The 288,358-nt window shown below is 47.1% G+C and overlaps 2 protein-coding genes across 3 annotated transcripts; both read left to right on the top strand.

The window, feature by feature from the left end:
* The first annotated feature begins 59,954 nt into the window (after positions 1-59,954).
* Positions 59,955-118,303, top strand: LOC142573082 (beta-hexosaminidase subunit alpha-like). The gene is made up of 14 exons (XM_075682596.1): positions 59,955-60,681; positions 69,687-69,828; positions 71,342-71,663; positions 72,280-72,395; positions 75,419-75,529; positions 78,471-78,572; positions 84,927-85,035; positions 87,534-87,738; positions 92,445-92,531; positions 93,505-93,577; positions 93,820-93,991; positions 109,755-109,845; positions 113,800-113,904; positions 117,739-118,303. Exons 2-14 carry the CDS (start codon positions 69,703-69,705, stop codon positions 117,800-117,802), a joined length of 1,683 nt encoding a protein of 560 aa, XP_075538711.1. The 5' UTR covers positions 59,955-60,681; positions 69,687-69,702; the 3' UTR covers positions 117,803-118,303.
* Positions 118,304-181,415: 63,112 nt separating this feature from the next.
* LOC142573081 (2-amino-3-carboxymuconate-6-semialdehyde decarboxylase-like) lies at positions 181,416-288,002 on the top strand. Of its 2 annotated transcripts, XM_075682594.1 has the most exons (9): positions 181,421-182,058; positions 194,257-194,401; positions 224,025-224,074; positions 226,090-226,326; positions 243,059-243,152; positions 261,260-261,402; positions 266,002-266,127; positions 286,677-286,775; positions 287,875-288,002. In XM_075682594.1, exons 1-9 carry the CDS (start codon positions 181,975-181,977, stop codon positions 287,950-287,952), a joined length of 1,056 nt encoding a protein of 351 aa, XP_075538709.1. In that variant the 5' UTR covers positions 181,421-181,974; the 3' UTR covers positions 287,953-288,002. The 2 variants fall into 2 exon arrangements, with proteins under 2 accessions (XP_075538710.1, XP_075538709.1); XM_075682595.1 differs by lacking the exon at positions 224,025-224,074 and having other exon boundaries at positions 181,416-182,058.
* Positions 288,003-288,358: the final 356 nt, after the last annotated feature.

Raw genomic sequence — 288,358 nt, 5'->3', positions numbered from 1 at the left:
TGACATGCTTTCTAGTGCAATTTTCCAATTTGTGGACGCGTTCTGAGTGCTGCTAGACTACTGTAAGGAACTAGGCAGTGGTTTAGAAGGTGAAAGAGCCTGGCAGGGCTTAGTGAGGGTTGTGCCGTGCTTGCTGACTAAGCGGTTGAGTTTCAGCGTAGTTCTAACGCTTGCCGGGAACGAGAACAAAAATGTGAACTCTCCCGAAGTCACTTTGCAGTGTCCTGTGCGAACCTGAACGAGAGAACGAGGCCTTCTCTGTGCGCTGCGCTCAAGAAACGTCGAGGGACGCCCGACTTCGGTTATGAGCATCATCGAGCGACATCCCTCCGGACAGCGGATGCAGTCCTCTGACCATCGGGATCTCCTTCCCCCGGCGGGGCGGTCTGTTACGTTTCGCCTACGACGCGCGGTAAAGCCGGCGCGGATGCAACGGACGCCGGGGCTTCGTTCAAAGCGGCAGACATTTTGGCCCGTTCGGCGCCGCCTCTACGCCTCCCCGCCAAGCGCGTCCAGGCCTGTTCTAATGCCACGTGTCTTCATGTGCGTGTGTGTGTGTATGTGCATGTTGGTGCCCACGCTTGTCGAAGCGCGGCAGCCGGGGAGAGGAGCTCCCCCAACTGTGAAGCGAGGGGTCTGACCGGCGCCGGCACGACGTATGCGCCACCTTCTCTTCCCATTGTGCCCGAACGGCGCCGGCACGACGGCTGCTCCACCTTCTCTTCCCATTGTGCCCGAGCGGTACAGTCACGTGCTCGTCTATAGAGGGGTTCCTTCTTGCCCTCAACTGCGAGAGTATAAAAGCAGCTGCCCCCGGACGCCAAGAAGAGGCTCCGATTTCTTCTGTTGAGTAACGTGCACTCCCGTCTCTCTACTTCGGTCAACCTGACCGCCAACTCTTTGCGATGTTAGAATAAACAAGTTGTTTTGTTGTTACCAGTCGACTCATGCTTTGCCGGGACCTTCGGATGCTTCCAGTTGTACCCCAGGCCGCCAGGCCAACGCTACCCTTGGGGCTTGCGACCCAGGTGCAACAACGGGCGTCAGCGCCGAGTTCCCAACAACTCGTGCCAGCGGTGCGATTCCAACACCAGTCAAGTGTAGTCACCCTCGAAGGTATTTATGCTACGATACAACAGATGCTTTACCAGATGGGCGAATTAAACAATAAAGTCAAGGAGAACACACTAAGCCATGAAGACCTTGAAAGAAGAATACGCAAGGTTGAGTTTGGCTCGCGCAAGCGGGTCGACGATGAGATCAGCAACCCACGCGTCAAGGCGTACAGGCGCATAAACAACACGGGTGACGTCAGGGACGCCGACAACTGCGACGGTGGTGGCATGAACGTCAGCAATGGCTAACACCACACGCAGCGCGCCCGAACACCTCGAGATCTGGCAGTGGAATTGTCGCTCTTTCAACAAGAAGGCAAATTCACTCCAACTCTTCATCCAAAATCACCTATACCCCCCCGACTTCATCTGCCTTCAGGAGGTCGGGAACCAGCCGATCAGGCTACGGGGTTACTACGTAATTAAGCACGCGGGATCACCGAAGGTCGCGGTTTTAGTTCACAAAACGGTGACGGCCGTGGGACAACATTATCAACATCATGACATTAATCACGTGCTAGTGGAAGTCCTCCCGCAGAAGAGGGGTAGACGTAGCACTTTCATCCTGAATTTGTACAGTCCGCCGAGGGCTCAGAAAGACGACTTCCGCAACATTATTTACGACAGCGTGAGAGTCGCTGGCTGCAACCAGCTGGTTGTGGTTGGAGACATGAACGCTAGACACACGACTTGGGGCTACCAACAAGACACGCAAAAGGGAAAGTCGCTCCTCAATGCGGTTGACCAAATGGGCCTCGAATTGATAACCAACCTCCTCCAACCAACCCGAGTAGGCAACAGTGTAAGTCGAGACACGTTTCCGGACCTGTCATTTGTCAAAAACGTAAGGGAATACTCATGGGCGCACCTGGGCGAAACATTGGGCAGCGATCACTACATCCTCAGCATCTCGGTATCCACGCCGAAACTCAAGAGAACAATTGGCGAAATTAGGCTTACGGACTGGGAGGCATTCAGGCAGTACCCCCCGCCCGAAAATGGTATAACGGACATAGCGGAATGGATGCAGCACCTCCGGGACGCCCACATTCAATCCACTAAAACCATCCAGCGCACGGTCGAGACGCCCGAAGTCGACCGCCGGCTCTTACACCTGTGGGAAGCCCGTAAGGGCCTCCTCAAACGGTGGAAGCGACAGCGGTTAAACCGGAAACTACGTCTACGATTCGAGAAAATAACAGACGAAGCCAGAAATTACGCAAACGAGTTGACGCAGCAAAATTGGGTACAGTTTTGCACCTCGCTCAAGGGTACCCTGAGTACGGCGCAGACGTGGGCCATCCTACGTTGCCTGATCGAGCCCGACAAGGCGAAATCGACAACCAGTCGGACGCTTCTAGAAATCGCCCACAAGTTCCCCGGAAACGACCAGGATCTGATTGACACCCTAAAAACCAGATACCTGGGTAGCGACCCCATACAACCCTGCCTCCTAAAATATGAAGGAGAACCAAGACCAGAACTGGACGCTCCCATCACGGAGGAAGAGGTGTATGCCGCGGCACGAGCCTCACAGCGCAACACTGCTCCCGGAGTTGACAAAATCACCAATGCCATGATTAGAAACCTGAGCGCGATGCACATCCAGGACTTGACCGAATACCTAAACGGGGAACTCTGGAGCAAGGGCCACGTACCGAACGAGTGGAAACACGCGGAAATCGTGACCATTCCCAAACCCGGCAAGAAGCCTGCGATCGACGCCCTGCGTCCCATCTCGCTGACTTCGTGCCTCGGCAAGCTGTACGAGAGGGTCATCGAAACCCGCCTCCAACATTACATAGAGGACGGTGACCGCTTCCCGCACACCATGCTTGGCTTCAGGCCGGGACTTTCTGCTCAAGATGCGTTCCTAATCCTAAGGGAAGAAGTTCTCAAGGGCATCCCGAAGGGAGGAGAACACCTCCTGCTCGCACTCGACCTAAAAGGGGCCTTCGACAACATCTCCCACGAGGCCATTCTCAAGGGACTGAACGACATCAGCTGTGGGGAGCGCATCTTTAATTACGTTAAATCGTTCCTGACGGGCCGGACGGCAACCATCGGAATAGGCAAGACTCGATCGGATACGATCGACGTGCCGAACAAAGGAACACCGCAAGGGGCGATAATCTCCCCGATTCTATTCAATGTCGCGATGCTAGCGCTGACCAAAGAGCTGCGGAAGATCCCCGACCTAGGTTACGTCCTGTACGCAGACGACATCACGCTCTGGGCCACCAAGGGCTCCCTAGCGCGAAAGGAGGCGACTCTTCAAGAGGCCGCGACGGCCGTGGAGAGATTTGCGGCAGCGAGCGGGATGCGTTGTGCGCCCGAAAAGTCCGAAGTGATCCGGGTGCACGGAGGAGGAATCTACAAGTCCCCCGGCCCTATCGACCTCTATCTTGAGGGCCAGAAAATAACGGAAGGCAATAAGACTAGGATTCTGGGTTTTTGGATCCAGAGCAACCTGAAAGCCTCCCACACCATCCAAACCCTAAGGTCTGCCACCAACCAGATCTCGCGGATTATAAAACGAATTACAAGAAGCCGCAAGGGCATGCGAGAAGAGGACACAATTCGCCTCGTCCAGGCTCTGGTGATCAGCAGAATAACGTATAGCATGCCGTATCACTATCACTCGCTAAACAAACGCGACCAAGAACAAGTCGATGCCATCATCAGAGGCGCGTACAAAACGGCCCTGGGTCTCCCTGTCACCACCTCAAACGAGAAGTTAGCGGCCCTCGGGATCCACAACACCTTCGCTGAGCTGTCGGACGCGGTTATGGCTTCGCAAAAGGCCAGACTACAGAACACGGCGGCGGGCAGAGCCATCCTCCACCGGACCGGAACGGCAACGGAGCTCCGTGCCCTCGATGGGCAACGATCACTCCCGCCAGAGGTCAGAGGCAAGGTCAAGGCGAACCCGATACCGAAGCACATGAGTCATGAACTCCATGAAGGACGACGCAAGGCTCGCGTCGACAGACAGCGCCGTCAATTCAAGGGTGACCCGTACGTAACGTACGTGGACGTGGCGGCGTACCCTGTAGGGGGCCTCTTCGCAGTAGCCGCCGTGCACGGGAGAGACAACTCCTTGACCCTCGCGGCCTCTGTAAGGGCAGAGACCCCAGCTGCGGCTGAGACCATAGCCGCGGCGCTGGTAATAAAGCAAGAAGACAGGGTAGGCAGGGAAGTCCATGTCGTTACCGACTCGCAACAGGCCTGCCGTAACTTTACGAACGGACGAACACCGCTGCTGGCGGCTCAGATTCTAGGCCCGAGGCTGCAAGAATACCATCAAATCAAGTGGACGCCGGGTCACGCGGGTCTGGAGGGGAACGAAAGGGCGAACGCCCTAGCTCGAGCGCTAATCAACCGAGCGGGGCAAGACCAATCGTCTCATCAATCCCCACCCTTTACCTTCATGCCCCTGCCATCCAATTACTGCGACCGACTCGAGATCCAGCGACTCAACCGCAGGATTTATCCTCCGCCTCACAAAAAGCTCAGCACTGAAGATGCCGTAGATCTCCGACTTATACAGACTAACACATTTCCAAACCTACACAGATACAGTAAAATGTTCCCACATACATATCGCGGCATCTGCCCCTGGTGCGGCGACACACGCCCTACACTCTTTCACATCTCGTGGGGGTGCGAGGGCAAACCTCAACACTTAAAGACTACTAGCACGTCATTTGAGCGGTGGGAGGTACAGCTGACCGGCGATACCCTGGCGGGACAAGAAGCTCTCGTCCAGCAAGTACATCGAGCAGCCATGGCCAGTGGAGTCCTGGAATGAGGACACCACCCACTCGACCTCAAGAGCAACCACCTCGATGGTCCGAATAAATGTTTTCTCTCTCTCTTCGTAGCAATTGCTACGATTGGGTCGATGTCTGATTTTCCCTTTATTAATTACTTCTCTCCACCTTGCAGATTTCCGCAGAACTATTGATCTCCCTGCCAGTCCTGTTCATGCTCTCTCTCTCTCTCTCTTACGTCAAAATCGTTTCTTATTCGAACGTGCGAGAGCATGGAATGTCCACACAACTGGGCGGGAGGGGCGGTTCGATGTTCGCATGCTGCCCCTTCGTATTATGGCGTTGACGCATTTGCCTGCTCAGCCTCTTGGAAAACACGAAGACACGTACGACGATAGCAGCGTAATTCAAAAGAGCCAGTTTGACAGTATTCATGTTTAGCTCGACGTACGGAGTTCTTTCGACTGTTATTTCTGTCCATCAACTTTTTGCTCTGTAGATGCGGAAGCGCTTTATATTACCGGTTTCGTGCCTTCAATGTTCCCATGTAGGTGGCCCGCCGCGAATCGACGTGTTTTGCCGTTAATTTCTTTCTCAAACCGCATCGAGCATCGTGCTTTCATCCTACATTCAGCAAATGAGAGAAAAGCCGTTGCAAGTTTCATTACTGTGCGATTTAAACAAGAAATCGTAAGAAGGAGAACAAATAAAATGGAACAGCTAATTAATACAGTGAGACATATGATTATGCGAAGGAATTGAACCACTAGACACGCAATTCGTTCTGGAGAAATTTGGGTGGAAATCAACGGCAGAAAATTTTACCTACGTTTGCATATTTTAGCCCATTTGCTACCTCTGGCAATCAATTTAAACCGAAGTGAGCTGTCTGCGAAGCATCCGTGCATACAATGTTAACTATTTCTTTGTGCATTGTGCTATTGCCTGCGGACAAACACCTTGAGGTCCTTATGTTTAAAGCATTGTCTGGAGTAAACGTTGGCCCAACACATACCCGAGAAGAATAGCCGATTTCCGGCGTGATTCGTTGAAAGCATGATCGCGTAACATAAGTCCCTGCGTTCACACTTGCTGGATAGCAATATTCTGTCCATCGCGTTGCGCTTCGATCGTGCCGCGAATGACAAATTCCACACCTACAGAGTCCGAGTTCGGGAAGGTCTGTAGAGATGGAATCAACAGACAGAAAAGTTCGCAAAGAGAAAATATGATATGGTAAAGCAAAGAACGGGCTTCATCACCTCGAAGTTGGTTTAAGTAACTAAGAACAGTCTCTCATCACCTGCATAAGTACTTACATTCGTTTTAGGAATTCGTATAACACGATTCAATTTTTAAGTGAGTGCTTCAGGTTGTGCATTTGAGTAATAATTGCTGATTTGTTGTCAAGACACAGAAATTGATGCGGAAAATTTTTATTTGTGAGATTTTACACAGTGGCGTACTTGCTCTAGAAAAATATCTTGCCACGCTACAACTGCGCCAAGATCGAACGTCGAACAAAGCAAGTTCTCGCTATGAAAGTGGCCGTTTCTCTCACGCCAGCTGGCATGCTGAGACAGTAAGCTTCTGTGCGCATCCATTTCCGTACTAACATTCCCACTGCAAAAACGAGCACGGTCCTTATGTTTATTCTTAATCATAGAGAACGGTTTGGCCCACGGCATATGTTCTCTTGAAACGACGTAGTCGCATTCGCCGACACCAGGCCTGTTCTCCGGTTAAACTTTGAGGCCACGCCTGCAGACACACACGACAAGGACAATTATAAATCTCTGCATCAAATAACCTCAAGAGGCGTCAGTGCATGCATACGAATACACCATATCAGAGTCGCGAAGTGGCAACTCCGGAGTTAAATTGATTGCTGAATCGATTTTTTTATGTACCCGAGATTGAATGGAAATGGAATGAGGCACAAATCGAACAGATGGAACGGGAATCGAATAGGCACGTAGTCCTGGAACGATGAATGTTCGTTTTGAGCAAAGCAACCAAACAGCCAAATTTGCCATTTATACTAAACTGGACTTAGCCTATCTGTCGTATTTCTCCTACTGGTTTTCTCAGTATCCAAGGGTCAGTGGCTACCTCTGCCGTTTTATTCAGCGCATTCACACTTCTGTAGGAATGGAAACCTTTATGAGCTTCAAGAAACATTTATGAGCTCTATGAGCTTTAAGATTGGAAGCTAGAGATGCCTTTAAAGACAGCAGCTTCTAGTTGTCAAGCGTATCGCTTTAGCAAGAGCACGCTGGAGTTTTGAGAAATGGATGGAGGCAAAATACGACACTGCTAATGGCTGCACCTTGTACGAGTTCACGGTCACTTGGAACGCGTGACACATTTTTTGGCACACTGTCGAGTATCTATAAACGATAACAGTAATTAGGAGAGGTGTCCTGAAAAACTCGGTGCCCGTTAATGTGCCGCTACACGTGAAAAAAAAAATAAAGTCGCCCTGCAAGACATATCAATGTGTTTCGCTTTTATGTTGGTCGTCGAACATATATTCTAGTTCAACGCATGCCTGACTCAACATTGCAAAATTATTTTCGGCTTGGCCTTAAATGACTGAATTTAGTATGAATTACAGAGTCAATGCAAATGGTTGATCCTATTTAAGACACAACCTTTCCTTGTATCGCAGTGTGCGATGAGCTCGTGAAACGTCGAACACATGTGCAGCTTAAGTGAAGCTAACTTGTGTGGTTACAATCTGGCAGGTATAGGATATCGTAAATGAAAAAAATCGGTGCATCATAGTGTCAGAAGGTATTGTGAGGTCCCTAATCCTAATCTAAATTGAAGAAAAAAAAACACTTAAGAACGAGAAGGCGTAATTTCACTTACGAAGGCCTCTATTAGTATAGACAATTTTTCAAATGATGGTTCTGACCCTTCGATCTGTCTCTTTGCTATTTTAGAGGTGAAGAGGGAAACATTTCCGAAAAGGCACCATAATTCAGGCTGTCACCATCAATTGATTTGTTTTCGAGACATTTCGATCCCATAAAATTGGATGCATTTCGCAATCATATCATATATTCGTGACTGCTAATCCGCGCTGCGAGAATATCGGTTTACGCTATTTCATAAGCGACACAATAAAGTTTACGTACAACTGTTTTATGCATTTCTTTGCCTAGTCCTACCTTGACAGGGTATCTTGTATATGTGATATTAAAATAGTTTTTAATTAGATGGATACTGTGTTGCCAAGGCATGCGCTCTGCCATCCAAGTGTTTGCGCAGTGCTTCTTTTAAAAGCGGATCACCTCTTTTGGAGCCCATATAAAACGACATTCTTGCAGCAACCGAAATCCACGAGAAGCTTCTTTTAAGAAGTTATGCAGGCCCAACGCACATATTAGTCTGCGTGAAGTGACGTTGTTGTAAAGCGTTTATTAAAGTGCTATAAATTTGTCCTCTTCGTTTTTGCGTCCTTGGTGTAAAGAAAATTAGCGCGCGCGCTTGTCCATTCGCGCACCCTTGCTACGCAATGTCACACGTGTGACAATCCCCTCAATCAGCTAATTGGGGATGACACGATATAAGAGTGCGTGTGGTTGTGGCCTCATGGTTGGAGCATCGGGTTGCGGTGTGTGTAATCTAGGTCCCGCAGCCCGATGTGCGATCCCACCTCCGAGCATGTAACTGAGAAGCGTACGTAATTCAGTTTCCTTTTTTTATGAACGATTCTGTAAGACAACAGCACCCAGCCACGGTCATGAAAATCCAGAAAGGTTTGCAATGAAGGATTCGCTTTAAAGCAAGAGATAATAGAGATTGCAGGAAACAACGCGCGGCGGACATAACATTGTCGAACACGTTCGTCGTGCGAAAAAAAAATTGTACGCAACGTTATTTGTAGTGTTGTCAAGACTTCAAAAATACGCTTTTAGTTGGGAGGCATGCATGCGCGTTTAGTAAGCTAATATTGACGAGGCGTTTCATTACTGGAATTGGAGGAACGAAATGAATCGGCTAAGCCACTCCCGAATTGGGAATGGTCCAACTCTCAACTTTCCAAGAAGTTGAAAGCAGTGGAATCTACGAATCAACTCCCCGGAATGGAGTGGGAACGGAGTGGAGGGCCCCACACCGCAACTACGCTCCGTGTGCTCATGTACCTGCTCTGAGCAGTGTCATCGCATCTGCTGTGAGTGGTGCAAGCAGTCCCATAAGATGGCACGGCTCGATTCTTGATGTTGCATACAGCGGACACTAGCTACTGCTTGTACTCGGTTTCTACGACGTCTTGTATTTCGATACTCGCAAATACGCTTTTCCTTTTCTTTTTTTCTTCTTTTATTCACTATTCCACAAGAAGCTGACATATTTCTTTAATTTCATAAGGATTACCCTTCGGCAAACATTGCTAACAGAAAGGAAGGTATGGGTAAAATATTTCCAGTACACTATTCTAAGGTCTGAGTGCAAAGAAGCAGTGTGTGTTTGCATGCGTTGCTTCAAACTCTACAGAATGCATACGTGCGTGTTCACGCACTGTGAATGCATGTTCACACTGAGAATTCAAACCTGACATACACAAAACAGAAATCACCCATCGAAGAACCAAGTGACTGCAGAAATCATTGAACATTTGCGTGCAATTAGTGAATCTGTTTCCGACTGCCGTCTCATATTTCGAAACTTTTGTATTACCCTTAAAGAAGGTTAAAATAGTTATAGTTAAAAGAATAGCACATGACAAGCGCACTGAATGTCTATAGTGTTTCTGTAGGAGCATCAACAGTTTACTTGTGCTACTATGGCATAAAGAGAACTAAATGTAACATAGCAAAAGAAAAACGATGCCGCTGTTTTGAACGCAGTATTGAGTCAGAGTGCAAGCTTGAGTATACCCGACTGCTATATGTCTATATGCACAAATTTACTCTTGAGAGCGGCATGCATGCGTGTACTTCAAAAGGTAATAAAGTACAACACCAAATCAATTTATGTTGGATTTCACAAAGGGCCCTTTCAGAATTCTTAACTTCTTGATGAGCACAAAAATATTTTATGCCAGTGGAGATAATGAAGTTCGCACTTTCTTTTTGCGATCTGTAGTAACCGATTATATGAGCGCAGAAAACACGGGCATACGAATTGTGCACAAACTTACAAGTGGTTTTCGGTTTTGTACGTGGCGCAGAAACCAAGTATGAACAGCCGCCGACAAGATCATTTTATCGGCCTTTTGGACTGGAGCTAATAAAGACCTAGCATCCGTTCCTTTCAGAGCAGAGCTCTTAGACGCCAGTTCCCGCGTCGAAGGTCGGCGTCCCTCGGCGTCCCTAGACCTACCTCGAAACCGAGCGAACGAGCACAGCGAAGGATGATAGCACGAACGTGCGTTCCAGCGGAGGATAGCGGCAGAAAGACGGCAATAGCGAAGAGAGCGCCAGAAGGAAAGCAGAAAAAACCACCATGAAGCACTACCAGACGGCTCACGTCCGCGCATGCGCGGTAGCGGCGGCACCAGCCGAGCAGACCAAAGAAAAAAAGAATCAGAAAGCTCGTCTTCGAGCATAGCGTCCGCTGCAAGCGTTTCCCGCTAAAGAATGAGGTTTCATAATCTGCACTTGCCGGGAAGCGGCGACTGTGTGGAAGTCTACATGTAGCACCACGCGTCGCGAATCTGCCAGTCGGTGCGATGCCTCGATATATCGGGAAATTAAAACACGTATGGAGATGCACTCAAATTTTGCTTTAGGGAGCATCATCATCGTTGGTGAGTTAAAAAAAAATTAGCTGAGAATATTTCGAACCAGTACACCACTGCCATGTCACAAATGACTAGCTTTTTTTGTATTTGGATCGCTTCACTGCAGAAAATGTTGCCGTAGGCGGCATTTACGGTTTCTTTCTAAAGAAATAAATTCCTTGTTTGCAAGGACGAGAAATACGAGAAGTAGTAATGCAAAGAGCTTAACCAGAACAAGAAATCCGGTTAGCTGCCCCACACTTGTGGACGGTGGAGGCAAGAAGACAAGAAAGAAATATAGAGAAATCGACGAAGGGCAACACGCACACGATGGCAGCCGTTCACAGCACAAGGCAAGTGTGAACGCTGTAGTCATGATACTGAAGTCGTTTGTACGGGTACCTCTCATCCTTATATAACATTTTTAATAATGGTTTCACAGATCACTGCTGCAAGGCCATTTGCGGTCGACAAAGGTTCATTTAGACCTGACTATAGGAGGTGACACGCCAACGTTCTGCGGAAACTTCAACTTGAATTCATCAGCCGTCTTTCGTTTATGTGGTTTCTCGGGCTATCAGCATACCTCTCGAAGTAAGAGTGCCTGCTACGCAATTACAGAAGCGTAATTGACCAATAATGTTATAGAGTTTATTATAGGAAATTATTTGTAGCTTCTGTCCCTCTCTCTCTCTCTCTCTCTCTCTTTGTCTTGCGTCATTTCAATTGCAACACTGTACTCAATACAACTACAACCAAGCCGCCGTTACCTACTTTCTTAGATGTGTATTTAAATATAGATCATCGCTGATCGCAGATGAACGTTTACTACAGAAGACGTCCGGGAAGTTTGCGTGCAATTTTGAAGCCGCCATCGATCCAATAGCTCTTTAAAGCACATAGGGCGCATGAAGGGAATGCGTGCACTCTGTGAAGAAATGACCTGCCGACAATTACTTTGTGCTTGCTCTAATTAATACATTTCTAAATACTTCCGGTGCTCGCCATTGGCCTGCGTTCATTCTACTTCTGTATAATCAACGTTGTATATCTCCCAAACAAGTATGTGGTCTCTACCCAATCAGAGAAAATATATTTCACTAGAGAGAACGAGAACACCCATAAATAAAGCCCAACGCGTCGAGCTAGACGCCCTTTCCGGGAGATGATTTACTTCTACTCTCTTTGTGCGTAGCTTGTAGGCTACTGAGTAACACGTCTGTTAGGTTGTGTTCGTTTTTCTTCGCCCTCTTTCAATATACGCTCACCTACGCGTCCTGCAACGCTGTTCCTCGAACCGCGACGCTGTTTGTCTACTTCACCCAGGCGGGGCTCCAGAGGCGGGGCTCTCTCGGCCACTGCGGACGCCCTAGGCCTCAAAGAAGTAAGTACAAAGTGTGTGGTCGACATTTTGCTTTCTTCGTGAATGCGCGCAGGCACACACACACACACACACCCACACACACCGAAAAAAAGAGAGAACACTTCACAAACACTCAAACACATTTGTTTTTAATTATTTTTTCCTTTATTTAGCGGCAACCTTGCCAATGAGTTGCAAAGTGGCTGTAGCCACGTTGCTGCGTATTTATACCTAACGTGTCGTTTTATAACAGTAAAAGAGATACAAACATAATTACGTACACTCTAAAAGCTAGGGAGGCTATCGCAGGAGTGAAGCGGCCGCTTTACTCTCCAAAGCGTTGTTTTACCCTCGCAAAATATCGAGTGGAGTGAAATGCATTGTTCACTCCAGTTCAAGGAGGGAGTGAAATGTGCTTTTCACTCTGCCCTTCTGCGAGAGTAGAATGCCCGTTCTACTTTTGCGGCAATAGAAAACAAAACGTAGCCTAATCTTCTGATTCAACTGTAGGAGGCTGGCCCCGAACATGGCGATGTATCACTCACGCACGCTGAGTAAAGAACACACCATTTTGCTTCTGAGAGAACAGGCAGCCACAGTTCAAAGTAACGCGGAGCGAGCGCTCAACTTTTTCACTTCGAGTTGCTCCACCGCGCGCGCGCTTAACACCGCGGAACAGCACAGCACTGGAGAAAGGTGGTCCGACCACCGAGCAGCAACGAAGGCCATCCAAGGGAGATCGTGTGTCAGCCATCTCGCATCGCCACGAAAACACGACAGCTGTTCGTCATTCGTTGGATATAACAGCACATCCTCCACGGTAAGTGAATTCTAACTTAGGTGCACATTCTGCGTATATGACATGCTATCGCCAGGAAGTCGTCGCGGTGCTTAGCCGACGCCATTGACAACGGACTAGGCAAGAGGGCTGTGTCTCTCGATGTCAATCGAAAAAGCCAGTCGTCGCGATAACTGCATGTGATTTTATCACTTGCGGCTATCCGTAAGAGCTTTGAAAATCGTAAATGCTGCCAGAACCATGGTACGTTGAATAAGGCGTGAGGCGAAAGCACACTTAAAATGGTTTGTTTAGCAGCCCATGATTGCGAGCCTATGCGGAGTGTGCTTAGCGTGCGTTTTACGTGTTTGAATTATATTCTGTTTGGCAGTCTACTGTTTACGGAACGCTGTTGAAATCAGGAGTCCCGTAACAGAAGGCGTCGTTTTCCTGGTGGCATGCTTTCGTTATAAATAAGCCGCGCACTTGACGGTGCCTCGCCCATCGGTATTCTGCGACCACTGAAGTTAGGTGCAGAGCCAGTGCTGGTTAGAAACTTTGCCGCAGGCATTCAGCTGCATGTTGCAAGAAGTCAATTGGACGCGTTATCTTGGACTTACTGAAAACGCATGAGGAATCCATGTTTTACGCTGAATAAAGTATAAATCCCCTATAAGTGATCTTACACGCGACAGCTACAAGCGATGCGATGGAGATCGCTGTCGCGTTCGCTCGTCGCCTACAAGTCGTACTCCGTGCGAGCGACGATTTTGAGCGGCGTCTCCCCGGTGTTGCCGGTATGAGTGCTGCAAATACGTGTCGAAACTAGCGTGACGCGTGCTTTGCTAATTTATGTATTTTACTGTAAAAAGTAGCATAAAATATTTATGAAAGTCTTGCAGTAGGCTCTTATCCATGCATGTGTAAATATTCAATTGTTTGCTCGTTCTGCGCAACAATAGGCGGTGTTTGAGCGATGTACATTCAGTTCCGGCTGCGCGCTATTGGCCAGTCGCTCATAGCACTTTTGGGAGACGAGCGACGAATTCTATATTTCTAGAAAGCGAGCGATATCTTCAAGAGACGACCCGTTTTGTTGCTGGAAGCCGTTGCTCGTCGCAGTCGCGCACTAAATCGCTCTCATGGGGTTCAGCCCTAAGACTGAACTCTTTTTGCTCATGTATTGAAATGCTGTGATTATACTGCTACGGAACAGCCGCCACAGTGTGGCTGCACTGAGGAGAAAGAAGACGACGTGGGCCCGCTTGATATAGCACCGCCATTTTGGCCTTCCGTTAGTTTCACTGTAAATAAATTGTATATATATTGGGCTCGAGCTACACGTAACATTAATTTCGTGGAGGTGGACGTTACCCGTAGCCGTCATGGAGCTTCGCAGCGGTCGCAACGGCGACAGTGCAACTTCGGCTCCTGCTGGCGGCACTTCATCTACGCAACCGTCTCCGCCTGCAGCCCCGACTTACGTCACCGTTCCCCTCCCTCCCCCCCTACTCTTCGCCGTCGGCTCAAGAAAGTTCTGACGCCCGCCCCGAACCGAGTTGTACAAGTCGCCGACGGAGGGACTGTCGCTATTGTTGGCATGTGCTCTGCCCGACTCACCATTGCTGAGCGACACACCGTCGTGCTCTTCACCGTCATCGAGCATTGCCCTCACGAACTTCATTCTCGGTCTGGATTTCCGGCGAATCATTCTGCCCTCATTGACTGTTCGGCCGGCTCACTTCGCCTTTACTTGCCTCTTCTTGCCGACCATGTGGACTCGCCTCCAAGCCGTTTGAGCTGCATGGATTTTATTGGCCTACCTCCTCAATCTGTGACACACGTCGACTTGTTGTCCTCACCAGCTGCATCTGACGGTAATTACGTGGTCGCACCAATTCCGGCAGTTATACTTACACATGGTGTTACCGTGCCGCACACTGTGCTGACAATTACTGGTAACCGCACCTGCCTTCCCCTTGTCAATTTCGTGCTAACCGTGCAAGTTCTGCCTCAGGGGATTTCATTGGCTATAATTAGCGCTTTGCAGGATGATGAGATCGAGCCATTCACAGTGGAAGATTGTTACAGCTCAGCCCATAACGTGACGTCATCGCACGGTACTGACGTTGACATTGAGAAGATGGTTTACTCTTACCTTACACCTGTTCAAGCTGAAGCTCTTTGCGGCATCCTTGAAGGCTGTCACGACAATTTTTACTTTGACAATCAACCCTTAGGTCAAACGTCCGTCGTGACCCACGGCATAAACACTGGCGATGCGAACCCTATTCACCGACGTCCATATCGTGTCTCTGCGTCCGAACGAGCTGCTATCCAACAGGAAGTCAAAAAGATGCTTGCAAAGGACATTATAGAGCCTTCCTGTAGTCCCTGGGCTTCTCCCGTCGTACTTGTCAAAAAGAAGGATGGCACGTGGCGTTTTTCTGTCGATTATCGCCACCTGAACAAAATCACAAAAACAAAGGACGTGTACCCTTTGCCACGTATTGATGACGCTCTAGACTGCCTGTACGGTGCCACCCATTTTGCTTCTATCGACTTGCGGTCCGGCTACTGGCAGATATCCGTCGACGACATGGACCGAGAGAAGACTACATTTATTACCCCTGACGGTTCAAGGTGATGCCTTTCGGTCTCTGTAACGTGCCCGCCACCTTCGAACGAATGATGGACTCTTTGCTCCAGGGGTTCAAGTGGCCCACCTGTTTGTGCTATCTGGACGACGTCATCGTTTATTCGCCCTCATTTGACACGCAGCTTTCCGCCTCCGCATCGGTCTCTCTCTCTGGAAGACGCTCGTATTTGGCGACGCCTCCAGGGAAACAATTATACATCACCACATCGGATTTACTTAAGACAGACGAGGGACTATAACGACGCGCTCTGCAGAATTTGTAAGCAAAAAGGTACGCTAGACCATATAATATGGGAGTGTGCTGGCTCCCCAGGGGCCAAGGAAAACATTGACCGTAGAGAAGCCTGGGAGGACTTGCTCCAGAGCGAGGCTGACGGCGACCAGCGTCGAGCAATCCGCCTGGCCGTTGAGGCCGTGAAGACTCACCCAGGCCCCGCACACTCTCAAGTTCAACAAATGGCCACAGAGGGCGAAAAATCAATCGAGGCACGTTTCAGCGTAAGCGCGCAAGTGGAGCTGCTGTAATTTGGTCGAATACTTTAATTTGTGCTTTCTCTGCTAGGGGCGCTGAACATGCTGAATATTTTACTTTACACAAACCATTGACATAAACAATCGACGTGTCTAAGGATGCTTTTTTACCTCAGGCAAATAGGCAGTTGATTTTTTTTAAATTTGATTGTTGAAGCTGCTTTTTAGACATAGCGTCAAGGTTTTTGTACTTGATTAACCACCGACAGCCGACAGCCTATTGGTATCGATGTGTTTTCCTGGCCGTTGGCGTTCGAATACTACGGCGGTAAAACATTTTCGAAAGCATGCTGGTTTCGTCTGCGAGTCACTACATAGACTTGCTGTAAAGAGGTCTACTCTTGGCAAAAAATAGTGCCTCATTTTGTTTAGGCGTTGATTATCATAATGAATGCGGCGGAGGTTGAGGGAGTACGCTTGAAGGTACGTTTTTATGCCGTTGATCTCCATAACACCGTAAGTACGCAAACCGATGTCACAGAACACTCGATGCATCATTGTGTGTTCTCCGTCATCGCTTGTTTGCTGTACGCCTACTAATTCTTCATTTCTTCTTCAAGTGCTGTATTCTCCTTTTGTCCTTGTTCTCTTGTGCTTCACTTACAGTATGTCGTATTGCTTACCAACACACGTCAAAGTCGGTCACTTCCGACACCCTGTTCGGCCCTTCATACCAAAGCCTCTTCAATGCCATCAGTGCTTCAGGCTTGGACATGTCAAGGGTGTCTGCCCAAACTCGATACTATGTCCCCGTTGTGCTGAAGCTCATGCGGAGGAGACGTGCCGGGCTACTGTCCTAAAGTGCGGCAACTGTAATGGTTCCCATGCTGCCTCGTCTAGGGACTGCCCTCGCATCAAGAAAGAGGTCGCTGTTCTCAAGCAAATGGTTCGGGACAATTCGACACACAAGGAGGCTGCTGCAACGATCCGGCGTCGGCGTCGGCGTCACCGAACCGCCTCAAAAAAGGCAGAGCCGCGAAAGGAGAGGGCCGCTTCCATTGTAGCACCCACTTTCTCCAATCAGGCCAAAAAGGGGCTGAACAGCACAAGGAAGTCGCCTGAAAGGAATTTGTCTCAAGAAGAATGGCCTGCGCTTCCAAGCCAGCAATCTCCCACAGAACTACAGATTGTCAAGCCCGCTCGGGAGCGTGCTCCTGCTGCTGATGCCACGCCTAAAGCAGATCATCAAGTCCTTTCAATGCTGCGTCCCCTCATAGATGCCATTCGAGTGTTTCTGTCGAACCTTGGAACTACGTCTGCTCAAAATGCACTGAAAGTACTGGACGCCTTAAACCCAGTGCTTGAGTGCCTCGAATAGAGACATGGCCAGCCATCGCCCATCGTTTCGAGAGGAAGTCAAGGCAGCGTCAATCATACAATGGAACGCAAGAGGACTAAAATCACGCCTTTCGGATTTTCGTCAGTATATATATACTCATTTGTTCCCAGTCATTGTCATATGTGAGCCTAATGTGTCAAAACCAGTCAGATTATCGGGATACGAAGCTGTTATATCCGCAACAACTAATGCATGCAGCAAAGTCATCGTTTTTCTTCGTCAAGAACTGACATATGTTCGCCAGCCGATTCCGCCTCATGATAAAAATCAATACGTTTGCCTAACAATTAAAAAGGGCAAACTCATGTTTACACTTGTTGGCGTTTATGTATCGCCTTCAAGTGTTTTTGACCCCAAACGATTAACGAACATCTTGTCTGTGTGCCCTGCCCCATATGTCATCATCGGAGATTTTAATGCGCACCATATAGCATGGGGAAGCGCAAGAACAAATGCAAGAGGGCAAAGACTTGCAAACTTCGCCTGTAACCACGGCCTTTCACTCCTGAATGACGGCAGCCCAACGTTTATACGAGGCGTGAATTATGGCAGCTGTCTTGACCTAGCTTTCGTCTCCAGCAGTTTCACAAGATATGTTAAATGGTTTTCGGATATCGAGACACACGGGAGTGATCATATTCCCACATACCTTGTCATCAAAGGAATGTCCAGTCCCACCCCACGGAACACCATTCGATTAATTGACTGGACCACTTTTACTTCCACCATGGAGGATGCTTGTCGAGAGGGCTTGTCCTCTGGATTAGAGGAAGCAATCAAGTCTGCAATGCTACACGCCGCGCGCACGGTCACGGTTTCGTCGAAGCACACGGAATTGGATATAGAGTTGGAGCGACTTCGTGCACTCCGTCGTCGTGCGGAGCGGCGTTACCGGCGTACAAAATCCATCGAAGACCTTAGGACAGCCAGACGACTACAAAAGAAACTTCAACGTCGCATGGATAGATTGGCATCTCGACGTTGGGCAAGATTTTGCCAGTCACTAGACCCCCGAAAGCCACTTTCCCACATCTGGAGAACCATACGTGGTCTACGTTCTTTCCCTGAACAACGCTTCCCATTCAAAGCGCTGGCGCTCTTCCAGGGGCGGCTAGAGGCTGATGTTGCAGAAGACTTTTGTGCAAGGATCGCTGGCCAAGCAACCGGTCCAGGCTTTCGAGCCCCCAGTCGCATCCCTGTTTCACGTGACGGCCGCATGGATCTTCCTTTCATAATGGAGGAACTAGAAGCGGCTCTTGCTCTATGCAGGCGTTCTTCATCCGCGGGACCAGATGGAATATCCTACCGCGCCTTGAACAACCTGAGTGATGGCGCACGGAGAGAACTGTTACATCTCTACAACTTATCTTGGCAGGATGGCATGGTTCCCGAAGAATGGAAGATAAGCCGCTTGGTCCCTCTCCTGAAGCAAGGCAAGTCCCCACTTGAACCCACCTCATACCGCCCAATAGCGCTGGCCAGCTGTGTGGGAAAGATAATGGAAAAGATGATCCTTGCCCGCTTGGAGTGGTACCTGGAGCACTACAACATGTTACCGAATTGCATGGCTGGTTTTCGTCGAGATCGCTCTTCAGTAGACAGTGTTGTTGATCTCGCTACGTACGTCCAGCTTCAAAAGTCACGCAAAAGATTATGTGCAGCTTTGTTCTTGGATGTCAAGGGGGCATACGATAACGTATCTCACGAGGCTATCCTCGATGCTCTTGAGATGGTTGGTCTAGGTGGTCGAGTTTTCCAATGGATCTCTCATTACTTTTTATGAGATCTTTCTTTGTCTGTACCGGTGATGGTAAAACCGCACTACACTACACGTACCGAGGTGTTCCTCAAGGCGGCGTACTAAGCCCTACCCTATTCAACCTCACACTCATTCGTCTCGTTGATCATCTGCCAGCAGCGATCAAGATATCAATGTACGCCGACGACATATGTATATGGACCTCAGGTGTGACACGTCCTCAGATACGTGCAAGACTTCAAAAAGCTGCTACTCTAATAGCTATATACCTCCGCAACCAAGGTCTTGAAATCTCGTCAGACAAATGTGCACTGATGGCGTTCACTCGCAAACCAATGACACCCTACGCCATATCAATAAATGGCCAGTTAATTTCTTATGAGAAGACTCACAAATTTCTTGGCATAATCATTGATAGAGATCTCTCATGGAGCCCCCACGTGACCTACTTGAAGAAGCGTCTGACAGCAATCTCCCAACTTTTCAAGTTTCTGGGAGGAAAGACTTGGGGAATGTCAGTGCATGCAATGTTGGAATTGTACAGGGCTCTTTTTCTGGGCTTCTTGAGATACAGTTTGCCCGTACTGACCAACACCTGCCAGACAAATCTCCGTGCTCTACAGGCTATTCAAGCTCGGGCTCTCAGGGTTTGTCTTGGTTTGCCAAAATGCACATCGATAGCAGCGACTATTGCGATTGCTCGGGACCAACCTATACAAGCACACATTGCGGTAGAAGTGTTGAGAGTGCACATTAGGCACGTTGCCCGTGCCTGTTCCCACCATCTGGCAACACTACCGTCAGAAAGGCCGCAGGCAGCATTTTGTACTACGATTTCGGAGTATTCCACCTGCCTCCCGTCAGGCTTCACCCCCGCAACTAAGCCATCGATTCCTCCATGGTGTTTGGCTCGACCCGCAGTGCGCCTCACCGTACCAGGAATCAGGAAAAAATCTGAGCTGTCATCACCTGCTCTTAAACAACTAACTCTGCTCCTTTTGCACGAGAAGTACGCCGAACACGTACATATTTATACTGATGGATCGACAACTCTCCAGTGTTCCTCTGGAGCCGTGGTCTTCCCAGCGAAAGCCACCACCATCAGTTTCAAGACATGTCACCCAACGACACCGATGGCCGCGGAACTTGCAGCCCTTCGCGCTGCACTTCGTCTCGTCAGCCAAGAGCAACCTCGAAGGTGGTCAATATTCAGTGACTCGAAGGCTGCACTGCAATCTTTGCTATCGGCCCTGCGGCGCGGACCACACGAACAACTGGTATTTGAGATTAGAGAACTCATTCATACCTTAACTGAGAAAGGACACCACGTGACATTTCAGTGGCTTCCAAGTCACTGCGGAGTCATAGGGAATGAACACGCTGACAACGCTGCTCGGTCGGCTCTTCAAGGGGACGAAGAGGAGCCGATACCGTTATCAAGGACAGATGCCGCTCGAAAACTTCGAATGATCAGCCGTGACATCACGTTCTCCTTGTGGAACGCTGGAAGTTTTCACGACTACCGACTCCACAATCTTGACTACTCTCTACGCCTTTGTATTCCAGCTGGACTCTGCCGTCGCGAAGCTACCCTGCTTTGTCGACTATGGCTAGGGGTGGCTTTCACCAAGTCTTTCGCTTACCGCATTGGATGGGCCGACGACGCCACGTGTGAGGACTGTGGTAACGAGGAGACTTTTCAACACCTTCTTTGTGACTGTCCTCGATATAATTTACAGAGACAATCACTCGCAACCGCGATAGCGCGCTTTGACCAAAGACCTCTCACAGAGGAACTTATTTTACAATACCGCCGTCACAAGCCATCGCAGCAGAGGGCGACGAGGGCACTGTTGCGGTTTTTGAGGGCGACAGGATTGGACAGGCGGCTGTAGCCTGAACAAATGTTGATAGTGTGGCAAGTGTCACTGTGCTGTGCGATGACAGTATTCGGTGCCAGTGACCGATGGTGACTGTGTGTCTAGGCTCCTTCCTTTCCTTATCTCTACTTTGTTACCACTTTACCTCCCCCTCCCCTCTCTCCCCAGTGTAGGGTAGCCAACCGGATCTTTTTCTCTGGTTAACCTCCCTGCCTTTCCCCTTTCCTCTCTCTCTCTCTCTCTACAGTATGTCGTTCCGTCAGCTGTAATGCGCATTTGCAAAACCAATACCTTTGATAAGACGCAGTGGTTATCATAATTTCACTTCACATGTATTAAGCTGGCACATATGGTTCAGATACAGATACCTGTATGCGGACTTGCACGACGTTGATGCGGAGATTAGGATAATTATGACACCCGTAAGGAAGAGGCAGCTGACGGCCGTAAGCTGTTGCGTTCTTTCCGCCAAACTACCCGGCCTGGTAGTGCTGTAACGATGCTGTATAAAAGTGACACGCGGTGACAGGGAAATTATTATACTTAGCAGCCGACCATACGTTTTGTAGCTTAGGTCTTCTTTCTTGTGCGTTTGTGCTACCCTTATTAATGAGCCATTTCTTGACTATGTTCTTGACTATGTAACCGCGTTTGTGTGGATGCGTAGACGTGTGCTTTTTGTTGTACTTGTAAACTGCAAATAAAATATTTTCAGGCTTACTCAATCTTTGGTGTCGTGAGCGTTTATTCCAGTCGAGGCCATCGTGCCACCTGGAAACCGCATTCTGTCAGTAGCCCTACACGAAATGCCACAGCTGGAGCGCGGCGGCACAACTCGGGGTAACGGCGGCGTAATAAACGAAAAACCGCTCGGGATGCCCTTAAAAGTCAGTTGAGGGTGTGCCTTAACTCGATATGACTCAGTGCTACATGTATTCTGCTGCGCCTCGATCGTGCTCCCGCCAGTTTGGTTGCTGTGTGGCAAACGTAGCGCCTACATACATACGTAGGCGTTACGTTTGCCACACATCAACTAAACTCGCGGGAACACGATCAAGGCGCAGCAGCCAGAAACCCAGTAAAGCCACAGAACACCTGGTAAACTGTGCAAAACCCCGTTTCCGTTTCCTGTTGTACAGCGCCACCCGTGGTCGCATACTTTAGTTCACGACGCCACCGCTACGCTTATTTCCGTACCACTGTGGAAGGTACAGTTTCCCTTCTCTAAGTTTGTATAGGTGTTCTGTGACTCACCGTCCTCAACGCGCGGGGACTGCTTCGTCCTCCCCCCCCTACCTACGTGTAGGTTAAGAGGCGGGCACCCCAGCTCGGTGGAACAAAAAGTTTTCAATCAATCAGCGACTCTTGACGTGTTCCGCCTCGCCGGTCTCCGGTTGAAGTCGCCAAATGTCACTTCGATCGCTGCCAAATCACCGTCCTTGGACACCTCGTGGACGCCAGAGGCGTGCGACCTGATCCGGACTAAATTCGCGCCGTTACGAACTTTCCTGTTCCGAAGTCTACCAAGGACGTTCGTAGTTTCGTAGGGCTGTGCTCGTATTTCCGACGCTTTGTGAAGGATCTTGCGATCATCGCACGTCCCCTTACCGACCTCTTGAAGAAAGACGCCCTATTTTCCTGGGGACTTGACCATGCTGCATCTTTCTCGCAGCTCACTGCTCTCCTTACCACGCCTCCAATTCTGGCCCACTTTGACCCGTCTGCCTCAACGGAAGTTCGAACTGATGCCAGTGGTCACGGAATGAGAGCAGTGTTAGCACAACGCCAGCGTGGACATGATCGTGTTATAGCCTATGCCAGCCGAATTCTATCACCCGCCGAGCGCAATTATTCAGTCATAGAGCGCGAGTGCCTCGCTCTTGTGTGGGCTGTTGCGGAGTTTCGTCCATACTTGTACAGACGCCCCTTCTGTGTCATCACTGATCACCACGCGCTCTGCTGGCTATCCTCGCTCAAGGACCCCACGGGACGACTCGCTCGCTGGGCGTTACGCCTGCAAGAATATACCTATACTCCGTGGTATATTCGAGTTGACAGAGAACGTGACAGACTATTTGCCTCTTTCATCAGAACAAAAAATATGGACTGTTTGACTGAATACAAACGAATTCTTAACAAATTAAGCTCTGATATTAAAAAAGCCAGGACTAGTTATTACGAACATAACTTTACTGATACCTGCAACAACCCTAAACAAGTATGGAATACAGTAAACAAGGTAATGTCCAACAACAAAAGAGACGGCATCTCTGAACTCGTTATAAATGGAGTGCCTTACACAGGGACGTCGCTTGCTAACAAACTTAATGAGCACTTTCTTATATCAGGAGCTTCAAGTAAACCTCAAGCAAGTACTTGTGTTTTTCAACGTCTATCACGTCCAACATCCAAAAGTCAATCTACATGTTTCCAACTACAAAATTAGAAATCTGCACAGTAATCAAAAATCTAAAAAATAACAATGCATGTGGTGGTGATGACATTAAAGTTCAACCTATAAAATCCATCAGTCACATGATTAGTCAGCCACTTACGCATATATGCAACCTGATTTTGAGTACCGGAATATTTCCAGATAAATTAAAAATTGCAAAAATATCTGTCATACACAAGGGAGGTGATAGAAATGACATAAATAATTATAGGCCAATTTCAGTCCTACCAATCCTCTCGAAAGTAGTTGAACAAGTTATAAACGTCAGGCTACAAAACTTCTGCAAGCGAAACGATATCATCGCCGAGCAGCAATACGGGTTCCAGAAAGAGAAATCTACTGAAATGGCGCTAATAAAAATTAAGGACAAGATAATAGGCAACTTTGAGCAGAAAATATATACAATAGGTGATTTTTTCTAGAATTTAAAAAGGAGTTCTACTCCATTAAGCACCCTGTTTTACTGCACAAGTTATGCAAATATGGCGTTAGAGGAACGGCTCTCACATTAATAAAGAATTACCTCTTACATCGTCACCAGTACACGAATATTACGAATGCAAAATCCAGCTTAGGTGAGATATATTATGGAGTTCCACAATTATCAATCCTTGGGCCCCTGTTATTTCTGCTTTATATAAATGATATAATTAACGTGCACTCTGCACCAGAAATAATAATCTACGCTGATGATACCAATGTATTCTTCTGCGGACAAGACCTAGAAGTCCTCCAAGTAGAAACCAATGTGTGGCTGGAAAATTTGTCCACGTGGCTACACGGTAATGAAGTAGAGTTAAGCACTAGAAAAACTAAGTACATTATATTCCGCGCTCGTAATAAGTGTATAAAACAAGAAATACTTATCCAATTTCGCCATGAATCTATCGAACGTGTAGCAACACATAAATTTCTTGGTGTCATATTTCACGAGCATCTTGACTGGTCACCTCACATTGAAAAAGTTCGCACTGGTATATCTAGGTCCATTGGTATCATGTATAAAATAAAGAACCTTTTGCCTATCTGGCTAAATAAACAACTATACTACACACTGGTACATTCGCGTTTCCACTATTGTCTTCTTGTCTGGGGCACAGCACCTAAAACAAGCAGAGAAAACATATATTTACTACAAAAGAAATTTTTGCGCCTAATAGATAATAATAATAATAATAATAATAATCTTTATTCAGTATAGTTAAAACAGTATACAAAACGGAAGCGCCCAAGCCACAAGAGGGCTTGTGCGGCGACAACCGGCAGCCGCGGCAATCTACGCGCCACACCAGAACTCCATCAGAAGCTGGTTGTGCATTTGGCACAACCATCACACATTATCAAAGATGCACTGATAACATCAGTACATATTAAAGGTTCTCTCACGCTTGAACAGCAATTCTCAGTGTTTTGCGGGTGGACAAAGAAAATACATCGTCCGGTAGTTCATTGAAGATAGCAGGAACATATTAGCGTCTTGTTGCTTTACCGTAGTGAGTGCGCACTCTCGGTTTAAGATAACAAGGAACATGTCTCAACGGTACCGGTTTCGTATTTATGTGCCTGTATGCACTGCTCCAAAAATATTTAAGTACTACGATTTGTTTAAAAAGATTCTCAAAAGAAGGCAAACCGGCTGTTCTAAAGACACTGCTGGGCAAATTCTCCTGTGGCATGTAGAGGACGCTTGTAGCGATGTTTTTCAAAATCCTATTAACTCCACATTTCCATGTGAAAGAGCAGTTAAAAAAACAACACATACCGTATCTTAAAACACTATACCCCAGAGCCTGGGCGATTAGTTTTCTGATAGAAAAAGGCATCATGGTTTTTAAATTAAACAACAAACATGCAACACTTCTAAGTTTCTTAGAAATGTGGGTCATATGAGTATTCCACGTCAGATCACTGTCTATGTGCACACCAAGATACTTAACCGACTGGACGCTAGCTATAGGTTGACAAGAGCACAAAGAGCAATATGAAGGGTGTAAATATATGGAAGCGACGCTTGGTACATCTTTGTGCGGGTTACGAAAACAGACAAGTCTGGATTTGGTGCTATTTATTTCTATTAAGTTTGAGGCAAACCAATCACTAACTTTAATAGCGTCCTCTTGAAGGTTAGCCAGGGCACATGAAAACTCAGGGTTGCTTGACACTAGTAAAGTGTCATCGGCATAAAGGAATGCGGTGGTTGCTTTCACGTGGTCACATATATCATTCACATATAAGTTGAACAACAAAGGAGATAAGACAGAACCTTGCGGGACACCGCACACCAGACTTACTGCGTCACTGCAGATAGGCCCAAACATGGCTACTTGTGAGCGATTGTGAAGATAGTTTTTAATTAGTGACAAAAAAGGACCCCTAAATCCATATGAATACAGTTTAGAGATTAAAATTTGATGATTTACTGTGTTGAAAGCTTTTTTTACGTCCAAAAAAAGCCCAAATGCCACCTCATTGTCTTCCAGGCTTTGGTGCAGTAAATCAGAGAGATTTTCTAATAGCACCTATGTTCCAGACCCACTAACAAATCCGTACTGATTCACATTCATTAGGTCATGTTTAGCAACAAATGCATTCATCACAGAAAGTACGTGTTTTTCTAAAATCTGGGATATGCAGGAAAGAACAGAAATAGGGCGGTAGTTGGCAATATCATTCTTTTTCCCACTTTTGTACAGAGGAACAACGCGAGCACTCTTCAGTGAATCTGGCCATGTACCAGTTGCAATTATGCCGTTTAAAATAAATAGCAGAACATGTTTCAGAGCTGTAATGTTTCTTATCAGATCATCTATGAAAATGTTGTCAAGTCCGGCGGATTTATTACGTTTCAGACTAGACAAAATGCTGAAAAGATCAGATTCTGTCATAAGAGGAAGGAAGGCTGATGGCGATACACTGTTTTTAATCTTTGTCGAGCTCAAAGTTTGGACTGCGACCCGTTGCTCAGCCGAAAATACGTTATTGAACTCATTAGCCAAAATAGGCGACACTACACCGAAATTATGCTCCACTGCTTCTTGGACGGACAAGCGTATGTTACCACGTAACTGGTTTATCAGAGACCAAGTGTTCCTTACGTCGCGACGAGTGTTGTGAAACTGCTGTGCAAAGAACTTCCTCTTTGATAAGCGGATAAGCGCAGTTACCTTATTTCTGATACAACGATATTCTGCTCAAAGTTTGTCATTTTTTGGCGCCCTGCGGCATCGAGACCAGAAGGTATCCTTTTCTTTGATAGCAGCCAGGATTTCCGCAGTCAGCCACTGGCAGTCAATTTTACGTTTCTTCACAACCAAAGTTTTTTTGCACACTTTCTTTATTTCGCCTAATATGCTGACCAAGCTATCGTACGCAGTGTCGTTAGTGTTATGATGAGTAAATGAATCCCAATCATATTCAGTGACATGATTATCGAACATTTTTGGTCTAGAATGGCCACAACACACCTGGTAGAGTTAGCGTGCTGCATAGAGTCTGTTTTCATAAGGCGACACGCAATGTAATAGTGATCTGCCAGTTTCTGTCTGATTACAGCTCCGGACACTGAAGAAATGTCCGACGCACGGACGTTAGCGTGGTCAATGCAAGTAGTTGTAATGCGATTATTAAGAAATTCTTCTCTAGTAGGATCGGCGACATGTGGTTCAATGCCAAATTCTGCGAGCACTGTTAAGTAACTTCTAGTGCCATGGCGATCACCCTTCATCTAATCGATATTGATGTCCCCTATCATGCACACGTTTTTAGCAACAAAGTTGGTTTTCAGTATAGTTTGTAATTATTCAATAAATCCCAACACATTTTGACTAGGAGGTCGGTACATAGCAAGAAGATAAAATGAAATACCACGACAGGATACTTCAAAGGCCATGACCTCCGCTGTGCTGAAGGAAACGGTAACCTCGGAGATCATCAATGATTCCTTGAAGTATACCGCAATGCCACCACCCCTGCTGTTGTTGCGTGTAATGAAATAGGCATGGTAACCGGGAAGCCTAAATACATCGGTTATAGTGTCGGCAATGTTAATTTCCGTTAATACGAACCCGTCAACAAAGTCACTGAGAGCACAGGCCGTAACCGCAAATTGATCCCAGTGTTTCCTGATGCTCCGAATATTAATGTGAAGAATGGTACAAGAACAACCCAACGCTGGCTGAAAGGTCTTAACAAAGGAGTCGAAATCTGGAAACGACATACTCTTTTGCGAGGAACTACAAATCTTAGGCCATATTATCAATGTCGCTTACAGACGAGATTTTTAGAGCAGTAGCACCCTCGGTCTTCCTCGCAAATATTTTCCCATTTCGCACCCAGACAAATTTAAATCCCTTTGCTTTGCCTTGAACCCTAGCCCTCCAAAAAAGTTCACTGTTCGCACGAGTCAGGTTCTCACTGAAAAAAATGTCAGGAATCTGTTTGTTTTCGGCCAGCGCCCTGAGTCACCATACCTTAGCTAATGCACCATACCTTAGCCACACTGCCCCAGTGTTTAGAAAACATCAACTGCTTACACTGTGGAATGTTATAAACAAAAAGATAGCGTCCTAGTCACCTACAAATGCATTCGGATCCTACGGCTTTTTTTCATCAGTATCTAACGAAAACAGACACCTACAACAAACGGCACATATGTTACAATAAGGAAAAAATACGTACGAACTACTGCACCCAGAAACTTAGTTACAGAATTTCCAGTTTTTTAAACGATCACCATCCTCCTGTAAACATTATCCAGTAAAGTAAATCATTCAAAGCTTTCAAAAATAACATCACTGTGTATCTATTGTCACTGCAGGCTTGACCACTCCTTTTGTTTAGTTTTTTCTCTTGTTTCTTACAGCATTTTTTCCAATTGTACATAAATGTTCAATATGAAATAACTCCAGTTTCAATGTTACCAACCACTCTGTATTTCTATCTCGTTTAGTGTTTATTCTATGCGCTGAATGTCTTGTGCTCTCGAATGGGAGCAAGAAGGGCGCAGACTCCTTGTCAGGAATCCACTTGCCTTTTGGTCTGCGCCCTAGGCAACTGTACCATACGTTGTCTGAATGAACTCTTTGACTTTAGCTTTGATATAAGACGGGACGCTTGCACCAGGATGCCGATTGTTTGTTCCGCTACGCCGTCGACGAACCGGCTGACGCGGACGCCATTGCTTGAGTTTTCTTTGTGTCCCAGTTGCTTGAAATTGGCAACGAGCAACGCCGCGATCCTTCATTACGAGCCCTCATCGACCATCTGGAGTCAACGCCTGGCGACGCCTTTTTTCGGATGTTTCTCCGTAAGGAGGGGACATTATACCACCGCACTCTCGATCCACACGGCCTTGACCTTCTGCTCGTAATTCCATCACACCTGCGTTCGTCTGTCCTCCAATAACTTCACGACGCTCCCTTGGCTGGACACTTGGGCGTCTCGCGCACATACCGTGTACGCCGTGTATGCCGTGACCGTGTACGCCGTCGATTCTTTTGGCCGGGTCTCGCCCGCTCCATGCGGCGCTACGTTGCCGCTTGTGAGCCCTGTCAGAGCCGGAAGAAACCCTTCAGACCTCCAGCTGGGTGTCTCCAGCCGATCGACTTCCCACCGGAACCCTTTTTCCGTGTTGGTCTAGACCTTGGACCGTTTCCTCTCTCGGGCTCCGGAAATACATGGGTCGCCGTCGCTGCTGATTATGCTACGCGGTACGCAATCCCCAGAGCCCTTCCGACAAGTTGTGCTACTGACGTTGTTGACTTTATGCCCTATGACATCACTTTAGTGCAGGGTGCTCCGCGCCAATTACTCACTGACCGTGGCCGCAGCTTTCTGTCGGCAGTCGTCGAGGACATCCTCCGCTCCTGCTCGACAAAGCACAAGTTCAGCATGTCCTGCCACCCACAGACCAACGGCCTCATGAAGCGCCTCAACCGGACCATCACCGACAAGCTTTCGAAGTACGTTGCGACCGACCACCACGACTCGGATCTTCTTTTACCATATGTGACATTCGCGTATAATTCATCGCGTCACGACACCGCCCGCTATTCACCATTATATCTCCTGTATGGCCGAGAACCCGCGTTGCCCTTAGACACTTTGTTGCCCTCGGCCACAGGTTCCGCCACTGAATACGCCCGCGACGCGATCGCACACGCCGGCCACGCACGCCAGCTGGCCCGCGCCCGTCTCGAGGCCTCGCAGGAGCATCAGAGACGCCTCTATAATTGCCACCATCGCGACGTGCATTTTACTCCGGGTTCTCTGGTGCTTCTCAGGTCACTCATTCGACGTATGGGCCTTTCCGAAAAGCTGCTGTCGCGCTACACTGGCCCATCCCTTGTGGTGCGACAAGTGACCGATGTCACGTATGAAGTCATCCCCGCCAACCTCTCAGCGTTATCGTCGGCTGCAAGTGACATCGTTCACGTGGTGAGACTAAAGCCATACCACGCACCTTTCGCCGCGGATGTGTATATTAAGCACCGGGACGGTGCTTCTACTGCCGAGGGTGATGCTACGGAACAGCCGCCGCAGTGTGGCTGCACTGAGGAGAAAGAAGATGACGTGGGCCCGCTTGATATAGCGTCGCCATTTTGGCCTTCCGTTAGCTTCCCTGTGAATATATTGTATATATATTGGGCTCCAGCTACACGTAACAATACGTCCGATTTTATGTCTGCTGTTGCAATTTTCGAGCACGGTGCGAATCTGAAAAAGTGCTTATGTCTACGAACTCGGTGAATTGTCAAGCAGCGAGTTACGCATCGGCATCAAATATAACGGCTGCTGTGTGGAATTACAATTGCGGGGGCGCTTTGCGTACGCTTATTGTTTTGGACATGCCTGTGCATTTGCTAATATGAGTAGGCGTTTCAGAGTTATGTCATATAGACTGCTATATCATCCTTCCTCTGGGGTTTACAAGCGTAATCTATGCATGTTGCTACTGCATGTCAGATCAAAATATGTTTATCACTAGGCGTACTCCCGGTAGGCGTACCCCACGAGAATTGTACGCCTTTATTCAAAAGATTAGTGAGGGGTCTAGCAATTGCCGCAAAATCTTGAACGAAAAACGACGAAAGTACGAACATAGCCCTACAAAACTTCGAACGTCTGCGGCTGTCTTCGGAACCGGGAAGTCTCGGACAGCGCGAGTTTTGTCGGGATCAGGCTGTACTCCGGAAGCGTCAACGAGGTGGCCCAGAACAGTAATTTGGCGGCGGCCGAAACGACATTTGGACGAATTAAGTTGCAGCTTCGCCTTTCGAAATACATCAAGTATAGCTGTTAGACGCTCAAGGTGAGTGTCGAACGTAGGCGAGAAGACGATGACGTCGTCGAGGTAGCAGAGACATGTGGACTATTTGAAACCTCGGAGCAAGGAGTGCATCATACGCTCAAAGGTGGCAGGGGCGTTGCATAATCCAAACGGCATTACTTTAAATTGGTGTAGGCCATCAGGTGTGATGAACGCGGTTTTATCTTAGTCCCTATCGTTAACAGCAGTCTGCCAGTATCCAGGACGAAGATCAATAGAAGAGAACTAGCTGGAACCGTGGAGGCAGTCAAGGGCGTCGTCTATACGTGGGAGCGGGTAGACGTCCTTATTAGTGATGTTGTTCAGATGGCGGTAGTCTACAGAGAAGCGCCACGTGCCATCCTTCTTCTTAACCAACACTACAAGTGACGCCCAGGGACTCGAAGGCTCAATGATGTTTTTATCTAGCATTTTGTTCACTTTAAATTACCCGGCGTTCCGACGCAGAAACTCGATAAGGTCGTCGGTTTATAGGAGTAGTATCGTCAGTAAGAATCCAATGCTTGACAGCCAGCGTCTGGCCCAAAGGGCGATCGTCCAAGTCGAAACTATCTCTGTAGGATGATAATACTTGGTAAAGGTCTTCAGCCTGCACAGAAGACAGATCCGTCGCAACCATTTCCTGTATCTTGGGATCGGCGGCCGAGGCTGGCACGATGGGCCTGTTAAGCTCACCAGAAGCATCGGTCGATAAAGTTGACACGTGATGGTCGCCGAAGCAATCAACGTTGGCAAGGCAAATACCTTGCGGTATGATTTGCTTTGCCAATCCAAAGTTAAAGATAGGCATAAAAGTGCGGTTCGCAGTAGTAGTAAGATACTGTGAGGCACGGTAACGTCATACTGTAGTGGAATCTCGGCCAGAGGAGTGACGAGGTACTCGCCATCTGGGACTGGCGGGGAAGGCAAGAGTTCAATACAGGCTATTGGTTTTGGCGGCAGGCGAATAACGCCGGTGGGGCGTAGGCGGCACCGGGGTGCGTCAGAACGTTCTGCGAGAATCGGCTACTCAAGGCAAAGGGTACTGGTAGAGCAGTCAATAAGAGCAGAATGCGCGGAGAGAAAATCGAGGCCGAGAATGAGGTTGTGGGGGCAATCAGCAATCACGGTGAAGAGGACAGGAGTGTGGCGGCCGGCTATGCTAACACGTGCCGTACACATGCCGATGATAGGCACAGTACCGCCATCCGCAACGCGGACGTCGCGTGCCGACGCTGGGGTGAGGAGCTTGTTCAGTCGTCGTCGGAAGGCAGCACTCATAATGGAAAGATGTGCACCTTTATCGATGAGTGCTGTGACAGGACAGCCATCAACGTCAACGTAAAGAAGGTTTTCGTTCGTATGTAACGTGAGAAGAGGATTTGAGGCCAGGGTGGACAACGCAGCATCACCTCCAGAAGCTGCAGTGCCTAGTTTTCCGGCTGGATCCTGGAGGCGATAGGCAACGGAGAGAAGCGACAGGGTTGGGGCGAACGAGAATGATGGCGTCGAGGTGAGGGCGAGCGGCTGCAGCGGAGCATCAGTAGGGCAGGAGCATCAGCGGCAGTGGGTTCATGGCGGGTGGCATAGGGAACAGAAGGTCCAAAGGGAAGCAGTGGAAGCAGATCGGCCTCTCATCAGGGGTACGCCATTCGGACGGGTTGCGGCGAGATGTGACAGAAAAGGACTGCCGGGGACGAGGAGGGCTACTAGAGAACTGGCGAACCATGGGTGGAGACGATGAACACACGGAGTTGAGACCTACGTTCTCAAGTTTCTGTCTGACGACGGCCTGAATCATCGCAATCATGGTTGCTGGTGGATCGGGAGGTGTCGCGGAGAAAGCTGGCGAACAGGCAGCCTCGAGCTCGCGGCGAACAATACGGGTTACTTCGTCACAGGGGGTGGTCTGACGCGGTCGACCCTCACATGTCGACGTAGCAGCAGTGTTGGATAGCCGCTTGATGTAATGCGTGATACAGCGGCTCTTAGCTTGTTCAAGGTGACGACATTCTTTGATGATGGCGTCGGTAGTCGAGACGTGGCCGAAAATAAGCAAATTGAAAGCATCGTCGGCGATGCCTTTCAGCGCATGCGACAATTTATCTGCTTCAGACAAAGTATCGTCAGCTTCGCGACATAGAGCCAAAAACGTCGAGGATGTATGAAACGTACGGCTCTGTAGCTATCTGAACACGAGACGCAAGAGCCTTTCGCGCGGCAGCCTTGCGCCCAATGGGGTCGCCGAACAGTTCCCAGAGCTTTTCTTTGAAACTGTCCCAACTGGTTATCTCGTCGTCATGCGTTTGGTACCACACGCGTGGGGTGCCGCCGAGATAAAAGATGACATTGGCGAGCATGAACGTTGGGTCCCACCTGTTATTAGCACTGCCGTGTTCATAGAGCTTGATCCATTCGTGAACGTCCTCTCCCTCTAGGCCGGAGAACACACCTGGGTCGCGATGTTGGGCAACCGTGATGAGTGGAGCAGTCGGACAAGCCGAAGCCGTTGCAGAGGCGGTCTCGTCACCGGGAGGCATGGTGACAAGCTCGATGTACCGACCACTCCGGCGTTCCGTGGTGAGGACGGGGATCGCTGACCTCCACCAGAATGTTACGTGTGGAAAGACACAGATGAAAGAGGATATATAGAGGCTATTTACACTGGAGCCAGACCACCAGGCCGACACTCGCTCGCGCCAAGGGCACAGATCCACTTCGTCGTCGTTCTTGCGGCGGCTCGTCCCTTGAGCATCGCTCGATGATATCATAATAATATTTTTCGTGGAGAAATACAGTATCAAAATAAAACGTTGCTTTAATTCCGTGTTATCAGTTGTTTATCGTACGCAATCCAAACAGTTGGTCTAATGAACTAATAATTGCGGTCTAAGTGCAACTTTTACATGCCTTCAAGAATGTAAAATGCTATATTACAAACTGTAGCAGTAGTCGAGTCTGTCAAAAATTAACTCCATTGCGCACCTCATAAATGAAAATAAGTTCATGCCTTTTAGTAAGCTTAGGTGCAGGCTGCAGTGAACTTTCTTGTTATTATTGAAATGTAGGTAAGCTTGCCATAACAAGCCTTTTGCCCTGTCTTATAGGCATATCCAGTCATATCCATTGAACTGGAGGACCATATTTTCATCCCTACTGAGCATCATGTTAGCAGATATGATCCATGCATTATGGCTTGAACAGTGGTACAACCAGAGATGATGCAGGAGGTACACTGGGTGCGTGCTTAGGATGTGTCACAATTGGTGTTTGCGACACACCAGACTTATGACAGACTTATGACATCTGACAATGACCAACATTCTATTTATTAACAGAGTATAATAACATTGGTGCTGAACGAGGATGGACTGTCGGTTATTTCTTTTTTGTTTCAATCTAAACATTGAGGTTAGTTTAGCAGTCATCTAATTGGCTGTTGCAGTCATCTAGATGTTTCGCATGCATTTCAGTGGGAAGACTAAGAGCTAAGACTTTCTTTTAGTGCCATAACCTTGACTCTCTTGATGTTTACACCGTGTCCTCATTGACTTTCGCACACGATATTTTTTAGGCACCCGCTTTAAATAACGCAAGAAGGCAGCTGCAAGGACACAAGGATGTCAAAGAGCCGGCCCAGCGCGACGACACGTAGTGCTGAGGAGCGCACGCCAAAGAATCAAAATACATTTCCCTGCAATTTGGACGAGAACACAAGAATGTGGGTATATTTGGTGTACCATTTGACTAAATGTCAACAAAATCAAAATACAGTATGTTAGACCAAGATGAAAATTCCCACGTGCTCTAGGCAGTCATCTTAACATCGTATATTTATGGAATCTCTCTGATGGGAAAGTCAAAATCAAGTATGCTCTGTGGAGACAAAAACATAAGAGCAAGCGTCATTGAAAAGTTAGAAATGCGTTTAAGAAAGCTGATTAGTTTTGTGAGAAGTTACTGCTTTTTGTCTTGCCTCTCAAAAGATATACCCAGGTTATAAAAAAATAGTAGTACAATGAAGTTGCATATTAGCTTAGTGACATGATACATACTTGCAATGAACACGGTGCCAGGGGCGTAGCCAGGGGGGGGGGGGAGACTTATGTGGCTTCACCCCCCCCCCACCAAATTTTTTCGTGCTGTCCCTGCGCCGCCTGCCAAAACAATCCCCGACGCCGGAAATCATGCTCGATTTTGTCTAGAATGACCTTTTCACGCTCGAAAAAGCATTTTAGCGCAAGCATTACGAAATCGGGCGGGATGTCGCGGCAAAGCCCATGCACCGGGTGTCGCATATCGTAACGCAAGGAGTTCCATCCGAGCACAATGTTCCAAAGGCGTGGTGGGCGGGTTTGTCGCGGCAACTCGCTGAGGCCGCGCAATCGGGAGCGCTTGGATTTCAATTCTGACACTTTATGGGTATAAAGTTCTAATAAACTTCTTTGCGAAAGGTGTATTGATATTTCCAGAGTCGTGCTTGAGATTTTCAATTCCGGAACTTTGTGGGCTTAATGTTGTTATAAACATTTGACGCCAAAGGTGCATTGACTTTTCTAAAGTCTTAGATCGGAACATACAACGAGACAAGCCAAATCAACACACTATCAGACAAGTTCACAAAACACGCAGCGAGATACGACAAAGCGAAGCGTTGGGGCGGTTTATTTGTGCGATCATGTCACATAAAAAAATATCAACATTTTCTTTCACCTACGCCAAAGCTTTCATGTCAAGACACTAAAGCCAGCCAGGGTAACTACGTTCTTACTCCTTTTTCTACTTTGACTTTTACTCGTGAGGATACATTGAGCCTCTTAATTATTTTTTATTCTCGCTACCCTAACCGCGGGCTGCCAGAGCTAGCCAGAGCGCATGCGTTTTTCTTGTGTTGCCGCGAAACCTACCCCGTGCCGTACTTAGGTGCGCGTGTGATTTTCTCTTGCCGAGTGAATTTTCTACTGGCAGAGTTTTGGACGCCTTCTGGCTAGCAGACGAGAAAAAGAAACAACGGTCGCTCACCGCCATCACTGTGAAGACTTGACGAATTACACCGTGTTCGCTTGAGCGCAACCTCTCTGGAAAGTCTTGTTTCGCCGGTGTAAAATACCGAGCACTAGGCGTATGGTTCTCGGTGGACGAAGTGTCTCACGTTTTCTTCGATATTCATGCGGTAGCCACATTAGGTGCCCAAAGTAGGCATTGGATTGTGGCCAACATACTCTCCTTTGCGTTTTTTTTTTCATTTCGGGGCCCCCGCCCCACAAAAGGAAAGAAAAAAGACACATTGTTGCGGCGCAGCGAATTGTCGCATGGTGACAGTTCGTTACTTCCTTTGCGGAAAGTAATCGGCCACGCCACGCTTCGGTTGCAGGATACTATTAGTATATTATTGGGATAACAATTTTATGAAGACTCCAGGCGCATTCCTGCTGTCGTCTTCACCCTCATGTTTCGTATGACGTCTCAGGGCAATAACGCCGTGACCGCGCGCAGCATGCTGTACGTGCGAGTGAAAAAGTAGGGGGGTGGAATGGGTGAGCCCACGATGGTGGCTCAGTTTTGCGTGCGCAAAGGAGAAAAGCGGGGAGCAAGCGCGCCGCCTTCCGTCGCACGCGATACATCGGATGGAGTGGATGGAATGGGGGCGGGACCTAGGATTCTGTGAATCTGTGACTGCGCTACATGTTTATTTGCCTTCTTTGACGCATTACATACGGTGACTTTTTGTTAGATACATAGATTTATTGGAGACTTATACGTATATTTAAATATCTTGTTGCGAGGCTTTGTGTATAGGCGCACTGAACTTTCTTTCCAGTGACACTTTTTTGCCCTTTATCAAGCATTTGTCTATTCCATTGTATCTTCGCATTTCTAATTAACGAGGGCGAGTTAAACGAAAGTGAGCCTACCTACCCCGCGCGTTTATGGTTCGGTTCATTATCTGCGAGGCATGCACGTAGCACACAGGCATCTTATATTAACAAAAGTGACATGCAGATCTGAGGGTAAATGTTCTTTAATGCTCTCATACACTGGATTGAACACGGTTGCGTGACCTAATGGACACTTCAGAAGTTGAGCAGCGGGATGCCGTGAATTTTTTGACAGCTTAAGATGTTCCCCAAAAGGAAATTATTTGCCGTACGGCTGCCGTGTACGTTGAACATTGCATTTCATTGGCCACTGTGAAGCATTGGAGCAAACGGATGAAAAAGGACGTGAAAGTTGGAGAGGATCGAAGGCCAGGCCAAACCCATCGTGCAATCACCCCCAACACAAGTGCAAAAGTTGATGAGCTGTTGAGACAAGAACGGATGATAAAAATCGATGAACTGGCCGAGCGTGTGAACATCAGTCGCGGTTCGGCTCACACCATAATTCATGAACATCTCGGTCATTATCAAGGGAATTATCAAAGGAAGGTGCAAGACGCTCTTACTATTTTTACCAAGGACCCCATGGTGGCGGAACAAGAGGCAATTGCTCTAGCCATCAGGAGTGATAAGTGGACCTGCATTTACAGTGATTCGAAATCCGCTGTAAAGTGTTTTGATAAAGGCTACTTAGCTGTAGTTGCAGCGAAACTTTTTGAGAACATTGGGATTATGAGAACTGAAATTCGATGGTTTCCTGCGCACATGGGGACAGTGGACGAGAATCGGGTAAACCTCAATGAGGTTGCTCATGACTTGGCACGAGTACTTGCTAACCGTGAAAGTCACAACCGAGCCGTTCACCATCAAGCCAGGGAATCTAGAGATCATTTAATAACATACAATGACGTTACCAAACATTACTATTTAGGACGCAGACAATTCCCATTGCCACATTCAAAAGTGAACAGGGCTCAGGCAGTCTCACTTCGCTTATTGCAAACGGGTACATATCTTACACCGTACACCATTAGTAAAATATATCTAGAGAGGGAGATGAAGGTGGACTGCAACGATTGTAATGGCATCATTGGAATCATACATATGCTGGCGGGGTGTCCCGCGACTCTCCCCAACCTCGGTGAAGAATGGACACAGTGGTAGAATAGGATTCAAAGCCCATTGTTTCAGGACCAACTAAGGGCAGTCCAGAGGGCCCATGATGTCGCTGAAAGGCTTGGCCTGACAGTGCCAACGTGGAAGCGGCCCGCCTTGGCTTAAGAAGTCGAGCCTCCGGACCTCATCACAATACAGGTTTTCACACACACACCTGCACTGACTCACAGTAGAGAAGCCCGTACAAAAAGATGTATTAAAGTAGTGGTCCATGTTGAATAATTGTCCACCTAGTGGGCAATTATGTGGCCGTTTGTAAGACACCAACCGGCTATTTTGCCGCGAAGTGCTCTCTGGTCTTCACCCATATACAAAGCACTGGGAGGACTAGAGAAGTTACAGTACATTGGCTTACATTTACCCTGTTGATGAGGTCCTGTCATGCAGCTTGAGCAAAGAGACAGGAAGGTTGTACAGCCGTATATACAGTGAAAAAAATCAGAGCATCATATCAGTTGCAAGGCAGATGTTCAATTACAAATCAGGTGAACCACACTCGTTCGTCAATAAGAGACAAGCAGTCATGATTGTAGTCCCAGATGAAATACTTACTAGGCTGCACATGTTGCAGCTCATTTAGAAGAAAGCACAATGCAATTTAAACATCAGCGGCCGATTGCATTTGGCGATGTGCAAACCAAGTAAGCACTGCAGTCATATTTTTGTTTTGCTATTAAGTGGGAACAGTACAATTTATATGCTCAAAGGCACGTGAGCAAAGCGCGTGTCTGTCTTGCGTATAGAGCGAGTTGTCTCAAAACGTGGATCGTACGCATGAGGGGGATTGGCCACACTGGATGGATTGAAACGTACACCCGGCAACATACCAAAAGGGCTAAAGGCGAACATTCAGAATGAAGGATTTGGCAAATGATAACAGAGATTTCGAGAGGACCTATACATAACCTAAATAAATAAAAACAAAAATACACACTGAAAAAAAATTATATGTCCCACGGTCGGTACCCTAGCAGCGCAGCATCATGATGGTTCATGATTACGGCCAGCGCGTCCTCTTCCAATGCGCTCCCTTCGGTTCATTCGTGCTGCGTTAACCATAAAAACTAGCGGAACCCTGGTAAAACATAAATACGTGGAAAACCGGCACCGCACAAGAGCCCAACCACCAAGAATTGTCGCAGGTAACACAAATATATTCAGACATTGTTGCCGAAGAAGGAAATGCAGAGTAGTTCACTTAGCGGAAAAAGTGCTATCGGAACGTACGACGTACAACAACGACAACAACGAAGGCGGCGAACGCAGATCCCGCCATTGTAGCAGGAAGCCGTTGGCGATGACATGCAATACTGTCGATGTCTCGAAGCACAGACGCAAAACACACGGCAAACAGCTAATGGGCTCCAATTTGAGAAGTTATTTAACGAATCGAAACAAATTTGTTTACATAAATTTTATTGCCTCTGACATTCTGCCTATAAAACAGGGTGTACCTTGGGGCTCAAAATTAGGCCAACTATTGTTCTTAATTTATGTAAATGATATTGTACGAATACCCGACTCACCTGACGTGGCAACGTATACCGATGACACCAATGTGTTTCTTACATCCAATGACACTTCTGAACTTTCTGTCAGCGTTAACGTGTATCTAAATCGCTTGTAAGTTTGGCTCAGAGAAAATAGTCTCCAGTGTAAGGCAGCGAAAACGCACGCTCGTCTGTTTGACCGTCCTGCTTTTCCTCTCGCTGCTTTCCCTAGCTCTCTTTTTACTGGGTTGCCTTGTAATAAATATACAGAGCCCACGCAGATGTTGGCATCATTATGATGGGAAAATTTCTTGAAGCGCATAATTAGGTGCTCTAAATCTGCTCCTCTTCTGCACCACAGTCTGCAGCACAACGATTGCCAGCCCGGCAAGACTGGAAAACGTGGAGACCACCAACACGCGACCCACGAGACTCACACGACCGCGGGATACACTGCATCTGTCATAGGCCCAGTTCTGATTACCCCCATCTCCGCGATCGGCCCACTTTAGTTCGCAAGAGACCGACAATGGGGACATGCCAAACACCAGGGAACAAAACACAGGAAGCTTGGCTTCAATAAAAGAATTAGGCGTTTGGAAAGATGTACTCGTTGCCGTTAGAGTGTTTAGGTACCGTGTGTAGTTTCTTTGAGTTATGCCGTGGAGAACAGCGTTGTTGAGCGGCATATTTTAGGGGCAGTACAAACAGTTATACGTATATAAGCCGATTCGTTATAAGTGTGCTATCGTCTGTGTAAGCCATGTAGTGAGCTATTCGGCACGAAAGCAGGCACGGTCAGCTAAGTACGGGAGCGACTGCAAAGAAAGCTTGGCTTTCAAAACGTAAGAAGGCGCTGCGTCAGAAGCTGCAACAAAAATTTCAATTTTATTCTTCTGATTTTCAGCAAGTGCTGTGTGCCTGAGTTATGCCACTTCCATCGAAGCCATGTCATCGCTCAAGTTTCGTTGACGATATCGAATAAATTGCGGTTGCGCGTTGTTACGCATGCGCGTATGTGTCTGCGTACTCTCGACAACCCCTTACAATCGTCTGAGCGCAGGCCGAAGAGTTCGCCTTCGTTATTAACAGTTTGTCATTTTATGACGCGCAACGCTGGCACTTAGTTTGTTTTGCAGCATAAACTATACGAGTTCAATAGCAGGTGCTTCAGCAGCCGAGGTGGCTCCTCAAGATGAATATAGCGCAATTACCGCGCACCTGCGCGATCGTCGGCTGCGGAGGAGACGACGTTGATATGAAATCTGTGTCTACATCTAGTGCCGCAAGTCGCCAAGCTCCGGCAAGTATATACGTTACTGAGCGTATCGATAGTGTCAGTGTGACCGCTACCATCGCCAGCCTGCTGGGCTGCAGTGAAAATACGACATTTCAAACAGAAAACGCGGCGACCTATCGGACACCTAACGCTAGTCGCTTGCGCGTTTGTGTGGTGTGCACATTTCAGGCTAGGAGCACTCCGAATCGCTAGACCGTATCTATGATCTGTAGCGAACACGAAATTGCTGGAGCTCCCACTTTTGGGCGCACTGCCAACAACCACTGTTCAAAAAAAAAAAGAGATTATGAAAAATATGTCGTTATTCGGTCTGATTAAGCGGAAAATTTACGCCTCGATCAGCTACAAAAGGAAGATGTTTCGCTAAATGCTACTTTATCCACGCTGTGCTAAAGCGCTGCTAACACATGAGCAAATTGTTAAGCGGGTTGCACATTGATGCTTCATGAAGAGGTACACAAAATATACCGACACTAGCTTTACCGTAAGTTGAGCGAGAGCCTGCAAGCATATCAAATCGTTAGCGCCAACAACGGAAGGAGTCGCCATTATTTTATTAATGAGAAACACAAGGAACGCCCCTCCATGGTGACGTATAGCGGGCGGCCTATCGGGAGCAAAGGTCAGCCTTCCACGGTTCTTTGCGCGAGAATTGCAGAATATAGGAGCAGTACCGTTGCATAGGATTCGAACGCTTGGGTAACAACTCCGCCAGCAGATAACGTATCGAAATATTTATTACGGGAGGATATTGCAGAATTGATGCCAGTTAATAGAGAGATTTAGCGTGTCCATAAATCTATTGCTGTTTGCGGAATACAGGGTAACCGGAGACGTTAGTGGTGAGCGTCCGCATTGGTGTCGCCATCTAGTAGCGGTCAGCTTAACTAGAAAATAGACAACGATATTCTACTTGGCTGCTGCTATTGGCCTCGAGCTCCACCACTGGAAAAGCTGGCGCCACCGTCGGCGTGACGTGCTAGGAGGGATCACGTGGACATAGCGGCCGCGTCGGCTGCTTCGGGCGCGCCGAAGCGAGCTGAAAACGAGTTTAAATTCCCTCGTACGCTGCGGTCCTCATTTAGTGGCGAAATTTTCCCGCTTCGAGTGTCTTCTTTACAACACTTGAAAGCACTACAATAGGTAGTGGTTGCCTTTGAAGGCGCGCAACATGGTAGGCTACTGCTCGGTGCCGCAGGGCCGGACGCACGTAACGGAGGCCGGTGTCAGCCTTATTCACACGTAGCCGCAGGACAAGAAGCTGCGTGAAGCTTGGCTCGCGCAACATAAAACCGGCAAACAGTCATCGGCTACAACTCGGGTATGCAGCAAGCACAGACGCAAGGAAGATTTCTGCTACGGCACCCGGTCTGCGATGTTCTGAAAACGCGCACTGAGACGCTCGCCCGAGTCCGCTGCCCGACTAATGTCATGACGGTTTGGTCTGTGAACTTGTCGATGCTATAGATACTGGCAAGTTCAGTGGTGTGGAAAGGCAGCGGTAAGAAGCACATTAAAAAAAAGCATGGGATATGGTCATGTTTGTCTTATGAATTAATGCACTGGATTACAAAAGAGCAGCAGCGGGAAATTACACGCTGAGAACACCGATAAACATACAGTGCGACGCAACTCGAGAAATAGTATTGAAAGGTCAAAGAATTTAGAAGAAAAAAAGATTGAATCGTCGCCACGGCACATCACAGTCCCCGTAGGCGTCGAAGTCTCTACAATGAAATTATTTTTGAACAGCTCTGATAGCGCCCACGCAACAATGGTTGCTTGTATACTGTCAAATGCCCATATTCTGCGGCCTAAAGCTCATGGCACGGTGCGAAAACGCGCGCGCAGTGAAAGCGACACAGTGCGCGGACAAGCATGCAGACGCGCAGTCGGTCGCTGCGAATCTGCGCGATCGCTGCATTGAGGCTTCGTTCTATTACACTGCATTTAGTTATACAAACACTATAAGAACATATTTCACATAGTTTGCTCCCACCTTTTTACCTACCGTTTACCTACCTTTCACGCAAGAAGCGGGTTGGGGAGACTCCATCGCGGCGACCGCGCGCAGTGGCGTTCACTGTACGTATTCGGTAAAGAGATAGCGTCTGTAAACGATTGTGTGCTCTCAGTTCGCCCAAGATTATTATTTAGACAGTAAGAAACTTCTCTCGTTTCGAAAGTACTTACAGAAATGTCCGGGAGAGCTCGCGCGTGGTGTTAACAGTGAGCGCTGACAGCAAAACCTATGAGGAGTGCGCCACGCGATCCCTCATACTACGCCGGCGAGGCGCTTCCGATAGATGGCGACTCCGTAACTCCTCGCCGCCAATAGGGCCTCAGGAGCGCCGCAGTTGCTAACACGCAGTCTTTCCTTTCTTTTTTTGGTGAGAACACTTATGTGACCAAAAACAATTCTACTTCGTTGTTGGACATCACATGATGCTGTATTAACGTTGCTACTGCAGCCCGCGGCTCCGGTAAACTGCGGCTGCTACTACCGTTTACGGTAGCTCTAGAAGTCTAGTCACCGGAAGCTACATAATTATACAATACCAAATGTATTGTGTAGCGTTCTCAAAAGCGTTTTTGCAGCTGCCCCCAAAGTTATTAATCCGTACCACTGTTAAAAGCATATTTGTTTCGAAGGGGTTCGAAAGTATAATCTACCGACTCATGCAGCGAATTAGGCGCTGCTGCGTGGGCAGCTATACAATGGCCGTCCAGTGAACGGTAAACCGACTCGACGGTGTTGTGCAGCTCTATCGAAGTCTAGAAGGCATCGTAGTGGCAAAGAACCCTCTTCGCCAGTGTGTTTACACTGAAGAAAAATAAATTCCCATGTTTTGCGTGCTCACTAAACCACGATCTAATTATAAGATATACACCCTAGTTAAGGACTGCAGGTTAATTTTGACCAGCTATGCCTCTGTCGCGCTCCTAAACCTAAGTAAACGAGCGTTTCCACGCATCGTCTCCATTGGAATTAGGCTGCCGCGACCTCGGGCTCAGCAGCGCCACTGCACAGTGACCAATAGACCACGGCGGACAGCCCCGTCATTGCACTGAATCACGCCAAGCTATGCGTTCGACATAAAAATGTGAAATTGAACATGGAAGAAAAAAAATTGACAGTCACTTTAGCTAACGCCAAAGAGGGTCGACGCGAAAGCTGGCCCACTCAAGAGACATTCATTAAATTACTTGATATTCTCATTCGAATGAGTTGTTACTTCTTTTTACTTGATTTTTTATTATTTGTTCATTCATCCTTTTATGACTTATTACTCGACGTTACATTAATTAATGGTGTCTTAATTAACTTCGCCTTAGTTAACACCAATAGTTGTGGGTTTGACTCCCACCAAACGTCGAGGGCTCGAGTACCTTAATGAACTGTATAATAATTAATTGTGCGGTAATTCGCCTTAACGCCAAAGGTCGTGGGTTCGGCTCCCACATAAGCTCGGGGGTTCGACTACGCGCGAAGGTTGTGGGTTCGAGTGCCTAAATTAATCTTAGCACGATGATGACTGTGACCTGCACACCATCAAAATTGTGCCGTGAGCACCTGCAAATAGTTAAGACACAATGCGGAGTCGGTGTAAATGGCTACACCGAGTCGTCATCGTGTACAATTTAGGACGTATCAGGACGTATCACTCAAGGCTGATAGACGCATATGGCTTTATTTTCAATCAGCTTGGTTTTTCCAGCCACGCCGCAAAAAGTATTAATTGAATGTGCATAGAATCTGGGCGCCCGTGATTTATGTGTGTGCGTGCTCTCGTATACATGATCATTCTTCTATATGCATATCTCATGGCATCCCTACAAAATGATATAAAGTGTCTCTGTCACATCATCACTGTACAAAGCCATTGTGTACACTGTATGTATTGAACATCATTTTGTATATGTGACAATTTTTTTATGTGTAACTGTGGGTTAGCGAGTGAGGCCTCGGACACTATATATACTTTGAAAACGTGCCGTATATACAGTGCTTCGTACTTTGTATATGTTATCGTCCTCGTGGAACTGCGCCGTGATTGCGACTCAGTGTTCGTATTGCCTCTTGTTGAAAGAAACCTTTTCTGAACAGGACGTCGAAGGTCCACTGAACGGTGAGAGATATAGGGCTTTCGTCTTAATAATTTATCATATTGGACCGAGTGCGGCGGTCCGTACTACGCCGGAATCATGAACGAAGCATTAGCAGCATCTCTTTTTGTCAGCGTTCTCAAACTAACTAAATAAAAGTTAGCATCGGGCTGTCAGTCAGTGATTTAACCTAAATAAGGTTTTCTAACACGATCACGACCATAAATATCAAAATGCGTTTTTTAAGGTGAAAGCCTTTCTAGGCTCATGGTGAAGTTTGTGTCAGCAGACCTCACCGCTGGAGTGAAGACAGATTAGAGAGAGATTAAAGAATGAAAGATGACTGATAGTAACAGTTAAGTGATTGGTAACGTTATAATAGAGACTGCTAGAGATTAATAATGACTAGTAATGAGTAATTATGACTACTAATAACTTGTAATGAATACTAATGACTCCAAACTGACCATTATTTCTAACGATGGCTTGTAATGACCACAATTGAATAGAAGTCACTACAAATCCCTAGTAATGAGTAGTAATGACTAAAATGATTACTAATGACTTGTAATGACTACTAATGACTACAAAATGACCAATACTTCTAACAACGACGTCTAATGACCACAATTTATTACAAAGGACTCAAAATGCTTACCAGTGAGCAGTATTAACTAATAATGAATGGAATGAATTCTTATGACTATGAAATGACCAATATCTCTAACGACATCTTGTAACTACTACAATTGATTAGAAATGCCTAACTATGCTTAGTAATGACTAATAATGACTGAAATAACTTGTAATGGCTACTATAATGACTACGAAATGCCGAATATGTCTAACAACGAATTGTACCGACTACGATTGATAAGGAATGACTAAATATGCTTAGTAATGACCAGTAATTATTAATAATGACTGAAATGACTTGCAATGACTACTGATTACTATGACTAGCAGACTACGACTATGACTATGGAAAACAAACTAGCGCTAGATGCACCAACATATTTGTCCCCATTAACTAGCGGGCCCATCCAACACCACAATGAAAACACCCGAACCCTATATTTTGCTCACACAGACCTATTTAAGTTTTCTTATTTCCCGAGAACCATTAGGGAATGGAACTGCCTTATCAAAGCAAGTGACCGAACTGTCAAATAACCTTTCTGAGCCTGTATTATTCTTGCTTTTTTCATTGCTGTTTCTTTTGTATTTCTTTTGTACTTGTATCGACCACCCTGCTTGGACCATGAGTCCGCAGTGCTGCATAAATAAATAAATAAATATTACCAACATGTCTAATGACGGCTTGTAATGACCACAATTGATTACAAATCACTAAAAATGCCTTGTAGTGAGCAGTAATGACTGAAAGAAAGAAGAGAAAGAAAACAGGCTAAGAGAATGAGGCAAATGATAACGGAGGAAGAGTAGGCTTTCGCCGTTCACCTCTTAAGAGAGATCTTAAGAGACCCTATAATTTTTTAGGTAATTCTTTCGGTACCCTAATTTCTATAGATTAACTATCACTGGCGGCGGAACTATAGTGTACTAGCACTTTTCTCGCTGTAACGGTAATGCCACAAGCCCTTGGTGTGAGGTTATATAAGGTGTCCCAGCTAACGCTATCCGAGCTGCTAAGAAATGCTATTTAGGATTTTCAGACCTACGTTGTATTGGTCATAGGTCCTCTTCTCCACGAGAATAAATTTTGTGTTCTAATTATCCGAATAATTAGTAAAGAACAACTAACGCGCTCAGACGTTGTATTGGGCAGATAGCGAACTAGCTCGCACCTTTTCTTTGGAGAGTGTTACAGACGCTGCCAATTTCGTGATTCCAGCTAAATTCCACACTTTTCATCTTGCCACTGCAGAGTTTAGAGCGAAGGCGGAAAAAAACTGATGCGGAAAAATGTTGCGCATTGAAGCTGGCCACGTAAGACATCTCTCATTTTCTTCTGCGTTTTGGGCATCGTCTGCGGGCTTCGAAAAATTATCCGCAAACATAACGATCATGTGAGTATCTCAAGATCAAACTACAACACCCGCTCTCACCGGGTGTCCTCACTGTGTCCGAACTTGTGTATGGTCGCAAACGTATACAAAGCTTTACGGTGAACGCGTTCGGAACGCTCTGCGCAAAGTGGCCCGCAGCGAGGAGCAGTGCTCGATTCGGTGAGCTCACATATCTCTGAAGAGTTTGTTGCGCTGCCTTCTCCCTCTTTTTATAAGAATGTGGGCGATGCGTGCAAGCAATGGGTGGAGAAACTCCCGGAGAAATTGCATCGAGAAACGTCTCGGACGCCAACTTAAGGAACGACAGGAAAGATGATGTTGCCGGAGTTTAGTTTGTGAGTTCCCTTTGCATTCAAGACGCCGTTTTGCAAGGCAGAATATGCAAAACATATGATTTGCAGGTATCTCTAGTACTGCGGAAAATGTGAAGGAAACTGTACATGAAAGAAATTGTCTTTTCTCTCTCTCTGCCTTCTTTCCGAACAGGAACAACACCAACAACACTGCTGAGATTTGGGCTTGTTGATACGTCATTATGAAATCCTTTCGGTGTAGCGCAACCAGTATACATGAACTCAAAGGACGAACAAGACAGACACACAGCGCCGTGTCTGTCTTTTTCCTATGCACCCATGTGATGTAGTGCACTGCACTGAAAAACAACAATGCGTTCAGTAGACGGCCCGAAAGCCTCCTGAATGCGGATAACACCCCAATGCCGCACACTTTTCGAAGTAATTGCCGAAGTTCATCGTGAAAGTTTTTTATAAGGCGTTTCTTTGCGAACCTCATCGAGTATCGTGATCATTGGGGTCCCGGCCTGGCTGTTCTCTTGCCGAATAGGCCAACCAATCACAGCAAGTGCGCGCGCCGCTGTGTTCCTTGCACCACCAGCAGTTGGCGCTCGCCTCCGCGCTCACGCTGCAGCGGCGGCGCTGGCCGTGCAGAGAAGAAAAAAAATCCGCGGACAATGAAACACTTCTTATGAGTTGTGAATGCGAAAGCATCATTGTCCAATTGAACGCCGCTGAGCGGTTCTTCGGGTTATGAACTCCTCGCGGGCAATCGAGCTTGTTGAGACGCTTGGCAAACGCCTCGTAGATGGCACAAGGACGGGACAATTCGATCCGTGAGGTCATGCTACCTTGCCCGATTGCGACAAAATCTAATGGGGATGCTCCCGAGTAAGCAGCAGTGATTTTGACGTTACCGATTTCGTCACACCAAGCTTGGAAATGGAAATTTCGACCCAAGTACATAATGTCATAAAGCTGAGTGCACACGCCTTCTATCTAGGAGTCGCTGCTTTAGCCCAGAGGGTAAGACACTAGACTTCCGAGCATGGGTTCGTATGTTCTAAACTCACTATCCCTGACGTTTTAAGGCGCAGCACTTAAGCGCCTATTCCTGCGCTGAGCGTCGGCATGCCTCGGCGTCGGCGTAAACGAGCAGAGCCAAGGATGGAAAAGCGAACGCCGAGTGCAGAGGAGGATGAAAAGTGGAGAGCGCGAGGAGCAAAGCGGAGGAGGCTACAGTGAAAGCATGAGGCGGAAAGTGGAGCAGGAGTGTATGGAGAAAGCGTGAGAATAAAAGCGTTGTTCCGCTCGGCGGCGACGATGGCTACGAGATGGCGCCAGGGTAGCGCGCGTCTGCTGTTCCCGGACGGAATGTGGCGAGCACATCCAACGATACTATATATGAAAACAAATCGCTGCCTTAACAAAGTTCTGTTTGTGGCAGCTGGTGAGAATCGCGCCCATGCGTCACGCAAGCGCTGTATCTCGCGATCTCCGAATTAGCAAGGCAGTCGCGCCGCACTTCGTTCCGTTTGCAATGTGCCGCACGAGACAGATTGTACGCGCGAGACAATATATCGCGAAGTGAGAACACGTACAGAAATGCGCTCAAATTTCGTATTAAGGAGCATCGTAATCGTCGTTGATTATTTTCCTTTCAAATTCTTTCTGTCTTTTATATATTAATTTCTATATAGCGATTATCGAGCCAAAGTTAGAACTCAGGAGAGACCTGGCGCGGACAATAAACGCGAGAATAACGCAGGCTCCCGAGAGAGAGGGCGACGTGATGTCCTGGCGGTGCCCTCTACCCTCACGGAACACCTGGCGCGCGAGCGTGGCAGCAGGGGTTCACTATTGGCCGCTCTGCTCCGTCTAGGCAAGCACGTGACGTGGCACTGCAGCCAATGGCAATCCGCCTTTTGCGATGCATTGCGGCGCCATCGTGCGGTGGCCAAGAAAAACAATTTGGCAGGCGCCGCTGCGCGCCGCGACAGCCGCCCCACGCGAGACTCGAGACCAAACAAGCAGCGTGTGAAACAAGACTGAAACAACGTGTACGCGCCGTCATATTTTGTCATCGTGTGCTAGCCATCGAGCCCGCTGGTGAATGTTTTGTACCCGGAGGTTTCTTCAGCGTGACGAACGGCTGGAAGAAGAGCTTCGGCAACGCTTTACAAGCTCCTCCTTGGCCTGAAACCGCTGCACATGTGGCGTAAAGTGAATAAGTAATAAAACAGTATGAGTACGCACATAAAACGCGTGACTCGAATAGGGCATGAAGTGTAGTCCTTAGGGCGAATATTACGTTTCACCACTGCATGCCTTGCTTTATGGTGTGCCATGTGCTAGGCGTACATACAAACACAAGCAGTGGAGTGGCCAACAGAATGCCAAGATGCGTACGTTATTTACCCACATAATGTGTGTGTACATTTACAACAATGCCAAAAAAACATGGTCGTAATGACCAAAATCGGTCATACTCCCTGTTCTAGGGGCGCCTGTTTTCCTCTTAGAACGCGCCGCGTTACGAACATAGCGGTCGAACGCGTCCTTTATTTTTTTTTTAACTGGTGCGTGTACACAAACAGAGTCGGTATTGTCACTTAGTGTGGCGGTAACGAAGACAGTAGCAATACTGCGAATTACGAAACTAACTTTTACTGGCCGAGCCTGTGCCCACAAAACAGGCCACACTTCAAGTACGACGATAGCAGCGAACACAGTCGGCGATCGTCGAAATCTGATCAGCGGGTCAAACTCGTCAGCTTTTATACATGAGCCATCGAACGTTCGAGAGTAATACCTGACCGCCGCAGGCGCAGGAGGTGGGAGGCGCAGGCTGGGAGGCGCAGGCTGAAAAAAGACGCACGCCCGCTACAGCGCCCTGTCGTAGGGCCCTATTGGCACCAGGTTTCTCGCCGCCTCAAGAAGGTTGGCGACAGGTGCGGGGTGCGTGTTGTGTTTTCAGCACCGGAAAAGCAGGGACGAATGTGTCGCCTAGTGAACGCATCTAAGAAGAAGCCAGCCTGCAAAATAAAGCACACCAAAGATCTCGTTGAATGTGATGTTCGTGCTGTGTATAATATTCCCCTCACCTGTGGGAAATGCTGTATTGGCCAAACCGGGCGCTGTCTGAATGAACGCCTGCTGGAGCGACGCAGAAATGCTACTTCACTAAGTGGTGCTGGTCATTTAGCCGACCACATTCGCCATTGCTTGCACAAGCCAGTATGCAAGGCGTTTTTCGAACGAACACATGTGTTGCGCAAAGTTAGCACTCAGGAAAACCCGGAAATTTTTCAAGCCTTTTGTATCTCTAATGAAAACAATTACTGCGTCGGTGCTCCTTCTGTAGTGCTCGGGAAAAAAGAACTTGATTATATCATGCAAACGTGTGTGTTGAATCAGCTAGGTGGCGCGGGAGATGAGCAAGATTGTACTTGAGTGATGTGAAAAAAAAAAGCTATTTTTCACCTTTTTATCTTTTCACTTTATTTATATTCTTTTCATTTCTTTCTTTTGGTTTCGACGCCTCTGATGATTGTCGCCTGGACCAAGGAAATATTTTTGGGTATTCCTGCACAGCAGCAGCGCCCCCCCCCCCCCCCGCCTCTCCCCCTGTGTACATAAAGCCCTGTTTTCCGTGAATAAAATTCAGTTGGAGTTCGGCGTTCGTGTTGTCCTTCTCTTCTCGTCCGTGTTCAATTGTGCGCTGGAACGTTGTTTCATAATGCCAATCACAACCAACTAGCCCAGCTGTCCATACTTTAACGTATCTATAAGCAGCAGCGGCCGTATATACAGATAGATACTACTCGTTCGTAATTGCTCGTAAGCGAAAGCTCGAACCAATCTTAATTCTGGGCTTATACTATTCATGAAAGCGGCTGGCCCATGGCAGAGAGCACTTACGAATGAGGAGCTGTGAAGTTTTCCCGTGTTGGTCCCATGTCCCGTATGGGACATGGAACCAACATGATCGTAAGAGCAAATCCCAGTCAATTGTCATACTGAACAGATTAAAAGTGAAGGCGACGTGCCAATTGCAACGTACAGACAGTTTTTTCAATGCTGCCTCAGACCCCCGAAAGAGTGCACTCGTGCTTAGCGGTGTTCAAGCATGTTTGTCGTGCACATTGCTGCGGCAAACGCTGTGTAGTGTTTTGAGCACATGTGTCCGTATTTCTGGCAGGGCTTTCTTTTTCCGAGAATATTGTTTTCTTCCTTCGATATGAAATGAATGAAATAATATGAGAGAACAGCTTCGCAACAGACTTCTTTTGCCATGCGACGATGGAGTTGTGGCCAAGGTGGACTAGTTTTTCACTATGCGCGTAACTAGATTCCAAAGAACACAAGCACAACGTTCCATCGACAGCCGATTTCTACCAAACTGTCCTACTATCAGTGAAAGAATTATCTCCTTCAGAGAAACTACAGAACATGACTGAATACGAAATGATAACAGATTTTATGAGGAAAAATACTATGCATCTTCTATGTATTGTTACGGCTGGCGTCTAGCACCTCGTGCAGAAAGCACTTTCACCCACCATGCCTCGTCGAAATGAAGCGTGGCCTCTACTGTTACGGTTGGCACCTCGTGCAGAAAAGACTTTCCCCACCATGCCCCGCAGTGTTTTCAGGCCTCTTGTGTGTGTGTGTGTGTGTGTGTGTGTGTGCGCGTGTGTGCGTGCGTGCGTGCGTGCGTGCGTGTGTGTGTGTGTGTGTGTGTGTGTGTGTGTGTGTGTGTGCGTGCGTGCGTGCGTGCGTGCGTGTGTGTGTGTGTGTGTGTGTGTGTGTGTGTGTGTGTGTGTGTGTGTGTGTGTGTGTGTGTGCGTGCGTGCGTGCGTGCGTGCGTGCGTGCGTGTGTGTGTGTGTGTGTGTGTGTGTGTGTGTGTGTGTGTGCGCGTGTGTGTGCGCGTGTGTGCGTGTGTGTGTGTGCGTGTGTGCGCGTGTGTGCGTGTGTGCGCGTGTGCGTGTGTGTGCGCGTGTGTGCGTGTGCGCGCGTGTGTGCGTGTGTGTGTGTGTGTGTGTTTGCGTGTGTGTGTGAGACTTTAGAGGGACCCTTTCCTCGAACTGTCAAGCTCTAGAGGGGAACTTCCGCGAACCAGCAACGCCCAGAAGAGAAGGACAAGCATCTGCAATTCGTGGACCTGAGGCTTGGTATAACCGGAGGCAGGACGCCCTCCTCCTCGGTATAAGCGAGGAGGGGGAGGGGCCCTCTTTCCGCGAATCAGACTCTGTGCCGGTCACGTGACGTCGACGGAAGCAAGATCCCTCCCACGATTGTAGAGAGCCTATTTAAGGGGCTCCGAAATGTACTTTTTAGATAAATTCATTCTCTTCTCTTTATCTTTCATCAACCTTTGAATAAACCGTGCGAGTTTCGCACTAGAAATCGCCTCGCCCTTGCCCGGTCGCCTAGGTCTACCAGATACCTGCAGCCCACCGACAACGCCATGCTAACCCATTAGTAACGTCGGTCGAGCTTCGATAGGCAGGCGTCGCTAGAACTCGGTAGCAGTACGATACGCTACCCTGGAGTACGCAACAGTATGCACAGGAAAAGAAAGATCTCAGTCGGGCCACGGCTGTTACTTGTGTTCTAACGCTTTTTTTTTCGATCTGCAGCTTTCACGCAAGAAAATACACGAAGGACGGGGGATCGCCGTACTGATTAGCAACAAGCTGGCCCACATCACTCACGATCTTAAGATGACCGCAAGTAAAGTCGAATACATGATGATAGAGATCATCCCTAGCCCAACTAACCGCGAAAGTATATTCATCCTGAATGTCTACAGTAGTCTTAAAGCACCAAGACAACGCTTCAAAGCCCTAATCACCAAGGCCACGCAACTAGCGCGCGACTCCCCTTTGATCATAGCTGGTGACTTCAACGCGCCGTTCCACACCTGGGGCTACTCATATAACACTAACAAAGGGGAAGAACTCTGGCGTGAGGCTACAAACCTAAACTTGATGCTAGTCACGGACCCAGCGTTCCCCACCAGATGCTGAACATCGTCTCGCCGTGACACGACACCGGATCTCACCTTTGTCAGGAGCAATGCAGCGGTCAATTGGACGAGCCTTGGGGTAGACTTTGGTAGCGACCATTATATCTTGGCCACGCACCTCCAAGTCGAGCAGAAGAGACAGCGCATGTTCCAGTACACAGATTGGGACAAATTTCGCAAGATTAGGGAAAAGCCAACGGAGAGTGAGGACAAGCCTAGCCTCGAACAATGGGCTGTACAGGTTAGACAAGACATCAAAGCTACCACCAATGAGGTTTGTACCGGTCTCCCAGTGGAAAACATGGACAGCCGTCTGGCTCACCTGCTGGAAGCCAAGCAGTCCCTTCACGCCAGGTGGAAAGGACAACGGCTCAACCGCAGACTAAGAAAAAAAGATATCGGAAATCAACAGAACTATAGAGGAACACTGCAGAGCCCTCTCTAAACAACAATGGGATGAGGTGTGTAACTCGATCGACGGGCAGATGCGCAACGGGGGCACCTGGAACCTCCTAAAGCATCTCCTCGACGAGACGAACACTAAAACCAACCAACGCAACACACTGGCGCGCGCTCTACACAAAGCCAAGCGAGAATATTCGAGCAATGAAATTTGATTCCAAACTAGTGAAGAAGTACCTATCAGTCGCATCGGTCCCTACACCACCTTCCCCTGACTACGAAGGCTCCGACAACCCTGAGCTCGACGCAGAATTCGGGATTGAGGAGATCAGGCAGGCGCTCCATGCCCTCAACGGCAGATCGACTTCGGATCCGGACAAGATCACAAACAAAGCTCTACGAAACCTGGACGAGAAGCCCATCGAATACCTAACGGACATCATGAACCAAACATGGAGCAGCGGTAAAGTCCCGGAAATGTGGAAATCGGCCAACACCATTCTCATCCACAAGCCTGGCAAGCCGCCCAGCCTCGATAACCTCCGCCCAATGTCGCTCACATCGTGCGTGGGGAAGGTTGCTGAGCACGCAATCCTAAACAGGCTTTCACGCTACCTGGAGGACCACGACATTTACCCACACAACATGATCGGCTTCAGGGTCAGTCTCTCGACGCATGACGCGACGAAGCTCATCAAGCATCACATTATTGACTGTAATACGCGGGACACGAGAGTCATACTAGGTCTAGATCTGGAAAAGGCCTTCAATAACGTTCTTCACTCGTTTGTTTTAAACACAATCTCGAGCCTTAACCTGGGGAAGCACTTTCATTCCTACACGAGATCTTTCTTATCAAACAGAGAAGCCACCCTTAGGATCGGGGACCAAGCTGGGGTCTAAGGGGACGCCACAAGGGGCAGTCATATCCCCAACCCTCTTTAACTTTGTCATGATTGGACTATACAGGACACTCTCTGCTATCGACGGTATCAGTCATACCATATACGCAGACGACGTTACCATATGGTGTACGGGAGGTAGTGACGGACAGGTAGAGACGGCCCTGCAAGAGGCGATTGATGCTACCGAGAGATACCTTGAGTCCACGGGCCTTCGGTGCTCACCGCACAAGTCGGAACTGCTACTTTATCGACCCAAGCGCAGAGGCCCGAAACCAAAGGGGTGGAAACCACTCGCCGAATGCGACATAAAACTGCGCACAAACGACGGAGGCTATATTCCGAGAGTGGATGCTATCCGGATTCTCGGCATGATGGTAGAGTTGAATGGTTCAAACAACCAGACAGTGCTGCGACTCACTAAGAAGACGGACAATGCCATCAGACTGATCAGAAAAGTGGCCAACCGGCAGCAAGGCCTCGCAGAAGATAACCTCGTGAAGTTGGTACATGCGTTCGTAATGTGTCATTTCACTTACGTCGCGGCTATGCACAATTGGCAAAGATCGGAGCGGGATAAGCTCAACGCATTCATCAGGAAGGCAATCAAGAGAGCTCTCGGCCTCCCCATATACACTCACACGGAACGCTTCTTCAACTTGGCATGCATAACACGCTAGAGAAAATAGCGGAAGCACAGGAGAGGGCCCAGTTCGTCAGACTATCTACCACACAAGCTGGAAGACACATCTTACAGGAGCTGGGCGTTCCTCCCAGAGTAATCAAAATAAAGTTCTGTAGCATCCCTCGAGAGCAGCGGGACCGCATCATTGTCACCCCGATCCCACGAAACGTCCATCCAGAGCACAACGTGGGAAGACGTCGGGCGCGCGCGAAGGCTCTCCTGGAAAAGGCTCGTGAACGGGCTTCGGAGAACAGTTTCGTAGACGCAGCACGCTACGCCGACGGACAGGCCTTCGCTGTAGTTAGCGTAGATCATGAAAGGCAAATAACGAACGCAATCTCGATTCGGACAACGTCCTCTGAGATCGCAGAGCAGGCTGCAATAGCGATGGCCTTACTGGACGACAAGAGGACATCAATCTACAGTGACTCCATATCAGCTGTTAGGGCATTTGCCAGAGGAACCATATCCGAGCTGGCCCTAGGGATACTAGGAAGCAAGGAGATCAAGCCACACACATTGATCTGGTTTCCAGCCCACATGGGACAGATCGAGGGTGCCCCGCCCAACCTCAATGAGTCGGCACACGGAGCTGCGCGAGGGATCATCAACCGCGTAGCTACCGGGCAGCGTGACGCTGGGGGTACTGACAATCGGGACTCTCCTTCCTCGTACACCGAAATTACTAAGCACGTTTACTTGGCTCGGAGGATCTACCCCCTCCCACACTGCAAACTCAATAGACCTCAGGCTTTGACACTAAGGCTTCTACAGACGGGGGCTTACCCAAACCCCCTACTTCTTCACAAGGGGTACTCCGAAATTCAGACAACAAATACATGTGCACTATTCAATGACTTAGCGAATTTACCTCACATGCTCTGGCGATGTCCCGCATTATGCGGCGATGAAAACAACACTGCTTCACGTTGGAATGCGGTCCTACACAGCCCCAACCTCGAAGAACAGTTATGGGCTGTCCAACGGGCCCGCGACGCGGCGGAGAAGCTCGGCCTCTATGTCCCGACGTGGGAGCGGCCCGCTGCGCGCTAGTGCGCGTCCTAAAGGACCCTAATAAAGTTTTTCATCCATCCATCCATCCATCAGTGATCACACCCCAGCTACTGTTCGTAGATTTCTCTGAAGCTGCCTTGTGTTGAAATAGAAGGCGCTTCGTCACACAGGATCGATATCCTGCATTCCTCAGAACTGTTATTCACGATAAAAATAAATTCTGTGAGTTTGCTTCCATCACATGTCACGAGACCGCACTCACGTTGGATGTGAATATCAAATGCAGCTTGTAATCACAGGCTGATACGCGGCAGTGAACCAGTATCTTTCACTATCCGTGCACGGTTGTATTAGATGGGATTGGCGTAGGCCTCCGAATTGAACCTGAGAAGTTGGCACGCGAAACGGCCCATGCCATTGACTATTGTCCTGTTTTTTCCATAGCTATTTTCGTATCGCTGGTTGTCTCTTGCATTGCGAGTCCTTACCATACTAACAATGCAAATCATAAACACCTATTACGTTTGGATAACGTTGTGGATTCAAGTGGTGCTTGGCTGACGTCAGCCTCAGCTCACAAAAGTCAATGTCACGTTGAAACGTGCTGTGAAGGGCTGGGCGACCAGGTATATAGTAATTAGTAAGTTGCGCAGTATGCAGGACGTTTACTCCGTCAAACGTATATATATATATATATATATATATATATATATATATATATATATATATATATATATATATATATATAGATAACGTGTGTTCGTGGGCTCCTTTCACGGTCGCAAAAACACTTCTATGTAGTACGTATTGCGCACCAGAAAGCTGAATTGGGAGTTTTCCATGTTGCTCTACAATTTTCTCATTGACACTTTTAATCTAATGATAATATTTTTGGAAGCCGGTTAATGAATTAAGTCTAATTGCGCAAATAGGCGGAATGCGAAATATAATCTGAGTATCTCCAAGCGACTGCAAGCAGCATTACCGTGGTTCTGTCCAGTTATGTGGCATTTGCATATTTTTAAATCTTGGTGCACGGTAGCTGGGACATCCTGTATGTTATCGGCGGCCGTGGTCGTACGCGATGATATAAGAAAGAACACTGGCGCAATAAATCGTCATCTGTGTCTTCCATACTGTCCACCCCCGAACGCCTCTGAGAAAAGGTTTATCGAAATCGAAGATAACAGACCCGCAGAGCCTCAAACTGGAAGTCGCTGATAACTTGTTTCTGCTTGTAGAAGACGCGTGGGAAAGACAAGCACACGCCGCAAGGATTTTCTGCCAGCGGATAAAAACGCATGGTCGTCTGGAATTGATAAACTTGATTTTCTATTCTAGGGTTTTGTGAACGAATACCACGATCTGATTACCAAAAGCTATCGAAAATTTGCCGCAAGCTTCATCCCCCACCCCACCCCTGGATTGCGGTGGTGGCCGTATACCCTGCGAGCAGACTTTACCACGTCGAATGTAACCTACAAATGTGTCTCCGAAAAAAAAAGAACATTTACCGCACCTGTTGTTAAGTTAATGCCTTTTCGAGTGAGGCATACGCACGACAGGTTTTTACACTACAAGACTCGATAATTTCCTCACAAGGAAATTTCGGTGTTTCGAGGCAAGCTGCGCCTGATGGCTGTTCTTTGATTTGCATTGGGTGTCGACAACATTGCCGCCTTCACGTGAGAACCGTTGTGGAAGTACTCTTTGCAGATTTGCTGTAAAATTAAACGTAGAAAAGTTATTTCACTTTAGGGAAACAAATAGCCGACAACCTTAAAGCGAGACAAGTTCAAAGGCAGTAACAGGTATCTCAGACTAGTGAGGTACCTTTTAGTTCCTCAAAGTGTAGATTAAAATGGTCTAAGTTGCGGGTTTTAGTATAAAATCACTCGTTTCCCATATCAATTGGTGAATAATCGGTCTCCCACAAACTTCATTTCACAGAAGCACCTGAATAAGTTTAGATTGATAAAATATTCTGGAAGATCTGTAGTTTCATTTTCACGGTAAAAGGTTGATTAAGATGGAAAAAGAAACTATGGTGAAAGTTTCATTCTTGAATTTCGGCCCGAAAACCCATGGCCAGTGCGTCAGCGTGACGTTATGGATAACACGGTATTTTTATTGTTATTTTTCACTAACTATTCTACGAAAGTTTCATAAGTTTAGCTTTTAATTGCTTTAAATGACAATGCAATTCGACTAGGTCCGAGCAGACAGCGTCAAATTTCATGACGTCATGGCTAGTTGCTGCAGAATTTTGAAGGCAGCGTCAACACCCGTCTTTCGTTTTTCATTCTGTTGTGGCTGATAAATCGTCCTCCCGCTATAAGAGCGGCTATAATGATTTTGTGGAAGGGTGATTTGGCTGAATTAAAGCGCAAAAAAGCACTCATCGTTTCTGGTTTTCCTTCTTGTGTGCTGTTTTTTTTTTCGCTTATTAAAGGGGCCCCGAACCATCCCTCAGGCTTGGTGAACTAACGTAGTCCACGGCTAGCATACGCTGCTGTGAACACCTCAGCGAAGTTTTGCTGTCGTACGCGGTGCGCGGAGCTCGGCAAGCGGATCGCGAAGTCACCGTTCTCTCAAACGCTCTCTTTTCAACAGAAGGCCCTGCCCTCACTCTCGTCTGGACGCTTCATTTCTTCATTCCTTTAGACGGCTCCTATTGGCCGATAGCTGACATCAAGCTGCGCTCGGCTACATGGCCAGTGGAATCGCCGCGGGGTGCCGCAACGAGGCCACTGGCTAAGCGCACTGCGGCTCGCTGAGGACAACTGAGTTTGGCTTATTTTGAGCGCGTCGTAGGCACCAAAGACCGACGTCGTGGCGTCTAGGTTAACATCCAACATGAAATTTGAACTGCGCGTCACGATGGCATATAGAAAGCGGAGTGTTGTGGGCACGCCCCAGTGCGCCGTAGCCTTCGCAATGCAAGGCATTGAAGCAGGAACGGGAGCAAAGCAGAGGCTGCATTTTATTGACAATAACTACGCTTCTGCTGAATGCATTGAAGTATTTTTTTTTGCAGCAAAGTATATTTGAAATAGCCTATTTTCACTTCAAATGCCTTTCTCCAGTTCGATAAAAAGCGGTCCAGGCCCCTTATATCAGTGTCGTGCGGTCGCTTATGAATGCAATAAGGCTTGATCGGGAATGAATTTCGTGATCACAATCGACGGTGATCGCTGGTACAGGGTGCGACTATGCGAATCGAGTTTGGGTGGGCTCAAGTGGACCAGTTGTTCCTATGTTCCCAGTGGGCTCAAGACGCTTGTCAAATTTGTCTAATATATGCTGAAACAAAACATTGCAACCTAACGCGCATTTTTTCCAAGAAATTATGTCGTTTGTCATTGCGGGTAAGGCTCGTCTCTTGAACGTCTTCTACTCAGGAATACGTGGTCGTCGCCCTAAAACCGCAATATAGCGGCCCGATCCCCGGACCCGGATCGCGATTTCTTGGATTCGTATCGAGCAAGAGCACGATCGAAAGTGATCGTGTACGAGCACTCTATCCGGATCGAACTCAATCCTGAACGGACCCGATCGCGATCGAAGGTGACCGTGTGACGCCGTCATTAGACTGATGCGAAAAAAATGATCGATTGAGCGAGAAAGCCGGCGTCCGTAGTCTGTAGCAGCGAAACGGCACGTAATGCCCCATTGGCTGCGACGTCACGTCACAAGCGCGCATCAACAAATTTCCCTTGGCTGCGACGACACGGCACGAGCGTGCCTCGACGGAGTCAACACCTCCTATGAGCAGAGTGGCTAAACGGAACACCCGCTGCAGCGATAGCGCACAGGGTGTTGCGTGCGGTGAGAGGACACCGCGGCGACACCACGCCGCCATCCCTCTACGAAGCCGGGGCGCGTTGCCCGAGCCAGCACCGCTGGCTGCTGCTGCTGCTGCTGCTTTGCTGGCTGGGGCAGCACGTACCGTTATAAGGTCTGAAGCACCTGCATCGTCGGAGTCCGCAAGCTCCGCAGTAGCAAAACGTGACCATCCACGCCAGTACAGCGCAGGCGAAGTCAGGGAGCGGAAGAGCGCAGCAAACTGGGAGCAGAGGCAGGCAGCGAAATCCACCATCGTCGTCGACTATCCAATACACGGCGGGCAGAACGACCAGCGGCGCAACAGGGGCCATTCGAAACCGTGAGGCAGAAGCCGATCGTCAAGCAAGGCGTCTCCAGAGGCAAGAGGACGAAGCCCTTGGACAACGCGAAGCCGCAGCAAAGAGTCGCACCGGACAGCACGAAACATTAATGCTTTCGCACTCACAACTCATGAGAAGTCCTTAGGTGTCCTCGGATTTTTGCGTCAGCTTGCGTAAGCCGAAAGTTACCCGCCTCATTCGCCGCTCTCTCGCACGCGTTCTGGGGTGGAACGAACGCTGCGCGCTATCGCTCTATATAAATTACGGATGCCGAGACGCGTTCGCTAACCTCATCACGCTCTTCACGGTCTCGCACTCGTGACGGGTGCTGCGTTCCCTCCCTCGCACCAACCGCTTCCTCGAGGTCGAGTATCCGTCACGTGCTGACCATATCGCTCTGGCCCGCCACGGACTGGAGTCAATCGGCGAAGCGATAAGTATAATCTCTGCTCGGCAGCAGCCTACGTTTGGGAGGCATTTCTCCCGTCGATTCAAGACCAGACCGGCCGTCGTGTGAGTGCACCAGCCTTTTCTTGCTATACACTTACAGCAATGTATAAGGGAAGCTCCTTTCGAGTTACACAAATGAACAGCAACTCACTTTTCCTCTATATAAAACGAACCACCATAAGCAAAAAAGTACTACTGTGAAACGAATGAAAATGAGCGCCTCATTCTCGTTACTTGTAGGTAATAGCGTCTGCTACACAAAAAAATATCTGCGCTGGCGTTTAGGAATTATTATGACTGCAATAAGCCATATGCATACCTCTAGACGATTGAAAGTGCCGGCACTGAGTTCTCTTACTTTCGTAAGCCCACTTTTCCTGATTTGTTCCTATAAATTTAGAAGCAGCGTGCACTTAATAACAAACCATAGTTTAATAATGTGTTCTTTAGTCGCATTAGGCGCTGAGTATACCAAAGCAGTATTCTAGGCTTTATACTTAAAGCCAGCTTTTATGGAAGCGGACTTCTTGCCTAATCACACTTAGGAAGAGAAAACAAAAGCGCCATATTTTGCTGCTACAATGTCTCACATGGGGTAAAAAGTCGTCTTCCTCGAGAAGCAGCATGGGCTTTCCGAAACAGCTGTAGATGTTACTCACCTCTCATTTCTCTTTGACGACCGTCGTATTTCTGAGCATTGTGTAGATTCGGTAAACCTTTCTCGAGAGCTGCTAATCATGTTATGCTAATCCTCTGTTTTCGTGTCCGTTTTCTGACACATCAAATAGTTATTGCGTCTTCGGAAAGTAGAAGGGCTCGTCTTGAGCTCGCTTACACTCCTTTGTGTGCGTGCGTGCGTACGTACGTGTTGTGTTTACTTAGCTTTATAGTGCCAATAAGCGCTGCAATGTATTGCAGTTTGATATCTGATGGAAAAATTTCTGACACATTGTACTTTCGCTGCGCACTTTAATTTGGAGCCATGTGTAATTAATGAGTTAACGTGTTTGACTGCAGGCCACAGTCCCATTACATAGTAGCTTCCTTCGCGTTTGTTATCGCGTCAACCGCCTTCGATATATGATCACCCGCGTTGGTGAGTGAAAGGAACGTGGGCGTTGACCTTCAACATTCTGTGGAATAACACGTCGCGGAGAGCGCCATTTCCTCTCTAGAAGCACAATAGCGCATTTAGTCTTCTTTGCTTTGCTGCAGAACGCAACACTTTTCTGCAAGCTTGCTTAATCCACCATCATAATGCGCATCGAAATTCATGTGGTACATGTTATTGTAGGTCCGGCAGCATTTCTTTATCATACTAAACATATGAATAAAATAAAATAAGCAGTCACGTGAGGATGACAGATAGAAAACATATACTTGACGTTTTAGGATCGCTACGGATCGCATGTCCACAGTGAAGTAATTCACTGTCAACAAAATACCTTGATGGAATCCCCGGTTATATGATCCACGCGTCAACATCGCATGACGATGTTTCGTCGAAGATTATATTATGCTAAATATATGTGCTCATTCGTTAGATAATATTGCCAGGAACGCTAGGAACGACGATTACTCCTCTATACAGAGCACGAAACTACTGCTATGGTTCTAGAGATCTCTTGTACTCGCCTGTAATTTCGTAAATTATTGCCTTTGTTTTTTGAGTTCATGAAATAAAACATGTACTTGATGTTTTGGGGCCGCTACGGTCAACATGTTCACAATTCATTCTAAACAAGGGATCCTGTAGAAGTGCTTTTATACTGATCGCGCGACACCATCGGACGATGAATTCTCATCGAGCAATAGACTATGCTAAATATATGTGCTCATCTGGTACATGAGTACTGATGAACAAGACTGTATACCCTCCGCAAATGTAAGGACCCAGAAAGGGCTTCAACATAACGACGTGATTATAGCCTTTCTAACAGTGTCACATTAAGCAAAGCAGCACTCAACGTTACTATCGCTGTATTTCTCGACATCCAGGTAGCGTTCGACAACGTGACTATCAAGGCTATCTTATATGCTATGCTGTTCGCATGAATCACAGATTACCTCACTGATCGGTCGATCCGCAAAAGGTGACAGAGCTCCATAGTCCGCACACTTTGCCTCAACGAGTTCCACAGAATTGTGTTTTAAGTCGTTCTTTTTTAACATTTCCCTCATTGAACTGGAGAAGTGCATTCCCAAGCCGGGCGTAATCTATCTATATGCAGATAACGTCTGTCCTACGTGCAAGATTGTAGACCGCTATCAATTCTATTGAAATATTTTTATTTGCAGGAGGTCTAACGATCTTACCAGATAAGTTTGCTGTCATTTATATCATTAAACAGGTCTGGCGTTACACGTAAAAAGTTGCCAACTCTACGATTCGGTATGTGCGGAGTAACAAGTTTCTGAGGGTGACATTGGACAGCCAAATGAAGTGGGCAATTCTTGTTCGAATATCAAAGGAAAAAAATAGATCATGTGCAAGCATCGTCCATATACTCTTAGGCAGCACTGGTGGCAACTCAGTCAATACTCTGCTACGCATGTAACGGCTCTCTGTGAAGGTCTCCTGCGATACGGCGTTCCTATAATACAGGGAATTTTCCAAACCAACATAAAAGCGTTCACCTGTACGCAAAGCAAAACCTTTGAGGGTGTGCCTCGGCCTATGGAAAAACGCAACTGTAGAAAACCTCGCAGAAAGCAGACGACTATGCTATCCAGTGCTTTTACAGCAAGAGTTTCGTCGAGTTGATGTGCGCTTGTTGCCAGAGTGCCGGGTCATCCACTTGCTGCAGGCAGTGGCCCTGTGGTACGGAGCTTCCTCCCAGAGAATAATCAAAGCCCAACGGAACCACCGTCGAGATTCCCTTCGTGGTCGATTGTCGCTTCAATGGCCAGTATCGTAAAAACGAAAATACTCACGGGCCAACGCTGACATATTTTGCTCTAGAGCAGATTAACACAAGCTACAGGGCTCACCGTTATATTACACGGATTGCTCCGTTATTTCTACATCGTCGGCCATTGGCGTGTGAATTTCGCCTGCGAGTGTTGTCATCTCTGCTACTCACAGTCACTGCACTTCAGCTACAGCCACAGAACTAGCTGTATTGCGGACAACTTTAGTTTGCATCACGGGCATTAGATCTGAAACTCGGCTCATGCTTATCGACTGAACAACGGCTCTGCAGCCCCTGAATTCGCCACGCACGCAGGAACAACCCGCCATGGGCATGAGACGCCTTTGCATCAAAGCCTTCGAAATGCACCACAGCGTTGAGCGGCAGTGGTTATCAGCCCACTGATGCACTCAAGGCAACGTCAAGGCAGACCGTGCTGCCAAAGCTGGACACGACGTTTCAATAGAGATGGTCCAGATACCTGTCACGAGAAAGGACGCGGCGACACTGATATCCGCACACGCGTGGCGTTTACAGCCATCCCTCTGGACAGATGCAAGCCACCAGTGCATACCCTTATATATTAGATCGATCCATCTTGTGTTTTATATGCCGCGAGGTCTCGACAGGTAAGACGAAACATGCCTTCACCGCATCAGACTCAGACTACACCAACTACTTATAGTGCGAGTTTTAACTGACGGAATCACCTATGTGCTCTGACTGTAACGCCCCTGAAGACCTGCAAGATAATTTTTGCGATTACTGCCTCTACATGTCAGAGAGACGGCCTTTGCAGGAAGCGCTACACCTGCAACGAAAGCACCACCTGCGCGAAACGCACCACTTACGCACCACGAAAGCGGCGCTGCTGATGTTCGTGGGGCCACAAGCCTTAACGAAACTTTGTAAATATCTGTATAGTGTGTACGTGTGCGTGTGTGACTGGAGGTGCAGTGTATGTTTTAATTACTGTATATCATAATCATAACCCAGCAGCTGGAGTACTATGATAAGCCATCAGCCAGGCTTATCAACAAAGCTTGTATATAGATCTAATTTGTTAGATAATATTGCCACGAAGGCAGACAACGCCTCTTATTAGTTCAAAAAGAGCAGGAAAGCGCCAGTAATGTTCTCAGGTACGTACCCAAGGGGGTAGGGGGGCCCGGGTCCCCCCAAAATTAACACGCATACCCCTCCCCCCCCCCCCCCCATGCCACCACGCCTCACACACGTTCCTAAAGCGCTGCCAAATCAATGTTGAGACGTGACAGCTATTCGGCGGTCAATATTTTGTTGCCTTTTTGACTCCTTTTGGATGGCGGTAGTTGTCGGCGTCCTGGGATGCGAAGGCCAGTTTCCTCTGCAATTCGGTGCCCGCGCGACTAACTCAAGATGCATTCAGTTGTCACCGTCTATTCAACGGTCACGCGCATCGTTGTTGCTTCGTTAGTTCAATCTTCTTCGTCTAGACTGATCCAGGGACAGGGAAAGGGATTCATTTCGTGGTCAGCTGTTCTGTATGCACGTGGAACGAGTTGCGGCTAGAGAAAATGGCAACTGCGTTTAACTTTTCTTTTTGTTTCATTATTTCCTCGAGTGACGGCTCGCCGCGACGCAGATCCTCGGAACCATACACCCGTGATATGGGTTACATAAGGTGGAAAATAAAATAATGCGAGACAGCGTCCATCATCAAACCCTGCAATAACCCTTAAAATCATAGGCAATATAACTGTCACCCGTTAACTCGTGTGGCTTTTGCCTAAGTGTACAGCACATTTCCTGCAAAAATTGGCAAATGGAAACAAGACTCTCAAGGAGTTAAGTGATCTACTAAGCGATCTACTAAGGGAGGGGGCCGATACAACAGCCAAACAGGAAGGAAAAGCGAAAATTAACAAATTTAGCAATTGTTTATGAAACTGTTTACGAATCAACATCTCTTTATTTAAAAATGAACAGAGAAAACGCCGCCGGAAGTGGAGGACAATTCCGTGTGTTCTGAATTACGCTTCTACGGTTATCATTAGAGCCACCTAACGTAGCCACGTCTCTGCTGTGCTTATGTAGGTGTTTTTATAACCTTCCGCGGTGGGCGCAGCACGTCTAGAATCGCAGCTTCCTGCGCCATACGCGGTTGTACGCGACTGGCGGCCACGCATCGTTACGTACCTTCCCTAATAACAATACGAGTTGGTTGTGGCACTTGTTACAGCAGTAAACGAGGGATCCAAAAGAACTGTGATTGTTCCGCAAATATATCTGTATAATTCTTCCAGAGCTAATTCAAAAAGCGCTAATATAGTCGGATACAACTTAAGTCTGCAATGAAGCCCCGCCCACGCCCTCATCACCGCCAGCCACTGTTCCTCCGCGAGGCTGTAAATAATTCGTACTTCAAACTCTTTCTGTTACCCAAATAAGGCGGTAACCACAAAAATAAAATTATTAGCGCGCAATTTTATATCTTTTCCCTCGTCTATATGGTGGAATGGCGAATACCTAATTATTTATTGAACTGAAATAACATGCTTGGCTTCGCTACAACTATTTGTTATGAAGTTTACCTTCAGTTGGCAGTGAAGTTTCATGAGTAAAATGAAGTTTCATGAGTAAATGAAGTGAAGTTCCATGAACAGTGAAATCAACCGCACCGCGGACTCTTGAAGACTCCATACATTTTGTCTGTGTCTGTTGCACACATCATTATTTCTGCCGATGAAAAGACTCTTCAAGAAGAGCACACGCTCCGGAGGTATCAAGTACAACGCCATATTGAAATGGCCGCATGACGACGATTTTGTTTGCTTCTGTGATTGGCTGGCGGAGTAACCTATCTCCGCGCGGTCCGTGTGCCTTTGCTGCCAACTGCTGTTCTTATTAAGTTCTATTCTACTAAAGTAATCTTTATTTTACACTTTTGCTTCTTTACTGGTTCTTGGCAATGTCCTTTCTGCGCTTCTTTCCTGCGCGAGTCCATTTGACGTGGTTCTTTGTTTGCCAAGTAAAGGAGAGGTGTATCGCACAGGCGTACGTGTAAAATACACCTTATTTCATTTCTCTTCTGTGGGTTTACGAGCTTTTATGGCGAATGGTGGGCGGTATTCACATTTGTATGTGTAGAGGTACCCCCCCCCCCCTCATTTGCATACAAAAGTTACCTTGGGTTGCCCCCCCCCCCCCCCCCCCCCGAAAGAAAATCCTGGGTACATGCCTGGTCCTATAGATATCTTATATTACCATGTGCCTTCTGAAACATCGCCTTTTTTACGCGCAAGTGTAACTGTCGAGCTAGTGAAATCGGCGAATGTATGTTTGAATCCGCGAAGGAAGCGAAGCAGGAAGGCGCCTGGAGGTGAATAGAATCCCACGCCGGTATGAAGGAGCGCGCTGAGGGTGCAGCAAAGTAGCGCCACCTAGAGGAAAGTGTAGGTATTGTTGAGTGAAGCGGGAATGGACAAACGAGGTGAAGCGTGGCGGAGGAGGAATGTAGGTGGAGGGGCGAAGCCTGGAAGCGTAATACAGAGTAGAATATATCGATTGCGATAGAAAATTAGTAATACAGCTAGACGAAGTAAGGTTAGTAGCTTTATCAGCAGTATAAACTTCCAAACATTATATTAAGACTCACCAGGCCGACCCCACGCTGATTTCGGTCTGCCGACTGTCGGCGACAGCGTTTTTTGCTTCGTGTTGGCGCCTCTGTCACAATGCACCGACGCTGACATTCTGCTGATGGTCGGCGGAGAGCTTGGCGTCGGTGCAGTGCGACAGAGGCGCTGACACGAAGGTAAAAAACGCTGTCGCCGACAGTCGGCAGACCGAAATCAGCGTGGGGTCGGCCTGGTGAGAGTGAGCCTTTATTTACTAAATTAACAGGCACGATTCCAACGCACACAATCAAACATCAACACCCCAATGGCCGCCAACACTCGCTGTCAAAACGCCGCCATGAGGAAGCACGGCAGCAGCAGCAGCAAGCGAGGTGACGTCTGTGCTGGCTAACTCTTCAACGCAAACTCAGCGGCGAGAACACAGCGCCCATGTCACTATGAGTCGGTACACCTACACTCAGCACGTCGCTTTCAAGGTAATGCGCTCGTGGAAGCAGAATACGCAGTTGCTGGCAGACTACAACGCCATCCTCCCCCTCCCTCTGCTCCTCCCGGGACCATGCGTGCGATGGAATACAGCGTGCTGCCTCTCCGCTTTCCTCTTCTGCGCACGCGAGATTTTGCACGCGAGATCGAGGCGACGACGGCGGCGGAAATGCGCCTGGAGTGTCTATGTAATTGCTGTCGGAGCTATATAGGAATGGCACCCATATGGTGGCCCGTAACCCGCGTTCGCGAAGTGAAACGTCACTGTAATATTTCCGGGGTTCATATGACGCCAAGGCTGAAGCTGCATATATATAGGCGCGTATTAGCCGTTTTTTGTTAGACATCACTACAAGTTCGGGCCCGCGTAGATGAAAATGCAGAGAAAGCAAACGCTGATTAATGACAGCCAAGGCGATTCATATAAGCAGTGGCCGCGTTTAGATGCGTAATAATTCGCGTGCAATGAGCAGTGTGTGCTAATAGATAACAAGCCTTACTCGCCCAGATTATGGTAGTGAGTAGGTTAACGCGGTATGTTCAAAGTAAACTCTAATATAGCTTAAAGGGCATAACGTGAATATTTTTAAAAGTAGTGCTACTTGGCGGTTGTGTGGACGAAAACTATGGCTGCTCTACACATTAGAAGAAATTGGACGGCAAGAAAACGCGGCCGCGAGGCGCATTGGGTGAGCTTGGACAACGGTAGTTAGAAATCCTTCAGTGAGGTGACTTGCACTGCATTCAATGGGGATGACATGACAGACGTGTCATGCTATAGCTGGATCAGCTATAGCTGCAACAGCAGGAAAAGCAAGCCGAATCCGTATATAACGCTACGCTTATTGTGAATAATTATCGTTCGGGAAAGTACTGCTATCTTTTTTTGCGCACGCCTATACTAAAATTATACGAATGTCTTTCAATTTCATCTTCGTCGAAATTTAACTGCGGCAGCAGGCACAGCCATTCTTGCGCACGCTTCACCCTTTCATTCACAGTGTGCTTATGTAAAAACACAGTTAGCCACAGCGAGAAAGGCTTGCGCAGCATATGCAGCACAGTCACAGCGTATAAGCTGGAGGAGTGCCTTCGTAGGAGCTCCATTTTCGGCAGCACGCGCTACAGGGTTCGTACCTTGCGAAGAAGCGCCATAGCATGCATCGAAGAGTAAACACAGCTATTGACAGTACGCCGCGCACGCGTCACATTCACTGACCCGTGGCACGATATTATGCGGTTTATGATAATTTATTTGCGTCCGCTTTGAAGCACGGCGGTCACGAAAAGTCACCTAGCCTGCTTGAGTTGACCAGGTCCAGCTACATGCAATAGCTACGTGCAGATGCTACATGTTGACGCTACGCGACGCGCATGTCACATCGCGTATGCAAGTGATTCTGATGATCATGATTTATTGGGATCCCCTTTGGAACAAGGCGGTGACAAAAAATTAACTAGCCTAATGATTTATTCAGTTATGCCCTATATGTTTTCCATTCTTGGATTTTTTATTCATAGCAGCATGCATTTGCACCGTAATGCGGTAAGACCCGGATGTCCAGATACCTACACCAGGCATAACGCCCTGTCGCGGGCCAGTTTCGCTGCTGCCGACCTTGTCCATCCATCGCACGCTCGAGAGCAGCACAATAACAGTGCGCAAGCGCCCCGTCACGTGGTATTTTTTTCATATTTCACGGGCTTTCTTTGGAACGCAGGAAAAAGTACCGCGTGAGATATATCGTGTTGGAAACAATTTATTGAGAGGTTTCTCAAGGTACTCTACAACTTTGCATATCACACTTGGGGTCTGCAGCCAATACTTAAAAGGTTGATTAATTAAACAAAACTAATCCGTTAGTTAAGGGGAAAATTTAAAAAATTGTCTGAGTAACTCTATGCCAGCGCCAACATTATGCATTTGGTTCAACTCGCGTCCGGGGTGCCTTTCATTTTTAAAGCTTTGGCTCAAGTTATTTGGGATAACCTGTGTAATATAGCCCAGTAGCGAGGCAGCTTACACAAACGGGTCGCACTGTTTGCCCAGGACAAGTGTGGTCACGATGACGTTCCGCTGCTGTGTTCCTTCGGCATTGCTTCTGTTGGTTCTGGCATGTTGCTCGGCCTTCGCTACGACATGGATGTATGAAGCTCCCACGGAGTCTGGCCAGTCCTGGAGGCCCCGCGTGGTAAGTGAGTGCGTGATGGGAAAAAAAGATACTAATTAGACACTAAAACTGGACAGAGGTTCACAGGAAGGCGGAGATATGAAGGAATCAAGCCAGCTTTTCGATAAGGGGGCTTGTATTCGTCACGTCAGCAAGTGGTTTCCTCAATGAAAGTAGTTGATGACCTGAAGGAGCCAAGTCAGCTTGTGAAATCGGTGGCTACAGGGACATTACTTTTTGGACCAATGTTGATCACTTTGAATCATTCAGAAGCGCTGGGTTGAAATGTTTGTGCACTGTGCCTTTTTAATCATTCAAAAAAGCCGAACAACTGATTTACATGCCCGGCTGTAATATGTGGAGCTAACCTACTAATTAAAATTAGCATCGTTCGACCTATGCATTTCCTTTTTTGCAAATGTAATATCTTTTGTATGGCTGAAGAAATACGAAACTAATTCATTAATGGATGAATTTAGGTTTGTTTTACGCATGGAGCAAGAGGATGATGTTTCGAGTGCTTCTATTGACGACTTCTGTGCAGTGCAACAATTTTTTACGACGAAAGGTTGCGATCGGGAAACTTTTTCCACTCTGAAAAGCTGCTGAGGGCTAACAGCCTGCTTCACTGCTGGTAATAGTGGCTTGTTCATTCACTGATCTGACTATGTGCCCAATCAATATTTAACGTTGTAGTGTGATGTCGTAGTCAGATAAATGCATTGGGTAGCTAGCTGTCTCAGTACTTTATCTGACGTGCACAAGTTTGAATGTAGTTTTAAAGTGCGCGTAGTATGCTACAAGGAAGGAAATGCACCAATGCTGCACGCACTCTACAAAGCCGTCCACAAAGAAAATATTTATCTCATTTGTTACGCAATACGCTTTCTTAATGTTGACAATATATTCATTCTGCAAATATGTTTACATAGAGCTTTAATAACGCAGCTTAAAGCCAACACAAGAAATTGCCTTGATCGAAGGTTATTGATCAATGATTGCGACAAAAATAAACAAGCTACAAGTGGCGTTAAAATGCCATTCCTGTATTAAAGGTTTAGTGTGCTTGGAAGACCAAATATCTTTATAGCTTGAATATTTATTATACTCTTCTCATGGAATCATAATGTATTATGCCGGCCCCCCAGAATTCTTGGGAGGTCTGGACAAACATTTAGTAGGCACAGATCAAGAAAAGCGTCAGCTAAGATATAACCACCAGAAGGCGCGTAGTTTTTTTAAAAATTATCTGAGGTTCCTTTTTAATTTGTTAATTTATTCCGGTTCCTTATATATTAGCGCGGAATATTTAGGATTTTCATTAATATCTATGCTGGTACTGCTCGCTATGTGAATGGTTCCAATTTGGCACTTCAGCAGTGGTACCTAATTTTGATGATGCCGGAAAATGCGTGTACAAGTACAACTTCATGTGAAGCGGAGAGCGGAATGTCGCCGGAGTTCATGTTCGCAAAAGTGCACTTGTATGCAACCTTTCTTGATTGAATGTGGGCTTAATCACGATCCTACGCAGGTCGTTCCGACACGCGGCGAGGTATGGCCTCGGCCCCTGAACCAGACCAAGAGCCGCAATACTCTCTCTGTGGACGCAAGCACGTTCTCGTTCCAATACGATGGCCCCTGCTTCGTGGTGCAGCAGGCAATCAGGCGCTATCGCCGCGACATTTTATTCCAAAACTGCACGAAACCCGCTACATCAAGAGTGGCCGAACGCGCTCACGCTGGCCACGCTGTGAATCCCCACACGCCCCTATCTGATGGTCGCCTCGATGTTCTGCGAGTGATGGTGCTTAGTGAGTGCGAGGACCTCCCGGACCACCGCATGGATGAAAGCTGTAAGTACGAATTCTTACTCCTGGCAGCTCCCTCAGAAAGAGGCTGCTTCGCCGAACGAGTCACTGCCTCGTGTAGCATGGATAGTCCAACAGGCGGCGGGAAACGCCTTGTATGTTGTGGCCACTAATAAAGCACATAACAACGTTCGCAAAATGGATTCGCCTAAGCGGTCGTTCAGAAGCGAAGCTGTCAAAATAATGGTTTCGGCCGGACATCCGAGGTGTGAACTTCGTGTTTAGCCAGCGATATTAAATTGTACAGCGGTAAGCGTCGCCGAACTGCCAGCTAGCGAAAATCTTGCCGGACCATGTTTTTAGTCGCTGCTGTACGTCTACATTATTAAACGCTGCCGCGTGTGGTCGTGCAAGTATCTTCCGCAAAACGGTCCCATCGTCTACTTAAGTCGCCTTCGTCACTACCAACCAAACATGACAACATGTTGCATTTAGCGAATTCAATTTGCTAATTTAGCTTGTATTCAAGCAGAGGATGCTTGGGGTGATAAAAGAAAATAATATAAAGAAATTAGGTAGGCTAGGTTAGCCAGCACGAGGAGTATAAGCGTTTAGCGGAAATCGCTCAGAATAATAGATACGCAATGTTTTCATATTTCAGACACACTTTCTTTATCATCTGTTGACAAGTCTTTCATCTCTGCTCGAACCGTTTGGGGCGCGCTGAGAGGACTGGAGACCTTTAGCCAGCTTTTCTATTCACCCGATGGAGTGTCGGTAAGTTGCACAAAGCGAAGATCCCGTGTCTCATCGCCTGCTCGTTTGAACCGAAAAGCAATAGATCATTCGCCGAAGGGACGAATGAAAAATGCATATGCGATTTTGAGACATTCAGAACTTTCAATACCTAGCTACACAACAACTATGTCGCTTGTTCCACGAAGTCAGTCCTAACATATTGAAAAATTTTATAATCTCAGGTAAACACAAGGGAGGGCCAATAACTCCCTGTTTCTTTATTTAGAATATTATGAAAGACGAATTATGTTTACCGCTCGGCATCGATTTGCGTAGATGTTGCACCAGGGAGCCTTTGTGAATGATGGTGGCATGGCAGTATTCGTTTGTGCAATACGACAAGCACGAGGAAATATAGAACTAATCAACTCCTGTTCGTGTCCTTCACCATTAGCTATCAGCGGCAGTTTCAGCAGTGAAGTTGGGGTGCAGTGCCCCGCCGCGTGAATGCAAGGTTCTGACAAACACAAGTGAGAAAAAAAGGCAAATAAAAAAACTGTATCTTCAATACTATCGCAGTCGAAGCTTCCAACAATAACAACAACAAAAAACAAAAAAAAAATAAAAGACGCGCCGATCCAACGTGACATTGGGATGTAAATGACGCGAATCTGACGCGTATTAGCAGCAGTAGCGAATGAAACAAGCACACCCTCACTGTCATTAGCTGCTAGCTGCTTGCATCAAGAGGACGGATGCGATATATCATGCTTGTCGAGGAAAAACTTATGAGAGGTTTAAGCAAAAAAAAATTAATGAATGTCGATGTTAACGCGATTAGCACTGAAGCAATATAGTGACATAGGGCTACTCTCTCGCGCTTCCCACTGCAAACTCTGTGCCAGCTAGCTGTGAAGCCGCGAAGTCTGCGCATGGGGTGGGTTCGATTGCGTCGAGAACCCGACACATTTTAAAGGATCTTCTTTTTTTTTTTGTCGTTGAAGTTCGCCACGTGAGCTGTGGCACATGCTCGCTTACCCAAGGTGTCGTCAAAGAAACTCGCTGACATACCCAATGCTCGATGTTGGCTTTAATAGGTTTCATTTAACAGTGGCACATACCCAATACCACATGCCTATTGACCAAGTTGATCTGACGGTTGATTTCGAAACGCGTTTCATTAGCACAAAAGCGCCAGTGTGCTACTGGTTAGACCGTGGACTACGGATGGACAGACAGACAGACAGACAGACAGACAGACAGACAGACAGACAGACAGACAGACAGACAGACAGACAGACAGACAGACAGACAGACAGACAGACAGACAGACAGACAGACAGACAGACAGGCAGACACAGACAGACAGACAGACAGGCAGAAAGACAGACAGACAGACAGACAGACAGACAGACAGACAGACAGATAGATAGATAGATAGATAGATAGATAGATAGATAGATAGATAGATAGATAGATAGATAGATAGATAGATAGATAGATAGATAGATAGATAGATAGATAGATAGATAGATAGATAGATAGATAGATAGATAGATAGATAGACAGCATTTCAAGAATGCTTACTGCATTGAAGTACGACGCATAAGTACCTAAACACACCTGACCCATTGTGTCGCAGGTGCATATTCACGATGGAGAATTGCCCAAGAAGGGGCAGGTACCAAGTTACCGCATTTTTTCGCCTGGCCTGAGAGAAGCCGTCCGCGAATTATCCATACAGAAATCTACCGAGTAACCGAATTGGTCTATTACTATCATAATAATCAGCATCCGCGAATTATCCGTTCAGAAATCTACAGAGTAACTGAATTGGTGTATTACTATCATAATAACCAGCTGCAGCAGCAGCAGCAGCATATTTTTATGTGCACTGCAGGACGTAGGCCTTTTCCAGCGATCTCCAATTACCCCTGTCTTGCGCTGGCTGATTTCAAGTTGCGCCTACAAATTTCCTAATTCCATCAGCCACCTATATAATTATCTGCCGTCCTTGACTGAGCTTCCCTTTCCTTGACAAAGAATATCTAAACTGTGCAAAAATAACGAACTAGGATATCGGCTACCCCCATTTGCCCTGTGATCAACACTGCTCTTTTCCTGTCTCTTAACCTTACCCCTACCACTATTTGTTTCATCGTTATTTGCGCGGTACTTAACTTGCTCTCAGACTTCTTTATTAATCTGCAGGTTTCTTTCCCATATGTTAGCACTGGTAGAACACAACGATTGTACACTTCCCTTTTAACGGCACAGGTAAACTCCCGATCACAATTTGGTAATGCCTGCCACATCCGCTGGAACCCATTTTTGTTCTGTAGATTTCCTTCTCATGATCAGGGTCCCATGTGTGTATTTGATTTAGATAAACTTACTCCTGCACAGATTGTAGAAGCTGGCTTCCGATCACGAATCTATGTTCCCTCGTGAAGCTATTCAGCATTATCTTTGTCTTCTCCATTTTATTGCATACTTACACACACACACACACACACACACACACACACACACACACACACATATATATATATATATATATATATATATATATATATATATATATATATATATATATATGTATATATATGTATATATATATCCAGCGAGGAAGATACGACGAACGCCAAGCCGACTACAAGAGGGAAAAGAAACTTTAGCTCCTGAATAAAAGAACAAAGTGAACATTGAAATTCCCAAACTATTACAAAACGATCTTAAGAACGGGATGCAAGAGTAGCTTATAATATCACGGTCGTTAAAGCTTTAGAGCGTTATTAGTTCAAAGAATTTAAATGACAAATAGCCCAACGTTCGCTTTTGGAACTTTGTTTCTTGGCCCTATTCTTCAAACAAGTATACTTACTGACTTTAGACATAATTTCTGAGCACAGTAGGGCCAAAATTAGTCGCCCTACCTAGTAAGCAGTGTAAAGAAGCAATCAGGTGTGAATAACAGATCATTGTTCAAATAAGATTCCGCTGTGTAACTTATACGTCGCGGATGAATTCCTCGTCAACGAAATATTGATTTAACATTTCAGTGGGTCGTGAATGAGACGGTGATCTACGACGAGCCGAGATTTCCGCACCGTGGCTTGCTGATCGATTCGTCGCGACACTTCCTGCCACTGGAGTCGATAATGGACACGTTGGTGAGTTGGCATAATTGTTGCTCAGCACTAATTAAGGGCGAATTTTCTTCTGGCTTTCTCGAATTTGCTCTCTGTAGCAACCGCATGCAAAAAAGAATCAGATAATTGCATTGAGAAGTAGCAATAACGACATTAAGGGGGCTCAGGTGCACCTGTGGCTGTATTACTGTAAAGAAAGCTGGAGCGCACGAAACACACGCGACTGAGAACAAGCGTTCACTCGCTACTCGTCGCTCAGGTCGACAGCCGAACACTCACTGCTTGTGTTGGTAATTGTGCTTGATGTTAAAACATGAAAGAAAATTAGTAAGCTTTCGTGTTTGTCTCTCAGTGAGGCATTGCTACTTTTGCTGCGATATAGTCTACTCACTGAGACGACGCATGCTGCATGAACACAGTTCTTCCCGCAAGCAGGGGTCATATGATGCAAAATTGGTTAAGTCCTGCACCATGCCGGAGCTGAAAGGGCCACGCCAGCAGAGCGCGACAACAAGTCATTCAAGCGACTGAAAATAATTCGTGCAGGTAGAACCATCTGAGCAATAGCCTGGTGCTCTCCTGTGTTGACCAGGAATGGGGAGGCGCCATACAAGACTACGGGAAAATATATTCTTTGGGTTGCGGCCCATAGCAGAGCTGGAGAGAATGACACAGAAGCACACACGATTGGCAGCTCCGCGATAAAAATGAATGCATGAAACGCTAGAAACGAAACCACTTAGCACAGATTGAATGAATGAATGAATGAATGAATGAATGAATGAAAAGCAATTTTTATTTTTCACTTAACAATGAAAGATAGTGAGGAAAAAGCCCCAAGGAGACGGGTTGAAACCCCTCAACCCACTGGCAACATAGGATATTGGTGGATTAGTTTGTTCTTCGGTGATTCTTTCTGTATTATATGCCCGCCGTGCCACATAGTGAGATTACGTGCCCCTGTTTGGGCTGCGCTGCAGCACAAAGGATGGTCTAATAAAACAGCCCACAAACTTTTGCAAAGTGCGAAACAGGAAGTACACAAGAATGATCAATGAAGACGCCTCATTTCCATCGAACAGCGGCTTTAATGCAAACAAAATTTGCGTATATACATGCGACCAGCTTTCCGACCTTCGCCCCTGCTACGTGCACATAATACTGAAAAAATATAACAGTTTACACTTACTTTAGCATACGCTAAAGAGGACGAAGGAGAAATCATGTGCGCTCACGAGACATTCAATAAATAACTTCACATTCTCACTTGAATGCATTGTCAATTCCTATTTCTTGTTTTCTTCCACAACATGTCACTGGTTCTCGTGCATTAATTAACGCTACCTCAATAACCATGCCTTAATTACCGTCGCCCCAATTAACATCAAAGGTTGCACTTTCGACCATCAATGGTGACACCATCAATATTGCTGGCATTGATTTTCGGTTTCATAACGCCGGACGGTCAATTTTTCGACAACGCCGGACAATGGATTCTTGAAACCATGAGCCACTTAATGCTTTTGCCTTAATATATTTGGCTTGTAGGATATTTGAAGTTTAGGACACACACGTTTCTCGTGCTTGTTTTACATTGTATGCATAAAATATTTTTCCTCGTGGTACGTTCTAAAACATACTTAGGAGATCCATGGTGAAATTCACAAAGCTGTTAGTTGCTAAGTGCTCTAGGTCATTGGCCCCCCACCTTCACTGATATAGTATGTCGGGCACCATGACTGGCTCGAATTTTCTCCTAAAAACAATTCTATCCTGACAGCTTTCTGTGAATGCGGGCCCTGGTTTGTATGAACGAGGCGTAAGTTCACTTTACTAACAGTGGTTGATCTAATATCGCCCAGATTTCTTTATTTTTCTGTAAGTTATTACTCGAATGTTTCATCTCAACATAACAGCGTGACTTTGTAACAATAGCCATGACTTACAGCATTTTTAAGCAAGGAGACGAGCGCCCTCCCCTCGAGCCGACTGCCCGAAGTGGCTACAGGGGTGTTTCTATTTGGCGACAATTCAGTTGAAAAGACCCATTTAATTAACCTGTATGCTTCGCTGAAGTTCGCACATCAGGGACCTCGGGAGAGTTATAATGCGGACAGACAAGGCGTTCATTTGAACTATGAATATATTTTTCTATGCAAATCACAAGAGTGACCGCTTCCTCGGGTTTCACCGATGCATGATTCGACCGTGGTTCGACGCCCCCGGGCGCGTCCCGATGCTGGGGCATAATACCCATGGTCACTGGCGCGTCATATGCGTCAGCTCCATGACGACGCAGATGGCTCTTTTAGAGCTGAACGAAACACCTTGGCAAAAGTTCCTGAGACCATTTAAATATGTATATCACTTTCACTTCGTCTATTATCTGGTTGAGTTTCTACGACGGTATTTTGCACCGATATTGTTGAAATAGATACATAGTGTGAAACAGACAGGACACGTTTCACGTGTGTTTGCCGTCGGTGTTCTCACTTCGCGGACAATTTTCCGTGCTTTATAGCACAGACATTATTCTACTTTTCTACAGATACTGTTCTTTTACACGTAACCAGGCAGACGCAGACAATAATTGTACCTCTGGCCTGTAATTGTACCTCTGACAATAATTGTTCAGAACTGCATAGCGCTGGTTGCGAGGCACCAATCAATAATATAAATATAGAATTCTTCCATGCACAGCCAACAGGGCGCGACTGAGTTCTTTTCTCGTTTTCTTAGACTGAACTGTATAAGCAATAACTCCTCTCAGAAGAATACACATGCTACTTCATATTTACAGAATAACGGTCGGGACGTACAGCTGTTGCAAATTAAAAATGTTCCCCGCTTTGCTAAATTAAAACTCTGAAATATCTCCACCCTCAACAGTTCAAACTTACACGAACAAAAAGGAAACACCTGGAGCGTTCTTAGGCGCGCAATGCAAACATTGCTCTTCCAGGACGCAATGGCGTACAACAAGATGAACGTTCTCCACTGGCACATTGTGGACGACGAATCATTTCCCTACGTGAGCAAGGCGTTTCCAAGTATGAGCGAAAAGGTGAGATGAAATTGGTTGTCCTTTCTTCTTTCATTCTTTCTTACGGGCTAGCGCTATGGAGCAGCAAAAAGAAATGTAACGGTCCTGCCTGAATTTCTGAAATCCATGGACCTATATCATAGAATATGAGAACATATTCTGCTATACCTGAAGTCAGTGCGTGCTTTGCGCGCCCTGTGTGCTTCGTGTTTCTCTATTTCTTTCTTGTTTTCATTCTACTCCTTTCTCCTTTTCTATTGAAGAGTATCTAGCCAGAACTACTTATTTTGAGGAACCTTCCCGGCTTTCCTACCGAGTGCTTTTTGGGCTATACAGATTTTTTTGTATGAAAGGCTACGAGTGTAGCAAATGGAGCGTTCTTGCAACGGAGTTCCTAGGCAAGGCAGATATCATTTGCCGCTAATAAAGTGAGTTTCAGAAGAAAGATTACCAAGAATTTTTCAATTTATCTTTTCAAAGTTTTCCATTTCAATTTCTTCATTGTACCTTTCGCGTTTTGGAATGAAAAGTAGCTAACTAGAACTACCTGATTTTCGTTAAGCTTCCTGCTTCTTTAGCGTCTGTTTCTTTAGACTATACAGATTTTTATAAAAATGCTACGAGCTTAGCTAGTGCAGCGCGCAGTGCTGTAGAAGGCAAGCTTATTGATATGGGCCCTGATGATTTCATGTGGATTGCGTGCAGTGTGGTACAATATGGCGATCTTCTACGGCCTTTCATGACCAAGTGCTGATAGTCAGTAATGGGTATAGTTTTCGGCAATGGCCTAGTTATAACTAAGCTCGGAAATATTCCAGAATAAAATTCAGCATTTTAAACACGCGAAAACTTGGGGCCGAATTTCTACAGCAAATGGAGCACAGAACACGCCTTACGTAAAGTTCAAATGTCTTGGAACTTCGCTTGCAGACAAAGAAATGAAGGTTACGTTAAAAAGAGCTGCGAATGAAACGCGTCTTCAGAAAGGTCCCATGAAGTTCAGCGAGAACTGGTAACTGTACGAGCCCTGAATTTACTTTTTGCAGTTCGAGTAGCGCGCCATACCGAGTATTAGAGACTTTTAGCATGTCCGGTATTCCGGCAAGTGCGGGCGGTTTGCCGGTATAGCGGGGGCGTAAACGTGAGCGGCCAGATTGGTGGCGCCAGCTGGTGGTGCAAAGCTCAACCACACAAACACAGAGCTAATTACTATATCCTGCTTAGCTGCTGGTGTAAATATTCGACAGTGGCGTAATCGTGTTCACAATTACGCCGCTGCCAAAAATTTGCACCACTAGCGAAGCAGGATATAGTGGGTTACTGCAGTTTTAGCTCTGCGTTTGTCTGGTTGAACTCTACGCTACCAGGCGGCTGCAGCGATCTAGCTACGCCCCCGCAAATCCGGTAATCCGCCCAAACCGCTCCCGTTTACCGGAATAGCGGACAGGCTAAAAGTCTCTATTATTTGTACAATGATAGTGTTTGCATTTGTCATTAGCATCTATGAAAATAATAGGATCATGAGCCCTACCCCCCCCCCCCCGAGCACAACCCCCCCCCCCCCGAAAAAAAAAAAGTTTTTGCTCGATTTATGTGAAACCAAATCATATTCTACAAGTGACAATTAGCTAATTTGTTCCGCGCCAGGTCAATTAGGGTTCATGCTTTGCTTGCTTGGTTCTCGGTTACCAGTGAGGGAGTGAAAACTTTATTGTAAATGTCCGGCGATTTTGGCGGGGTGGGGCCATAAGCACCCCAGCCTAGGTGACGGCCTCGAGTCCTAGGACTCGGCCGGCTTCCTCGGCGTGCCCGACGGCCCGCAGTAGATCAGCGAGGTCGCGGCTGAGCAGGGCCGCCTCCCAACGCGCCCCTCGGTTCGACGCTGTCATGTCTACCCCGTTCCTCGGGGACTCCTGCTGCTCGCTACCGGTGCATGGCCACAGCACGTGCTGCAGCGTCGCTCTGGCTCTGCACGCTTTACAATCGTCGGACGAATAAATGTCGGGGTAGCAGAGGTGTTTACCAAGTAAAAAAAAAATAACCAAGAAGACACATTTTGCTTTGGAGCTATGGGAATTTGAGAAGTAATAGTTTTTAGAGTAGGTTGCAATATGCCCGTGATAAATATAAGGCGCCTTCATCTGCCTTAACGTGAAAGACGACAAATTGATCTATATAATCTAGATTAGCCATGCAGCAAATGTGAACAGTGCCGAAGCAAGTGGCTGGGCATTAAGTGTAATTGGGTTTAAATTTCCAGCTCTGTAAAAGTAAAAGTGTTGATTTTCCTTTGTATCATGATAGACCAAGACCTGGATTGGGAAGAATTGGGGATAAGAGTTAATGGAGAATACCTTAGTAACTTGCGATTCGCTGATGATATTGCCTTGCTTAGTAACACAGCGGACCAATTGCAATGCATGCTCACTGACCTGGACAGGCAAAGCAGAAAGGTGGATCTAAAAATTAATCTACAGAAAACTAAAGTAATGTTTAACAGTCTCGGAAGAGAACAACAGTTTACGATAGGTAGCGAGGCACTCGAAGTGGTAACATCTACTTGGAGCAAGTAGTGACCGCGGATCTAGGTCATGAGACTGAAATAATCAAAAGAATAAGAATGGGCCGGGGTGCGTTTGGCAGGCATTCTCAGATCATGAACAACAGGTTGCCATTATCCCTCAAGAGAAAAGTGTATAAACCAGCTGTGTCTTACCAATACTCACGTATGGGGCAGAAACCTGGAGGCTTGCGAAAGGGTTCTACTTAAATTGAGGACGACTCGACGAGTTATGGAAAGAAGAGTGATGGCTGTAACGTTAAGGAGATAAGAGGAGGGCAGATTGGGTGAGGGAACAAACGCCAGTTAATAACATCTTAGTTAAAATCAAGAGAAATAAATGGGGGCATGGGCAGGGCATGTAATGAGGAGGGAAGATAGCCGATGGTCATTAAGGGTTACGGACTGGATTCTAAGAGAAGTGTAGCAGGGGGTGGCAGAATGTTAGGTGGGCAGATGAGATTAAGAAGTTTGCAGGGACAACATGGCCACAATTAGTGCATGACCGGGATAAGTGGAGAAGTATGGGAGAGGTCTTTGCCCTGCAGTGGGCATAGCCAGGCTGATGATGAGGCCAAGTTAAAATTTTTTTTGATGAGCTTTAAGCAGTGTACAAATTAGAATATGTAAGGAGTACTCATGGCATACCCGAAGTGCTGGCATAGTGGCTTTTGCGTATCGCTGCTAAGCGCGAGGGTGCGTGATCAAATCTCAGCCGCGGCGGCCGCATATCAGTGTGGGCGAAAACGCGCGCATATCGGGCATTGGGTGCACGCTAAAGAACTCCAGGTGGTAGAAGTTCTTCTGAAGTATATACTGCGGTGTGTCTCATAATAATGTCATGGTTCTGGCTCGTAAAACCCTAGAACTGAATTTTTTTTAGTCATCCACAGGTTTTAAGGACGTAAGCGACGCCACATGCTAATTTAGCGTCAGATGGCACATGTGGTCAGAATTTATTCATGCGGGCATACTTGAAAAGTAAGAGACGTTTGCATATATGAAATATTGGCGGTTCATAAGGAATTTGTACATATGCAGCGTCATATGTTGATAGTTTCCGAAATTATTTGAAGTTATTGTTTTGATTCAGTAGTCGCTTGCTTGTACTTGAATGCAGATGACAACATCTGCGAAAATCCCTGGTTCTGCTAGTTGCGAATTGCTTGATATGATTCGGTTTTTGTCCGCAAAAAGATCTTGAGCTGCCCGAATGCGTCGGGAGTTGTGCCTAGTTTATGGACTTAGAGCAAAGAGTTAAGGATATGTTAGACAATGGTGCCGAGACTTGAAAAATGGCCATAAAAATGTGCATGAGAAAGGGCGGAGTGGCAGTCCCAGCATGCAGACCGATGAAATCCTTCAACAAGTGCACCAATAACTACGACTTGATCGACGATTGACGGCCAGTGTTCTGGCTAATAAATTTCCTCTGACTGGACGCACCACTATTTGCACAACTGTGACGTAAAAGTTCGGATACGACAATATGTGTGCAAGGTGGGTACCGAAAGATGCTTGCCAACCAAAACAAAAATAAAAAAATGTCAAATGGACGAGAGCTTCTTGGACCGCTATCGACAAGATGGAGATGATTTGTTTCGCAAATTGTTGCGAGCGACAAGGCACGGATTCATTCGCCAACCAAGCAACAAAACAGTCGTCAGTGCAGTGGCACCATTCATCTTAACCAAAAGAGACAACGAATAAAGGGAAAATCAGATATCCACCCGTTCGTAGCAATTGCTACAAAGGAAAGCCATACGGGTTCCTCAAAAGAAAAGCCTCATAGTTGAAGAAAAATTCGTCCTGGTCCGGACTCAAACCCGGGACCACCGCCTTTCCGGGGCAGCCGCTCTACCATCTTAGCTAACCAGGCGGCTAGCAGATGGCAGGGCGAAGTCGAATTTGTCGACAACACGAAGCAAAGGCAAGAGTTTGACGTAGTAGTTCTGCGGAAACCTGCAAGATGGAGAGAAGTAAGGAATAAAGGGAAAATCAGACATCCACCTGCTCGTAGCAATTGCTACAAAGGAAACCCATACGGGTTCCTCGAAAGGAAAGCCTCATAGTTGAAGAAAAATTCGTCCTGGTCCGGGACTCGAACCCGGGACCACCGCCTTTCCGGGGCAGCCGCTCTACCATTTGAGCTAACCAAGCGGCTAGCAGATGGCAGGGCGAAGTCGAATTTGTCGACAACGCGAAGCAAGAAAGAAAGATGTCTGATTTTCCCTTTATTCATTACTTCTCTCCACCTTCCGGGTTTCCGCAGAACTACTACGTCAAACTCTTGCCTTTGCTTCGTGTTGTCGACAAATTCGACTTCGCCCTGCCATCTGCTAGCCGCCTGGTTAGCTCAGGTCGTATCGCGGCTGCCCCGGAAAGGCGGTGGTCCCGGGTTAGAGTCCCGGACCAGGACGAATTTTTCTTCAACTATGAGGCTTTTCTTTCGAGGAATCCGTATGGGTTTCCTTTGTAGCAATTGCTACGAACGGGTGAATGTCTGATTTTGCCTTTATTCATTACTTCTCTCCACCTTGCGGGTTTCCGCAGAACTACTACGTCAAAAGAGAGAACATTTAAGCAATCTTCTTGCTAGAGCCACACAATGATTGCTACTGATTTCTGGAAAAAAGGCCGTTCTTTTCGTTGATTTCATGGAACGTGCAACAAGAATTAGAGCTGATGTGTACTACAACACGCTCGCCAAATTGAGACGTGCCATCAAAAATCGATGGCGCGCCAAAATGTTATGCGGAATAGCCCCCCTCAATGACAACGCGCGTCTTCGCATCATCACCCGAATCAAGGAGAAGATTCAAGATTTTGGTTGCGAACATTTTGATCACCCGCCCTACAGTTCTGCCGTTTCAGTTAGCGACTGTTTAATTTTCTTGCACTCGAAACGGTGGTCAACGATTTGAAGACGGCGGGGACCTCACGACCACCGTTGTCAACCGGTTTGACTACCGGGCGGCGAGCTTCTATGCAAAGGGATTAAATAAGCTGGTGCAGCGGTACGAGAAGGGCTTAGATATTAACGGCTATTATGTAGAAAAGTGTAGCGGTTGGTACGAAACTAAAACTGCCAATAAAGACATTTGCTAACGAACATATTTTTTTACGACCAGATGGCCCGTAATTTTCGATTATGGTCTATAATTCCATATGCCGTGTTTAAAAATTATGGGGTTTTACGTGCCAAAACAACTTTCTGATTAAGAGGCACGCCGTATTGGAGGACTTCGGAAATTTCGACCACCTGGGATTCTTTAACGTGCACCTAAGTCTAAGTACACGGATGTTTTCGCATTTCACCCCCATCAAAATGCGGCCGCCGTGGCCGGGATCATATGGCGCATTGCGAAGTCGCTTCGAAATGGTGAGAAGTTGGGAACGAAGGAAGAAGGGAAGGAGTTCATATGGAATCAGGAGTACAGTGTCAAATCAACGTGTCCGTGGGACGCCTGTACTGCTTAACATTTTTATTGAATCGTAGCACTTATTGGTGTGCGTTTAAGTGGGAAGAAGGTGCAAGTGAAGAGAGAGAGTCCAGAATTGCCTGCCGTTAGTGCGGTATTGAAGCCATTTAACGGGGCCGAGGTAGTAGGCGGGCTGATGAAATCGCGCTGCATCCCGTGTTATGCCAAATAAATAGATTTTAATCAGCTGCGAGAATTTGTAATCGTTAGGTGGTTCGGTTACTCCTAATAGAGTACTTCGTAAGGCTAACCACAGCCAAGACAAATACCTATCGTATAGCGTACAATAAAACAAGATTATAGAATGTATTGAACATAAAATTCTCTGCGCAGGGTGCCTACGACCCGTACATCCGCGTATACCGGCCAGCAGACGTGCAACATGTCATCAGTGAAGCTGCTGCCAGGGGTATTCGCGTCATGGTGGAATTTGACACGCCTGGTGAGAAACACTCAACAAGAAAGAAAGAAAGAAAGAAAGAAAGAAAGAAAGAAAGAAAGAAAGAAAGAAAGAAAGAATGAAAGGAAAGAAATAGAAAAGAGAGTAGGTTATAGCAAAGCTGGGGCCAAGTCTTATAGAGATGTTATTTTTTTTTAGTGTACTTATACATTTTACTCTTTCATTATTTGCGCACTTCATCATTGGCTCGCACCATGTCGGAATCCGCCTATCGTCAATATTGGCAATTTGGCACAATGGATAATATAAACTAGATTTAATCGAAGGCACAGAAATGCTTTAAAGTGCAAATACAGCCCTTAAAACCAGCCCTCAGGCATTGCAAAACAGAAGAAAAATTATATCATCCCATTGTAGAAACCCAACTATAATTGTGCGAATTACACATGGCACGTGCACTGAACGTAATCTTTGAAAACGATCCCATTGCTAAAACAAAAATTTATATATGTATGTTGCAGCATTTACGCTGAGCTTTTTGGCACGGTTATTACAGGAGTACGCACTCAGCATAAATAAAATTGCAAGTTTATTTGTGCTGGTTTTCCGTTTTTCGCTGGGGCGTACGTGGAGATATGCGAAGCACATTAAATCAGGCCAGCCCTCGTAGCAGCCGCCATTGGCTGCCTATCCACTAGATTTACATTTCTCCCAAAATGTCGAGGTTCGCAAGGCCAGCACGACCAATTTCAGTGGCAGCACCCATCGCGCAGGCCTGTAGCCCTCCCAGCGACCAGACCATCGAATAAGTACGTATCTCGCCCCTGGAGGGTCGCCTACCTCCTAGGAGGAGGCTTTTGAATGAGACTCGCTATTCCGGCCTTGTGACCATCGAAGTCGTCGTCGTTACGGTGGTGAGCTGCGTCGGCATTCGATGTTCTTGTCACTTCGAGTGCTAGATCCAGCGGACGGGTGTCACCGCAGAAATCCGTCGTCCTGGCCTTGCGAGTCTCGTAGTTGTCGCTGGCGCTGTGACGCAGTCGTGGAATCTGGTTGGCTGCTCCGAGGGCAGGGATGACAGGATCTGCTTCGCGTATCTCCAGGGACATCCCAGCCTTGCGAACCTCTGGTCATCGTGCTGAAGGTCAAGGTCGGCTAAGCGAACGACGCGTAGCCGCGTCAGTGCATGGATTAGTAGTCGTGGTTAAAGCCCAGAATGCAACCACACTCCTGGGTTTAAGCACCAAACGTAAATAATTGATACGTACGCCATGACTGCCCCGATCTTCTTTTAATGGAGTACCTCATGTAAACGATGATAGTAAATGCTCATAATGCGGCGTCGTCTTTTATTTGCAACAACAACAATGCTCTTCTAGCATAATCATTCCGCTTCCTAATAGGAATTACCTAATGGAGCGAGAATCAGCTGCAGAACAAATAGCAGGATTCCAAACTGTAATGAACAACGTTTGACTAACAAAATTAAGGAAATATGTCGTTATCGTGGAATCGAAACAAGAGGGCACCAAAGCCATGTCCACTGAGCGAAAATCATGCGATTGGCACTAGTTCATTTTCCACTAAAACTGAAGTGAAATCTTTTTGTGACATTCGTCACCAAAACTCCCGAGCGATTGTCTTGGGATTTTACTGAATATTATGCTAAAAAGCCTGTGTGTAATGGTTTAGAGGGCGGTGTGGTGTCCTTTTTGAAGTGTTGCCACCTGGATATCTCTTTACCAGTCAGCTTATGTTCCACAGTTGTAACATGCACATATCCGACTTGTCCCATGCAATTTGATGGCAAAGTGTCTAGCCAAAAATGAAGCGCTCAGTTCTTTTGCACACATGGAAAGTCTAACTTCAGAAAGCGTCAGAGATGCTGCTGCTTCTGCTGTTTTTTCTTTTGTTTGTTTGTGTATGAAAGCGGCCTTACACCGTAGTAAAGAAAATACTAAAAAACCTCTGAGTGGGAATCAACCACGCATTGTAGGAAGTGCAGTAAAGGTATGGTGCTTCGTCAGAATTATTCGCAGCCTACATTTTGTTTGAACACGGAATCAGGGCACAACTTTTTGGCACTGCACACGGCGTAGGAGCTGGCGTGCGCATTGGAAGCGCAGGTTTGCTAGCTAGACATCCACTGTACGTATGAGCTGTCTGTTTTCGTTAGGCTTAGTGCAACACAAGAAAAGTCTGAAAACTGGCTGTACACAGGTTTGGAAAAAAACTTGGAACAATTTTTCTAATGCATCTAGAAGGAGGCATCAGGCCACTTACCTGACAAAGCCCAATGTGTATCTTGTTTACTATGATGAGTGTTACAACTTAAAATTCTAACTGAACCGACAGAAACCTAACGCAAAGCCCGAAGTAGCTTTTTTCATCTGCTGGAGCAAGCACCAAAAGCATATGAGGAGGTAGCACTATTAATTTTTTTTTACTCAGCCATTGCACTATCTACTTCATTTGAATACCAAGAAGAAATTTGCAGTGAGAACACGTGCGATACGTTCAAGGGTTATCTTTCGATACAGGACACACTCGATCGTGGGGTGCGGCGTTTCCCGATCTCCTAACGACTTGCTACAAAGGCATGGAGCCCGACGGCGATCTCGGACCTATCGACCCCACTACAAATGACACATACGTTTTTCTTAAGGAGCTGTTTACTGAGGTGGCCGGCGTGTTTCCCGACCAGTATATTCACTTGGGAGGAGACGAAGTCAGCTTCGACTGCTGGTACGTGCAGAGTCATCGAACACAAGGCAAAATCTTTGCTTGTATTGAACGTATGCTCAAAATATTAGTGTGGCATCCGATGATTGTATGCTCGTACCCATAGAGTTAGTCATGCAAAAATTCTGGCAGTCATTGAAACTCTGGCATCAATGTCTACGGCAGCTGCGGTTGTGATGGCTCAGGCAAAGTGGAAACGAGTAGTAAAATGGAATTTCTCTGAAATTCGCCCTTCTCTCTTTAAACTGCTTACCAAATTCCCTATTTTCAACAAATTGGTGCGTCACAAATGAAATAATTTTCAACGATTATGTATGTGTGCAGATACTTTTGCCTCGCTATGTTTACAACACTTATTGATTGGAAATTTAGACAGACAAAGCGCAGCTAGTAACCGTAGAATAAGCTCTGACGTCGCAGAGATTGGCGGGATCCATGCATGTACTACGAATAGCTCTCCTGGCACCTGGACAATCGTAGCGCCGCATATCCCTCTTTTATTGTCTGTAAGAAACTAACCAAACTTATTGATTACCACCTTGATCTCTCGGCAGGACCACGCCTTCAAGTGACTTAGAGGAGCATTGGTGAATAGATAGTGAGCTTTTTTGCGAAGGTGCCTAAATGGCTTCCGTATTCGTATAGACGTAGTGTTCTCGTCGCTGCTCATGATCCACACATACATACAGCGCTTCCCGATAGTTTTTGTGAGGCTTACATAAAACACACCTTATTTGGTGACCTTAACATATGTAAGAGTTTTCGCAGATTCATAAATGTAATCGGCAAACAAGGCATCGCGCTATGAATTGTCGCAATGACGCTCTTCGGTGTCATTGATCTCGAATAATGGCGATTTAGCGTTCGCTATGGCATTCGTGCGCCTGAGGAGATGCATCGACATAAAAACAATACTATGGATGCTAATAGATTCACATAAGCGCGTTTGAGACAGGGAGCTGTATTGAACCTGGCCCGCTTACTTTATTTTGCGCTTACTTTGCCTTACAGTAAGCATTCCTTAACTCATGTTCAGCCTAAATTCCCGAAATATGTTCCTCGTTTAACGAACACGTGAGGCCCCGTGCTTTATTCTCAATCCATTTAGTTGCGCCCTAAGCATGAGGCTTGCTATCGCGAAATTGAATATCGCTTGCAGCGGCAGAAAAATTAAGGAATCAGGCTAGGACAGCGAGATACTAATAAAGAAGCTAATACTGATGTTGTGAGACATGCGAACGGGTACCGACTCTGGTAGCTCATGCAGTTGCTATGGCATTGTACTGCGTGGCATGAGGTCGCGAGTCTGATTCCCACCTGTGGCTACGACAATAGGACAGGCGCGGAATACATATTATTGCATTCTGCGTTCTTGTTACACGTTAAACTGCAGAGAAAACACGGGCAAGGCGAGAGTTGGAAATTATAGACGATGACCAAGACGAGAACAAGGTGAAAGCAGGAGCCAAGGTTTCGACAAGTGGACTTGTCTACTTCAAGGCGACTTATGCTTTCCTCGCCACAGTATATATAGGTGGGGTTCTCCTAAAGGGAAGAGGGCGTAAGGCCGGTGTGTGTGGCAACGAGCCAAGGTGTATTAGCAGCGAGGGTGTCGAATTCAGGATAAAGGAGTCTTGGATAAGGAGTCTTGGCCAGGGACACGGCCGTCTCTCAATCACGTGTCAACGTCCGTGTGTCAGCCGGCGTGTCAACGCCATGCACAGCAGCCCTGTACTGCCTGTTTCGCTGGTGGTCGTGGGCTATCGTGTCTCTGAAAGAGATGATAGAAGGAGCGGCAAAAACCGGTGCTCGTAAAAAAATAATAATGAAAGAATACAAAATACTGAAATGGAATACATAAGTAAATAAAAGGAAAGAAACGGAAAGAAGAAGAAGAAGAAGAAAAGAAACGCTAAGAAGCCAAGCTAACTGTTTTCTGTTTCTTCTTTCCGTTTTTCTTCCTGTTATTTATTTATTCCATTTCAGTTTCTTTAATATTATTTTGTTTTATTTTTTTCACGAGCCTTCACGAGCACCGGTTTTTGCCGCTCTTTCTATCATCTAACCTAACCACTCACTCGGTCTTCTCAAACGTAACCTCAGACACGCCCCTGTGCACGTTAAAAAACTGGCTTATATAACTCTAATACGCCATAAAATCTGATATGCTGAGGCCATCTGGGACCCTGAGCAAGCCTACGTTATCAATAACATCGAATCCTTGAAGAACCGCGCTGTTCGCTTCATATTTTCAGACTTAATTAAAGTTCTTTGTCTGTCTGTCTGTCACCGTGCCTTCACAAGTGTTACAGTATTAAAGAAAACGTGCCGAAATCGAAGGTTTGTCATATCGCCACAAACTTGCTCGTTTTACACTTTACCATAAGCTTGATTAAAGGGAAAATGAGACATCCACCCGTTTGTAGCAATTGCTGCAAAGGAAACCCATGCTGGTTCCTCGAAAGAAAAGCCTCATAGTTGAAGAAAAATTCGTCCTGGTCCGGGACTCGAAACCGGGACCACCGCCTTTCCGAGCTAACCAGGCTTCGACTTCGACTTCGCCCTGCCATCTGCTAGCCGCCTGGTTAGCTCAGATGGTAGAGCGGCTCCCCCGTAAAGGCGGCGGTCCCGGGTTCGAGTTCCGGACCAAGACGAATTTTTCTTCAACTATGAGGCTTTTCTTTTGAGGAAGCCGTATGGGTTTCCTTTGTAGCAATTGCTACAAACAGGTGGATGTCTCATTTTCCCTTTAATCATTACTTCTCTCCACCTTGCGGGTTTCCGCAGAACTATTACCATAAGCTTTATCAGCACCCCTCCCTTCGAAGTGATTTGTTTCAGTCACCTCATGCCATCTTTCCGCGCCGTGATCATTCTTTCAAAATTAAACGTGTGAAGTGTCATTCCTCATCATACGCCCATTCATTCATTCCCCGTACTTTCATTGAATGGAATAAATTACCATCAGCCATCGCCACAGAAACTGACATCATAAAATTCCAAGAGTTTCTTCGCTGTAACGGAAATGTGTAAAATTTGCTGTTTTTGTTTGTGTTCATTCTTACTTTTTGTGTTATGCCTTATGTTTTATGGCACTTATTACTGAAATCTATCGCGTTTCTTAAAAGCTGTATCCCCCCCCCCCTCTATGTAGTACCCCATCCTGGAGGGCCTTTAGGGGTAACGTGAATAAAATAATAAATCTCTTTCAGAGACACGATAGCCCACGACCACCAGCGAAACAGGTAATACAGGGCTGCTGTGTACGCCGTTGACACGCCAGCTGACAAACGGCCGTTGACACGTGATTGACAAATGGCCTTGTCCCTGTGCTTGTGCACAACACTCCTTTATTCTGAATTCGACACCCTCGCCGCTAACACACCTTCACTCGTTGCCGCACCCATCTGCCTTACGCTTTCTGCCCTTTGGAAGAGCCCCACCTATATATACTGTGGCGAGGAAAGCATATGTCACCTTGAATAAGACAAGTCCACTTGTCGTAACGTTGGCTCCTGCTTTCACGTTGTTCTCGTTTTCCTTATCATGTTAAACTCCAGGCATTTAGGCTCAATCAGAAACCGATACACTATGACATCCAACTTTCATTTCTGCTCAGTTACGGGAGGACAAGCTCATAATTTTTATAATTTATTTCTCCTGAGAGATAAACCTCATCGCTAAAAGCGGGAACATTTCGAACAAATTGGTTTTCAGGCACTGAGAACTAAAGTAGGCAGTCTACGTAAATAGCTCCCACCCTTTGGTTATCTCATTCCGTAGCTCATTTCTTATCGTTGTAGTAAAACTGCAGCATTCACAATCGAAATAGACAGCCCAGTGCCGCCTCTTTTCCCGCTATAATACAGACTAACGTAAACTACATAGTTTTTGTCGTCAATGGCTCAAGGTGCAAAGATCAAAATAAATGTCGATTTTATACAATGTCTTGTGCAACGGTAGACTATGTTGATTAAATTATTGTATAGCATGACCACAAATATACTCATGTTTAACTTCTGTTTCATTACGCCCAATATTTTTGCCCTCCAGAAGGCCTAATAATGCGCTACTTGGTTCTGCATGAATCAAGCTATAGCAACGTGACTTCTTGGGAAGCGATCCACACCGAAGAAAGGACAAGAACGAGTGCTGCACTGTCCAGTCTTTTCCTTGCTTGTTCTTCGGTTGTGTCCTTTTTCACGACGACGCGCTGTCATACTTTGATTGCACAAGGTGCCCTCACCTCAGTCTCTAGGTTGACTAATTCTCTATTATTCGAAGAACAAACATTCCTGTGCATTCAACAAAATAATTATGACCGACGTTTGATTGACACACTTCTGCTATATTTCACCACTACATTAGTTAAATTTCTTTTTCCGCCAGGCTTTTATTGTGAAGGTAATTTACTTCATTGGAGTGAATGCTTTAGGATGCATACAATGGTATTGACATCTAATTCCATGTTCTGCAAAGGAACAGCGGCTTTCTTTGTAGTCTAGACTTTGTTTACGTGTCAATGGCCCTAAATGTCAAAACTCATCAATTAAACACAGTCTCATAAAATATTTTTTTCTCAGCTTGAGATATTCTAGATTACAGTGAAGTGTCCGGTTTCAGCCGCTAAGGTATATTACGAGATATTTCCGCAAGCTCATTCGATTGCATCTTTTGAAGTGCCCTGCTATATAAAATTATGCTTCCAGGAAATCCAACCCAAATATCAGAAATTTCATGGCCATGATTGGTATTCCCGGTGACTACGAGAAGCTCGAAGAGTTTTACATACAAAGGTGAGCTAGTTCGAACTCGTTTTGCTCTTATACTGCTTAAGCGTCCCTGTTGCTATAGGATTGTCTTACTAAAGCACACTAACATCAAACAAACACGTGCATCACAAGTTGCTTGAGTGTTTTTAGTCTCGCATATTGTGGTTATGATTGTTGAAAGAGTTGTGAAAATCATAACAAGAACCAGCAGTAAACTATGCCAGACAGCAACAAAGTATAAGTGTACGTTCGGTGTTTAAAATTACAACACCCTAAACATTCTTTTGAACCACCCGCAATGAGAGTTACTGTTTCACTATACAACTCCTGTCTACGAAATTCACAGAGGTGACATATCATGAAATTAGAGCATATTTGTTAACGAATGACGTGCATGTTGAATTTTGAAATTAAGAGACAATAGTGGTTCACGCTTATTACTGGGGAGAAGAAAAATTCCATTCAATGATAATAAGATTTTATCTTCACACCGAATTTCGCTCACATGGTTTACTTACCACAGCTATAGAATAACTATAGAATATAGCTATAGCTATAGAATATTTGACATAGTTTCGTGGCCTAAAACCTTGCATATCTACAATAAAAAGCAACATATAAGTTAGGTGAAGGGAGTCATCAGATAATTGTCAAGCTTGAAGGTCATTTATTCGAAACGTTAGACCTGGTGTTTTTAATTTTGAGCTAAACATTGGTATCACAAATCAACTGCTGGCTGAAAGCAACCTTGAAAATTTGTTTATGTATTTGAGAAAAATGCTGTACGTGACTTTTCAAAATCCCATAAGACAGCCTTCTTATAGAGATGAGATGCTCTCTGAAGACAGTCACTGAAATGAAGTTAAGCTAACGAGGTGCCTAGATAAACATGGACATTGCTTACAAAGCTTCAGTCAAGTGTGTCAGCTCAAGAGAAGCATGGAAACGCAAGCAGGTTTTCGTCATGTCCTTTTTTTTTTGTGGATTACGTTTTCAGGTTGCTCAAACTTGTGCAAGAGGTACGGAAGAGCTACATGGTGTGGCAGGAAGTATTCGACAACAACGTTGAGGTAAGTGAAAGCATCCCATCGGGCTTCGAGAATAACGCCGATACTCAAATTTATTCATTAAACTAGATATCTGAATAGCACGCGCACAAACGCGACTTAAATAAAAGCAACCATGAAACACACCTACGAAGTCGCAACAAAACACTAATGAAAGTCGGTGGGTTCTTTAATCTGGTAGGCTCGCAATCTACTGGTCGACTCATAAGCCTCAAGACGACTTGACAGCGTAGTGTCTTTTGCAGATTGCGCCTGACACAGTGGTACATGTCTGGAAAGAACCCCACCAGAAGGAAATGAGTGCCGTGACGGCAGCGGGGTTCAGTGCGCTCTTATCCAGCTGCTGGTACTTGGACTACATCGGCTACGGTCGCGACTGGGAGAGCTTCTACTCCTGCGATCCGCATAACTTCACAGGCGAGTCTGGCCATCAGTTACGGTTGACCTGTTCATGCATGTAAATGCAGCGCCGTAATCAATATATATATATATATATATATATATATAATGGAGTTATGGAATTATATATATATATATAATAATGGAGTGACCTGGGTTGTCTCCTGTACTGCCGTATTATAGGCGAAAGTGGCGTAAGGCAAGATTGCGTGCCATGTCTTATGTTCGAGGTCGACATACATGGAAAGCATATCGGCCAGGCTTCGGTTTAGACGTTCCGTCAGGCCGTTTGTTTGGAGATGGTATGAAGTGCTTTTTCTGTGACTGGTGTGAGTCGTCTTCATCAAACGTTGCATCAAATCAGCTGTGAAAGCCGCTCCTCGATCGGTAATCACAACCATTGGTGCACCATGTCGCAGTACTATGTTACAAACGAAGAAATTTGCAACTTCAACTGCCGTTCCTCGCTCAAGGCAGCCAGTATCAGCATATCGTGTTAAATAGTCCGTCGCTACTACGATCCATCTCTTCCCTGACGATGATGTTGGGAACGGGCCAAGAAGATTCATTCCAACTTGTTGAAATGCAGTCTTTGGTGGGTCTATGGGTTGAAGAAGGCCGGCCGGCTTCACGGGTGGTATTTTGCGCCTTTGACATTCGCGACATGTCTTCACGTAGTGCTGCACCGACGCTAACAGTTTAGGGCAGAAGTATCTGAGACGAATTCTGGCGAAGGTCCGGCTGACACCTAAGTGGCCCGACGATGGTTCATCATGGAAAGCTTCCAAAATTTCTGGTCGCATGGCTGAGGGTAGGACGAGTAAGAATTTTTCCTGGTTGTGCTCAAAGTTTCTCTTGTAGGGCGCATTATCTCGGAGGCAAAATGACGATAAACCTATCATAAACATACGTGGGACTTCGACGTCGTATCCTTCGAGGTGTTTGATGAGTGGGAGCAATTCTGTGTCGGCCCGTTGACGCTCGGCGATTTCCGAAGCTGTCATCGCTGTAAGGAACGCGAAATCTTCTTCTTCTGAAGGAGTAGACTCCACTGGTGAGCGGGACAAGCAGTCAGCATTGTTATGTTTTCTTCCAGACCTGTACACGACAGTAATGTCGTATTCTTGGAGCCTGAGGCTCCACCTCGCAAGTCGTCCAGATGGGTCTTTTAGGTTTGCCAGCCAGCAAAGAGAATGATGATCGCTGACTGCACGGAACGGCCTGCCGTAAAGGTAGGGGCGGAACTTGCTGATGGCCCACATGAAAGCCAAACACTCCTTTTCTGTCGCAGAGTAATTTGTTTCAGCTTTCGAGAGAGTGCGGCTAGCATACGCTATGACTTTCTCTTCCCCATTTTGCCACTGAACTAAAACCGCGCCGAGACCGAGATTGCTTGCATCTGTGTGGACTTCTGTGTCCGCTGTCTCGTCGAAGTGGGCGAGGATCGGTGGGGCTTGAAATCGTTCCTTCATTGAACGCAACCTCTTGTTCAGTATGCCACATGAAGGGCACGTCTTCTTTAGTAAGTTTCGTCAGAGTTTCGGCAATTTTGGAGAAGTTTTCTACAAATCGCCTGTAATAAGCGCATAATCTCAAAAATTGCCGTACCGTCTTCTTGTTTGTAGTCTTTGGAAATCGTGCAACGGCAGCAGTCTTGTCGGGATCCGGACCAATACCTTGCGCACTAATTACGTGACCCAGGAAACGAAGTTCTTGGAATACAAACTGGCACTTTTCCGGCTTAATGGTTAGGCCTGCTGAGCGGATGGCTTGAAGCACTAAACGCAGCCTCTGGGCATGCTGGTCGAATGTTGCGGAAAATACCACTACGTCGTCTAGGTAAACTAAGCATGACTGCCATTTAAGACCCAAGAGGACACTGTCCATCATGTGCTGGAATGTCGCCGGCGCACAGCAGAGGCCGAATGGAAGCGCTTTGAACTCATACAGGCCGTCTGGGGTTACGAAAGCAGTTTTTTCGCGGTCTCTTTCGTCTACTTCAATTTGGCAATATACGCTCTTGCGATCTAATGAAGATAAAAATTTTGCATGTCGTAGGCTATCTAACGTGTCATCAATGCGGAGAAGGGGTTATACATCCCGCCTGGTCACACTGTTCAATTTCCGGTAATCAAAACAGAATCTAGATATATTGTCCTTCTTTCTCACAAGGACTCCGGGCGACGCCCACGGGCTGTTTGATGGCTGAATGACATCGTCCTCAAGCATCTCTTGTGCCTGACTCTTTATGATCTCTCGTTCAACCGGTGACACTCGGTACGGATGTTGGTATACTGGCCTGGTCGCTTCGTCTGTTACGATACGGTGTTTAACAATTGGTGTGCGCCGTACCTTTGACGAGGTGGAGAAACATTCTGCGAATTCAATTATAAGGTCCTCCATCATTACTTTCTGGGCTGGCGACAGGCTTTGGTTGATCGCAACTGATGTTACGGCGTCATGCATAGTTTAGACAGCAGGCGGCCTTGACGCTAAGCTACATACATCTGTGACCTCAGTAGCACTGTGCAGGAAGGCGATGGCTGTGTTCTTTGCGACGTGCTGAAATTCACTTCCGAAGTTCGTCAGCAATACATCAGCACACCCATCGCGTTGTTGAACAATATCTCGTGTTACGCGAATACCTTCCTTCAACAGTAGCTCGGCGTTGGCGTCCGCTATACCTTCCGAGTCGTCGAATGATTCGTTTCTTACGCGAACCAGCATGCTGCATCGTGGTGGCACGGTTATGTCACCGTCGGTAACCCGCAAGGCAACGTGTTCTACCTCCTCCGACTCTTGCATGTCTATAGCCTGCTTCGTATAAAATGACACGCTAGAATTCTGCAGGTTGATTGTGGCACAGTTTGCCAGGAGCAAGTCCATACCGAGCATTACATGCTTCGAACATTCTGGTAGCACGACAAAATCAGCGACGTAAGAAAAACCCCGAATTCCGATTCTCGCTGTACATCTACCCAGGGGCGTAATGAGGTGCCCACCAGCCGTACGTATCTGGGGTCCACTCCACGGCATCAAAACTTTTTACAATTCCTTGGTGATTGCATATCTTATGACGGATTAATCGGCACATGTGTCAACTAATGCACTCAATTCATGACCGTCTATTGTAATGCGCAAGTCTGAAAAAATTCTCGGTTTACTTATCTTATTCATCCACTTCTGTTCGTCGCGGATGCTCGGTAAACTTGACGGAGGATCTTGGCTTTTTTGAACGTCAGCGGCCTCGCCTCCACAGGTCACTCGCTTCAGTTTTCCGGATGTGGGCTCAGTGAGCGATGCCTTGGTGAAATTGAGAATGGCTGTGGACTTGGTGATCGGTAGCGTGCAGACGTTGATGATCCTGACTGGTGTTGGTATCTAACAGCCGGATCCTGTTGTCTTGTCAAGTAGTCCTGAATTTCGATGGGTCTTTCGCCATTACGGGGACAAGGCGCATTTACCGTAAAGCCGCGAAGACCTGCTCTGCGATATGGGCACATTCTGTAAAGGTGTCCAGCTTCTCTGTTTCCGCAGTGGAAACAGAGTGGCGTCCGGTCGGGTGCACGCCACACGTCACTTTTTCGTGGCCTCAGCTCTGCTACAAGAGGTCCACTGCGCAGAGTCGGCTGGCAGCGGCTGGGGGTCGCGAATGGAGAACTATGCCCCGTCGCTTGACATAACACATCATCGTAGGTTGGAACGCGACGTACCTGTGGTGGTTGGTCATGATGAACAGGCGGTTCCTCACGTCCTGGCTGCAGAATGGCGTGGCGAACTTCATCTCGAATGACGGCGGCGAGAGTTGAAACTGTCGGCGTGGCTTCCGGTAGCTGCAGCTTTCGAAGCTCCTCCTTTACGATTGATTGCACCAGTTCCCTTAGTGCTTCGGTGTTGCTGTCTGGGCCTGCTGACAGGATATCGGCCGGTGCGCTGGCGACATCACGATTGTAGTGATGGGCACGCTGCTGCAGCGCCTTCTCTATGGTCGTCGCTTCAGTGCAAAACTCAGCAACACTGTGTGGTGGGTTGCGGACGAGTCCTGCAAACAGCTCCTGCTTAACGCCACGCATCAGATGGCGTAATGTCTTCTCTTCGGTGATGTTTCGATCCGCGCGCGTGAAGAGACAGGACATGTCCTCGATATACATGCCGACACTCTCGTTAGCGCGCTGGTTTCTGGCTTGTACAGCGTGCTCTACCTTTTCTCGCCGATCGGTGCTGGCATACGTGGCAAGCAGCTGTCGCCGAAATTCTTCCCATGAAGATAGCGTCGCTTCATGATTGACGTACCACGTCCTCGCTGACTCTTCTAACGCGAAGTACACGTTGCGAAGCTTCCGTGTCTCCTCGCAGCCGTTGAAATCTGCCACTCGCTCGAAGTACTCTAACCAGTCTTCCACATCTTCGAACGTATCGCCGTGGAAGGACTCGGGCGTGCGTGGTGGGTACACGATGAGCTGGAACGATGCCACTGGTAACTGTCGCCTGCACTGCTGCAGCAACAGGAAGCGGTCCGAGCTCGGGTGGGGCTCCTGGGTTCCAATCGCTGGGTTCCCTGGGTTCCAATCGCTGAGGGTCGGGGCTCCGTTCTCTTACGAACTGGGGACTTCCAATCATACCCCGCACCTCCACCAGAAATGTAGCACTCTTCAATGAAGCACACTACACACACTGGTTTATTGTGGGCGAACATGTGCCCGGAAACTCAATATTAAGCATTCACACAGTTTGAAAGCAGAGTTAACAGGAGCCTATTCGACAGTCAATCGCTTCTTTCCGCCGAACGCACTTTTCACGCGCCCCGAAGGCCAAGAGCCACGCTGTGGCTTCTCATTGGACGGCAGACTGGGGCGCTGCATGCCGTGAGCGCGTGCACGGGAGACACGCGCTGTATCGCCATGCGCGAGGCGTTGCTGGCGCTTTTCTAATGGCGATGCGACGAGTAATGGGTTTTAGCGAAGAGGCGCCTGGAAAGGTACCTCACGAGAGTGCTCGTAACTGGCATGTGGAGAGCTCTCTGCGGCAATACCTGCTCATAAGGCATTCGCATATACACCTCCTTAGGCCTGACACGATGCACATGCAGCGCATCGTGTCACGCGTTACAGACAGAAAAACGGATGGACGGACTAAGTTCCGAGGGAAGAGGCCCTAGAACGCTTATGTGTTAATATAAGTGCGCCAGGAGCACCTAGTAACTACCGGGCGTATGTTGGCGCTTCCACGTTTCCAGTGCGCTTGCGTATCCAACGCGGTGTGCTAGCAGCAGGCGTTGCTCTGCAGGCCCCGCTCCTTGCGCAACAGTCATGCGAGGAGGGGGGGGGGGTTCAAGCTAATTCTAGCAGGCGCTTGCCTATCGGCCATGCCTGGTGGTTCTGACCACCAACAGATGACGTTACAAGTAGATGTCCTTCTCCTTGCTGCCACTTGCTGGCGCTCTAGGCAGCCTCGGCAGAGCACGGGCCACGCGCTCGCGTGTTCGCTTTCATAAAGGACCACCGTTTACTCGAGCGGAACTTCCAAGCCCAATTTAGTACACAGTGAATAAAGCGATAAGTGCGTATTCAGGCTGCATAATATACGCGCAAGCTTGGTGCACGAGTATGCAGTTCACGCTGGCCAGTGCGCATGCACTCACTCACGTCCACGGCCGAGGCAATTTCAGTGCACAAGAACCGCACTTCGACGATCTTGGTGGGCGTGTTTAGCACGGCCACCAAGTCGCTCACTCGGGGGTGCTTCTTGAACTTCAGCGAGTGGATGCAGCTGCAAAAAGTTGACATTCGCTTAGGTATCCTTACGTTATTTGAATGCGAAAGCAAGAAGACTTGTCTAAGTTACCACCTTAAATTAAAACTCCCCCTTAATCCACTTTGCTCTAATTTGTACAAACGTTAATACAAATTAATACAAATTAATCCACCTCAATCCCCCTTCATTCACTTTAGGTCACCTTAATCCACTTTAAGCCATCTCAATCCACTTTAGTTCAATTCTGGTAGTGGACCAGGTCGGTTTTCTTGGGGTGTGGGCCACGGCGTCCATTCGACGCCGTGGCTGTTCACCACGGGATTTCGCTGTGCGAGCCACAGGAGATCTAGCGCCTACTAATGCAAAACAAGAATGAAAGCATGGCCACTAACAGTACCGCTAGCTCTCTGGTTAAGGACTAGGATCGTTGCTAGACTGATTCTACCTATACCAACAAGGTCTACCTATTGCTCGACTGATTCAGTACTTGTATCTTCCTGATTCAATGGAACAATATGCATGCCTAAATCTTCACTGATTTTCGTATACCTCCCCAACTGCCAAAACAAGTGACACACTGCATCTAAATATGTAGATTAGTCGGGTACCCCCAGACCGCTTTATCAGACAATGTCCGTAACCCATCGTCACTATTCGTCTTTCGTGTCCTCGCAGCGCTTTCTATATACTCAAGACACGTCGAGCAAGCAGCCCTATTCGCGACCTTTCTCCTTGATGGCCGTGTCCTCGAGTTTCTTCTGCTTCTTGTACGCGATGTGAACGTCGTGGCTGCTCTCGATCACCAGAGACATGGCCGGCATCGTCTGCGCAACGAAAACGCATTACGAGTGCTCCCTTTACAATTGCTTCATATGATGTGTTCGCGATGCTTCTGCAAAGACGCAAAGCCGTTTTCTGGTTCAATCGCCTTTGAAGACACTTTCCCGTGCGCAGCACGTCGTTCACGAACTTTGAACTTTCCGCTGTTCTTCATGTCAGTGGGCATATTCAGCTTTTTCATGAGTGTAGCGGAAGCAAATACCTGCCATTGGCCATCTCTTGCCCCCGGCAAGGTGAACGCCAAACGTATTCAGCATTCCGCCTTCATCGACCCCCAAGGGAGTCGTTAGGACTCGCCGATGACAAGTTATAATTGTCACTCTCCAAACACTGACTGATGATGGCTATCCAAACTGATGCTGTGCATGACTATATAAACTGTGGTTCTTTCTTTCTTTCTTTCTTTCTTTTCTTTCTTTCTTTCTTTCTTTCTTTCTTTGTTGCTTTCTACAAGGTACTTCGCGAAAGAGGCCAGACAACGTACACACGACAAGAACTGGGTTGACTTGGAAGAGAATACTTCGCATTCATAACTTGTAGAGCGGCGCGCTCCAGCAAGTGACCGCCTCCCTGAAGTGGCTGGACACGTCCAGGGCCATGCGGGGGTCGCGCCGGTTCAGGAACACGCGTGCCGCTGTGTTCAGGCAGAACTTCTCTTCGACGTCGTCCACGCGGCAGCTGTCCGTGAATTAAAGCCAAGGATGGCCAGCAAGACAATACGCACGGTGAACGACCGTCAAGCCAGTATAAACACCCGAATGACCATGAGTGAAAGGATGTGTCGCACACGGCAGGCTATACAGCTGACCGTACAGACTTTTGCAGCGAGATGCGAAAACCGAGCGGGATGCACTTGTTGCAAACTGGAGAACAGCACCCGAAGGCGCACTTTCACAGTGGTTTGCAGACGCGCAGAAAAGGAACGGGGCCCCGTATTAAGTGGATGTTAAGCAGACTGAAAGGACATTACGGAAATTGCTCAAGCAGACGCAGAATCAAAAATAGTTAAATGACTAATTCAGAGGCAGCATGTAAACAAAGCAGCGAAAATCTGTGCTTAGCGAGAAAAAGAATGCAGATCCCACGTACTGTGCCGTTTAATGTTACCGAAATCATTTTGAGGTATGATGTTTTGAAGGCGATGATTCATCATCATTTCAGGATCTGCAAGGCGTTACCAGGCAGGTCAGATAGCGAGCAATTGTGTGTGTGACACGATATGTTATGTGACGGCAGCAGCACGGCGACAACGATCGGTAACGAAGATAGTATGAAGACTCGGTTTATCGTACTCCGAACAATTAGCGTTTTGGTGCTGTGTCGCATAGGTTACAAAATTATTCTCATGCAATGTTTACGTGTATATGCAGCACACCATTCACAAACTATGCCGAAATGCAGATGTAAAATCAGGCGGATACGTCGACGAAGTGATGTCGCGAGGCTAATCACTTCTCTGCGTCTCACACAGAAGTGAGACAGATATCTAGCTACATCGAAAGATTCTTCACAGTTTGTGCCACTATGGCACATTGTAGACACGCCCAATGGCACGTACGTATGACACACAGGTTAGATCAAAAGCACGATAGGCCAAATATAAGAAAAACTTTTTCAGCATTAATGAAGTTGTTGAGTATCATGTGCGGTTGTTATTATTTATTTATTACCGCCTGTATACTCTTGTATATATATATATATATATATATATATATATATATATATATATATATATATATATATATATCGATGAGCTCGCCATACCTGACAGAAGGTTGGACTAAATTGTCAATGGAAACACTAAATCGATTGCCTCGCTCGTGCTGTATCTTTCCTAACGATAGTTATTGCTCAAGCTGCACGTGGGTATTTGAGAAAAATATTTCGTTTTTTACGTAGACGACACGATTCACTTGAAGCACCGCCAGAAAACTTCCGCTAAGCTGTACGCTTTTTATTGCTATGACAAGAAAGGCAGTCTTATTTTCTTTTTTTCACGTGGCACACTACTGAATGAAGTCCCGGAGTGCCCGGACAACACGTCTACGTTCACGGCGAAGGCATGCAGCTATAGACTTTTATCTTTAGCCCATTGTGTTCTTTAACTACTCGGAATGTACCACTAGCGCCTGTGTGTATGAAAGGGCCCTATATCAACGTTAAAGGGAAGCTGAAAGGTTTTCCAGGAAAAAATGAAGGAAGAGCTGTACGTCGTGGTTTTCAACCCTCTGAATTCGAATATCGCATCGAAATTGAGTGAAAGAAAGCGCAAACATATTTTATTTCGACGAAAAGTGCAGCAGCAGACACGCCCAGCTTGTTTGAATTCGACAGGCTCTTCAGCTTCTCTTTAAGTGAAGATTTCGTAGAGATGTTTCACTTAAATGGCGATGCAAACAGACGTATGATGCGTGCAATGCTATTTTATGTACAAGGACGCGCGAGGAACTCACAACCTTCACCCATGGCGGAAGCTTTGAGAAAGTTGGCGCCGTGATAACGCAAACGAAACTTCATATCCTGCACCACGTTTTTCAGCATAGCACCCACGTGACCCACGCGACCGCAGATTACACTGTCTCCGGGTTTGCCACCAGATTGCACTGCACTATCACCGAGATCAGCCCTCTTTGCTGTTAACGCTGCTGCTGCGATGGGCTCACATGGCCAGATGCACCAAACCTCGGAAAGGGGTTTCGTGCATCTGATTTGTGTCCGCCCGCAACACTGCCCTGACCCGCGGGGTAAGCCCATAACGACGGTTAAATGAAGTTTACTAGCGCAAGGGACAAATGAGCGAGGTAGTCCCGTCTGATAGCGCCTCGACGCATTGGATGTTAGGTTTGTCGAGTGATCTGTACAATGCTAATGCTTTAAAACGTTGCGCTGGCCATGTCGCATTACATACGAACCATCGGACAACGCCAAGAGCGCAGTTGGAGGCGTTCTTGCAGTAGTCCTTCGGGATGTTCCTGCCCCACAGCCACTGGAACGCCAGCTTGATCTCTTAAAGCGAGGCGTCGATGTTGCCGCAGTAGAACTGGATGGTCGCTCTCACATATATATATATATATATATATATATATATATATATATATATATTAAAAGAGATCTATAGGGGTTCGTAGCGACCGCCGGTTCTAGCAAGCACCGAGCAGTTCCCGAGATCGAGCCTCTGCCGCGCGCTTGATGCTGCCGATGCTGCTGACTCTGTCCGCACGTTGGTTATCTTCCTTACAATGGCCCCGCGGAAATAAAGGAGCTATCCTGGCGACTTAGTTTTCTGGAAGGACGGCGGAATGGTGATACGGCTTGAGACGCTCAACGTCAACGACTTCGCGGTTACGACGTCGCATGTCGGACGGCGGCGTTAGCGGCTCAACCAGGTAATTAACGGGTGATGTTCTCTCGAGAACGCGGTATGGCCCGTCGTACTTCGGAAGGAGTTTTGAAGCGAGCCCATGCGTGCGGTGTGGCACTAACAACCAGACGAGAGCGCCCGGGAGAAAAGTGGGAGTAGAGCTCTGGACATCGTGAACGGCTTTTCGACGGTTGTGGTTGTCCGAGGTGAATCGGCGGGCCAGCTGGCGGGATTCCTCGGCGTGTCTGGAGGCTTCCGCGATCGGCAGGCATTCGGATGGGTCGGGCAGGTAGGGCAGAATAGTGTCAATTGTGTGCGAAGGATGACGGCCGTAAAGAAGGTAAAAGGGTGAGAATCCTGTAGTGGCCTGAGTCGCGGTGTTGCAGGCGTAGGTGACAAACGGAAGAACTAGGTCCTAATTAGAGTGATCAGGTGATACATACATAGCGAGCATGTCACCAAGAGTTCGATTAAAGCGTTCCGTGGTACGGTTAGTCTGTGGGTGATAAGCAGTGCATTTACGATGAACAATAGCCCATTCAGCAAGCAGTTGTTCGGTGACTTCAGATAAGAAGGCGCAGCCTCTATCGCTTAAAAGTTCATGTGGACCTCCATGACGAAGGAGAAAACGGCGAAGTATGAAACTGGCGATCTCCTGCGCTGTAGCATTTGGTAGAGCAGCAGTCTCCGAATAACGGGTTAAGTGGTCTACCGCAACGATTATCCACCTGTTGCTGGTAGGAGTCAACGGAAGTGGCCCGTAGAGGTCTACGCCCACGCGATCAAAGGGTCGGGATGGGCATTGTAAAGGCTGGAGTTCACCGGCGGAGTTTTGCGGTGGCGCTTCGCGGCGTTGGCACTCATGACAAGAGCGGACGAACTTTCGAACGAAATTGTACATTCCCCGCCAGTAATAGCGGTGTTGAAGTCTTTCGTAGGTCTTGAAGACTCCTGCGTGGCCACACTGAGGGTCGACGTGGAACGAGGAGCAGAGCTCTGATCGCAAGATTCTCGGAATGACGAGTAACTAGGTGCGTCCCTCTGGGGCATAGTTGCGTCGATATAGTAGCTGGTCTCGAATCGCAAAATGAGGAACTTGGTGCCGAAGCGTACGTGACGCCGGAGCTTTCGATGTATCCGAGAAAAGGTCGAGCAGAGATGCAGTCCAGGGTCATGACGCTGTGCAGCAGCGATAGTGTCAACGTCAAGAGAGGATAATATGCACTCGCAGTAGGAGTCGTGAGTGGCCTTCGGGGGAAGCGGCGATCGGGATAGCGCGTGAACGTCGGAGTGATTTCGCCCGGAATGGTAAACCACGCGGATGTTATATACTTGGATTCGCAATGTCCAGTGGGCAAGGCTCTTTGAGCGTCGACAGCCAACATAGTGCGTGATGGTCGGTCACTACGTCAAACGATCGGCCGTATAAATATGGGCGAAACATGCCAAGCGCCCACACAATGGCCAAATACTCCTTGTCTGTAACGCTGTAATTGGTCTCCTCCTTGGTTAACGTGCGACTCGCGTATTCGACGCCGTATTCTGTGTGGCCAGCTTGGCGCTGTGTTGGCCTACACCGCTTGTATCGGTATCGATTTCGGTTGGCGCTTGAGGGTCAAAATGGAGAAGGATGGGTTGCGTCGTGAAAAGACGGCGCAAGGTTGTGAAGGCGTCGTCACACGCTGGAAACCACGATGAGAGATCTCTAGCGCGACCAAGCAGCTGCGTGGGAGGCGATATAATTGACGCAAAGTTTCGAACGAATCGCCGGAAGTAAGAGCAGAGGCCGATAAAACTGCGTAGCTCTTTCATAGTAGTAGGTTTTGGGAACGCAGTAACAGCGCGTAGCTTCTCGGGATCCGGGCAAATGCCCTCCTTTGACACGACATGGCCTAAAATTGTGAGCTGAATAACAGCAAATCGACACTTCTTCAGGTTAAGTTGCAACCCGGCGTTGGTTAAGCAAGTGAGTACGTGCTGGAGGCGGAGCAGGTGCGTTGCAAAATCAGGGGCGAGCACCACAATGTCGTCAAGATAGAAAAGACAGACTTTCCATTTGAGGCCACGCAGAACATTATCCATCATTCTTTCGAACGTAACAGGTGCATTGCAAAGTCCGAAAGGCATCACGGTGAATTCATACAAGCCGTCTAGCGTAACAAAGGCAGTTTTTGGACGATCGGCCTCTGCCATGGGAACCTGCGAGCAGCCTGACCGCAAATCCAGCGAAGAAAAGAACGCGGCTCCCTGCAAACAATCCAGAGCATCATCGATGCGTGGTAATGGGTAGACGTCCTTCAGCGTGATCTTGTTCAACCGTCGAAAATCGACACAGAAGAGGATGGAACCGTCTTTTTTCGTGACGAGGACCTCGGGAGAGGCCCATGGGCTTTGGGAAGGTTGAATGACGCCTCGACGGAGCATGTCATCGACCTGGTCTGCAATGACGTGACGTTCCGTAGCGGACACGCGATATGGTCTTTCTCGCAGCGGTGAGAGCCAGTGTCGATGTAATGCTCGACCGTCGATGCACAGCCAAGAGATGTTTGCGCAACGTCGAAAGAACGGCGGAAGTGCTGAAGGACTGCGAGAAGTTGAGATCGCTGCGAATGCGTCAGATCTTCGGCGATGAATGGGCTGAACACACCAGTCCATGTTGAGTCGGGTACGGAGAGGGCACTCAGTTGATGGACGGCAGTAGAAGGCACTTCGTCTAGGACGGAGACAATCCGTGTTGAATCGACTGACTCGACGTAATCCAAGGCATTCGTGGCGGAGCAGTGATAGCGGCGATGAAAGATGATTGTAAATGGGCATCGTGCTAACACCGGCGGCAAAATCAAGAGCTGCAAAGGGCAAAGGAAGCTCTTTTCGGGTAACAAAGTGATGAGAGGGCATGAAGAAGACCGTCCCGTCGGATATGGTACTACAGAAGACTGGTACGAATGCTGAAGAGCACGGGGGAATACAGGTGTCTTTTTTCACGACAATTTCAGCCCGAGCGCAACTGATGATGGCGTTGTGGCGTGAGAGAAAATTCCATCCTAGAACAACGGCGTGGAAGCACGATGAAAACTATGAATTCAATTGTGTACAAAACGACCTGTATGGTCACACGGGCAGTACAAGCAGCGGTAGGGCTGATGGGTTGAGCACTCGCCGTTCGAAGCGACAATCCAGACAGAGATGTCGTCACTTTGCGAAGCGAACGGCAAAACCTGGCATCTATAACTGAAATAGCAGCACCGGTATCGACGAGGGCTACTGTAGCGACATTTTCGATAAACACATCAATGACATTGGCAGGTAAAGGAGGAGGACTTCGGCATGTCGACACTTGCGCAGTTCTTGCCTCATGAACTGCGTCGTCTAGTTTCCCTCTTCGCTAGCGATGGGTCGTCGACGCATAGGGGAAAGCGATCGGCGACGTGGAGAGGGAGATCGGAGGCGTTCGAAGCGAGGACGGCGATCAGTCTGGGAGGGAGCTGGTGATGGTTCGAAGGGTCCGTAAGGCGCATTTGAATCAGACGGCACATAGGGCGCTCGGCGATCGTCATCGAACGCCTGCGATCGGCGGCGGCAGAACCTTGAGACATGACCGGGATACCTACATGCGAAGCATATAGGGCGATTGTCCGGCGTACGCCACTGGTTAGCGACGGCAGTGTTGGTCCAGGAGACGGGAGGGGGAGGGCGTTGCACAGGCTGCTGGAAGCGACCCACGGGCACAGTGCGAGGGGCCATAGCAGCAACCGTAGAATAAGTGACTGGTGTAGTCACATCCTGCTGGTGAACAGCAGGCAGCGCTTCCGCGACCTCTTCATGGATCACGTCACGGAGATGAGACGGCAAAGTGCTGGCAGACTCCTGAGTAACGGACACCAGAGATAGCTGTCGTGAGAGTTCTTCGTGGACAATATCCTTGATTTGGGTTATCAAGGAGGCTTGTTCTTGGCCGGTGGTCAGGCTGCAGAGTGATGCCGCATTCGGTGTGGGATGTCGCCTTGTCAGAGCTCGCTGCTAACGGAATTCGTCATAGCTCTGGCACAAGCTGATGACGTCGCCAACAGTGCGCGGGTCCTCGGCCAGAAGCATCTGGAACGCGTCATCATCGATTCCCTTCATGACGTGCTTGATCTTTTCCACTTGGGATCATGGCAACGTTCACGCGCCTGCACAAATCTAGAACGTCTTCTATATAGCTGGTGAATGTATCACCCGTGTCCTGTGCGCGTGTACGCAAATGCTGCTCGGCTCGGAGTTTCCTGGCGGCGGGTCGGTCAAATACTTCGGTAATCGACGTTTTTAACGCCGACCACGTTCGGATATCCCTCTCGTGATTTCTGAACCAGAGACTGGCCACGCCCGCGAGGTAGAATGATACGTAAGCCAGTTTGTCCGAGTCATTCCATTTGTTGTGAACGCTCACCCGTTCGTAGGACGACAGCCACTCTTCAACGTCGTTTTCGTCGGTTCCGCTGAAGATGGGAGGCTCACGCTGGCGAACGGTGCCAGCGCAAGGGACGGGTGACGATGGAAGAGTCTGCTGGTCGGCGTCCGGCATGGCAGAGGGTAGCGTCCGAGAACGGAGTTCCAGGATGGTAGAATGGAACGTTACCCAGCACGGCTCCACCAATTATAAAGGAGATTTATTGGGGTTCGTAGCGACCGCCGGGTCTAGCAGGCACCGAGCAGTTCCCGAGCTCGAGCCGCTGCCGCGCGCTTGATGCTGCTGACTCTGTCCGCAAGCTGGTTACCTTCCTTACAATATATATATATATATATATATACGAGGCATCCAAGTACGGTAGGAACCTCAAGATGAATCTTAGTGATTGCATTATGTATTCTTATATTTCCACTTTCTTCTTTGAAGAGACAGAACTGACAACGCTAATTATATATTCAAGGTTCCTCTGGTAAGGCATGAAGTTTATTTCTGTTCGGCCCATACCCAGTCTTACATTGTTACCAACTACCAAGTCGCCACCAAAGTACTTCATTCAACAGTGGCGCATACCATGTGCCGCATACCCGGCGACCAAAGTTGTTCCGATTTTGGTTTCGTAACATGTTCGCTCAGCACAGCAGCACGAGACGCTACACGTTCGACCATGGACTACCCAGTAGCTGAGGTTGGCGGGAAACCGTTATAGACGTTGAAAGGCTGCCCCTGGAAAGGGCGAAAAGTACCCTAAGATGCTCATCGCATAAATAAATAAATAAATAAATAAATAAATAAATAAATAAATAAATAAATAAATACTGCGATGGTAGGCTGTCACATGTTTCTAAACGCATCAAACATATTGGCTAACGTACTGCTCAGCAGTGCACTTCAAAAGAAAACCTGCACATGGTAAACAAAGTGTGAATTTCACGTCGCTTATGCACAGTCAGAAAACCTTTTCCCGGCTGTTTGGCGTGAAGCTATCGAGCTATTGCCTTCGTTTTCAAGCAGTTCCTACTCTTTTGAACGTATTACGTAGTGCAGGGTTTATCCCTTGAACTTCACCTGCTCTTAAATCGGTGCTTAAGGTGACGCGAAGGGGGCGCTTCGAATATAATACTCGAAGCAAGTTATCGCAGCCGTAATTACATCTTCGGTAATGACACGTCAGTATGCGACTCACTAAATAATAAAAATGATCAAAAGTGTGCTGTACATGCTATTATCTAAACCCATCGTGTGCGTTTATTTTTTCTTGTTTCCCGTCAACCCTGTAGTAAATATTGAAAATTTCATACACTCTCAGGAAAGGGGTGGAAGCACGAAGTAAATGAATAAGTATCAAGCAATGTAACAACCCTGTTCTGTATATGCAGGGACGGCCAAGCAGAAGTCTCTTGTGCAGGGTGGCGAAGCCTGCATTTGGGGAGAGTATGTGGATGCCACGAATCTGATTAGCCGCACCTGGTAAGTTAAGACTGACATAATAACGTGTTGTTACTAGAACATGCCGTAAGGAATATGGGATCGTCTAGTATAAGTAAGCAGTGTATTCTAAGGGGCTGGTTGGTTCATTTTCAGAATAAAAACAGGAACAGCGCAACACAGGACGAGCGAGCAAAGACCACAGGACAGAGCGCTGTCCTGTGCTCTTACTCGCTCGTCCTGTGTTGCACTGTTCCTGTTTTTATTCTGTATTATAAGTAACATTCTATGGAAACAATGTAATGGAGGATTCATCCAGCAAATTTCATCTACATTTAACCCTGTTCCTTAATGTGAATAGCATTCTGTGCCTACTTTAGCCGTTTTGAGCCTGCCTGCCTACATCTATCTATCTATCTATCTATCTATCTATCTATCTATCTATCTATCTATCTATCTATCTATCTATCTATCTATCTAGATAGATAGATAGATAGATAGATAGATGTATCTATCTATCTATCTAGATAGATAGATAGATAGATAGATAGATAGATAGATAGATAGATAGATAGATAGATAGATAGATAGATAGATAGATAGATAGATAGATAGATAGATAGATAGATAGATAGATAGATAGATAGATAGATAGATAGATAGATTTCTTGTTCATTGTTCGACACTCCTGAAATTGTCTCGCAACTTTTACTGCGTGTAAAGCGCATGATAATTAAATGCGTCTCGCTTCGTTGTTTAACAAGAAAAAAAGAACGTTTCTTCAAAGAGCATTTTTTACCAGAGTTGCTATAAGCGTGATGTTGCTGCTGTCAGGCCCTCGTGCTCTTAGACCTTCGCCCATTCGTACTTCTTATTGCACGAAACCTGCGTGATGCTGCCGCGCTTATCAATCGTAAACCCGCTGAGCACGGTGACGTGGGTTAGACTACCGGCAACGCGGGCCACCATAACTAGTAAATTTTTGGTGTTTGCGTGACAAAACCACAATCTCATAATGAGGAAACTGCACAGTTGGCTATAAAAAGCTCACCGTAGTGTGAGTTTCCAGAACAATTTTCACCACTTAGGTTTCTTTAGCATGCGCACAGCGCTCGGTACACGAGTGTTTTTGCATTCCGCTCCCACAGGAATGCGACCGCCAGGGTCGGGATCCAACCCGCAACCTCGTTCTGAGCGGCGGGACCCTTTATATAGCCACTGAGCTATCACTGCGAGTGGCGGCCGCATCAGGGCAGGGGCAGAAGGCAAAAACGCTCGCCTACCGCGCATTGAGGGCACGTTAAAGAAACCCAGAGAGAGAGAGTAAACTTTAATAACGACCAGCAGTTCAGTCGGCTGGGCCTAGGCCTCCCGCGATGGGACGTCGAGGTCTTGCCGCTTCGCAGGCCTGCTGGGTCGCCCAGAGTCGGTCGTCGAGATGGGAGCTGCGCAGGGCGGCGTGCTATCTCGACGAGAGGGTCACGGGATTAAGGTCTTGGTATTGATCTTTGCACTCCCATAGCATGTGGGGGAGTGTTACCGATTCAGTTTTACAGACCTTGCACGTCTGGCTCGGGTAGATGTCGGGGTATATAGTGTGATAGCGTGTGAGGGAGGGGTATGTATTCGTCTGTAACAGGCGAAGGGTGGTTGCCTGTGCCCTGTTTAACTTGCGGTGAGGGGTGGGGAAGGTTCTTCTTGCGAGGTAAAACGACTTTACAAGGTCGTTGTATCTTGTAAGGCGGTCGCGTCCTCCGGGTGCACCTGCACCGTCTCCGGCACGGTTGACTAGTCCTCGTGCTACGGAGTGTGTAACCTCGTTGAGGTTGGTGAGGTGCGGGTGGACAACGCCGGCGTGTGCTGGGATCCAGACGAGGGTGATTTGATTTTCAGGCGAATGCGGGGCTTGTCGTAAGATGCGGAGTGATTGATGAGAAATACGACCCTTGATGTAGTTGTTGACTGCTGCGCGATAATCCCTCAGTATGGTGTGACAGGCTGGGTCAAGAGTGGCCAGGGCGATGGCCACTTCCTCGGCCGTCTCGGCATTTTTGGTAATGATGCTGGCAGCATGTCGGAGCAAGCCGCCTACTGTGGTAACCGCCGCAAAGCGCCGTCCATCTTGGTACTCAGCTGCGTCGACGAAGGTGACGCCCGCGGTGTTGGCGTAAGCTTTGATGAGGGAAGTAGCTCGTGCCTTCCTGCGTTCTTTGTTGTAGTCTGGGTGCATGTTTTTCGGAATAGGGTCGGCGTGTATCCATTGCTGAATGTCGCGTGGTATTGGGTGTTTGTCTCCATGTTGACGGTGGTAGGTGATATTAAGCTTGTTTAGAATGCTGCGGCCCGTTTCCGTGAGAGTAAGCCGCTCTAGTTCAGATCGACGTTGGGCCTCGATTAACTCGTCCAGCGTGTTGTGGATACCTAATTGTAGTAGAAGTTCCGTGCTGGTGTGGTTGGGTAGTCCTAAGGCCTGCTTATAGACTCCTCTAATGATGATGTCCAGTTTAGTCTTTTCAGCTTTGTACCAGTTGAGAAAGGGTGCAACATAAGTAATGTGACAGACGATAAAAGATTGGACAAGGCGGACGAGGCTTTCTTCCTTCATACCCCCTCGCCGGTTGGTCACTCGTTTCAGGAGTCTGGATGTATTGGCGGTCTGTCGAAGGATCTTTGAGATAGCCGTAGAGTTAGCTCCGTTGGCTTCTATGGTCATGCCAAGAACGCGGATGCAAGGGACCACGAGTATAGGTCTGCCATCCCTCAGGTTGAGCTCTATTTCCTCGTATTGGCGTTTAGTCGTGGAGCCCCGCGGGGGGCGTCCACGGAGTGTGGGGCGGTATAGGAGAAGCTCTGACTTTTCAGGGGAACAGCGGAGTCCCGTGCCTTCAAGATAATTTTCTACGACGTCAATGGCGTCTTGTAGAGCAGTTTCGATTTGGCCGTCACTGCCCTTTGCAGCCCAGATTGTAATGTCGTCGGCGTAAATGGTGTGTTCAATGCCGTCGAGTTTTTGTAGTTCTTGTGCTAATCCGAGCATAACCAGATTAAACAGTATTGGGGAAATGACAGAGCCTTGCGGTGTGCCCGTGCTGCCGAGGGAGAGTTCCTCCGATCGAATGTCTCCGACCGACAGGAAGGCCTTCCGATTGGATAGAAAGTCTCTTACGTAGTTGTAGGTGCGTTCTCCAAGGTTGAGCAAGGAGATGCGCTCGAGGATGGTGGAGTGCCTTATATTATCGAAGCCGCGCTCAAGGTCGAGGCCCAAGATCGCCTTCGTGTGACGGGATTTGCCATCTAGGATTTGATGCTGAAGTTGGAGCATAGCGTCTTGGGTGGAAAGATGCTGTCTAAAGACAATTATCGAGTGGGGGTAAGCACATGTGTCTTCGAGGTGAGTGTTTACACGGGTTAGGAGTGCGTGCTCCATGACCTTGCCTACACATGAAGTTAGCGATATGGGCCGGAGATTGGCGAGGCTAGATGGCTTTCCGGGTTTGGGGATGAGAATTACTTTGGCCGTTTTCCATGTCGGGGGAATGGATCCGTGGCGCCAGCAGTTGTTGATTTACCACCTGGGTTTCTTTAAGGGTTAACCCAAAACCCTTAAAGAAACCCAGGTGGTAAATATTCATTCCTAGTCCCCTACTAAGGCGGGCTTTCTGTGGCCGTTGCGTTTTTTCGGAATGTCAAATCGCGCGCGCGTGTGTGTCCTTGCGCGAGTGTGTGTGAGTGTGTGTGTGTGCGTGTGTGTGTGTGCGCGCGCGTGTGTTTGTGCGTGCGTGCGTGTGCGTGTGTGTGCGCGTGTGTGTGTGTGTGTGTGCGCGCGTGCTTGCGTGTGTGTGCGTACGTGTGTGTGTGTGTGTGTGTGTGCGTGCGTGTGTGCGTGTTTGTACGTGCGTGTGTGTTTGTGTGTGTGTTTGTGTGTGTGTGCGTGTGTGTGTGTGTGTCCAAGAACAAAGCAAAACGTCCACCGCACTTTCGACTTTCTTCTTGTAGGCCTAGGGCGTCGGCAGTGGCCGAGAGGCTCTGGAGCCCTGCCTGGGTGAAGTACTCAAAGATAACAGCATCCAGGTTTGAAGAACAGCGTTGCAGGATGCGTAGGTGAGTGTATAGTTAAAGAGTGCGAAGAAAAACAAAGGGAACCTAACATGCATGTTGTTCATCAGCCTACGGGCTAAGCACAAAGGGAGTAGAAGTACATCATTTCGCGAAAAGAACTGCTAGCTCCTTCTGTTGAGTTTTATTTACAGGTGTTCCCGCTCCTTGTGGATTCTGTTCGCTCTGATTGGACAGAATCAACGTACTTCCTTGGGTCGATTTATAACTTTGATTATGTAGAAGCAGAACGAATGCACTCGAATGGCGAGTACCAGAAGTATATAGAAATCTATAAATTAGGGGAAGCACAAAGTAATTGTCGGCAGGTCATTTATTCTCAGAGTACACGCATTCCCTTCCTGCAACCTACGTTCATTTAAGAGCTATGGGATCGATGGCGGGCTTCCAAATTGCACGCAACCTGCAGACGTGTTCGGTGGTAAACATTCATCTGCGGTCAGCTATGATCGATATTTCAATAAACCACTGAAAAGGTAGATAACGGTGGCTCGGTTGTTAATGTATTGAGTACAATATTTCTTGTGAAATGCAGCAAGACAATGGAACAGATAAACTACAATAAAATTGACTATAATGACCTACTATAACATTATCAGTCAGATACTTAAGAAGACGGTTGCTATCCAGAGAAGTCACATAATTAAGATAAAGATGGCTGATGAATTCACGAAGCAGTTTCCACACAACGTTGGCGTGTCGCCGCTTACTCTGATCTAATTGAATCGGTCGACCGCAAACGTCCTCGATCGCAGCGGAGAGCTTCAAAAGCATTATCACGATTGTTTTATAAAGACGAGAAACCAGTACAAGCGACTTCATTACTGACTACAACGTTCACTATTATCCTGTACTGCAAGCAGCTGACATCGTCTGCTTGTTGCCCTTGGTCGATTTCTCTACATTTCCTTCATGTCTCTCTGCCTCCACCGTCAACAAGTGTGGGGTAGCAAACCGGATTTCTCGTTCTGATTAAGCTCCTTGCATTTCTACTTCTTGTCGTCTTTCTCATCTTTGCAAACGAGGGATTTATTCCTTTAAACATAATCCGTACATTCTACCTACGGAAACATTTACTACCGCGAGACCATCCAAATGCAAAGAAAACTTTGAAATTGGTGGCATCGCAACGGTGCATTGGTTCGAAATTTTCGCGCCTAAATTAAGCATAAACAAATCACCAGCAATTACAATATTCCCTAATGCGACATTTGAGGGCACCTCTATACCTGTTTTCACTTCGCGATATATTGAGGCATCGCACCGATCACTGCACTGACTGCTAGATCCACGACTCGCGGCGCTACATATAGACCGCCACACAGTCGCAGCTTCCCGGCAACTGCAGCTTATGCAAACGTATTTTTTACCGGGAAACGATTGCATCGGACGCTGTGCGCGGAGACGAGCTTTCTGATTCTTTTTCTTTCTTCTTTTCCCCGCTCGGCCGGCACCTCCGCTGCCGTGTATGCGCTGAAGGGAGCGCCATCACGTGGTGCTTCAAGGCGGCTGTCTCCGCGTTCCTCCTAGCGCTCTCTTCGCTATCGCCGTCTTTCTCCCGCTATGCCCCGCTGCGCTCCACCGTTCGCTCTTTCATCCTTCGCTGGGCTCGTTCGCTCGGTTACGAGGTGGGACTAGGAAGGCCGAGGCCCGCCGACGCTCACGGCAGGAACACGCACCTAAGAGCTGTGCTCTAAAAGGAATGGATGCCAGGTCTCCTTTATCTCTAGTTCAAAAGGGCGATGAAAGGATCTCGTTGGCTGCTGTTCATACTGTCCATGTACATAACAGAAAACCACTTGTAAGTTTGTACACCATTCCGTTGCCCGTGTTTTCTGTGTTCGTATATTCGGTTTCTACATAGCGCAAGAAGACACTACGAACTTCATTATCTCCACTCATAATAACCCCTTTTGTGCTAATCAAGAAGTTACAGTTCTGAAAGTATCCCCTATGAAATTCAACATAAATTGATTTGGTGTTGCACTTTATTACGTTTAGAAATGAATGCGTGCCTGCCGCTCTCAAGAGTACATTTATGCATGTAGACACATAACAGTTTGGTATGCTCAAGCTAGCAATCGGACTCAAGATTGCGTTTCAAAACACGGACATCGCTTCTTCGTTTGCGATGTTATATTTAGTTTTCGTTATGCCACAGTAGTACAAGCATACTGGTCGTACTCGTACAGAAACATTACAGACATTCAATGCGCGCGTTATGCCCTCATTTTTTAATAATAGTTATTTTAACTTTCCTTAAGGGTAATACAAAAAACTTTGAAACATGACGCGGGCGTCGGAAAGAGATTCACAAACTGCACGCAAATTTTCCGCGGTTTCTATCTACAGTCACTTGGTCCTTCGATGGGTACTTACTATTTTGTGTATGTGACGCATGATTTCTCAGTGTGAACACGCAACTCATCGTGCACATGCATTCTGTATACTTTGAAGCAAAGCATGCAATGACACAGTGTTTTGTTGCATTCAGGGTATGGGAAATGTTTTCCCCATACCTTCCTTTCTGCTAGCAATGTTTGCCAAAAATAAAAGCTAATCCTTATAAAACAAAAGAAAAGCTCGAAAATAAATCAATTAGTGGTGACAGTGTGAACTGCAGTCCCTCTTCCGACGTGCCTCCCTCTTTACATAGAAAAAATCGAAGAGACAGTGCAAAGGGTCACAACCACCACTTCAATAATTGTTTATAGTAATATAGGCCTTGATAGGTGAAATTACGCCTCGTCGTTTTTACTTAGTTATTGTTTTCACTTCAGAATCAGGCCATACTTGAGAATACTTTCTGATATCATGGTGCACCGATTTTTCGTATACTATAGTCTATGCCTGCCATATCATAGCCGGTGAAGTTAGCTTTACTTTAGCTACACATGTGTTCGGCGATTCACGAACATATCCCACAGTGCGATACAAGCAAGGATTTCGTCTTAAATAAGACCAATCATTTCCATAAAAGCTGTAATTCATTCGAAACTCGATTGCTTACGGCAAAGTTTGCACTGCTGCGTATGGCATGCGTTGAGCTAGATTATGTGGTAACTTTCACGACTAACATAAAAGCGAAACGCATTGATATGTCTTGCAGGGCGATCTTTTTCTTTTTTTCACGTCTACTAGCGCATTAGCGGGCACCGAGTTTTCAAGGACACCTCTCTTAATTCCAGTAAGCGCTTTTAAATACTCAACAGCGTGATAAAAAAAACGTGTCACGCGTTCTAAATTACCGTGGACTCGTGCAGAGTACAGCCATTAGCAACGTCGTATTTGGCCTCCATCCTTTTGCCGGAAGGTCCAGTGTGCTGTTGCTAAAGCGAGTCGTTATGTTTGACAGCTAGAAGTTGCTGTCTTTAAAGGCATCTCTAGCTTACAAGCTTGCAGCTCATAAAGGTTTCCATGTCTACTGAGGTGTAGAATGCGCAGAATAAAGCGGCAGAGTTATACCCACTAATACGTAGATACTGAGAAAACCAGTAGGATAAATAGAATAGATAGACCAAGTCTAGTTTAGTCTAAATGACAAATTTGGCTGTTTGTTTGCTTCACTCAAAACGAATACTCAGCGTTCCGGGATTAGGTGCCCATTCGGTTCCCGTTCTACCTGTTCGACTTGTACCATCTTTCCATTCCTATTTAATACGGGGTATTTAAAAAGGTGGAACGATTCAAGAATCAATTGAACTCTGGAGTTGCCACTCCGCAACTCTGATATGGTGTCGTCGTATGCATGCACTGCAGCTTTTTGAACTTATTTGAAGCAGATATTTATGACTGTCCTTTTTTTGTGTTTGCCTGCAGGCGTGGCCTCAAAGTTGAGCCCGAGAACGGGCCTGGTGTCTGTGACTGCGACTACGTCGTTTGAAGAAAACAACTGCCGGGGAGCAAACTGTTCTCTACGATTTAAGATGAACATACAGGCCGTGCTCGTTTTCACATTCGATATGTTAGTTCTGAAAGGAATGCGCACAGAAGCTTCCTGTCTGAGCATGGCAGCTGGCGTGAGAGAAACCGCCACCTTCGTGGCGAGAACTTGCTCTGCCCGACGTTATTTGAACAAATTTAGTGTGGTGGGCTCTTTTTCAAGAACAACTACTCCACTGCGTAAAATCTCACAAATAAAATTTTTTCTTGTAAATTTTTGTGTCTTCACAACAAATCTGCAAATCGGAGAACTCGGACAGGCTGCAATATTGTTACATATTTCGCATGACATTCTTACTGCATTACTTAAGCTATGTTTCGGCAGCGCCCCGTTATGGGAAACCTGTGTCTGGAAAACATCTGCGAATGGCACCTGTTCATCAAAATCGTCACAAACTGTATGAGGTTTATCGTTACATTAAACTGTTCATGTGATTTGTCAGTTATGGTTTATGTTTGTTTCGGGCATGGTTCACATATTTTCACTTGAGTATGACTTCATTTCATTCGTTTAGGACATTGTAACGACTGAATAGCCCACATCACGTTGCACCCTATTTATTTATTTATTGTTTCTATGTTTTAAACATACATTTGCCCAAGAGGGCAGTGTACAGCGAAGTTGTAGGTGCGATTAAAAGCACGTGAAAACGGTAAATACAAGAAGCAAAAGTAAGTAAGGCTGGTGTTCAATAACAATACAGCACACAACATCAGCAAAGAAAGCATATGAACGATATGTTATTATAAATATATAAAGAACGTAAATATGTGCCATTTCAGGACAGAACAACATCCAAGCATTGGAGCAGAAATTATCCGTAAAGCTTTATATTTGAATATCGCCACATGACAAAATTTCAGAAGTCAGTTTCCTCAGCTAGTTAACGCTATTGGTTATCGTCATGAGGCACGGCAGGTGCTTCCAGTCTGGGTTATAGTTTTGGGAATAAATGTTGCGTTGGTATCCACGAGTTCTGACAATGCCGTAGTCAACCATATCCTCCTAAATACCGCCCCCAAGACTTAGGCCGCGATTTTGTAGCTGTGGTTTTTGCGATGCAATTTGTTTCGTGCTTCGTCAGTGCTCAGAGCGATGCTCTGCCCACTTTATCGACGGGATGCCCCGGCCATGAACCGCGGATGGTAAGAGTGGCATAAAATCGAGTGGGAGGAATCGCTACAAAACCACTGCTTTTAAGATATGATCTTTAACCTTTAGTTTTTGTCCACTGTCCTAGCGTGCTAGTAACGTAGACATCTCACCACTCCTTCGATTGTTGTTATTAAAATGCATAACCTGAAGCACTCAATTAAAAATTGGATCATGGTATACGAATTCCTAAAACGAATGTAAGTACTTATCCAGGCGATGAAAGACTGTTCTTAGTTACTTGAACCAAATGCGAGCTGATGAAGCTCGTTCTTTGCTTTACCATATCATATTTTCTCTTTGCAATCTCTCCTGTCTGTTGATCCCATCTTTACAGATCTTCCTGAACCCGGACTCTGTAGGTATAGAATTTGAAATTTGCGGCTCGGTTGAAGCGTAACGCGATGGACAGAATATTTTCTATCCAGCAGGTGTGAACGCAGCGACTTATGTTATGCAATCATGCTTTCAACGAATCACGCCTGAAATCGGCTATTCTTCTCGGATATGTGTTGGGCCAACGTTTACTCCAGACAATGCTTTTAGGATAACGACCTCAAGGTGTTTCTTCGCGTGCAATTGCACAAAGTATGAAGAAATAGTTAAGATTGTATGCGTCGATGCTACTCAGACAGATCACTTTTTGGGTTTAAAATGATAATAGGAGGTAATAAATTGGGAGGGGGGGGGCGAAAATATGCAAACGTAGGTAAAATTTTCTACCTTTGATTTTCACCCAAACTTCTCCAGGACGAATCGCATCTCTAGTGAATCACTTCCATCACATGATTATCTGTCTTCTGTATTACTTAGCTGTTGCGTTTTGTTTATTCAACTTCTTAAGACTTCGTATTTAAATCGTACAGTAATGAAACGTGCAACCGTTCTTCTCTTACTTTCTGGAAGTAGGATGAAAGCAAGATGCTGATGTGGTTTCAAAAATAACTTATTTAACCGCAGAAAAGCGTCGTTTCGTGGCCGTTCACCTCCATGCGAACATTGAAGGCACGAAATCGGTAATATAAATCGCTTCCGCATCTGCACAGCAAAAGGCTGATGGACAGGAATAATCGACGAAGGAATTCAGTACGTCCAGGTAAAAATGAATACTGCCAAACTGGCTCATTTGACTCACGTTGTTATTGTGTCTTCGTGTTTGCCAAGAGACTGCGCAGGTAAATACGTCAACGCCCTAAACGAAGGGGCATCGCCCATACATCCAACTCACCCCCCCCCCCCCGTCCAAATGTGCGGAAAGTCCGTGCTCTGGCACGTTGGAATAAGAAACAATCTTCCTACGACACTTAGGAGAGAACGTCTCTTAGCATAGCTTGGGAAGCATATCGGGCACTTGCATTCCGTTAGTCAGGCTCCTTGCATTCACCAAACGCTATAAAATGAATCAATACAAGAAAAATAAATTACCGACTATTCATTAATTGGTCATTAGCATGTCAGGCACTGCACCCGTTTAGAGTTATCTATGGGCGTAGAGTGACTGTGCAGAGTAACACAGGTGTCATGGCCTCGCCAGGCACTCAATAAAGCACTGGAGCGACGCAGTGTCCGATGTGGAGAGCGCTGGGAGAGAAGGAAAGCGCGGTGGGAGGGCCTTTCCAGGCTCCACAGCAGCCGCGCTTTCCCTTCGTCCGCCCATAAGTGGTTGCACGTGGCGACGACACGGTAAATGATTCCCTAATGGCGTGACACGCTGCCCGCTTCTGCTGCTACGCGGCGCACACGCGAGGCCGCAGACGCGTGGACAGCAGCCGTGTCCGTGTTTGTGCGCGCGTGTTACGGGCGCCCTGCTTCCACGCGCGCAGAACAGCCAAAGCTGCGTCGATCGCGCACGTGCACCCGTCTCACCGCCCCGTGTACCCGCAACCGCGCGAGCGCGCGCCCTGCCGACAGCGGCTGTTCATTTTCCCGTTTTTTCTCCTCCCGCCCTGCTTACACAGCGTCATCCCGCCCTGCCACCCTCCCCTAAGGCTGCGCGCCCCTCTTCCCTTCCCTTGCTCTCTCCCGAACTGTGCTACGGTGCTCACCGCGCGCAACCTATCCTCCCCTTTTGCATTGAACCCCCATCACCCTCCACGTCGCTCACTTCCTGTTAAGAATGCTTTATTTCATTCCTGGCATTTCTTCTTTCGCACTGTGGCTTTCTTCCGTCCTCTATGTATAAGCGGAGGAACTGCACGTTCTTTTATAGCGTTTCCATTCTCGTAATATTTGCTCGCTTTACTGTTTTACGTCGGCGTATGCGAGCTGTGTTAAACTTCCCTCATCACACTTTCGGTTGAGGTGAGAAAACAGAAATAGGCAAGAAACACAAATAAACCACTGCACGAAAAGACTAAAAGATGAAAGAAAAAGAAAACGAGAATCACACGTTCCGATCCGTTTCGCGTTGCATTGCGCAATTCTCTCCGGCGTTCACTCATGCGATATAATTTTGGATACGCAGAGATTAAGCTGAAGTGGAGGGAAGGGGGAATGCGAATGGGCCTAAGCAAGGGCTGCGTTGGAGAGCTCGAGTGACGGGACGGAGATCACAATGAACTCGAGCACACTAGGATTATCCTCCCCCCTAGTCGGGAGGAGGATAATCCGCCACCATTGCGCATTGTGCATGGGTGCAGCGGTGTGAGCGCGAGGGCACGCGTGTTTATATACGTATATCCGGGGAGGGGTTCCCGAGCAGAAAGCGACGGCGGAGCCGCGTTTGCTGCACGTTTACGGTAAGGCCTAGACAGCGGGCTACGCTGAAACCACCCTCCGAGGGAAAGAGCTGCGCTTTTGTTTCGCTTTTGTCGTCGGCGGGGATCGAATTAGGGGTGACGATATCATAAACATCACCGTACCACAGTGGATGGAGGCAGGCATATTCGATGTTTTCGAAACGCTCGAAACGGGGGAGTTGGGCGCAGAAGTGCCCGCAGTCATCGCCACTGCGGTTGTGAAGCCCACAGATAGACTTCAAAGGCAGACGAAATAATTACGTTACGGTGCGGTCCCCATGGCGAGTCGCAGTACGTCTAGCCTGCTTCCTGCTAACCCTCATTTGGGACGTCGTTTTATTGTTGCCGGGGTAGCGACGAGGCCATGCAACTATATGCGGGTCATTCAGACTTGTTCACGGGGATTGCTCTCTGGCACTGGGCGCACTCATTCGCAATTGGCTCTATAATGAAATAGTAGGAATGAATGAAGGCGGGAGATGCGATTGTGAAATGGTCAGCGAGCGCTCCTAACCAGAAACTGGATTAGTACTAAATTGAGATCTTGAGCTACGCGGGTCGGTGCGCAATAAAATACTATATGATGAAAAAAAGATGTGCGGTTGAAGAGGGAACGTCACATTGTGCTGCGTCTTATTTTCATCATGCTCATTTCACTGGCCCAAAACACCACGCTTGGCTTCGCAGCGGTTTGCAGCGTACAAATTGTTATAAAGCCTATGTTCTTTAACATGACATTGTAATTACATCCTCGCTTTCTGCATCAGATGCGGCGACGGGCCCATTCTTCGCTTATGTAATAACCTGCAAGGAACTTTTCAGGATACAATAAATACTAATAATGATGATAATGAATGCTATGATTCCCGTTTTAGAATTACCGTTAAGAATTACCGTTAACACACAATGGCATTGGTTACTTAGCCACAGGGCAAGACAGTATACTTTATGACATATTCTTCTTGACCTTCACAGCATCTGGAGGAACCGGATGGCTGTAAGGAATTGTGATATAAATGTGAGAACAGTGAACTCTTACTTTGCTGACAATGTGCGTAAACTACTTGAAGTGTTTCAGAAATTAGCATATGACGATGAACTTCACCACGGCAGGTTGGTCGACAGGACAGGATATTGAGACAAGGTTCAATTGGAGACTATCCCATTGGAGCGCAGGTGCGGCAATATAAAAGCGACTCGGCATTTTGTGTGTATCCTATGCGGGGAGAGTCTAACGTTGAGTGTACTTGCAACCATAAGCGAGTGTGAAAAGAAATCTGCCCGAATATACTTAGGGTGAATATTCTTAGGCACTACGCTATGTATACGTGTAGCGAGCTCAAATGGGGCACCCAAGATGACCGAGAAGGCCATTTCTCTGTCGCTTAGCGTGTCCCATTTGATCTACACATCACTTCAGTAACGTTCGTAATCTCCTTGAAACGGAAGGAACTTAGGTACTATTGACTAAGAAGACCTAGCAGTCTATCAATGACATGCGCGTTTAATGTGTTTCGCTCCCTTATGGTGTACGCACGAAGGGAATGGCTCTTCACATTCTAGCTTTTAAATTTAACGCAATTTTCTCACGAAGAGGCAAATTGCAGCCTTTCATGTAGTTCAATAGACAGCGCACGAACCTCGAACTATTCATGATCTATAGACAATACCGTTTTCACCGCATCACACCACGACACGGACGAAAACAGCGGAGCGCATGTGGAGTAACTGTTATCGTTCGTCCTCCCGTACCTATCTTTCCGACCAGGGACTAAACACTTACTCTCCGAAATTTGCACACGGCACGCACATTCACGCAGTTAGTACCTCGAGGGACGAAAGCGCACTTTTTAGGACTAACTGCCCAGTTACTTCCGTTTTCCCCGGGATTTTTCTTTGAGTGTAGAGATGTAGACTTCTGTCCTTCTTAAACGACTCGTGCCGAAAACCTGACTGCCAACGACGACGACCTGACCGAAAGGAACCTACGAAGAAGCTGCCCTCACGAAGACTGACGCAGCTACGCCCACTAACGTCCAGACCCGGCATCTTCTACGCCTATTATGGGCCCCTGGAACAGCAGCTAGACCTCCGATACACACACACTGCCGATACCGCCTCGAGCCTATGCAAGAATGGATCGCCATAAGAGGAAGCGGAGTGCACTGCGGGCTGGCGTGACGAAAGTCATCAATGACATCACTTCGCTGATCTCATCTGCGTCAACGACTGCTTGTGAGCTGGAAGACAAATTAAACGTTCTACTAATGAAAGAGGCAGCTTTACGAGAATTAGATAACACAATCGAACAATTGGTGAAGGACAAGCAATTTGAATCGGAACTTGAAAGCGTGGACAACTACCAAATATCTATATGTTTGGCGAAGTCTAAAGTTATCAGACGTATAGAAGAAATGCGAAAGTCAATAAGCGATACTCAAGCGTATGGGCAAAGCAGGGAACGCGGAACTCGTGGGCAGAGCAGAGAATTTGGAGCTGCAATCAAGTTTCCGAAACTGGAGATCAACAATGGACGTGTTCAAAGCTGATGCTCTTTTTGCTCTTATCAGTAAGAGTATTCGATACACAAAAATTAGCATTTCTCCAGCATTGACAATTTATGTATTTGAAGAAGTACCTTGTTAGCAAGGCAGAAGACAGCACAACTGCCCTATCATTGACAGACAGCAATTCCGAAATTGCTGTAGACTTGGTCAAATAACGTTATGTGCGCACGGAAGTTGCCGTGAACGATCACATGAGTCCACTGCTTGAGGTAAAGCATGTGATTTCAGCTGACGATGTGATTTCTGTGCGACTTCTTTATGATTAAATATTCAAGAATGTTCGAGGTATCGAGGCCCTCGGTGTAAAGCAGGAACATTACAGCCCCCTTTTGAAAGTTGCCGTAGAAATGTGTGTACCATCAGAGATTGTGCTTTGCTAGTGCCATAACAAGCCCAACAACCAACAACGTAGATGAAATTAGCAAATTTTCTGAGCTTATCGTGTTTTTGAAGAGGGAAGTGACTAACAGAGAAGAAGCTTTACAAATTGCTCAGAGAGGTCCAGGCCGGAATGAATTTAAGGCCAACGAGATGGAATTTACTCAAAGCCGTGTCGCCTCAGCTGCTGTGTTAACTACCTTTGAACATCATAAAGAAGCTTCCCTTTTCTGCAAGTCAGTTCAACATTCCTTTACAAAGTGTGACAGTGAGATGTCCATACAAGAGAAGAAGCGAAGCGGCCGTTGCTTTTTGTGCTACAAGGAATATCAACTCGCAAAAGAGCGCAAATGCAAGGTTCTTACGTTGCGACTCATGTCACGGAAGATATTTTACGTTTCTTTGTGAGCCATACCCCAAAATGTGCAAGAGTGACTCAGAGCAGAAAGCAGTGAAATACTTGCAAGTCGCAAGCGCGCTTACCAAAACTTAAAGGGTGATCTTGCTGTAAACTGCTAAAGTTTCGGTTCAGAGCTCATGTAATCAGTGCCAGGTACGTTGTCTTATGGACGGAGGAAATCAATGTACACTCGTCACCGAAGACATGGCGAAAAAACTTAAATGCCAATTTTTGTGAGAAGAGAGCATGACCTTGCCTTCCTTTGGCGAAATTTTCTTCTCTCCCATGTTAGTGACACGTGTGGAAGTTTTTTTCGTTTTTATCTACTTCCATTACTTCTCGCTGACGAGGTGAGACACGGTACTGTTTGAAGTGAACGGGCCCACCTGATGATAACTAAATCTCATGAGTAATGAGCGCCGTTCTCCCCGGCCGGCTACCGAAGCATTGGCGAAATTCCTCAAAGTGTTTCCGGAGGTCGTTTACTTGTTCGGCATCGAGAGCCAGCCACTTTACAGAGAGATTCAATTTGTCCTCTATGGAGCGTTCCGCCCCTTTCACTGTCACTAAAGCTGGATGTTCGACCGCTACTTCCTCCGACGCGCTTACCACCATGTTGACAACCTTCCAACTAAGGTTTTATTAAATAGCAGCGGTAAATTATTCCTTTATTCCTTTTTCCGAGAACTTCTAGGGTGTAGGTAATCTCCGATTTCTTCTGTGTAACCGTAATGGGTCCGCCTCACCGTACCTCAAGCTTGTCTTTCCGCGAAGGCCTTAGGATCATGGCCTTGTCGCCTACCTAAAATTTTCGCCTACGCGCATTTCTGCCATGCGCCTTAGAGTTTTTTTGGGCCTCTTTTAGGTTTTCTTCCGGCAGTTCTTGCGAGACACTTATGCGATCCAGCAATTTTAAAACGTAACTGACCAGCGTACATAGTACACAGTACATGACTGAAATAATGGCTACATTTAACAAGACATGATTTTACCTTAGTGTACGCATTACACTGCAGCCGGGATGAGTCGGGATGCCGCCGCCGCCAGAGGCGGCAGAGCTCAGCTTATCACAGTTGAAGTTGGCCTACTTATGCAAACTGCATTCGCGGCGGCTGGGGCGAACGAGATAATGAGTGTGGGGAAGCTGGGCGGGTTGTTCCTGTTCCACTCTACTTCCGGCGTCTTTAACTGGGGCTCCAGCGGCTGGTCTTCCAGGCTGGGAAATACACGCCTGCCGGTCACATCATTGGTACACCAGCGAGAAAGCCGAAAAAGCACCAATTTATTTATTTATTTTTAAATTTATTTATTTACATGAATGTCAGTATTTATGGAGAGGAATTAGGAAACACAAATATAAATAAAACATACCGACGCACACACGCACACACACACACACACAAGATAAACAGATTACAAGAAAAGAGCATTAATGATGAACTTTTTAATCACACACTTTTTCATATGCCATGTTATCGTTGAATAAATGTCTGCACTTCCCCTTTCTCGAAAAAGCTCCATGAGTGACCCCTGGAACACATCTTTTGTGACAGGTAATAACGGGACACTTGAAGTTTTGGTCACTAAATGAGAAAACGAGAAGATGGCAGTAAAACAGAGTGGTTAGAGCTTTGAGTAGTGTTTGGAATAAACGCGTAAGAGTGCTGATTATTCCAGCACTTGTGCACGCCAAGTATCACTGCCATCAGGGTTCTGAGCTGGCCTAGTTGGTTTCCGCGCATTTTGGCGCAACAGCGCAGACGACGGGCCGGGCAGCACACTATTCCGTCCGTTTTTCACCCGCACCGTCGTCTACTCTGCATCGTCATAACTTCATTACCAGTTCGGCTTTAATCGTGGTAACTTTGTCAATATACATCGCTGCCGCGACGGCAGCTCTAACGAGCTTATCATTGTTCATTTGGGAGCATGCATTTATAAGATTAAAATAGAATAAAACAATAAGAGAGATTGCATTAAAGCACCCGTTCATTGGCTTTATCACTTAATTTTATTTTGGCGTAACGGAAAGGGCGCTATTTCTAGCTGTTTAACCCATCTGCAGTAGAAACAAAACGTGAACACAAGCAAAATTAAACGCACGACAGGTCTTGTCTTTTACCCTACATATACTGCGCTCGAGCTCATGTCTTCTTACTATTAATATTTTGCCCTCTAATCTATATGGTTATAGACTCCTGTGAGACTCAACTTGCCGACTGGTAAGAAACGTCACAAGGAAAATGATGTTGCTCATATTAGATTGAGAGATAATTCAGAGCTAACGGTAGTAAGTCCCTTATTGCGTGCCTGTAATTCTGCTTGCAAGCATGACTCAGAAAGGCCATATAGAAGAGTGTCGAAAGAATGTACGTGCATAGCAGTTATGTGCTGGCGTGTCACAGACAAGCAGCAACCCACGTGTATTCCGGAACGCATCGACGCTTTGGTGATAGCAAGAGACACGGTGAACGTGAGGAACCCTTCTACTATAACAATGATGGGTTTTCGCTGAAAGCCAGCAATGGGCTGAAGTTGTGGCGCTGTTTCCGGTGGCGTAATCCGAATCACGAGGTATGGCGCCAGTTTCATCATCGTCACACATCACTGTCGGGCAGCAGCAGCAATTGTTATATACACGGGTACATCGCAGATTACGCAGCTGCCAAACGTAATAGAAGCGACAATATTCCGCAGTGCGAGAACGCTGGAGTAGCGATAAGGCCAAGAAAGAGAAAAAGTGGACGCCCGGTTACGAGAACTCGAAGGGCGTGTCTAAAGGGACATTCACGCGTATGGTCGTCATCGTGAAGATGAGGGAAAGGATAATCTTTATTATAGTTGCTTCCGGCGAACTTCACCTCGGTCTTACCGTGACCTGCAACGTCAGAGATAGGGCTGGGTGGCTCAGTATGATTAAAAATATAAGAGTGCGACTTTTTGACGAGGAAAAAGTAGACCAGACAAGTAATGTCAGCGCTTATGTTTTCTGTTCTTGCCTCATTGAAAGACATAGTGTCACCCGGGAAGAGCTAACAGGGGTATAATAATAATAATATTTGGGGTTTTACGTGCCAAAACCACTTTCTGATTATGAGGCACGCCGTAGTGGAGGACTCCGGAAATTTTGACCACCTGGGGTTCTTTAACGTGCACCTAAATCTAAGCACACGGGTGTTTTCGCCCCCATCGATATGCGGCCGCCGTGGCCGGGATTCGATCCCGCGACCTCGTGCTCAGCAGCCCAACACCATAGCCACTGAGCAACCACGGCGGGTAGCTAACAGGGGTCATAGTGAGAATAGAAAAATACATGTCGCAAGAAAAACCATCGCTCGTTATGAATATTTATTGCTAAGGAGGCTTGTACGCAAAATAAACGCATTTAAGAAACTCTAACGTGATAAGCACAATCGAGCTGCAACGATTTCAATAAGAATACATTTCCTTGCGAAGGGGCCCCATCGATTGCCAAAGTTGTTTTTGATATCGAAATCCCAGAATATAAAACAGACTTTGTAGGAAGAATAAAAAAGATAAACTGAGAATGAAATTGGCCGACGATTACACTTCTTGGTAATGCGATCTTCGAGCGCAGCTGCTGCCTTATTTCAACAATACGCAACCGCATGCAGAACACGCAGTGCCGAACGGAGGAGGTTTTGCGTTTAGGATTGGGCAGCATACACCACGATACGCGGCTGTCGAGCCCGCGCTCTGGCGACGCGCCATCGCGCCATATTATATTGGGTCACCGCCGCGGAGAGGGAAGGGGGAGATTAGCACTTATTATTTAATGTTTCTTCTGATGTGGGATGAAGAAACGGGTGGAGAACAGGGGTATTGAGTAGAGGTCACAGACTCATTCACTCACAGGCATGCCTCAATGTGGCCGCACAAGGTTGGGGCGGGAAGTAGAAGTAAGGGGACGAAACGCTATAACTGTCTTTCGAGTCGCCACAACGGCACTGCGCCAGGTAAGGGGAGGTATAGGGCAAGAGTGGAGGCGGGAGATGGACAGCCAGGCACAAGCACTGCCAGGGGCGACAGATGCTACTGAGGAACGCGCCCCGCAAACGGAAAAGCAAGAAACGCAGCTGAGAGCCGTAAAGCCACGCGACGGGGAGATGGAGGAGCGGATGCCGTGGATCACGCGCGAAGCTGCGAGGAGTGCCCGCCGCCGGCACCGCGGCAGTGCCGCGACAGCGGGAGAAGGGAAGGCGAGGGGTAGTGGATGGTAGCGGTGACAGTCACCGCAACGGCGCTGCGCGGAGGAAAGGGGTGCGAGGATAGGCGAAAACACGTGATCCGCCTTCGGAAGACAAGGGGAGAGCAAGGCTCGCGCCGTGCGCGAGAAATCGAGCCAGGAGCGCGCGCAGCTAGAGCAGCGCGCTGGCCCCGGCTGTGGAGCTGGTTACGGCGACCCACAACAGCGACGCCGACGGCGACGCGAAACGTGGGAAGGGACCCCAAAAAGCTGCGCTCTAAAATGCACAACATGTGAAAACGTTCCTCTGCGCACACGAGAACGGCGACAAGTCTTCCGTAACCAATACGAAGTTAGAGACATTCGGCGTATGTATCACATGTACGGCTATTGACGTACACGTGAAGTAAAATAAAGAACATGCACATCGAGCGGATTCTCTTGAGTTTAGGAATCGCTGCAGCAGGGAGTAAGGACGTCTATAAGGTTGCTTTTAATATAGGTGCCCGCCCTTAGTACTTCGCAATCGGAAGGCCATCAAGACCCGCGAAGAAAGCTCAGCTCACGCCAACGTATGAGTTTGATATCGCATGCAAACAATTTATTGTCTATTCTCGTGATTATAATACTGCAGGGCTTTCTTACGCAGTATTCACTGAAAAAAATGCGAAGGAAAACACGAAGACTTAAATAAATAATTTTTTACCATTGTGGAACATCGGCTCCGCCGCAAGTCGCACATTCATTTGAAAAGTTCAGTGATTCAGCGAAGTACTCCAGCAGAGGGTTTATTTTCCAACTAGCCGTCGTAGACCCAATAACTGGTGACAAAGTATTACCTAAGGAACCTAAAGCAGATATTTACAACGTGCCTGGCAGAGGTCAGTATGGCGTTGGAGCAACGTAAAAGTGGGCAGTAGTAGCCTACGTGATGTTCAGCAGCAAACGCATGCTACTGAAGTGCAATATCAAAGCATCAGAGCAGGGTTAAGTAGTCTCAAAATACTAATGACAAAAGCTACACGGAATTTCTGCACCGAATTTCAGACCACGGATTCTGTCTAAGAGACCCTGCTGCACTGCACTAAAACAATATGCCATCGTCGCCAGACTACGTGTAGAGGGTGCCGACGGTCACACCACCTGTAGCAGCCTTGCTAAATGCACTCGGGGAGGATGCAGCCGTCCAGAGTAAATACTTGCGTCGCTGTTCATGCATTTCTATTTCATTCATGTTTTCGGAGTGAGATAAGCAACACGTGTCACGTGTCTCTGGTGCCCGAAGCATGTAGAAGAATCATAATTATGTGAACGGTGGGATGGTCAAATATATACAAAACCGCGCTAGCGACCGGGCTCTACTCATTCCCCGCAACGAATCACGGGCCAGATCAACGGCAGCAATGGATCGCCGCCGCTCGGCGTTACCGTCTTGTTCCCATGGTTTCTTTCTGACATCTCGGTGTTTGTTGCATTCGATGTTGTTTACAGTGGTAAGCGAAGAAGTCGATCACGACGTATCCATGTTCTTGTTCGGGTTGTTTAACGTGCAGCAACGACGACTGATTGATTAACAAGTCGTCGGGTGAAGATTCAACGAGCCAGGCGCCTTACAGGTACCCCATTTCTTTTTTGAGGACCTGGCTATTACCCTGCCGCTGCGGTGGTCGGAAGCCGAGAACAACGCCACGAGCGATTATGCTCGTCCAAACGTAACAAGCCATATGAATGATGCTACGGGCCGTAATGAAAAGCCTGGGGCCTTGCAAGCGTCACAAAGCTTCATAAAGCCGGCACGTTTGGTTCTCCACAACTCGGAATCAACTTCAGAGAATTCAGGAATAATGGCTGACGGTGAAGCAGAGAGCAAGAAACCTCGCCTAGAAGACAGCAAGTACAATAATACAGCGGCGATTTATGAGCTAAGTGATGAAGAAGAGATGGGTGAAGATGCACCATTTACTTTGGTCACGTATAAGAAAAAGCGAGCTGAAGGCATTCCGGTCGTCTTTCGCCCAACAAGTGAAGGTACTACTTTTTGGCAAGTAAATCCAAACCGATTGTCTGCCGAAATAATTTCCGCTGCCAAAGAAAGAGTACAGTCTTTCAGGACGACCACAGATGGAAGTTTCAGTGTCAGCGTTGCTTCCTTAGCATCGGCGAAACGCCTTTTGATGCTCTCAAGTGTAAGCGGCCTGGAAATCAAGCCGTTCATCCCAGAGTCATACACGCGAAACGTTGGGAAAGTAAAACATGTGCCTTTGCAGTACACAGATGAACTCCTAGACTTCTTGAAACACGCAGGAGTTATATCGGCACGCAGACAGATAAGGTATTCCCGCCAAGAAGTTGGAACAGTAAAGTCACATCGACTTGACACTGTAATTCTGACTTTCAGAGACGATCGCCCTATTGCAGGAAGAATTTACTTGGGTTTCACCAGTTACCCTGTCGAGGAATACCTAGGATCAGCACTTCGCTGCTATAATTGCCAGAGATTCGGGCACATGGCGAAAACCTGCCGCAGCACACGTCGATGCAAAATCTGCTCAGAAGATCATAACCACAAGGAGTGCAAGTCACTTCTTCAACCTAAATGTGCAAAATGTGCGGGGAACCACGCCGCCTCCTTCTCAGGCTGCCCTCAGAAAAAGGCAGCGGCACAAATGCGTCGACATGAACTAATCCATGGAAGACAACCGCGACGCAATAAATCCGCACCAAATCTTGAGATTGTTCATCCAGTGCCAGATCACCAACCTCAGAGGGCACCGGAACCATCACAGCCAAGAGCACCAACAAGCTATCCCTCCTCTAGAGAACAACCAAGAGTGCAATCAAGAGACCAATCAAGAGGATCACAGTCAAGCGCCCAGTCATGCATCAGTGCTACGGAAACTCAGACGACAACAGGCAGAAGGTAATACACAAGAAAGCTTCAGTATTCGCAAACATTTCTCTCAGCGGCCTTACGCATCTACTGCAGAAGTAACGCCAGCTAATAGCGAACATACCACAGCATCGGTGACGCAACTGATCTTGCCAATGCTTTTCGCAGCTCATAAGGCATTCCTATCTGCTCTGCCGGAAGCAAACAACCTACCAGAAGTGAAAGCCTTGTTGCCTCTGGAAGCGCTATTGTGTCAACAATCCGGACCAAAACTGCAGCAGGCAGCACATGAATAACCGCTACAAAGTATGTCTCCATATTTCAGCGGAATGCCAACAGTCTTCGAAGGAAGTGTGCTGACTTTCGTAAACTGCTTGTGCAATACAACTTCCCAATACTTTGCATTCAAGAGCCGGGAATCAATGACGACTTTCGCCTCTCGAATTGTGTGTTATACAAGACTTCTTGTCAAGGTGCTGTTAGCAGAGTGCTCCTGTGCGTCAGAAAGGACCTACCATGTTATCAAATTCAGTCCAGTGATTCGGACTTCCTGGAATTCATCGCATGTAAAGTATCCTTTGGCAAGCTCTGTATAACAGTGATTAATCTGTATCTACAACCTTCAAACTGGATTTCAGTAGAAGCACTAGCGGATATCTTCGAAATAGCTCATTCTAATGTATTTATATGTAGCGACTGCAATGCACACGACACCATCTGGGGCAACTTCACTGTATTAAATGATGGGTCGCCAACATTCCTTCGTGGATATAATTACTCAAGCTGCATAGATGTTACCCTGTGTTCACATGATCTAGTGAATGGTGTGGGATGGACAACAGATATGGAAACGCGCGGAATTGATCATTTTCTTATCCTTGTTAATCACCATAGCATGCACTAGGATATCAGGCGTTACAGCAGACTAACCGACTGGCAAGCTTTTCGGTACCGCCTAACGGATCAAATTAATCAACATGCAACAGTGGAAAGACTTACAGAATTTTTGCAGGATAATATGAACATATGCACAAAGAAGGTCCCAATTCCAAAACATTATGCTTCAGTTGACGGACAGTATGAACACCTAAGAGCCATCCGACGCCGACCCGAAAGGGCTTACCGACGGAGCGGAAGTTTAGAAGCATACAGAAACACTCAGAAAATACACAATGTAATGCGCAGTCGAATAGAAAATTTAGGCAAACGGCGCTGGCGCGATTTCTGCGGCACGCTGTCTCCTCACACGGCTGTCCCACGAATTTTTCTAGTAATTCGTTCTTTAAGCGGACCTGTAACACAAAGCTTCCCATTTCGTGCTCTCGCTGTAGCCCGGGACACGTGTGAAATAATAGTTGCAGATGAATTTTGTGAGCTTATTTCCAGATCTGCTTTTTCATCGCAATGTGCAGAATTTGATATTTCAGTAGTGTTGGCTAAGCGAAAAATTACTGATTGCTACTGGGCCCAACGTCCTCAGTTAGATCATACTTTCACATTAAGCGAGCTTCAATGTGCAATTGCATCATGTCGCCAAAAGTCCGCTGCTGAGCCGGACGGCATTACGTACAATATGCTAAGAAACCTCGGACCGACAGGTACAAATGCTCTCTTAGACATGTATAATAACTTGTGGATAGAGGAAACTGTACCTGACTCTTGGAAAGTCGCTCGAATTACACGAATTTTAAAACCTGGTAAAACGCCCTTGTGCCTTGAATCCTACCGCCCAGTTAGTTTGACAAGTTGTTTATGCAAAGTAATGGAGAAAATGATAGACGCGCGACTTCAATGGTTGTGTAATGAAACGAATGTGTTGTCCAACTACTTTGTAAGTTTTAGAAAACATAGATGCACAATGGTTATAATATTAGATATAGTAACCTGTGTGCAGCACGAGCGTGCACGTAGAAACATGACTATAGCAGTATTCCTAGACATCAAGAGGGCATTTGACACTGTTAGTCACGTTCATGTTCTGCTAAGCATATTGGAACTTGGTATGTCTGGCAGGTCCTTGCGATGGATTTCTGAATTTCTATCAGGTCGCAAAATATTTGTTCAGACGGGTGAAGGAAAGAGTGCTGAACATGTTGTCAAACCGGGAGTACCACAGGGAAGCATACTCAGCCCCTTCCTTTTTAACTGAGTCATGGCTGATTTAACAGGAAGGCTGCCATCACAGTTAAAGTTTTCACTGTATGCAGATGATGTGTGTATTTGGACATCTGGGTCTAATGCTCAACTACTTCAGATGGCATTGCAAGACGGCATAAATATCATCAACCAATTTTTGAGAGAGAGAGGAATGGTACTATCACACGCAAAGACAGCTGTATTGCCTTTCACTCGGAGGCAGTTAAAAAATTTCACTCTTAATCTGGAAGGACACCCTCTAATGATTGTCACGCAGCATCGATTTCTTCGCATAATACTTGATAGGCAGCTATCTTGGGCACCCCACATAAAAAAAACTCGAAAACGAGGTCAATGCCATAGTGACTGTACTTCGCAGACTTGCAGGCACATCATGGGGCGGATCAGTATCGTCCATGCTGACTGTTACAATGCATTAATACTACAAAAAATTGCGTATTGCTCGCCCATCTTACACGGACTTTCTCAGACGTCAGATGAGCGACTTCAAAGACTTTTAGCGAGAGGACTACGCCTATGTCTAGGAGTTCCACGAGTGACTTTTAGTCCTCTTGTAATAGCTGAGGCTCGCCTATCACCGTTTCCAGTTATGTGAACTACAGAAACATGCCGGCATTATTTCTGTCTTCAAACCCAGCATAAGAACCACCCATTGGCTCTAGACATAATGAAACGAGATAGAAGTTATGTTCGTATAGAAATTCAAGAAAATCTTCACATATTGCTAAGAAAGGAATTTTGGAACAGACGTCGAATATCCTCCATGGCTGCACTTCCAGAAATTGAATTGTCAGTAGACGGGATATTCAGAAAAAGAGACATGTTCATTCAAGCTGCACAACAACTAGAATTTTGCCAGATATATATGCGGTATTCAGGATACACACACGTCTATACAGATGGCTCCAGTACAGCAACCACTTCAGCTTCATCATTAATTATACCGCACCTCGACAAACAAGAATCATTTAAGTTATCACGTGCGACTTCGTCCACAACGGCTGAACTGTTCGCAATCTTATGTGCGATAAAATTTATATTGTCAGTAGGAGATGCGCAAAAATGAGTAATCTTCGATTCACAGGCGGTTCTAATATCACTCCGCAGCACAAAGGGGAAAACATTCAGTGACAGTATAATATATGAAACACTTAAAAACTTCACAAAGGCAAGCAAAGCGAAACATGCAGTAGCATTCCAGTGGATACCAGGGCATTGCAACATTCCTGGCAATACAGCAGCCGATGAAGCAGCACGACAAGCGCACCTCAAAGATGATACTGTTCCGCTCTCAATATCAAAGAATGAATTACGCTGCATTATAAGGGCAACGCCTTTCAAAATGTCTAAAAACACTTCGTTTGACCAGAATTCTAAGAGCTCGGACTTATACCATATTGATCTATTTATTGAAGTCAAATTTTCAATGTCATCAGATAGAACTATGGAAACCCTTATTCATCGATTAAGGCTAGGTACTGCCTACACAAAGCATTTCTTACACAGAATTGGCCGAGCGGAAACCCCCGAATGTGATTGTGGATTTGTAGACGAAGATATATATCACCTCCTTCTAGATTTCCCACATTCCGACACACCAAGATGCCGACTTAAATCAGCGCTAATTAATTTAGACCGCAGACCTTACAGTTTAAGGAAACTTTTGGGCCCTTGGCCAACAGCGGCCTTGCAGAAGAGCGCTTTAAAAGCACTAAATACTTTTCTTGAAGACAGTGGCATTGTTGGACGTTATTAGCGCTTTCATTGATCCCTTCATTTCAATGTCACTGCATATATACATCTGTTTGTGAATTATGCTATGTTGACTGTTCTGTTGTGACTGCATGTAATAATGCATTTAAACGATGTATGTACCACCCGCTGACTAGACAATGTGTTATTAGGTGACAGTATCGTTTTTACTTCTCAGATTTTTATCTACATGATTGTGGAGACATTTACCTTGTATACTGTATGTACCACGTGTTCCTTACGTCATAGTCTTCCTGTGGAGACGTTGCGCGATAAGTCCTGGTGCTTGTGTGAAAAGATTATTTGATATGTAATCTTGAACCCTGTATGATGTATGACGGAACCACTCAAAAGATAAGGAGTAGCCGGCGCCTAAAATTGTGCGCCAACATCTCCTTATATCGTATCAATAAAAAAAAACGTGCAGCAAACGGGCTAAACGCGTTTAACTTAGGCTCCGAATGCCACTTGCCACTTCTACCGTGTGACGCATATTTGTCGTGTTGTGTTTTTTAAGCAGCTGAAGCTTGCGCGCACTGATTGTCTTGGTTTTATACGGCCCGCGAAATCATCGCACCAGCTGCCTCGCGGTGGATATTTTTTGGATCTTTTTAGCGTGGTTCTTCGCATTGGCATACCAACTTTTTCCAGAGTCGAGGGGCAAGGCACAAAAGATTTTACTCTCTCTCTCTCTCTCTATCCCTCCTTCTCTGGGTGGTCCACTTCGTCCTGTTCAGCGCTTTTGCTTGTGATTGCCGCTCGTGCTGAGAGTCCGTACCCTGCGGTAGCCTGCGTGCCCTGCGCTTACGGTTGGTCCCAAACGCCGGTGAGTAATAAACGCCTTTGCAAGTGCTGGAGGCTGCTTTGGCTTACAACGTCAACCCTGGAACTTCGATCCCGTACTCTACGCTCAGCCATGCCTGAAAACGCAACCCAGCAAACGCCTCCTAGGAGGCCTCCAAACGCCACAGGTACCCTGCCATTTTCAGCGGCGCGAACGACACCGACGTCGAGGACAGGCTCACGACATATGAAAGGGTAAGCGCCCACAACAAATGGAACGATCCCGCCAAACTGAACAACGTGCTCTTCTATCTCGCGGGTGTCGCCAGTCTCTGGTACAAACACCAGAGACCGACTTTCCGACGTGGTCCTCGTTCAAGAGCTCTTTAATGGCTGTCTTTTCTCGCCCTGCTGTGCGCAAGCTACGAGCGGAATCGCGTTTGCGAGAAGGTGCACAGCAGCCAGGTGGACCATTTACCAGCTACATTAAAGATGTACTGGACTTGTGTAAGAAAGTCAATGCGACGACGTCGAGGTCCGATAAACTCTGAAATGTATTAAAAGAGATAGAGATTGATGCTTTCAAGATACTATTGGCCAAGAATCCTCAGTCCGTGACAGACATCACTCTATGCCAAAGCTACAAGAAGCTACGCAAACAGAGCTAGTTGACACGTCGCCCTTCCTCGCACGACGACCTCCTTGCTGGTTTGGCTACCATCTCCGACCAGTCAACGTTGCTTGCTGAAATGAAAGCATTCCTTCCGGAGGAAGTTGCACACTAGCTCTCCTTGATATCCTTCGCTCAGCAGCCGCATCCCCAACAATCTGCATTGAATTTTATGCCTCCCCTCCACCACGCGATAGAGCAGGAAATCGGAGATCTTGCCAGACCAGGGCCAACATATTCTTGCGGCTGCGCCACTAAGCTACGCTGACGTATTTGCGCCGCTCCAACAGGTCCCGGCGGCTGCACCACTCAGCTAGGTTGATGTCGTCGCGAGGACCCAGCCACTCTCTTCATGTATGCCTCTCCGTTCTACCGACTCCATCCTTAGACTCCGACTACCGACCGTCGGGCAGTCATGTCAGCAGCTGCCCCGTACAGCGCGTCCTGTGACATGGATGGGAGCTACCTCGGCGAGCCGTTGGCGTAATCCCGACAACTGGCCAATATGGTTTGCGTGCGGCTCCGTCGGTCACGGCGCACGTTTTTGTAATCGTGTGCAGCCGTCTAGCGCCACACCACCCGTGTCAAGCCAGTCCAATCATCCATACTGCGGCCCCCATCGGCTGTGTAGCCCACATTGCTCCCAACCGCAGCTGCCCGCCGTTTACCTTCTCCATGCCGTCGCTCACTGTCGCTGATGCGACCTCTCCCCGTAACTCGGGACGAGGAAAACTAATAGTAGCAGTCCAAGACGCAAGTACTGAGAAAACGTCGAAATGTGAAAGTCCTCGCCGCAGTACTTCTAACGTAATCGAAGTGTTTGTTGACGGTGTTCGCGCATCTGCACTCGTGGACACTGGAGCCGCTGCTTGTGTTGTGAACGGAAAGCTTTGCCGCTTGCTTCGGAAAGTCACGACGGCCCTTTTGAACGGTCCCTCCGCATAGCCAGTGCTCAGCGTGTTCACCCGTTGGCGGCTTCCCCTGCTCATGTTGTCACTACCGAAGTTCTATACGCCATAGAATTCATCATCATATCCTCGTGCTCTCATGATGCTATCCTTGGCTGGGATTTTCTCTCGTACCACAATGCCGTTATTCATTCCGCACGGGCCGAAATGGAACTCTCGCCGCTGTTAGATCTGCCGCTCACCGAAAATTCTTCGCTTTCGTGGAAACTACTTGTCCAAGCCGAAACCCACATTCCTCCGAACGCGTAACGGTCGTGCCCATGTACTGCGTTGGAATCTCAAACGCTGTTGCTCTACTGTCTCCATCTGACCGCTTTCTCACTAGGAAAGGTCTGCTGCTACCTTTTGCGACAGTGGACATCACACAGGGCTGCAGCACCATTTTTGTTTGCAGCCCGTTTAAATACCATGCATTGCATCTCCGAGGGGAATGTCTTGTCAGTGTAGAAGCGATCGAAGACGTGCAAGTTATGGACGAGCCCAATGACAATTACTGTGTTAGTTCCACTGCGCTTATTGCTATTTCTACTTGTGACCTATGACCCAGTGATATGTACGGTTCTTCTATTGCCGATGCCCTTACACCGGTTCAGCGGTCTCAGCTTTTGTGCCTTCTAGAAGAATTTCGTGCATCCTTCGCCGGACGCCAACTGTTACAGATCGCACCGATACTGGCGCGCAACAGCCTTTGTGGCAACGTCCGTGCCGTGTATCTCCGGCAGAACGCTCCGTAATCAACAAAAAGTGGATGACATTTCTCGCCGCGAGGTGATACGGCCTTCCAACAGTCCATGGGCATCCCCTGTTGTCCTTGTTGTGAAGAAAGATGGTTCTGTGCGGCTTTGTGTGGACTACCGCCGCCTGAACAAGATCACTCGCAAGGACGTCTACCCTCTCCCCCGTGTAGACAACGCGACTGACAGTCTACAAGGTGCAGAATTCGTTTCATTTCTAGATTTGCGCTCAGGGTATTGGCAAGTACCTATGGAAGACGCCGATCGGCCGAAAACAGCTTTTGTCACACCCAACGGCTTATACGAATACAACGCAATGCCTTTTGGACTTTGTAATGGGCCCGCAACGTTTGAGCGCATGATGGGCACAGTTCTGCGCGGCTTGAAGTGGCACACGTGCTTGTGATATCTTGATGACTTTGTTGTTTTTGCTCCTGACTTCGCTACGCACCTTCAACGGCTCCGGTCTGCACATCTCCGTTCAACAACGTGATCGAGCCCATTGAACCATCCTCGGACATGCGCCGTCGTGGGCGAGACATTCTCCAGGTCGACCGCGTCAAGACCTACTATGACCCACTCATAGTGGCAAGCTGTTAGGTCGCCGCGTGGCTTCCTTTTCATTCCCGGGTCTACTTGTATAAAGGAATTGGAACGATATAGTTAGTAGTCGTCTCCAGCGCTTTTGCTCGGGAATGGCGCTCGTGCTGAGAATCCGTACCCTGCACTATGGGTTGGTTCCAAACGCCGCTGACTAACAAACGCCTTTGCCATATATATATATATATATATATATATATATATATTGTTACGCACGAAGAAGACCCTTTATCACCCTTACGGATGATGGGGACCGCTTACTTTATGTCGCGAAGGTGCGCGCAAGAGTGGCCAGCTGGTTGATCAACTCAGCGTCGTCCACTTCCTCTTTTCCCCCTTGGGACCGCAAGCACGTTCACCGGTCTTCGTTTGCCTCACGCGTAACATTCCTCTCGTCGCAGACGAAGCCCGCCGGGCGAGTCAGTCCATTTGTCTTGAAGTGAACAATTTCAAGCGGGCGACATGGACCACTTGGGTCTTGGCAGCTCTTCTACCACTCGCCGTGAGGCGAGCTATGTTATAGGTGACTTCTGTGATTCTGTTGATAATAACAAATGGTCCATTGTAGGTGGCCAAACGCTATTGGCATAATCCGCGTTTCCGTACTGGAGTCCACAGCCAGACTAAATCCCCAGGGCGATAGCTTACCGGATGATGGCGAATGTCGTAGCGCGCTTTTGATCTGTCCTGCGATGCCAAAGTGCGCAAACGAGCAATACGACGAGCTTTTTCGGCAAGACAGAGTCTCGGCGACAGTGGGATTTTCGTGACTACCGAAAGGGAAAATTGTGTCGATTGCGTACCGCGGTGGCCGTGCGTACAGCAGGTAGAAAGGGCTGTAGCCGGTAGTCCCGTGCTTGGCGGTGTTGAACGCGTACGTGATAAAAGGTAGTACGTCATCCCAGTTCTTGTGGTTGCATGAAACATACACGGATAGCATGTTTACAATTGTTCGGTTGGTGCGCTCCGTAAGCCCATTCGTTTGTGGATGGTATGGTGTCGAATGACGCAAGTGGGATTCACACAAACGAAGCAGCTCCTCTACGACATCCGCTGTGAATTGTCGTCCACGGTTGCTGATGATCATGCGAGGCGGACCATGTCGCAAAATGACATATTGCAGCAGGAATGTTTAAACGTCAGTGGCAGTTGCGGAGGGCACGGCCGCCGTCTCGCAGTAGCGTGTGAGGTAGTCGACGCAAACAGCTATCCAACGATATCCCTTGGCTGATTTTGGAAATGTGCCCACGAAGTCAATGCGCACTTGTTGGAAATGCGTGCTTGAATGCGGGATCGGTTGCGGGAGACCAGCTGGGGCAGTAGATGGCGGTTTGTGGCGCTGACACTGCATGCAGCTGGCCACATACGTCTCAACAGACTGTCGCATTCCAGGCCAATAAAAGCGTTCCTGGATCCGGTAGAGCGTCCTCGCCGAACCTAAATGGCTAGACGTCGGGTCGTCATGCATAGCACTCAGAATCGCTGTACGAAGGCTTTCCGGTACCACTAGGAGAAAACGTGCGCCAGTGCTAAAAAAATTCTTCTTATACAGGAGTCCATTACGCAAACAGGATCGGTTTGCTGTCGTCGAGGCGGTCGTAGTGGTGCAGTGCGGTGTTAATTTAGCATCTTTTCGCTGTTCGGCTTTGAAACAATCGAAGTCTGGAAAACGTGGCGATACAGAAGGCACGAGGTGATCGAAGTCGTCGGCGTCACAGTTCGTAGTGATAAGTGGCATACGCGAGAGGCAGTACGCATCAGCGTGTCGTCGACCACTGTTATAAGAGACGGTGAACCTGTATTCTTGCAGTCGGAGCGCCCAGCGCGCAAGGCGGCCACAAGGGTCACGAAGATTCACAATCCAGCACAATGAGTGGTGGTCGGTGACCACTGTAAAGGGGCGTCCATACAGGAAAGAACGAAACCGTTGAACCGCATGTATCACCCCGAGGCATTCTTGTTTCATGACAGTTTAATTCTGCTCGGGCCTGCTTAATGAGCGACTCACATATGCGATCACGTGCTCGCGGTCACCGTAGCGTTAAACTAGGATGGCACCAATACGTGTGCCAATGGCATCCGTATGGAGTTCCGTCGGAGCTGAAGGACTCAAGTGTTGAAGAACCGGTCGTGGCGTCAGCAGAAACTTCAACTGACAAAAAGAAGAGTCGCATTCCGGAGTCCACTCGTCGGCGATTTTAGGAATAAAGCGACGGAAATAGGAACAAAGCTTCGGAAAACTACGGAGCTCCTTGACAGAGCGCGGTGCACTGAACGTTTCAACGGCTGCTGTTTTCTGTGGATTAGGGCGGATGCCATCTTTATCGGCGAGGTGCCCAAGCACGAGGGTTTTGCAGTTCTCCGAAGTGGCATTTCTTGGAGTTTAAAACTAGGCCAGCGTTCCTACTGCAGTTCAGGACAATATCCAGAGGCGAGTTGTGTTCGCTGAAGGTGCGGCCAAAGATGACGACGTCGTCGAGGTAGCACATGCAGATGTTCCACTTCAAGCCGCTCAAAACAGTGTCCATAAATCTCTCGAAAGTTGCCGGAGCGTTGCACAGTCCAAATGGCATCATATTAAATCCAAATTAAATCCCGCGGTATTCCGAGATGGCGAGTCCTTTAACGGATGCTCTCAGAAAAACAGGACCACAAACGGTAAAGTGGGATGACGCGAAACTAAAGGCTTTTAGTATCCTGAAGAAAGCATTAACAAGTCAGCCAGTGTTGAACGTGCCCGACTACTCTAGGCCAGTCATTCTTCAGTGTGATGCCAGTGACCGGAGTATGGGGGTGGTGCTCTGTCAAAAAAGGGATGACGAGAACGAACACCCTGTACTGTACGCCACTAGAAAGCTTTCAGTTCGTGAGCAAGCATACAGTGCATGAGAAAAAGAATGCGCCTGCGTAGTATGGGCACTGCAGAAGCTAGCTTGCTATATCGCTTGTTCAGGGTTCACCATAGAAACTGACCACTGTCCCCGCACATGGCTGCAGTCCATGTCTTCGAAAAAGGGTCGTTTTTTGCGCTGGAGCTTGGCTCTTCAACAGTACGCCTTCGATATTCGCTACAAGAAGGGTAAGCTTAACGGCAATGCCGATGGTTTGAGTCGTTGCCCCTAGAGTAACGAAAGCCTCATGCTCATCCGGGTTTCCGTGGCATTTTTAGTTCGTTAATACGTTTTTGCGAATTCATACGTTTTTCCGAAGTGAAGCCGATTGTTAGCTGATTTTAATAACCACGTCGTAACGCTTTCAAGAAATGGCTGTTTTAGTGTTCAGGGGGGAGGACGCGCGTAGGGAATGGGAAAGGTGCAGCGGGTTCTCTTTCTTTAAAGCCGGGTGTGTCTTGGGGAAGGGTGGCCTTGTGCTCGCTGCATTGTGGCAGTGGGTCCAGCACTGTTCTGGGGTGATTGCTTGCCCACGCAGGAAACGAAAAGTTGCGAGACCTGCTTGCAAAACCAATTTCACCGGACCGGAAAAGGGAGAAAAGTCACAAGAGCGCCACGAGGACTTAGGACCACTCCCAGGAACCTACCTGCTACGAACTAAGGGTTCGTCACCTCTAATGGGAATTCTGCTACCGAAACGCCGATCCCTCGTACAGCCGCTGCTGGCCCCTACACGTCGGGATCCTCCCCCGCCGGAGATGCTGTTAGGGTTGGCGTCTGGTACCACGTGCTGAAAGGAATTTCAACCGACAATCTCTCACCCTGCATCGTCGAAATGAGGCGGGACTTCGCCTGCTATTGTTGGCGTCCCGCATCTCGTGCACAAAGAACTTTCTCTCCTCCGACCTTCTTCCACCAGGCCTCGTCGAAATGAAGTGTGACTTCCTAATTCGCCATGACCATTTGGAGTGTCTGCCTCTCTGCCGGAAGCCCCGCAGTGTACAGGCCTCTTTTGTGTGTGTGTGCGAGTTTAGAGAGGCTCTTTTCTCGAATTGGACCTAGAGGAGAACTTCCACGAACCCGCAACGCGCAGAATAGACGGACAGGCATCTACCATTTCAGGAGGCGTTACGACCTCCTCCTTTCAGCAGGCTCGATATAACCAGAGGAGGAGGGGCCCTCTTTCTGTGCCGGTCACGTGACGTCTACGGAAGCAAGATCCCGCCCACGATTGTAGAGAGCCTATTTAAGGGGCTCCAAACTGTACTTTTGAACACTTCATGCTCTTTCATTTTCTTTCAACAACCTTTGAATAAACCCTGCAAGTTTCGCACTAGAAATCGTCTCGCCCTTGCTTGGTCGCCATGGTCTACCGGATGGCTGCAGCCCGCCGACAACGCCACGCTACCCAACAGTAACGTCGGTCGAGCTTCGATATGCAGGCGTCGATACTTCTCGGCAGCAGTACGATACGCTACCCTGGAGTACGCAACACTGCACAGAGTTTCTGCGAGAAAAACTGGGCGTCCGGCAGCGTCCGCGCCACGAACGCGCGCTCGCTAGCAGACGACGCACCTGACAACGACAGCAAAATTGAAGACGTCATGTTGTATAACCCATGCCTTAAATATGTATACGTAGCAAAGATGCATCAATATAAATTTTCACATGAAATAAAGCACCATCATAAGAGCGTGCGCGCGCAATCAGACTCAGCACCCCAATCGAAATTACGTTGAATATGCCGTGAAACGCGTCTCCGCCCCAATCTAGTTAAAATCCAGTTAGCTCGTTGCGCCCTCGCAGAATTTTTTCCATACGCGGCGCCTCAGTGGGATCAGTGCCGTCCGGCCCGCTCGACCATTGTCTTGTACGCTCTAGTTGAAGCAATAGACAGCACGAAGGTCACTTCGCTTGGTGCTGCTGCCGCGCTTCCTATAACGCCAGCGTTTTAACCGCAAGCGTCCACGGTCATCGAGTGTGATGTGTTCATGTTTGCTGCATGCGCTGACACCATGCTTGTTAATTTAGCTAGCAAGCGAATGTTTACAAGTTGATACGACCGATAAAGATATTGTCTTCTTATGGCTGTCTGCTAATTTGCGATCGCAATCGATAATTCGCCTTTCCTACGAAACTCCGACTTATTTTATTGCTTCACTCATTCTGTGGGAAGGCGCACGTTTCATGAATTTCAGATACGGCCACTCAGCCGTAACACTCTAGTCCTTGCTAAATCGTAGCTTTCCTTGCCTCTTTTACAATCCTTATTTTCTGTCCCCCAAAGTAGGGTAGCCAACCAGACGCACCTCTGGTTAACATCGTTGCCTTCTCCCTTTATTTGCTCCTCCTCCATCCTTCGACCTTTGTGCTGCAGCTGCTGTTTCCATGCACGCCGCATCATGGGGTGGTCCAGCACGTGTGTATACATGAGAGGAGCGTGGCAGAGAAGATAGGCGATGTCAGAAACTCGTTCGGACCTTTGCACCACGTCTAATGTGCACAATGCTCTCTGGAGCTTCCTGGACGTCGCCACAATACCCTCTTGACGGCTGTAATTATCGGTGACTCTACGCAAAAGCATTACAGAAATTTCAGCGCTTACCTTTCTACTAACGTGCATTATAACTATTTTAAGGGGCCTAAGAACAACTCATCGAACAGAAGAGAGGACAATGGGGCATAGCCTATGAAATTCTCCTCTCTTACGGTTGTTCCCACGTGGGACAAACTGGGCGCTGTTTAAATCAGCAGATCAGGGAACATGAAAGAGACTTTAAGCAATACAAAGAGGGACCTAATATACCGGTATATTAGAAACAGCCCCTCGCACACTTCTGAGGCATACTTTTCTGACGTGCGCATTGTGGCTGCATAATTAAAGATACGGAAGCTAAAGAAATTATGGAAGCATTCTTTAAGCGTAAGAAAGGTAGCTTATGTGCTAGTGAAACGTCCATATCATCGTATAAGTCAGAAACAAGGTTTGTTGAAAGCTCCTTATCTTACCGCACTCGATGCTTGAACGTGCTTATTGCGCAGGCGCTGAAAAGAGACAGGGAAGCAGCGATGATACTCTACCAAGTTCACGGAAAATGTATTGTGCGTGAGCCCACACATCATTTCCTAAGTAAAATATAATACTAATTATAGCATACGTAGAAACTACAGATACTACAAAATGGATCAGGATCAGAATTTTTACTATATACACAGTTATTACAAAATCAATAATACAGGAGGAGGTGCCGGAGTCGGGCGCTGAATTGGGACCTCCTGTACATGGTGTACACGAAATAAAAAGTACACTTACTTGTAGCAATGACAGTAAAGAATACAAAACGATAACAATAACAGCAAATGACAAAGACAACAATTTTGAAAACATAGTAGATTTGCATTGAGCAATTAAGTCAACTAAACTATTAGCTTACACATCTCTAGTTCGTCCAGAGATAGAATACGTTTCCATAACATGGAACCCAAATCAGATATACCTAATAAACAAGCTGGAATCTTTACAAAATAAAGCAGCACGTTTCATCACTAAGACGTAATCTAGAACATCCAGCATCACGGCTCTCAGAGTCCCTCCAGTTATGCTCTCTAGAGAAACGACGACTGTTAGCACTCTTTCCCTCTTCCACAAATTGAATCCCTTACAATTTTTTATACAAAGTCTATAGACAGTCTATAGACATCTCTATATAGTTCATAGACTATCTATGACATTTCTTTAGACTAGTCTATAGACAGTCTATAGACTTATGGCCATACACTTTTCATATACTAGTCTATAAAAAGTCTGAGTCCATAGACTGTCTACAGAATAATGAAAATTCATGTTTGTAGACAATTTTCTGCAGAACGTCTATATACAAGTGTATAAGCTTATAATTCTACATTTGTAGACTGAAGTCTATAGAATGTCTACAGACGAATATCTATAGACTATTTATAGACGATTCCTATAGACCAGTCTATAGACAGTCGATAGACTTATGGTCATACACTTTTTATAGACTAGTCTATAAAAAGTCTGAGTCTATAGACTGTATATAGAGTGTCTATAGATCAATGACAATTCACGTTTGTAGACAAATGTCCGCAGAATGTTTATAGACAAAAGTGTATAGGGTTATACGATTCTATATTTGTAGACTGAAGTCTATAGCATTTCTATAGACCAATTTCTATAGACTATATATAGCCATCTGTCTATAGACATTTTATAGACCTCAGTCTACAAAAGTAGAACTATATATACAGTTCTACTTTTGTAGACAGAAGTCGATAAAACGTCTATAGACAAATGTCTATAGATAGTCTATAGACATTCCATAGGCTTCAGTCTACAAAAATAGAACTATATACAGTTCTGCTTTTGTAAACTGAAGTCTATAAAATGTCTATAAGCAAATGTCTATAGAGTGCCTATAGACATTTGTCTATAGACATTTTATAGACTTCAGTTTCCAAAACAGAACTATATATTCCTGTACACTTTTTTCTATGACATTCTGCAGACATGCGTCAATAAACATGAATTTTCATTAATCTATAGACAGTCTATAGACTCAGACATTTTATAGACTAGTCTACAAAGAGTGTATAAGGCCATAAGTCCATTGCTAACTGATATCTACAAGTTAGTTTTCATTTTTGTTTACGTGTGGTAGCAAGAAATTTTAAATGTATTTATGCATGTGCGCCTGTTGCTTTTCATCTGCACTAATGCATTAAAGTTAGTAGATAAATAACGCTCCTGAACCAGCTCTACTCTCACATATGTTGCGTAAACAGAAAGAATTGAAGTGCTGAATCATGCAGTGCTAAAAAGAAAACAAATGCACCGGCAATGAATTAACTGTTTTAACCATTAAGGAGTGCGCAATAGAAGACGGTGGTAACTCCGTTAGACAGGAAACCAGCAAGCTATCGCAGGAGACGAAAGATATGATCAAGAAACGCCAATGTATGAAAGCCTCTAACCCTACAGCTAGAATAGAACTGGCAGAACTTTCTAAGTTAATCAACAAGCGTAAGACAGCGGACATCAGGAACTATAATATGGATAGAATTGAACAGGCTCTCAGGAACGGAGGAAGCCTAAAAACAGTGAAGTAGAAACTAGGAATAGGCAAGAATCAGATGTGTGCGTTAAGAGACAAAGCCGGCAATATCGTTACTAATATGGATGAGATAGTTCAAGTGGCTGAGGAGTTCTATAGAGATTTATACAGTACCAGTGGCACCCACGACGATAGTGGAAGAGAGAATAGCCTAGAGGAATTCGAAATCCCACAGGTAACGCCAGAAGAAGTAAAGAAAGCCTTAGGAGCTATGCAAAAGGGGAATGCAGCTGGGGAGGATCAGGTAACAGCAGATTTGTTGAAGGATGGTGGTCAGATTGTTCTAGAGAAACTGGCCACCCTGTATACGCAATGCCTCATAACCTCGAGCGTACCGGAATCTTGGAAGAACGCTAACATAATCCTAATCCATAAGAAAGGAGACGCCAAAGACTTGAAAAATTATAGACCGATCAGCTTACTGTCCGTTGCCTACAAAGTATTTACTAAGGTAATCGCAAATAGAATCAGGAACACCTTAGACTTCTGTCAACCAAAAGACCAGGCAGGATTCCGTAAAGGCTACTCAACAATAGACCATATTCACACTATCAATCAAGTGATAGAGAAATGTGCAGAATATAACCAACCCTTATATATAGCTTTCATTGATTACGAGAAAGCGTTTGATTCAGTCGAAACCTCAGCAGTCATGGAGGCATTACGGAATCAGGGTGTAGATGAGCCATATGTAATGATACTGGAAGATATCTATAGGGGCTCCACAGCCGCCGTAGTCCTCCACAAAGAAAGCAACAAAATCCCTATAAAGAAAGGCGTCAGACAGGGAGATACGATATCTCCAATGCTATTCACAGCATGTTTACAGGAGGTATTCAGAGGCCTGGAGTGGGAAGAATTGGGGATAAAAGTTGATGGAGAATACCTTAGCAACTTGCGATTCGCTGATGATATTGCCTTGCTTAGTAACTCAGGAGACCAATTGCAATGCATGCTCACTGACCTGGAGAGGCAAAGCAGAAGGGTGGGTCTGAAAATTAATCTGCAGAAAACTAAAGTAATGTTTAATAGGCTCGGAAGAGAACAGCAGTTTACGATAGGTAGCGAAGCACTGGAAGGGGTAAGGGAATACATCTACTTAGGGCAGGTAGTGACCACGGATCCGGATCATGAGACTGAAATAACCAGAAGAATAAGAATGGGCTGGGGTGCGTTTGGCAGGCATTCTCAAATCATTAACAGCAGGTTGCCACTATCCCTCAAAAGGAAAGTGTATAACAGCTGTGTGTTACCAGTACTCACATATGGGGCAGAAACCTGGAGGCTTACGAAAAGGGTTCTGCTGAAATTGAGGACGACGCAACGAGCTATGGAAAGAAGAATGATGGGTGTGACGTTAAGGGATAAGAAAAGAGCAGATTGGGTGAGGCAACAAACGCGGGTAAACGACATCTTAGTTGAAATCAAGAAAAAGAAATGGGCATGGGCCGGACATGTAATGAGGAGGGAAGATAACCGATAGTCACTAAGGGTTACGGACTGGATTCCAAGGGAAGGGATGCGTAGCAGGGGGCGGCAGAAAGTTAGGTGGGCGGATGACATTAAGACGTTTGCAGGGACAACATGGCCACAATTAGTACATGACCGGGGTAGTTGGAGAAGTATGGGAGAGGCCTTTGCCCTGCAGTGGGCGTAACTAGGCTGATGATGATGACTGCACGATATAATAGATGAATTTCTTAAAATACATGTCTTCTGCTATTATGGAAAGAGACTAAATATTTACACTACTTCCCCTTGGCAAGCATGGTCGCCAGGCTGGCCTTGAATTTTGTGTCATTAGACCCAAAGGTGATGCAGGTGTATGCTGCAAATAAGTAGATGCAGCAATATGAGGCAAAAATAACAAGTGTGTATTCTTTGTATGTTCATTAAGCAGCCTAATATATTTGCTCAAACCATCTAAGTCAATACTTAATGCGGTTTAGCTATGACTAATGGCTGCTTGTCAATACAAATCAGTGCCATTATACAATGTTCTTTTTTATGGTATGGTGAACAATTAAACAGCCACAACGGCTACTCGTGCCAGCAACAGTTTGTTCCTTTTTATGACAAGTTCATGTATGATGCATTAATGCACTTATCCCAAACTATCTCTATATTTATTGCTGAAACGTTACCCAGTTGGACTGCCTGTAAATTTTTTGGCTGGTAGTTAAATGTGCCCGTGCAGAGGGATATGCTCAGAAGACGTGACTGGAGTATTTACAGTATCAGGCGAAAGATTGTAATTTATTTTGCTTAATCCACATTTAAATGTCCTTCTCACGCTCTTAAATGAATGGGTCATTGGCCATAACTTCAACAGAAGGCAGACAGATTGATTGTATTGGTATGATCACTTAGTTTCTTACAGGTAATGAGGCCTCTTGGGCATGCTAACAGGTTTCCAAGTTAGGTATACCACATGAGCACCCGAAATACCACGCGAGCACTTTGTGTCATGGGACACAAGATGCTCGGGTGGCTTTTTGCAAGATATGCACCTCCTAGGAAACAAAACTGATACGATAGTTCGAATGAATGCTATCACAGTAAATTATTTAAGGTGCTCTGAAAGATAAAAATTTTTTGTAGGGTTCCGAGGTTCGAGGTTAATGCAAAAAAAAAACAAATTGAGTAAGAAATGCCATGCCAGTATGCTTGACTTTCATTCTTTTTTTCAATAAATGGGACCAATTTCCCTCAACTTTTTATGAGGTGAACCGTTTTAAAAATATTGTAACCAAAAGTTACAACAGCCGTTTCTACAAAAACTAATTTCTTCTGGGCGAACCTGTGCCCGTCAACAAAAACCGACTGAACACTCAACAACAACAAAAGCGTCCCTCGAGCTTCGCTTCTTCGAACGTCGTTCTCCTCTTTGTCGCCTCCTGTCGCGTGCCAATCGTCCGATTCTCGTGCACGAGCCGCCGGCCTGTCAGCACCGGCCGAGCGTTGCCTTGCGGTGCTTTGCTTGACGCTTGCGGTGTGGCGGCTACGCAGTTGGGATATGTCGGTCGTCTTTTTCTTCTCGCAATGCTGGCGGCATTAGCCCCCTCCGAAGAAGCATCGTCCCGATGCGTAGGAAAGGCCTAGAGAGGCCAACTGCTTTAAAAGGACAGTCGTCAGAGGATGGCCGGTGCTAGGCTTGATCTTATGTGCAACTTCTGTTAATCAATGCCTTTCATAGTATGGGTTCATTCGTACTACGTGTACGACCTCTGGGCGAGTCCTGCGCCGTGTGGAGCAGACTTGGCCTTCAGGAGTTACCTCGTAATTTAAGGGACATAACCGGCGAAGTGCTTTGTAGGGGCCAAAGTAACGGCGCAGTAACTTTTCCGAAAGACCGGGCGTACGTACAGGCGTCCATACCCACACTTTGTCTCCGGGGTTGTACTGTACCTCTCTTCGCCCTAGGTTGTACCGGTTTGCGTCGACGTATTGCTGTTGTATGAAACGGTGCCTTGCCAACTGTCGTGCTTCTTCTGCCCTTTCTATGTACTCACTAACGTCAGGGTCGTCTTCGGTGCTGTTGTCTACAGGTAACATCGCGTCTAGTGTCGTTGTTACTGTCCTACCGTAAACAAGTTGAAATGGCGTGAAATGTGTCGTTTCTTGTACTGCAGTAGTATACGCAAAGGTGGAATATGGTAGAATACTGTCCCATGTCCGATGCTCGACGTCCGCGTACATTGAGATCATGTCAGCGAGCGTTCTATTGAGCCGTTCAGTCAGGCCGTTTGTTTGTGGATGGTACGCTGTGGTTTTTCTATGAGCAGTATGTGTTAGTTTCATAACGGACTGCATCACACGGGCCACAAAAGCTGTTCCTTTGTCTTTTATGAGTACCTTAGGTGCGCCATGTCGTAATACTATGTGTGTGACAAAAAACTGAGCCACTTCAATGGCAGTTCCTTTTGTAGGAGGAGAGGTATCAGCATACCGGGTCAGATAATCGGTTTCTACCACAATCCAGCGCTTTCCTGAGGTTGAAACGGGAAATGGTCCAAGTAAATCCACTCCTATTTGTTCAAATGGCGCTGTTGGTGGCTGAATCGGTTGCAGAAAACCTGCTGGTTTGAGTGGCGGTCTTTTGCGTCTTTGACAATCTCGGCACGATTTGACATAGTGCTGCACTGAATTCATCAACTTCGGCCAGTAATATTTCTCGCGGATTCTCGCCAGAGTCCTACTAACGCCTAAGTGGCCAGCGGCAGGGTCATCATGGCAAGCTTCTAAGATCTCAGCTCGCTGCGATGATGGTACGAGAAGTAGAAACGTCTCACTACTGTGCTCGAAGTTTCGTTTGTAGAGGACGTTGTTCCGGAGGACATACGAACACAATCCGCGGATGAAAACTCGAGGCACTTTCACTTGTCGACCCTCCAGGTACTCGATGACCAGGAGTAATTCCGGATCAGTACGCTGATGATTAGCCAGTTCAGTCGTATTCACAGCCCCAAGAAATTGGAAATCTTGCTCGTATTCAGGTGACGTAGCCTCGATTGGTGCGCGTGATAAGCAATCAGCATCATTGTGCTTGACACCGGACTTGTAAACAACTGTGATGTCATACTCCTGTAGACGCAAACTCCATCTAGCGAGTCTTCCAGAAGGGTCCTTGAGGTTCGCCAGCCAGCACAATGAGTGATGATCGCTGATGGCTCGAAACGGTCTGCCATATAAGTATGGCCGGAACTTCCTGATGGCCCATATAACCGCCAGGCATTCCTTTTCTGTAGCTGAGTAATTTGTATCGGCTTTCGATAAGGTGCGGCTTGCGTACGCAATAACTTTTTCTTCTCCATTCTGCCACTGGATAAGTATGGCACCGAGACCAACGTTACTCGCGTCGGTGTGGATGTCCGTTTCGGCAATTTTCATCAAAATGGGCAAGTATAGGAGGACTCTGCAAACGCCGTCGTAGCTCAGAGAAGGCGTCTTCTTGTTCTTTCTCCCACACAAAAGGGACACCTTTTTTTGTCAGTCGCGTGAGTGGTTCGGCAATTTTAGAAAAATGTTCTACGAAACGCCTGTAGTAAGCACACAGTCCCAGGAAACGTCTAATAGCTTTTTGTCTCTTGGCTTCGAAAACATTTCTACCGCAGTGATCTTCTCAGGATCGGGGCGGACGCCTTCAGCACTGACAATGTGTCCGAGAAAGCGGAGCTCGCGAAAGCCGAAGTGGCATTTTTCGGGTTTTATTGTCAATCCTGCCGTGCGAATAGCATCCAGAACTGCTCTCAGTCGCTGCACGTGCTGCTCGAATGTAGTGGAGAAGACCACCACATCATCAAGGTAGACGAGGCACGACTGCCATTTCAGTCCGGAGAGAACAGTGTTCATCATCCGCTGGAATGTGGATGGCGCAGAACACAGACCAAATGGAAGCACCTTAAACTCGTATAAACCATCCGGTGTCACAAATGCCGTTTTTTCGCAATCTCGCTCGTCCACTTCTATCTGCCAGTATCCGCTTTTGAGATCCAGAGAAGAGAATTCAATTCAATTCAATTTATTTCCAGAATTACAAGTGTTCTGGTGGATACCAAAGGCTAAAAGCTGTTGGAAAACAGCTTGACTAGGCCGATGGTCCATTACAAGGCATACATGGTGGTTGCATCAAAATTGTAACATTGTTAGACACTCAGAATAGGATCACTTACATAAATGCACAATAACAAGACCGAAAATAATATAATGACTAAGAGAAAAAACATAATTGATACATCAGAAAAATGGAAGTATGTGTGTAAGGATTACTAACAAGCTAATACAAGTCGCTCTGATATAAAGAGTAGATAATACAGACTAATAAAAAAAAAACATTCGATACACCAGAAGATAGAAATACATGTGTATAGGTTACGAAATCAGTAACACGTACAGTTGTCACAGAAAGAACGATAAACAATCACTGATCACATGTTTACAAAATGCAATCGCAGTTCCTTCGATGAAGAGGTATATGTACCTTTGTATTTATTCAAAATATGTGGTAGGTTATGTTTTAATGACTGTAGGCTATATTTATTACGAAACCACGGGACATACCATGTATCACTATTTCTTGTATTGGAAGAACTGAATTTTGGTGCCAAAGATGCAGTAGACACAAGAAAATTTTTGAATGCCGCATTTGAGAAATAAAATGAATTTAGAAGGCGAAACGTGTAGAAATATTCTATTTTTATAATTTTATGCTTTAAGAATGCTGGCCGCGTTGTCTCCAGATAACCCATATTGTCTATGTGTCTAATCATTTTCTTTTGCAAAGACAGGATTTTCATAATGTTTGTCTTTCCTGTAGTCGCCCACACTAAGCTACAGTAATTTAAATGGGAAAAAAATAAGGCATAATAAATGTTCAGTTTTGCTTTGGTTGGAAGAAGACGCCGACATCGAGACAGAACGCCTGTGATAGCAGACATTTTTGTGCAGATATTTTCAATATGTTTATCCCAAGTAAGGTGCGAAGAAAAAGTGACGCCTAATATTTTATGTTCATCCACAATTTGCAGTTCTTTACCCGCACACACTAAGGTTTGATTACTAGTAATGACTTTATTTTTTGCGCGAAATAACATTACTTTAGTTTTCGTAGGGTTTATTTTTAGGCAATTAGCGACTGACCATTCAGACAGCTTATTGAGTAGATAGTTACATTTTTCCATTAATTCTTGTGAATTCGGACCAGAAATGAGAAGATTAGTGTCATCGGCATACACGATAAATTTTACAGTTGTGTCAATATTAGCAATGTCGTTAATGTAAAGGTTAAAAAGCATAGGACCTAGTACGCTTCCTTGTGGCACGCCATTTAGTAAAGGAAGAAAACTTGACTTGTCGTGTTTTATACATACTGATTGTTTTCGATTAATAAGGTAAGATTCAAATAATGCTAAAGGAGTACCTCTAATGCCATTCTGTGATAATTTCCTTAGCAAAATTTTATGATTTATACAATCGAATGCCTTGCTGAAATCAATGAATAGTGCCAATGTGAAGAGATTTCTTTCTATGTTTTTTAGTACATGCTCCTTGAGTGTGAGCAAAGCAGTTTCTGTTGACCTACCTTTACGAAAGCCGAACAGAGCACTAGATAGAATGTTTTGTCGGTCGAAAAAGTTTGATAAGCGAGAAAAAATAATCTTTTCTAATCCTTTGGAAAATACTGGAATGATTGAGATGGGTCTGTAATTTGACACGTCATTTCTGTTGCCTCCTTTAAAAAGTACAGTTACCCTACTCATTTTCAGAAGTAAGCATTGCGTAGTTTGTCCAAGGTGTCGTCGATGCGGGGGAGTGGATAAACATCCCGCTTCGTGACGAGGTTGAGTTTCCTGTAGTCAACACAAAATCGTAGGGTGATGTCCTTATTTTTGACCAGGACTACCGGAGATGACCACAGACTATTGGATGGCTGTATTACATCGTCCTTGAGCATTTTCTGTATTTGACTTCTTATTGCTTCTCTTTCCTTTGGAGCCACTCGGTACGGGTATTGGCGAACTGGTCTTGCAGGCTCTTCGACCACAATTCGGTGTTTTGTGACGGGAGTACGACGGACTTTCGATGAAGTCGAAAAGCATTCTGCAAACTCTGTGACCAAGTTCACAATCTCATCTCTTTGTAGTGATGACAGCTCTCGGTCAATGTCGATAGAGGTAAGGACACTGTCTAAGGTGGCAGAAGCTGGTGATGCTGCATCGAGGGTTGACACATCCGCAAATTGTGCATAGTCATAAAGAGACGCTATGGCTGTTCCCTTCACCACTTGTGCCTCATTGCCAAAGTTAGTCAAAAAGACGTCCGCATATCCGTTACGCAGGTGAACTAGGCCTCTTGCCACGCATATTTGCTTTCCCAGTAGCAGCCCGATATTTCCGTCTGCAAGTCCCTCATAGTCACGAAATACGTCGCTCCTTACAACGACAGTCATACTGCACCGTGCCGGCACCGTCACGTCTTCATCCATAATACGGAGAGAGGAAATATGTGGCTTTTCTGTATCGGAAATGGTAACAGCATTTTCTGTGGAAAACAACACGCGTGATTCTTGCAAGTCGATAATTGCGCCATTCGTTTGCAAGAAGTCCATGCCCAGTATCAGATCACGGGAACACTCAGGAAGAACAATAAAGCTGCTGACGTATGTAAAACCTCTAATTCCGATCCTTGCTGTGGGCATTCCTACGGGGTCGACTAAGTGTCCCCCCGTTGTGCGTATTGGAGATCCGGTCCAATGGGTCCAACGGTCCAACCTTTTTCAATTTTTTGGCGAGTACACTGCTAATAACTGAATAGTCCGCACCAGTGTCTTGCTAATAACTGAATAGTCCGCACCAGTGTCTATCAACGCAGTCACTTCGAAGTCGTCGATAATGACGCGCAACTCGGAAGTAACGGCGTCATCCCTGCACTTGTCCGTCGTTTCATCACTGCCGTCGTCTTGTCGCATTGGCGATGGAGGGCCTTCGGTGTTCCGGGCGTCAGCGGCCTTGCTTCCATAGGTCGCTGGCTCTAGTTTTCCCGTCGCGGACTTTGGGAGCGACGCCTCGGTGAAATGGAAGAGGGACGCGGACTGGGCGACCTAGAACGCATAGGCGCTGCTGATCGAGGTTCATGTTGCTGGGGGTTCCGAATAGTTTGTCGAGTAGATAAAAATGCCCGCACCGTTTCGAGGGCAAGGCGCATTTACAGAGAAGCCGCGCAGTCCTACTCGGCGATCATTCCCGGTATAGGTGACCAGCCTCTCCACAGTGGTAGCAGAGGGGACGCCGGTCTGCAGTGCGCCATACGTCGCTTTTACGTGGGCTTCCTTCTGGCATGGGCTGCACATTGCGAAGAAGTACCTGGGGTATTGTGGCCGTTCGTCCAAAGTCGGCGCGTCCTAGGTCCTGACGTAAAGCTTGGGCGTACGATATCCGCGGCTGACGCTCTGGCTGTGCGTGGGGCCGTACCTGAGGCTCTGGCTCACAAATTACTTGCCGGACTTCGCGTATGACATCAGCAAGTGAGGACACCGTAGGAGGGCTTTGGGCTAGCTGCAGTTTCTGCAGCTCTTCCCTTACCACGGACCTCACCATTTCGCATAGGATGTCCATATTGTTGGGGAGGGCTCCTGACCCAACGTCAAATGATGCGACGCATACATCTCTGTTGTACTGTCTCGCACGCTGCTGCAGCGTCTTCTCCTTCGTCGTCGGCTCTGATTGAAATTCGGCCACAGTGCGGGGCGGATTACGAACCAGGCCGGCAAAGAGTTCCTGTTTCACACCGCGCATTAGGTGCCGCAATTTCTTGTCCCTAGCCAGGTTTGGGTCGGTTCGGCGGAAGAGGTGGATCATGTCTTCAATGTACATGGTCATACTTTCGTTGTTTCGCTGGTTCCTCGCCTGAAGAGCGGCTTCTGCCCTCTCTCTGCGGTCCGTGCTCGGGTACGTAGCTAGCAGCTCTCGTCGGAAGTCGTTCCATGATGATAACGACGCTTCGTGGTTTTGAAACCACGTGCGTGCAGATTCCTCCAGCGGGAAGTACACGTACCGGAGTTTCTTTGTCTCGTCCCAACCGTTAGATCTGGCGACACGCTCGAATTTTTCGAGCCAGTCCTCGGCATCCTCAAATGTGTCTCCGTGAAAGGATTCAGGCGTCCGGGGTGAGTCAACGACGACGTGAGAAGGGGTTACTTGAGTAGCCATCGCACTGGTACCTCAGCTGGCTGCCGCCGCTGCCCTTGGTGAATCGGCGAGAGGACCAAACTCGGGGGCCTCACCTCGTATGCGGCGACTCGTGCGTTGGTGGACAGGCGTTAATTCCGTTGGCTCCAAACTTCGGGGATCCGGGCTACCTTCCCTGGCGTGTGTGGGGCTTGGAATCATACCCCGCACCGCCACCAGATATGTAACCAACAGTTACAACAGCCGTTTCTACGAAAACTAATTTATTCTGGGCGAACCTGTGCCCAGTCGGGTTTTGTTGACAGCTCAACATAAACCGACTGAACACTCAACAACAACAACAAAAAGCGTCCCTCGAGCTTCGCTCCTTCGAACGTCGTTCTCCTCTTTGTCGCCTGCTGTCGCGTGCCAATCGTCCGATTCTCGCGCACGAGCCGCCGGCCTGTCAGCACCGGCCGAGCGTTGCCTTGCGGTGCTTTGCTTGACGCTCGCGGTGTGGCGGCTACGCAGTTGGGATATGTCGGTCGTCCTTTTCTTCTCGCAAGGCTGGCGGTAATATCTTTAACAGAGAGATTCTCTGGAAACTTTGTATAACCTATAACAAGACAGCATACCTAAGTGGTCATAATAAAATTTCCCGATCTTTTGCTGTTTTCATGAAAATTTTCTGGCAATCTATTACATTCGCATCTTAAGTGCAACAAAAAATATAGTGGTTTAGTGCTTGCCAAATACTGCCAGTCCATAATATTTAGATAAAAAAAGAACACGCCAGTCCCTTGACGAGCAGTATTAGATTCAACTGAAGTGATCCCTTGTTTAATAAACCCGACAAGGGCTTGGGCAAGTTCGTAATTGATGGCCACACGAGTACAGCACGGAAGACAAAGACACAGAGACACACACCTAAAGCAAATGCCACAGTGTGAGGGAAAACTATTCAATTACTTATTTTTAGAGTTCAATAGTAGTTTTCTATACAATTTGCTCTCATCACTTATGCCTCTAGTTAACTTGGTTTACCTCTGACTAAAGACTACATGGCAATATGAATCAGTACCATTATGATGTTTCGGTATGTTACAGTATGATTAGCATTTAGACAACCGTAATGGTCGCCGGTGCCAGCAACGATACGTTTCGTTTCAAGACACATTCATGTGACGCACAATATAATTATAAAAATAAAAGAAAGGCGAGAATGCCAAACGATTCCTATATTAATAATTGCTAAAACAAAAATACCCGGCTACTGTGCACGTTTTTCAGTTGTTAACGCAATATACCCGTGCCGAACGAACATGCTCAGCATAGTGACTGCAGTTACGAACAATCACGTTAAGAATTGCAATTTATTTCCGCTTAGAACAGTCTGCAATGTCTCTTTTCTCATACTTCGAGATGAAATACATTTCCCACATTTTGAGTAGAATGCACATTAATGGGGCCGTATTGATAAAGTTACTTACCAACTAAAACATGTTACGATCTCTTAGGTGTGTTGATAAGGGTAGAACAAGTGTAATGTCCACTAAACTATTTAAATAATCTCTGCGTTATCTGCTAAGAAAAGGCCACCAAATGGATAATCTGGCCCTTGTTTCTTTTGTACAGCGCATATAATATACAGTCTGTCCATGACGACGGCACTAAACGCAACAGTAATGAAAACCGGAACGCTTATTAAGCATGCAAGGGCTTCATACCATGAACGATTGGCAGAATGCCAATCTGCGCAAGCAGCTGCCTAGTGATTAACAGCACGCAAACTGCATAACGCCAAAGCATCGAACAGTGCTTAACGCTTTTCAAATAGCCCGAAAGATTCTGCTGCTAAACTGCTTATAAAAATGAAAAAGAAATCTTCCACCTACCGCCAAGCGCAATGCCTTCAGTTTGAAACGTGTAAAGGTGCTTCCCGGAGCGACTAATTTACTGCTCTCTAATTTTTTTCGCCAAAAGCGTTTGTGGTTGCATATATTTTGATTGGGTGAATCTAGATATTTCTTCAAGCCTCGTGTTTTGCTTGCGGTAACTTCCCAAAATTATTTAGATTGGTTGCCAGGAACCGTAAAAATACTGCTACTTTTAAGCTATACGAAAACGGCAGCGCACACACTGCTGATGCATGCCCAGCTAACATGGTCTTTCATCCGGGTACGCTAGCAGTTATTCAACTATACGTCTCTGTTTGAAAATTCTTCATGCTAACACAATTTCCAGATATATACGTAAAGCGTGTCACGAGAATTTCACTGCACATGCGACGCAGCATTATTCGCGGCCGGATCGAGCGCCGCGAAATCAGATCTGCCGCACTGGCTGCTCAACACACACAATCCGCTTAGTGGCAGCTCAGTATCAAGTTAAAACATGGTGTACTTCCTTTGTTACGCACATCAGCTATGATGCTAAAATCAACAAGCGTGAGCGATCGCTTGCCGTAGAACATTCCGTGTAGTAAAGTGAGAACAAGCGCACGTTATCAAATCATGGGCCGTATTCTGTAGCGGTTCGCTTTGGAACCGGTTCGGTCTAGCTGTTGCCATTGGTCGGCGCTTCGATGTCGTCATCCCTGGGGGGCGGGACGACAAATTTTGTTGACGTCACACAGGTTGCCAATCATCTGGAAAGGAACCGGTTCCCTGCTACGAGAGGAACCGCGGAGAAGTGGTTCGCTCGAGGGTCGCGCGCGGTGGCGAGCATGATGTCGAGGGTTGCTAGGGCAACCGTGGCTGCCGGCTAGGCTCGCACCAGCTGACGAGCCGGCAACTAGACGAGACGAGACAGAGACGGCAATGGCGGCTCCTTTGGTTGTGCTGCTGGCGAGCGCCGAAAGACAACGACGCGACGAGAGGCAATGACGCGACGCGTTCGGCACGGCCGAAGAAGAGTTTCGAAGGCATTTTAGGCTCTCCAAAGACATAGTGCGACGTCTTTGCGATGAGCTGGAAGAACATCTCGGACCTCAAATGTTTTGTGGTATCGACACTACAATGAAAGTGCTGTGCGCGCTGCGGCTTTTGCCAGCGGGAGCTTTCAACAGTGCGTCGGGAATGAAGAAGCGATTGCACTGTCGCAGCCTTCGGTCAACCGGATCATTACAGCCGTCGCCAAGGCCATTACGGTTGTGGGCAAAGAAAAAGGATGGGTTAGATTTCCATCCACGGCGCAACAGAAAGCCGCCGTCAGCTGCTGGCCCAAAACACACGACGCCTTTGCTAGGTAGGCGTGCTCCTCGACAAATGAAACGAGTATTTCGCGCTGCCATCGCTGAAACATGAGGACCCAGCCGCCTGTCCTTGTGCGACGACATCGTTTCGGTTTCGGCGCGCGAACAAGTCCTAAACGTAAACAAAGCAAGGCAAGTTGTTTGCATAACGTATGGCGCACCGCCTAGCGACTAAATAAGAAAACAACACAAATAAAATTACAACTCCCAGTAGCCGTCTGCGCCGCAAGCTCACATTTATTACTGAAAATTATATTTGCAAGTGTTCTACACAAATCAATGTTTTTTTATCAAACCAGCAACATCCTTCAATTGCTATACCGTCCTCCAAGTACAAACAAAAATGATGACGTGATCTTCCGGCAGACCGCCGCTCGTTGACTGGTTCCCCTCACGCCGCCCCGTTCCACTCTTTCTCCGAGTGACGTAATCCATACGTAACAGCCAGACCGAATCGGTTCCAAAGCGAACCGCTACAGAATACGGCCCCATGAAAATGAGAAACCGATGGTATGCCCGAGTCGCCTGCGCTACATGCAGCCGGTTCACGCTACGAAATGCGCTTACCTAATCATGAGCTATTGACGCAAAACATCTTTGCTAAAGCTTACCGTTCAGTGTAGTTGACGTGTGATGCCACAAAGAAGACACACATACACAGACACCAACGTTCAGGCAGACAACGCACACCGCTACAAGCGTTTATGTGCCTGGCGCACTCGTTGAGAATTCAAACTGACGCGGACAGACGGCGCACCGCCGCGCATGCGCAAGAGCTCCGCGCATGCGCGGGATCCGAGAAGTCAGTGCCCCTTTTTCTTTCTTTCTTTTTGCATCTTTCTCTCTCTCTCTCTGCGCGCCATGCGCGCCGGACGGGTTGTTTTTCTTTTCCACTTTTCATCCTTTTAACGCGATAGCGTTAAGGAGCTCGTGTCGCAGAAAAGCCGGTGTCGTCGGTGTCGGCGTCCGCGGCGTTAGCCGTGAGCGATAAATCACGGCAGGCACTTCATAAATAAAAAGCAACTTCCAAGATGGGCTGGGTGGGAATCGAACCAGGGTCTCCGGAGTGTGAGACGGAGACGTTACCACTAGGCCACGAGTTTATTTTTTTCTTTATTACCTTGATTTCAACACCACTTGGGATCACCGTTGGGATCACGATGTCGTCAGTTTCGTGCTTTTCACCGGTCGTCCCTTCTGCTGATGTGCACGTTTCTTTGGCCTCTTTTACCTCGACCTCTATTGAGTTAGTTGGTTCCACCGTGTCATCCCATGGGTCTTTCCAGCCGTCCGATGACTTTTCTTCATTAACAGTCATTGCCTTCTTCAGGGGCGTTAACACCGAGGGCTTGGTCTCTTTCCCTTCGCCTGCGGCTTCCACTGCGTCGACCACGTCCATCAAGTGATCTGTGACATCTTCCTTCAATGCCGGGCCTGTCACTGTGGCATAGGTTCGGACGCACTGGGTCTCGTCGTGGCCGAAGCGACGACAAAGCCCACAGCGTGGTACACGGCACTCGCGTCGGATGTGCCCGATGCCGCGGCATCGGAGGCAGAGGGGAGCTCTGCCAGGGACGTGCACGAGCGCAACATCTTCCGCCACTCGCAGCTGGTGGGGCAAGTCTTCAGCGGTGACGCCTACCTTCAGCTTGATAGTGACAGTACGGGTGGTTGACCCTTTGTCAACGCATCCTTGTACCCGCCACCTGTCCCTGGTGATCTCAGCCACCTTTCCAAAAGGCGACAAGGCAGTGCGAACGTCGTCGTCAGGTGCACCGTGAAGGAGCCAGTAGAGCTTGATACGGACGCCTCTGTCACACGGGTCGACGACCACACAGCGGCGGTCCTTGACATCAAACGCGTCTGCAGCGATAATCCTCTTTTTCCCTTCTTCGTCCTTGAAAGTCACCGCCCACAGATGGTTCATTTGATATGCACCCAGTGCAACCACTTCCGGCATGAGAGACAGCCGTGTAAGAGCGTCTCGAAAATGTTCCACTCTGTAAGGCCTCGCCTTAACGTCACCATGTAAAAAAACCGTATGAAGAACGGACGCACCTGTTGGCAGCGTTGGCAAAATCATTTGGTAGTCCTGACCTGGTTTTTCAGTTGACCTGATACCGCGGCCCAAAAGGGTCGCTGAAGCCGCTCGTGAAGAGCCCGACATTCCGCGTCCGCTCACCTCGGTGGCTGAAGAGGAAGTCCCTAGGCCACGAGTTCGATGCTTCAAAGCGGTACAAAAGCGCCTCTAGTGAACGCGGTGTTGCCTTAGAAACGAGCTGTTTCTAAGGCTCAGGCGTGCGTCGCTTGCTCAGGCGCACATTTCGTTGTCGCGCCGAACGCTGCGTTGCTCGACGCTCACCGCGTCCGATGCGGGGCGCGTAGTCGCTGCGCCGTAGCCCATTGTCTTACACCCCTTGGCGGGTCGACGGGAACGTTGTCGTGTTCAACTCTTGAAGGCGAAGCTTAAGCGTCCTCCAATTTTTTTTCATAAACGAAGGAAATGCGCTGGCAGGTTGCATTACAACTGCCGTGGGCTATCGTATGAGACTGGAACGCACACATGGTTAAATGCGCTGTTTGTAAAAGCGGTAACAGGGCCCTTCAGGCGCTTGCATTATCGCCAGCGACGATGAGTAATACAGCGCATTTCTAGCGCATGTTCCAGCGTACCGCCAAATGCGATGCCCGCACGTATGTTAGTGCAAATTTTCCGTTCATATGATAGGTGAAAGCAATGAGTACAGCAATGAGGTACTCATATGCGTGGTCGCACAGGCATACCGCCTGTGAAATACTGGGTGGGCTCAGAGAATTTGGCACATATTTTAAGTGAATGAGACGCTTTGATGAGATTATAGTGCAGGACATCATTCAACGAAAAACCGCCCGATGTTAGTGATGCAGCCGAGATATGAAGACAATGTCCAAAATATCTGAGAATCAGACGACACACAAGGAGCACACCATATGCGCGACATCGGTTCATCGCACACTCACAAAGTCCGCATTGTTAGCTACAAACATTACGAGTGTCTGTGCTGTTAGCTTGATGCCTGTTTGTAAAGCACTTGTCGCTGAAGTTCGCGTTCATAACATCTATTATCACAATTGGATCGGCGTTTTGTTTCCTTTTTTCTACTGCCGCAAAAGTCATGCTATGACAACTGTGAAGACTCTCTTGGGATTGGCGAGAGCGGCTACGTAGATCATATCATGTGGTTAACAAATGCGGAGGTATACACTATGTGCATACTAAAGTCTACAAAACCGCTCTACAGCAATCTCAGCAGTATACAACATCAGTGGTTTATGTCAAAGGCAGCTCCATATTATCCACCGGTGCCTGCGCTTGGTTACAGCATACAGCCCAGATTAACGATTTTTGTCTATTGCCAGTCTATGGGCGCCTTGCGCTGGAGTTTGAGGTATAGTAGCGGCGCCTGGCGGCGGTGCGCGAAACGTTATCTTGGTAGTACCGGCTTGGGTAGTATTGAGCCCTGGCTGTGGCGAATCACGTTTCTAGCCCGAGTTTTGCGTCGATTCGCACTTTTTTCTGCTCTGTTGCGAGTGCGAAAAGGCTCGTCACTTCTCACAGACTACGCTGACCACGCTGCGAGCTAGCCGCAGCCTATAGTTTAACGAAAACGGACTCTCCGTGAGACGTAATGCTGGAATCAGAAGGAATCGGCGACGCCGTTCCGGAGAGACCTAGCTTAGCCTCGAAAAAGCGTCACCGTCGTTACTTCTACTTTGTCGGCTGCCATGAACAAGAAGGCATCAATCCCAACATCAGATTCTACCATTTTCCTTCAAGGCCTCACGAAGCGGAGCGTCGGGCGCGCTGGATAGCTGCAGTTCGTCGCGCTGAGTAAGCGAAACTTAGCGCCATGCTGACTGCTTCGCCTGTCTTGAACCTTGCTTGATTACCTGGGTTCTAAAATTCGGTCTTTTGCACCTACAGTCCCGACAGCAGACCGAAATAGCAGCAGGCATGGCTGGTGATTCACGATTCGAGACCCGGCCACAGCGACAATTAACAATTCGACTGGTGCGAAGTGGTGAAGTTACCAGGTGGGTGCGAATGACCGTGCAGAAATGGTCGGGCTGATTCGGTGACAATTCACTACTCCACTACGAGCAGCACAGGTTAAGAGTTAAATGTGCTCATCCTTGACCTCAAGCCAGCACGTTGAGGCATCGCAGCAGGGTAGTATTGATTGCAGCACATCGATATTCGAGAGCTGTCATAAAAAGCTACATCAAGCGAGCAGCGCACGAGCTCGCGCTGCAGCGCGATTCGCACGTACGTTACTGCGAGCACATATGCATTGCATCAGTTATTTATCAGTTGCTAAACGGGCAGATGGCCGCTACTACAGTGCAGGCATAACTAATGTTCTAGCGGCATGCAGTCAACTAAGATTGCAGGACGCCCGCCGTTTCGCGGCATGTCGAAAGACCACTGTCGTCGCGGCGCGTACGATCGTGCGCTCGAGCAGTTCCGTACACATGATGTCTGCTGATCGCTGCTGTGAATTTATTTATAGCAAGCATTTCCTCGCGTTTGCGCGCCTGAATCTAGCAGCGTGCAAACCTTACGTGAAGTTCAGCTTCGTACGCGACTCGCTTCACTTGCGATTGACACCGCGCTAAAACTTCGCCGCTTATTTGTTGAACGGCGTACACGTATTCGGAGTTGCATAATTTATTGTCTTTACGCAGCGTGTTACCCCTCAAAAAAATCTTCGGCGCCCGATATTCGCTCCAAGCCGTGGTACAACAAAACCGAAAGTGGTGGGTCCATATTGTAAACCTGCTTTCCGAAACAGACGACCGAGCTTGGTACTACCCAGTTCCGGACAGAGGGCGCTTTTTAGCACCATTTTTGCAGCGCCCCCTGGGCAATGCAAGAGCCCGATAGACGGCAAGTAAACCTGAAGCAATAAGAATTTTACAGTATCGGCTGTTTTCTACTTCATCTCAAGCCTTACCACAATCGGTATACGGGCTGTTCGCGCAAGTTAACATGACCTTTGGTGACGTCCCACCCTATGGCTTCACCGGCGGTGATATAGGAAACCGTGGAAAATAATTCGAATTGCAAAGAAGTATACGGGGTGTTTCACTTAGTTTGAGGCAGACTTGAACATATGCAAGTGCTACGTAGCTGGACAGAACCAAGGTAATGTTGTTTGCCATCGCTTGAAGGTGCTCAGATTATGTTTTTTGCATTCCATTGATTAGATAATCAGTGCTAATTTATTTCTCAATTACCTTAATTAGATGATAATTCTCCATTATAAAATTGTAGAGCAACAGCAGAAACTCCCAATACAGCTTTCTGTTGCTCAACACGTGCTCCATAGAAGTGTTTTTTCCGAGCGTGAAACCCATGATTACACGCAATGTGACTCGAGCGGCTGGTGCATGTGCATGTGTGCATGTGTGTGTTTGTGAAGAGCTACGTAGAGTGGGAATTGACAAGAAATATACACTTTATCGACTATCGTCTATAGACAGTCTAAAGACGAAGAATGAACTACAATAAATAGAGACTGTATCGACTTTTATCTATCGGTAGTCTATAATGGGAAGTAGACAAAAAAGAAGCAAACACCTTATCGACTTTTTCTATAAACCGTCTAATTAAGACTGCAAATAGACAAAAGGAAATAGAAATCTTATCGACTTTCGTCTATAAAAAGTCTATACACAAACACTAGAGAAAAATAAATAGAGACTGTATCGAGTTTTGTCTCTAGGTAGTCTATAGAGGGGAAGTAGACAAAAAAAGAAACAAACACTTTATCGACTTTTTTCTATAGACCGTCTATAGACTGCGATAGACAAAAATAAATAGAAATCTTATCGACTTTCGTCTATAGAAAGTCTATAGACAAAAAATAGAAAAAAATAAATAGAGGCTGTATCGACTTTTGTCTATAGGTAGTCGATAGAGGGGAAGTAGACAAAAAAAGAAACGAACAGCTTATTGACTTTTTTCTATAGACCGTCTATAGACTGCGAATAGACAAAAAGAAACAGAAACTTTATCGACTTTCGTCTATAGACAGTCTATAGACTTTGTATCAACAAAAGTCTAAATCTATAGAAAGGCAAGGTCGTCTATAAAAAGTCTATAGACTTTCACTAGACAGTCTAAAGTCATTTTTGTAAGGGATCGTACCCCGTCATCTTTTACAGCATCCCATATCAATATCCCATATCCCGGATCATGAGACGGAAATAATCAGAAGAATAAGAATGGGCTTGGGTGCGTTTGGCAGGCATTCTCAGATCATGAACAGCAGGTTGCCATTATCCCTCAAGAGAAAAGTATATAATAGCTGTGTCTTACCAGTACTCACCTACGGGGCAGAAACCTGGAGGCTTACGAAAAGGGTTCTACTCAAATTGAAGACGACGCAACGAGCTATGGAAAGAAGAATGATAGGTGTAACGTTAAGGGATAAAACAGCAGATTGGGTGAGGGAACAAACGCGAGTTAATGACATCTTAGTTGAAATCAAGAAAAAGAAATGGACATGGGCAGGACATGTAATGAGGAGGGAAGATAACCGATGGTCATTAAGGGTTACGGACTGGATCCTAAGGGAAGGGAAGCGTAGCAGGGGGCGGCAGAAAGTTAGGCGGGCGGATGAGATTAAGAAGTTTGCAGGCATGGCATGGACACAATTAGTACATGACCGGGGTTGTTGGAGAAGTATGGGAGAGGCCTTTGCCCTGCAGTGGGCGTAACCAGGCTGATGATAATGATGATGATGATGATGATGGTGGTGGTGATAATGATATCAAACCCCCGCAGAGAATTTTCCCCCGCCTCGACCATCCCTTCAAAGTGCTTCCCATGTTTCCGCGTACGAATCTCCTTCGACAATCACCGCTATTTCTTGCTATTTTTCACAGGAAGAACCTGCCAAAAGAAATTGCTGTCATACTTGATCATGACTCATTTGTAAGCCATTTGAAGCACAGTTTGAATACGCATGTCGAGCAAAAACAGAATTTTGTGCTTTTGACGCATTATAAGTGAATTTACATGCTTTGTACCGAGTGTTCTTTTTTTCATACTGAATGCATTTCTTTCTTTTTCTTTCTTTATTTTTTGTTGTGTTCGGTGACCTATACTACAGTATTCTATATTGCTGTTCCAAATTGTGTTTGAAATATCTTGTTGGTATACCCCTCCCCCTATGTAACGCCCGCAAGGGCGTTTGGAGTATCTGAATAAAAATAAAATAAAATAATTAAGCAACATATGGAAATATGAACAAATTGAACAGGAAATAGGCATGTTTGAACAGTTTGATGCGTGATCAATAAACATGAAATAATAAATTTGTAATAATTTACAAATGAAAATGAAAATGCATACATTATGTAGCCTATACAAGAACTGTTATATCAGACTGGGTTGGTTCAAAAGGAACTTTTTGAATTCTCTAATAAATGAGTGCAGTGCCGTTAATTTTAAAATAAATGGCAGCGAGTTTCATAACCAAAAAAGCGCTTAAATGAACAGTTTGCTTGCCGTAGTTCGGACTTTGGACAAGATGAGGTCCTTGTTAAGAAGAAATTTTGTGCTGTTAGTGTTGTCTTGTGTAGAAGGCGGAAAGAAAAAAACAAGAGTAATCGATTGTTGACGAGAGCAGTATGTTTCCTTTGTTCGTTCTTGCTCTGCATCTAGCAGAAAAATATTTGCAGAATAATGTACACCTAAGGCTTTTTTTTTCTTCTTTTGCATTTGCATTTTCTTTTGCAGATTGCATTTGTCTGCGTTGGAGTATATGCTTATATTTCATGTATACCTGTAAGATTGTGTAAGTTCGCATTTTGCTACACAACTTGCTTTTGTTATTTGCGTAATTTTTCTGTATAATTTTTTGAAAGTTATAAACTGATTGTGTTTGATGTTGCTGTAATCGCCAATGTAGGGGCCTGCGTCGTAATAACAGCTTTTTCCGCACGCCCCTTCGTATCTTACACTGTACTGATGCGAAGATAAACATCCTTGACATGTGCTTAAATAACCAGACACCTAGATTATATTTGGCTATATCGGACACTGTAAGAATATTATTGACTTCTAATAATTGTTTGGCATTGGCGTAGTTTAAGGTAAAGGTTATTTTAATTGCTATATTCTGGGTGATTTGCATTAGCACAATATGAGTGCTGTATGTATTGTCCCATGTAACTATACAGTTGTTATGTCAATGCATTATTGCCTAATATAATGATAAGAGAATAGAAAGTGAAAAAAAAACGAACGACCTCGGATGAGGATTCGTATATCATGGGACATCTTTCTTACGTCAGAAATGCGGTGATGACATTTTAAGTTTCTACCTAGTGTGATGCCCAAGTACAGGCAGCCATCGCTAGCCTGGATCGAGTACTGCGGCATGCAAATGGAAGGAACAGGAATTAGTGACCCTTGGCGTGAACTAAAGACAGCGGGTGTAGCTTTAGCTTGCGTAAATTCTAATCTGTTGAATTTACACCAGTGTAATACGTTCAGAAGGTCAGCACTAAGTTTATCTATTGAGCAATTCATGCGTTTATCAGCACTAATTATTGTAGTATCGTCAGCATACAGCAATAACAATGCGTGATGAAATTAGGTAGACCGCTAATATAAATTAAAGGCAAAAGCGGATCCAAAATGTACCCTTGTGGTACCCCTATATTATTATTTTTCTTCTTTTTTTTTTCTTTGCGTGAGCACCACGAGCGCTGACAACTTGGTTTCCTATATGGAGGTAACTGCGGATTAGTAGAAAGGCATGGTCAGATATTCACATTGCTTCTAGTTTTTGAAAGAGTATCTGGTGATTTATAGTGTCAAAGGCTTTAGTTTGGTTAAAAAAACATACAGCCGGTACAGCTTTCATCATCAATAGCTTTGTTTAGATAATCTGTGAGAAATATCAGAGCGATATCAGCAGCAAATCCTGATTGAAAGCCGAAGCGCGTAAGCATATTAAATTTGTTTAGATATCTTGTTAGACGTTTCTGAGTTAGGTCATCTATTATTTTACTGAGGAATGGCAGCACATAGGTGGGTCGGTAGTTCGTTAAAAATGAACGATATCCTTTTTAAAAACTGCGGTATCTGGCACGCTTCATTTTACCAGGAAACATGCCCGTTTCGAATATTAAATTTACGATATCCGCAAAAACATTAGATATCGGATAAGCCATTAATTTTATATGGCATGGCCTAATATCGTCGAGACCTGTACTTGTGATTTTTAGATTATTAATTACAGAGGTTGCTTCACCGGGAGTAGTAAGAAACATGTAAAAGGAATGTGGGAGGCGTGTCAGTTGGTTGTCGAAAAGCTTGTGAAGCCAAGTTGTTCGGAGAAAAGAACTCGCTTAGGACGTCTGCATTGTTATGAGCGTTTGAATATTCAGTGCCACTTTGGTTTGTTCTAGTTACTATTTTACATTTTTTTATCACAGTTGTTCCAACGCTCCAATATTTTCTATTCAAAGCAGTTTTTTTTTTCGCTCTTTTCGGCTGTGCGAAGATATAATTGCAGTATTTATTCTGCCGTGCTATCAGTCTAACAATAAAGCGTTGTTTTTCCGTTATCTTGTAAAGATTCTCGCGTCTTCGCATTGCTTTGAGCAATCTATACGTATGCTACGTGTTTTGCGGTGACACTAGTATCTTGAATTTTATCTTATGTTATTCTTATTATTCTTATCTTGTTCTTCTTATTTATATTGTTCGGAATAGAAACAGAAGCTTTGTAAATGTATAAGCAAAAAGCGTGAGAAAGCTTTTCGATGGTCGTTAGTTTCCTTTACACTCAGCCAGGTTGCCTTTGTTACGGCTTCGAATTTTTGTTTCTTTATCAACGAGTTTGTAGTAGAATACGGTGCGGGAAAAAAGGAATATAATAGAATAAGAACGCCTGCTCCGGGCGGGATTAAAAGGTTAGATAATGCGTGATCAGTCAATGAACTTCCACCATCGGGAGAGTAACGCGTTGATTGAGTAAATAGGCATTCATGCCCTAAACTATGATAACAACTGGAATGTATCATCCAGTTAAAGGGTGTTGTGTCAATCAAATTTACGTTAATTTCACACATAATGAACAGGTTCTTGCGTTCAGATGATAATTATTCTAATACATTATATAAGGCACTACGAAAATTGTTATGGAAGAGAAAAGTGAACCATAAATGGAACCCAAAATAAAATTCTTGATGTCATTGACAAGAAACGAGTGATCGAATTCTGCCCGAGCGGTTTTATTGTTAAGTTTAGTGTCAGATCCTGTCATCGTTTGAAAGCTAAACTTGCCAAATCATAGAGGGCTGCTCCGTCATGAATACTTGAGTGTCTGTGTGTGTATTTTGATCTATAATTGAGGAAGCAGATTAGATCTTTGTCATCGTCAAATAGCCAAGTTGCCGTGACACAAATGACGGAAAATAATTTCGTGATCGCAGAGAGAAGATTTTTCATATCATCAAATGTTTCCGCATACTACACACATTGAAATTAACAAGCGAGCATGAACTCGTAGGAGCAAATTGTTCTAAATCACTAGTAGCTAGGTACACTGACGTACTTATTCAAGCAATAATAAACGAAGAAAAAAGTCACAGTATCAACCGAAAGGCGAAACATCGATTGCGATAGCAAATAAGCAGAAAGCCATGCGAAGTAAGGACAGTATACTTTTATCGGCCGTATCGACATGTAAACACTCGCGCACAGCAGGCGTGAGCGCATCACCCACGATGACCGCGGACACTCGCCGGCAAAACGCTGGCGTGAGGAAGCGCGGCAGCAGCAGCGAGTGAAGTCGCCTTCGTGCTGTCCATCACTTCAACGCTAACTGAGCCAATGTTACTAGACTAGCTTCAGTTTTAAAACTCGGCGCCGTTGCGCGGAACCGTCACCCGCCCGCGCCTTCGTGGTGCTGCAGTCGCGCCCGGCTTCACTTCCTCACTAGCCGGCTACGCGGGCGGGCCGGACTAAGCACGCGGTGCAGCGTTGGTGTCAACAACAAACCTCATCCGTGGTTTGTTGTTGACAGCGAATTTCAGCAAGCATGTCATCCGTGGAACTGTAGCCTTCCCCGAGTTTCTTAAGAATATCAGCAGACGATGCCAACGTGCTGCGTACCTGGCTGCATAGGCCGCTATCGGAACGATGTCGACAGTTCGGCGCACCACTTTTTCTGTGCTCCCAGCAATGCGACGCTTCGCTCGGCGTAAGACAGAGCGATTCCTCGTGCCGACCGGGAACTCTCTGCGAAATCAACGGCACGCGCTCGTGCCACGGCTCCCGCGTTCGTCGTCGTCTTCCACAGCTGGTCTTACGTAACGGAAAGATTTAATTTTGAAGAAATTTAATTTCGAAGAATCACAAGCGGCAAATCGCAGGCGAAGGCTGCTAACCACGCCGCCGAGCAAACTCGAGACATCGAACGCAAGCGACAACTGCGGACTGCGGGCATACCGTCAGTGACGTCGTTCTCTCCGTCGTAGCCGATTGTGTGTGTAACCTCATAACTGAGAAATACTTTCATGAACTCTCGGGATTAACCCAGTGATAAACACAGGGGCCACACATTTCAGCTTCGCTGATTAAGCATCTTCACGGAATGAAGAATCCGACTTCTTTCTCTCTCTCTATTTTTTTTTTTTTTTTTTTTTTTTTTTTTTGTGGCTTGTGTGTAGAAAGACCGACCTCATCTTTCTTTTTGTAGCGCTTCTTTGGCGTGGTGAAAAGCTTCGGTGGGGATGAAGATCATCCTACAATCACGCACTTTGGCCAGATATTCATGCTCGTGAGCCTAAACTGCGCGAAACGCTAAGACGACAGGAAGAAACACACGACATTTAGAAACGCAGCTTCTGCGCTTCGCTGTATGCGTTTCTTCCTTTCGTGCAGTTTACCCTTCTTTCAGTATTAACGAACTGGCGCGATAAATCTTATTGCTGTATGTGGATACCGCTTGCTCGTGGTATTAATTCGGACACGGGAGAACGCCAGCGAGCGTGAAACACGCGCAAACTGTCCGTCCGCACGAGCTCACGGCTGTGACGAGGCGTCTGCAGTGGAGCCCGATGGAACAGCGTTGCCATCTGGCGGCTGTCACAGAAGTGGCGACAGCTGCTGTAAGAGCGCGGGCGGGGAGTTTTACAACTGAAGCTAGTCTAGTAACGTTGAACTTAGCGCCGAGAACACACCGCACGCGCAATGCTACGAGCCGTCGACGCAACTTGATTGTGCCCCCAGCGTAGATCGCTCTCAAGGTACTGCCATAGAATAAAGAACCAACTTAGAGAAGGGAAACTGTACCTTCCGCAGTGGTTCGAAAGTAAGCAGCGGCAGCGTATGGAACTTACTTAGGTGGACGCCAGATGACGTTGCTCAATCCGGAAGCGGAAGTGCAAATTTTTTTTTTCTTTTAGAGCAAAATCCAATATGGCCGTTTTTTGCCGGTCGCGTACGCTGGTACGCGCCGTGCTCGCCCTGCAGGCTATGCGGCAGGCCTCAATGCCTTCGCTGCCGCGTAGCTGGTGCGTTCTAATTGCCAAGAGCCTCTACTGACGCCCATACAAAGAAGACACAAGTGAGTGAACAGAACGCGCGACTTTATTAGCAGAAGACAAGCAGTGTACATTCTCGTGCAATAGCAGAAATAAAATTTGCATGTCGAGATACGCTGGAATGATTGACGCGAGTTCGTAAACGGCTCACCGTCGTCGTCGCACGTGGTGGCCAGGTTAACGAGCAACAACCAGCAGCGGAAACATATTGGACAGAGTGTGCCACCTGTTTGCGGCGACATTCGCCGTGAAAAATGCCCAAATTGCATTGCGAAACAATCGGGTGACGCAGGCATCTGCTGCCGCAGCCTAAACAGCGACATGGGCTACCCCGGATTTTAGCCGTTCACTCCTTTCGGGGGCCGCCAATGTGTGGCTCACACTTGGTGTCTCACATTGTCTCAATATGGACAAGTCGCTTTCGTGGGCATCGCCTTCATCAGCTGCTATTGCGGGCCTTTCCAACCATCTGGCTATCAACTTCATACGCATCGAACTATGTAAGCACCTATGCTGGTCTCCGTTTATGCCTAATCGCGGCCGAAAAAGGCCAGAGGCACGATTTGCCCATTGCTGCAGCAGGAAAGGGCGAACGGGGAGCACGAATCACGGTGCATGAAAATTGGGAGTCTATGTTGCTGCGCAGGCTGCAGGAGGGAATGCTTACTTCGAGAGACTGCTTCCCAGTGCAACCGACCAGGCCGCAATATTCTAAAAACATAACACTGCGACCGTACCCAAGTGACATAACAGCAATCAATCAGCACATAAGGTTCAGACAACACATTATACATTGGCTACGAACCATATGGCAACAGTGAGCATTCACATACACGGGTGTCTTACGGTACATTCAGCCGCCTACCTACAGGCGTAATGCTTGCCTTCGTCGCACGTGGTGGTCTAGTAACGAGCGACAACCAGCAGCAGAAACAGATTGGACAGTGTCCCACCTGTTTGCAGCGACAGTCGCTGTTAAAGATGAGCAACTTGCAGTGCGAAGCAATCGGGTGACGCAGGCATCTGCTGCCGCAGCCTACACAGCGACATGGACTACCCATCATTTTAGCATTGACTCCTTTCCAACCTGCATGTTTCTTTTCTTTTTGAGGCCGCTAATGCATGGCTCACACTTGGTGTCCCACATTGTCTCAATATGGACAAGTCGCTTTCGTGGGCACCACCTTCATCAGCCACTTTTGCGGGCCTTTCCACCCAACTTCATACACGTCCGACCAAGTAAGCACGTATGCAGGTCTCCGTTCATGCCTAATCGCGGCCGAGAAAGGCCAGAGGCACAATTTACCCATTGTTGCAGCAGGAAAGGGCGAACGGGGAGCACGAATCACGGTATGTGTAAATTGGGAGTCTGTGTCGCTGTGCAGACTGCAGGAGCAAATGCTTACTTCGAGAGACTGCTTCCCAGTGCAACCGACCAGGCCGCAATATTTGAAAAAAAAAAACATAACACTGCGACCGTAACCATGTGACATAACAGCAAAATTAAACAGCAATCAGTCACCGCATGAGGTTCAGACAATACATTATACATTGGCTACAAACCATCTTACAGGCATAATGCTTGCCTTTGTCGCATGTGGTGGTCTGGTAACGAGCGACAACCAGCGGTACAAACAGATTGGACAGAGCCTCGCACCTGTTTGAACCAACAGTTGCCGTTGAAGATGAGCAACTTCCATTGCGAAGCAATCAGGTGACGCAGGCATCTGCTGCCGCAACCAACACAGCGACATGGACTACCCGGTATTTTAGCGTTAACTCCTTTCCAACCTGCACATTTATTTTCTTTCGAGGGCTGCTATGTGTGGCTCACACTTTGTGTCCCACTTTGTCGCAATGTGGACAAGTCGCTTTTGTGGGCATCACCTTCGGCAGCCATTCTTGCGGGCCTTTCCACCCATACGGCTATCAACTTCATACACTTCGAACCATGTAAGCACATATGCTGGTCTCCGTTTTGAGCAAATCATGGCCGAGGTACGCGACAAGCACAATTTGCCCATGGCTGCAGCAGGCCAAAACGAACGGGGCGCACCAGTTACGGTGTGTGTATACTGGGAATCTATGTCGCTTTGCGGACTGCAGGAGCAAATGCTTACCTCGAAGGACTGCTTACCAATGCAAGTGACCAGGCCCCCACATGCGAGGAACGTAACACAGTTACCACAACCGAGTGTACAGCAAAACCAGATTCTCCAATCAAGCACTTCAGTGTAGCTTGCACAAAGACCCAGGCTATGAAGGAAGAGGAGCAATCACCAACGAGACTAGGAATATGGAAAACGAGAACGCTTGCATTCAAGAGAGAAGCCACTCTGCTCTGCAAGCATTGAAGGTTAAGAACATCAAGAAAAGTAAAATGGTGCACAGCACATGTGCATAGGTTAATGCAAGACACATGCCAATGCTGCATCAGCTATTTCAGGAGAGGAATTGCGCATGACAACATACACTAGAAGATACTGCTACAGATATGTTAGGCTACTAGACAGTGACTGGTATTAAGTATCAGCGAAGAATCGGTTGACCTTTATGCTTGGATGAGGATGAATGATCTCTAACAAAAATGGGCAATGAGAAAGCTTGCGTTTATAGAAGAAAAATTGCACTTGGCACAAACGGAATTGACATGGCTAGGAAGCTGATTAAGGGCAAACTGACGGAACTCGATCTTTTGGCCAGCGTCGTCCGTGCTTGGTCAGATGTTGCAGGTGCATCTGAAGACGAAGAATTTCTAGTAAGTCCCTTTTCAGTTACCTGGATGGCTCAGCCAAATGTCCGTGCTGGTGGAATGGTGGCTGAAGCTCTTTTCAGTCTTGACACAGTCCTCTGCAGACTTGATATCCCATCCATATTCTTCTGCATGCGCTTCTTTGTTCTTGGTGTAAAAGCCTTGCAAATTCGGCTCCAGCCCCTTCCTGTTGGCGCAGATAGGAGCTCCTGTGATGACCAAGATGTGCTTGGCGTAGACTCTGTTGGGGCAGAACGGTGCCATATGAGATACAGCACAGATTAGCCAAACTTATGTGTGTTTTCTTTTATGTTCGAACCAATTATACTGAACCATAAATATGAACAAACATTCATATCTGCTGCAAACAGCAAGCCAATACAGCATATATCAAACATATTTATTTCTAAACCATGTGTTCTTTACCTTGTAGTAGTAGCCAACGTCCACACAATGACCTTGTTGTAGCAGGCAGCAGCTTCTGTTTAGTGCGTGGAGTGTGTTGCTTTATACTGGTGCCGTCCTCTTTACTGCATATCTGGAACAGAAATTTTGACTGAATCAGAAATTGAAAAAGCAAAGTTTTGCAATATGAAATGCATAAAGGTGTGACATATATGTTATGATTTGCGACTACAGAACACATGCAAATGTGCACTGTCTGTTCTAGGGTGCTTAAGCAGCATGTTAAATAAATATTGCTATTGTCCATAAAATTGATGTCTGCCTAACTACAATGCATGTCAACAGCTTAAGTATTATTAAGATCACAAAGGAGAACATTTGTGCGTTCATTTATACACTAGAAGAGATCACACTGCTGGTTCCACAAGCAAATAGATGAACTCCATGAAGCTATTAGAACTGATGCATTATTTTTCTGCACGAACATGATGCACCGCTTCACTACTGCAAAAATAAATGCCCTACGGTAAACCAAGCTGAACAGCAAGAACATTTGGAACGAACAAGTGCGAAATATGGGTGAATTATCATGCTTGCAACTGTTTAATACATTAAATTCTGTACTTTCACTTCATTTTACCAAATGATTATTCGGTTTTGTGGACGAAAGACGTTGCCGGCGGACTCAAAAGAAAAGTTTAATATGTATATTGATAAGGCTACTCAGTCACCTACGACCACGGCTACAATAAGATGAAAAATGAGACGCGCGTTCCGATATCGCTCTTTCTTTCCTGGTTGTGTGTGTAAATGACAGCCTCGCAAGTAACGGTTTATTTAGGAAACAGCAACTGAGATCCCGACTGCCCATATGTAATGCAGGATCTAGTTCGTTAACTTGTGCCCGCCTGGAAGGTAATGAGACGGATATTATATAACGATTCAAGCAGCAGTGTTAAACGACTCACCGTTATTGCCGTTGTCAGCCGCAGCAAAATCCAGCTCCCGTTTCGATGCAGACTTGTTCCGAATGGCTCACGACCGAAACCCAACTTCCAGGCTTACATGTCCGCTTGCAAACATGTAACTTCACCGCAAGTTAAATAACGCGAGACATCAAAGCGCAAGAAACAGTTTTAGAAACATCCGTGCCGCCGTGCACCCGAAAATACCGGTTAAAATTTTTAAATCCAGGCCAGAGGTCACGTGAAAGATCGATGATGCTGAACGCTATTTGCGTTTATAATGACGAATAAACAATAAACTTACTAACAAAGAGTACAATATCTAATTAGCAATGATAATTTTGTCCTGTTTTTTATGTAAAAAATGCTTCGGTAATTGTAAGAGAAAGTTTGTAAGATAAAATTGCGCTTATTACGACGCCTCCACCGGGAAATGTTGGAACTAACGTTAGCATCCCGAAGTGATTCTACTACGCTGGTTTTGTTAGCAGCGGCGCGCCGTCGATTTTTTCGCCCTCTGTGGCCATTTGTTGAACTTGAGAGTGTGCTACCCCTGGTACTGCCGCGCGACGGCGCGCAGCCGCCACATACGCAGTTGTAGACGGAGTAGAACGCCCGCCCACATGCCCCCTTCCCCCCGGTGGCTCTCAACGTTGGGTGCCTCGCGCGAGAGGTGGCGCTTCCTCCCCGCTTTCTTCCGTTTCGCGCGGGCGAGATTAACCCGCAATCGTCGGCTACCCTCGCACGCTTTCACTCGCACATACGGCGTAGGTCGCGCGGCGACGGCGCCATCGTGCTTGTATATTATACAGAACATCATGGCGACGGCGACGCCTACAGTAGTAATGCACCTGGGGTGTCCACATAATTACAGTCGCAATAGAATCGTTTCTCGGTCATAAAAGAGAGGTCGGATTCGCTGACAATGAGGTAGACTTGGCTATCGGTAGTTTTCCTGGCATTTATTAGCTATTTGCCCGTCCACACAAACATGCAGTTGTCTTCCTTTAGAGCCAGAGCCTTGGTGAATAGTGACTTGTCGAATAAAGATATAAAAACGTACAGTAAAATATGGAGGGTTAAGATGGCAAAATGTTTGAGGTAGAGCACAAGGCAGAGCTGTGAAATTGCCAGGGATATATCAAGTAAAATTCACCCACAAGACGTGAAAAGAGAAGCAATGCGCATGTTAAGAGCTCGCGTGGTCCCCTTCTGCGGCAGATTCCGCAGCAGCCAGAGCACTCGGCGAAACGCGCCATGTCGTGCCAACAGGGTGCGTGTACCGCATTTTATTTTTGTGCTGGGGAGCAAGCCGGACGGAATGGCCGGAACAAAACCTTCCAGCGTGTGCAATCTCGAAGTCCAAGGCCGCCAGCGCATGGCCCCCAAAACCGATACTGACCCTCAGAGTTCCTATGCTGCCCTTGGCAGCATGGGTGGCGCTTTTTCTAAATGTCGTCCATTACCCACAAATCGTATCACAAATTTAACTATGTCTGGCGTGGAGGCCACGGGAAGTAGACTGTCGTTCTTTTTTTCCTGATGGGACAGGCTACGACACGCTTCTCCGGCTAGGAACATGAATTTGAGCATCTACAGAAGTCCTTGGAGTACAACTGACATTTTCTTCTATAAAAAGCGCAATAACTACAAAGCGCGACAATTTTTTAGCTTATGTGTCGTTATCACTCTTTAAGGTTTGGTAGCATGCACAGCGTAATATACAAGAAAGTATGAGCGCAGCCGTTCGAGGTGTCGTTGAGGCAAACCACGAGTTAGGACTGCGTGACAGCCACGTGTAAGAAAAATTTCAGCGAAAGGAAACGTCAACCCAGAGGAAAACTAACAATAACTACAAGCAGAAAATGGCACACAAAGGATGTAACAGACGCGAATAAATGGATTCTGGGGCTTTACCAGCCAAAACCACGATTTCATTATGAGGCACGCCGTAGTTGGGAACTCCGGATTAATTTTGACCGCCAGGGGTTCATTAACGTTCCCCCAGTGCACGGGACACAGGCGCTTTTTGTATCTCGCCCACATCGAAATGCGGTTGACGCGGCCGCGATTTGATCTCGTGACCACGTGCTTAGCAGCGCAACAGAATAACGTCTAATCCACCGTGGTGGATGTCACAGACGTGAGTGTACGCAAGGTGTCAGAAATTAGAGGGCAAGAGTCAAGTGGCGAAGGAGCCACCAGGACACATTCCCCTGCCACTCTAAAAAGCACACCTGGTGAATGTCTCAGCAGTCAGATTTCGTCTACTGCGTAAAAGTGGGAGACTGAAACGACAGCACTGGTATCAAAAGGTTTTAGAAAAGTTTGCTTAGACGAACTCTTAGTTTCGGAACTCCTGCAATCCTAACTGCTTTCGTTTGAAAAGAAGACCGGCTGAAATTTGTACAACGCTTATATGGATAGCTCACCGAAAAACTGCAAGGCTCACTCATTCAGCCTGGCGCGTGAATGAGTGAGCTGGCGAGCTGGCGAGCGCGTCCTGGCTGGCGAGCGCGTCCCTTTGCCTGCACGTGAAAGCTGAGTTATAACAATTCTAATTGCGATTCGGCCGGTCATAGACGCAGAAAAGCAACCCGGTGGAAAGGATATCAGGAAACCCTGCTTCTACTTTCCAAGCCTGAGAACATTGTAGCGCTGTTTGGTTTGGACGTCAAAATTGTGGGGTCTCACACGTGCTCTCGGGACAAAGGAACGACGACACAGCAGTGCAGACAATCCCAAGGGCATTTATTGCGCCTTTTATGCGCCAGTATATAGCCAGCCGAATTATTACCGATGGAACATGCCGATGGGCGCGCGACAAATCGAGGAAGTCCGACTCACCGCGATCGGATAGCCAGCAAATATGTTCGCCCCTGTGCTAGATACCAACGGTCGGCGTACGGCAGCCGTCGTGTACGTTCATGCGAATGGTGAACGATCGTGTTCGTCCATTTCGGTTTCCTACGCCAAAGCCTTTCCCCGAAAGATCCGGCGAAGCGGATCGGCGCACGCGCGAAACATAGGTGCCGTGCCGCTCGTCAATCCCAAGCTCAAGAGCAACAGACTACTCCCTCTTGTGCCTGCGTAACCGCGCCGTCAGGTGGCGTTAGCGAGGAAGCACTCGCGCCACCTCCGGTACTATTCTGCAACCACACCAACAGCCACCGGCGCCAAGCTACGCGGCGAAGCCGGGTTACAGGAGACGGGAGCCATGCGGGGAAAGCACTATCAGGGGACGCGTGAAAGTCGAGCTTCCCCACCAATGCAAAGCGGAAAGCTCGTTTCCGAACACCTGTGCCTCCGCGCCGTCAGTACTCGATGCTTCGGAGTCCGCCATCACAGTGTCGCGTTCACAGCCGCCGTGAGCTCACGTGCGCAGCGCAGTCTTTGCTTTCATCAGTGAAGTGTGCAGGTCGGCCCGGAGTTCAGCAGCATTCCTAGTACGCCCAGTAGCAGTGCAGCGATTGGGTGCGCCTGTGCGAGCTACAATCTCAGTGCAACTTTATGTTGAGCCCAAGATTCGCAAGTATTCAAATTATTCTTATGAATTTTTCCCGGTGCCTGGAGAAGCTTCGCGGAGCGACCGAGGATGGAGCGACAGTGTCGTTCAGGATACAAAGCATATAAATCTGCGCAAGCGTCGATCATTTTCTTTCCAAAAAGTGTAGTAAAATAATTCCGAGCCAGGAGGTCAACCAGAAAGCTGTAGTTTAATATTCTGGTAATACTGGTCTCGTTCATAATTTTCAGACTAACTGAATATCTATGGTAAATGCTTTACTAGAACTCTAGCGGTATCGCAAGAAAATTGTTGTACAACTATACCTAAGATTTTCCCTCTGCAAGCATTTACATGTATAGAGAGCGTTCGGATGGCATACTCATTTTTCGGTTTTCTCTACTCACTGGTAGTTGAAGGCCCACCTGATAAGGCTCGAAAATCGCAATGAACTTATTCCCACTTTCGCATCATTGTGCCAGTGCTAAGAATGGACGGAAACTGGCGCACAATATCATGAATCTCGGAAATCGGGTCCAAATCCGACGGTACTTCATCAAAGATTGACCCTCTGCACTGGCTGGCAGATAACCACCCGCCGCCCTTCAATTTCCTTCGAGAGCTCGTCTTTTCGTTTTACGACAGTGCCTCTGCCGCAATACACGAGAACGAGCATGGGGAAAGACAGAGCGGAAATGTGGAGCACGTCGGACATGCCGTAAAGGCACGAGTACGAGCGGCCGACAGCCCACCCTCGCGCTATCAGCAGCCTTGTCTCTATAAGCGGAGAAACAACGAAGTTTTTGCTTATCCGTCGTCCGCAAGCTGACAGCGCGGCCCGGGTCTACGGTGCGGACGGACGCCGTGTAGGATAATACGGTCTAACCGAGAGCGGAACTGAAACTACGAAGCGTGCGCACTAACGAACAAGCCACCGCCATGAGTGCGCCTTCAACAGCTTCGACACCCAAGATCGATCTGCATGCTCACGTGACTCCTGACCGGTGGCCCAACCTGAAAGAGGTGAGCATCCCGCAAAAGCGAATCCGCCTCTAAGCGTGCAGATGTGTGTATAGGCGTGTCTGTGTGTGTGTTTCAGGAGCAGAGAGGGATTGTACCAATAATGGGTCGCGCGTTCATTAATGACGCTTACGACCGGCGGATTTTTGGGGTAGGGGAGAAAGGAGAGGCGTGAAGTTTCGAGAGCGCTTTAACCTATAAATCAAGTAAGTCTGCGGCGCACCGCGCTCGTTTATGCCACATGTGCGTCGTACCTGGTCTGTTCGGCAGCTGGTGTGAAGGATAACTAGACCAGGCGACAGACGTAAATATGCGCTGGGACGACTGTATGGCGGGGTTCCGGCTAGCAATCTCGAACGCCATGCATTGCCTGGTGACCCTCGGCGCCTCAGAAATCCTGTGACATCGATGAGCCGTGTGAATTCGACTATATTCCGGTTTTAGTTGCCTTGTTTCTAATCACGAGGATAGATGGAAAATTGCAGGTTTTAGTATTCAGAAACTGCGCACTGGGTTATGAGGGTTGCCGCATAGGGATGCATTTCGCCTCTATCGGAATGCGACAGCCATGGCTGCGACTCGAACCCGCGACCTCACGCTCAGCAGCAGTATGGCGTAGGCACCGAGCTACCACAAAGATTGCAGATCGCGCAAGTACGTCGGACAATATATTTAGGTCTTTGCATTCTACGTCCCCTCAGAGATTTGACACATTAGCTGTTTTTCCGTCGCTTAATTATTTCCTCCGCCCACAAGCAGCAACGTTGTGCTCTTCCTTCAGGACAGAGGCACCTTCCTCTTTCACGTCCAGAGCTACTCGAATGTATTCGGGAAAATCTTACTGAACATTTCAAACGCGCTCATTTTGAAGGGGTACGAGAAGTTGCTCCACGCACTCGCAATTTGTGCGTGCTGTAGCAGTGAAAATATTGTGCGGCTATTTTGGAAGGATAATTCAGAGTTCATATTGAAAAGCTGAATATATATTCCTAAAATTTACTACAGGGTATATGTAGGTCATGCCCTTTCGTCGAAATAACACCGTTCATGTTCTAGTGTCGCCGACGTTTTTTACAATTCTACAATGGCTGCAACGACCGTAAAGCTGGTGCGTAAGGAGATCGAATGAAAAAGGCGACCCCTTTTTCGCTGCACGACAGCGCGGAGGGAACAACAGTACAGTCGCGATCCATTTGAAGGTGATCACTCGAGCGACGACCAAAACTAGGAGCAGCGCCACGTTACGTCATCACGCGTCGGTCGAGAGGGAAACATCAGATATCTCCCCCCTCTCTCTTTTGGTGTTCCCTGAAAAGTCGTCACTCCCGTTACCGTTCACGGCATAACCTGCGAATTTATTTCGATTGCGTTATGAGCTTTTGCACAGAGGCGTCATTGTTAGCCAAGACGTGCATTAGGAAGCGACGCACACAGATCATTGCCATGAAAGGGAAACAAACACAAAAATGTGGCGAGTTGGTCTTGGGGGTGATGGTTGCCGGCTGGAAGAGCATAATTTCGCAGTTCCGAAATCGGCCGCTATGTTGCTTGGAAGGCCTGCCGGTCGACGCTCGCACGATCACCTTCAAATTGATCGCGACTGTACGGCCAGCGCGACGCGTAGCACATGTGTTATGAATGACACGCGCACTACGTTTTCCGGCCGTACGAGTACGCACTCAAGAGCAAACAACTGCATTTCCAGCTGTGGCGCCTCTGTTCGCGCTGAGTCAGAATGCAGCAGTTTCCTTTGCTGCCTGTCTCACTGAAATGGCAGTGCGACGGCGTGCGCTTACTTGAAAGCAGTGCCGACAAAACGTTTTCGAAACGCTTACTTGTCCACGCAGCCTGGCTTCATTTGGCTATGCTTAGCTAACTCTTTCTTGACGAGTGAGATACGCTCGTGAGTCGTAGAGGTTACCTTTAAACAGCTGCATAAAAAATCGGCGCAGTTTGGCTAGTCGCATTTAATTGTCGTATCACCCACCGCGGTAGCCTACGGTAGCCCAGTGGCTGTAGCGTTGCTTTGCTGAGCGCGAGTCCGCGGGTTCGTTCCCGACGGCGCCGGGCGCATTTCGGTGGAAGCAAAATCTAAAATCGCCCTTCCTTAGATTTAGGCGAGCGTTATAGAATCCCAGGCGATCAAACCTATTTTGGAGTCCCCCCACTACGGTGTGTCTCATAATCACGTCGTAGTTTTCGCACGCAAAACTGATGAATATTTTGATGCGAAAGCGTCAAATGGCGCACTGAGCGAAAACGCCGGCGCCTGTCCTCTGTCGATACCGCACCTGAACTGGCATTGTCATCGGCTGCGACGCAAAGTCGTGAGCGCGCCTCGACGGAGTTCGCATTGGCTGCGACGCCACCTCATGAGCTGCGCCTCGACGGAGCAGAGCGGGCGAATGGGAACGCCTGCTGCAGTACTTGCGCGCCAGGCGTTGTGTGTGGGGACAGGACATCGCCGCTATGCCACGTAACCCCCGCTCTCAGCAGGAGTGCTCCTCGATTGAGCAGAGCCAACATCTCCGCCGAGCTGGAGAGAGGGAATACCTGCTCGGGCGCTAGCGCGCCATGGGTCTTGAGTGAGGGAGGGGGGCAACGCCGAGTCACGTGAGTCGCCCTTTGGGCATAGCCGGGTCCATGGCATGCGACGCTGGCATCACAAGCAGCTGCTGCTTGCTAGATCGGGCAGCACGTGCCGCTATGATACATTAGCCGCAGCGCAAAACTCGAAGGACCGCTCAGCGCCGTTCAGTTGCACATCAATGCTTTCTCATTCACAACTCATAAGTGCTTAGGTGTCCTCGGATTTTTGTTTGTATTAGAGTGTCGCTTATTAAAGCGAAACCTCATTTGCGTCACCGCGCTTGGTCTGGATGACAGTGAGTGTTCTTAAAGCAGCACATCAAAACTGTATTTTCTTTGTTTTTTATTTATTTTGTATTATATATTATATATTCCAATATCAATAAAACTAGATGGTGGTGCCCTTAGACGACGTCGCGTTCATTTGTTTTCACCGGGTGAGCAAATCGGGAAGCGCGGAAGAAGCTAACATCCCACACAAGGACCCGCACGCATGCACGCGCACGTATGCGCACGCACGAATGCATGCACGCATTCATCCTAAAAGCAGACTAATGGCACAGCCCAAAGCGCAACTACGTCCGCGTCCACACAACACATTTGTTTTCATAGTGCACAAGCACTCAAGAGTTCCATGCAATTGCTGGAGGCAGGAAACCGTTCCCATTATATATAAGTTACGGTTAACAACGAAAGAGAGATAGCTTAAAAAGATGTGCGTTTCTGCAAATCGGTATGGCTCTATGCAAGATCTTTCATTTTTTCGTGTCGTGTTGATTAGGGGGCTGGTTGGTACATTACTGAACTTGAAGGAAACCGCCCTAAAAATTGCTCTCTCCCTCTCTCTTGTAATCGAGAGTAGATGCAAGCATGAAGTGGTAATCGGCAAAGCAGATTGGTAGGAGATGATACTAGCCACAATCTTAAAGTGCGTGTAGTGCATGTTTGCAACGGCACAACATACCACACCACACCAGCCATACTGTGCACTGGTCCACATGGACGCATGCCCACCTACAAGAAGAAAAGCGGCTGAAGGCGGCACGACAGGCAGCGAAAGACTCCAGGGAGACAGAGAGCATTGCTTACCTGGAAGAAGAATGAATTCAATTCTGGGATTTCTAGGATTCCTGGAATTCTGAGATGGCGCCACGTAGCATGGCGTCATCTCTCGAGCGAAGCAAAACCCGCGCCGCGGAAATCACGGAGCGTGGCGTTCAGCGCTCAGCGCCAGAAGATTACAAGGAAGTGCATAGCGCCCTGTATCTGCCTGTTGAACGTCGCTATTGGAAATGAAAAATAAAACTTCAACGTACCAGAAGTTACAGCTTCAGTGATATTGCGAACAAACATTAGGAAAAACTCGGAAGCAATATTTCTTGCAACTTGTTTGGGCAGTTACTAGCGTATGTAGTGCGGCATGAGCACTTCCCATACTCACACACACACGTACATTTTGTTGCACTCCGACACTTCTTATGCCCACGCATTGAAATGACGAAGCGTCCAGCTGGGACGCAATGTCAACACGCCGTTCAATGCACTCGGGGGCGGAGCCAGAACAGCATTTTGCACACTCACACGGTAAGCACGCTAGCGTTGCTGCTAAGCACTGATCGGAGCGGAACGGACTTCACAGAGCGTTGACTTACGCCGAATGGTCTCCCGCTGGTCTCCTCTCGTGCACTATCGAAGTGCTAGGCCTCCAACACCGCTGTCAGTGCTGTTGTTAGACGCCTGTGTCATGGATGGTTACTGTTTTTCCGGTCCAGCAGCAGCCGACTTGTCTGCTGCGTTGCGCCATCGTGTCGCACCCGCGTATAAATAGAACTCCGTCCGGTGAGTTCCGCGCTGGGTATCGCTCTGACTGCTGCGTCATTCGGGCAAAACTGCGGCATTTCTTTTTTGTTTTACAGAGAATCTGTATGTGGCTAAGCTTCCATGCATTTTTGTTTTCCGTGAACAAAAATTATCATCATCAGTGGCTCATACCCCCGTAAGCATTCATGCTCCTGTAAGCAAACAAAAATGCAATGGCTCATAGCCCTGTAAGGCAGAGGCTACAACCATTCAGCAAAGTGAAGCGAACAGTGCTTAAATTCTTTCTAATCACACATACAGCATACAGAACAGCATGTCGAAAATTGTCATCATGAATGGCTCATACCTCCGTGAGCAATGGCTCATACCCTATTAATTAAGCAAGGAAAAATGCAATGACTCGTAATCCCACAAGGTTCATCGCTACTCACTTTGCGTGAATTAGCTGCGATGACACTACCCCTGTTGTCGTTGTCGGTGCTATCAACGTGGATGTGTCGCTACCGAAAATGGAGCGGTTTACGCGTTCCGCGTTGCAGACATATCCCTTGTGACCCGCCGAGGTTGCTCAGTGGCTACGTTGTCGGAGGACGTTATTTTAGGCCCTTGGCCAGATGCTCTGTCGAGTTTCAAGGCCATCAAGGCATTACTGAACTTTTTAAAAATTACGGGCCTGGATTGCAGACTTTGAGCAAGCCAAATTGCTTGCCATATATTCTACATCTTCCTTCTATCGTCATCGTCACCCATCATGCACCTCCTTCTTCCCTCTTTCTTTCCCTCTTCCCCTTCCCCCAACGCCGAGTAGCTGGCTAGAGGAATATACCTCTGGCCGACCTCTCGGCATTTCGTGTTATTAAACTTCTCTCTCTCACTATGGTGTGGGGACGCTGAGCACGAGGTTGCGGGATCGAATCCCGGCCACGGCGGCCGCATTCCGATGGGGGCGAAATGCGAAAACACCCGTGTACTTAGATTTAGGTGCACGTTAAAGAACCCCAGGTGGTCGAAATTTCCGGAGTCCTCCACTACGGCGTGCCTCATAATCAGAAAGTGGTTTTGGCACGTAAAACCCCACAATTTTAAACATATCCCTTGCGGTGCCATTCCGGTCCGGCCCAACCGCGACCACCCCGCGGCGTCCGTGCATCGATTTTGACGTTGTCAAACAATGTGATAGCAGTTGCGAGTGAAATAATGACCACTGATCAAGACAATAAATGAGTATGCATGCCTTTTGTCACGATCAAGAAAACAAACAAGTTCGCACCTTTGTTGAAAATTACGTGCCACCTTCGTGTCGTGTGCTAAACAGCTTCGCTCATCAACCACTTTCAGAGTGGAATCGCTCATGTTTTCTTCATTGAAATCACCTTTTCTATTTATTCAGTGCTTTTTGCTATGAGAGATTTCCAAAATGTACTGCAATTTGTCTTGTGGAGCACTTGTTCCCAACTTAATTAGTGGACAATTTTTAGCTCACGGGCTTGTGTTTATTGCCAGACAGCAGAACACGACAATCCTGGATTTCGGCCCTGCAGAATTTATATACCTCACCTGGAATAACATAGCAGAAGTACACAGCGAACGATCTGTAAATGAAGGCGAAATTCATGCTTTTCAAACAGAAGCACGCAATTACAGCTTGTCCTGTATGTTTTGGCTCGGGATGCCTTTAGAGAACCACTGGTTTACAGTGGAACGGAGTAATTGATCTACCGCTATTATCAGCGGTAATTACCCGAATTTTGAAGAACCCGAGCATACCCCTCTCACACTGCACGTTTCAGCTGACTCCGATGTAGGTCGGCGTCTCGTTCTGGACCTCGCACACTTCGCACTACCAGGCTAACAAACACTTGCGCAAACGTAGCGCTAGTAGAGTCATACGATTCGCTAGCACTTCACCAGTCGCGCGGGCTATTCAATGCCTTTTACAACGTCGCAGTGCAAGCATCTGCCTTGACATTATAGCTGAGCAAACCCGTGCACATAGCTCGTCGTCAAATCACCGGAATCGCCCGCGGCCTACGCTGTAAAGATAAGGAACATAGCCTAGACGCTTTCGAGGGCGTCTCAAGCGAACGAGCACTGGATGGCAAAGAGCACTTTTGGTGCGTGGTATTTAAATAGGAGTTCGCGTGCGCATGCGCAGAAGTAATGGGATGGAGGCACTGTTTCATTCATCATCAAAGCCAGCCCCACATTCGACACATGCAGCCTTATTCATAGGTATCCCAAAGTAAATACGCGCAGACAGCTTCATCTACGTCGCTGAGATTTCCAATATCTGGGGGCCAACATAAATACTTTCACAACGGTGGCTGCCGCCGCTGGGATGTGTACGCGTTTGCTTCGTTGATTTTCCTTCCATCCCCTTATTCTTCCACCCCGCGCAGGGTAGCCAATCAGACGGCTGCCTAACCTCCCCACCTTTCCACACCCCCTTTGTTAATGCGAAACATTCTTTGGCCCATTCTTGGTACTTTGTGGTAGGTAGGTTTCTGTCTCACATCGCTTTAAGAAAAATGAAACAGTCTGTGACTGATGTGGTAATGGAACCCTGCCATGGAGCCCAGCAGCCTGATGCTCTAACCACTAGGCCACGATTTCTTTTTCCTTCATTGTATTTATTGCAGGCACTCATGACTTCTGTGGGAGCCAAACAGATAAACGAGCTAAGAAGACTCTTCCAGTTGCACGGCACCGAAGACGTACATGGATCACCATACAGTTCCTCTTCATTCCTAAAACACGCCGCTCGGGTTGACGTCAGTCTTAAAAAAAAAAAACACTAAAATGGTGATAAGGATAAGCACCTTAGAAGTACAGATTACCAATCTGTACGACATTCGATTTGGTTGTATAGATCTCTCAGTTGGACGATCATTTGAATAAAACGAATTGGTTATGAAATTATCGGTTCGACATTTCCATCCAACATGCGTGTTTTCCGCAGGTTATACATTCCAATGAGTAGAAACATGTCAAAGGGCACATCGCTACAACTCGATGAGAATTTAAATAGAAGTCATTGTGAAGAGTTCGTTGAAGCACACCCCAAAATAAGATAGCATCACTGGAGCACGTAAAACAGCGTTCAATTGTTTCAGGCACCTCACACAATCGACAAATAATAGACGTCACGAAAATTTATCTTGAACGCAGCCAGGTCCTGACAGGCAAGGTTTCATAATGTAAATTAAAGAAGACCGTTTTTGTAGAATGCCTGCAGAGTCATTTTGCGCAAATGAACTAGTAAATCCGTCCTGGCAGGCCAAAGTATTTTGCGCTGTAAAGTGGTGGCCGGAACAACGTCGATATTAAATCTCTGCAAAGGTTTCTTTTTTTTTTTCGTGGTAGACAGCACAATTTTTCATTTGAAAACCTCACCGTTAGAAAACCAGCTGCGAAATACCCACAGATGGGAGCATTTTGAATCATTCATCTGTGAGCCTAAAACATCACGAAATCGCTCCACGGCACCTACAATTAGTCCAATGCTGGGTTTGTCTTTGCAGAAAAAACACTAAAGCCTGCATACGCTAGAACTTTAACCTCCTGTCACTGCACGCTGTAGTCATGAATGCCATCATATTGAGGATATTCTCAAGCGCAGCGGCTCCAAGTACACAGAAAACGAGAGGCGACGTAGAATGGCCTTGTGTGCTTGTTTCTCGCGTTCCAAACCCAGCCAGCTCTACATAACACTACGCGCGTGCACCTTATGTAACTTCGTTGTCTCCTTCTCTTGCGACGGCTCGCGCTTTGAGGCGCAGTGTTAGACTGCAGTGTCACCGGGACCTGCCCACTTTTCCCAGTAATTTCCTCGTAGCAGCTTAGGCTATGTAGAAACTGCGCGACACAGGACGAGCGAGTAAAGAGCACAGGACCGATTTACTTAGTGTCCCGCTGTTTCTGTTTTTTTATTCTAATGATGAACCAACCACCCCCTTTGAACACGCTGCTTGTGATCGTCGTATTAGGATACACCACATGAAATAGCCATATCTACGTACGATTGTAGAACGCGTAAGCACTGATGACGTCACGATTCATGTTTCTCTCGCTTGCGTTCGTCCGCTACCTAGTTAAAGAACCAATCTCCATGTCGTACGCCAGCGTCGAACGGCCGGCGTATAAATCATGCTATTGGTGTCATACGACCGTCTGCAACGTGGTTGTTTTCATGCCGCTGTCACCACACACACATATGCTCGCGACCCACACATCATCATCATCATCAGCCTAGTTACGCCCACTGCAGGGCAAAGGCCTCTCCCATACTTCTCCAACTACCCCGGTCATGTACTAATTGTGGCCATGTTGTCCCTGCAAACGTCTTAATTTCATCCGCCCACCTAACTTTCTGCCGCCCCCTGCTACGCTTCCCTTCCCTTGGAATCCAGTCCGTAACCCTTAATGACCATCGGTTATCTTCCCTCCTCATTACATGTCCTGCCCATGCCCATTTCTTTTTCTTGATTTCACCAGACCCACACATACGACAACTCAATTTGCAGGAGAACTTTGATTTACCTGACACGTTTTGCGAAACTTTAGTTACTGCTGGATAGCCGGTTACCTGTTAATGATTCGCATAACATAGATTCCCGCAGCCCATGGGATCTGCACATTGTTTTTCTCTCTCATTCATCAGGTGTTCCGGGAATGAACTTCATTCACACTTAAGCGGACGAATTTTCGCCGCTCTTTTAGTGCTGGGCACATAACATGTAAGGAACATCGATGAGGAAATTATGATGAGCACTAGTTCACTTTAAATAAAGAAACATGGGCCAGAGCTTAAGCATGGTTGAAGAAGCTGACGATGCCATTCCCACACATACGACTACTCAATTTGCAGGAGAACTTTGATTTACCTGACACGTTTTGCGAAACTTTAGTTACTGCTGGATAGCCGGTTACCTGTTAATGATTCGCATAACATAGATTCCCGCAGCGCATGGGATCTGCACATTGTTTTTCTCTCTCATTCATCAGGTGTTCCGGGAATGAACTTCATTCACACTTAAGCGGACGAATTTTCGCCACTCTTTTAGTGCTGGGCACATAACATGTAAGGAACATCGATGAAGAAATTATGATGAGCACTAGTTCACTTTAAATAAAGAAACATGGGCCAGAGCTTAAGCATGGTTGAAGAAGCTGACGATGCCATTCCCTCTGGCCACCCAGCAGTCGTTAAATGATTGAGTGACGGAATCCTGATGTTTTACGGCTCGAGGCAAGCGCAGGACTATGAATGGCACTTTAGAGGAGAGCTCTGGATTTATTTGACTGCCTGTGGTTATTTCACGTGCACCTAAACCTAGTCCCACGGGTAGCACCGGCCAAGCTGCCTGGAGCTTGACTGCAGGCCTATCAGAGCAGAGAGCCGACGCAGAGACGAGCCGACGTAGAACAGAAACGAAGCGTTAAATTACATCTGTACGAAAAGAGGTCTCATCTTGATAAGCTGTTCGTAAAGAAGAGTGGATACCAACGCTATTTGTTTGCTTTCCGGGAGCACAGTGGCCCAGTAGCGGCAGGGAATCACTGACTGAAGTACAGTGTACTAGTACACTGTAACTGAAGCATGCGAGATCATGGCACCGCCATGTTGTCCAGGCAAGTCAACTCACCCTCCGCCCCACCCCCGTAAGCAGCCTGAATCAGACCGGGCGGATGCTCCCCAATGGGGCACAAACGCACAAACAGAAACGCCGACATGCGTGATCACACCTGTTCACGGTTCTCGCGTGGTGAAAGGGCTGCACTTCCGGAGTTTTTAACCGTCCAAATTGTCGCCGTCGGCCGAGAAATAGAGGAAAGAAATTGGCGCCGTTTTTGACAGCGTGACACGAATGCCCTTCACAGCGACAGTACACGCCCGGTTTTGCATCCCGCCCCCATCGGGATGACAAAGATCGCACCCGAGACTTTCGGCTGGAGTCCGTCATGAATCGAGGATTCAATACGAGGAATATTTCAGCATTTCGCTGCCATTGTATGAACGGCAAATTGCCCTTTGTGAATGCACTTTACCAGTTTCAGCTCATTTGTTAAATAGCGCCACCCGTTTAGGAAATCTGTGCATTGTTAAACCCGCAGACTGCGCCGTCGTACTGCTATCGCAAATTTATTGCTTCATACTATTGCATGTTCAATTTTTGTGCCAAACAATGTACATCGCTGTAAACGGTTTGCCTCTGCGTACTACTAGCCATGCAATTTACCTTGATTGCATTGTAGCCGATCACCATAAACTATATAACGCTGTTTTCTTTTCTTGCTTTCTTATAAACGCTTTGTGCGATAACCCTTGCCTAGTGCCCCATTCAAACGCTTACATCAGTGCGTTTATAGTGTCGCAGAAGCTAACACTTTATCTAGATAAACAACATAAACTTATTCATCACCACCTGTTCAGTTCATGCTTTGGGTCCCCACTTGTGTTGACTCGGAGACTCGGAACCAACTACTTCAGCGACCACGAGCTAGTGTTGTGCGACGTTCAAATAATTAGCAGCTATTTACAGACACATTGTAATACTGAATCGATCATTCTACATCACACTTCATATTAGCTCTTGCTTTGATGAGAAGTGTGGGAATTGCTGGCACCTGCAATTGTGGTAGGACGGGCGACAAGAGGGTGCGGTATAACCGCTGATCTTTTCTGATGCGCAAGTGAAACTCAATGGCATATGAACGAACAATATGACAGACAAAGTTCGGTTATCCCAGACACACAGCAAAATAACCATTCGGGCATTGACATGTTTCGGCAGTAGGTCATTCGCGATTGGAGGCTGTATATATAACGTGATGACTGAGTCCAAAAGCTCCAAATGGCGGTAAAATAACTGTCTAAAATCAATCAATAACTGTCATCAATTCATTCCTCGCTTTTAGGGTAAACAGCCATTAATGAGCCATTAGCTGGATGACCTCACATAAAGCAAGCTTTAGCTAACTTACATGCGTAGGCTGGCCAAACAAACGGAACTCATGATCACTCACTAAATATACATTTTGCATAGTGTTTACACAGACTCACTAAAATTGTACTGAGCGCGCCCTCACTCCAACTCAGACTCTCTAAAATTCTACTCACCCAGGCTCATTCGGACTCACAGTTTGGTCTGAGCTTGAGTGAGTATGAGTGAGTTGAGTGATAAGTGACTTTGAAGACCTATGGTTAAAGTAACCTTTTCAACAATGAAAAATTGCCACATTACAATGGCAATGGTGCACATTACCTTATGGAGTTCTACATGCCAAAACCTCGATTTTGAGGCACGCCGAAGCGGGGGACTCTGGAAATTTGGACCACCTGGGGTCCTTTAACGTGCACCCAAGTATCAATACAATGACGTTTTCGCATTTCGCCCCTATCGAAATGCAGCCACCGTGGCCGGGATTCAATCCCGCGGCCTCGTTCTTAGCAGCCCAACACCATAACCACTAAGCAATCACGGCGGGTGGGGTGGGCAATGGTGCATGGATCACGGTTGAATACGTAAGTAATTTTACATTTGGAAGTAAGCTTTTAAACGTCAGTAAAATACCACCGACTATATGGAACACGGCTGAACACTAACGTTTTTTCACGCTAAACAAACTGACAAGTTGGTTGAGGCACGTCAAGGAGTGTCACTGATTTACATTGTCGACGGACTACATTATGCTTCATTAAAGAAATCGCTGACATTAAGTCGTGCAGACTTTCCGTGCAAGTGTACACGAACCTTTACGGTGTGCTTTGCTCTCTCCCTGTCTCCCCAGCGGTATGGATACGGCGGCTGGCTCGAGATCAAGCACGAGGATGAAAAGAGTGCCATGCTGAGCTACGACGATGGCCGCTTCTTCAGGCGCATTGAGCCCAACTGTTGGGATATCGACGACAGGATTGCCGACATGGACAGAACAGGTGAATCGGCGAGTACGAAACCACAATTTTCCTTCCGTCTTTTTTGAAACGAAGCTTCACGTGACTACCCTCCCGAGTTTGGCGTGGCTGCTGCTGCTGCCTGTTGTCTGTTGCAGGGTCGGTACGTATCTCGGCAGGTGTATTAGTCCATATATATAAAAATGTCACATGTGTGCCGAATGCAAATACCTCCAAAGTGCCTGATATAACGTTTGTATGCTTTCTATACATTTATTTGCAGAAAGGCAGAGAGGTCGGCCTGAGCTATAACTTGCTCTGGCCTTCTGCTCTACACTGAGGGCTAATGAATGATGATGACGATGATTATTAAGGAGGTGCGTATGCTGACAAAGTAGTACCATATAAGAAACGCAGTTCTCTGTGTAATAAAAGTATATATAAATATAATGTCGGCTCATGTGTACCTCTGAAGCACGCCAACCACTATTGAAACAGCGCATTACATTCAACTGATTGTTTCATTTAGTTTATTTTCTTTCATTTCGCCTTTCGGTATGTGCCACAGGCTGCATGTATACTCGTGCTGAGCCTTCTACTACGGGTATGTACCACTGCGACATAACATTTTCAGCATCCCTAAATGTAGCTTGAAGCTGGTTGCTTCGTAGAAGAGTTCGTGAGCAGCCTTCCACGAGCAGGAAAAGGTGGCGCACGAAACAAAATATTATTTAATAAATTTAAAGCAAACTCAGGAATGTAGTATGAGTACACAGCTAAACGCGAGATATGTCCCTGAAATATGCACTAGATAAGTTTCCACGCCGACGACGCGGGCTTACAAGCAACCCCTCGCTCCGTATAGGGCCCAGGCCAGCGATGCCCACCAGCCTCCCGAGCGAGCTGTTTCGCTGATGGCTAATGAAGTGCCGATCAAAGCGGTGTCGTTGCAATGTCCGTAATGTCACACGACTGGTCCTTCGACAAGCATGCAGCTGCTGGATACCGGATGCTCGCAGACATGTCACCGCGCCTTAATGTCCGCGATCTCAACAAGATAGATATACGTCGTACTTCTTCTTGCATGCGCCTGTCTTCACCATTCTTGCCTCGACAAGCTTCATACGCCTGATTCGTCCTCGCGTCATATTTTCGTAGACGTCTGGCACTGTGCATTCGCCTGACTTGGCGCTTTCATTTCGGCATATATTGTTAGCTGTGTATTGCAGAAACAAATTACGTGACATCAAAGTTGCGATCTTTGTGATGAACAAACATAAATGTTGCCTGAGGTTGCGCGCTGCATAGAATAAACAGAATTGTGTGCATCGCCGTATGTTGTGAATCGGATTAACTACACATCACATAGATTCCAACATCTGCATTGGATTTGCATATTGTTACGGGAAGGAAGAAGCGTGCGTCTATTCACAGATGACATTTAATGGCTGAGCCAGCAAGCGTAGAGCAGCGATAACACAAAACTCTTCTTCGTCGTCTCCAAGGCCACCATCAGCGTCCTCTTCTTCCCACATTACCGACTGTGACATCACCCCCGTCGGAAAATGTGCCTTATTGGTGCTGCTCATCGGTCTGAGAAAGGTAACATTTGAGACGGCTGACGTGGATTATGTCAGAGAGAGGCGAAGGCACCGTGGTATCCAGCGGAGACACTTCATATGTGACACGGGTCACTTGGCAAAGGATGCGGTAAAGGCCATAGTATCGCGAGAGGAATTTCTCCGAAAGACCAACACGCCGAGTTGGATACCAAACTAGCACAAGAGCACCTGGTTCGTAGTGCACGTCGTGATGGCACTGGTCGTAACGGCACTTGTCGTAACGGCACTTATGGCGTGTCTGGGAAGCAGAAATACGAATACGGGCAATCTGGTGTGCTTGGGTCACTGTGGCTATGATATCCTGAGTGTACTCTGTCGGCGACTCGAGCGTGGTCGAGAGGAGGGTCTCGAAAGGCAAAGTCGGCTCACGGTCGAAGAGGAGATAGAAGGGTGAATAGCCAGCTGTGTCGTGGCGCGAGGAATTGTAGGCGAACGTGACGAATGGTAGAGCAATGTCCCAGTCGCGATGATCGGAGGAAGCATACATTGCTAGCAGGTCAGTTAATGTGCGGTTCAGGCGTTCGGTAAGGCCGTTAGTTTGAGGATGGTAAGCGGTAGTAAGTTTGTGTTTAGTAGCACATGATCAAAGTAGGTCGTCTATGACTTTGGCAAGAAAGTATCTGCCGCGATCGGTGAGAAGTTGACGAGGCGCACCGTTATGCAAGATAAGGTCGTGAAGCAAGAAATCAGCGACGTCTGTAGCGCAGCTGGTCGGTAGGGCTCTAGTAATGGCATAGCGAGTTGTATAGTCCGTAGTGACCGCAATCGACCTATTTCCGTCATTTGATATAGGGAATGGTCCGAGAAGATCAACGCCAACGCGAAAAAAAAAGGGTCGGCCGGTATATCCAAAGGCTGCAGCAGTCCGGCAGGAGGCAAAGCTGGTCTTTTCCGGCACTGACATTACTCACACGCGGCAACATAGCGCCGGACGGAGCGGTTTAGACGGGGCCAGAAAAACAGTCGCCGAATTCGGTCATAGGTCCGCGTGACGCCAAGGTGTCCAGCGGTAGGAACGTCGTGCAGTTGCTGCAGTACGATGTGTCGCAGATGAGACGGAAGGACGGTTAGGAGCTCGGGTCTGTAGGGGTGCATGTTGCGGCGATACAGGATGCTATTTTGTAGCACGAACATGTGAAGGGATGGGTCAGATGAATCAGAGAGCAGGCATTCAATAATGTGGCGTAACGACTCATCGCGTCGTTGTACAGCGCCAATGTCTTGCAAGGCAGAGAGCGAAAGAACGCAGATCGGTGCAACATCCACTAAACCATCCGGTACATTGACGGGATGATGAGACAGGCAGTCGGCGTCCTGATGTAGACAACCCGACTTGTAGACCACAGTGTATGTGTATTCCTGCAGCCGTAGGGCTCAGCGACCGAGGCGTCCGGTGGGATCCTCGAGGGAGGAAAGCCAACAAAGGGCGTGGTGGCCGGTTGTAACTGTAAATGGTCGACCATATATGTAGGGTCGGAACTTGCCCACCGCCCAAATGAGGGCGACACACTCGCGCTCAGTAATCGAGTAATTGCGCTCGGCGGGAGAGAGGAGGCGGCTGGCGTAGGCGATGACGCGGTCGTGCCCACATTGGCGCTGAGCTAAAACTGCGCCGATGCCGTAGCCACTGGCGTCAGTGCGAATTTCTGTCGGAGCGGAGGTATCAAAATGGGCGAGAACAGGAGGTGTGGTGAGCAGCGTAATGAGCTGGGAGAAAGCAGATGCTTGTTCTGAGCCCCAACAGAAAGGAACGTCTTTCTTCAGGAGGTCAGTCAGGAGACGGGCAACATGGGCGAAATTTTCCACAAATCTGCGGAAGTAAGAGCAAAGGCCAATAAAACTGCGAACATCTTTGGCACAAGTTGGTACGAGGAAATTCTGCACAACATGAATTTTAGAGGGGTCGGGGCGAATGTCTGACGAATCGACGAGTTGTCCGAGCATGGTTATTTGGCGGTGACTGAAGTGGCACTTGGACGAGTAGAGCTGCAAGCCAGCGGTGCGAAAAAACAGAAAAAGCAGATGAAAGTCTCTCAAGATGAGTCGGAAAAGTTGAATAGAATACGATGATGTCATCCAAGTAGCACAACAGATGGACCATTTCAAACCACGAAAGAACATGTCCATCATCCGTTCAAAGGTCGCCGAGGCATTGCACAAGCCAAAAGGCATTACCCGGAACTGATATAGGCCGTCTGGTGTGACGAATGCGGTCTTTTCACGGTCCATTTCATCCGCGGCAATTTGCCAATGTCCAGAGCGAAGGTCTATAGATGAAAAATAAGTGGTACCGTGGAGACAATCCAGAGCATCGTCAATACGGGGAAGTGGATATACATCTTTCTTGGTGATCGTGTTTAGATGACGATAGTCAACGCAGAATCGCCAGCTGTTATGTTTCTGGTTGACGAGAACAACAGGGGATGCCCTTGGGCTGGAAGAGTGTTCAATAATTCCTTTGGCAAGCATCTTGTTAAGCTCGCTCTGGATAACTTGGCGCTCAGAGGGCGACACCCGCTTTGGACGTCGGCGAACAGGTGCTGCATCGCCGGTATTTATACGATGCTTCACGACCGTAGTTTGACACAAAGAGCGATCGTTCAGATCGAAAATGTCGGAGTAAGACTCGAGGAGGCCACGGAGCTCTGCGGCTCGTTGGGTTGAGAGGTCCGGTGCCATCATCTTTTTAATGTCGTCGGGCGGGGCTGATGCAGGAGGCGCAGAATGAGCATTGGTAGAAGACGGTGCACCAGATAGAGCGGAAATGTGGCACTCGTGCGTCGGTGACACGTGGCAAGAGACAAGCCTCGAGGAAGTACTTGTGGGCACTGCCCGAAATATAGGATGGGAAGACATGTCTGATTGTCTGCAACGGAAACGATGGTGTGTAGGAAGGAGACATTGTGAGAAAGCAGGACTGAAGTCGCGGGAGTAAGGACATAGACTCCGTCAGGTACAGGTGGGCCGGCTAAAACAGGGATGCAGGTTGCTGCAAGAGGTGGCAGGCGTATAAAATCCGCGGAACAAAGCTCAGTTGGATCTTAAGCAGGAAGGTCAACGGGATCAGGTAGGGGTAGGTCATGTTGTACAACACCGGCGGAACAGTCAATCAGAGCAGAATGGGCGGCCAGAATGCCGAGTCCGCGGATCACATTGTGAGAGCAATGTTCGAGCACACTAAACAAAACGGATGTCTGGCTAGCGGCGACACTGACACGAGCAGTACACATTCCAAGCACAGCCGGAGCTCCACCATCGGCGACCTGGAGCAGTCGAATCCGAGCAGGAGTAAGTACTTTCTTCAAGCGCGTTCGAAGCTACGCACTCATCATGGAAATTTGGGCTCCCGTGTTGATGAGTGCTGTAACGGGCAAACCATCCACGTCCACATCCAGAAGGTTCCGATTAGTAGGCAGGGTCAGCAGAGGAATTTCAGGCCGGGGTTCTAGAGCAGCGTCACCTCCAGGAGCTGCCCCAGTTAGTTTCCCGTCGGCGAGCGGCGACGGTAAGCTGGGGATGGAGAGGGACGCAGCTGGGGCGAACGGGAGCGGCGACTATGTGGTGATGGCGAGCGGCTGGTCGCGGTGGCACGAGCGTTGTCAGGTGCGCTTTCAACCTCGGTGGAGAGTGATGGCGGGAGAGGATTCAGTGGGGAGCGGCGGTAAGCGGGAAAGCTTGGTCGAGAGTGGGCTGGCCAGGAACTTTGACAGTGGCGAGAGATGTGGCCCACACGTCCACAGTAAAAGCAGATGGGTCTATCGTCATGTGTGCGCCATTCGGCCGGGTAGCGATAGCTATGGTATGGACCGTATTGGCTCCAGTAAACAGGGGCAGAGGCAGCAGACGAAGCAAAGTCAGGATGGCTGGCGGAGCAGATGGACGGAAGACCCACATTGGCAAGTTCTTGGCGAATGACCGACTGAATGAGGGACACAAGCGGCCGGGAAGCGTCAAAGCACTGCGCCACTGGCGTGGCAGGAGACGCTGCTTCGATTTCTCGCCGAACGATACGTACGACGTTCTTGCAGGAGGTGGGCTCACGTGGTGGACAAATGTCTTCGCACATCGATGAAGCTGCGGTATTAGTTAGACGCGTAAATTGTTGAAGTATGCGGCGACTATTCGCGTCTTCAAAGCGGCGACACTCGTTAATGATCTCATTGACCGTTGTTATGTTCTTGTAAACAAGCAAGTTAAACGCGTCGTCCGTGATGCCTTTTAAAACGTGGCTGACCTTGTCTGCCTCTGCCATATTGTTATCCACTTTGCGGAAAAGAGCGAGGACGTCCTGGATATACGCCACGTAAGGTTCAGTGGACGTCTGTACACGGGTCCCAAGATCCTTCTTCGCAGCACGTTGGCGGCCGACGGGCTTGCCGAACTAATCTCTCAGCTTCTGTTTGCACTGGTCCCAATTCGTAATTTCTTATTCGTGTGTTTCGAACCAGACCCGTGCCGTTTTCTTGGGGTAGCATATTATATAGGCCAGCATAAGCGTGTTATCCCACCTGTTGTGTGCGCTGACCCGTTCGTAATTCTGCAACCAGCCATCGACGTCAACGTTGTCAATACCGGAAAACTTGCCAGGGTCGCGAGAATGGGCCAGGATGACCGTCGGTGGCTACGACGGGGCCGTGGTAGAACTCTCTCCTTCGGATGACACGGCGGCCAAGTTACGTCCGCTGCGGAGCTTCGTCTTGCGCAAGTGATTACCCCGCACGTCCACAAATGATGTTATGGGAAGAAAGAAGCGTGCGTCTATTCACAGATGACATTTAATGGCTGAGCCAGCAAGCATAGAGCAACGATAGGTATCGTATGGTGTGGTATTCTTTATGCGATGGCGCACACCCACTGCGGACGATTGACCAAGATTTGGATGAAATCAGGCGATCTTTATTAAATACTGAAATTGGTAAAGCTAACTGGAGGAAATGAACAAAAATAAAATGTTTAAGAATTCAAGACAATCTCTTTGTAGCAATTATAAATTCCTCCTCGGTTGAGCAAATACCCCTGTAGCACTTTCCAAGAGAGGAGGCTGCTAGAGAAAGGATATTTATAATTGAAAAGCTTAAACCAAGCTGTGTAAATCTTGATTCTAGAATATTTTTTCTTAAAGAAGTAAAACGGCGGCATAATATGAAAAAAATGATCTAATGTTTCATCTTATCCACAGACTGGGCACAGAGGGGAGGGCACCAGACCAGCCCTGTGACGATAGGAGTTCAATTTTGGTATTCGACAACGTAATCGGGAAAAGATGACTTCAGTTTTTCTGGTGTGAAAGGAATTTTTGGGCAGGGATAACACTAAACTCTTCTTCGTCGTCTCCAAGGCCACTATCAGCGTCCTCTTCTTCCCACATTACCGACTGTGACAATATTTTACAGCGATAGCTTTTATCGGCTCACTGTCCTAGTTGTTTCGATCTACACCGCTGTCTTCTGTCGTCTGTCGGTGGAATCCCAGAAGCGGTAAGTGGCATTCGTAAACGAAGCGAATTGCCTTGAACCCTTATGCTGCACGGTGAACAACCCCCCGAAAGCATGGGTATGTTGTGGTCAACTTCGCTACTTACGCTTGTCAACAACATCGAGTGCAACAAACACCGAGAAGTCAGAGAGGGGGCACGGGAACAAGAAGTTAAAGTCGGGCGGCGGCGATCCAGTGCTGCCGTCGATCAGGCCCGCGAGGCCTCGCGGGGAATGCGTAGAGCCTTGCCGCTGGCGAGATATTGTAGGTATTTGAGCATCTCACCGTGTCCATTGGTTGTTTTTCGACTTGTCTGGAATCTTCGGCCATCATAGACACTTGAAGGGCGTTGCTTATTTCACTCCGAACACGCGAATGATACAGAGACGCACGAACAGCGAAGCAGCAATTTATGGCGGGCGACTGCTTCCTTCCAGAATACACTTAGCCAGGCTGCCACAGGTGGTTAGTTTCTCCGCGGGCTCTACGCGTAGTCTGGCGGTTACAGTATACTAAGCGCTACAGCTTTAAGGAGCTCGTGTCGCAGAAAAGCCGGTGTCGTCGGTGTCGTTGGCCGTGAGCGATAAGTCCCGGGAGGCACTTCATGAATAAAAAACAACTTGCAAGATGGGCTGGGTAGGAATCGAACCAGGGTTTCCGGAGTGTGAGACGGAGACGCTACCACTCAGCCACGAAATCGATGCTTCAAAGCGGTACAAAAGCGCCTCTAGTGAATGCGGTGTTGCCTTAGAAACTAGCCGTACAAAGTTATACTGCGGTGTATATCGGTAATTATGAACATGTAACTTACAGAAGTCGCAGTTACACGAGTAGCGAAGTGCGTTTCCGCTACATTCCTTCTGCGCTTTCCGCACACGCAGAGACATCTTGCGGCAAACACAGCAGACCTCCTCCTCTTAATGTACGGCGCTGCCCCGACAGGTGGCGCGTCACGCGCGCATTAGGGCTGTGCGGGGACCGGTGCGAGGCGCGTCGCGGCCCGGACTCTCTCTGACGGAGCTTCGCCGTGCTCCCTCACGGGTTGCAGAATCAAGCGTCCTTAGATCACTATCTGTCTATCTCTCTGCCCGTGCCGATCACGACGTTTGGCTGGCGTACATCGTTTCCCCCTCCGAGAGACCGAGATCCTTGGTTCGTTCCGCTTGCTCAGGCGCACGTTTCGTTGCCGCGCCGAACGCTGCGTTGCTCGACGCTCACCGCGTGATTGGTCGGTGCAAAGTCCGATGCGGGGCGCCTCGTAAGTGATCGCGGCGCCGTAGCGCATTGTCTTACACCCCTTGGCGGGTCGACGGGAACGCTATCGCGTTCCACTCTTGAAGGCGAAGCTTAAGCGTCCTCCAATTTTTGTTTTGGGGCAGTTCGTCAGGGTGTTTAGAGACATTCCGCGGTGTTAAATTCAGTGTAGCTGTTGTGCATTTTCAGACTGCTTAACCCTACGGCAATGATGTTTTGACATGGTACTTCAGTGGCATTCGTTTGCGACAAAACGTCACTTCGGCTGCGGCTGTCAACCTTTACGATGCTCCAACACCATAATGACCTCTGCCAGGCACGTTGTAACTATCTTCTTACCGTCCTTAGCCAATATTTTTGCTCCAGTTTTAGCTCTAATACGTCTAGTTGTAAAATTAAAATAAGCCCTCTACTGTAGTACTTCGCGGGGTCACTTAAATTTTTATATGGATGAGCGACTTCCAACGCAAGCAATGTTCCCAATCGCAAAAAAAAATTATTACCGTCTTCGTGTTTTCTTTCGCATTTCGTCAGCGAAAACTGCGTAACAGAGCTTTGCATTATTATAATCACCAGAATTGACAATAGTTTATTTACATGCGATGTCAAGACCATGCGGTGGCGTAAGCTAACTGGCATCGCGGGTCTTGAGGATGGCCTTCCAATTGCGAAGTACCTGAGGCGGACACCTATGTTAGAAGTGACCTTATAGACGACCTTACTCACTGCGGCAGCGATTCTTAAACTCAAGAGAGTCCGCTTGATGTGCGGGTTCTTTATTTCGCTATATGTGTACGTCATTGGCCGTAAATGTGACAACTAACGTACACCGAATCTCTAACTCCGCGTTGGCCATGGAAAACTCCTCACCGTCCTCTTTCTTTTTTCACTGTAGGCTCAGAGGGACATCGTTATATGCTGAGCCCTTTTCTCAGTTTATTTTCGTTATTCCTCCTACAAAGTCAGCTCTATATTCGAGGATTTCGATATCCACTTAGAAAATCCATGCGGCCTTTTCGTAATGAAATCTATTATGTTTTACATCACTCCAGTTCGACTGTGTTTATCACGTTACAATTTTCTTTAATGCATTTACTTTGCATACAAGCCCCTTTAGCAATAAATATGCATAACGGGTGACGGTTTTTCTTGCGACATGTGTTCTTCGATTCGCACTATGACCCTCGTTAGCTCCTTCCGGGCGGCACTATGTCTTTCAATGACGCAAAAACCGAAAAAGAAGCGCTGACATTCTTTGTCTGTTCTTCGATTTTGTCCACGTCAAAAAGTCGCGCTGTTATATTTTTAATCACACAGAGCCAACCTGCCCAACCTTAGACTTTGTAGGTCGCGGGAGGACCGAGGTGAAGTTCGCCGGAAACAATTACAATAAAGATAATCTTTCTGCCAGTCTTCGCGATAACATCCATACGTGTGAATGCCCCTTTAGACACTGTTTTCCCGTTCTCGTAACCGCGGTCCATTTATTTTTTCTTGGCATTATCGCTACTCCAGCACGCTTGCACTGCGGGGTTTCATCGCTTCTATTGCGTTGCGCAGTTGAGTAATCTGCGATGCACCCGTGTGTTTTACCCTTGCCGCTGCTGGCCCACAGTGATCTGTGACGATGATCAAACTGGCGCCGTAACTCGCAATTCGCATCACGCCACCAGAAACAGCGCAACAACTTCAGCCTCAGGCTGGCTTTCTGCGAAAGCAAGTCATTGTTATAGCAGAAGCGCTCCTCACGCTCACCTTGTGCCTTTCTATCAACAAAGCGTCGACTCGTTCCGGATTGCACAGAAGACGCTGCTTCTCTGTAACACGCCTGCACATATCTGCTACGCATGTAAATTCTTCCGACACTCTTCTCAGGCCAGTCTGACTCGTGGTTGCAACCAGAATTACAGGCACGCAATAAGCGACTTACTACATCTCGTTCTGAATTGTCCCTCAATCTAATACGAGTAGCATCATTTGCCATGCGACGCTTCTTACCAGTGGGCAAATTGACTCTCACAGGAGTCAATAACCATATAGATTAGAGCTAAAAAATTTACAATAATAAGACATGAGCCCAAGCATGGTTGGACAAAAGACAAGACCGGTCCTGTGTTCAACTGTGCTTGTGTTCGCGTCTTGCTTCTACCGAATACGCGTTTAAAAGCTAGAAACCGCGCCCATTCTGTTCTGCCAAAGTCATCACGTCACCGCCTTCGGTGTTCGGTTTTGGTAAACTCTTCTGCGTGGGTAAAAGTTGTAGAAATAATGATATTTTTAGCGCACAAATGCTTTTTGCTTAGAACTCATATTTCTTGTCGAAATCATTACAGCAACATGTGTCAAGCGGGTACAAGGGCGAATCAACGGGGCAGCATGGTTATAGAAAAAAGATATGACTAAGCTGGCAAACGAGTTTCCTCGCTTTTGCTAGGTGGTACAGTTAAAGAAAATTTTGCCGGCTGAATGCCTTCGTTACGTTTATTTATCATGTTTTCCTATACATTTTCCCAATCTTTAAAATATCCTTTCTCATCGCATTATTTAGGGTCAAATTGCCGCTACTTTTATTCTTTGAGAGACTGACAAGTGGTTGAAATATGTTGCGATACGCTGACGGAAAAAAAATGACCATGATTTTTATGGATAGAATCCAGTGCGTTGTTCGCGATTTAAGTAGGAAATTAAATTTTAAATTAGCAAAGAAAATTTCAAAGACCAGTAAGTGACGCTACCTGGCGGTGAAGTATTGGAACTTCAGATCCAGTATATGACTTTACTGTGCGTAAGTGCGCTGTTATTAAGTATGGCATACTTACTGCTAAAAATTGCAGTTCGCATTTTCTGATGCTTTAGCGTTTTTTATGCGTATTACGAAGTAAAAAACTGCACGCTAAGAAGCGACGGTGCCTTCGTGCTAACGAGTGGAGCGACAGAGCGGGCAGAGCTGTTCAATGCATCGCGGCGCACATGAGGGCTGTTGTACGCCCGCGCGAGTTTCCGAGTCAGTACTCCAGTTACTGTGGCCTCTGTCAGATGCAAAATGCCATCGTCGAATTGTGCCGTGAATGGGTGCCAGCACCAGGGTAAGCTCGACGCAGGATTGTGGGCTTTTATGCGTCTTTTTCGAAGCTTCCGCGCCTTTTTTGGTCATTTTGTGGTGCAAATTTGATATCATCGGATCCGTGAAGACGAGAGGATTCAGCGGATATCTGATTTTGAGGTGGGCCACCCCTTCTTTGGGCTTTATTGGAACTTTTGTGCTCACGCCACGCTGGCCGAGAGCTAGCGTCTCGTAGACCTAGCGCGGCGGGACGCGCGCGTCTGGCAATGCACGCTGAAGGAGAAGTGCTCCTCGCGGAGGACTTTACTGAAGACCTGGGATGGCGGACATTGTCCTGCCGAAAATCTAGGGTTACGACGAGGCCTGGATTGTGTGATGGCGGCTCACAAAGGGAGATGCCCGAACGAAGGGGCGCTGGTGAACGGCGCGGAGGCTCAGCAATCAAGACTCGCATTGTGAAGGCGCCGCGCATGCCACCGATGCCACAAGAACACATCAAAATAGTCATTCGCCCACGGGGTGGACGGAATTTGGAGAAAGTTAGCCCTACAGCGGTGGGCAAAGCAATCGTAGAGACGGCAGGCCTCAGTATTCAGCAGGTTAGGGAAGATGTTATCTGCCTTAACTTTATGCAAAATATCTTGGTGGCTAGTACGCCAGAAAGGAGCAACGCTGAACGATACGTGAGATTGAGGTCAATCAGAGTGGCAGACAAGGATTTTGAAGTCAGCGCATACAAGACGGCCCCACACACTACGTGTAAAAGGGTCATTCGCAATGCGGACATTATAGATGGATTGGCGATACTTGAGCGGAACATCGTTAACGATCGCAATCCGCTCGCTATGGCGGTCAAAAGAATCAAGAATGCAGGATACGTTACCATTGTTTTCGACTGGTTAAAATTGCCCAATTTTGCCAGATATGGGCCAACACTGGTCCGGTGTTTCCTGTATCGAAAGCAGTTGAATGTATGTTATGTGTGTGGCAAGCTTGGACATCGGGCGGATGTCTGTCCTGCACCCGATTGTTTTGAATGCCGAGGATGCGGTGATGGGAACCCTGAAGAGGATCACAACTGTGTGCCTTGTTGCAAGCTTTGTGGCGGCCGAAACCTGACCGCGGATAAACAATGGAGACAACGGTACCAGCTTCCCTACGTCCTGCGCGTTCGACGACAGGAGAGAGCCAGGACGGAGCTAAGGGCGGAACAGGAGGCAGCCGAGATGGTGCAGCTGGCGAGCGCCCGCCAACGCTCTAAGGGGCGCTCGCGCTCTATGAGCCGTTCCAAGTCGAGGCAACGGCCGTCGTGTGGGACTCCAACGACCAGGAGCCGCTCCGTTTCTAGGGAGGCGCGAGTGCACTTTCCTGCAGCTGGTGGAGGCGGCGGCGCAGCTAGAGGCCAGACCATCTGGGCTGACAAGGTCAAGGACGGCACCAGCGCCGGCCGAGCGCGTGAGCAGCGCCAGGAGCATGTGGATAGTAATAGGGATAGGGATAAAATTGCGCAATTGGAGAGAGAGAATCATAGCTAAAAAGCAGCCATTGACGGGCTTATAAAAGAAATAGCTGAACTTAGGATCGGCTTACCTTCTGGTAACAGCGGTAGTTTAGGACAGGCTAGCAAACGTGACGACTTGTTTGAAGTAGCGAGGTCTGTGGAGGTTGCAGAAGACAACATGGCTGACGAGGAGACGCCTGCTCCGAATAAGAGGGCCCTATCCTCGGCGGTGCGGATTCAGAGCAAAGTCGGTTCCGAGCTTAAAGCAATGATGGCGACATTGCAAGAAAGTATGAATCAGATCATTAGTAGACTGGAGCGGATAGAAGAGTGGGAAAATATCACGGATCCGAGATTAGGAAAAATTGAAATATATCTAAATGAGACAGTGATCCCTGTTATGGAGCGGGAGTGCTCTCGGCCACTAGCCCCGCAGCGTAAGTCGCCTAGTGGACTTGAGCTCAAAACTAGTTCACCGAATCTCCGTGGTCAAGATGGCTCTATTCAATAGTCCATTTAGTATTTGCCAGTTGAATTGTAGGGGGTTCAATCATAAGAAGGCGTCTCTGCAGCATTTTGTTAGAACGCGTTGTTTGAAACCCCAAGTTATTATGTTACAGGAAACACGGACGTCTAATGTGACCTTATGGGATTTCAAAGCAGAGGTTAAGGATAATGAACAGGGCAGAGGACTCACAACTCTCATTAATAGGAGGTTGCCGTATATTAGATATGATCTTCACGTGGTGGATTGCAAGATTGAATATTTTATGGTGGAGGTATTTTAAGGTCGGCAAAGGTCATGTCAGAGGAGCGTTTACCTGCTTAACCTGTACAGTAGCCCTTGGGACACGAGGCAGAGTTTCAAATCTCTCTTGACCAATGCAACCAATCTGGCTAAGCATGCGCCGTTGCTTATTGGAGGGGACGTTAATGCACCCTATCATATGTGGAAGTATGTTCATAGCACTATTAAGGGGGCGAGACTATCGCAGCAGGCACTAGATTTCACTTTAACCCTGATTACAGACCCTTCGTATCGTCCCCCCAGATGTGGCACGTCGACATGTAAAGATTCGACACCTGATCTCACCTTTGTTCGGGGGGTAGTGCCTTTACGAAACGACGAGCGCAGAGAATCGAAGATCGGGGAAATTAGTTGACCTTAGAACAGTGGACTAGTCAGCTTAAATGTGACGTCGAGGCGTCCACTAACGAGGTTCAGACCGATATTGACACGGAACACATGGATAATTTGTGGGAAACGAAGCAATCGATGTTAGCGAGATGGAAGGGTCAGAGATTGAACAGAAGGCTTTGAAAGCGTATAGCAGTGGTTAATCAGGAAATAGAAGACCATTGTCGGGTACTCTGCAAGCAGCAATGGAATGAAGTATGCAATTCTATTGATGCTCGCATTAAGAGGGGAGGCGCCTGGAGTTCGCTCATATTTTTACTAGATGAGACAAACACTAAATCTAATCAGAGAAATGTGATAGGTAAGCTGGTCCATCAGGTGTGTCGGGACTCCATGGAGCAGGAGTTGCTTAAGGATTTCGCTGAGAGATACCTTCCGTTGGAGACTTGGCACGATACATCTGATGTGATTTTGGAATATAGTGGGGATGAAATTCAGTTATGGTTGAGGAATTTAGTGAAAATGATATAAGGATGGTGCTGCAGAATCTTAATAGTCGATCGGCATCAGGGTCAAATTTAGACTACGGGTCAATTGAGTTGCGGGAGATCAATAGCCGATGGAAGGAAGACGCTTTCCCGGAAGAGTGGAAACTTGCAACAACTGTTCTGATACCCAAAGCGGTCAAGGCCATAGGGCTTGAAAATCTCAGACCCATTTCCCTGATATCGTGTTTGGGGAAAGTCGCTGAGCATGTCACTCTAAATAGGCTAACGCGTTATGTTGAGGGCAATGGGATCTTTCCCCACTCTATGATAGTATTTCGGCCCGGCCTCTCGACTCGGTATGCTATGATCAGGATTAAGCATCAGCTCCTTGGCCAGCGGACAAGGGATACTAAGGCACTAATTAGACTTGATGAGGAAAAAAGCTTCCGATAAAATCTGACATTCTTTCATTCTAAGCGTGCTATCGGACTTGAATATGGAGCAGCGGCTTTTCCATTTTATCAAGGCTTTCCTTGTGGATAGAAGGACATGTCGCAGGTTTGGGGAGGAAGTCTTAAAATTGGGTTGCTGTGGTACTCCGCAGGGATCCATAATCTCGCCTATGTTATTCATCTGGCGATGTCAAAGTTGGCTAATACACTGGACACTGTCCAGGGTATTGGTCATTCTATCTACACGGATGACGTTACTATATGGAGTGTCGGTGGTAGTGATGGAGAGCTTGATGCTAGGCTGCAGAAGGTGGTAGCGCTTAAGGAAGAGTACTTGGGTCTTATGGGGTTCAAGTGCTCCACTAAAAAGTCGGAGTTGTTTATCTTCAAATCTAAGAAGCTAGGTCGTAGGCCGAAGGATTGGGTACCGGAAGTTGAGCCTTGCATTAGAACCCATACTAGGGAAGGGTCGTTGGTACCCAAGGTTGAAGCAATCAGGGTCCTGGGTTTTGTACTTGAAGTGAATGGATCGAATATTAGAACCATTCAGTGTATTACCAAGAAGACGGAGAAGGCCATGAGACTTATAATAAGGATCTCTAATAGGCATAGGGGTTTAGGAGAAGAAGGTGGGATGCAGTTAGTTCACGCATTTATTATGTGTCATTTCTCGTATGGGGCAGCTATGCTAAATTGGAATAGGTGGGAGAAAGATAAATTGGAAGCCTTAATCAGAAAAACCGCCAAGGCGGTTCTTGGTCTGCCTGTGACTACGTCAAACGATATGTTGTTACCACTGGGTTTGCATAATACCTTAGATGAAATTGCCGGGGCTCAGCGTACGGCACAGAGAGAGTGGTCACTAGGTGCACCAGCGGGTAGGTATAATTTAGAGTCAATTGAAGAATCGGTGGCTGTGTCGCACGATGGGGCGAGTTGAACGTAAACCTTAGGACCATTGTCATGGTTCGTCCGTTTCCCCAGAGTGTGCACCCCGTGCACAATGTAGGGAGGCGGGTCGCGAGAGCTAGGGCTTTGTTGTGAGAGGCAAAGGATCAGGAGGAGGAGTCTGCGTTTGTTCACGCTGCATGGATTAATGGGAAAGATGCTTATACGGTGGTGGTGGTGGTACATGGCAAAGGAAGCGTTAGAAATGCTGCTTCCATATATAGCAAAGATCCTGGGGTTGCTGAGCAGGTGGCTATAGGTCTAGCACTAACTGATTCAAGAAGAGTTTCGGTGTGTAGTGACTTGCGATCTGCGATTAAAGCCTTCTCGAGAGGACTTGTTGCGAAACCGGCTAACAGTGCTGCAGGGTAGGGATATCACTTCTCATACAGTTACTTGGTTCCCGGCGCACATGGGGACCGTGGGGGGAGCCCCGCATAACCTGAACGAGGTGGCGCGCAGGGAGGCGCGAGGATTAGTGTGCCATGTACTTAAAGGGCTGGATCTCCCGCTCCTGAGTTAAAGGGGCCAACTGCTAATCTAGAACGAGATCACCAAGCGCTATTACTTAGGCCGCAGGGCATTCCCCCTGCCAAATGCTAAATTAAATAGGCCACAGGCGGTTACATTGAGACTTCTGCAGACACAAACGTACCCTAACCCGGTCGTCATGAATAAAATTAATTCGGACTGCGGGGTTTCAGTCAATTGTAGTAAGTGTGGACGTTTGCTCGATTTAGCACACATGCTTTGGTGCTGCTTGGCGTTGGCCGGTGATGGTTCTCGAGGTGAACAGTGGTGGCAGCGGATGCTGCACAGTGAAGTGCTGGCAGACCAACTCAGGGCTGTCCAGAGGGCCCGTATGACAGCAGAGGGGCTCGGCCTCTCTGTCCCGACGTGGTAGCGGCCGGAATCAGTCCCAGAGTGATCCCTCAGCACCCAAATAAAGTTCTTCATACCATACCATACCAGGGTAATAGCACTACTGGAATGTGCCAACAATTTAGCTTGGCGCGGCTAAAACTAAAAGCCTGGCTTATGCGGCCAGCAAAAGCATGGCCTCCGAGATCGGTTTGTGTTACTTGGAGGTAGCCGTCGCTGAGGCGTAGACTCAGACATCATGTTTTACTGTAAAAATAATTCGACGCTTCGTAAAACATGAACCGCAGCAACATCAGCTTCATAAACCAAAATATTACTTTCTTGTAGCTAAAGCTATGCTTGCCGCCTGCTTCCCTCTAATACCGGCGTATACTCGCTATCGCGCTCACCTCTCACTGCATGTAGCATGTTTCTCGAGCACGACTACACCATCATTGCTGATCTGAAAATACTTATAGAAAATGTTCCACGGCGTTTTCCGTGTTACAACCTGCCGTGGTCGCTTAGGTGAGATGGTGTTGGGCTGCCAAGCACGAGGTCGCGGGATCGTATCCCGGCAATGGCGGTCGCATTTCGATGGGCCCGAAATGCGAAAACGCCCGTGTACTTAGTTTTATACTACTACAACTCCTTCACCTCTCTCTCTCTCTCCCTCTCTCTTTATATATATATATATATACACCACGCAAAGACAAACTCCCCAGACAAGACGGCTTTAACAACCAGGATGCACGTTTTTCAGCTACTTTGCATCAAGTTATGCTATTTTTAACAATGATGATATTAAAAAAACTACAATTTTGTTTCCCTGCATATATATAATATATGTCGATGACCTAGCTGGTAAATGACTTGGAAAAATGAACAGCGCTAGAAACAAGAGAGCGCACTATCGTGTGTCTTCTCGTTTGCAGGCCAGAACTCGTTGCAGCCCAGGTAACAGTGGAGATCGCCGTTGTTTTCCCGCCAGACCTTCTAGTGCGTTGTACGGCCACGGCTACGTACGCAGAGGGTGGGCACTATTTTGCAAATTTCCTATCACTCAATCGCGCTTTCGGCTTTGTGGGCCTGCTATAGTATCCTAGATTTCAAAATAAAGGAACGAAGCTTTGCGCTAGAACTTCGATAGTATCATATGATGCAAGTTTCACTCACTTTTGGTGACCTGCTGTCTGACTTACTTGAAGAGATGTTCGTAAGTAGCTTGCGATCATGGTATGTAATCATCACGCGACGCATATTGTTATTTGATCTCACACGGGAGTTGATGAGGTAGACAGCCCAAAACAGGGCTGCTTCCTGTTTAGAAGCGTTTGGGAAAATTACGGCATCTGTTGTACGCAGTGACATGAGGATAGTAGCTCCGAGAGATTTGAATGCGTCATCTCCTGATACCCTTCTATTCTGAAAATTGCCGAGACACTTAGCTAGGAGGGTCTCTCCGCAGCAAGCAGCACGTGTTGCCATGTGGTATAGATGAGCCTCAGCTAGGCGATAGGCCACGGCTGTCTGGTGCTGAGCGATTAGGCAATGACAAGACGTTCTCCCTATGTCCCTAATTATCGGCCAATCTCGTTCTGCAAGCCTTTTATGCCCATCCCCCCTCTTCATATTCATCACTCCAAGCACCTTCTTAACATGCTTTTCCATTAGTCACTGTCACATTTTACCATTCACCGGTTTGCTGAACGGCGCGGCGGCCGCTAACATACCTATATTTCTGTTTCTGCCTGGACTTCGAGGCCATTCTCCTACCTGCCCTGCCACCTGTTTGTCGTGGCTGTTTCTTAGCTTCCCTGGCCGAGCATCCCCGTCCTCGATATACTTTGTCGTGCTCAAATGAGCGTTCTTTTAAAGCGAAGCTTCTTTTTTCTCTCGCAAGTTGACCCGCGTCCATGGTGGTTCAGAGGGTGCATATACATGGAAGGAGCGTGGCAGAGAGGAAAGAAGACGAGAGAGACTCGTTTGGACCTTTGCACCGCGTCGAATATGCACAATACCCTCTGGAGCTCCCTGGGCGTCGATCGCCACATTAGCCTCTTGACAGCTGTAATTTCCGTGACACCTCGCAAAACTACTGCAGAAATTGTAGCGCTTACCTCCAGATAGAAGCTAGATAGAATGGTAGAGAGGAGGGGGAGAGGAGGCAGAGAATGAGTGGAACCGACGCAGTCGCAAAACGAGTGATTAACAGTCTTGCCACTCTTCGCCCGCAGTTCCCATACAAGCGGGGGTGAGAGGGGTGGGCGGATAGGGAAAAGGTGACGTGAGAAGGCAAGGAAACGGTACTACTATATACACGACAGCGCTTGTTGGCAAACTGGATAAGCTTAAGTTCTAGGTACGGTGATATAACCCACTTCTCCCCCTTCGGACTTTCCATTTCATCCATGTCTGCTTTCTCGAAGCTCATCTCCTGAAACTTTCTGTTCCGTGTGAAAGAGAGGCAGTATCGTCAGAAAATTTCCATGGGGGTGCTCGACTCCCAATCCCCCCCCCTCTGGCTACGCCAATGACACTGGCATTCCTTTTACTAAAAAATAGCTTAAGTTGCGATGCAGAAGGCATGCAGGTTCGCCCTATCAAGTACTTGATCATTTCCCCGTACATTACCTATATTTTTAACGTGTCTTTGTCAAGCTCTGTCTTTCCTAAACGGACGCAAATAGCCAGAGTGTCGGTATTGTTCAAGGAAGGTGACGTTAATGATACTAAAAATAACAGAGCCATTTCTATATTACCTGTTTTTTCGAAAGGGCTAAAAAAACTAATACTAATTAAGGTTTCAAAATGTTTTGACAAGCACAGCCTAATTTATCCAGCCAAGTTTAGATTTAGGAAACGACGGTCTACGGAGTTAGCACTACTCCATTAAAAGGAATTTATTTTATGACAATTTCAAATTAAGAACATTGTCCTTGGTATTTATATTGATTTTAATAAAGCATTTGATTGCATCCTTCACTCTGTTCTATTTGATAAGCTTGAAACCTACGGTATTCGAGGGCACTGGTGAGCCTTATAAAATCCTATCTTGAAAATCGCTATCAATATGTTGAAATAAACAGTAGCCGCTCAAATTTGAAACATATCACCAGAAGCGTTCCTCAGGGCAATATTCTTGGCCCGTTCTGGTTTATAGTATATATAAGTGACCTAGTAAATCTCTATAAAGATGCGAAATACGTAATGTACGCAGACGGGACGCAAGTATATTTTTTTCATCGCCTGACTTTAGTAGCCTTCAGAATAAAGCTAACACTGCTCAGAAAATTCTTCAGGTGTGGTCAAAACAAACCTGTCCACAAATCAATAGAAACAAAACAAAATCAGTAATCTTTAGGCCGAAATCTAAGCAAATAATCAGTTCCATCGACCTCATTTATGACGATGTAAACATAGAAATTGTAGCTAGTTTTAAAATACTTGAAGTTATTTTCACACAAAATATGCTTTGGAACATGCATATAGAATCGATATTAGGCAAATTATCTCGTGTAGTTGGCATGATGGTGCGGCTAAGACCTCTTTTACCTTACAGATTCAAGGTTCTTGTTTATAACACCCTATCTTTTTCTACACTTTATTACTGTCTGCTCGTGCGGGGTACCACATCACGTACGAATCTAGAGAAGATACATATATTTCAGAAAAAATTTGTGCGAGCACTATTTGACTTACCTTACAATGCCCACCACATCAGACTTATTTCCGAAAGCAAATATAATACCTGTGTTTAACCTTCTATAATTACAAGTTAAGTCAAGCTTACAAATGGGAGGTAAAAGACAATTTAAAGGTTCTTCATCAGTTATCTAATCTCGCCAGGAAAACATTTTGTCACTCATTGTTTCTTGAATAATTGAAGAGCGTTTTTCAGGAAATTTGTGTTCTGGCGTTTATTTCTTGTGCAAATTTCAACTGTAGTCAATTGCTATATATATATATATTTATATATATATATATATATATATATATATATATATATATATATATATATATATATATATATATATATATGCTGTTCAATCGCTGTTAGCCTTGTAAAGGAGGCTGCCGACTCTAGTCAACTCACTTGCCTCTAAAGAGACTTTTCCCCGCAGTCTCCTCCATCACTGATGGAAATAAAGAAGTTACTATTATTATTATTCTAGCAATGACACGGGCCTATCCCGAAGGTGATCACATAGCACGTAGAAGCAGTGCTCACGTAGAATTTCGTTGTGAGGCTAAACAGTTTCTTTATATATTGTTACGGCGCAACCAAGGGTGGCGCCAGTCAGAAGAAGACGATTTGACGTGTGGAGTTGGAATCGCTATCGATCGCCATCTTGTTTATACATCGTTGTCTCTCGTGTAAATATTGTAAATGCATCTCTATATGTGACTTCTGCAACGCAACAAATTGGTGGAGGTGCAGGGTGCCCACGAGAAACAACAACGGAGCTCCTTAGCGGTCGTAACCTCGGAGTGGACAACATGACGGACGAAACAGGACCCGACATGGCACAGCCCACATCAACGCCTACAACCCCGATGGTTGTGCTGGCTCAGCCGCGGCATTCAGGAACGTTCTACGGTACCGACTATCTGAACGTGGAAGGCTGGATCGCCACGTATGACCTTGTAAGTGCCCACAACAAATGGGATCCGACGATGTTGGCTAACTTGGTCTTCCAACTATAAGACACGGCGAAGGTGTGGTATAACAACCACGAGAAAGAGCTTAACAATTGGGAGACGTGCAAAGAGTAGCTGATGGATTTGTTCGGCCGTCGAGCTGGGCACGGCTAAACAAAACTAGAGGCCCGCGCCGAGAGGTCCACAGAATCATGCGTCTCTTACATCCAAGACGTGCTGGCTCTGTGCCGTAAGGCCGACAGGGATATGGCTGAGTCAGACAAGGTTGGGCATGTACTGAAGGGAATCGCTGATGATGCTTTCAACCTGCTCATGTGGGAAAGTTGTGAAACAGTACAGGGCATCATGAAAGAGTGCCAACGCTTTGAGCATGTCAAGAGCCGCCGCAGTGCAACGCCGTTCGCACGTCTGCCGAACACAGCTGCGACATCCCTCTTGTGACGACAGGCTAGCAGTGCAGCGACCATCATCATCAGATGACCTTACGCAGATAGTGCGCCGAGAAGTTGAAGCCATGGTACCTACAGCCTTTTTTTCCGCCACAGTGAGCCGTACCACTTCCGTAGAGCACCATTTGTGCAGGCAATAGTCAGTGAAGAACTGGCAAACCTTGGAGTTCATTCTGTATGTGCCGTTGCCGCTTCACAGCTGTCTCATGCTCCAGGTCCATCGACTGGTCCGCGGTATGCTGCACGCTACCAAAATCCAGCCGAGTGGCCAACAATAGACAATCTGTCTTGCCTGTCGGCGTATCGGTCACGTTGCTCGCCATTGCAACAACCGTAGTGTCTCCTCTGCGAACGCCATTCACCAGTTATTATCGCCCCGAACAGAGTGGTCATCGTTACCAGCCTCAATCGGCACTGCAGCAGCCAAATAATCACCCTCGTGCTCCTTGGAATAGTCTCTCGTCTTCCTTCCGACGCCACCAGTCCCTTTCGCCATCATCGCGTCGACCATCGTCCCTGTTCATCTACCGGCTCTGAACTTCACACGGATGCCAGTGGCAATGGAATTGGGGCTGTGCCTGTTCAGTTGCAGCGTAACGCCTCGTCTCATCTGTATATTGTATCCCACGAATTCATTATATTTAGAGAATAATAAACTGAAACTAAAACTGAAACGCAAATCATGTAATTGTATACACCAGCCGCCTTCTGTCACCCGCCGAGAGGAATCTTTCAAAAATAGCGAACGAGAGTGCCTGGCGTTAGATTGTGCAGTTCCCAAATTCCGACCCTACTTATACGGCCGCACATTTTCCGTGGTTATCGATCAGCACGCCTTGTGCTGGCTCTCCTCCCTTAAAGACCCCACTGGGGTCTTTAAGAGATGGGCGCTATGGCTCCAAGCATATTCATTGGCTGTTTTATACAAATCAGGTCGCTACAACAAGCAAGCCGACTGCCTCTCTCGTCATCCTGTCGACCGCCCTGAATATGATACGCATGACGGTGATTCTTGCATCCTGTCCATTTCTGATCCTCACGACAACCGCACTGAACAACGGCGTGATGACTACTTACGCGTTCTCATCGATCGTCTCCATTCTGGACAATGGGAGCCGACGCTGCGCTTGTTTGGGCTCCGCGAAGACGTTCTCCGTCGCAGCTTAGGCCCTGTAGGACAAGAATTTTTACTCGTACAACGCCATCTCCGGACATCAGTTTTTGAGTAGTTGCATGATGCCCCTACAGCAGGCCACCTCGACGTTTCGCGTACTTACGACCGCATACAGCGCCGCTTCTACTGGCCAGGCCTGTACCGCTGCGCTGCAGCCTGTGAGCTTAGCGCCGCAGAAAAAACCTGCTGTGCTGCCCGCTGGACGCCTTCACCTATCTTTGTGCCCTCAGAACCATTTTTAACGCGATAGCGTTAAGGAGCTCGTGTCGCAGAAAAGCCGGTGTCGTCGGCGTCGGCGTCCGCGGCGTTGGCCGTGAGCGATAAATCACCGCAGGCACTTCATAAATAAAAAGCAACTTCCAAGATGGGCTGGGTGGGAATCGAACCAGGGTCTCCGGAGTGTGAGACGGAGACGTTACCACTGAGCCACGAGTTTTTTTTTTTTTTTCTTTATTGCCGACTTCAACACGTCAGTTTACAATATCAGTCCGCGCGAAGAACACAACACGTATGTTAAAAATACGTCACCCTCACTTGGGGTTACGTGATGAGATTAAAATTCACGCATGTGTAGCAAAGCTTCCATTCTTGGAAGCCACTCAGGCACTGGGTCTTGTATCTTGTATCCTTCAATAGCTCTGCTAACAGATTCACAAAAATACTGTCTTATCGGCCTGGCATCAATGTCTGCGTGGCTGACCGCCATCCTGGATCGCCAAATACTGTACAGACCCAATATCATAATCATGTCAAAAGGAACCCCGTCTTCACTCTCGACGGGCAGAAATCTAATTCCGAAAGCATCCACCGGTAAGTCTTTTTTAATCGTGCGTTGGAGAATGTCCCAAAAGAAAAGGGCTTCCCAACAATCTAAGAAAACATGTTCGATAGTTTCCGGCTTCCGGCATATGAAACAATGATTTCCGCAAGGCACAAAGAAACCCTTCGCTTCCAAATACGTCTTGACTTCAAGAGTGTTCGTATGGAGCTTAAAGAAGAAACTTTTAACTCCGCCTGGTACAGTCATTCTTTTCACACGTTTTAGAACTGACTGCCATGGACCTGCACAGTACAACGACCTGTACAACGGTACCGGAAGAAAGACCTCACACAGGTCCTTATAAAGTTTCTTTCGCGACACCACTGACAAATATTCAAACGAAACTCGCACTTGCAAGACGCGACATGCCATGTACACCTCTTTAAGGAAGCCAAAAATGCTCCCTTGCATACTCTCCGAACTAACAACCAAATTTGGCAAAACCCTGCCCAACCTAACCTGACACACAGTTCGCAAAAAGGGGTCATTCGTGTCACGAAAAAACATAAATCGGTTAACCAACTGGCGCAGATATAGATGGGCCAAACCTAGTCCTCCAGAGCGGACGCGGTGAAACAGATTGGTGCGTCGTGTCCGCTCCCAAGTGCTTCCCCACACAAAAACCGCAAATACACGGTGCAGCTTCTGCACATTGACGCGAGAACAATGAATTGCTTGCAAGACATACCACAGCTTGGTTACAAAAAAAAGGTTACAAATTGTGGCACGCGCGAAAATAGACCAGCTGAAGCCTTTGAGCCTGTCGGCCTTCTCACGCATTTCAGCAACTTGGCATTTCCAACATGGCTCACTGTCGCGATAATTCTCCAGCGGCACTCCTAAATATTTTACTGGGGTTGCTGTCCAAGTCATGTTTGCGAAATTCGTTGGGGTTAAGGGCCAGTCGCCGTGCCAGAACCCCAAACACTTAGCCCAGTTCACAGCACTCCCGCTCACAGAACAAAAGTCTTTCACAATTTGAACCACAACACGAACGCTTTCGTAGTCAGCACAGAATACGGCAATGTCATCAGCATACGCGAGAATGCGGACCTCCGCCGCATGCAAACGAAAACCATGAACGCTGTTGCTTTCAATAACGCTCAAACAAAAAGGTTCAATATACAAACAAAAAAGCAATGGTGACAGGGGGCAACCCTGACGCACAGAGCGTTGCACTTGGATGCGCGCTCCCACCCCCTTATTTACTAACAACCGCGTCGTGCATCCTCTGTACGCCATGGCTACGCCTTGGCAGATGACTGATCCGACATTAACGTGCTCTAAAACAGAGAACAAGAGGTCATGCGGCACCCTGTCGAAGGCTTTCTCTAGATCGAGCTGGAGCATTGCGATGCTTTCATGCAAAGCGTCGCAACACTCGAGCACGGACCGGGCTGTGTGTATGTTGGTATATATGGTGCGACCTTTGATACCACAGGTCTGATGTGGTCCCACTAATTCTTGCATCACGGCTTGGAGTCTTTTAGCCAGAATTTTCATGAAGATCTTGTAGTCTACATTAGTCAGGGATATGGGTCGGTAAGCGGTAACCTGTCGCAGTCTAGCTTCATCTTCGCTTTTTGGTATTAAAATTGTATGGGATGTTAAAAATGAAGGAGGAAGCATATCCTTGTCATAAGCCTCATTAAACAGTGTAGCCAAAACCGGTGCTAAATCATCTTTGAATGCCTTATAAAGCGGTGCTACTAGCCCGTCTGGTCCTGGGGACTTTCCCGGGTTGAGGTCTTCTATGGCTTTCCGCACTTCTTCTGTTGAAATGGGCAGTTCAAGCCGCTCTTTCGTATCATCACTAAGCCGCGGCATTAAAGCGAGGAAACGGGTCTTGAAGTCTTCGGTTCTTACTTTGGTGTAACCAAAGAGCCCGCTGTAGTATTCATAAAAGGCCCTTTCTATATTTCCTTTGTCTACGAAGATTACACCGTTCCACTCTATTTTTGGTATGTCATTCTTGCGGGCGTGCCTTTTTTCCAAGCCGAAAGCACGTTTTGTGGGCATTTCGCCCGCTATCAGCCGCTGTGCCCTCGCCCTCACGATCGCTCCTCGATATCGCTCCGTATCTATTGCCTCTAGTTTCTGCTTGACGGTGCGCATTTCTTCGGTGCAAGTGCCTGGCTGCTTTCCTTCTTGCATTATCAAAAACTTTAGGTCATCTCTCAGCGTGTTTTCCTGCAGCCTTTGCTTTTGCTTTATAGCGCACGATCGTTCAATTGCCATCATTTTCATTGCCTGCTTAAATCTTTCCCACTTCGCTCCCAGAAGTTCGTTGTCCGCCATTGGCAGTTCGTGTATCGCCGACGTAACGCGATCCACGAAGATATCATCGTTTAGAAGCTTCTCATTAAGTTTCCAGTTTTCCCACACAAATTTGCTTTTCGTTCCTTTTCTTTTACCTACATGGAAGACAACAAGACAATGGTCACTGAACGGCACTGGTTGTACGCTGTATTCGCCGCAGTACGGTATCAGTTCAACAGATACGTACGCCCGATCCAGACGCGCGTGACTCGTTCCTTGGAAATGAATAAACCGAACGCCAGAACCACATCCGAGACAATCACCAACATCCTCTAGATGACAGCGATCAATTATGTCACTTAAACAGGCAGTACTCGCATCTCGATGCTTCAAAGCGGTACAAAAGCGCCTCTAGTGAACGCGGTGTTGCCTTAGAAACGAGCTGTTTCTAAGGCTCAGGCGTGCGTCGCTTGCTCAGGCACACATTTCGTTGTCGCGCCGAACGCTGCGTTGCTCGACGCTCACCGCGTCCGATGCGGGGCGCGTAGTCGCTGCGCCGTAGCCCATTGTCTTACGCCCCTTGGCGGGTCGACGGGAACGCTGTCGCGTTCCACTCTTGAAGGCGAAGCGCTTAAGCGTCCTCCAATTTTTTTCGCGTTGGTCTCGATCTTCTCGGCCGCTTTCCGACATCGTAATCTGGCGATAAGTTGGCCGCTGTCGCGACTGATTACGCGACCCGGTGCGCGATCGCGTGAGGTTAGCGCACAAGTTGTGCAACTGAGGTGGCAGATTTCCTTTTACATGACGTCATCCTCCGTCACGGCGCACACCGGTAGCTCCTACTTATCGCGGCCGTATCTTGTCCCAAGTAGTTAAACACCTGCTTCGCTCCTGTTCTGCCGAGCACAAGCTTTCTACTGCCAATCATCCGCAGATAAACCGACTGACGGAGCGGTTCAACCGTACGCTGACAGACATGCTGTTTATGCACGTTTCTGACGACCGCAGTGATTGGGACAGCAAGTTACCCTTCGTGACCTTCCCCGAGAATTCGTCCCGTCATGAGGCCGCTGGTCTGTTCGGTCACCACCCTCCTTTGCCCTTTGACACACTGCTTCCTTCCTGGACGTGCACTCCAACTGAATATGCTCAAGACGTCTTCGCCTGGGCTCACACGGCACGACAAAGGAAAGTGGTGTCTCTGTATTAGCAGCATGAAATGGTAAATCTGCTCACTATCGAATCGCTTGGCGTAGGGAGTAAAACATAAAGCATAAGAGCGCATGCTCGTGCGCGGCCAACCTAAGGCAACCACGAAACACCTAAGCTGCAGGCGCTATCAAATATTTGTGATGCGCCGGCATCGTTCTCGCGCATTTCAAGTCTAGTAGGCTTCAAATTACCCTATGTCTACGCTAGCCTTCCTGCATGAGGCCGATGGCGCTGCTCAGCACAGCGATCACTGCGGTTGGTGAACCAGCACGATACATATGTAAGATATGCGCTTCGGCATTGCCTTTTTGGCCTGCATACAGCCATAATATATGAGAGGGATCGCATAAAAAGAATGCGATGCCTATTTTTGAGGACAAAATTTCCGTAATACGTGTGAATGCGTCGTAGAGAACGGAACGAACAGAACCGAAAATAAAATTCGGTTATCATCATCTTTCAAGAGCAAGAGAAAACGGGCTAACGCCGCAATAGGACCTCGCATAGTCACGCCGCACAACGTTTATAAATATATATCCGCTGATGCCATATGCTTGGACCATGCGGTATATAGAACAAAGATATATGTAATCCAGCACCTACCACTGCTTAGGACGCTCGCGCAGTTCGTAAACAGTCCCTTTGCTGGACAAGCCTAATTCAGACTGTAAGGTATGCTGCTATTACTTATCCAAACTATTTTATTCAGGGGCAAAAACCTCATCCATCGAACCAAGTAGTCACGCAATGTAACCTGCAGCGAACGGTTTGAACGCTTGTCAAAGTATAACATCACAGCTCCTATCGTAGCAGAACGGTACCCACGCTGTTACGATCGTCGCGTATGTTTCATGGATCCCAAACCGCAGCTTAGAATTAGAGGATAATACTACAATAAGGTCACATTAGTGACTAGAACATTCAGAAATACACAATTGATCTCCGAGGCTGATCGTAGGCTCCAATATGCGCGCACACATCGCGCTGCGTGTTCCGTCCACCTCAACGCCAGCAGAAATTCCGGCCATAACGCCTTAAACCACTTCAGCACGTCTCACAGAACCGTTTACCACGTAGCATACGCACGTCATACTAAACAGAGCGCACGACCGCGAAAACAAACGGCAGTACCGACCGCCGAGCGTATACCTGCCATGCAAAAGACCGCTTTCACCCAAGCCAGTATGGCGCTGCTCATAGGCGGCGCCACTGAGCTCACAATATGGCGGCGCCTACGAAAAAACGGTCTATAGTTAGCGCCGAGACGGCGCTCTTACAGATGGGGATAATGTTACAGCGCACCCAAGAGCGGCGCCATTCAGAGGACGACGATCTGACGTGTAGAGGGTGTTACGTTTCGCCTACAACGCGCGGTATAGCCGGCGCGGATGCAGCGGACGCCGGGGCTTCGTTCAAAGCGGCGGACATTTTGGCCCGTTCGGCGCCGCCGCTACGCCTCCCCGCCAAGCGCGTCCAGGCATGTTCCAATGCCACGTGTTTTCGTGTGCGTGTGTGTGTGTGTGCATGTTGGTGCCCACGCTTGTCAAAGCGCGGCAGCCGGGGAGATGAGCTCCCCCAACTGTGAAGCGAGGAGGTCTGGACGGCGCCGGCCCGGCGGATGCGTCACCTACTCGTCCCAACGTTCCCGAGCGGCGCCGTCACGTGCGCGTCTATCAAGGCGTTCCTTCTTGCCCTCAACTGCGAGAGTATAAAAGCAGCTGCCCCCGGACGCCAAAAGAGGCTCCGATTTCTTCTGTTGAGTAACGTGCGCTCCCGTCTCTCCACTTCGGTCGACCTGACCGCCCGCTCTTATGCGATGATAGAATAAACAAGTTGTTCTGTTAGCAGTCGACTCATGCTTTGCTCGGACCTTCGGATGCTTCCAGTTGTGCCCCAGGCCGCCAGGCCAACGCTACCCTTGGGGCTTGCGACCCAGCTGCAACAACGGGCGTCGGCGCTGAGATTTCCAACAACTCGTGCCAGCGGTGCGATTACAACAAGGGGGAATCGTTCTCGACAGCCATCTTCTTTATGCATCGTTGTCTCTCGTGTAAATATTGTAAATACATCTCTATACGTGACCTCTGCAACGTAACAATATCTGAATATGAACGTCACGTATGTCAGCTGCTAGCGTACTGGGCACTCTCCGTCTGATGACGAGAGAGGTGGCTAAATTACTTTGCGTGTCGCGAGAACCAAAATGCCACAATATAAAGAAAGAACAAAAGGAAGCACTGTGAAATATGTCAAGACACTCATGACGCCTTCTGTATATTTGTGCAGGTGTCACAGTTCAAGCTCTATCTACCACGCCGGTACTGTTCAGCTACTGGGTATGTGCCCCTATTCTTATGAAATCAAAATGGTGCCATGGTGGCGTAGTAATTTTTGGCGTTGCGCTGCTAAGTTCGATGGCGCGGGATCAAATTGTGGCCGCGGCGGCGGCATTTCGATGGGAGCGAAATGCAAGAACACCCATGTGCTCGCATTGGGTGCACATAAAATCCAGAGAGCGGAGCGGGTGGCGCGTATTAGTGAAAGCAGAGGAAGAGAAACGACGGTGCATTCGGAAGGAGAACGTTCGCAGGGAGTCATGCATGGGATGAGGAGAATTTTAACGCCGAGGCCGGCAGACAATTTACGAATGTTTGCGAGCCGGAAATTCTAAGGCGTTACAAATGCTTAGGTACAGCCTTTAGGACTTACCAGTTTATTTTCATCAGCCTGAACGCTTTACTTGCTGGCCTCGAAATGTTCCGAAGGATGGGCGATTGATTGTAGATAATTAATTTGGTGATTGAATAATGAGCTCTTAAGCGCACTGTAGTGTTGAGCTCCGGACAAATTTTGAACAGCTGGCGTTCTTGAACTGTCGTATAACTTTAAGTGCATGACGCGTTCGTGTATTCTGTGTACGTCGAAATACAACCACCGCCGTGAAATGAAGGCACTACGTTGCCATCAGCAGTTAAATGCCATAGAAGCGGTGCTGCTGCAGTGGCTAACATAACGTGTCGACTCTATGCTTTGGGCAAGGAGAAAATCTCATCTACGAGGCATCAATCACCATGAATGCAATATCCGGCTGTTAGAGACACGCGAAAATTGTGCCGTGCAAATAGACAGTTTCAATAAAATACGCGTGAGAACAAAAAGAAATGTGAGGATAGAAAATACATATTGATTTGTCAAGTTCGTACTATGATACTACGCTCTCTGCAAAATTCTGAACAGTTGCACTTTGGTACAGAACGATTTGTGGATTTTAAAAGCACACAAACAAGGGAATGGAAGTAGTGGTCTTTGCTTTCACGAAGCTTTACCTCGGGGCCTCCTATATGAATACATGGAAAAGGAGAAATCGTTTTTCTCGGCAACAATTGCAACAAATTTCATAAGGTTCGTTGCACTTAAAAGAAAAGGTTAAAGTCGAGTGACTGTTAGTTGCGAATTTTTTCTTTAGGCGGTAAGTTTTTTATTACAGATTGACAAAAAAACGATAATTTTCTGAAAATGATACTATCACGCTTACAACTCCGTAATTCGTCAATCAAAAACGATATCACAATTCTGTAAACTGAATCTAATGGTACATCTAACGTTGACAAAATTGACGTATTATACATGGCTCTCAAGTAGACCCCTAATTCTTAAATAGAACATTTGCAAAACCTTTGTAAACAATATAAGAAATTCAAGTGAGATATAAATTGGCCTATCAAATTTGTCCGCTTGGGATGCTCTAATGGATGCACTTTACGGAGCTGCAATATCATTTCTAGGCGCAGACTTCCAAATTTGTAAATTTCATGCTTCTATATCGTTCAAACTGCCCAATTCTTTAAAATTCCATATAGAGAATTCAGGCCATAAACCTAATTCTGGTTCCAACAGTCACTATAATTCTTTTCTCTCTCAAATGCAACAAACATTATTAAAATCAGAAATGCGTTTCTGCGTTTTACATGTATTTCAATAAGCAGCATCAGAGTTGGGCCGGAGCTAAAGCTTCCTCTTAAGGTGGTAATAATTATTTGTGTAATGGGCCCAACTGCGCGTTTTCGTTAATTTTCAACATTTACTCATTAATTTCAATGTGCTACCTAGAGTCTACCTTTCGTATAAATTCTATCTTGCCACGTATTTAGTACTGTAAACATTTCTGATTGTCGGACTTCCTTTATAATGCCTCGGCGATTGAGAGTACGTAAATAAGTAAATAAATAAAACCGTTTTTTGATATAACGATTATAATTTCTATTAAGTTATTTATATCTCCAGTTTTGTGATAAGTGCGAAAGAAAAGTTGTGACGACGGTAGCCCGCTTAAGCTCAAACGACCCCGCAGGCCAAGCCAGGCGACGCGCTGGACTTCAGCCGGCTACAGAACGACTTCGTGGCCTCGATGGTTAGCCGACGCCCCGACCGGTTCGTCGGTCTGTGCACCGTGCCGATGCAGAGCCCAGAGCTGGCCGCCGAGGAGCTGAAGCGGTGCGTCAGCCAGCTGGGAATGCGGGGCGTCATCGTCGGCTCGCACGTCAACCAATGGACGCTGGCGGACCGAGCACTCGACCCTTTCTACAGGGTGAGCGAGCCTCGCGGTATCTGCGCGAGTCGAGCAGCGTCCGCGCTAAGCACACAGTTGGTCATGACTCTAGGTGAAGCATCCGTGACGCCGGAGTTGGCGTTACTTCTCCATCTTGTCGGAGCAGAGTATTCCAGCTAACTGTGGTAGGGGCAGATTCTCCTATCTCGTTTACATTTCTGGCCTTCGGAGCGCAACCAATCCGGGCTGCTTAGACCTGAGCGCGCCGTTGTGATCCGGCCAACGGATCCAATCGGGGCGTACCATCGCGATACCGTGAACAAAGTCATTTCGTCCGAGTATTGCGCTCTAGCGTTGAAAGGAGTTCAGAATGGATTGCGCAAATTGACCGTTAGGGCGGTCCCCGCTAGTTTTGCCGTCTTTTCTGAAAATAAATTTGTACATTCTCATTGCTCTGCTAGAATGCACAGCCGGCGACCGACATCACGCACTTTACGCACATCATGACGCATCAGCCTATGGCTAGCCCATCAACAGTTTATGAGAAAAAAACGCGAATGCTGGTCTTCGCTTGAGAAATCGTTTGACTTTATTGGACAAGTTTCGGGTGGCCTTGCACCGCGGACTTGTGACAAGCCACAGCGCGCCGACGAGGAGGCCAGCGAAAGAGAACGTGGTTACGCGTTTAGATACATAGACTGCGGCCTGAGGTATAGTATTCTCACCGTAAGTGAAGCGCCACGGAAACAATGTTCCGGGGTATCCGCCGCACGGTGTTGAACAGTACGTGCGTATGCATGCCACTATAGTGCGCTGGCCGGGCTTACGTACTAATATCAGCCGTTTTATGTGCGCGCACGCATAGATTATGTCGAGCCTTGTTCACTCTTGCACGGAATCTGCAAACCTTCACTTTCCTGCGCCCCTCGAACACAGAGATAAAACACCTGCGGCGTGGAAAGTTCGGTCCTTAATTGCTCACAGCTAGCCGATTCTTTCCCATCCTTCCACGTGGCTGTTATACGCGCCACAAATGCATTGATCCCTGTGAGAAGCAGGAACACTGCACAGTTGCCCCTGACCTGCAAGGCGCTTTATGGTACGCATTTTGAAGCACAACGGTTTCAATTTGAAATGGCACTTTAGCACGAATCCACCGATTACGGCAAATACAGGGTGATTATTTCAAGTTTTAGATTACTTATAAAAACCGCCTGTGGTAGATAGCATAATGAGTGTCCTTAAGCTGGAATATACGGAGAGGCGGGAGAGGCACCAGAAATCGAAACACATATTCAACTAATTAACACACATTCACGGATTATCTTCTTAATTAATTACTTTACGGCATATATGCCATGCAATCCACAAATTGTAGCCGGTGATCTTGCAAGACGTATCCACTCGAAACGAATTTCTAGAATGACACCAGTCTCGAGATATTTCCAAAAGTGGGGAAGGAAATACATGGCTGTTCCAGTTACTTTTCTGCTTCAACGCATGAAGAAACGGTTTGGTAAAAATGTAAGTGCAACAACACTGTATCTTTACGGCAAATTTGATGACGCATACCTCCAATGTGGCGTTATTCTGGAAATTCATTTCAAGTGGATACGCTTTAAAAACTCACCACCTACAATTCGTAAATTGCAATATGTGTCGTAAAGAAATTAATTCTAATGATAATTAGTGAATTTTTCGTAATAAGCTCAATATGTGTTTCCATTTCTCGTGCAAGTAATGTTCGTCTCTCTAATTAATCCACTTTGATGTCTGCCGTGACGACTGCATTCGAACGGGGGCGCAATGCAAGAACACTCGTGCACCTTACGTCGTTTGTAGTGGTCAAAATTATTCCGGAGTCACAAGCTGTCCAGTGGCGCCAACTACAAACCAAATCATACTACGAGAGTCCCACACTAATGCATGCTATCTATCCAGAAATATGCACAACGGATAGATGCAAAGCGCGTGGCTCCAGGGTCACATGCTGAGACACATGACACACATGCTATGGGAATGCCAGAGACATGAAATGAGAGCGGGGCCTCCACCGACAGCCTCCGCGCGCGATGGCAGGCCGCGCTGCTCAGCTCCAACCTGGAAGACCAACTCTGGAAGACCAACTCTGGGCAGTCCAGCGGGCCAACGAAGCCGCTGGGAGACAAGAACTCTTGGCCGTAACCTTGGCGGATGCCCCCTGCCCACGAACTCGCCGGACACGAATCGTTCTGACTCGAAATAAAGTTTTTCTCACTCACGCTTAACTACGGCGGGCCTCCTAATCAGATCGTGATTTGGCACGTTAAGCTTTGTTTTTTTTTTCGTTGTGCAATTTATATGAAAGAAGGAAAGAAAATCCCTTTGACTTCAGACGCATCGAAAGGTGTAGTGTGCTTTTAGAAGTACTAACGGTTGGGCGTGTTGGTAATCCATACTCAAAGAAGAATGGCCCAAACGAACAGTTATTGCTAGCCTGCGCTCATGCGTGTTTTCTATCTCGTCCCTTTTCGTTTGCGCCATTCTTTTTTCACTGTAGTGTGCCTGGATGGCAACGCTGGCCGAACTCGGTCATGGCAGCACGCGGCTCACCTGTTCAAGCTCGCCACTTCTCTCTTACCGCGAATGCTCGTTACCTTGCAAGGGTTGTCTAGTTTTGCAGGTCAGTGAAAAGGCGCACAAGTTGTCATTAAGGACTGTGAACCTACCGCCATAATACTACATTTCATTGAATTTGTGCAGTATGTCTAAAACAGAAACCTTAAGCAGTCGAGGAATTATGTACTGCTGCTTTATCACCTTATGATATACTGATTGCCAACCGCATCGGCCTTTCTCCAAACTTGCCCGATCGCGACTAGTACTTTGTCGCGGCACTTTGCCTTGTTTTGTGGGCTTTCTTTAATGCTCAAAAAAGAATCTTTATGTAGCACGTATTGAGCAGCAGAAAGATGGATCGGGAATTTTGCATGATTCACGGGACAATTTTCTGATTGACAATTTTGCTTTGAATATAGTATTTGAAAATATAATTAATAATTTATTATTAAGTAGATAATTAGGCAAAAAAGAAAGAGTAGTTTTACTTGTTCCAAGTGACGGCAAAAAACATTATCTTGGCTCTGTGCAGCTAAGTAGCACTCGAATATTTTTTAAAACTTTGTTACAAGTCCCATGGGACACCCAGTGTAATACCTGATTATCTGTAGCAGTTGCAGTGACTATTTGTTGCCGCCCCGCTTTGAAGGGGATGCCATCTGTTAACAAGTTTCAATAAAAACAAAGAAAAACAATAACAATGTGGAGTAATCAAAAGTTAAGTGAAAGAAATAGAGACGGTAAGCTACATGCAAAGAATGGAAACAAAAAAAGATCACATTCAGTTTTACAATGACGCCGAGCAAGAAATCGGTAAAAACAGTTCTACGGTTACACAGTTGCTAATACCTTGCTGTATGAGTCCCGAGCTGTCTGTCTGGGGAGAGATCGCATATGATGCGCAAGCGTTCGCAACAGCATGAGGCATACGTCTGCTGCAGAGAAAATCTGGTGACGACCTAGCACATAGCAACGTAATACCAAGATATTCACTCAACGAACGCTGGGGACGCCCACCCTCCAGAAACGCTGTAATGTCAAATCTGATAGGAGCGTTAACTGGTCAGCAGTGAAGATGGCCAAGAGACGTTTAGAGTATTGGTGAGAAAAGTGCAGGAAATAGATAGGGATCATTACTGGTATTGGTAACCTTAAATGATAATGTAGGGATAGGAAGAATGCTAGACTGAAATCGATGGAATAAAATCTGGCTTGCTCATACAGGCTGAGTGACTTTTTCGCAACCTGAGTAAATGGGAATTCTATAAGAAATCATTATCAGCACGGGGTCGAGCAAGAACTTCAACTCGAGGCCCGTTTTCACGCACGCCGACTCATAGCGACATTATCGAGAAGTGTGCGCACTTTCTGCACGTGGAAGGTGTGCTACTTCGTAAAAACCTTAAAGCGAAGCTTACTCCCGTCTTTCGCGTCGGTGACTGGCTTTCTCCTCGGAAGAGCTCAACACCGGACAGCACAAGCGAGACAGATGTGTCAGTAAGGCTGTTGCGGGCATGCTTCGGGGGCGTTCGGTGGAGAAACCTGTGGGGAAATAACTGGCTGCGGCTTAGCTCAGCTAATCCTAGATATGCAAAGCGAACGCTTGGTTTACCCTGGTTAAGTCTTGGTTTTACTTGGTTAACCTTTGATTTAGTCGTAATTATTATACTTAGCTATACGATCATCGCTTAGCAAGGTATGACGGCTGTGCCTAGGTCGGTTGCTAGACATGTCTGTGGTTAGGCTTGGGTAGACACGCATCATTCGACGGTGCAACGTCTGTTGTGCCACAAGGAAAGTGCAATGCTATACATGCAAAGAGGTGCCGCGAACATGCGCAGCGTCGAAGCACAAATGGACAGGGTGCGAACGCGGTCACTACATTGATCGCGACGGGGCGACGCCTGTTGCCTTTCGGACCCTATCCAGTGAAGCGGCTCGGCGGGCGATATCCGTGAGTGGTCAGACGCCGCTTGGCGACGACGGCTCAAAGCGCCCGCGCAACGCTCAGGGAAGACGGCCCGGCCTCGCTTTCATCCATGACCAAGCTCGCACCGACTAGGCGAGCGCGGCGCACCTGCCAGGCACGCGCCGGGTCACGTGGTCAGGCGCTGATCCAGCTACGGTTTAAACTACGGAGAGCGCAAGCGCCAAGTCAGTGGGAGCGGCGAAGCTCGGCGCCGCGAGTCACATGATGCGTTGTCAAGGCTACGGCGCAGCTGCGGTCAATTGAAGGTCAAATTTCTGGCGACGACGAAACTCGGCTCGACGTGGTTAGTAAAGCTTTCGATTTAAAACATTTAAAGCTCTGGAGACCGCAAAACGCTGCCAGATATTTTCGAGCGCTGTATATACAGGGTGGCCCTTTATGAAAGGGAACACGCGAGCGCGTGCCCGTGCTCTGCGGAGGCTGCTTAGAGCGCCATCAAGTGCCAGCAAGGAGGAGCACGTCTGCTTGTGGCGTCATCTGTTGGTGACCAGAATAACCAGGCATGGCCGATAAGCAAGCGCCCGCTAGAATTAGCTGGAATCCCTCCCCTCTTCGTATGACTTTCGGGCAAGGAGCGGGGCCTCCAACGCAACGCCTGCTGCTAGCAAACCGCATTGGATACGCAAGTGCACTGGAAGCGTGGAAGCGTCAATATACGCCCGGTAGTTATTAGGTACTCCTGGGGCGCTATAACGTAAAGCCATTCCAAACTTTTCTATTCCAGTTCTGCAATCAGCCCTCCGCGATTGATCAAGACCTTTCTTGGGCCACATCCCCTACGCCTGTCTGTCACGCGACGTCACGAAAACCGCAATAGGTCCCCATCTGATATGGCATGTACACACTGATTATTCATGACTGGACCGAACAAAAAAAAATAGTTATTTCTGATTCGACGCCTTTTCGCCATTAGCCCTCGGCTATTGGCCAAAAGTTTTCTGGCTGCACCCACTTCACCTGCCTGTCACGCGATAGAGCTGCTGCCCCGTTCCGAAAGAGATAAAAGATGGCTGCCGCCGATCGCTCAAGCACTGGCTACTCACACCGGCCGGAGAACTTGGGTTTATTTGCGTATAATAAAACTTTTTTGCGTGGCCGTGTAACGTTTTCTAGCATTTTCGGCACGTTTACGACCTCGTTCTGCCAACTCTTCCTTGCTGAGGATCCATTTTAGCGGCATTCTCAACCTTCCGTTGCATGCCGCCGCGATTTTCCACCAGCCATCGCAAGCTAAGTAAGGGAAAGCGGACCAATCGCAGACGCCAGCACCACCTTCTTCATCCGGTTATCGATTTTCAGTGCACTAGCTCGCCCCCATCGAATTCCTCTCCACTTGAGCGTGCGCCTCGTCTTTTGTCAGCCAATTAGAAAAGACAAGCCGCTCAGTGCAAGCAATGTTATTCGTTTTAAAAGCAAAAAAAAAAATAATAAGTGACCTCCCGTAAACGAGTAGAGGGTTTGACTGGTTTGTTCAGACAATCCTACGGTTCACCGTCCGATGCTTGCGTCGGCGGTTGACGTCAGGATATTGGCGTCAGGATATTGGAATAAAAACATATTGGAATAGTTTTACGTTGTAGGGCCCCTGGCGTAGCTATATTAATGCGTAAGCATTCTAGGGCTTCTTCCTTCGGAACTTTGACCGTCCGTCAGTCCGTCCAGTTTTTCTGTCTATAACGCGGGACACGACGCACTGCATGCATATATATACATGAGGTCCTATGGAGGTGCTTATGAGAATGCCTTATAAATATGTATGACTAATGAGATTTATGATTTTGACTATAAATGGTAAGTACTGAGAGGTATAAGTGTAAGTAAGGTTAATAAACACTAATAGAATTCGTTACGATAAAATTAGTTCAGTGTAACGGCGATTATTATGGATAATTAGGAATACTTAGGCTAATTAAAATCAAGTCATGTTAAATTATTAGACTAATCAAAAGTTACTAAGGTTAGATCAACGGAGCCTAATCAAGAATCAGGGGTACCTTGAGATTAGTTAGACATAATTAAGTAATCTTAATTAATAATTACAGATATGAACGTCGTCGTCATAATTTTAACTAAGGTTAATTATTAAGAAATTAAGCAAATGTCGTCATTATAGAAATAACTAAGCCTGAGAAATAAAGAACAAATTAATTACGTCTATTTACCTAATCTTGCGTTTCACTTGAGTGCACTTCTATCCTAAACCACTCCGGTTCAGGTGACGTTTATTCATGCTATGGGGAGACGGGGTAGCTAGGGCTCCGTACTGCAAAAAAGCACGCAAGAATTCTACTGGAGCTGTCAAAGTGTGGGTAAGCCTACCCCCAAATTTCAAGTTGACCTTCTCCAAAATTTGAGTTGGCCCATGCTCAAATTTCAAGTTGGCCCACCTCCAAATTTCAAGTTAGGCCACCCACAGAATTTCACCAAATTTCAAGTTGCTCCACCCCCAAATATTAAGGTGGCCCACAGAGAAATTTAAATTGGCCCACCCCAACTATATATAGGCCTACAGCCAGATTCCAAGTTGGCCCACCGCCGAATTTCAAGTTGACCCTCAAATTTCAACTTGGCCCATTACCAAAGTTCAGTTGGCCCACCCTCAAATTTCAAGTTGGCCCACCTCCGAAGTTCAAGTTGGCCCACCTCCAAACTGGTCCACACCTAAATTTAGGTTGGCCTACACCAAATTTCAAGTTGGCCCACCCCTGCTATAGACTTCCCCATGGGTTTTCTGTGGACCCTATGTATCTGTATGGTTACTCTCTATAACCACTCTTATTTTTTCAATTGTTCCTCAAAGCTGATAAAGCTACCAATCATCTACATTTACACTATTATAATGGCTAAATGTCGTAACTTCGCACATTATGCATATTTGTGCAGATACAAGGCATTACACTTTCCACGCAGCGGACAGATTTTGCTGCGGTACTCGCCAAAGAATGCTTACGTATTAAATTACGATGTGAGTGCCTAAGTAGCGGGAATATGCTGGTCCTTTCACGTTTCCGATATGCTAACATATTGAGTGCGCTTGCCTATCAGCCGTGTCTGCTTATTCAGACCGCCACTAGATGGCGCTACAAGCGGACGTGCTTCCCCTTGTTGCCTGTTTCTGGCGCTCTAAGCAGCCTCCGCAGAGCACAGGCCACGCGCTCACGTGTCCCCTTTCACAAAAGACTGTCCTGTACGAGTAGGGCTTTGGGTGAGATAAACGTGGTCAGCATTTGTGAACTGATCGATTGGCAACGTGCAGGATGTCTTTGGGCGAGGGGTACTATATAAGAGGATCAGTAGGTCTGGTTTATATGTCCATGTATGCGTCTCCGGACAGGCCGTCATGTCCATGTCCTGGCTCCGGACAGGCCGCCATTGGAATCTGAACCTGGCAACGTTTAACGTTAGAACGCTATCTAGTGAGGCGAGTCTAGCAGTGTTATTGGAGGAATTAGAGGGTAGTAAATGGGATATAATAGGGCTCAGTGAGGTTAGGAGGACAAAAGAAGCATATACAGTGCTAAAAAGCGGTCATGTACTGTGTTACCGGGGCTTAGCGGAGAGACGAGCACTAGGAGTCGGATTCCTGATTAATAAGGAAATAGCTGGTAACATACAGGAATTCTACAGCATTAACGAGAGGGTGGCAGGTCTTGTTGTGAAACTTAATAAGAGGTACAAATTGAAGGTGGTACAAGTCTATGCCCCTACATGCAATCATGATGACCAGGAAGTCGAAAGCTTTTATGAAGACGTGGAATCGGCGATGGGTAAAGTCAAAACAAAATACGCTATACTGATGGGCGACTTCAATGCCAGGGTAGGCAAGAAGCAGACCAAACGACCAGGCAGGATTCCGTAAAGGCTACTCAACAATAGACCATATTCACACTATCAATCAAGTGATAGAGAAATGTGCAGAATATAACCAACCCTTATATATAGCTTTCATTGATTACGAGAAAGCGTTTGATTCAGTCGAAACCTCAGCAGTCATGGAGGCATTACGGAATCAGGGTGTAGATGAGCCATATGTAAAGATACTGGAAGATATCTATAGCGGCTCCACAGCCACCGTAGTCCTCCACAAAGAAAGCAACAAAATCCCTATAAAGAAAGGCGTCAGACAGGGAGATACGATATCTCCAATGCTATTCACAGCATGTTTACAGGAGGTATTCAGAGGCCTGGAGTGGGAAGAATTGGGGATAAAAGTTGATGGAGAATACCTTAGCAACTTGCGATTCGCTGATGATATTGCCTTGCTTAGTAACTCAGGAGACCAATTGCAATGCATGCTCACTGACCTGGAGAGGCAAAGCAGAAGGGTGGGTCTGAAAATTAATCTGCAGAAAACTAAAGTATTGTTTAACAGTCTCGGAAGAGAACAGCAGTTTACGATAGGTAGCGAAGCACTGGAAGTGGCAAGGGAATACATCTACTTAGGGCAGGTAGTGACCACGGATCCGGATCATGAGACTGAAATAACCAGAAGAATAAGAATGGGCTGGGGTGCGTTTGGCAGGCATTCTCAAATCATGAACAGCAGGTTGCCACTATCCCTCAAAAGGAAAGTGTATAACAGCTGTGTGTTACCAGTACTCACATATGGGGCAGAAACCTGAAGGCTTACGAAAAGGGTTCTGCTGAAATTGAGGACAACGCAACGAGCTATGGAAAGAAGAATGATGGGTGTGACGTTAAGGGATAACAAAAGAGCAGATTGGGTGAGGCAAGAAACGCGGGTAAACGACATCTTAGTTGAAATCAAGAAAAAGAAATGGGCATGGGCCGGACATGTAATGAGGAGGGAAGATAACCGATGGTCACTAAGGGTTACGGACTGGATTCCAAGGGAAGGGATGCGTAGCAGGGGGCGGCAGAAAGTTAGGTGGGCGGATGACATTAAGACGTTTACAGGGACAACATGGCCACAATTAGTACATGACCGGGGTAGTTGGAGAAGTATGGGAGAGGCCTTTGCCCTGCAGTGGGCGTAACTAGGCTGATGATGATGATGATGATGTTGCTTCTCCGTTTAACCCCTATAGAAAAACGAATTTCAAGGGGCGCGCATTAGATGTCTGACTTAGGTGAGCCCTAAACAGAAGCGCGCAGAGAATTATATAGCGGCACAGAAGAAGTGTCGCGCCGAACGAGCTCGGCTTAGGCGTGCTGCAGAACGCACTATTCAGTGTTAGGAAATGTTCCAAGCAAGGCGTGAATCATTCCGTCACCTAATATTGCCCATGGATCAAGATAAACTTCAAGCAAAACATGCGGTCGATCGGTGCGTACGCTTGGCAATGAACTAGCAAGAACACAAAGCTAGACTCAAAGTGAAACGTGAGGCCAAGCGTCGCAAAACATCGGGTATAGATCAGTAACAACTTCATGCGAAGACTATTCAGGCTAAACAGCAGGAACTTACAGAACAGCGACCGTCGTACGCATCTGCCAACTGCTACTTAGCGAAGTAGTACATCAAAGAGTACCAGTTTCGATCCGATGTAACATGGATTACTAGGAGAAGCGCTTGCTGGAGTACACGTGGGTAACGCTTGATTTCCTCAATGTGAAAATATCCTAGAAATTGTTTACAATTGAACGTCTTTCCAGCAGCAACGAGTTCTGGTACCCTGACACCAGCCCCAACATCTTCCTCTGCTTAGCGGGATTTCCTAGAGCTTAGTCTTCTCTCACATCTCGTTCATGAATAACGAACACCCCGTGCGCTCTTTATGACCCTAGCGAGTCTTCGCTTTAGCTTTGCTTTCCCACATTCCTGCGAGTGTTTTGGCTATGCCGTATTTTTTCACAGCGTAGCTTTATATGGTTCCGATTCGGGGTTCCGTGGCGTCTGCGGGAATAAAGTATCATCATCAGCAATTGTTTGAGCGTCGTCATCTTCTTCGCTGGCGCCCCTCGGCGCAAACGCGCTTGTGGCACTGCTCCCGCGTTCGTCGTCATCTTTCATAGCATGTTCCGTTGCCGCTCGTCATTCTGGCATAGAATTTCACTTCTATTCTGTCGTCGTAATGGGGAGGCCGTGTTAACGGAGGTATGAGCAATTGCTTAAGGGACTATGAGCCATTCATTGTTTTACGTGACGGACATACTTAAATTTTAATTCTGTGGTCGTAATGGGGAAGCCGCCTTCACGGGGTTATGAGCCATTGCTTAAGGGGGTATGAAACATTCATTGCGCTACGTGACGGACCCATTTAATAACACAGGTGATACGTCAATGTGTGCGCGTACGTATCCTCCCAATGACCACCGATTAGGACAAGAAATATGCTAGTGCCTTTGTTCAAAATTATTTGTCACCTCTGTGTCCTGCGCTAAACACCTTCGCTGGCCATCCACCCTCACAGAGTGGAATGGCTCATGATTTTTTTTTTACTTTACAATGGTAATAACATTAGTAGTCTAGTCGCAATGACATGGCGACGGCTGTATCTTTTCACATGAATAATAACGAAGATATTAATATCGCGAAAAGAACACATTCTCATGCAATTTAAAGCCTTTAGTGCCTATTTGTTCCCATTTCTATGGCTTGTGGCCAACTCCAATGCCACCTGCGCAAGTACATGTAAAACGCAGAAAAACTTTCATGGGACAACCTCCTGACTGATCAGAATTAATTTTCTTACATTTAAGAGGAAGCTTTAGCTCAGGCCCAACTCCGACCCGGCCTATTCAAATACATGTAAAACGCAAGAACGCTTTTCTAAGATAACCACTGGACCAATGTGAATGAAATTTGTTGCATTTAAGAGAGAAAGTTAAATTCTAGAAAGTGCTGGAAGCGTAATTTACATTTAGGGCCTGAATTTTCTTGAAAGAACTTTTTAAAATTAGGAAGTTCGAAAATTATAGAAGCACGACGTTTGCAAATTAGTAGCTCGTGAAAATCAGATACCGCGGTTCTGTAAACGGCATCAAAGCGGACATTCAAAGCGGACAAAGTCGATATGTCAATTTATATATTATGTAAATTTGTTACGTTGTGTACAAAGGTTCTGCAAAAGCTGTATTTACAAATTCCTAAATTTTTGAGATTCATGTTTAACATATCAATTTTGTCCGCTTTAGATGTGCTATGAGATGCGATTCGCAATATGTCATATCATTTGTCATATTGCTGAGTTAGAGTTGTAAACTTGATATTTTCGTTTTCTGAAAATTTCCGATTTTCGCCAATTTTTAGTAAACCATTAACGATCTAAGTCAAGAAATCGAAACCAACAGTCACTACATTTTAAGTTTTTCTTTTAAATGCAACAAACCTCGTCAAGTTTGCTGCAGTGCTTGCCGAGAAAAACATATTGTCCTTTTACATGTATGTAGATAGGAGCACCCAAACTAAAGGTTCCTCTTAAGAGAAAAAGTTAAATTCTAGTGATTGTAGGGAGTAGAATTTTGATTTGAGCACTGGATTCTCTTACAGCAATTGCCCAGAAGTGGTAAGTTCAAAACGAAAAAAAAATTCAACAACGATAAAGATATTGCCTAAGGCGAAATTTGAGCGCAGCTCTTTACGCGTTTTCATTTCAGGTGTCAATACTTCGTATTATGATTATATAGGTACGTGGTTTATATTAAGAAGAGAATGCTGTGAGTAGCGTAGATGGCGCAATAATGTCTCGCGCGGCACATTGCAAACGAAGCGAAGTATGGCACGACTGCCTTGCTAATGGTAATATCACAAGAGGCAGTGCGCGGATGACGCGTGGGCGCGATTCATAGCAGCCGCCGTAGACAGACCTCCACTCATGCAGCGCTTTCTTTCCATACAGACGACGCGCCTTATCGTAGTCATCGTCGCCGCACAGCCCGTTTCGCGCGTTTTCTTCGTACGTTTTCGTTCCAACAACGACGAGAGCGGCCCTTCGTCGTGGGGAAATCGTACTAGTGTCAGCGGCGACAACACCCAAGGGAGCGTAACATCGAGCCTTAGTCGTAGCCGCTCGCCGTCGGCCCTTGCAGGAGCAGTGATCCCTGTCCGACACGCTGGTACCACGGACTGGCCCCAGCAGCTAATGCCGCGGACGAGCCTAACCCTCGCCACCTCAGGCCACCCTGGGCGCCCTCGGAAGCGCAGATGAGATCACCCACGCGACTTCGGATGCCGTGGCCGCCGGCAACTCAGCGCATGCGCAGGCCGCTTCCCCTCCGCTCATCCTCAACTTTCCTCATCGCGCTCTTTTGTTTCATCTCCCACTGCGCTCCGCGTTCGCTTTCATTTTTCGCTTGGCTTGTTCGCTCGCTTACGAGGTACGACGCCGAGGCACGCCGACGCTCAACGCAAAACAGAGCACCTAGGAGCTGCGCTTAAAAAAAACACCCACACACAAGTTCGAAGCTTACACATTCGTAACTGTGCACCAGAAGCAGATAGCGCCGTTTTGTGAACTGCATCCGTTAGATCCCATAAAGCGGACAAGATCCATGCATAAATTCATCCATTTTGTCGAACTGATGTTTGCAATTAGATGCAATTTACAAAATTCTGGCTGTGTTTTTCATTGTTCAATTACGGAGGTGTAAACTTGATAGTGTAGTTTCTTTTAACATTTGAATTTTGGAAAATTTCTGTTGCTGTACTGCAGCCACAAATCAACAATTCGCTTACAAAACTTTTTCTTTTAAATGCAACAAACCTTATGAACTTTAGTGCAATGGTTGGCATTACGGAACAATATAAATGCCCGGTGTTACAAACCCGTAGTTCAAGTGAGCTGTAATTACAGGATGGTGGGGATAATGAAGCGACAGCATCCAGCTGCATCATGATTTTGAAAATCTGCAAACAATGACTGGTTTCATTCAACAGTATCTACAAGTTCTTCGCGGGGATATAAGAATTAAATGTACTAACCTGCTGAAGATACTAAAACAGTTGAGATATTCAGCGAACCTGGCATTATTAAAACTAAAACTGTAGACATATTCAGCGAACTGGAAATTATTAAAACGCACTGCACGGGCCCTTGCGGTTGGAGTGACACCATTACGAGTGTTAATACATCATTTCTGCGTTAGTTTTATGCAATTCCCAATGATTAAGACAAAGCATAACGTATGCTTACAAACTCTGTTCTTTCCCTCCTTTCCTGCTGCTCCTGCTCTCTTGCCGCGTCTGTCTCTAGCTGCGGAAGTTCGTATACTTGAGCAGCAATTATCCGGAGCGCTGAAGACCAATAACAGACATGCAATGTGTACGCTTGTCGCAATAAATTCAGTTGGGCGAAAGAACAAAGAAACTGCCGCCTTAATGCAACCTGTCTTATTCTTTTGACATGCTTTCATTTTAATAGAGTTTCAAAGTATACACAGATAACCTCGTCAAAGCTCGTTTTGCGAGAGCGATCTACATTGACAAAATTAGGCTGATCAGAGCCGAACTGGTAATAAAATTATGGAGAAACAGAGTAGACGACGGAACGGGGGAGAAAGGGAAGGGACAGTGCGTTGCACGTCACGTCGTCTGCTCTGTTACGCCATAGTGCACGGAAACCAACTAGCCCAGCTCAGAACACTGGTGACAGTGACACTTGGCGTTTACAAGTGCCGCAATAATGTGTACTCTTACACGTTTATTACAAACACTACTAAGTGCTGGAACCACTCGGTTTTACTGCCATCTTCTCATTCAGCGACCAAGACGTCAAGACGACCGTTATTAGCCCTCACAATATATATGTTCCACGGGGTCATTTGTAGAGCTTTTTCGCGAAGGAGAGCTGCAGACATTTATTAAACGATAACATATCATATGACAAAGTGTGCGATTAAAATGTTCTTCATTATTGCTCTTCTCTTATAAACTTCGTGTGTGCGTGTTGGAGGGTGTGTGTAACAGGACCAGCCCGCCTAGCTGTCCGACACTCGTTATCTCGTTTGCCCCAGCCGACGCGAACGCAGTTTGCATAAGTAGACCAACTTCAGTTGTGATAAGTTGAGCTCTGCCGCCTCTGGCGGCAGAGGCATCCCGGCTCCTGAACGCAGTGGGGCTTATCTGCGCATGATCCGAAGTTCAGTGCGGGCACCCTAAAAGTCAAAGTTCTTTAGTTAGCGCGATTCCTGCGTTAGCTTGCAATGGGCGGCAGGAGACGCAGCGTTAATGCTTGGCAGCATACTCTAAAACGTATAAAAGCTTAAAATAACTGTTGTTAACTTTTCGTGTGTAGATAAGGCTAATGTAATATGGTCCAGAGAGTCAACTTTCCTCGAAGACATGCGAAAGGAAATTAGTGTCTAAACTTTCTAGTGTTTCACAGCATCTTTGTAGTCCATGATATTGTAAGGACACATACAATGTGCTTTATGTTCTACTCGGTAACACAGTGCAGTAACACAGTTCTTGCAGTGTAATATGTAGACTAAGTGAAAATCATGTTTTGTTAAATGTAGCTATGATTTTGTACGTTCTTTTTTCCGTTTGAACAAATCTTCACAACCTCAGTGCAAAGGCATCACGTGGACGTACATAGTAAGAGCACTTAAACTTGCATTATTTATATAAACTTTTTAATATTCTTTTTCTTTTTTTTGCCACAGAACACGGCAATGTCTTCACTGGTATTTGTTAATTTCCGCCCCCGTGGTAAATGCAATGTGTCATGCAGAAGTAGTAAGTTCCACGATGTTTGCTGAATCACCTTTCGGAAAGTGCTTTTCACAACGCTCACAAACGAAGAACGGTTGTCTTGTTTGAACCTGATACATCTCGCAGCCTCCCCATCGTGCTTCCATGAATTCTTGAAATGACTCGAACAAGCAATTGACAAATTGTTTATCTTTCTCAACGCCCTTACTTCACCTGTTCACTTCTAGCTTTGTTCGCACATCATCCTCGTCTTCGCGTCCACATTCGCTTTGATATACATTATGGCTCGAGTTTCGGTTCCTGGAATGGGTCATTCCAAATTAATTAACATGTGGGGATTGGGGACAATTGTTATTATCATGTCGTCGTTTTTATGATTTCATTGTAGTCAGGCCCGTTGCCTCGTGATTGAACAAGAAATGCAGAAAAAAATTTCACCGACTATTAGGATACTCTATAATGCGAAATTTTAGTGCAGCTCTATGCGTGTTTTCATTTCGCGATGTATTAGCTGGCGCGTACAATTTGTCTCCTGCGGCGCGTTGCAAACGGAGCTAAATGTGGTGTGACTGCCTCACCTATCTAGAGATCGCGAGAGGGAGCGCGTGGGTGACGCGTGGGCGCCATTCCCAGCAGCCGCCGCAAATAGAACAGTCTACGCGCGCTACTCTTGCGCCATCTTGTAGCCATCGTCGCGGCACTGGGCTTTGCTTCTCACGCTTTCGCCATACCCTGCTCTTCCATTTGCCTCCTCGCGTCTCTCATCGCCCACTGCGTTCCGCGTTCGCTCTTTCATCCTTCGCTCGGCTCGGCCGGTCGTTTACTCCGACGCCGACGCCGACGCTCGCCACAGGAACGGGCACCTAAGAGGTGAGCGCCAAAACTTTGTTTCCGTCGCCACCACGGATGAAACTCATACCTCTGCGCCAATGTGTAGTTCTGATCATATGCTATCTTGCCGCTTCAAGGTTTTCCGCGCGAGACAGATTCTGGGAGCTGTGGCGTCTGTACACGCATTTAGGAGGCCACAGAAGGAAATACTGCGGTATTGTCGGTGTCGTATTTCCTCTCCCAACAAGAAATAACACGACTTTGTGACCAAGAATTAATAGTTCATGGGAAGATAACCACGTCAGCTGCTTGATTCTGCAGTTGCGGTTTATGAGACCGGAGCCGAAAAAATTGTCGACGTCTACTAACTTTTATTTTTTCTGTCGGTAACAAAGAAACCTTTCATGGAGACAGGTGCGGCTATAATGAATGTACTATTATGAACACAAATCAGTCGGCATCGAGTTTGTGTCTAGGCACTCTCAGTTCTGTGAAGCATGCAATGAAGACGCCTAATTCGGACATATGGAGCTTCCTGGGCTAAATCAAGTTAATACGTCGCAAAGCATTATACACTTTTTCGCAGCACATGCATAACGGTAATGGCGCTTAACTGTATAAATAGACCTCCATTGCAGTTGCGAGTGAGCGCACCTGGCAATATGCAAGGTTATCCCCTGTAAGATCAGTCAGGTTACGGCAGTGATTTTTTCTCTTGTGTCCGGCCTTCGTTGCAGACCGTCCAGGAACTTGGCGTGGGCGTCTTTGTGCATCCTTGGGATATGCCGCCTTCAACGCGCTATAACAAGTACTGGCTCCAGTGGCTTGTCGGTGAGTCGTCATGCTATGTACGCTAAAACAGGGGTGCCAGTTTCCCGAAAACAAAAAAAGCTGCCGAATTCATGCATATCAGATGACTGTCTATGAGCACGCGAGACCAGTTCAGCACCATGGTGTACTGTGACTCAATTCATAGCTTCGCATATGTTTATTGTCGCTAGATCTGTGGCTACATTTCCTGTTATTTTATTGCTCTATAGTTTATTCACTCTCATCGCAGCCAGCGCGGTACGGTTTACATTAAAGTACGCAAATCGATACTTTCCTAGTTTTGAATATTATTTTTTGCTAATACGTGATCAACTACACCTTCGGCCTTTGCGTTGCGTATTAAATATGCTTTGCCTAAATTCATCCCCGATGACTCCTTCAAGAAAAAGCAACCACTTGTTTTCAGTGTTAGATGTGTGAATGCTGAGGTACCCGGCCAATATCACGGGCATGGTCTTATTTTCTGTGTTATCGTAATACAGCTGAGTTCGTATTATCGTAACACAGTGAGTTCATAGTGTAAGTAAGGAGGCTTACGGAGAAGAATGCTTACACTCTAATTCATCAATGAGATCAAGGAATCAAGGCACAAGGAAAGGTATATCCCAAGAATTACTATCACATCTTCAAATAAAAACAAGTGGTTTACAACACATGTTAAGCGTTGCATTAATAAGAAGAAAAGAATGTATTCAAAGGCAAAGCATTCGACCTCTGCGACGACTGGGAATGCTATCTCGAACAGGCGAGGCTTTGCAAAGCAGAAATTGAAGCAGCGAAGGAAAAATTTTACAACTACGACTTATCACAAATGTTAAAAAACAACTGTAAAAAATTTTGGGAAGTAGTGAATCCGAAACCATCGTCATCATCCCTTGTGTCGATAACGAAAGATGGTGAGCCTCTTCTGCAGTCCGATGTTGCGGAAGAATTAAACACTTTTTTTCTGTTCAGTTTTCACATCAGAAGAACCAGTGCCACCAGATCTGAACGTTATCAGCTTAAATACTTCAATGAATGACCTCATAGTCACTCGCGAAGGTGTAGAAGCCGCTATAGATCGTCTATCAGTCAATTCGGCACCCGTACCAGATGACATCTGCGCAAAATTGTTAAACCTGACAAAACCAGCTATATCACGCATGTTGGTAGCTATTTTTCAACAGTCAAGTGATACAGGATGCGTGCCTGACGCCTGGAGGTGTGCACGCGTGATTACCATTTTTAAAACAGGTGATCCTTCCTTAGTCTCAAACTACAGGCCCATATCATTAACAAGCATGTGTTGTAAATTACTAGAGCACATCATATCATCTACCGTCATGAAATTTCTATCAGATCACAATTTCTTCTCTAGCAATCAGCATGGTTTCCTTCGTGGTCGTTCCTGTGAAACCCAACTATTCGAATTGGTAACTGACCTCCATGAAGCCGTTCATGGTGGACTAAAAATAGGTGCTATATTTATTGATTTTGCAAAAGCATTTGACAAAGTTCCGCACATCCACTTATTAATGAAGCTAACGAATCTTAACATAAACAGTAGGATTATAAATTGGATAGCTAATTTTTTAACCAACCGAAGTCAATCAGTCTACGTGAATGGGTAGTAATCTTCACTTTCGCATGTAAAATCCGGTGTACCACAGGGTTCAGTCCTGGGTCCAATATTATTTCTGATCTATATTAACGACATAGGAAACACTTTATCTTCTGCTATAAGGTTATTCGCAGACGACTGTATTATCTACAGACGAATTAGTAACGCCGAACACGAGAACTCATTACAGGTAGACTGCGACAAAATCGCATTTTGGTGTTGCCAGTGGCAAATGGAAATTAGCATTTCTAAACCTAAGGCCATGACGTTCACGAGAACACATAATCCAGAATTGAGCTACTACACGGTTCAGGGAATCCCTGTTGAGAAAGTATCCACATTTAAATATCTCGGAGTTCATTTATCGTCTGATTTATCTTGGAACGAGCACATTAATACCATAACCAGTAAGGCATCCAAAACACTCGGCTTCATTAAACGTAACTTATACTTGGCGAACTCTGCTACTAAATTATTCGCATACACTACGCTTGTTCGTTCAAAGGTAGAGTACGCATCCATTATTTGGAATCCGCATCAGACCTATCTGATCGATCAGCTCGAAGCAATACAAAATAAAGCAGCAAGATATATCACAAAAAATACACGTGAAACTACAGTGTTACGGATATCAAGGAATCACTTTTATTGCCCTCTCTTCAAAACAGCCGACTAATAACATTGTTGCCACATTTTCACGCGCTTTATCATAGTAGATCCCCGTTCCGCAAATCTTACATCAATGCAGTTCATATTATTTTTCAGCGTTTTTATCACCCATTTAAAGTGCAACTCCTTTTTGCTCGCACTATCCTGTCCCGTCATTCACCATTACTTTTGGCAACATATCATTGGAATAAACTACCGAGGGACTGCCATTAACTATGATATGTTTTTGTTAACAAGTTAAAGGTTTTCGTAAATGGTGCGATTATTTCTGTGTTGAGTGCTTACTTGCGTATGTTATTCTTTCTGTACATAATTATGTCACTGTTTCTTACCAATGTTCTTTTTTACATGTTTGTAATTGTAACTGGCTCCCCCCCCCCCCTCCCGCCAATGTAATGCCCGAATGGGCCTTTAGGGTATATGAATAAAGTAATACAAGAAATAATGCAAGTGCATGCAAAATACGCACAGCGATCATCTTCATCCGATGCAGGCTTAACTATTGTAGCCTCCAATACCACTCAAAGCCTGCTCGGTGAGCATGTAAATCCAGCTTAAATCACGGAACGTGGATGTCGCGTAGGAGATGTATGATCAAAAAGACTTTCAATCTAATGAGTTCCCTTTCTTGATTAGTGTTCCCTTGTTCACTCCCTTTTAAGGAGAAATTTGCGCATTTTCGTTATTTGTTGCTAGTTATATCGATCGTGCTTTTTGGGCCGTTCTAGAGCCATACTGCGACAAAAAATCACACTCTTTGGGGATTACCTTATCCCCAAACAGTATTCGCCATCTGTCTGGCGCGCCTTTCCTCTGTGTAGCGTTGCGCGCCCAGTACTTCCAGGTGGCGAACAGAATGCGGGTTATCAGCCTGCTTTGCATTCTTGACAGGAAAGTAGGGAGCGCACAGTTATCAAGAAAAGAAGCACAAGTAATACAGATGACGATTATTGTTTCGGGACATCATACGCCCCAAAGGGTGAGAATTTTTGTTTAGTATCCGCTAAAGCATGACGTTTTTTTCCCCTTACTCTCATACCATTTTACACTCGCTGCGATGAATACAATGTATGAAAAAGCAATTCCGCTGCAGCTAAGCGGTTTGTGGATCCGACTTCAAGATGCAAATTTTCGCTGGCAAAGTAGGGGCGGCGGAGGGCGCAATTTCGTTTTAATGCGATATATATTGCATTGCTTGCATTATAGAGTCAGTTGAGCGGTACAGATTTGAGCAAGGCAGGGAGGTTACATAAACTGATGGGATTACGAAAAAAAAAAACATGCTATTGTACCGAAACGTTCGACGCTACCTCGCTGTGACATGCGAATATGCCCGCCGCTGCAGCTCAGTGACTATGTCGTCGCGCTGGTACGCTCGAGGTCGCGTCATGGGCGGTTGCATTCCAGTGGGGGCGGAATGCAGCCTCCGCAGAGACGCCCTCAGTCATAATTTCTTGTCCCCTGCGAGACACTCTCATCCTCTCATAGGAGGAAGCTTTAGCTCGGGTGCTCCTATCTAAATACATGTAAAAGGAGAATTCGTTTTTCTCGGCAACCACTGCAGCAAATTTGACGAGGTTTGCAGCATTCAAAAGAAAAAAACGTAAAATCTTTTCGAGTTAGTCTTTTTGAATCTTATTGAATTTTTGAGTTAGGTCGTCAATTTTTTTTTAAAATTGGCAAAAATCGAAAATTTTCAAAAATGAAACTATGAAGTTTACAACTCTGTAACTAAGCAACAAAAAACAGTACAATTCTGTGAATTGCATATAATAGTACATCTAAAGCGGACAAAATTGATATGTTACACATGAATATAAAAAATTTAGTAATATGGGAATACAGCTTTTGCAGTACCCTGGTAACCAACGTAACAAATTCACATAATATGTAAAATGACATATCGGATTTGTCCGCTTTAAATGATCTAATGGATGCCGTTTACAGAACCACGATATCTGTTCTTGATGCAGAGCTATGAATTTGTAAACATCGTACTTATATATTTTTCAAACGGTCGAACATTTGAAAATATTTTTAACAAAATTTAAACCTTAAATCGAAATTCCGCTTCCAACAGTCACTAGAATTTAACTTTCTCTCTAAAATGCAACATGTTTCATTAAAATCTGTCCAGGGGTTATCTCAGAAAAACGTTTTTGCGTTTTACATGTATTTGAATAGGCCGCACCGGAGTTGGGCCCGAGCTTAAGCTTCCTCTTAACGCTTGCCTAATAAGTAGAGCGCAGCTCACGCACCGGTTGTGCGCGCCCCAGAAGAGCTCCGCTGCCCCTTGGCGAACTGCTGTCCACACACGGAAACCATTGCCTCAAAATAACCCCCGCCGTTTAACTGCACAACTCCTCTCGGCTGCTAAATGAATAGCTGCTACAATGACGACGCTGAAGATGGTACCAGATGTGAACGACTTACGGTCACTGGACAGCTAGAAGAGCCACGATCCGTTATCTAAGTAGCGTGATTCCTTTGTCTTACCTGGGAGAAGTAGTCCTGGCACCTTGTGACGCTAGTATTCCGACTGGAGTGCGTTGGTATCAGGTTGCACGACTCCAGCGTCTCGTAAAAAAGAAACGCTGAAACTCTTGTTTACGAAACTTGCGCCGAGCCTCTCACGCCAGCAAGTAAAACACAGGCACGTATTGTTATAAGCACCTATGATATGCCTCAGTAATGACGTGACTGTGTAGCAGCTGTAAACCATGCGAAATACTTGTATTGGCAGCAGCATCTGATGTCTTGACAATGCCCTTGCTGATAGTTTAGATAGCAGTCTCAAGAGTTCTCATCGGAAATGGTCCATATTCATGAAACAATATTTACCAAGGTAGTCTCAAGCTATGAAGCACATTTGCACAGTTTACTTATTATTTGTAACTGAATAGTCTGCCTCTCATAACGTCTAGCAGACCCGTGAATTTATGCATCCCTTGTTACGTCAATGCGCAAGACGAAGTATTGACATATTTCTTCGAATGTGTAGAATGTCAAGACTGATAGAAGGACCCGACAGCAGTGGCACAACTTGGAGCTTCAAAATTCATTTGAAGGAACCGTGTTAAGGTCCGTCCACGTTTGCCGCACTCGCCGCTTGCCGTTCGCGGGTCGTCGTTCCACGGTTCTGCTCACGAACGGCGAGATTTTCCTGCCGTAAAGAGAATGGGACAGGGACCCATTTATGCGAAAGGCGTACAGCGACGTGGCCAATCAGCGACCGAGGAGTGCTCATTCTGGCACTGCCGGCAGCCTCACCGCCGCTAATTGCTCGGCGGCCCCAATATCATCGCTAGACCTTCTGCTGTTCGCTTCAAAGATAAGCTAATGGCGCTTCAGAACGATTCACCGACGCTCACAAGCCGCAATACCTTGTTACCATTGTCGTCACTCCTCGCAATAATTGTACACAAACAGGAAAATACGCTGACATTAGCGGCGCCGTCGTCTGCGATGCAAGCCCAGCCGAGTCTGTAGTCTGCCGTCGGTAGCGTGCACTGCAGCTGATGTCGACAAGTGTCGGAGCTCTGGTTGGTGTTTCATATGTCACAGTGCATGCAGATCGTTTTAAATAAAATGTACAATTCGCGCATCACTTTATTCAGCGAAAATTATTTTGCTTAAGAATAGAAGCTGCAGCCGATGTCACCGGTGGCGGAGTCGCACAGCTTCGCGGTCGTCGATCGGCCCGTCGGTAGTGCGGCGGACGATGCGCCAGCCGAACTGCCGTCTACTTTGGACACCTCTCGTGCGGCAGGCGCTGGAGGTCGGTTCACCGTCACGGCATGTTTGCCGCTAGTGTGCACGTGCTTTTACACTGTAGATAAAACAATCACCGCTATGATCTGCATGTACGTTGACGTGGAGCACAATTTATGCTACCAAATTCTACCATACGTGACATTCGCATACAGTACGGCTGTTCATCGAAACAACCCGATTCACACCATTTGAACTGGCTTATGGGCGCTGCGTAACAAAACCTTTAGACGCCATGCTCCCGGTAGACAACAAAACAACGAGAAGCCACAACGCTGACGACATCGTCCAGAAGGCCGAAGAAGCTCGACAGCTTGCTCGCAACCGTATCCGCCTCCAGTAGAGTGCTGATCCCCGCCATTACAACAGAGGCCGAAGGAACATCCAGTGCGAACCCAGTGACTACGTTTGGGTGTGGACACCCGTGGGTATTCAGGGGCTGTCGGAAAAATTACTGCGAAAAATTACTTTGACCCGCGCATTATTGTCAGGCGACTCAGCGACGTGAACTACGAGGTCCTCCCTTAGAGTGCTACTATGAGCTCCAGCCGACGACGGCCACGAACCGAGATTGTCCACGTAATACGGATGAAACCGTACTATGCCCGTGAGGTGGTGGCCCTATGATCAACTTTCTCCCACGCCTTCTGTCGCCCTTTACTCTCTCCGACCAGTGACCGGGACGGTCGCTTTTCAAGTGGAGAGTAATGACGCGAAGTAAGCTGCCCACTACGAGCCCTGAGCGCCAGAAATCAGCTGTCCACTACAGGCGCCGATCGCCAGAGGGAAAACGATGAAAGGCCAGTTGTGCGCCTGGCTTCTTGGGTGTCGGCTATCATTAAATAAGGCTGTTCTCCTTCGCCGAGCTCGTCTTAGTTATCTTCGGTACAATATCTGAATCTGCCCTTTTCTCCGCTGCTTTCAGCTCACAGGAGGGTCAAGTTCTCACGGTTCAGACCTAAGCAAATAAAATCATTAGAACATTTTGTGCAGGAGCGTTTGGCTTGGCATGTAAATGTAGCCTGTGAAGGATAACGAATTAAGGGCGTTTTTTTTTTCATTACGTTGAACGGACCGGTCAAACATCCTGCAGGGCATGGCTCACAGGCTGGGCGCTTATGTCTCGTTACGCCTCGCTGTGCGTGTCTTGTTCAACCGGCTCGTGCTGCGCTTCTGAACGGTGGCGTGCTGTAGCTTTTCCGTTTATTAAACTTTCCTGCAAAGCTGCCGCGGTAAGTTAGTGACTGTGGCGTTGCGCTGCTCACCCCGAGAATGCTAGCTTCGATCGCGACCGCATTTTGCTGGAGGCGAAATGCAAACACTCTCGCGCACTTAAATTGAGGTGCACGTGAAAGAACGCCAGGCGGTCACAATTACTGCAAAGTCCTCCACTGCGGCATGCCTCATGTTCTGGCACGTAAAGTACATAATTTCATTGAATTTCTGTAAATTTTGCTGAAATGAGGCGCTTAAGGGGACCAATTGCCGGCTGCTTTGGAAGGCTAGATCCGCCTGCATGCGTCCAGCAGCATCATCCTCCTTCTCTTCTAGCTGTCTTGTGCTATACAAATGGCCGTCATGTTTAGCACACGACCCATTCAATAAAATCCCAGGATTTTATATAAATGTAACAACTACCAGCAGCGCCTCGTCGTTTGGACCAAGAGAAACATATTTAAATTGCATGCGCCTGATGTGCAGCGTTGTATCGACCGACCGGGTGACGTTAGGTGTAAATTGCGTTAGTTCGTCGTCTAACTGAAAGCCATTCTCTCCTGCCTTTTTTCCTTTTTCTTTGCGGGAATAAGCAGAGCCCGCCAACTGAGAAAGGGTGGGTCGCCACGTGCCATTATGTCTACCTTGGCGATTGTAGGATCTATTGAGGACGTTTGCTGATTGGTTGCCAACGGACAACAATTGCGTGAGCGGCGCGCGTGGTCTGCTAGTTGCAGCTGGACCACACCAGGAAGCGCGCTAAAGTTATTGTCCAATCGCGTAGCTGCGTGTGCCGCGAGATCAAAGCCTTTCGCTGCGTTTAGTAGATCCAGGGGCTTAAAGGGAAGCTGAAACGGTTTTCAATTTCCATGAATTGCTGGGATTGGGAAGAACAGACGTAATAATTTACGGTTCCGAATTTTTTTTTCTTCGTTTTCTGAATATAAGAGGCGGAAATCGCTTTCTAAATCACCCCCGCGGACACGCCCCCATCGCTTCCGGGAGCGCCGGGTGAGGTGGTTGCCAGAGGAAAGAACCGGCGAGAGTGACGTCACGCGTGGGAACCGAGCTGCCGGACCGGCGTGCTGGCATGTGTTGGTGTGCCTCTTTCCGTCCTGCGCTTTACTGAACGAGGCAACGACAGATTTGCCGCCGCCGCCGCCGCCGCTCACGTTTTTCTTTTGCGATTTTCGTAAACTGTTCTTTCCTTCGGTGCTGCGTGAGTGCCTACAGCCAAGGGCGCCCAACATGCCCTCGTTCTGTGCAGCATTCGGCCGCGCGAACACAGGCGGGCGAGACGATGTGGTGTTTCACAGGTTCCCGAAGGACAAGAAGCTTGCAGCGCAGTGCGGTGAGGAGAGATAAGTTCGTGTCGACGAAATCAACTGTGCTGTGCTCAGACCATTTCCGCGATAGCCGGATAGCCTTACGACAAATGCGGAAACGCGTTGTTGCTAGCGTTGCTATACTCCGTTTCATACATCAGGTGCAATGCTGTGGAGGCTTGAGATACTTCTTGCAGTGGCTGAGTTCGCACTTAGAAAAAGTTCGGTGCTTCTTGACCCGATTTTTGAGAAAATTTTTCATATGTCAGCTCAGTTCTGAATGAAAAAAAAAGAATTTACCCATAGAAACAATACGGCTGCTAACACGTTCTTTGAAATCAATTTTCTTTTCGGCATTTTTAATTGCAGCCCGTCGCGGCAGCTTCACGTGCATGCTCGCGCGAGCAAACGCCGCTGGCACGCTGCGAAGCGTAGACGAAAACGCGCGCAGTAATAAATTTTGGTGATCGGACTTCGTGCGTAGCTTCTACAGCGTTGCACCTGAGGTATGAAATGGAGTATAGGCTTGCCTAGTGACATTCGACGTACGCTTGCAGTTATCGTGTTTACCACACGGCGGTGCTAAAACTGCCTAATATCTTTATGTCAACACTAGCATGGAGCACGCATACCGATTCTTGATCGAGCCACAATCGCAAAGTCGTCGAACCATAGTATGAATATTGCAAATATAATACCTCTGGCCATCTCTGGATGTGTATGATAAGCAACTTCCGTAACTGTACCTCGCAGCACTGCATGTGCGCGCTTTGAAACGCGGCACTTATGTTTGCGATCGTGTATCAACACTCAAAAAACCACGGGACTTTAGACAAGCAGCGGCAAGGTGCTTGACATCGCGGAATTGCACCCGTGTTTACAATCTAATGAGAAGTTAGTGCTTCGGCATTCTTCCAGCAGCAAGTTCCCAGTGACACATTAGCGTATTTTTTCTCCCGTCATTGGAACGTGCAGCTACATGGAAAAAAAACATACGTACCAGCTAAGATTTCCAACGCGCGAGAAGGTGCACACATCGCTCTCGCTTTTGGCACACTCAACATCGTCGTTGCCGCCATCGTTTTCCGTATCGGCAGTCGGTTTGAACATGTACGGCGAAAATACAAGCTGTCTGAAACAGCGAAAACGTTCCATAATGCTTACAACTCAGCTATGAAGCCAGCCAGAACGGCGCCGACCTGCGACTGCCGCGAGTGACGTCACAGCGGCCCCGACCAATCACGGGCAACAGCGGCGTTCGCGCGATACCCTGAGGCGCTGGTGCGCGTTTTCATGAAAAAACAGCCGCTTGCGCTTGTTTCCGCCCTTCTTGAACCAGATATTCGTGTTCAGGGGACTCAAAACTGTAGAACGCCGTAGAGCACTCATTTTTTTCGAAAAGTGTTTCAGCTTCCCTTTAACGCATGCTTAACCGTCGACTGCTCTGGTGTCCCCTCTAGGGTGCTTTTGGTATATTTACTCACATACGTAAAGCTAGCTTAACCATTTGATTAGCAATAATTGTTTGCAACGCGAAGTAGACGCACACTGACCGAAACTTCAGCGCGCGTGTGTTTCTTTTAATGGAATTAGCATTCTATGCCTACTTCAGACGTCTTGAGCCTATCTATGTAGCCTCCTAAGCCGACCCAGTCGCACAAATTATCTACAAGCTTGGAGCACTAGGCAAGTGCTCGTGGTTGCGATGATGTCACGATAGTTCTATCGTCGTCATTTCAGCTTGGTCATGTGACTTTCATCATGTTGTCGTGACGCTTTTTACGTCGACATAGTGGGCCGAGTGGTTTAACAGCTTGGGCTATTATGTATGTGCTTATGGTCGTCAAGTCACCGTGGTCATTGCATCGCCGTCATTCCAGCTTTGTCAGTTACTCTCGTTAAGACGTAGTCGTCACGCCATCATCATCAAATCATTCTTGTCATACAGACATCGTGGTACATTCATGGTTTTACGTCATTGTCAATACACACTCGTCAACATCCGATTGCCCTCATACCATTGTTCATTGTTATTCCATCGTTGTCATTGTACCGTCGTTACGCATTTTTCGTCATACCGTCGTCGAGATGCCGTCGCGGTCGATTCAACGTCTTCATTCGAACTTCGTCATCCTCACGCCATTATCGACACTGTTGCGTTTCGCCTGCGACACGCGGTTTTGCCGGCGCGACTGCGGCGGGGCGGCAGACATTTTGGCCCGTTCGTCGTCGCCGCAACGCTCCCCGCCAGGTGTTTCCAGGCGTTTCCAGGCATGTTCCGATGCCACGTGTCTTCATGTGCGTGTGTGAGTGTATGTGCCATTGTGCCTGAACCAGGCGATGCGAAAGCAGGGATCACCCTCTCATTCCAGTCATTGTGCCCGACCGGCAGCGCTACGACAGTGTGCGTCACCATTAGCCCATTGTACATTCACGTGCTCGTCTATTGAGGGGTTCCTTCTTGCCCTCAACTGCGAGAGTATAAAAACAGCTGCCCCCGGACGCCAAGAGGAGGGCTCCGATTTCTTCTGTTGAGTAAAGTGCTCTCCCGTCTCTCTACTTCGGTCAACCTGACCGCCAACTCTTTGCGATGTTAAAATAAACAAGTTGTTTTGTTGTTACCAGTCGACTCATGCTTTGCCGGGACCTTCGGATGCTTCCAGTTGCACCCCAGGCCGCCAGGCCAACGCTACCCTTGGGGCTTGCGACCCAGGTACAACCACGGGCGTCAGCGCCGAGATCCCAACAGGTCGTACCATCGGTGGGATCCAAACATCTGGTTGGCAGCGGTGAGATCGCCTCCGACTTCAAACAACTGTCTGCCAGCGGTGAGATCGCGACAACGGAGGCCAGCAGCGAAGATATGCAGTTGACTGTATGCTGAGCAGCTCAACAACGATCCGGGAGCAGTGCAACGAGCCCTGTGTGATGACTGGTTGCCTGCAGCGGAACGACTACGCTGGACTCTTGGCTGCGAGGTTTGGTGAGTGCGGGACTTTCTTCTTCTGAGCTTTGCCAGGCTTTTGTTAGTGTCAGAAACAGAGCTGGTAATTGTGGTTGTCGTTGCTGCCGGGTTAGTTTGCGGCAAGACAATAGTAAGCAGTAGAGAAAGCAGCATTCAGAGCAGCCATGGATTTGAAGTCGTTGCGCAAACCGAAATTGTTGGAGCTTGCAAGAGAGTTGGGTCTGGATGTCTCAGACAAACTAAGAAAACCTGAACTGCTAAAGGCTATTCTTGAGTTAGAAGCTGAGGATGACGAGCTGTCGGAATGCCTTGAGACCATTGAAGAGAGGGAGACTGCAAAAAGACAGGAGCGCGAACTTAAAGAGCAAAAAGAAAAAGAAGAGCGCGAAAGTAAAGAAAAGAAAGAGCGAGAGCAACAAGAGAAAAAAGAAGAGCGTGACCGTCAACACGCTTTGGAAATGAAGCGTCTCGAAATAGAGATGGAACGCGCTCGTAATGGAAGTCAGGCACACGGTGCAGGAGAACGCGTATTGTTCAAAATGACTGACCTGATGCGGCCGTTTAAGCTTGGAGAGGACATTGGTTTGTTCCTGGTTAACTTTGAGCGAACGTGCGAGAAGCAGGGGTTCTCTCGGGAAACGTGGCCACAGCGCTTGCTCACTTTGTTACCCGGCGAGGCGGCCGACGTAGTCGCTCGCTTGGATAGAGAGGAGGCAGAGGATTTCGACACAGTGAAATCGAGTCTTGTAAAAAAGTACCGGCTGTCTGCGGAGGCGTTCCGTTGGAAGTTTCGGGAAAATGAGAAAGGCAGAAGTGAGTCATATACAGAGTTTGCGTATAGGCTTATGTCAAACATGCAGGAGTGGCTCAAAGAAGAGAAAGCGTTCGGTGACCACGATAAAGTTCTGCAGTGTTTCGGGCTAGAACAGTTTTATAGTCGGTTACCGGAGAACGTGCGATACTGGGTCTTGGATAGGCCAGACGTTTGTACGGTGGCTAAAGCCGCTGAGCTAGCCGAGGAGTTTGTGACGCGTCGGGCTCGCGGAGCTAAGGACGGTCAAAAGGGTGAATTTGGCTCGAAGTTTGAGAGGCCGAAGTTCACACCCATGAGAGCAAAGGGGAACACGCGTAGTGCGGATGCGAGTGGAAGCAGTGCGACCGAACCTAAGGAGACGGCGGCAGCCGAAGCCGAACGCAGAAAGCGGTTCGAGATGAGGCAAGCGCGCGTTTGTTATACGTGCCAGAAGCCGGGTCACTTTTCGGCGCAGTGTCCGGAAACAACACCAAAAGTTGTGTTTTTTTCAATAGGCAGCACTGACGAGAACATGAAGCTTCTCGAGCCTTACATGCGAGACCTCCTCGTGAACGGGAAAGAGTGCCGAGTGCTTCGCGATTCCGCAGCTACGATGGATGTAGTTCACCCCTCCTACGTAGAACCCGATATGTTCACGGGCGAGTGCGCATGGATCAAGCAAGCCGTGGAAGCTCATAGCGTGTGTCTGCCAGTAGCAAAGGTGCTTATTGAAGGACCTTTCGGAGCGCTTGAGACGGAGGCGGCAGTGTCATCTATGCTGCCCCCCCAGTACCCGTACCTATTTTCAAACAGGTCCGATCACCTCCTGCGCGAGAAGGGGCTTTTGTTTGGTGAAGCTAGTGTTCAGGCCTTAACCAGATCGAAGGTTCGGGAGCTCGCTGCAAAGGCGGTAGTTGCGGGGCCGACGTTATCAAACAACGAAAAAGGGTCAGAGGTGCAGCAAGCTGACGAACTGAATAAACTTGAGTCTGTAACGTTAAAGGCACCAGATACCGGAGAGGAAAATCCCGATGCGGGAAAGTTAGAAGAGCTATCTACTGATTTGCTCATCGCGCCTACGTCAGACGGACTTGATAGGTTGCTAAAAGTCAGCCGGTCGGCTTTGATAGCCGAGCAAAAAAAGGATGGCAGCCTGGAAAACGTGCGCTGCAATGTCAAAGAAGGTATCGCCAGGAAAACTGCGCGTTTTGTGGAAAGAGGTGGAGTCCTGTACCGGAAGTATCTAGACCGCCGAGGAGTGGAGTTCGATCAGCTGATCGTGCCTCAATGCTATCGTCAGGATCTGTTGCGCTTGTCACACGGGGGTTCGTGGTCCGGACACCTAGGAGTTAAGAAAACTAAGGACCGTCTCTTGCAAGAGTACTATTGGCCAGGGTGTTTTCGGGACGCAGACCACTTCGTGAGGTCATGTGACACCTGTCAGCGGGTGGGCAAACCAGGGGACAAATCGAGGGCGCCGTTGAAATTGGTACCTATCATTACGGAGCCTTTTAGACGGCTCGTTATTGATACAGTGGGACCTCTGCCGGTAACAGCCACGGGGTACAGACACATTTTGACTGTGATCTGCCCAGCGACAAAGTTCCCTGAAGCAGTGCCGCTTAAAGAACTCAGCTCAGTTGAGATAGTTAATGCACTACTGTCCATATTTGCGCGAGTTGGTTTCCCTGCGGAAATCCAATCAGATCAGGGCACAGTGTTTACTAGCGCTTTGACGACAACTTTTCTCGAAAGGTGTGGGGTAAAGCTGTTACACAGCTCAGTGTACCACCCACAGTCGAATTCCGTTGAGAAGCTCCACTCCGTCATGAAGCGCGTGTTGAGAGCGTTGTGTTTTGAACATCGAACTGACTGGGAGCTGTGTCTGCCTGGGGTGATGTTTGCTTTAAGGACCGCGCCGCATGCGGCTACGGGGTTTTCGCCAGCTGAACTGGTGTACGGTCGCTCGCTTCGATCTCCGCTTCGCATGCTTCGAGAATCGTGGGAAGGTAGGGGCGACGACCCAGTCGTGGTGGAGTACGTACTTAAGCTCCTCGAACGCTTAAGAAGGGCACAGGAGTTGTCAGGTGAAGCAATGACAAAGGCCTAGCAGAGGGCCAAGGTTTATTATGATCGGACAGCCAGGGCCCGTCGTTTTGAGGTGGGCGATGAGGTCATGATATTGCGCACATCGCTAAACAACAAACTAGACGTGCAGTGGGAGGGCCCAGCGCGAATTGTTCAGAAACTGTCGGACGTTAACTACGTGGTAAGTCTGCCAGGAAAGCGGAAAGCACAGCAAGTTTACCACTGTAATCTGCTCAAACCTTATAGACAAAGGGAAGCAGTGGTGTGCATGATGGTAAACGTTCCTGAAGAGCTTCCGGTCGAGCTTCCGGGACTAGGCTCAGTGACGAACAGGGAAGACACCGGTCAAGTCATTAGTGACCTTATCAGTAAAGCACCGCTGTCGCCCGAGCAGAAAACCGAACTACACCAGCTATTACAAGAGTTTCAAGGTCTGTTCTCTGAGAGGCCTGGTAGGACTTCTGTACTTACTCATGATATAGAACTTACCTCCCCAGAGCCAGTACGATCCAAGGCGTATCGGGTGTCACCCCGCCAGAGCGATATTATGGAGGCTGAGGTAAAGAAAATGCTACAGCTCGGTGTTATTGAGGCAGGTGAGAGTGATTATACCTCCCCTTTGATTTTAGTTGAGGTACCGGGCAAGGAACCTCGTCCTTGCGTCGACTACCGCAGGCTTAATTCCATCACTAAGGATCAAATTTATCCGATCCCTAACATCGAGGAGCGCCTTGAGAAAGTTAGTAGCGCTCAGTTTATTTCCACCCTAGATCTTGTCAGGGGTTATTGGCAGGTTCCACTTACAGAAGAGGCTAGTAGGTATGCGGCGTTCATTTCACCAATGGGAACATTCCGTCCTAAAGTGTTGAGTTTTGGTTTGAAGAACGCGCCATACTGTTTTTCAAGCCTCATGGATAAAGTGTTGCGGGGACAGCAAGAATTCGCTTTACCGTATCTAGACGACGTAGCGATATTCTCCGCATCCTGGTCTGAGCATATGACACACTTGCGGGCAGTGCTAACCCGCCTGCGCGAAGCGGGCTTGACAGTCAAGGCTCCTAAGTGCCAGTTAGCACAGGCCGAGGTTGTCTACCTCGGTCACGTGATTGGTCAGGGTCGTCGCCGCCCCTCTGAAATAAAAGTGGCCGCTGTGCGAGACTTTCCGCAACCGCGCACAAAGACCGATATTCGGTCGTTCTTGGGTGTCGCCGGCTACTATCAGAGGTACATCCCTAGGTACTCTGATATCGCGGCTCCCCTGACGGATGCTCTAAGAAAGACAGGGCCTCAAACAGTCGTCTGGGACGAGACAAAGGAAAGAGCTTTTAGCGCCCTAAAGAGTGCCCTAACAAGCCAGCCTGTGCTACGATCGCCAGACTATTCAAAAGGGTTCATTGTTCAGTGCGATGCTAGTGAGCGAGGCATGGGCATTGTACTGTGCCAACGGAAAAAGGGAGAAGTAGAACACCCCGTCCTGTATGCTAGTCGTAAGCTGACCAGTCGTGAGCAGGCGTATAGCGCCACCGAGAAAGAGTGTGCATGTCTCGTGTGGGCCGTTCAGAAATTGTCATGCTATCTAGCCGGCTCGAGGTTTATCATTGAGACGGATCACTGCCCTCTCCAATGGCTGCAGACCATCTCTCCCAAAAATGGCCGCCTCCTGCGCTGGAGCCTCGCTTTACAACAATATTCCTTTGAGGTGCGTTACAAAAAGGGGAGTCTCAACGGTAACGCCGATGGCTTAAGTCGAAGCCCCTAACGTAGGAATCAGCCTCAAAATTGTTGGTTACTGATGTTTTTCTTCCTGAGGCAGGATTTTTTTTAACATATTGCTTTTGTTTAGTGTTTCAAAGTGATGATATGCTTTCTAGTGCAATTTTCCAATTTGTGGACGCGTTCTGAGTGATGCTAGACTACTGTAAGGAACTATGCAGTGGTATAAAAAGGGGAAAGAGCCTGGCAGGGCTTAGTGAGGGTTGTGCCGTGCTTGCTGACTGAGCGGTTGAGTTTCAGCGTAGTTCTAACGCTTGCCGGGAACGAGAACAAAAATGTGAACTCTCCCGAAGTCACTTTGCAGTGTCCCGTGCGAACCTGAACGAGAGAACGAGGCCTTCTCTGTGCGCTGCGCTCAAGAAACGTCGAGGGACGCCCGACTTCGGTTATGAGCATCATCGAGCGACATCCCTCCGGACAGCGGATGCAGTCCCCTGTACATCGGGATCTCCTTCCCCCGGCGGGGCGGTCTGTTGCGTTTCGCCTGCGACACGCGGTTTTGCCGGCGCGACTGCGGCGGGGCGGCAGACATTTTGGCCCGTTCGTCGTCGCCGCAACGCTCCCCGCCAGGTGTTTCCAGGCGTTTCCAGGCATGTTCCGATGCCACGTGTCTTCATGTGCGTGTGTGAGTGTATGTGCCATTGTGCCTGAACCAGGCGATGCGAAAGCAGGGATCACCCTCTCATTCCAGTCATTGTGCCCGACCGGCAGCGCTACGACAGTGTGCGTCACCATTAGCCCATTGTACATTCACGTGCTCGTCTATTGAGGGGTTCCTTCTTGCCCTCAACTGCGAGAGTATAAAAACAGCTGCCCCCGGACGCCAAGAGGAGGGCTCCGATTTCTTCTGTTGAGTAAAGTGCTCTCCCGTCTCTCTACTTCGGTCAACCTGACCGCCAACTCTTTGCGATGTTAAAATAAACAAGTTGTTTTGTTGTTACCAGTCGACTCATGCTTTGCCGGGACCTTCGGATGCTTCCAGTTGCACCCCAGGCCGCCAGGCCAACGCTACCCTTGGGGCTTGCGACCCAGGTACAACCACGGGCGTCAGCGCCGAGATCCCAACAGGTCGTACCATTGGTGGGATCCAAACAACACACAGTCGTCGTCATACCATTGTTGTCAAGCCGTTCTCGTCACGCTGTTGTTTACCATCGTCATCACTTCAGTATCATCATCTCATTTTCCTCACGTCTTCATCGTCATGCCATCTTTGTCGTTCGATCGACGTGGATCCTTCTGCGTCATTCTGTAGTAATTGTGCTGTCGTCGTTCTATCGTGATTATGCCGGCGTTGCCATGTTATCGTTGCCATTGCGTGGTCGTCAGACAGTAGCTATCATGCATTCGTTGTCATACCTTCGTCTTCATGCCGTCGTCGTCACGCCATCTTCGTCACACACCTGTCGTCATCCCATTGCCGTCATGTCGTAGTCATCACGCGTTAGTCGTTATGCAATCATTATCATTCAAAAAGTGTCATCTCATTGTCGTCATGTCATCTTCGTCATACCACATTGGCCGTTCCATCGACATAACTCCTTATTCTTCATTCCATCGTCATCAGTACGACGGCGTCAAACAGTCGTCGACATGCCTCCATGCTCCTGGGTGACCTCGGAAATAGAGTTCCATGGCAACATGTACGGATACCGGATTATGTCACACATAGCCTAATCAGCAGATGTCTCAGAATAACAACTACAGCTGGTCATTAAACTGGACTTCGTAAATATGGCGTACATCTACATTGATCGAATACTACTTTCATTAGTGTCGACATTCATGGTGAGATCAGTTCTACCGCAACATTTTGCTAACGGTTCTTACCTTGTTTGCTTCATATACGTGTCATTGACGCATTTGTGATTTTCAAACGAACAGTTATTGATCTGTGTCTCGTTCCAGGTATGCCCGCGGAGACTACAGCTGCGATCTGTGAAGTGATCTTCGGCGGTCTCCTAGAGAGGTTCCCAAGGCTCAAGCTATGCTTCGCCCATGGTGCTGGCTCTTTTCCTTACACTGTGGGGAGAATACAGCACGGCTTCGACGTGAGTAAATGAAAAGTGCATCGCGAAACTCCTACCCTGCGTCACCCATCCACGTTCTTTCCTTAATGTTTCGCATTAGTCGAGGTTTGTTTACATGTTGATTCCAGTGCCTACGTAAATTTGCAGACGTGTAACCATGATGGTTAACTTAGTCAAAACACGTTGACGGGCTAGTTGGTTTGAATCCATGATAGAATGTGTAAGCGCGACTGGACAAGGACGTAGAAAGAAGCAGACACACAAAGGCAGCGCTGTCTCCATGTGTCTGTTTCTTTCTACGTCCTCATTGCGTCACGCTTGCATATTCTGTCATTGCTAATTGAGTTAGTAAGCGAATGTTTACAAGTTTGTGCGGCTGATAAAACTACTATCCTTACTTCGTGCAGCTATCTATTAATTTGTTATCGCAATCAGTGCTTCGCCTTTCCGGAGGAACTGTGAACTTTTTGTCTAGGTTGTCCTCGAAGTGCGTCAACGGCAGCAACTATTGCGATCGCTAGAGACCACGTCATCAAGACCCACATCGCAGTTGAAGCACTAAGGGTGCACGTAAGGCACCTTGTCGGGACTCTTTGCCACCATCTAGCCTCCCTACATGCGGAGAGACCACGTGCCTAAGTCTGCCGAAAGGTGTCCGCGCACCGTGAGGTTATACCATCTTCCTTCACACCTGGTCCGAGACCTTCGCCTCCTCCTCAGTCTCTCATTCAGCCAAAGATCAACCTAAAGATAGCTGGCGTCCGGAAAAAAAAAAGCAAATATATCGTCGCCGGCTCTTTAATAGCATACCTTACTCTTATTAAATGAGAAGCACCGGTACTACATACACATATACACCGACAGCACCGTCCTGCCGAACAGGCCAACCGCAGCTATTGTCATTCCCTCAAAAGTCACCACTATCAAGCTGAGAACGTTTCACTTGACAGCGTCGACAGCAGCAGAACTCGCAGCACGTCAAGTCGCACAGCACCTTATTAATGACGAACCAACACACAAATGGCCCATTTTATGCGACTCGAAGACAACACTGCGGTGTATACTGTCAGTCTTACGGCGCCGTCCGCATTACCACTTGCTGCTCGGAATTAAAGGCCGTACACCACCTGTCTGAGAAAGGACATGAAATCATTTTCAGTGGCTGTCATGTCCATCTTGTATTATCCGCAATGAACGTGTAGATCAAGCTGCTCGTTTACCTCATGTAAAAGATCACCGCCTATCAATCCCGCTATCTACGTCAGATCTAAGCCCGCTATCTAAGCTGCAAGGATGCTCCGCCTACTTGGAGATATTGCTGAATGAACCGCGAATTACATGCACGCCCGTTTATACACCCTGGACCAAACCTTAAGCCTTCGACTTCCACCAAGACTTCCCCGAAGAGACGCAAACCCTCTGTGTGGGCTATGGTTGGGTGACGAGTTTACAAACGCCTACGCGTTCCGCATAGAGGTGGCCGACACTGCACATTGTCGCGATTGCGGCGACGAGGAAGCAATTTGTCATGTTCTATGCCAGTGCCCGCAGTACTGTGTGCAGAGACAATCGCTTTCCGTCGCGCTCAACCAGTTAAACGACCAGCCTCTGTCGGAAGACAGAATTTTACGCCATCTACGAAACTTAACATCGCATTAGAAGGCCCTCCAAGTGCTACTGCGCTTCTTGAGATTGATTGGCCTGTGTGAACAACTGCATATGGAACGCCTTTCCTGTTACCGGTTGCTGTTCTTCTTACTTTTTTTTCGCTCTATTTGCCCTCCTTTCAACCCCTAGCACAAACTAGCAAACTGGAAATTCGCTTCTCGTTAACCAGCCTTTCTCTCTCTCTCTCTCTCTCTCTCTCTCTCTCTCTCTCTCTCTCTCTCTACGTCGGCAGTGTGTTTTGCGAGCGTAAGTAGCTTCTCCGAGCCCATGACGCCAATAGTAACCTTTCCGCTGCGTCATCACAGCCCCGAACTTGGAACAAAAATTACCTATACTCCATCTTACAAGTCATTTGAAGCACTGCCAAAGGTACGAGGCGCACACAAGGTGAAATCCTTGCGCAGCAAGATATAGTTCCTGACGTAACTGCTTCATTATTGGTGTGATTAGAGGTTTACGTTGATTGGTATATGAAAAGTTACAACAATATGTTACGTGTTAAGACGTCTGCGTAAGCACGTCATGTACCGCTAATTACTGTGGCAGTGAGCAGACGATGCGGATTGGATGAACACATCTCGAGGGGCATTCGGTCTCCTTATTGGCTAAGGAGTACTGCAGCTTTCGTAGTACTGCGAACGACTTGTGTGGTGGAGTTAAGTATTCGATTTGTGATCGGACCAGCAGTGCGGAAGCTGCCATACGCCAATCACTCTTCGCACTTCCAAGCGTGACGTGGCGGTTTCCACGTTAAAGGGACTGACAACCAATTTTCATTGTACCCACTTTTTTTAGTGCAATGGAAAGCGTACCGGCCAGAGCGTCTAATGATGAAGTAGTAACGCGGTAAACGCCGTGGAACATTTTTATGAGTATTTTTTGATCTGCGGTGAGGATAAATTCGTTCGCTGGAAGCATGCTGAAAACTGTGATAGGTGAGCACGACAGCGATTATAGGCCGCCGCTAGTGGGTGGCAGACGACAAGTGCGGCCGTAGGTGTGAGAAAGTATTATTTTGTTTATCAAGTTGATGTTCCTGCGATTCATGTTTTCCAAAGTGCTAAAGTATTTCTGCAAAAATAGCTACGTGTTTTTGCGGTTTCCTGTCGAACTGCTTTGGTATTTGACTGATCAAAACGAAATATATCGCATCAAAAACAAAACGATGCTTTTACACGTGATACGCAGTTAGTGCCGCTGTAGCCAAGCGTGCGCTTCTGATTTCCGATGTCGTCTCTCGAGGACCTGAGTGAACTGGAACAAAGGATTATAGCTCGCATGCGTGCTCAGAATTTAGATCCTTACGAAGTAGCACCCTTCGACGGACGAAAGCGGCAGCGGAAGTGACGAATCCGACTTGCACGATAGGCCACCGTCCCCACCACAAGCAGCGCGCCTGGAGAATGCCGATTGATAAATGCTGACTCACACTAGGCCGAACTGACACCGTTCTTTCTTTCTTTTTTTGGCCTGCCGGCTGTCAGCGACAGCGTCTTGTTTTTCCTTCGTGACGTGACAAATTTCACTACACATCGCTGTTCAACAAGATGTGACGCATGGCTCATCACCACGATAGCAAGAGCTGTTCTGCATTGCCGCGATCTAAATATTGAAAAGGCATAGTCCCACATACATCACATCCCACCGCTCTTGTTCGCTTATCTTTCATAGACGAATATAGCTCTCAGCCTATAGTGGCCCTTGTAGGTTCTGCGGCTCAGGAGTAACCTGCGGCGAGTACTACAAATGCAGGGTACTTACACCAGGTGGTAAATGGTTCGTGCGCTTCTCAGACAGCACAGCCTGCCTACGTGCAGGCAGCGAAACCTTTGCCAACAACTGGAACCACGATGGCGAATACGTGCTCGCGCTACATCAGCTGACGTAGGCGGGCAACGGAAGGAGGTTGAGTCGAAGCACAAACCAGCCGCTCGTCTGCTTGTGGTAGCCCTGCGCATATAGCTTAGTTAGCGCTCGTTAATTCCTGCCAAGTCTCACGTATCCACTTTGCGTGCGCCCCTCTAAATCAAAGCCCACTACTTATGACGCAATTTACATGCACAGTACACTGAGGAGCGAACTGATTGAATTGTGCAATATTTTGTATGATAGTGTGTAGCTGATGTGCCCGATGTGCAGTATACAATATAGCCGATAATTTGAAGTAAGCGCTAGTCGGATGTTCAGTTCCCGTATGCTGTCGTATTTGTTCTTTTCCTCGTCGTCCTCAGCGCTTATTCATGAACACTGTCTAGAAGAAACAACTCAAGTCAAGGCATCGTTACTAATGAGCAGTACAAGAAGGTAGCTACAAGAATTTAAGAACTGTATGACCGTTTGATGCGCTCCTCTAATTTATTTCCTTTGTATACTTTATCCCATCTCCAGAAGCAGAGTAGCCACTCCGGGCTACCTCTGGTAAACATAAGTTATTTTCTAGCGTGTAAACTGCGCAACAATACAGGCAAATGTGTGGGGCTGTTGCTACGAGTATTCACCGACACCTTAGGTGACGTTCGCCTAAATCAAAATAAAGCAGCTTCTTTGCACTCCGCCTCTATCAGAATGTTGCCGCGACGAGCGGGAGTATATGCAAACCGCGACCTCGTGGAACACCCTGTGCCGCCACGGAGGATACCACAATGGTCGCGTAAACGGTTCTTCCTAAGAAAACAGCATCCCTGCTTATTTATATTCACCGTCTATGTGCGCAGTTGCAACTCAACCGAAAAGATACCCATGAACAACTTCAACATGTTGCTACCGCCTCGTATAGTGTCCCATCACCGACTGGGTGTGTCAAACAAAGCGCCGCGAGCATTCGTTTCCTACTACAATAATCTAGAGGAGTATGTGAAGTCCACTTTCTGCGCAGTATACCTGTCACCAACAGCTGCTTTTTCTGCCGCTTCAACAAGATTTATACGAATGTTTTTGCACCTTTAACCCAAGGTGAGACCTGACCTTTGTGCTGTGGACAACAAAGCTCCCCCGAAAAGTTACCTGGGCGAGATCTATGCCGATTCGCTAGTGCACGGCCACGGCGCTCTAAGGCTCCTGCTGGATACACTCGGAGAGGTAATTATGCATCTATTGTCATTTTCTATTTATCCACATTTTCTTTAGTTCTATTGCATCTGATATGAACGGATGCCTGATGTGTCTTCGCGCGGAATACACACGACAGATGACGAAAGGAACAAACGTATGCGCAGAAATAGACATCTGTTTTCTTAGAAAAGTCACGTTACGCAACTATAAACCTCGTTATCTTAACCGCTTTTAAGAATTTTAAGCTTTTCAGGACATTTTCTGTTATTGCAAACAAGTTATAACTGTTCTATTGAGCTGTAGCCTGAGTATCGACACCGACGTGAGCTGCGTAATCGCAGATGAGCATATAGATAAGTACAGGCAGTAGGATATTCTGTTCCTGGTATAGTAATATGCCCTTTCATAGCCCATATATTTAGTTCTGCACTTCTGCAGAACTAAATATGGGTTCTGCCGAGAGTTCTGCAGTTCTAGCTTAGTCTTTGCATATTTGGTGCATTTATATCCGTCTACATAACAAGACCTTGTCATAGACTGTGCGTATTTGCAGTAACTACTTTAACTACAGGAATGTTTTCCAAACAATTTATGAAGTTATCCTCCTAACGTATAGACCTTTTGCAGCACCATACTCTTGGGTTCCGTCTTATTTGCTCACGTGACAGCACCCACCATCGAGCACCTTCTGATCGGCGTCTTCTCGCTTGTTTACAAAAAGCATGACGGCCGCGGGCACGGCTCAGACAGCCGCTATTTCGGCCAGCACCATGAGCAGTCAGCGGGTAGACGACACAAGAATTTGGCCAAATTCTTGTGTCGCCTTCGCCTTTCGCCTTCGCCGTAACTTCGCCTTTCGTTTAGACGCACCACTTTGATGCTTCCGACCGAGCATTTTCGCATGAATGAATGTTAATTCTTCACCGGGCACTCCGTCAGTCCAACGCGACCGCAGGTGTCCAAAGGTGGCTGTCCCGATGACTAGCGCACGCTGCCTGGATGGTCCGTGGCTGGCCGAGAGTGGTGCGTCCTCCGGGAGCTCCTAAGCGGGCGGGCTTGTGCAAGCTTAAGTAAAACTCTTGCTTGGGCTAGTTGGTCTATGCTGAAGTAGTAAAGGCAAGGCGCAGAATACCAGGACTCAAGGAGTAGAACACAAACCTGTTGATCACCTGCTCAAAAAAAAAAAAAAGGCGCCGGTTCTGTTGTTTGTGTTCTACTCTTTGAGCCCTGGTCTTCTGCGCCTTGCCTTTACTACTTTATGCAAGCTTAACCGGGGGCTCGGGGCGGAATCGCAGTCCACGATCAACTTCTTTTTATAGATGCGCGCCGCGTCTGTCTGTTACTAGCGCCAAAGCAGGCGTTCACATACGCATATAGTTCCTTGTACAAACTCACTCCTCCGCCCGTTCCGCTCTCGTCTTCCTATTGGCTAGGGGCAATCGTTTGTTCTGGGAAGTTCTCGATTTTTCTTTCGCCCCGTCGACGCCACTTATCGCCGCCCCGTCGACGACGCCCCCACTTATTCCAGCGCTGGTCAGCGCTGATCAGATAACCTGGGAATGCTTTTCTGATTACCTAAAGCGCAGAATAAAGTGTATTCGCGTCACATTTATTTATTTACATACCTACTTCGCCCATTGGGCATTACAGTAGGGAGGACAGATAATCAATATAAGATACAAGATTGCACATTCTTAAAAGGTTAAACACTTCAGACCATGGGTACAATACTAATCATACATGCGTTACATTTTAAGGGAGCGCATGAGAACAAGTTTCGCCCAGGTAACAAGATACACTTATTTTCACAGCACGTTGGCTAACATTGCAAAACAAACATCAAAGAAGATTTCAAATGGCGAGTACATTTTTATCTGCAAACATATGCTTGGAGAGCAGTGGGGAATGCGACATCAGAAGCAACTTCAATTAGTTCAGGAGGCAGCAGGTTCCATTCGTGGATTGTACGGGGAAAAAAAGGAGTTTTGGTATGTTGTTGTGCGCGCGCATATTTCTTTTATCTTAAGTAAGTGGTCGCGGCGCCCGGATATGTATGTTGGTGGTTGTAGATAAGTCTCTTTGTTTAGTGGTGTGTGATTGAAGACGATATCTCGAAGGAGAGAGAGGCGGGAAACAACACGGCGTAGCGAAAGATCTTCTAAACATATGTGCCGTTTTATTTCTGTGATGCTGCTTGGAAATGAGTAAATGCCGGTTATGAGACGGGCCGCACGTTTCTGTATCGCTTCTAAGCTATTCACAAGAATTTGTGTATGCGGGTCCCACACAACAGACGCGTATTCAAGAATCGGGCGAACGTTGCTTAGGTAAAGTGTTCTCTTGACATCTAGTGGCGCGTGCCTAAAGTTCCGTTTGATAAAATTAAGTACTCGCCCTGCTTTTAAAGTGATGCTTTGAATGTGACGATTCCATGTCAGATCGGCGGAAAATGTGACACCTAAGTATTTAGCTTCGCGTGTTTCTGATAAAGGGGAGCCGTTCAAGTAATACTGTGTACGGATTGGTTGCCGCTTGCGGGTGAAACAAATATGCTTACATTTTGAGGCGTTGAGGGACATAAGCCACCTGTCACACCATGAAGAAATTTTATTTAGGTCTGTCTGTAATGCTACTCGGTCGGAATCATTATTAATTTATTTGTAAAGGACGCAATCGTCTGCGTACAGCCGGATTTTCGAAGTGATTCTTGTGCCAATGTCATTTATATATATATAAGAAATAAAAGAGGACCTAAGACGGAACCCTGGGGAACGCCAGAAGATACGCATGCATATTCTGATTCTGTGCCATTAATTACCACTCTTTGTAAACGACCGGTCAAGTAGTTTTTGAGCCCATAAAGTATTTTTTCTGGTAAACCAAGAAGTGAAAGCTTATGAAGTAAGAGAACATGGGACACTTTGTCAAACGCTTTCTGGAAATCTAATAGTATGCAGTCTGTTTGTAAACCTTTGTCAAATGATGTGAATAACTGAGTTACGCATGAGTGACCAGCTCTAAACCCGTGTTGGTAAGGAACAAAGAAACTGTTGTTTTGAAGGTGGGAAAAGATGTTAGTGTAAATTATGTGCTCCAGGGTTTTGCAACACACAGAAGTTAAGGATATAGGTCTATAATTGATGACACTGTCACGGGGCCCGCTTTTATGAATCGGAACAATGTCGCCCATCTTCCAGTCTTCAGGTAATTCTGAGGTTTCAAGAGATTTGCGATACAGTACTTCTAGATACCTTGATATGATATATGCGCAGGATTTCATAACAAAATTTGGTATCCTATCTGGACCTGGTGCCGAGTGTGGTTTTAATTTTTGGAGAAGGCTGACTATTCCGAAGTAGTGAATATCAATATCCGGCATATCATCAAGCGCGTTGCCCAAGAAGACTGGAACGTGTTGAGGTACTAGCGTTGAATACACAGAAACAAAGTAATCATTAAAACAGCTTGATTTATCTCTATCATTAGTAACAGCTGCACTATTGTGGATTAAGGGAGGGATACCAACATCGTCTTTACTGTTTGATTTCACTAGTTTCCAAAGTTCCTTTGGATTTTCTTTTATTCTAGAACCAAGAGAGTCGAAATACCTCTTTTTTCCTTCTGCGATTTTCATCTGGATTTCAGAACCAAGTTGTCGAAGCTTAGAAAATTGCAGTGAATCGGGCTTTTCTCTATACCGTTTGAACATACGATTCCTCTTATTAAGTAGCACCTTTATGGGTTTATCAAACCAAGGTTTATTTTTTCGGTGTTTCACAGAAAGAAGCTTAGATGGAATGTGCAAGTCAATGAGCTGTAAAAGTTGTTCCTTGAACAGCAGCCATAACTCGGAGACAGATACAGTGCTGCTTTGTTCTGAGAAAGTTTCGAAGTTTGACTCAAGCGTTTCAGAAATACGAGAGTAATTTCCGCTATCAAAGAAATAAACTTTTCTGGGTTTCGGTCGCGGTATGTACGGCTTGGGAGCAACGAGACGGGCAACCACTGCATCATGGTCGCTTATTCCGGGAACTATGGAAACAGATTGCAGCAACGAAGGAGAGTTTGAAATCAGAAGATCTAAGATGGAAGCGGCATTGCCATGGCGACGTGTTGGTCCCTCCACGAATTGATAAAGACCATGCGTTGCGAAAAGATCGTAAAAAGCCGACGACAAGGATGAGCACGAAGGAAGTACTGGCAGCTTATTAATCCACTGCGCATCTGGCATATTAAAGTCACCACCGACGAGAAGGTAATCAGTTGAGACCGTAAGTAATAAATGGGAAAGGGTATTAAAGGTACGACTGCTGTTGTCATTAGGCGGACGATAAAAGGCTCCAACTGTAAGCTGTTTGCTATGTTCTAGAACAACTTTGCACCAAACAGATTCACAGCTGTTATCCCCCAAGTCAACTATGAAACTTGGCAAGCTGTGCCTGACCAGAACAAAAACGCCCCCACCGTGCGTATTGCGGTCTTTGCGATAAGCCACGTATTCCGCAGGAAATACTTCAGAGCTGGAACTTGATTCATCCAACCAAGATTCAGACCCGATAACAATGTCAGGGCCAAAAGATGATACGAGCCCTGTTAACTCGTCGGTTTTGTTCTTGACGCTTCGGCAATTGATAAGCATAACATTTACCAATGAAGGACGGCACGGTACATGCTCAACGGAGCGGCATCGTGGAACGCTGACGGAACCGTTAACTTCAGTAACAGTGATCGCTCGACGCCGTTTCAAGTTCACTTTTTTTGCAGCACGATATTATCATTATCAGCGTCGTAAATGAAGTTTCGTCCGTCCATACGAAGCTTATCGTGCCTTATTTTGTACGAGGAGGACCGAGCCTTTGCAAATTCGGAAAGTTTCCTGCGGGCTAAGCGTACTGAACGAGAGAAGTCTTCCCCGATGGAAATGTCACTTGTCTTCAACTTCGGACCCGCCCCCAATACCGCATCTTTATCTTTGAATCTAACAAAGCGAACAATTATGGGGCGGCTTTTATCTTCACTGTAAGTGCCCAGTCTATGCGCTCGATCAATGTTTAGTGGGTCAAGCGATACACCTAACTTAGTAGAGCAGAACGCAACAACAGTTTCTTCGGCTTGCTTCCAGGTTTCCAACGGGTTATCCTCAAAACCAAAAAAGAGAAGGTTGTTCCTACGTAGCCTATTTTCGGAATCATCCGTGGAAGCTTTCAAAGCAGCGATTTCTGCAGACGCGGCCTTCGAAGCGGCCGAAAAGTTACTGGAGTGCGAGCATCCTTGCTCTAGAATGTCGACACGTTCCGTCAAGTTCTTCACTTTTTCGTCAGTGGCATATTGTTTAGTCCGTATGTCCGCTAAATCCGACAAAATTTTTTCTTGACCTGACTGAAGCTTGGTAAGCATCTGCAAGACAGCAGAGATATCCCCTGCGTCGGTCTGCGTACTGGATTCCTGAACGCTATCAGGGCCTGGGTTCGACTCCACGTCGCCTGACAAAGCTAACAGCAATTGTGACAACGCAACATGGCACACCGCGGACGTACAACAGTTAACAAACCAAAATAGCCAGTCCTTGGTGTCACTGGGGCACGACACCTCAAACAAAAATGGGTTTGAAGTTCGCATGCATGCGCAATGGTTCATGTAACCAACCTGTGTTACAAGAAGGGGTGAGCACATAGTGCGTCCGGCGGTGTCGCGCCCCGGTGAATGCCACGTAGGTGGGCGGTTAAATACTGTTGCTGTAGTTCCGGGTTGCCAGACGACGAATCCGAGGGGCTCCAGTTTTGGCGGAGAGACGATTCCGGCTTGTAGAACATCCGGCTGGATGGAAAGCCCGTGTGTCGATGCTTCTTCATCCGTTGCGCTTGTTCCCGGAGCACCTTTGACGAGCATTCCAAGCGGGCCGAGCCAGACAGCGAGAGCAACCTGTGTTACAAGAAGGGGTGAGCACATGGTGCGTCCGGCGGTGTCGCAGAAGTGCAGCAAGTTCGCGAGTGATCGCTCGCCCGCTGTTTGATTCCTGGCGCGGAAAGAAAGCTCGCCGTGTGCGCCTATTATTCCACGTGTGCCTCGTCTGTTACGGAAAGTGAAGTTGTTCGAGTATGCCGGACGCGCTTGTGTGGGGATGACGTGGCGCTGACTTGCATGCTTATCGAAGTTCAACATGCCGCGATATTTTTGTCAGCGGTGGTGTTAATGCTGCGTTATTGCTGCAGATGGTGTTAGTCTGGCAGTCATTTTCGGCAATTGGCCGCTGGTCACTGCCAGCAGTTGGCTATCCGGCGGCAGTGTTTGTTGCTCTCGCCTTGCGAGAGTTGTGCGCATAACAAAGAGTTGGAAATACGGGCCCAGCTGAGGCGGATGAAGGTCGCACAAAGGCTCACCCAACACGTTCAAGTCTCCGTTGCAGTTGTTGTTGTTAACTACAGGGCAAGCCTTGCTCTGTAGTTAACTTGTAGCGAGAGGTTGTCGAATCCGGAAACATTGATGCCTTAAGGTAGCATGTGTGGATTTATTTACCAGTTCCTTCAACACAAAAAGATCATGTACTCGTTACGCCTGCGACACAAAACACGTTCTGCCACACCTGCCACCAAGGTTTGTGAGTGATGGCGCTGGCTAACACTCCCAGAGTTAGTTCTAGTAGTAGAAAAACCAGGTACCCCAGAAAGTCGATGGGGAAACGTCATCACGGAAGCTCACTTCATAAGAGCATAACATGCGTAATGCGAAGACGTGGGATTATTCCCCGCGTGCAGGCAGTTGTTTTTATTTTTTTCATCCATTTCCATTTCCATTAATTCATCATTCGCGGAAAAGAATAAGCTCCGAATAGTTAGTAGCGCCTTCAGGAAGCGTATGAACAGGAAATGGACCTGGAACGACCCTAATGGACAAATAAGAAATTAAATAGATTTCGTACTCTGCACCCATTATACTGCAGGATGTAAAAGTGTTAGATGGGTTAAAGTGCAGTGATCATAGATTAGGGAGGTATAGGATTCACCTCAATTTGAACAGAGAAAGTGTAAAATTTGTAAGGAAGAAGCAGGCTAACCTGGACGCAGTAAATGTAAAAGCAGACGCATTCAGGCTGGTAATTCCAAACAAATATGCATCCCTAGAACAGAGAGATGAAGATGACATAGAGATAATGAACGAAACTGCAACCAGGCTGGTTTCAGAAGCAGCAATTGAAATGGGAGGTAAGGCACCAAGGCTACCAGTTGGCAAATTCTCCTGAGTAGCAAAGGACTTAATAAAAAAAACGACAAAGAATGAAAGTGTCCAACGCGACGTCAGATAGCATTCGCGCAACTGTCAAAACTGATCAACAAAGAGAAAATGAGGGATATCCGAAATTATGACGTAAGAAAAAGGAAGCAGTAAAATAAGATGGCAGCGTATGATCAGTAAGAAGGAAACTTGACCTAGGACAAACCAAGATGTATTCACTGAAAGATAACTTGCAAACAAATGTGCAGCCCTAGAACAGATAGATGAAGATGACATAGAAATAACGAATGAAATCGTAACTTGGCTGGTTTCAGAAGCAGCCGTTGAAGTGAGAGGTACGGCACCACGACAACCAGTTTGTAGGCTCTCCAATGTAACAAGAAACTAATAAAGAAACGACAAAGAATGAAAGTGTCCAACTCAAGAGATCAGATAAAAATCGTGGAACTGTCAAAACTTATCAGCAAGGCGAAAATAAAAGATATCAGAAAGTATAGCGTCAGGAGGAGGAGGAAAACTTTATTTGCTCTGATTGGTTAGAAATTAGCGGTGGCAGATGTGGTCGGTCGTCTTCACGGTCCTGTTCCCCATCTGCGCAGGGTCGACGCCCCTATTCCAGGGCACCACTGAGGGTGGCTACTCGGTCAGCGTGCCTTACTAGTCCATGCTGGACTTTCGGGTCGCTGCTAGAGAGCACCCTCTCCCACTGCTCCGCACTCGGGTCTTTTATTTGAAGGAATTGTTGATTTTGAACGCATTCCCATGTAATGTGATATAAGGTGGGCTTGGCGCCGCACCAGGGGCAAATGTCTCTATACTGGGTGGGAAACATCTTGCTTAGTGTGTTTAGATTTGGGTATGTTCCTGTTTGCAGCCTCCTCCAAGAGGTTGCTTCATGCTGATTTAGGCTGTTGTGGGGTGGAGGGTATTTGATTCGGACCCCCTTATATTAATTCAGAATGTCTGAGTAGCTTGGGTTGACTGGTATGGGTTTCTCAGGGTCGGTGCTTGTGGCCGCTCGGTTTGTGTGCTCTCGAGCTGCCTTGTCCGCCCTTAGGTTCCCTTCTATTCCAGCGTGTCCCGGTACCCAGAAAATTGTATGCCTGACTTTGTGAGCCCTGCAGGAGCGGAGGATGTGAAGCGCTCTGCGTCCTATTCTGCCGTTCATGTAATTCCGACATGTGGCTTGCGAGTCGGTGAGTATTTAAGGACCTTTCGGATCGGTAGCCCTCCACTGCCGCTAAAGCTACGGCTACTTCCTCAGCTTCCGTTACCGAGCAGTCCTTCATTGACGCGCTGCTGATCTCCTTGTAGTCCAGGCTTATTACTATCGCAGCTGTCTTTACTATGTTTGCTCCTCTTTGCTTGACGTATACTGCAGCATCTGTGTATACTGTTGTGCTTTTTGTGGCCAGGTACTTTTTGACGTATTTCGCCCTTGCGTCCCTTCGCGCCGTGTGGAGGTTTGGATCCATGTTTTTTGGTAGGGGGCTAACAGTGTATGTTTTCCGATATTCATCAGGAATCCCCTCCGTTCTTCGGGTTTCTTTGATTCCGCGAAGCCTAGCCTTATTAGCAGTTCCCTTCCCATTTTGGTCTGCTGGAGTCTCATGAGCTGTGCGATACTTTGGGCTTCTTTTAGTTCTTCGAAGGTGTTGCTTAAACCAAGTGCCATTAGTTTCTCTGTAGATGTATTGTTCAGCAGGTGAAGTGCTGTTTTGTACGCTTTGCGTAAAATGGTGTCTGCTTCTTGTATTTCCTGTTTGGTGCAGTTGAAGTACGGGAGTGAGTATGCGATCCTGCTGACCACCCGGTTCCCAACCAGCTTAAGTGTGTCTCCTTCTTTCATCCCATATCTCTTTTGTGACACCCGCGTGAGCATGCGTGCTATTTGGGTAGTGTAATTCTCAGAAGCTCGGATTTCTCCGTTGAGCACTGAAGGCCTCTTTCCCCGACACATTCTTCCACCCAAGTGGCTGCTTCTTGCAGATAGCTTTCTTTTTGGCACAGCGAGCCTTTAGTGGCCCAGATGGTGATGTCATCTGCATACATGGCGTGTTGTATGCCTTCGATTTTGCTTAGTTTATGCCCTGGGCCAATCATTGCGATGTTAAAGAGTATTGGGGAAATTACTGAACCTTGGGGTGTCCCCTTATTTGGTGTGTGGAATGTTTGCGATCGGATCTCTCCCAAACCTATTGTTGCTGTTCTATTGAAGAGGAAGGCTTTGACGTATCCGTGTACTTTCTTCCCGCAGTCTACGCTGTTAAGGCCTTCCAGGATTGCCGCGTGGCTGACATTGTCAAAAGCTCCTTTTATGTCTAGTGCCATTAAAACGTATTCTCCGTTGTATGGTATGTTGCTGAGAACCTCGTGTTTAATTTGTAGAAGGACATCCTGTGTCGAAAGCTTGGATCGGAAACCGAACATACTATGGGGGTATAGCTCGTTTTCCTCCATGTAATGTTGTATTTTGTTACTATCCTCTCATATAGTTTGCCTAAGCAGGATGTGAGCGAGATTGGTCTTAAGTTTTTTACCTGTAGCTTTTTGCCTGGTTTGGCGATCATTACAATCTCGGCGTGTTTTCATTCCTCTGGTACCGTTTCTGCAGCCCAGTGTTGGTTGAGGAAGGTGGTGAGTTGTTCCACCAGTTCGTCCCCTAGGTTTCGAATAAGTGACTTTCTGATTTTGTCCGCACCCGCTGCTGTATTCTTTTTTGCGCTTCTTATGGCCGCGTACACATCTTCTTTTATGATTGGCCTGTCGAGCAGCTCGTTTTCGTTTTCTTTCTGCCGGCTGTATTGTTGTGTGTAGGCCGCCGGGTTCTCAAGTCCTAAACATTTGACTCTGGCCTGCTCTAGCAGTTCATTTATTTATTTATTTTATTTATTCAGAATACCCCTAAAGGCCCTCTCGCAGGAGGGTATTACATAGGGGGGGGCGGTGCAGTAACGCATACAGATGTAATAAGTGATTAGTAAGCTGAAAACAAAAATTGGGAACTGATAAACAATAATCACAAAAGATAATAATACAAGACGATTAAGATTATTGTGGTAGTAAAAATAATCAGAAGGGTACAAGAAGAATACGTATCACAAACACACGAAAAATGGAGGGTAATTTGAGTCATAGAAAGCACTCAGACCATTAATGTATAACAAATCAGTAAACAATACAAAACGTAAACTTAAAAGAAAAAGGCAAAACACCGCAATAAAAATAGGAACAATAACCAAAACAATATGCATGTTACATAGAGGACAAGAACATCTTTTAACATCATTCTTAGCGGGAAAAAAATGGGGGTGGGACATGACACAAGAAAGGTTTATGCACTTTCATTAAGGATTAGAAGTTTCTGAAATTCATTTATGTCGGTGACGGTTGCGATGTGTGATGGCAAGCTATTCCACTCGGTTATGGTGCGCGGTATGAATGATCTGGCATAAGTTAGTGTGCGACACTTGAAGCGTTCGATTTTAAAAGGGTGATCACGGCCGGGAAAGATGGCAGGGGGTGGCCTAAAGAAGTCCTCGCGAAGTGATGCATGATGGTAAAGCTTATGAAGAAGTGATAAGCGAGCGATTTTACGCCGACATGATAACACATGCAGTTCAGCACGATTCTTCAATGAAGTGACGCTGGTGTGACGTGAATAATCCGAAAAAATAAAACGCACAGCACGGTTCTGCAGGGCTTCGATGTTTTTAATATTGTAGACTTGATCGGGATCCCAAATGGCTGAGGCATATTCTATTTTAGGACGGATTAAAGTGATATAAGCCTGTTTACGTAAGTGCGATGGGGTATGTTTCAAGTTACGTTTAAGAAACCCAAGTGAGCGGTTTGCTGAAGCAAGGGTAACGTTAATATGGTAATTCCAGGACAGGTCAGACTGAAAGTTAACTCCAAGATATTTGTACGTGGTCGTAAGTTCCACTGAAGCATTATTTAGCAAGTAAGAGGTTGGAATTCGAGAAGCTTTTTTAGAGAAAGACATCACTTTAGTTTTTGAAGGATTTAGTGTCATTAGCCAAGTTGTGCACCACGAAGTTAAGGAGTCAAGGTCAGATTGTAGCGATTGGCGGTCAGTTTCAGAAGAGATGTTGCGGTAAATAACACAATCATCAGCGAATAGCCTAACTCTAGATTTGAGGGACGAGGGTAAGTCATTTATATAAATTAGGAAAAGCAATGGACCGAGCACACTTCCTTGAGGAACACCGGATGAGACTGGGACGAAAGGAGAGTCAAAGTTATTGACGGACGTGAACTGTTGTCTATTAGAGAGGAAGGCTTGCACCCATGCCAGAACAAGTGGGTGGATATTAAGATGTCTAAGTTTTAGTAAGAGCCGGTGGTGAGGAACTCGATCGAACGCTTTTGAGAAGTCAAGGAATATGGCGTCAGTTTGGATGCCGGCGTCCAATGATGAGTGTAAATCCTGAGTAAATCCTGCAAGTTGTGTTTCACATGAGAAGCCCTTGCGAAAACCGTGCTGGTATTTGAAGATGATATTGTGTTGCTCTAAATATGTAATTACTTGTGAGTGTATAATGTGTTCCAAGAGTTTACAGATGGTACTAGTTAAAGATATAGGTCTGTAGTTAAGTGGGGACGAGCGATCCCCTGATTTAAATATGGGCACTACTTTTGCTATTAGCCAGTCCTGAGGAATTGTGCCTGACGACATTGATAGAGAGAAGATGGCTGCCAAGCAACGATAGATACCAGAAGAAATATGTTTAAGTATTTTGTTGTTGAAGCCATTATGATCAGATGCAGATGACGTTTTTAATTTTCCAAGTAGTGATAAAATACCAGCTTCATCAATAATTATTTCAGTCATATTAATACCGGAAACAACATCAATGCTAGGGCATGTAGTAATATCCTCAAGAGTAAAAACTGTTGAGAATGAGTCATTTAATAACTTAGCACATTCGGATTCAGTAACAGGAGAACCATTGGTATTAGCAAGAGTTACATCGGGGTGGTTGCTGGGATTTATTGTGCGCCAAAAGCGCCGAGGGTTATTTATTAGCAAAGATGGCAAATCACGACTGAAAAAGCGACGACGAGTAGTTTTTAAAAGTTGTTGATATTCCTTGTCACACTTTTTATAGCGACACCATGAAGCTGATAGTCTGTTTTTGTCTGCCATTCTAAAAAGTCGTTTCTTTTTATTATTAAGTCGACGTAATTGCTGATTGAACCATGGAGAAATGTTGCTTGTTTTGATGGTCATAACTGGAATGTATTTGTTAATTAAGTTTGAGAGAGTATGTTTAAAAAGGTTCCAGTTATCTTCAATGGAACGTGACAAGTAGGCGTCTAAAAAATGGTCCGTGAATTGGGATAATTCGATACATATTGCATCAAAATTGGCTCGCTTATAGCACCTTATACACTTTTCAGCAAATCTCTTTTGGTTAAGTGAACAAGTTAAGCTTCCAGTAATTATGTCATGATCAGAAAGACCATCGAGATGGGCTATGTCAGTAAACAGGTCAGGTCGAGAAGTTAAAATTAGGTCAAGAATATTTGCGCATGTGCTCGAGCAACGTGTAGGTTTTTCGATAAGCTGGCACAACGAAAAATCAAGGCAAGAATCAAGAAATTCCTGTGCCTGAGTATCGTTGGCTGAAACAGATAGTGTAGACCATTGAATATTGGGATAGTTGAAGTCTCCGAAGATTAAAAGAACCGCATTTGGAAACCTCCCGCATATTTCAACAACAACGCGATGAAATTCCCCTTCGAAGGTCGCATTCATGTCCGGGGGGCGATAAAAAATACCAACAATGAGGTCAGTGGAACCAAGCTTCAGGGACACAAATACGCTTTCAAGAAATGAGTTGACAAAGATAGGTATAGCAAAGAAATCTTTAGAAATTCCAATAAGCACACCCCCGCCTCTTCGATCCTTTCTATCGCAGCGAAAAAAGTTAAAATCTACTTGACTGACAAGAATATTATTATCGGAAACAGTATCGTTGAGCCACGTTTCTGTTAATGCGATGATGGAAGGCGAACTTGAGTCGATAATTGAAGATAGTTCAATACTTTTAGAAAGAACACTTCTGATATTAGTGTAGAAGAAAGAGACCTTTCCGTCTGAACGAGATGGGGTGGTTACATGTGCTTGACGCTTAGAAGGGGCACGTCACGTAGGTGGGGTCATTGCTGAGCGTGCGTCTGCGCGTGGTACACACACCGCGCAATTAGAAGTTGTGTGCCAAATGTAGGTGACGTTATTTAGGCACAGCCTGTCAAAAATAAGACGTACACGATCACCTTCCTTCTTTAGTGTTTTCGAAAACTGCAACAACTTCCTGCGTTTGTCCCGCACAGCCTCCGAATAGTCCCGTGCGACACTGAAGGGCGTATTCTTTAGTTTGAAGCCTTTGCTCAGAATAGTTTCGTCTTCTTTGTCATTAAAAAGTTTAGCGATGATGGGGCGCTTTTTATCTGAGGAGAAGCGACCTATGCGGTGAGCCCTGGCCAGTGACGAAATCGAAAAGTCAAGTCGGTTCATGCAGAAGTCACGCACAAGGCGCTCGGACGATTCCCATGTTTCAAATTGTTCCCTGTCGTCAATTCCATAGAATATTACGTTTGACCTTCGGGAACGATTCTCCAAGTCGTCAATTTTGGCTTGAAGGTCTGAGAGGTCTGATGAAGGTCTGATATTGTCCCGGCGTGACCGGTTTTCCACCTCATCGGATTTTGAAGAGAGTTTAGCGATAGATTCCCTAAGTGAGACTATTTCGGAGTTAAGCTTGTCATACATTGTACTACAGTCAACAGCTCCTGTAGAAGATTCGAGCGAAGATACACGTGTTTCAAGGGCTTCGAAGCGGGAATTAAAAGATTCCTCGATATCGGCAATGTCAAGTGCAATTTGTTTCTGACCAGCCAACAGTTCAGAGTCTGGTCCCTCGAATTGGTGCACCAGGCGGTGTATGGCCTTATTGTTTTCAGATATTGTGTTTGTTGGGTCCAGGAGCGCCTTGAGTATGTGCCAGGTTTTTGCCGTGCTAAGGGTTCCGTTTAGGGACTCGCTAAACTGTTGCCAGTTTTGCCTAGTCAGCTGAGCCGCATAGTCTTCCGCCTCCTTGATTATCTCTGCGATTTTCTGTTTGAGCTTCCTGCTTAGCCTTTGTTTTTCCATCTTTTAGTGAGCCCGCGTCTTGCCTCCCATAGCTTCAGTAGTCGCGAGTCCACCTCAGGTGTTTCCTCTGTTCTTTCTATTTCTTTGGTGTACTTGTCGAGCATCTCCCTGAGCTTGTTTCCCCAGCCTTCTAGGGACACGATGTTTCCCTCTATAGTTTTGCATTCCTTCCTGAAGGCATTCCAATCTCTCACCTTGGTGCTGCCGATTTCGCGTTTTATTCTTCCAGTTGCCAATTGCGTCTTTAGGATGTAGTGATCGCTGCCCAGATTCTCTAGCAGGTTTTCCCATACCGCCTTGTCTGTTCCCCGGATGTATGTCAGGTCGGGGCATGTGTCGGAGCTTATGCTGTTACCTAGTCTGTTTGGCGTACTGTCGTCTGTTATGAGGGTGCAGCCGTATATATCTGCTGCTTCCTTAACTTGTATGCCTTTCTTGTCTGGTTTTTTGTAACCCCAGGTCAGATCTTTGGCGTTGAAATCTCCTACAATCACTAGGGGGTTTCTTTTGGCTAATTTGCTCGCTCTTGCAAAAGGTTTGCGAAAGTCCGCCTCTTTTTGGCACGGAGGACTATAGAGATTTATGACAAAAACACCGCTGTCTTTTCTTTTTCGCAATGATTTCGACAATCCCGTGGTCTATGTCTGTGTCGGCTATGCTCTCGTGTGCTATGGCGGTGAGGGATTTACTGATTAGTATTGCTGTGCGTTCTTTTTCATTGCACGTGTAGCCTTTTAGCGTTGGTGTGGTTTTCCCTTTCTCCTGTAGTGCTATGATTTCTGGTGGTGTGAGTTGCGTGTTTATGTATTGTAGGAGTTGCCCTTGTTTTTTGCCATAGCCCCTGCAATTCCATTGCCAAATTTCTATTGTTTCGTGGCTGGCTATGATTAGTCCTCGGTGTTAGACGCGTTGTAGTTTTCGAGGCCCTGCCTTCTTAGGTAGAATTTTTCTTTAGCTTGTTGTGAGATTTGTTGTTTGCGTTGGTTTTGGATCTCCTGATCCATTATTGCCATATTGTGTTCTATTGCGTTTGTTTTCTCTTGTATAAACATCATAAATTTTCTCATTTGGTCTTCGAAAGATTCTGGTTGCTGTGGTTGTTGTTGTGGTGGAGTCTGCGGTCTAGAGAGACTACCGGTCCTTTGATCCTGCAGGGCGTTAATTAGCTCCTCCAACCGTCTTTCTAGCTGTTCTATGCGTTTGCGATATGCTTCGTTTTCCTTTCTAAGGTTTCTAAGTTCCTCCCCATTACTATTATCTTTCCCCGAGTGCGGAGGTGGTGTCTTGGGTGGTCCCCAGCTCACCTGAGCGTTGTCTTGGGTTTTCCTAATCTGTTATGTTGTCCCTTGTGTTGCTGCTGCCACCTCGTGGGTGGAGGCTGCAATGGTGGGAAGGAGCTGTCCTTAGCTGGGTCTCTCGCCTGGCTCCTCGACTGGCTCCTGGCTCGGCTCCTCGAGCGGCTCCGGCTGACTCGATCGCCCTCCGAGCTCAGCAATCTGGGTCGGCGCCTGCGGTAGCGGCTCCGGCCTCGGCGTCGTTGCTGCTGCTGATGCGGCTATTGGCGGCCCCGGAGCTCCTTCGTGTCCTTGAGGCGCAGCTGGCAGTCCCTGGTTCCGGTCAGGTGGGCTCCTCCGCATACCAGGAACCTCGGTTGGCATTGGTGCCCCTGTGGGGGGCTAGTTGCTCCGCACTGGCGGCAGATTCTCGTTCCCGGCGTTGGGCACACGTCCAAGCGGTGTCCTTGCTCGCCGGATACGAAGCATACTTGTCTCGTTGGTCTGTAGGGGTGGGTCTTGTACTAGCATGCGCCAAAAATGACGTATTTGGGGATGAAAGAGCCGTCGAAAGTGACGAGTGCTGTCTCCGACTTGCCCAGCATTCTGGCGCTCAAGATCTCCACTCCTTGGGTGGGTAGGCGCAACTTGGATTCGAGTAGGTCCGCCGCGATTCCCGGGGGTAACCCGTGAATAACGGCTCTTTTGATGTCGTCCGGTAGCGCCACGTAGGCGTTCACGTCGTAATTTTGCCCGTCAGAGTTGAGGCAGTTGATCTTCCTGATCATTCCGGCTGCTTCGTCGTCCGAGGCGCTTGCGATGATGATGTTGGAACCTGGCAGGAGTCTAACCAGGAACTTGTCTTCTCCGAATTTTCGGCCACACGCTTCCACGATAGCGCGTGCCGCATGGTACGTCTTCAGCTCCTTAACCTTCAGCCCGCCCTTGGACCGAATAATGATCGCGTCGTTCATCGGGAGCGGCGGAACCCTCTGCATCGGCTGCCTCGCCGCGCCGCTCTTTTGTCCTTATGTCGTTGACGTCACGCCAGCTGCTGTCGCCAGCGCCATCTTGCTATTGTTCACGGCGGCGTGGGGCTCGCCCGGTTTCAAAATGGCGACGCTCTGCGTAGCGCGCTTAAGCCCTTTCTTCTGGCTTCAGGAATAGTAAATTTGCCAGTTTTTATCTTCCTGCCGATCTGCGTGGTGTCTGCCGAACTCGGCATATCTTGCCGCATCGCTATATCTTCTGATACTCCGCTCCCTAGTCCGCTCTGTCCCGAACATGCGGCGGGATAGGCTTCCTCCATCGCTTGTGTTTCTGACGGATTTTGGGCTGGTACGTTTGCCGAGTGGTTATAAGTTGCTACGGTCGCCTGCCGGGGGTCCATTCTAGTCGCTACGCTACTGCGCCCGCGTCTTGGTTGCCCGTTTCAGCCCGGGTCCGGCTAGGCCTGACGGTAGGCCCAGCTCGACGACCACGTGGAAACTTCAATCTCCGATAAAAGTCCAAAAACTGGACCTACCGGGCTGAGAGTGGTGTCCTCGTGGTCCAGGTCACTTGCTGAGTCGATTACGCCAAACGTTTTGGTGGCCCGTTGGGTTTGACACTCTGAAAACTTCGAGAATCCACAGAGCCCATGCAACGCACGTCCGCTCCCGTATGCTTCTTCTTCTTCTATAGCGTGAGAAGGCAGAGGAAGCAGTAAAAAATGGACGCAGCATGAAATCAGTGTGAAGGAAGCTTGGCATAGGACAAACCAAGATGTACACACTGAAAGATAACTTGCAAACATATATGCAGCCCTAGAACAGTGAAATGATGGCATGGAGATAACGAATGAAAACGTAACTAGGCTGTTTTCAGAAGCAGCAGTGGGAGGTAAGGCACCAAAACAACCAGAAGGTATGCTCTCCGGTATAACAAAGAACATAATAAAGAAACGACAAAGAATGAAAGTGCCCAACTCAAAAGATCAGATAGAACTCGTGGAACTGTCAAAACTTATCAACAACGCGAAAATAAGAGATAACCGAAATTATAACGTTAGAAAGACAGAGGAAACAGTAAAAAATGGACGCAGCATAAAATCAGTGAGAAGGAAACTTGGCATAGGACAAGCCAAGATACATGCACTGAAAGATAAGCAGGATAATATCCTGAGCAATCTTGAAGATATAGTAAAAGCAGCCAAAGAATCCTTAAATGACCTTTCCTGTACCCATAGCACCCATGATACCTCCATTCGAAGTAGTTAGAAGAGGTTACAGAGGCTCCTGCTACAACTAGCGATGAAGTTAGAAGGGCCTTGCAAGACATGAAACGGGAAAAAGCGGCAGGATAAGATGGAATAACACTCGATTTAATCAAAGATGGAGGAGATATCATGCTTGAAAAGCTTGCGGCCCTTTTACGAAATGACTCACAAGTTCTAGTGTACCAGAGAACTGGAAGAATGCCAACATTATACTAATGCGAACTGATGAATTTAAGACGCATTAGCTTGCTTTTTGTATTGTGTAAAACATGCGCCAGGATGATTTCCAATATAATAAGGGCAACATGACATCAGTCAAACAAGAGAATAGGCTGGCTTCAGGAAGGGATATTCGACAATGAATCACATGCATGTCATCAATCAGGTAATCGAGAAATTTGCAGAGTACAATAAGCCCCTCTATATCAATTTCATAGATTATGAAAATGCATTTGATTCAGTAGAGATACCAGCAGTCATAGAAGGACTACGTAATCAAAGAGTACAAGAGATATACGCGAATATATTGGAAATACCTACAAAGATTCCACAGCTATCTTGGTTCTTCATCAGGAAACTAGAACGTTACCTACCAAGAAAAAGGTTAGGCAAGGAGACACAATCTCTCCAATGCTATACAGCGCATGCTTGGAAGTATTCAAGCTATTAAAATGGGAAGGCTTATGAATGAAGATCAACGGCACCTATCTAAGCAGTATGACACTGTATGGTTCAGCAACACTGGGGACGATTTACAACAAATGATTGAGGACCTTAACAGAGAAAGTGTGAGTGGGGTTAAAGATAAATGTGCAGTAGAGAAAGGTAATGCTCAATATCCTGACAACGGAACAAGAGTTCGGGATCGGCAGTCAGCCTCTAGAGTGTGTAAAGGAGTACGTTTATCTTGGCCAATCACTCACAGGGGACCGTGATCATGATAAGAAAATTTACAGATAAATAAAAATGTGTTGCAGCGCATACGGGAGGCATTGCTAGATCATGACTGGGAGCTTACCACTATGATTGAAAAGAAACTTGTACAATCACTGCATTCTACCGGTCCTAACATATGGGGCAGTAACTTGGCGGTTGACGAAAAAGCTCGAGCACAAGTTAAGGACCGCGCAAAGAGCAATGGAATTAAAAATATTAGGCGTAACGTTAAGAGGCAGGAAGAGAGCGGTGTGGATCAGAGAGCAAACGGGGGTGGTCTATATTCTAACTGACATTAAGAAAAAAAGATGGAACTGGGTGGGCCATCTAATGCGTAGGATGGATAACCGGCGGACCACTAGAATTACACATTCGGTTGGCGCAGGACAGGGATAATTGGAAATCGCAGGTAGAGCATTCGTCCTGCAGCGGACGTAAATAGGCTGATGATAATGTTGGCTTCTTATGACACACACACATATATATATATATATATATATATATATATATAGTGCGTTTCGCACTCCTAGGCCACTCATCGCATTTTCGAGGTCTACCGGTGTATTTACGTGTGTATGTGTGTGTGTATGTATGTATGTATCTATGTATGTATGTATGTATGTATGTATGTAACATCTCTCCCGCCTAACTTGCCCAGTGCTTAGTCCATGTTCGAGTGGATAACGCGTCGCAATGCTGTGGTTACGGCACAGATAGAAACCAAACCTCGGGCCTACTTGGGTGGAGTATGTGGCCATGTGTACAATGTGCCGCTCATCAAGAGGCCTATTTCAAGCTGACATGGGTCACTGAGGATGCGGGACTGTGTAGGTAGGCCGTTGTTCCGTGAAACTCTTTGATGCCGACATAGAACACTGAGTATGTCCCACTCGGTGTGTGCTTGTCTTCAATGAACCTTTTGACGTCAACTTGGGTCACTGGGTATGTACCAGTAGGTGCGTGCTGCTCTTCAATGAACGTATTTGACGCTTTGACGCTTTGGTAACAAGGTATGTGCTACTAGGAAGGTGCCGCGCTATAATAACGAAAAAGGTCCCTCCAGTTTATCCGACGCAGAGCGGAATTCGACCCACGGCACAAGGGTTCCTCAAGTACAGAAACCCGTCGCTTGAGCAGGCTGCGCCACAAATGCACTGGGTGTTCGCCGCTTTTCAATGAACGTCTATCACGTCAGCACTTTAGCGAGCTGCTCCATGAACGCAGTGGGTTTCTGCCGCTCTTCAATGAAACTCTCAGCAGCTTGGGTCACTGAGTATGTGCGAATGAGTGTGCGGCAAGCGAGGGAACGACTGTCAGCTTTCGCAGGAACCGGTGTGCCACGATTCTTGTCTCGGAGGCCGCGCGCGGACTTCTCTGCAGCGCCGCCAAATGGCGCAACGTGTCTCGAAAGAAGTGCGAGAGATGAGCCCTCTTGCTGCATGGCGCGTTTCTCAGAATTCACTCGCACCGGCGCGTTGTGCGTTGCGAAGGCCACGCGCAGGCTTCGCTTCAGCGGCGCTAGATGGCGCCGAGTGTTCTCAGCGAAGTGCGAAAGAGGAATCTCTCTGCAGTACACGCCTCATACATAATTCGTTTCAGCGGTGGCAATACGTTGTGTCGCTATATTAACTCAATGCTAAACGCACTGCCGTCAACGGTCATTGTGACATGTGTTCAACCAAATGATTTCTCTTAGGATCGAGTGATGCTGGGCAGTGACTACCCGTACCCACTGGGGGAAATAGAGCGACCAGGAAGACTGATTGAAACCAGTGGCTTGCAAGAGTCACTCAAGGTATGCTTTAAGTTGACGTCTTTAATCCTACAGCAAACTGAAAAAACACGTATTCAGAACTAAAGTACTCGTTTCGTTCCACTAAGCGCTGTACGATGCATATATCGTCGGCTATTCTTGTATGGTGGCCACGCTTGTTTATGCTTGAAACTAATATTTTATACGACCGGGGGTGGGCGCCCCAACCCACCATTCCACTCAGAAAAAAAAAAGGCCATACTTGAGCTGACGAAACATCGCAAGGAACAGACAACAGTCATTGCGTTTATCTGGTGCCTGCGCACCATTTGTAAAAAAAGGCTTCTCAACGCCATCCACACACAGGGGGGGGGGGGGGGGGGCGAGTAGTAACTGTAAATATACCGCACAACTGCACTTGCATGCGCTGTAAAGGATGAATGAGAGGCCTCTCCTGATCACTCGATACGTTACTTAAGGTGCACTCTCAACAGTACGTTGCTTTTCTTGCTCAAACAACGGACAATTATTATTCCTAATGTGTCAACTATAAGCACAGTAACTAAATGTGTTCAGTAACTACGTTATATTACATGGTGTTATAAGACAGCGTTATAATAGAAAGTGTTATAATAGCATTCGACACTTTTCGTACGCTAAACACTGCCCTTCGCTTGACGCTACGACATGGGTCCTTTTAAGACTCCTAGTTTACCGTACGGCAACGGTAATTACAAATAGGCAAATCTTATACACATACGCAAATGCCCGGGAAAGTGAACGGGGAAATAGCCGTCGCCGCAGCCATCGCACGCGTACTGCGGATGATGTGGGTTCGGCTTCCACATGCAACAAGTTGTTTTTCATTCACTCGTATTTCCCTTTTCATTATTGCTCCTACACTCTAAAATTGTCCATGCTTAGCAAGCGTGAGTGTCGACGATTATTCCTCCTGTACATTTTGTAGCTTCATTGTCTATTTTATTTATGTGGCTGTTATCGACAATACAGGAATATACGATGATTCCGAGGTAGCACGTGTTTCTTTTAGAATTGAACATTACTACTCCTCGCTTATTATTCACAATCACAGAAAGAATAGCCGATCAAGACATAATCCGATTTTTTTTCCTGAACGCAGGAGAAGCTGCTATGGAAGAACGCCGCAAGCTTTCTTGGAATCGAAATGACCCCGGAAGGCGTCAGAACCCGGGCGTAGGAGCACGCTTGTCGAAGCTGTCCTCAATAAAGTTGTAGCTATACATGCAAAGTGAGATTCGAATGAACTGCTGCGGACCGGAATAGAGCGGTCTCCTTCTGCCAGTATAAAAATGAATTTAGCCAACCTACAGATCGCCCGTACGGTTTAGGCAGAATGGATGGTCTACGGAAAGCATGCAGACTGCATGCACATCCTCTTCAGTCTCTGGGCTACTTAATTCGGTACCACTGTTGCACATTGCTTTTAACCCTTTTCGAAGTTACTTTGGAAGCCATTACGCTGCAGAAAATTCCGCAGTATTCCTGTCTGAACATATGCTGTATCACTACGCCGTGCTGGGCACTGCGATGCGCTCTCATCAGAAGCGCTAATATATAAGCGGCCTGTGTGCCTCTGGGCAGGG

Source organism: Dermacentor variabilis, chromosome 2, assembly GCF_050947875.1.
Source record: "Dermacentor variabilis isolate Ectoservices chromosome 2, ASM5094787v1, whole genome shotgun sequence".
In the NCBI taxonomy this organism is placed as follows: Eukaryota; Metazoa; Arthropoda; class Arachnida; order Ixodida; family Ixodidae; genus Dermacentor; species Dermacentor variabilis.
This window is presented reverse-complemented; position numbering and strand designations above follow the sequence as displayed.

Excerpts from the sequence above, each read along its gene's own strand:
- LOC142573082 (XM_075682596.1), top strand. The coding sequence starts at position 69,703 with ATGACGTTCCGCTGCTGTGTTCCTTCGGCATTGCTTCTGTTGGTTCTG. Across the intron at positions 72,396-75,418 it reads ATTCACCCGATGGAGTGTCG|TGGGTCGTGAATGAGACGGT; the intron begins GTAAGTTGCACA and ends TTAACATTTCAG. Across the intron at positions 93,992-109,754 it reads CGATCCGCATAACTTCACAG|GGACGGCCAAGCAGAAGTCT; the intron begins GCGAGTCTGGCC and ends CTGTATATGCAG.
- LOC142573081 (XM_075682594.1), top strand. The coding sequence starts at position 181,975 with ATGAGTGCGCCTTCAACAGCTTCGACACCCAAGATCGATCTGCATGCT. Across the intron at positions 243,153-261,259 it reads CTGGCTCCAGTGGCTTGTCG|GTATGCCCGCGGAGACTACA; the intron begins GTGAGTCGTCAT and ends GTCTCGTTCCAG. Across the intron at positions 266,128-286,676 it reads TGCTGGATACACTCGGAGAG|GATCGAGTGATGCTGGGCAG; the intron begins GTAATTATGCAT and ends GATTTCTCTTAG.